Raw genomic sequence first — 220,219 nt, 5'->3', positions numbered from 1 at the left:
ACAGGAGTGTGGTGGTTTTTTCCAGGTATGGTTTATGTTGCAACCAGATACTTTGTGCTTGCACATCCCTAAACTGATGTTGACTCTTTCTCCCTCTGGGTATCCTGACCACTTCCATTTCTGTGGCCTCCAAGATAATACGTGGTTCGCTTCATCTGTGTTCCACAAGTGGCAACAGAGCCTGGTAGGGAGTCAGGAATAACCGCACACACGGCAGCTCGCTGTTACAACCGTGTCTTTTGTGCCCTAAAGAGTTTTCAATCCAAAAATTAAATCGTTTGGTGATGATTCCCGATTCTCCCCTTGCGTGGCTGGTGTGATGGCGCTTTTCAGTCGTTCATCTGTTGCAGCTTTTGTGTGAAGGTTTGTCTGCCTGAAGGTCCTTCATGAGAACAAGTGTGTGCTCGGATGCTGATGAGATGAACATTAGAATATACAAGTATTCACCCTCGCGGTAGTGGTGTGGCTGTGGCATCCTGTCCTACACACCTTTTGTGCAATGTTAGAAAGGCTTTTAAATGTAGTCACGTAGCAGAGCTGGAGAAGAGCAGACAGACTCCTGAACACACAAGCCCTTTGTGTCTGTGCTGCTTGTTTACAGCTTGTTTTCTTTTTCCTGTAGGACAATGCCTGTTTTTCTCCCAGCTCTGTCCGTAGCAAAGTTAACTTTGCATCGCGGCTGCTCTCGGCTTCCCTCGGTTGTCGTTTGGAAGTGATTGAACATGAGTCACGACCTCGCTTGGTGTTCTGTTGTATTGTCACCCTCGGTGCTGCGTTCCCTCGGCTGCCAGCTAAAGCTTCACGTTGCTTTGCCTTTGTTCTTCTGAAATTGGTTCTTGGGATATTACACAGAAAGCGGGAGGGGCCTTTAAAAACGGTTATTTAAGTTGATACCGCAGAATGCCACTTACTAGCAAAAGTATATAGTAGTAACTCATGTTTCAATAATCTAATACTTCGAGTGTTTCTTTTGGTTTAGCAGAAAATAAACTTGGTAAATCATCTCTATAATACGCTGCGTCTGTGACCTGAAAATTAGGAAGGTAGAATATAGAACTGGGAAAATGTGAAGAGGGATCTACCTGGCTTAATTGAATTGAATTGAATTTTCCAGGGAGGCTTGTGAGCTGTTTCGCTGTGTGTTCTGTAGGTGTGGGTGTGTGTGAATGTCAAATGTACCTGACGGGCACGTTCTACAGCCCGTGCAGCTCAAGTGCCTGCGGCTAATCCAGTCAGCCTGGTTTTCTTCCTATGCTACAATTTCCATTTTCCTTAGAATAGATAGATTTCTAAAAACACATCTAAATGTGTGTAAATGAATGTTTATTTTTCCCCTTCCTACACAGCAGTTTTAACGTGATTTACAATAAATGTATTGTTACAGTTCTTTCTATCCTCTGCATTCTGAGCGCTTTTCCCTTTATCAGACATCCCGGAGCTTTGTGAAAGGAAAGATGAAATGTGTCCCCATATCAGATGGGTTCGCTGGAGTTCTTTTCAAGGAGCTCTGCTTAAATAATCCAATAACAATAATGAATTATTATTATTAAATTAAATAACAATCCAATAACCTCACTTAATTAGTTCCCTTTTAATTGGCTGGTAGAACATTAACTTTGTCAAACTAATAACGCCTGAAGAAGGGTTTTCAGCTCCTTCAGGTGAATGCAATATTAAGCCCTTAAGTGGTGCATCGTTGAGCATTACAGGACAAGAATGATTTGATGTCATGAAGAACAGCACTAAGAAAGAGAAACGTCTTTGCATATAGTTGTGATATGTATTATTAATACAAATGAGACTTGAATCTAATTGTTGCAGTGAGTATATTAAACGTACAAACCCGAGAAATTAGAAGCGGTTGCCACTGCAACTTTTTAACAACGTGCTTTAGAATCGTAAGCAGGAATGATATTCTTGCCTTACTAGGATTTTCCTGGTTGATTTTTGTATTTTCCAGAAACTCTTTTTGAGAATGCTCTTCATTTCAGACAGGCCGGCGCCTTCATTGCTGCAGGACCATACTCAGTACCACCCTCAGCCTTCTAAGCCAGAGTTCTTGTGAGTAAGGACACAAGTCGGGTGGGGTTTTTTAAGCTTTTCCTGTTCGGAAAACTTACCTGATACTGAATTAGGTTAGAAAGTGCTGCTTTGCCTGGAAGGTTATGAATCATCCTTTATAAATCACCAGCTCAGTGTTACTCTTGTCTGCATACTTCCTGCATCAAACACTGTGCGGGGTGGACGGGCCAAATAAAGCCAGCTTCTCCTGCAGAGAGATTCCAAGAGGGAAAACAAAAATCCTCAGTACCTGAGCACTTTTATGGCTAATCTAGTGCAGAATTGGTAGTATATGATAGAGGACTGGTAACTGATCCAGTTTAAACTGCGTCTGTATGGTGTTTTCATGACTCTTTTCAACACGTTCTCGACTTTCTCACTGTGTTCTTTTCCAAAGCCCTTAGCCCTGCAGCCGCCGTCCTGCGCTGAGCTGAGCCCGGGACCCTCATCTCTGCCAGATAACAGGTTATCCTACTGACCGCCTACCATCCTTGGAGCGTTAAAATCTCAGAGGAGCGCACTAGTGATGTAGTTCGGTTGTACTGTAGTATGTGACTGTTTTTTACAAATACAAAGCCCACACGTACACGCATTAATCATGCGACTAGGGTCGTTACTTTTGATCCCTTGTGTTTTGTAATTCTCGTTCTAAAAAGTTCGTCTTCTTTCTGAAGGAAATGAGTAAAGTCCGTGGCTAACACTGATCTCGCAACAAAATTGCAGTCTAGAATACAGAAAATTACTGCTTCAAATTAAGACCAAGACTTGTGAGGGCTGGCGTTTCTTGGCTCCAGCACTTCTGGCGTTGAAATGTAAGCATGTTTACTGAGGCAATTTAGCCAAAACTTTTTATAAAGCTATTTATTATAAAGTCCAATTAATTATGATTCTATTAAGTAACTTTTTCCTGGTATTTTGCCAGAGCATTCCTTGAATTGTTTCCCCCTTACCTCTTTCTGTCCTTCCTGGCTTTTAAAACGTGGTTTTCCTGTAGTTGAAGGGAACTCGTTCCATTCTTTTAATTCTTGTTGAAGAGGTGGAACACAAGTTTGGTGCAGAATTGTTGGGGGGGGAACCATGTACCAGCACAGTTATAGATAACATCACAATTGCTAATTTTTGCAAACCCACCCGTATTTATTAGTTTAAGATGAACATTTTTAGTGTTTGCATGAGACCTTTTGTGTGTGTGTGTGTGTGTGTTGTGGTGAAACTTTTCAAGCAAAGCTATGATTTCTGACCGCGTGGATGAGCTTGTGGAGGCATCGTTGGGGTGAAACGTGCTGTCCTGCTGAACCTGTGATGACGGGGTTTGTGTTGGGAGATTGTTTGGCCTTTGGGAAGTTTGCTACTAAGTAGGTGTTGGCTGGTTTTAAAGAGAATGGAAATTAAAATGATTGGCGAGCTGCTCTTTTCCTGTAGGAACTGCTGAATTCCCAGTGTGCCGGGGAGCGGGGGTTACAGGTGACTTCTTGGAGAGCGAAAGAGATGAAACCAAAGCTGGATAACAAAAGAAAACGATTGTTTTACTGTCCTAAAGGTGTGTTGCCGGTTGCTCTGCAACCCCAACAGCCTCGTGCTGCGCGTGTGAATTTGGGGCTTGTTGCTTTCTTTCTAATTGCGCAATATTTGTATCCACGTGGTGATTTTGTTGGAGAATGACTTTTCTTCTAATCCAGCGGCAGGTGGTGTTGACTGAGCTTTGAGGGCTCGGTAAAGGCACTTACCACCTGTTATGATGGTGTAAGCGGTGACAAAATGCTTTTTCTCGCGTTTTGTCCCCCTGCCTCCCATTGCAGCCACTCTGGCCAAGGCCTTTCTCCTTGGGGACACACCTTTGCCTCTTCACTCAGATTTCGTGACTTGGCTACGACTTTTCTGAAAGCTGCTCTTGTTTTTCTTCTGAATCCAATTAAATATAAGGCAATTTGTTTAAAAATAAATAAGACACCATTATCAGATTCTGGTTTAGTCCAGGCTTCCTCCAAACTGTCGGTTCCTCGCGCCCTTTCTCCGCCTCACGTCCCCTTGGTGCCGCCTAATCCCGGTCTATAGATCACCACGTTGCTCCGTAAAAAATACATAAAAAATGAATATATCTGAAGGTTTTTATTCAGGTATGGTTTTAGCATTAAATACCTTCATTCTTTTTAACTGCGCACAAAAAATCAAGGTTTGTTGCTGCTAAACTCTGATGGTTTTACTTCTGCATCCACCAACCGCGTGTGGTGTCGGGCAGACCTGCTGCAACCAGCCATGGCTGAAGCTGTAAATAGACTTTTCAACTCAAAATGCTGTTACTTTTTGGCTCTTTTTCTTGCCTGTATGAAAGGTAGACTGCTGTGTTCTCTTTATTTTAATGATAATATAGTACTTTTTTATCCTATTACCACTTTTTAAATTACAGGTCGTGTCGTTAGTTTTTTGTTGCACATCTACGTTGATTCATTCTCTCTGAATATGGGTCTTTAATATGACATTGAATTAGATGCAAAGCTACAGAATAGTCAACACCTTCAGAGTTCATTCTTGTTATTGCCTTTTTTGTTCTTCTTGCCCCTGACTCTTCAGAATTGGAAGGTTGGTGGTTGTTTTCCCTCCAAATATATATATATCTATGTGTAAGCAAACTCTTGGGGTCATGCAAAGAGATGCAGATGATGGAATAGTAACAATGAAAATTGTCTAAATTTTTTGTAAATAAATAAAGATTTCATAGAAACGCAGGTACTGTTGAAGATTTGCTTTTGAGGTCCTTGTCGTGCTGAATCCTCCCGGATATGCCTTTATTCCTGTACGGAAACCTTTGAGACATGAGTTCATGGATGCATCTTAGAGCTGTGTAAGCAACTAATAAACCTAACTTTGTATTATGTTGGCCACAGAATTTCTTCATTTTAGTCTCACCGTACCGTTGTCGGAGTAAGCTCAACAACTTGTTTTTCAAGGTTAGATATATATATATATATGTATGTGTATATATATATATGCATATATATATATAAAATAATAATTTTCAATGTGTTTAGCATTGTAGCTGCATTTTACTTGTGCTTTTAGAAGATGGTCAGTTCAGCTTCTATCAGTATGCGCAGAAGTTCTTTTGCACTAAGGTGCTGGAGGTCCTGTGCTATTAATTATTATTAATTATAATATTAATATTGATGCTGCCACGAACAGGCCGGCTGGGAAATGAAGGGAAGCCTTGAGCTTCACTTGATACACAGATCTTCACAGGAACTTTCAATATCTTGTTTTTCATCCAGACTTTCCTAAAACGTGCCTCAAGAAACAAAGCGAAGGGAAGTATTAATTTTCCTAAGCGTGTGTTACTGTACCGTGGGAGAGCCGCTTTCCAAAGCCCATTTTAACTGCTTTCTCTCTCCACAGAGCAGCTCGTGTGTGTGTCAGAGAAATCACAACTGTGAGTTAATAAAGTAATTAATTGTGCCGGCACTTGTTCGGGACAAGCAAGTTGCCACCAGGAGCCCGTAGAACGTTCTGGATCAGTTGGTGCCACTGCTGGAGCCCGCAGAACATTCTGGATCAGTTGGTGCCACTGCTGGAGCCTGCAGAATGTTCTGGATCGGTTGGTGCTGCTGCTGGAGCCTGTAGAATGTTTTGGATTGGTTGGTGCTGCTGCTGGAGCCCGTAGAACATGCTGGATCGGTTGGTGGCGCTGCTGCTGGAGCCCATAGAATGTTCTGGATCGGTTGGTGCTGCTGCTGGAGCCCGTAGAACATGCTGGATCGGTTGGTGCTGCTGCTGGAGCCCGTAGAACCTTCTGGATCGGTTGGTGCTGCTGCTGGAGCCCGTAGAACCTTCTGGATCGGTTGGTGCTGCTGCTGGAGCCCGCAGAACCTTCTGGATCGGTTGGTGCTGCTGCTGGAGCCCGCAGAACCTTCTGGATCGGTTGGTGCTGCTGCTGGAGACCGTAGAACGTTCTGGATCGGTTGGTCCTGCTGCTGGAGCCCGCAGAACGTTCTGGATCGGTTGGTGCTGCTGCTGGAGCCCGCAGAACGTTCTGGCTCGGTTGGTGCTGCTGCTGGAGACCGTAGAACGTTCTGGATCGGTTGGTGCTGCTGCTGGAGACCGTAGAACGTTCTGGATCGGTTGGTGCTGCTGCTGCGCTGGGTGAGGTTTCTCGTTTTGACCATTTCCCGGCTGTGTGGTGTTGGGTGGGTGTCGAGACCACAAAGAGCCTCTTTTCAGGACCCCAGATACTTGTGTATCTTCCTCCTCCACGTGTCTCCCTCCACTGGTGCCTCTGAACCTTGGCAGAAAATACGAACCCACGCTTCTTTATGCAAGAGACAAAGTGCTTAAAACAACCGATCTTACACAACACACGTCAGCTGCTGGCTCTGAAGTTTCTCATCTGCTGCAGGTGGAAACTCAGAACCACACGGTTTTAGAGCAACTGTGCTTTTTTTGACATTACCCCTTTTGTATTCCTTTTTTAATATGTGTAAGACATGGAGATAAAGTGGCTTTCAAGTGGTCTGATGTGGACATTTTTGATACCAGGATTATGTTCCGGTTCTGGCAGCATGAAGCCAAGTCTGGTTGCACACAGCAGATCCCGGCGTCGCTCACCCACGGGATGCCTGTACCAGGAATCCTTCAGCGATCGGTGCTGCTCAACTGCTGTTTGATCAGCTCCGGGGACTGTCCCCTAAAGGTCAAACTCCTGCAGAGAGGAACTAGCTCATCTTCACCATCCTGTGGACAATATACTCCTGCAAAAGCTGGTATCCTGTGGCTTGGACAAGTGCACTCTACGCTGGGTTAAGAACTGGCTGGAGGGCCGGGCCCAGAGAGTGCTGGTGAATGGGGCTGCATCCAGCTGGTGGCCAGTCACTAGTGGTGTCCCCAGGGGTCGGTGTTGGGTCCAGTCCTGTTTAACATCTTTATTGACGATGTAGATGAGAGGATTGAGGCCATCATCAGCAAATTTGCTGATGACACCAAGTTGGGAGGGAGTGTCGAGCTACTGGAAGGCAGGAGGCTCTGCAGAGGGATCTGGAGAGACTGGAAAAATGGGCTGATTCCAATGGGATGAAGTTCAACAAGGCCAAGTGCCGGGTGCTGCACTTTGGTCACAACAACCCCCTGCAGCTCCAGGCTGGGCACAGAGTGGCTGGAGAGCAGCCAGGCAGAAAGGGACCTGGGGGGACTAATGGACAGGAAGCTCAACAGGAGCCAACAGTGTGCCCAGGTGGCCAAGAAGGCCAATGGTGTCCTGTCCTGTATCCAAACCAGCGTGGTCAGCAGGACCAGGGCAGTGATCCTTCCCCTGTGCTCTGCATTGGGGAGGCCACACCTGGAGTATTGTGTTCAGTTCTGGGCCCCTCAGCTCAGGAAAGAGATTGAAGTGCTGGAGGGTCCAGAGAAGAGCAACAAGACTGGGGAAGGGACTTGAGCACAAGCCCTATGGGGAGAGGCTGAGGGAGCTGGGCTTGGTTAGTCTGGAGAAGAGGAGGCTCAGAGCTGAGCTCAGCACTCTCTAGAACTACCTGAAGGGCAGTTCTGGCCAGGTGGGGATTGGGCTCTTCTCCCAGGCATCAGCAATAGGACAAGGGGCCATGGGCTTCAACTCTGCCAGGGGAAATTGAGGCTGGATATTAGGAAGAAATTCTGTGCAGAGAGTGGTCAGGCATTGGAATGGCTGCCCAGGGAGGTGCTGGACTCACCGGCCATGGAGGTTTTTAAACTGAGATCGGACATGGCACTTAGTGCCATGATCTAATAAACAGACTGGAGTTGGACCAAGGGCTGGACTTGATGATCTCTGAGGTCTTTTCCAACCCAGTCGATTCTGTGATTCTGTGAAGAGCAGCCTGAACCCAGGCAGAGCAGCTTTTCCACCATGGCTTTAGACCATTAATTCTTCCCTTTCCTGGTGCATTTAAGGTGAATGCTGGGATAAGGCAAAAAAATGTGCACGTGAGTGAGGTGATACAGAATATATGATGTGGTAGAGATTTATAGAGGCAAAGCAAATCAAACAATTGTTTTTCTGTTTTTCGGCAATGGGCAGGGATTTACTGCGGGGCCTGTGGTCCCTTCCCCAGTGGGCCGTGGATGGGGAGACCTATGCGTTCCAACTCGTGCAGCACAGTTGGACCCATCTGCACCCCACAAACAATAACATGACTGGAGCTGCTCCAGAGAGATTATAATTATCCCCACTTTTCTGCCAGTCAAACCTTGATCCAAAACCTGAATTATTACCTGTTTCTGAGTGCAGAGCGTGACTCGGGACTCGCATCCCCTTTCAAAGCCATTGCGAGGGATTTCTTGCTCCGGCTCCACCTTGGGCTGCTTCCTTCCAGGGAGGCCAGATGGGGGCAGGATCCTCCTTTTCTTTAGCAAATACTTCAAACTAAAAGCTGCTTTTATTCTTTTTTTAAAGGGAATTTAGCTATATCCAAGGCGATCAAACACTTTAAGGCTGTGCTGCCAGAAATCCCCTTCCCCACTCTCCCTCGCAGCACCACAAACTCTTGCGTAGGGCTTGAGGACCTAATCATAAAACTACTTTTATTTATAACCTTATGAAGAACTTGTAGCTGAATCAGTGTGGTTCACACTGCTCAAACTGCTTTTTTTTGGCATTGGTAAGGGGTAGAAATGGGTGGTGAGGAGCAGAAAGAGGGTTGGATGGAGGTGGGACTGAAAGAGCTGGAGAAGTTGGGAGGGTCTGTTGCTTTGGGGCACTAGTGCTGGTTTAGCACCCGAGCCTGCTTTCATATACATTGTCGTTTTAATTAATTTAGATGATGCATTCACAGGCATAACAAACTATTGATGTGGATTTAGTAGAATTAAGGAAAAAGTCTTGTTGTTCAGGTGAGGTTTGAAGCGGCTGTTTTGGGTGGGGGTGAGGGGCAGGACTCAGCAGAAGCTGTGGAAATGGGGCAGTGTCACTGGGGGCTGCTGCTTGTCCCCCTGTCCCCAGAGCCACGTTGCACTCGGAGCAAACCCCCTCTCACGCAGAAAAGAATGGGGAAAAATAGGACAGCGATGACAGGAGCTGTGGCTTTGAGTCACACCATCTGCGTGGGTGGCATGTGTCACACAAACGGCTCTATTTCCCAAACTGTGGCACCTGTCAACTTACTTTGTGCTTAACTGTTGCTAATCCTCGCTTGACTATATGCTGTTGGTTTCCTTAGTAACTGGGCCCTTCAGAGGGCAAAGCAGAACGGGTCTGGGATGACAGTGGTGCCGAGTCCTCAAGGCGGAGCCCGGTGATGCTGGGAGGAAGGCTGGCTCAGGCTGGGCTTGGCAGGGCTGAGCCTGGCCTAGGAAAGCCCTGATGCCTGTGGTTTAGGCTGAGGATGGTGTTTAAGAAGGTGTTGTAGCTGCAGGTGACGGACATTTGTGGCTTCAGTGGTTGGGTAAGTTCTCACTGACCAAACACACACTAATGAAATGCCAGCAGTGGTCATTCTGTCCCACCCTTGTGGACTAGGAAAACAAACAAGGGGCAATGGATCAGGAGCCTTAAAATTCTGCCTTTTAAAATGAAAATAAAATTTGTCTTACCATGCCTACCACCTGCATTAGAAAAGTCTCACTGAGTTTAAGCCATGCAACAAATCCATAAATCTAGATCTTATCTTTTGAGTCAAATTGATGGATACGCTGAATCGTCAGTTTTATAAAGGGAAAGGTGATGCATAAACTCAATATATCAAAAATATCATGGAGGGAACAGCAAACGCAAGGACCTGGGTGGGAGAAGCAGTTGCAGCTGCACTAAAAGCGCAACCACTGGAAGCATAAGTTATTAAACGTGGGACAGTATTAAAAATAATCGATGTTTTAATTTGGCAGCTGAGGTTTTTAGCCCACCAGTGGCTTCTGGAGGAGAACACTGTGGAATTGCCTTTTGTGGGGCAGAGGGCTCAGCATCCTGTGGCGGCGAGTCAACAGGCTCCTGCATTTGTTCCCTCCACCAGGTAGTAGGTGAGGAACACTTTAACGCTCACTTTGCACCTTCCATGTGCACACAATGTAGTTTATGAACCTCTGTAACAAGGGAGGCGCTGCAGCAGTGTGGGAGAGGAGGTGACCACTTCTGCTGAGCAAGTATTTTATTTGCTGTGCAATGTATTGCTCCTTGAGGGTTTTCCCAAACCCATCACTGCTACTTCGGGTCCTGCAGATTTCCCTGCTCCCGTGGTTTTTCCTACTTCTGAGTTGGAAATCTTGAAATGTCAACGTCTCAGGTTGCTGTCCCAGGCTGGACATCATGTTTGGCTCTGGTAAACCTGGTGATGTCCCTGCCAGCCCCTCACTGCAGGAGCTGCCCTGTCTTACGGCTCCCCTATGCAGATATTACCCATAAAGTGGGTGATCGACTCCACCTGCACCTAAAAGAAGAGTTGCTTTGAACTCTGCCAGGATTTGAGCCTGTAGTTTAACAGAAACAGGGTATTTCTGTGACTGGAGTGCTGCTAAGACCATAAAGCCACTGCTGCTGGTCTTCCCTTGCTTTTAGAGGCGCTGTTTTAAGGAAGCAGCTGTGGCAGCCAATATTTTGATCATCTGGAGTAAAGGTTATAATATATACTGAAATTCAAATTTGTTCACCTTGATATTAAACAAAACCAGCTTTTTAGTCTTTCAGGTGTTCATATATAAAACCAGTTTATTCCAGTTTTACTTCAATGAAAGTTAAAGCACAATTGACCTCCATAAATTCCTATCTTGATCGGTCTGGATTTAAGCTTTGATTTGCGTGGGCTTGCTGTTCAGTTCAGCTGCATTTTCAGCTCTTTGTCTCTCTGTTAAGCATTCGGGGTGGAAATCCTGCTCGTGCTGGAGTTTTTGCGGCTGATTTTAAAAGCTCCTGGGTTTTGCTCTAAAGCTGGAGCCTAACGGATTTCAGCTGGCTCTGTGTGACAAAACCAGAGTTATCTGTCCGCCCTCCTGTGCCAATCATGTTTTTGTCGACTATCATCTTTCCTCTAAATCATCACTTGAATGTGCTGCTAAAAACTCAGCCACCTCTTAGCCCAAATAAATGCTGACAATGTCACGGAGTAATTTAACGATCTCTTTGGAAGACCAGGAACCTCTTGCTTAGTTAGTTTTTATATCTTAGGATGAGGTTTTATTGAAGGCGGTCACAGGGTGATTTCGCGGGGGTTTCACTGGCCTCCTGCCGTGTCCACAATGATTCGTCTGCCCCGGTGCTGGCACATGGAGAGAACAGGGAATCACCATCCATGTCCTCAGCGAGCAGCCTGGGAGAGAAACACCTTAAACCATCATCACCACCAAAGGGTAGGTATTCTAGTGCTAGAATAACAGCATAGTGTGGGAGTTGGGGACCAGATCCCTAACGATCAGTGGCTGCCTAACTCAGAGTGTTTTCACTGGCAATTAGATACTTAAACATCTTGTAAACTAGGGCAGGTAGCATGGGCCTCTCTGGAAGCTGTCCAGCACTGCTGACAGTCTGCTGGAGATCCTGAAGGCATATCTGGCTTTAGTCTGTCTTACTTTTGCTTTTTAAAAGAAGTCTTTAGGAAACTAGACATCAGCATTTCCCCAACATTGGGCACTTTCAGATTCAGCGGGCAGGGTGCTGGGCCAGCCTGTCTAGACTGGGCTTTCACCAAGAAAGCTCAGACCAGGTGATCCTTGTGATCCCTTCCAGCCTGGGATTCTCTCATTCTGTGATCTGTTTTCTGGTGGTTTTAAATGGTGAAGGAGATGGGTTGTTCTAGACAGGTTTTGACAGCTTTCAACAGATGGTTTCATTGTAGTAAAGACTCCATTCAAACCTGGAAATGATTTACTTGCTTTTCAGTGTCAAAGCCGAAATAATTCAACAAACAAAAATATTTGTTCCGTGTTTGTTGCTTAGAAATCTGTGCATTAAAAATGCTTCTGCAAAGTTAGATCACTTTGAATCTTTACATTTCAGCCAGATCTTCTTGACAGAGCATTTCCAACACTCTGGCCCTGCTGTGGGCCCAAAGCTGGGCTGTGAGTCTCCAGATTTAATTTCCAGTAACTTGGTATTTGAGCTTTTATTCATATCCTTTGCAATCTGATGAAAAAGAACCAAATGCCAGCTAAAACCAAAGATGACGTACCATCATGAAAGTGTTCAAACTTGATGGAACAATTCATTTCTGGGCCACTTACTGCAAGAGAGACCTCGAGGTGCTGGAGCGAGTGGAGAGAAGGGAACGGAGCTGGTGAGGGGCTGGAGCACAATGTGATGGAGCGGCTGAGGGACCTGGGGGTTCAGCTGGAGAACAGGAGCTGAGGGGAGACCTTCTGATCTCTGAACTGCCTGAAAGGAGCTTGGAGCCAGGGGGGTCGGGCTCTGCTCCCCAGGAACAAGCGCCAGGAGCAGAGGAAACGGCCTCAAGTTGCCCAGGGGAGGTTGAGGTTGCATCTGGGGAACAATTTCTTCCCCAAAGGGCTGTGGGGCATTGGAACAGGCTGCCCAGGGCAGTGCTGGAGTCACCAGCCCTGGAGGGGTGGACAGACAGACATGAGGTTCTCAGGACATGGGGCAGTGCCAGGGGTGGGGAAACGCTTGGACTCGATCTTGAGAGTCTTTTCCAACCAAAATGATTCTATGATTCTAACCCCATGCTTGCATTAGATCATTACACTTAATTTTCAGATTGTCACGTGAATGACTGCATTCAACCACCCCATCCTTCAGTAACCCCAACGATCATACACTGAGACTCTGCTCAGCTGTAGCAAGATCTGTCACAAGACATTCCCAAATTCAAGGTAAGTTGTGTCCTTCCCTGCAAACCAGTGTATCCCAGCAGCACCGATGCCAGCGTGCCCTGCGGTGACACATCTCACTGCTGGTTACAAGGCAGCAGCCCAGTAGCCATGGGGCTGGTTGATTTGCTGAAGGCCACTGTGCTCAGGACACCTTTGCCATCGCCAGGGTCATTCCGCAGCTGTTTCTGTCCATCCGCCACCATTATGTTGCTTTATAAAAAGACTCATGAAGTCACCAGTAGTTGAGCCTCCCGTGGAATCATTTTCAAGGAAATGAGCTGGAAATCTGCCAGACTCATTGAAATGAAAACTATTTTAGGAAGTTTCCCCCCACCTTGCTCCCCTAATTGTGGAGAAAAAAATGCATCAAGAAGCTGGAGTAATTTTTGACAGATGAATGAGACAAGATTAAAAGATCGGTAAACAAGAGTGAGACTGTGTGATGTGTAATGGAAGGGTGGAGAAAAGAAACGATTTTGTATGTTCCTGTTTTATTTTGTTCTGTCCATGTGCTGAGTTACCCAGGTGAGGTCACATCACCAAGGGAGCGTCAGCACTCCAGTTCGCAGCAGTTCCTGTTCGCTCATGAGCTCCCGCCTGTTGTCCTGCTGAGGATGCTGCTCTGGGGACAGAATGGCACGACGCCACGTGAGTTACAGAACATTATTCGAGATGGTGTTGTTCCTTATTGCAATTTAACGTCGCTTTAGTCCCTGCAGTAATGAAGTGGTTATTTTATTGTCTAGTGCCACTGCAGAGCTGAGCGATAGAGGCACCAGCAGATTCCTTCTGGCTGGTTAGTACTGTTAATAATAGCCCAGAAAAGAATTTCTCATGGTAGCTGTTGTGTTAATGACCTTTGTGTTGTGTTAATGACCTTTCACAGAGCCTCCTGCCACTGGGAACTGCTTCTGCAAAGTATTACTGGCCACAACTAGCGAGAGGTCTTAATATTTTATGGACTACTGCAGATTGTATTTCAGGATATGAGATACCATTCCGGCAATGTCAGTTCGGAATGCGAGGCATGTTGCAATCTTTCCCCAGTGTTTTACAGTTGGAGGTGTTGGTAACCGTTCATATGAATACATTGCGTTTAAATGAGCAGAGTAAACGAGAGAAATTCCAATAAATAGCTCCTAGATGCAGGTTACAGTTCACTAAAGTCTTAACATTTAAATTTAGATGTGCACTTTAGCTCATTCCCTAGTCAGCACCTTTCAGGTCAGGAAGAATATGGACACGTGTTTTATATAGATGGGAAGATTTTGTTATGATGTATTTCTTGAGTATACTTATTGAGCTTTGACCTAAATCTTTACCCTATTTTGTAGCAGCTTTTGTGGTCTCAGCCCTGGATGATACTTTGGCAGCCTGTGTCTCTTCTAAGTAGCATCTTTGCTTTTCAGTTTACTGTGGGAACTGGTTTGCAACACAGGGGAGTCGGGGGGCCCAGAGACAGAGGGGAGAAGTGACACCACATTACCAGGAGCTTTACAGATGAACCCCGCATGAATTTGAAACCCCTTGGAATGGCAAGAAGCCATAAAGGAGTTTGATAGTAGCACTTCTCTTCTTTTTGCCAAGAAAAAAAATGTTATAAGGACCGTTATCTCAATCACACCTTTCTATTGATAGTCTGTTCCCTTTTTGGAAGAAAGCACATCCTTGGTGAAAAAAAGGTATTGGGACCTAAGAACTAAATGTTTGATTTATTCCTTCTGTTCACACATGGGACACGAACACCCTTCAGTAACGTCAGTGTGACTGCTGAACGGAAAAAGGCAGCGGAGCTGATTTCAGAACGACGGGGCTGATCTGGGGTTTTGCGGAAGGCAGAGAGCGTGTTGAGCCCTGTCCCTCCATCCCCGGGATCGACGGCCGCGGCGCCTTGACGTCAGCACGGTGTTTATCCAGCCGTTTCTCTGCTGCTCTTGGGGTGATGTGGAAAGTTGGCGATGCTGCTCAAAGCCACATGAAACTTCCCTGCTGCTGAGCTTGCTTAGCAATAATGGACTGAATGTGAAGTCTGAACACATGATCTGAATGTGGACTGGGATATAAATGACTGTACCTGCGTGACTGTAAAGCATCTCTGTCCCTGCAGAGCTTTCTCTCTGCAACTGCCTGCTGGGTGTCTGCGGCTCTAAATTACAGATAAATCTGCTTATAAGAGAACATCTGCAATGCACACTATAGTGTCTGTAAGCTAATGATTCGCAGCAATAGCAATAATAATGAAAAGTTTGTCAAAAGGTAAAAGATCAGTGTTAGCTTTATTGCAGAGGCTTGTCCTAAGAGACAAGCGTTGGAGACGGGATGAAAACTGAAATTCTGGCTGACGGTCACGTCTTTTCACTGGCATTTACAGCTCATCTTTGCTCCTCTGTTCTATTTATAAGATAAATAAGCTTTTGTATTTTTAGAAGGAAGAAGAAAATATTTGAAAAGAACCTCCCCTTCTTTTCCTAGTTTATGTGGACTTTAACATTCTGATAACTAGAAATTCCGTGTTCCAGATGGAAGAGTTGGGTGTTGCATCCAGACTTAGGCTCGCATTAGAAAACCTGATCAATACAATCAGAGCAGGGTTTGTATTCTTGAAGGAATCTTCCTTCGGAGTATCTTCTTTCTGCTCAGCGTCCACGTGAAAAACCCTGTTGCTGTCTTGGGAACATTAGTAGGAGAGATAAATTGGGCTGTTTGACATCACCTTGTTGATCAATGTTTTCTTTTCAGAGTCTCGAAGGCCCTAAGTAAAGATCAGCGGAGGCCGCGGCAGATGCTGCCGCGTGAGAACGACCCTTCGTGCCAATGACCACTTGAGAAAGAAAACCCAACACAAACCAAGGCTGCTGCAGACTGCTGATTGCGTGTAAATATCTTCTGGCAATAGATGGCATCTCTTACACTGTGATTTTATATCTTCAGTGGGTTTTGTTTGTTTTTAAATCTCATACTAATTTTTAAGTTGGAGAGTTAGGCCGAGACGCAGTTCATTTGATTTCTCATGGCTTCCTGACGTCTCATCAGGAAAAAAATAACAAATATTTGGCATCTTGTTCATATTCTTTTCAGTTTGGGTTTGTCTGGGGTTTTTTTATCCCCCTTTGAATCCTCTCTTGATTCGGTGTTTAAAATGTTGGATCGAGTAAGATTTGCATGAGTAGACAAAGAAAGCAAATATCCAGTGTGAGGACAGCAGCTGATCCATGGTTTTGAGGAGATATATACTATATAACACCCACAGCAAGCAAACAACATGTCCCTGTGTACGTGTTTCCCTGAGAGCTGAAATAATATTGTCTCAGAAGAAGTTTGGGGCGGTGATTTTGAATGCACGTCACCCAGATGTGAGATGAGGAGCGCAGTGAAACACTTTGGGTTTGGTTTCATACCAATATTCCTTTTCTCCCCCTTCCAGCAAAGTCTTTCTGACTCAGGGCCGTGTACTCAGCGGCTGCTTTACGCACCAAACAGCTACTGGTCTGTGCTGCTGCTCACCCTCTATTAACCTGTCAGTATCAAAAAATAAACATGAAAATAAGACACCGTAGATGATTTACTCATGGCATTTTGATTGCATTGCCTCTAAGTATATTATTTGTTATGATCTAATATTTTCTATTAATACTTTGAGAAAGAAGGGTAAGCAGCACCAAAGCAAAAAGCGAAGTGCACCTTGTCACAACGTGGATCCTTTCCTAAAAAAATGCATTTGTATGGTACTTATTTTTAAAAATGTTTGCAAATATTTGTCTCAGTTGGCTGAATAACCTAATAAGAAAACTGATCCGTTGTATAAGAAAATGTTTTCATTACTTTTACAAGTACATAGGCATCAATTCCAGCATTTGCGACTCTAGAGAACAGGACCAAGGGAAGGGGCTTTTTTCAGGTGTTGTTTTGGTGTTGTGGGGCTTTGTTTGTTTGTTGGTTTGGGGTTTTTTTGTTTATTTGTGGGCTTGGTTCATTTGTTAATATATTTCCAGTGAGTTAATCAGTCAGGTGTTAACGAACCATAGTAAAGCATTCAGCATTAGACACTGCCTTGCCTCCTGTGTTCAGGAATCATCACAAAACAGTGAGTCCATGACACTGTCCCCCTCAGTTCCAGCAGGACAGGGAACTGCTGGAGAAGGTCCAGCGTAGGGCAACCAAGATGATTAAGGGAGTGGAGCATCTCCCTTATGAAGAAAGGCTGAGGGAGCTGGGTCTCTTTAGTTTGGAGAAGAGGAGACTGAGGGGTGACCTTATTAATGTTTATAAATATATAAAGGGTGAGTGCCATGAGGATGGAGCCAGGCTCTTCTGGGTGGCAAACAATGATAGGACAAGGGGTAATGGGATCAAGCTGGAACACAAGAGGTTCCACTTAAATATGAGAAGAAACTTGTTGGGGTGAGGGTGGCAGAGCCTGGAACAGCAGGGGGATTGGACTAGATGATCTTTTGAGGTCCCTTCCAATCCCAAACATACTGTGATACTGTCAGGTTCTCAAGTGTCTCAGAGCTTTGGGCCGTGGGGACACGGAGCTGGTGGTTCAGGCTCAGCCCATCATCGCAGATCTAGGTGGTTTTATAGCCCATGGGCTATAGAAAGTGCTGATGATTCAGTTCTGGGGCTGGACGGCTACCATGCGCCCACTGTCAGCGTCCCTCAGGAATTATTACAGATTACTTGTAGTTTAAACAGTTACATCTAAGGCAATCACTTGCATTTGCCTAACCAAGACCTTCATATTTTTCAGTATTTTTTTTTCCTCATTCGCTGCAATATTTCTATAGATTTGGCTAAACTGTGCTGACCCCAGGGCAGCGGATCCTCAGCTGCAGCATCCTCAGGTGAGTTGTCCCATGGCTCAGCCTGGCTGGGAGCTGCTGCGGATGCTGACACCAGAGAAGGTGCTTCTGGAACAATCTCTTTTCTCAGAGCCACCTGTGTCAACAACACATCAAAATCCTCTTCATTTGGGGGCTTTTACCAGAGTTTGAACAGTCAGGCTTCTACTCATGCCTCACCATTCCATATGCTAACACATCTTAGGAGTTTCTAAACAATTGCAGGAGGTGTTTGCACATCTGCCTGCAGTATAGACTGCATGTGAATTGTTTGAAAAGAGAAACACATTGGTACATTTCATATCCTCATCTGTCAATTCTGCACCGGCAGTTTATGAAGAGACAGCTTAGTTGGACTGTTAAAAAATGCACAAGTCCAACTGACTTGTGTAAGCTTTTCTTCCTTTGAATATAGCTGAAGTCCTTGTGATGTGGCTTTTGTATACTTCTAAAATGATATGCCATGATAACATGATAAGACAAATACTGAGAAATACTTTTATTCCTAGGAAAACGTGCCTTTCCCTTTGCTTGCACGCTTAAAGCCACAGCTTAGTGATGAGGCTGCGTGACAGTTGGAGAAATTGCAGGGATGTGTGGCATGTATTCCAAGTGCAGGTATTTATTTGCTCAGTCCAGGCTCCGCTGCCAGCCTATGTGACGCACAGACTCAATACTGAGCTCCTGAAAGTGCTTCCCTTGTGTGTTTCTTACATGGGAGCAAGTCAAACCCACTGATGTTCCCTAAACTGGGAGAACGGTCCTTTAGCTATTTCAGTCCTGGGATCAGCCGGTTCCTTTGCACCTTCCTTCATCATCAAGTCCAGTTGGGATGTAGGAACCATGTAGAGTTGAACCTGTACAGGGTCTCAATCTGACAAATAAATACAAATACAAGCTAGTGGTTTGCTAGAACGTTCGTGCAGCCATTAGCGCCTTTACATTGCGCTGGCACTGGCAGCACATTTGTTACACTTGTCCCTTGGTGTTGTTACCACAGTTTGTAATGGGTCACAGTTCCTTGGGCGCCTGCTTGGGAAGGCACAATAAATTTGGGATGAAACAGCCCTTGTAAGAGCAGCCTGGTGAGGGACAACCCTTCCCTAATGCCCTCTTTCTCTTCCTTTTTCATTATTAATGGGGTTTCGCATTTTCTGCACCTGTTTCCTCTAATTTTTGGGCGAGTACAAACATAAATGTATCTTGTGGGTGCCCCGGCAGAGGCTGGGAATGCCTTATCTAACAAAAATTACTTTATTTTTAGGGATCTGAAGCCTGTGTTGTACTCCGGAGTTAACACCTTCCTCCCAGACTAAATGGCTTTCGTGTTTAAGGCTTCTGGATTGTTACAGCATTTTGCTAGTTGAATAATACGTTGTGCAGATTGTATATATAAGCAATATACATGTTGCTTCTTATAGCCTGCAGTGTGTTTAGATTTTTGATGGAGATGGCGCTCTAAAGGAAACATTTGGGAACACGATTAGCTCAGGTAAAAGCCCTGTAAATGCTCAACTACAAGATTTTATGTTTTGAAAAGATTTTCCCCAACTTTGTCGTGCAAAATCTGGTAGGCAGAAAGGAATGGGAAAAAGAATTAAAAGTAACTTAATGATAGTTAAAACATGGACACAATGACAGAAATATGTATTAAAATATGTCATTTTTCAATGATTCAATGCTTGTTAAGTGCAGGTGGTCTCCTGATGACCGTAGCAGGTTAAATAAGGTGCCAATGATGTCAGGACCTGTATCCACACAAAGGGCAAGATGCAGAGAAGCCAGTGAAGTCTCTGGCACAACAGGTTTCCTGGGGCATTTTCAGTCCAACAGACGCAAGGGTGGATTGAAGTTCAAGTCTCTTGAGTTTTGGAGTTGCCTTCTTCAAGAATTGATTGCAGTTCAATTGTATGTGCTACCTGGGTTTCATCATGTGGGATGTGGCCTTGGCTTGTTAAAATTCTTCAAAGTCTACTCTGAAATCTAGAGAGTGAAGCACCGTAAAAGAAATCCAAGGGAACGAATGACAAGCCAATACACAGATGTCAGTAACAGGGTGGGAGTAGGTTGTAGAGAAGTAGAATTTCTGTGACAGTTCTGTCTTTTGGGGGTGAGGGCGTTATGGTGCAGCTGCCCTGCAGTCCTTACACACTCATCCTTTATGTTCTATCGTCTGTATTGATTGGCCTCCAGGATCAGCTTCTATATTTTTCAGAGGTGGAAGACTGCAGCCTAAAATGAACTAAACGCAGGTCTAGACCAGGGATTTTTTGTATGTGGATGCTGTGTGGGTTGGGCCAGTAAGTATACGTAGGCTGCTGTTCCATAGTTGTTGTATTATATACCTTCTAAATAAATCTAGAGAAGGTCACATGTTATTTCCTTCACTTGCCCCTGTCCCAGCAATTGCTGTTTGGTAAGCAGGACTCATTGAACTAAGTATTTTCTTAAAGTTAAATACAAGAAGGTATTTTCTGCTTTAAACTTTTGGGCCATTTAAATGCCAACCAACGTCTTCCTCTACCTTGGTGGTTCTGCCGCAGGTGAGCACACTATCTCTCCCCAACACCACAATTTTCCTGATGCTCTGAAACATTTATCCCCTAGAAAGTGAAGCTGTTGTCAGAATATTCCAGCAAACAGAGCCTTGAAATCTGAGTCACAGACGCGAATTTTCAAAATAACACAATACAAAGAAATAAAAGGGATATTAAGCATTAGTATTCCATGTACCTCACGCGTGTTCTACTTCAGCCTTCCACACTTGCTGATATTGTGATGTGAATATGTATCGTTGACATTTTAACAGTCCTGGTAAATTGATATGATGAGTAATGAGGAGCATAGTACTTTATTTCCACACTGAAGACCTATGGATAGACATATGTAAAGATATGGGTAGGTATGTTTAGATATTATATATAAATATACAAATAACAATTTATCTACATATAGGTGTGTAAAGATCCACTCATTGGTATGGGCTGTATGTAGATAAAAGAGCTTCAGCAAGCAACCACTAAATTTTCACCAAAAACTCATGATCGTGTACTTGAATAGAAATCACAGAAAATATAATGGTTTGTTGTTGGTTTTTTTTCCCCTAATTCTAGACAAAAATGAAGCTCGAAGTGACAGATTAAACAGAGTTGTTAATGAGATTTGGAGCTAAGGGTATATCATGAAGGGAGAGATTGTTTGCAGGAATGTGCAAGAGAAGGCACAGAAAATGTCATTGCAGTTGAAAACGCTTGCTAATTTTGTCGGAATAACCATCAGGACAAAGGAATGCGAGCTTCTGTTCATCTAGTAAACCTGATTGAAATCAGGTGCTTGGAATGAGGCATAATGATATCCAGTATTGTGGCGGTGACTATGGGGGGATGCCATTTACAGGAAAAGTAATGTAAAGTACATCTGTTACTACTGAAAATGAAGCCATGAACCTGGACTTGCTCAAAACAAACAACCAACCCAACCAACCAAGCAAAAAAAAAACCCCAAAAAAAGAAACCAAAACCCCAAACCAAGAAGGGGGATGATGAGTCACTGGTGATGGTGCTAATTTTGACATCAACAGAGATTTGAGCTGGAAACAACAAAAATAAATTACATATTTAGTACAAAAAATAGGCCCCTTGCTCCTTAAAGGTCTGTCAGCGCTGCTGTAGATGTCACATCGTACATCCCACCGAAAAGCCGCGTTTTGGAGAAAAGTGCCCCCGAGTTATTTCTGGAGCGCACACACAGGAGCTGGGCTAGAGCAGAAGGTTAAGCTGACATTGATCTCAGGAGGCTCCACCAACATGCTGGATTAATTTCTGGTCATCCTCAAACGATGGTAAGAAACTAGAGGGCTTTAAAATAAACAGAAATTAGATTAGAAGGGGAAGGATTGCCTAGTAAAGCAAAATACTAAGTAATTGAAAGCATATAGCTTGCCTAAAGGAGAAAGGGAAGGATCCGCAGCTCTGTGCGGAGTATAAAATATTTGGCAGTAGTGAATGAGATATGATATTTCATCTGGATATAAATATTAACTTCTGGAAAGAGTTAAGGAACAAGAAGATGTTTCTCAAGGGCTCCTGACAATCATTTATTGAATTATGCGATATAGGATATGAAAAGAGACCATTGGTGGCATTGGATTTTAAACGCACCTCCTTGAAGGCCTAAAGCTGCTCCCATAATGCAAGTTGACTGGATGACCTAAGAGGTCATTTCTGTTACCATCACTGTGATTCTGCTCCATACATCATATAATTCTTGATCTTCCAGAATACTTTGTGTGTTAGAATTGCTCCTCAATTGCTTAATCTGTTTATTGTGTATCCTTAATGTTTCTTCATTAGGCATACTGGCTGTTAATTGGGTTTCTTGCAAACTTTTCCTTGGAAGGAAACTCTGTTCAGCTATGTAACATTTCAGACAAAGTAAAGGAACTATTGACACACAGTTTGCACCACGTTAAGCTGATCAAGCACTTGAGGGCTACTTAAGGGATAAAATTAAACAAAGACTTATACGCATAATTTAGTTTGAAGCCCAGACTCCTCTCTCCTTTCTCTGAAATTCAGAGATGCTTGAATTTGGGTAGTTTTGATTCAGGTGCAATACAGGAATGAAATGTCTCTTGTCAATTCAAATTCATTATTATAGCAATTTCTAAAAGAAGGAAAATGTGCACGTTTTTTCCCATTTGAGCGCCCCCTTGGATCTGCGGGAGGATCCATTTCAGCAGAGACCCACAGCAGTTCAGCCGCGCTGTGTTTTGGGTTTCCTCAGGAGCACAGGAGCGCCCGGCTCCCTTTTCCTTGGTGGTGCTGAAGAACAGGTGTCCCCTCCAGGGTCACCAAGTCTATTTAGGGCTGAAACCCGAGCGGGCGGGAGCCAGACTGGCTGTACCGGGCACACGCGGGATCAGGAGCCAGCACACCCGCTCCGCTCGCACTGCTCCGGAGGGGAGGCTGCACAGGCTTTGCTCCTGAGGATATTTACTGCATGTTGCCGGTAAGAACGTTTTTAATTGCATTCAATTCTTTTCCTTAGAACAGGATCTTGAGCTGGTACCTGAGTCTGGCTTTTGGGAGCAGTGGTTGTGCCTTGCCCGCCTAGGTCAGATTTTCTGCCTGGCTGACTAGTTGAAACCACAGCGAGAGGGAAGGACCTGGAATTGTGTTTTGGGGGGTTATAATAGTGACAGTTTGTATAGATTATGTCCTTATATGCAACCCCTACTTCTTGGGTTTCTTCACAAACCTTGGCCTACTTTTTCACACAACACACCGCTTATTAATTGAGTTGTTCTTAATTTATTTTAACAGTTAACATTCTGATTTAACACATAATTTATTTTTTTTTTTTGGTATTTTTTCTCAACACTCTGGAACGAAAAAGGGACAGTATTCCATGTTCCTATATTTAACCTGCGTTACTAGACTTCACTTGCCTCAGAAGGAATTGCAGTTTAGCCAGCTAAACAAAACCAGCCCGTCCTTCGGTGGGATTAACTTACACGGCAAATATCTGTGGACTCAGGAGCAGCTGTTCCAAAGCCTCATCCCCTGCCAACATTAGAAACAGGGCTGTAGTCGCTGGTGGAAAATTGTAGCTTTGCCTCATAGCAAAATCGTCGTGTTGATTTATTCATTAAAGGTTTTGACATTAATCCGTACTTTGTAATTCAGCCAACTAGGATAGATTGTTGTATTTTCCAGGTCTGAAGAAACAGAGAAAAAGCCAAAAGAAGTAAAAAAACAAACCAAAGCAAAGCATCTGTGTAAGCTAATGCAGGGAGGACAGAAATTGCCTCATTAACCTAAGGTCACTTAAACAGATATTTACACTATTTTCCTAAATTATGTTTTTACTTGTGAAGGGATATAGCAGAATATGAAGATAAAGCACCCGTGCAAACAGGAGCTTGAGTAATGTAATGAAATAGAGTAGAATACTCACAAATAAAACTTCTTCAAATAATTCTGTTGTATTGAAAAAAATCAAATCGTACTTCAAGAAATCTCTTCCTCTATTTTTTTCATTGTTATTGAATTCTGGTATTGAAGTTACAACCACGAGAATAAAGTATTTGTCCAAAGTTTTAAATTTGTATCACTATGTTTGAAACTTAATCCAATGCTTTCCCAGAATAGTCCGGAACAAAGTGATGCCAGATCCCAGCTTTAGCGCTCTCTGTTGTTCACGTTCTTTCAGTAATTAACCAACAACAGTCTAATAATCTGACTAACCGTGACCCCAGGCGCTTTATGAACTTGACAAGTAGCTTTTCATAGTACTTTCCGTCTTGGGCTAACACTGTATATTCACATTTTCATGCGTGACCAGTGAGTGGGGGAGAGGCAGAAGATACCCTCAAAATGGAGGAAGAAGAATATGAAGAAGTTGTGGAGGTAAGAAGAAAATCTGAGTAGAAATACTTGTTTCCTGCCTTGTGAAAGAATACATCCATCACTTGAATGTGACATTGCTCATGAGCAGAGATGGTTGCTTGCTATCTGCTCTCTGAAAATTAAGGCATGATTAGACATCTATTAAATGGCTTTATCAGTCAACAACAACAACAAAAGTTGCTGTTGGTGGAACAAAGTCCTCTGGTTCCTGTCATAGTTGCTCTATTTAAATAAGGATTGTAACCATCCCACACCCGCGTGGCGAGCTTTGCTGATTACTCTGCTGCATAATTATAGATGCAGCGGGCCATCTCTTCTCCCTCTGGCTTGTCACCCACCCCACGCTAGAGGTGATGCCTTGGGGAGCCGCTTTCTGGCCTCTCGTCTGTACCCCCAGGTACCACCAACCGGCCGAGCCGCAGGAGCTGCAGAGATGGAGCGAGATTTAAACCTGTAGATGCCCATGGAGTTGCACCAGAGATTAATTGCTGATAGGTCATTTAAATTCATGGTTATATGCCTAATTATTTAATCTCAGCAATTTCATTAAAAGAATCCCCCGGAACTGGGGAACCTATGGCCAGTGCCATTGGAATATTGACTTTGCTACTGAAAGAGTATATGAGGTTAACAAACCATGGGGTCTACCTGTTGCATTAACACTATTCTGAAATGAAATTACATGTTATGAAATACATGAGTGATTATAATAATTTGCTCAGTGTTTGTGGAAAAGGGGACAGTACAAATGTAGACATCCCAAACTCATTATCTCTGCACTATATTCTGTTGGTTTCAGGCACTGAGCCCTGACTGCCAACATTATACATTTCAGATAGTGAATGAAGTAAAGTCAAAAGCTTTGCTGCTTGAATTAGTTAAATGTGTTTCGGAAAATTAGCATCACCATTCATAAAGTCCATTTTAAAGACATTCCACTACCTAGTTACAAAGACACCAGTCCTTATATATAAGTTTCTTATTACCATGTTACTTGTAATTGCCTTTATGCTCCCTGAGCATGATGTGCTCTCTGTAACAAAATGCATATTTATTTGCTGTCAATGTTTATTTGTTGCTGCTGTAATTATGATAAGTTGTGGGGTTTTTTTTGCCTACACAGCTGTTTCACTCTGTTTTTAATTTCCAATGACCACATTCCTGTAACCACATCCCTCGGACAGGCCGAGATGGTGTTGCTTTAGCATCTCCCCTCAGTATATTAATATTGAAGTTAAATAACACAGGAACAATAGCATCTAGTACAATTTTAAGGCATCTTAAGCCTTTCCAGAGTTTTCTTAACTACAATTCCACTTCTATATGCATCACGTATTTTAAACCCATGAGTTCTATCAGAAATTCATGCTTTGAAAGAGTATGAAATTATGGCTGAATACTAAATGGCTGTGGAAACGTTGAGGATTTTAAGGTACTATTTTTAATTTTTCTGGAGTTATTAGCCTGCACTGGCCATTTTAGCCATTTGTGATGTGCAAAAAACCCCACAGAGAGTGAGGCAAACCTTTGGTACTGAGTCACCCGAGGCTTTGTGGGAGGTGGGTGAAACACAGGGCCAGCGAGCAGGATTTGCCTCCAAACTGCCCAGTTTGAGAAAACTTGAAAAATACAGGCTATAGTTACATGAACCCAACTCTGGGGAAAAAGGGCTTACATTTCAATGAGGATTTTTTTTTAGGGCTTGATTGAAAGATCTTTCTGTCCCCATTGTTTGGCATGTGATGCCGAGCAAATCATTGCTGAGGAGATTTTCAAAGATAACCTGCAATTTTACACTTTTTCTGAAGTCAGTGGCAAGTCAAGCACCTTTTGAATACAATAGCCGCTGTTTATTACAGCGGATGGAGCAACATCTTTAAGATGATGGAGTGGAGCATCTCCCATATGAGGAAAGGCTGAGGGAGCTGGAGCTCTGGAGCTTGGAGGAGACTCAGGAGTGACCTTATTAATGGTTATAAATGTGTAAAGGGTGAGTGTCAGGAGGATGGAGCCAGGCTCTTCTCAGTGACAACCAATGGTAGGACAAGGGGCAATGGGTGCAAACTCGAACACAAGAGGTTTCACTTAAATTTAAGAAGAAACTTCTTCATGTTGAGGGTGTCAGAGCCTGGCCCAGGCTGCCCAGGGGGTTGTGGAGTCTCCTTCTGTGCAGACATTCCAACCCGCCTGGACACCTTCCTGTGTAACCTCATCTGGGTGTTCCTGCTCCATGGGGGGATTGCACTGGATGAGCTTTGGGCGTCCCTTCCAACCCCTGACATTCTGGGATTCTGTGTGTTTCTTCATCAAGCAGCGAGGGGAGGCAGAAGGCGCAGCCCCGGGGCGTTGCGCGCCCGCCTCCCCTCAGCGCGGCCGCCATCTTCCCGCGGCGCTGCGCCGGCTGCCGCGCGGGCCGGACGGCGCCATCGTGCGGCCGCCATTTTCCGTGCGCCTGAGGCGATGGCGGGCGAAGATACGTACAGGATCCAGATAGCATTTTATTCCGTGATTGCACAATGCTTGATGCCAAGTGGTAAAACCACAAGCTGGAACACCACCTGCACAGTACGTACACCGTTCCCACCTTAGATTTTGGTTAGTACCGCCCCACGTTTCCACCCCCTTCCCAGGACTGGTTGGTAATTTACACGCGGTTACACAATCATCGTTCTATACTCGGTGTGCTGCCGTGGCTGCGCAGGTACCTCCGAACTACAGTCTTATTTATCTAGAGGTGTGTTTCTAAAACAGCTTAACAGAAGCTACCATTGCTATTCTGTGTGATCTGGCCTAACAATGACTTTTTAAATTCTTTTTTTAAATAGTACTACATCGAAGAGACAGTTATTGAAGAGGGTGAACCACACGAGGTAAAGGTCCCTGTGATGTTGCACGTGGTGTATATATGCGTGTGATTAGTGCATAATGCTAAATGAATGACCTTTTGTGTTCTGAGAACTAATTTTTCATACTAAACACGCAAATATCTGTGAACAGTTGCTTATTAGTATTTTATTTCTTCTGGAAGACCCTGTTGTGGGATGATGCTCCTTTGCTCTTTCCCCTGCAGCCAAGTTTGTACCAGAGCTGACAAAATGAAACAACAGGTTATGTTAATAACAAACATAGGCAGAAAATTACTTAGATGGCTTATCAACAAAATCCAATTATTAGTGTAAAATCCAATTATTAGTGTAAAATCCAATTAATGTTAAAAATGAACAGTATTATCAAGGATGTGAATATGACTAGACATGTACATGTGAACAACAGGCACGTATGTGTATTATACTTAACAGTGTTACAAAGGGAAATACAAAAACATTCACCCTCCGACCAGTTGACATGTATCAGTTTTGTGCCTTTCACTGTGTGTAATCTCACTGGAAAGTGGTGTTTTGTAGATGTTTTTTAATGTCACTGGTAACAAATATTTGAGTCATCAAGGAGTTATTACCTTGGAATTCTGTTTATAAAATAGGTTTAACCCAACTCTCCGCTATGTCACTATGAAATATTCTTTATGGCATCAGCTTATGCAGGCACAAAAGCTTCGTGTTTCACTTTGTGAGTGTATCCCTTCCAAACAAAGAATCTGTTCCTTAAGTCTTCCATATTTTTAATTTAATAAAATATGATTTGATGAATGGTTAGTAGATCGAGAGAGGTTCTCCTTACCCTCTACTCCGCCTTGGTAAGACCCCATCTAGAATATCGTGTCCAGTTCTGGGCCTCTCAGTTCCAGCAGGACAGGGAAGTGCTGGAGAGGGTCCAGCGTAGGGCAACAAAGATGATTAAGGGAGTGGAGCACCTCCCTTATGAAGAAAGGCTGAGGGAGCTGGGGCTCTTTAGTTTGGAGAAGAAGAGACTGAGGGGTGACCTTATTAATGTTTATAAATATATAAAGGGTGAGTGCCATGAGGATGGAGCCAGGCTCTTCTTGGTGACAAACAATGATAGGACAAGGGGTAATGGGATCAAGCTGGAACACAAGAGGTTCCACTTAAATTTGAGAAGAAACTTGTTCCCGGTGAGGGTGGCAGAGCCTGGAACAGGCTGCCCAGGGGGTTGTGGAGTCTCCTTCTCTGGAGACATTCCAACCCGCCTGGACATGTTCCTGTGCGACCTCACCTGGGCGTTCCTGCTCCAGCAGGGGGATTGGACTGGATGGTCTTCTGAAGTCCCTTCCAATCCCAAACATACTGTGATACTGTGATGAATACTCTTTCAACAAGTAATCCAGGGCTATGTTTTTGAAGGAAGACTGCCGTATTACCATTTTGAGATTAATTCAACCACTCCGTTCATCAGGTGTTCTAAAATCTGTAGCCAGACTGGATTTAGAGGGAGCAGTAGCATGACTGATTATTTCTGTGTCTGATTTGCATCAGTTTTTGAAAACAGCAGTGTGGAGTGAATCATTTTGTACGAGTACAAATGCCTTTCTAGCTAATATGATTAAACCTTTTCCCATCAGCTCTGGCCTAGTGCATTAGCATCATGTGGTCCTGTGAGTAACCATATGAAAATAAAAGCTTTTTTTTTTTTTTTCTACAAAATGCTGTATTTTCAGCCTCTTGAAGGTTTAGAAATATATCCCAACTTTTTCTAAAAGCACGTAGCTTCAGTGTTTTGATCTAAAGCTAACAGCACAGTGCTTTTCACAGTGTTTGCCCAGATAGATTTCCAACTCTCCAGTGCCAGACCTTAGATGAACACTTGTATATTTGAAAAGAGTTGTAAGAAAGAAACTTGTGGCAGTGCTGAAGTAACTGATACCATCCCGGGACATCATTACTGAAATGCGAGTAATGTTCACTTAGTGAAAAAACGTTTTGTATACTTCTCAATTTGATATTTAATGCTTGGTGTGTTTTCTGGTCTGTCTCTAAAACAAATAGCTGTCAGAAATCTGAGCTTCATGGATTCCCTTTTACAGGCACCTTTTATTTATTTATTTATTTTAAAAGCTAATTGATATGAAATAAAACTTGATATTTGCATGACTTTGGAGCATGTTTTTAACTTAGAATAATTATTTTAAATAATTAGAATCTTAGTATTAAAATTATTGCTTACAGCGTGAACATGTTGATAAACGAGTACATAAATGATTTAAATTAATAAAGGGCTTATTTCCAACTAATGATCAATTGATTCATATAAATGTCTCAGCTATGTCTCTGCCATCATTGTAATCTGGCTGTGAGAAAATGTAGCTTAGTACCAAAGGTGGATTCAAGGTGTTTGTTCAGTCAGCTGGTGCATCCTCTACTTACTACAAGGTCCCAAAGACTTGCTCTTGCCTGTCTGCTGTGTCCGTTCCTTTCCTTTTGCAAGGAGATGATATTTTTGGATGACTGTACGCACCTTTGACCTGTTTTCACACCTTTCAGTGATGTTATTAGGAGCTCTGGCTGTGCAGTGTGTGTCTTCAACACAACTTCAGCACTGAGAACATTTCTGCACTTTGGTTATAGTAGCTGGTGGTCCCCCCTGAGACCCCCCTGGGGCCAGTGGAAGTTTTGCATTCAGAACAGGCAGCAGGAGCCCCGTTCTTCCAGCTCCTCTGGGGAATAACCACACAAGTTTGATGCAGAAACCAGCCAGTCAAAAACCTTGAGGGTTTTTTTTAGGTTGGGTGATGTATAGTAGGTGTTCTAGGAAGAGTGTCAGTAATTTTCTGTTTGGTACATGGTTCCTGGATAAGAACTGAGCACCCTTTTATTAGGTAGGGAGAGGGAAATGCTTATTGTAAAATGATGATTTGTAGTTATAAAGCAAATAATTATTTTTTTCTTTATTCTTAGGTGATCACTGAGGTCACTGAGACCGTTAGCACAGACTTCTCAGGTCCTAAAACTACCACCTATACTGTTGAGCATGAAAAACCTTCTGCTGAGGATGCAGCGCCTCCAGTCAGAAAGAAGACGATACGGACAAAAGTGGATTCATCGAAGTTTTTGACACCTTATCTGGAACACAGTAACAAAATGAAGGACCTGTTCAGTGAGGTAAATTGTCCCATGTCTTTCATTTCCTTAGGAACACCGAGTTTAAAAATATTTAATAGGTACTATTGTGAATCTTCATGCTACTATTTTGTCTCCTGTACTTCATTTCATGATGTATGTTAATTAGTGTTATTTGCTTCTTTGAATTAGCCCGTCTCTTGCCCATGTCCTGCTCAATGCGTTAGATAATCATTAGGCACAAAAAGTGGCTTGGAGCAGGTGGCTGAAGATAATCAGAGAGGTCAGTTATTAGGACTCCTGTGCTATCTGACTTGGAGATCCGAGTGAAGGAAGATAACAGAAACTAATATCTATTGAGTAGCAAAACTCAATATTTTTATGATAGTATGTTTCTCTATCCCTCTGTATATATCCCAAGAAAAATCCATGTGCACAATACAAGCAGCAACCTGAATTCCTGTATGGGATATTGAAGTCCAGTAGAGCAATGCTGTACCCTCTTGTGAAAAGTGGGAAACAACTGCTCTGCACAAATTTAGATGGTATCAAATGCATTTTCCTAAATTTTAAAGTGTATTACCTACCAGCATTCACTGCTAAAGGGTTATATGAGATCATGGGGTTAGGACTGTTACCCCCACCAGATGATTTCCTTATCTTTTGTCACTGTAGCAAACACCTGTAAAGTGATCTATGGTAAGCTCCTGAGGATAATATAATCAGAGGTGATCTAAACTGGTCTCAAGTTAGAAATGGATTTTTTCTCTTGTGTTACATGGAAGAAAGTCAGTTGGGTAAAATAAACCTTACTCTGCAAATGTAATTAGTAATGCCAGTTTGTATTATTCAGTAACCTGCCCAAAATTCCTATACTAACCAGATAAACAAATCAATGATTGCTGTAAACATTTCTGCCAGAGCTTTAGGATATGCCTTGATCATATTTGTCATCATTTTCTTTCAGAACAAGTACAAAGAAAAATTTAGAAAAGAAAAAGGGAAGCCATACGCTTCCACAGTTGATACCCCAGAAATTCGGAGAATCAAGAAAGTGCAAGAACAGCTCAGTGAGGTAAGTATCAGTTCTCATAAGAATACAGTATTTACTGAGCAGTAAAGAAGCAAATTGGGTCACAATTTTAAATGTTAGCTAAGAAGTGATATTTTTGATGATACTGTGATAAGGCAATTTGAATGTTTCACAGAAACTTTATCAGAATGCAAGAGCAAAAAATACAGAGTATGTGACAATTTGAGTTCTGTGCTGTACATTGGAATTTAGACCTTGAAACTGTCTCAAAGCTGCATTTTTTTCTCAATTAATTCACAAAATCCACTTTTTTTCCATAGGAAAAAGGAAGAACTAGTCCTAAATGCTTTGTTGAATTTGGGTTTGGGGTGTTTACAGGATTAAGTGTCAAAATGTTAATATTCTGCTTTTAAAAAAAGCCGTCAGTTTTCATTGTGAGAATAAATGGATTTTGCTGTGCGTTGATCTAGGTTAAATACCGCATGGCTGGTGAGGTCGCTAGAACTATTTGCCACGTTGATGAAAAGGCCAAGGATATCGAACATGCAAAGAAGGTGTCCCAGCAAGTGAGCAAGGTGAGTTCTGACTTTCCAGAATGGTTGTGAACATTAGCGCATCATGAAGTTACCGATATGAGTAAAGTTTTGAGCTCAGGGCACTAAAGCGGCGTTTATAAAACAGTTTAGAAGCACAGGGAGAGACAGCAGAGAAATTGGTAAGGCAAGGATAAATATTATCTTAAATGTTTGCAATTGGTGTCTTCAAACCTCGCTAGTTTCAGACTTTCACTTTGAAAACTCATTAGAGCAGATAGTATATTCACAAAAATAAATCTTTTTCTAATAATAGAGTAACTTCACATGCTGATCTTTCTTTCCAGGTATTATACAAACAGAACTGGGAGGAGAATAAGGACAAGTACCTGCTTCCCCCTGATGCTCCAGAGCTTGTGAATGCAATAAAAAACACAGCACTCTTCAGTAAGGTAAGAAAATAGCCACAAGTTTAGGCAGCTGAAGTGCAAGAAGCATTTCAAGTCAGAGGTGAATTCATAATGAGTTTTCTGGCATTTTTCTGTCTTTCAGAAACTCTATACTGAAGACTGGGAAGGAGACAAAACATTATTCTACCCTTACAATGACAGTCCAGAGCTCAGAAGGGTGGCACAGGCTCAAAAGGCTCTGAGCGATGTAAGTATCAAAGCCTCCCAGATGGGTCACAGTTACAGTGTCACTTTGTAGATTTCCTGGTTGATTTCAGCTAAAGTCTTATAATGGAACAGAAAATAAAAATGCATAGGTGTGCATTACCTCTGATAGTAATGCTATTTCAGTAGAATAATGCGTGCTCTGTATTAGAGTATAAATCTGTTGACAGTTTGATGCCGGATTGTGAGTGACTGAAATAATTGATTTATTAAAGATCTTCTGAGGTAATCGATAAGAAGACCTCGAATATCTCTCAAAATGTGTGGAGAAACTCTCAGGGTTGGCTGTAACTCAGTTCATGGGTTTGGGTTTATGAGTCTGTCTCTAAAAGTGTGATAAGAAAAGTCAGGTATTTGTGAAGCTGTGTGATTTCCTGCTACTTAGATACATAGAACTCTTCAGTTGAGAATTTCAGATCTCACTTAAAGGTTTCAGTGAATTTTTGCAGATGTCTGTAAGTTTACGAGTCCATGCTTATCAGGAGCTCTGGGTAATAAACTTCCCCAGGGAGCTGATTCTTTTTCGCTGTCTCTTATTAAGAGACTTCTCAGTGGTCCTCCCGAATACACTGACTGAAAGAGTTTCTGCTGCAGTGGCTGTGGATGGGACTACTTCTGTTTCTGGTGATGTTAGCAGAGTTTAGAGTAAATATTCTGATGCTTAAGTTGGTGGTTACTGTAAACATTTACTTCTTTCATATTTTCAGATTGTCTACAAAAAAGGGCACGATGAACGAAAATCTAAATATACTCCTCTGCCAGATCCACCTGATGTGGAACAAGCCAAGAAAGTGACGCGGCAGCTGAGTGATGTGAGTAGAGTGCAGGGCTCGTCTTTCTGTAGAAACCTCATGGTTGGAGTTAGAGAGGCAAAAAGGGACCTGAAGAAAGGGAAACCAAAAGAAAAGACCAAAGCTCCTATGAAGACCTCTTTGATTAAGTTCAGAATGTCGCTATTCTGAAGAGGATGTATGTGATTTTATTGCTATGTATTTAAAATTATCTGCTGTATAAGATTAGAGAGTTACAATATTTACTTGTGGTTGCAAAACCACTGAGAAAATATTGTCGTGAACCCATTTGGAAGGTGAAGTAAGGTAGTATTTCATTTAGAGGATATTTCTTGAATCTTATGCTTCCATAGCCAAATTGTCATCAAGAACATTTTTAGACATTTAAAAAGCAAGATCAGTACTATAATTCCTTTAAATGAATAAAATAGTAAACTATATCAATATCTCCAAAACAATAAAATGTTGACTTTTTAAGGTTATTTTTGGCATATAGAATCTTTACCAATGTAGTAAAAATGAAAAAAGCATTAGGCAAGTTGTATTTTTTTGTGACAATTAGCACAGTTGTGGCTGAAAATACATTTGGAACACTGGGTCAAAAATCAGGAAGATATGATATAAATATAAGTCTTGTTTAACCAAAGGGCAATCTTATGTCCAACATTATGTGACCAGTGAGAAAACAGACCTAAAGGAACGTGTTAATGATGTCTCATAGAGATAATTTCTTATTAATAATGGTCTTAGTTCGCCTATCCTTTCTTTGGTCAGGGAAGGTGCTAGAGAAATAACTGAATCCTAAAGTGCTTAGGCCATATCATATTTAATATGTTCTGACAACAACTGATAAAGCCGTTGTAAGGCAGATGGAAAATGTGAAACAGCTTTAAAAAGAAGACTTTAAAAAAATAATTTGGTGAGTGAAAATGGAGCTGTATCTTGGGGATTACATTTTATTTCTTGATTTCATTATAGGTTATTTACCATGAGGACTATAAAAACAAGATCAAAGGCAAGTGGAGTCAAACTCCATGCTATGATGTTGCAATTGCGAAAATGAACGCAGAAAATATAAGCATGGTAAGTGAATTCTTCAGAAAATCTTGAAATGAACAACTTCAGCCTCTGCATATGTTAATATGGAAAATACTGATTCATTTTACCTGCTCCATTTGTGGTATTTCTCTTGTCCTAAAGAAGCGACTTTGTGGATGTCTGATTTATAGTGTAAGTGCCTTTGATTACATTGTTATCTGTTTGTCTCTCTTCCTAACAGAGAAAATACCAGGAAGACTTTGAAAACATGAAAGACCAAATCTACTTTATGCAGACCGAAACTCCAGAATATGAAGCCAACAAGCGAGTTTCCGAAAATGTCAGTAAGGTATGTTATGGAGGTTCCCATCTCTTCAGCGTGAGTGTGGTTCTGAATCAGGCCAGTCTGTGCTAAAAATGTTCTGGCAAGTGTCAAAAGTATTTTCTTACGTGCAAAACATGTATTCTTGTGTACCTTCCACTAGGAAGCTTGTAATGATTTCTAGCCATGCTTATGATCTTCCACAACAGCACCCATGAGGTAGGATTTTCTTTCAGTGAAGTAGAATTTACATTATGTGCCTGATTTTTAGTTGGAACAATCAATACTGTTAACCAAGACCAACTTAAGCTGGCTGGTTTGGCTCAGTATTTTCATACTTATTCATCCCTGCTCAGTGTATCTCAGTGGTGTTGTGCTGACCCATCTTTTGTTAAAACTACAAAATTTGTTTGGCTTCTGCATTTGCTGCAGTAGTATATGCGTTAGCAAATATTACTTTGTAAGAATGTGACTATTCTGAGATGCCAACTGATATCTGAAAAATTACGTTTGGAGGGGGTATTAGAGGTGGGGACATCTACTAAACAACTCTCAGTTGTCTTCTCACCCTGCCTCCCGTCTCATCATCCATTCACTCCTGTGATCCCAGTGCCTTTCATAGTCCTTTGCCACCATGAATCATAAGTTAAACAGGCAAAATTTTCCTGCAAAATTCAAGATGACAGAGGTTAGTGAGTGTTTGGCTTCCAATACTGATTTTTAAAGCCTCACCCTTTTAATTTTTTCAAAGGTAAAATACAGAGCAGACTATGAAAAGAATAAAGCTATTGCAGATTATAATGTGCTTCCTGCTACGGAGAACCCATTGCTGAGGCAACTAAAAGCTGCAGGAAATGTGCTGAGTGATGTAAGTATTATCAAAGGACAGTGGATGCTTTTCAGTCATGAACAATACGCCAAACTCATCATTTCTTCACAAGGCTTCTCCTTTGGATCTCTTAGTATTTTTAGTTGTATAGACCGATATTTATCATGAGATACCCCCAACCGGAACAGGAGTCATTTCTCCCCAGCAGAGTGTAACAATAGCTGTGGCATGTTATGGGGATAGCTAATTACTGTGTAGTTCATTTAGGTCCCTGTGGAAAGTGGATCACAAGATGACCATTCTTCCCTTACTATTGTAAGAAACTTAACTGACGTCAGTAATGGTAAAATATGTGGTACTTTTACCTGCTCATATATATCGTGTTCTGGTTACTCACTGTAATGGCCTTCTTGATTTCTCTTTTCTTGCTGTTTTCATCTGTATGAAAAGAGTTTGCATATGTCTCAGTGTCAGAAGTTCAAAACCCATTAGGCAGACGTTTCTGTCTTCCCTTACAAACCTCATAGTCACTAAAAAGAGGGGTTTTTTTTAAAAAAAGAAGTCACTGGGGTAAAAAGTACCATCTGTTCTTCAGTCTTCTGGCAAAACTTTTCTTTGCAATCATTTCACAATTTCACCCTTGTAATTTTTAATGTGAGTTGCAGTGAAATCTACTGCATTATCTGACATGATTTTCTTTTGCAGAAATTATACAAAGAAGCCTACGAACAATCAAAAGCGACCAGTATGAATTACTGTGACACACCCAAGTTCCAGACTGATACTGTTCTGAAGAATTTTAGTGATGTACGTATTCCATTCGTGTTACGTCCTGCAGTACTGACACTCTTGATTACTTTTGTTTATCAACTTGTGATTGTTTTTCCAGGTGAAGTATAAAGATGCCTATCAAAAGAATATTTTAGGACACTATTTGGGCAGCTTCGAGGACCCGCATCATACACACTGCATGCAGGTTGAAGCTATGAAGAGTGATGTAAGTGTGACAATCATTTTGTTTTCACCATCCTGCTTTCATTTCAGAGAATGCTAAATTCTGGTTTCTTACTGAATATTGATTTTTTTTTTCCTAGAAAAACTACAAAGCAGATTATGAGGAGGAAAAGACAAAATGCTACTTCCCTCAGACCATAACTCAAGAGTATGAAGCTATTAAGAAGTTAGAGCAGTGTAAAGACGTAAGTACAGTACAGTGGTTCTTAGCAAATAGCGAGTTACGTGCAGTTTCTGCTCCTCAGGCATGTAGAAATTTGCAGAGTGATTCCTGGTAATGTCAATAATTTTGAATTTGGCCTTATTAGCATATGTGACTTCTAAAAAATCATATCCAACTGTATTTTAGAGCCTTCTGTGACACCTAGTGATCGAGACAGATATAGCACAATCTTTTCTACTCAAGTGAAAACATAGGATCAGAGGAGTAATACCAAAATGAAGAAGGAACCTCAAGCATTTGCCTGCTTGAGTCAACATATTTTGACATTAATACTTTAAAGTACCTCAGTCACTTTAATGCTTGAAAAATACATATATTTGTATATAATAAAGTGTATGTATTATAATGTGTATAGTATAGTGTATACTATACATTATAATATTTATATACCTATGCAAAATATCTTACATGAATACTTTAAAAGTACTTTTATGAATTTATTTGCTCTCTGATTATGTTAACAGTAACATGAGAACTGTTGTGCGTAACAGTGCATATCTGCATCAGTGCCATAGCTGCTGTCTCAAGTAATGCTACGTTGCTGTGTCTTATAAGATCATTTTGCTCATATGCCTTTTCTGCAAATGTATTTATTTTTGTCCTTCAGCACACCTACAAAAAGCATCCTGATCAGATCAAATTTACTCAAGTGGTTGACTCTCCGGTACAGAAACAAGCAGAGATCAATAGCAAACAGCAGAGTGATGTAAGTGAACTCAGCAAACCTGTTGCTGCTCTGACATCACCAGGTTCTGCACTGTGACCACCTTCACTTTTATCCAGTTTTAAGAGAACTCCTGAAATGAATGTGTAGGTGAATGTGTGTGCATATACCTGCACACGAGCACAAAAACATTTGTGTATTTGCAGTTCTCTTCCAGTGGAAGATCACCTGAAAATCAGATACTTTTTGGGTTTTTTGAGTGACTGTTCATGTCAGGTTTTAGTGTGTATGTTTGTAACTTTGTTTATGTCCGTCGTTCTTGATGTGTTCTTCACACCAGTTAAGTCAGTGAGGTTTATACCATCCACTTGGCAAGGACTAGGACTTCAGCTCTGTCTGTGTTTGGGAGTGACATAGCAGGAGATCTTTAAGTTGCATTATTAAGCATTTATAATCTGTAAACACAGGGCTGCTAGATTTCTTTCTTTTTCTTTGCAGATATTATATAAATCCAAAGGTGAAGAAATTATTCACAAGTACCACCTCCCTCCAGATGTGCCCCAGTTTATACAGGCGAGGGTTAATGCCTACAATGTTAGTGATGTAAGTATACTTTGAATGCAGAGCTCTTGATTCAACCTACAATATGAAGTTTCTGTTAATTAGAAAGTGTTCATTGAAAATTCACCTTTTCTTCCAGAACTATTACAAAACGGGATTGGACGAAATAAAATCAAGGGGATATGATCTGAGAAGTGATGCTATTCCCATCCAAGCTGCCAAGGCTGCTAGGCAGGCTGCCAGTGACGTGAGTACATCCTTCCTAAAGGAGCTGTTTAATTCAAAAGAATTTACATAAAGAATATTTACAGTTATTTTTATTAGGAGTATCTGAAGGATAACTTATTTATTGCCTTTTTTGAGTGTGTTATTGGACATATTTAACACAGTTATGTTTTTATTGATATCTCATCGCTTCACTAATGTATTTGTATAATTACATTTAGAAAAGGCTGTTTCATTATGTAATTCTCTGTGAATAAATAGTTTACTTATTGCTAAGTTACTACACTTAAGATGGTATTCTCCTTGTTCTATTATATTTTGACAGGTTAACTATAAAAAAGACTATGAACGTGCCAAGGGTAAACTCGTTGGCTTCAAGAGCCTCCAAGATGATCCCAAACTCGTTCATTATATGAAGGTGGCCAAGATGCAGTCTGACCGGGAGTACAAGAAAGACTATGAGAACACAAAAACTAAGTACAGCATTCCACTGGATATGTTCGATGTTGTCGGTGCCAAGAAGGCTCAAGAGATCGCCAGCAATACTAATTACAAGAACCTCCTGCACCACTACATTTATTTACCAGATGCAATGAGTGTGGAGCTGACCAAAAATATGATGGAGATTCAGAGTGATGTAAGTAAAAACTCATGTGAACAGAATTTTTTTGGAATGCCTCAGGCAAAAATTATGAAGACTCAGGAGATCTCTCTTAATTGTTCTTTCTAATTCCTAACTTTCAAAACATTGTTTTCACTCCTTTATTAGAACGCGTACAAAGCAGATTATAATAACTGGATGAAAGGCATTGGTTGGATCCCCATTGGCTCACTAGAAGTAGAAAAAGCCAAAAAAGCTGGAGAAGCCTTGAATGAAAAGAAATATCGTCAGCATCCAGACACCATTAAATTTACAAGTGTTGTGGACTCTCCGGTAATGGTCCAAGCCAAACAGAATTCAGTGCAACTCAATGATGTAAGTAGAGGAAGAAATGGGTGTTATGGTAGAGACGTGTCTACGGGAGAGTTGAGCATTGTCTTTAAAATTTTCTAAAGTACCATTAGCCTGAAAATGTTTCTCTGTGTGGTCATTGTTTTGTGCTCTGATGTTGCCTGAGTAATTTCCTAGTGTAAGTCTGCAAATCCGTGGAAATCATGTGGCTCTTTCAGTTCACATCAGTTGATTCTGTCCAATTATAACTTAAGTAAATTTGAAATACATTTGATTTTAAAATGTGAAATTTTCAAGTTGTTTATTGATGTCTTGCCACCTACAATAATGAATGAATTACAGAATGTTTGATGAATCACAATATGCCCATAATTATAATGCAGCAAGGTTTGTTTTATGTTGCGCTCTCCTGTGATCCCTTATTATCCCACTCTTTCAGAAATGGGGTTTTATGTCCATTAAAGGGTTTAATTTTACTGAGTAAAGACTGCGTAGAGCTTTTCGGATGTGTTCCTTCTATCAGTAAGATCAACAATTCTGTATGAAAAGTGCAGCCTCACTCTTAATGAGATAGGCAATGTGCATTTATTTGCAAAATCAAACATAAACCCTCAGTCAATTTCCAGTGAGCTGGGGCCACCATTTCAAGGAAAGAAGGATTTATTTCGGCATCATATATTTTACAGAAACTGTACAGATCTTCTGGAGAGGAAGTTAAACATAAATACACTCTTCACCCAGATGTCCCACAGTTTATCCAAGCTCGATACAATGCAGCTAATATCAGTGATGTAAGTCACTTCTTTACAACATGTTTTACGTATTGTTAATGATTTTTTTTAGTATTATTTTACAGATTGTACACTCACATTGCAGATATCTTTCACTGATATGCAGTTCTATATAATCAACTTGTATCACTGTATTTTTTCATTTTCGATGTCATATTAATTTTCAACCAGATTCCATTTAATCATGTAATCATTTAATTAATTTAATTAATAGATAAATCTGTTCTCATAAATGAAAATGGATAGTTATATATGGTCCCCTCTGCATCTGCTTCTAAAGAATTGCCTGCAGTAGCTTAGGAGTAGCTGTGACTTGCACAGAGTTCATGTGATTACTAAGTTCTCTAGAATAATACAGATTTTCTTTTTCAGGCCTATTATAAACAAGACTACCATGATCTGATAGCTAAAGGGCACAATGTGTCAGTTGATGCTATTCCAATTGCTCGAGCCAAGGCTTCAAGAAACATTGCTAGTGATGTAAGTATCTATTCCAGGTACACTTTTCTTAAGCCTTCAGTAAAAAGGTTGTCCATCACAGGCCACGTGGTAGACCTCAGTGTTGCACAAGTCTCACTGGGGTCAGGACTGCAAGAAAGAGTCTTAGTTTTTCCCAAGGGCTTAGTTTGTGTAGAACTGATTTTATGCTACTCTTGTTTGCCTTAGATAAGCAAATGCTGTTGTGCTGTGTTTCTTAACCCATCTTTCACAGGAGAAATGAAATCAGTAGTTCTTACAATCATCCTGTGACGAATTTCCAGAAAATACACAGACCACGAGACAATATGTGTGACGGGTGCTTTTGGTTATACAGTGGAGTATGGCTTATATGTGAATCAGAAAGCCTTCTAGTGCAAATTGTATAACGTGGGGTGTGATTCAGAGGTTTCACAGAACTAGATGAACCTGTCCAGTTATACTGCGTTTTTTTTGCTGTTGCTTTCAAATGACTGAGGATTGTCTCCATTATTCTGCTATTTTCTATACACCTTTCCACACAAGAATGCTTAGGAAACATTTTCCCTCACTTACAAGAAAAGCTGATGTGGATATATCTTATTGTGTTGCGTGTAACCTGTTGTGTACGGGCTTAGGTGGAACAAGAAGAGCTAATGTGGGTACAGTCTCTGGCTGTGCCATTTAGCAGAGTTTATCTGTCTCAACTCCTTGCAGCTTCTTTTTCCAATGAAGGTCATGAGAGATTTTCTTTTCTTTTGCATTAGCATAAACTTCAATAGCCATATCATAGTACATTTGATCTCTTTCCTCTGTTTCTAGTACAAATACAAAGAAGCATATGAAAAGGCTAAAGGACAGCAGGTCGGTTTCAGAAGCCTGCAAGATGACCCCAAACTTGTCCACTACATGAACGTAGCAAAGATTCAGTCTGAGCGTGAGTACAAGAAGGACTATGAGAAGACCAAGACTAAATACCACACACCTCCCGACATGTACAGTATCCAGGCTGCGAAGCACGCTCAGGATGTGGCTTCTAATACCCACTACAAAAATCTGATCCATCACTACACTTACCTGCCAGATGCCATGGATGTTGAGCTTGCAAAGAACATGATGGAAATCCAGAGTGATGTAAGTATGTCAGTGACTGCAATTTTGTCCATGTTTTCCTGCACACTGTGACGAGTAACATACGAGTTTATAATCAATGGAAGTTGCTATTACTGCATGAGAATTGTCTGTTTTCCTTATGTTTTGGAAAGCCAGTTAGAAGTTTTATCGAGTGGTGGTGGCATTTAGAAATACCAAATTCCAGGTGAGTTCTACTCAATAGGACTTTGATGTTGGTGAATCAGTGGAGAGCAAACTTTTGGCTTGTTGAATGTAAATGGGTTTTTTTTCACGTTTTCTCAGAAAACTTTATTTTGCAACTAACATAATTTTGTTTTATTCTTTAAGACTTCTTTTAAGTCATCTTGCTTTGTCTTCACGTGAGATAGATATGATAGTGTATTCCAACTGTTGTTAATGATTTAGGATGAAGAAGTGGACCAAATATAACTCTTATTGCTACTAGAAATACATTCTGGAGATCTCCATCCTAGGAGATCTGTTGTTCTCTGCAAGAATTTATAAATATCTCCTGCTGATGTAGGACACATTAGCTAGACTATGTGATTATTGTTTTAAATGGAATTATTAGTTTTGTGAGGAAATCTTGCTCCATGTTGCTTTTCTTTCCTTCAGAATGCATATAAACAAGATTATAATAGCTGGTTCAAGGGTATTGGATGGAGTCCTCTCGGTTCTCTGGATGTTGAAAAAGCTAAAAAGGCTGGAGAGGCATTAAATGAAAAGAAATACCGTCAGCACCCAGACACCATCAAATTTACAAGCATACCGGATTCAATACCAATGGTTTTAGCTCAGCACAACACCAAGCAACTGAGTGATGTAAGTGACTTTTCATTATTAATGCAATACAGTGATTTTATTTTTTTGAACATATATATTATCTGTATGTCACCGTGTGGTATTCCACCTAAAAAATATTGACATTTAAAAAACTGTAAAAATAGTACATTTACAATTTGTTGGTAAGAATTAAGCTCCGTTGCATTGTCTTTGTTTGCTAACACTTCTATTACCTACCTTGTACTTGTCAACAAGTATTTGTTTATTTTTTCCTTGCAGGTGACATATAAGCAAGAGGGTGAAAAAGTAAAGCACAAATACACCCTGGATCCTGATGTGCCTCAGTTTATTCAAGCCAGGGTCAATGCCTACAATTTGAGCGATGTGAGCATATAACCAATAGTTTGTTCAATAATATATTTATTTGCCATTTACTTAATAGAGGGAACAACTTCCATTTATTTGTGGTATGATACTGAATACAGACGTGCACAAACTCTGAATTCAGTTAAGCTTTTACTTGTAGACGTCAATGAATTTTGTGCTTGTTAAGGAAATTCTTAAACTGTCTGAGCACTCATGAACACAGACACATTTCAGTGCTTTATAGCCAAACTAGTTGGATGGACTGAAGGAGAAAACCAGCATGACGTATTCAAATTCCTATAGGTTTGGAGACCTATGTCATCTATATAAAATGCATTACAGAGGCAAGCAGAACAAGGTTGCCGTATCCTGCTTTCTGCTGCTGGGTTTCAAAGGAAACCAACTCATCCAGTGGAAAGACAGTAATGCCTTTTTGTGCCATTCAGCTGCTTGTCTGACTGCTTTGCGACATTTCTTGCATCCATCCAACACTATAAACATCTCCACTGATAGTATCGATTTTATTGCCTTTGCGATATTAACATTTTTGGTGGCATTTTGGTGGCCTCCAGGAGCTAGGTAAAAGCTGACATCTCCTTTAGTCCCATCCTGTAGAAAGCCTTGAAATACTGTTAGTCTGTGCAGATGCAAACTGAAAACAAAAAACCAGCCAGACTGCTTGCTTCAGTCAGTTAAGACCAGAAGGCCCGATTTTGAAGCTAACAGGAAAAAATGTCTGAAGGTTCAGTCAAATGGGAAGGGGGTTTGGTTAAGCAACAGCAAAAGTGCCACTGGTAGAGTTATTCCATGTAAAAATTGCAAAACGTGCTTATGGAGTTAAGGATTTAGCTATGTGAGTTGAACTGGTTGTAGTAGATTTATTTATCGTAATAAAACTGTAGTTTGTGTACAGCTTAACATTTTTCCTTGCAATCGCACCAACTAAGCTGAATGTTTTGATTCCCGTAACTATAATGGAACTATGGGGTTAAACAGCTTTGTTGAAATTGCTGCTTTTAACATTGCGAACTCACACTTTTTTTCCCTATAAGGCTAACTACAAAGCAGACTGGAAAAAGACCATTGCCAAAGGATATGACCTGAAACCAGATGCCATTCCTATAATTGCTGCTAAAGCTTCTCGAAATATTGCAAGTGATGTAAGTATAATTTCCGTAAAACAGAATACACGCATCTTCTGCATTACAGCTTTCTGTGGCATGTTATGCTATAGAGCATATGCTATATTCATATAATAGCATAGAGACACTTAATTCTGAAAACGGAAACTCTTATGACACTGTGAAATGACAAATGACTTCAGATGTTTACATGAACCTCTGAAAAACCTGTTTCTTTGGAAGTGCATCGTATTGTATGTGAGTGCCGGTGAGCTGGGACTGTTTGTTGTATATACTTCAAGTATTCACCAGCTTATTTGAAAGCTCTTTTGTTATAATTTACCTGTGCTGTGTCCTTAACTGCTGGAGACCTGTACTTGTACTTGGCCTGCATTCACAAGCTGTACACAAGCAGTTATGTCAACTGGCAGCAGTAACGCTCAGTGTGCTGTCTGACACAGGATGTGAAAGGGGATTTGGAACACAGAAATCAATTCACTAACTGTAGCAAAAGGCTGAAAATTACTTCCCTTCCTCCAGCCACTGAATATTGGAATGACTACTGGTTGGTAGTCCTGGATTTTTCAATAATATATTATTATGCTACTCTTTTAAATAAAAGCTGAATGTTCCTGAGAGTTAGAAGTCTATGGCAGAGGTAGTGGTGAGTGAGGGCATGTAACTGCATATTTAGGGTTAGATTCATACCAGGGGTCAGCACAAGCTGAGAAATCCAGCAATTCTCTTCTTTTTTTAACCAAAATAATCCCTTGCTGTCTGAAAAACAATTTATGAGTTTATAGAATGAACTGCAGTTGTTAAAGTATTGAGTTTCAAAGTATTAAATTTATCAGAACTGTCTTTTCTGTTTCCAAAGTGGTTAAGACTTTCTCTTCCTTTGTCTCTAGTACAAATACAAGGAATCGTATGAGAAAGAGAAGGGCAAACAGGTTGGATACCGCAGCCTGCAGGATGATCCTAAACTTGTTCATTACATGAAAGTGGCCAAATTGCAATCAGATCGTGAGTACAAGAAGGATTACGAAATCACCAAGACCAAATATCATACACCTTTGGATATGTTCAGCGTGACAGCTGCCAAGAAAGCCCAGGAAGCCGTTACAAACTCTGGCTATAAACAGCTGATTCACAATTACACCCTCTTGCCTGATTCTGTGAATCTGGAGCTATCAAGAAATGTGATGCAGCTTCAGAGCGATGTACGTAATGATTCATCAAGTCATTTTTTTCTTCTCAGAATGACTGTTACACTTCTAAGTCTAAAAAATTAACTATATTAGATTAACAGTAGACTGAGATGTGTCTGGTCTGGAACCCTGTGTTTTCCAAATCTGATCAGAATTACTTGTAGCTGATGAGTTCTCAGGACCTTCTGTAGCAAGTAACAACTTCCTTTGTATTTCTACGTATTTGGCTAATCCTCAGCAAAAGAACACACTTTTCTAATTTGTGTGGTTTTTGTAGCTGGAGTTATAATTCCAGTGTGTTATTATTGTGATTATTGTTTGTATTGCCAGGGATCAAAGGTTTATATGGAGTCTAACCTCTAAATTTAAGTTTACCAAAAATATACATTATGTGTGTTTGTGTTATACTTAGGTATTTGAGATTTATTTATTGTGTTCATTTTTCCTTCCTGCCTTTATCCCCCAACAAATACATGTGCCATACATGATAAGGATCCTCAAAAAAGCATTGTAGCTTCCGTTAGGTTTTGTGATTTGTTTCCATTTTTTTCCCTAGTGTAAACGTAGGGTCTGTTTGTTTATCCAGAAGGTATTTAGTTTAATCTGCATTATTTAACAGTCCTCTGACAAATTTGAAATTCCAAATAATGTTAATAATCTGATTGAAAATGTGCTTCAGATTCTAAGCATTGTTTGGAGAAGAAAATGTGCTTATTCCCCTCGGCCAACAGATGGGGGATCTGACCTTCAGACACTGCTCTTTTCCGATACACCAGTTCCCATCTCAAGTCTCTGTCTTACTGCCTGGCCTGGCTGAGGTGGCTTTGCTTGCCTGGCTGCCTCGCTGGGGTGGTCACGAGGAGAGCAGCGTGATGTTTGCGCACAAAATTTGCCCTGTATCCACATGCTGTGAAAGTCTGGGGTCTTTTTCTCAGACTGTCATTTTCTCCCAGTTACTCCTAATACTGCAGTGCAGAAACAGGTTTGATTTCACATTATTTTTGTAGCTTTATGTGTTCTAAAAACCATGCTACAAAGTATGATTAAATAGAGATGGTGTCCATAATTGTGCAGAACCAGGCCATTAAGCAGAAGTTACTTCTCTGAATTAATTCTACTCTGAACTGAGTCTACTAACAAACAAGACTGCAATTTTTAAAAAAACCATTATCTTTTTGACAGATTTTCATATTTACCACTCAAAATTTGTTCGAAGGTCTGTGCATTTGGTTTGTAGTGTGAGTTCTACGTATTGATTTAGTGAAATTATTTTTTTATCCCTAATTGTTGATGTTATGCTAAGAATTTGGAAACCAACAGCAGTAATAAAAGGATTGTCTAAATTTTCCTTCAAAAATGAATGACCAGGAGAAGTTTTAAGGCCTTACCTGTTTTAGTGTGTATAGGCATTCTAATTTTCCTTGCCTCACTGTGCTTTTTCCTTGTTTATTTTTTAAAAGAACGTGTACAAAGCAGACTTCAATAACTGGCTGAGAGGAGTTGGCTGGATACCGATTCAATCACTGGATGTAGAAAAGGCCAAAAAAGCTACAGAGATTCTCAGCGAAAAGAAGTATCGGCAGCACCCAGACAAGCTGAAGTATTCCATCCCACTGGATGCCATGGAACAAGTGCTGGCCAAGCAAAACGCCAAGACCATGAACAAGGTGAGAACTGACTGAGATGATCGTGAGTGAGCCAGAGATTGGGTCTTTGTCTTGCCAAACTGGGGGGCAGGTGCGTTCCCACTGAAGTCATTAGAATTTCAAGTGGATATAGTTGTTTGCTTGGTTCAAACGGAACACTGAGAGATGATGGAAGCCCCAGACTGAATTCAGAATTAAGGGGGTTTATTTTCTCTTTATAAAGATTAAAATTCTATCGTGTGTGTGTGTGATGAAAGATGTCTTCTCCAGATTAATAGTGTTTTGGTAAACTTTGCTCATTTTCTGCAGGCAGTAGGATTCCTGAAAAAAACTTGGAATTCTGTCAGTTTTGTACAAGTTTCCTTGAAATGGGGAGTTCTTGAATCTGTCCCTAGTTGTCTAGACACCACTGATCCCTATTCCATGTTCACCTTGGAAAGAGGGTGTGTGAACCACAAAAATTATCCTTTGCATTGAAGCAGGGAATGCAGACTGAGAAGTTTGGGGTTTAATATTCATTAGTTATCAAAACATACTTTGCAAATTTCTCAAAGTACTAAAGAAAGAGAAGGAACAACGAGTGCAATGATTTTCAAGGCTAAATATTGTTTTGTAATTGCAGAGGCTCTACACTGATAAATGGAACAAAGAGAAGACCAGCATTCATGTGATGCCAGATACTCCAGAAATTCTGCAGTCCAGAGTGAACCAGATCACAATGAGTAACGTGAGTTGTTCTGCTCACAGAACAATGTTCTCATGTTTTTTGAGAACATTTAAATTCAGCTGTAGGGTGCTTCAGTAGTTCGTTCTCCGTAACAGAGTACCTGTTCTCTCTGCCATTTTAAATTAGAAACTTTACAAAGCTGGATGGGAGGAAGACAAGAAGAAAGGTTATGACATGCGGCCAGATGCTATTCCAATAAAAGCAGCCAAAGCCTCCAGGGACATTGCAAGCGATGTAAGTCGGATTGCACGACAGTACTCAGGGAGCTACAAAGACAGAACATTTTCAAAGTGCTGTTATGCACAAATGTTTTTTTTCGAGCGTCTTGAGTTGTCTAGGTTCCAATTATACGCTTGATGGGATAAACCTTTGCCGTACTTGTTCTCCAGTGGAATAGCACTGAATTGGGCTTTTTTGTTCATTGTTCAGCAAGCTGCTGAGCTTCATGTGTGGGCGTTCACTGGGATATTTTGTAGGACTGTGTTTAAATGACTGAACCTGAGATCTTGTGATGAAAAAGAACAAGTATTTTCTGTGTTTTCAGAGATACAATTAAGCTTAGCAGTGCATCTTTTTAATTTCTTTGTGTTCTTTCTCCTTCCTGCTGTCAGTATAAATACAAACTAGCCTACGAAAAAGCGAAAGGAAAACATATTGGGTTCCGCAGCCTTGAAGACGACCCCAAGCTGGTGCACTTCATGCACGTGGCTAAAATACAATCCGATCGTGAATACAAAAAGGATTATGAGAAGTCAAAGACTAATTTCCACACACCAGTTGACATGGTCAGTGTTGTGGCAGCCAAGAAAGCACAGGAGGTGGCTACAAATGCAAACTACAAACACTTGATCCATACCTACAATGTTTTGCCAGATGCAATGAGTCTTGAATTAGCCAAAACCATGATGCAGATCCAAAGCGATGTGAGTAAGAGGTTTTTCAACCTTTGCATTATGAATACAATGATGCTTATGAAAGCACACTGTAAGATAAATAGGACTGTTTTCTTAGTGAATTTAGTTCTCTTGTATATTAAAAAGTAGTAACTTAAATGGGACCTTCAGTAATGACAGCCATTATATTTTTCTAAAACTCTGAAATATTAAATGATACCTATTGCTAAAGAATTTAGGCTCAGAAATAAGTATAATATGTATAAAGTAAAATGGATATTTAGTATTTACTTGTCCCATCAGGCTCTCCAGGAGCGATACTTGTGTGCAGGCCAAGGCAGGAAAAACTTGACTTTTCGTGAATAGTTTGATCTTGTAGTTCCAAAAAGATCTCTTTTCAGAAGAAGGGGAAACGAGCTAAGGAGCTATCTGCTCAGGTTTTCGGGGATGTTTAACCTCTAGAGAAGAGGGCTTTTTGTTCTCTGTATAGTGGTTCAAGGTAATCCTCTTCTTTGGGAGGGCCTTAGCATGTAATCTCATGCGAGCAATCTATATACATCCGAAGGAGCATCTGGGCACTGTATTAAAGGCAGTATAATAGAATAGACACCAGTGTAACAGCTCTGTTCCTAAATAAACTTTGTATGCATCTTGATATTGTTTGCTTCTTTTTAGAATAGTGCATTCAAAATCTAATGCTAATTAAGCACAGAAAGAGGTATCATGATTTACAGACTTTTTCATGCGTTTGATTATTTTCTTTTCTTCCTGCTTCCAGAATCAATACAGAGCAGAGTATGACGAAAGCATGAAGGGTGTTGGCTGGATGCCGCTGGGCTCCTTGGAAGCTGAGAAGAACAAAAAAGCAATGGAAATTCTTAGTGAAAAGAAGTACCGCCAGCATCCAGACAGGTTGAAGTATTCTGTTCCTTTGGATTCCATGAACATGGTCTTAGCTTTAAATAATGCTAAAATCATGGATGAGGTAAGAAAGTGTTCATCAAATATATTTCAGTTTGCAGAAGTAATAAACAAGCTATATTTGACATAAGATCCATCCTATTGCACACATGGCTTTGGAAATTGTCCATTTTGGCCGCTAATGAACCTGCTTGGCTGTCATTGTATTTCATCTTAGTAGACCTTTGCTCTACCTGAAAGCAAAGCATGACCCTAATATTTCTAAGAAATACATATAAAGACAGACCTGAGGGTCACATTTTAGTAATAAAGTTTATCTGGTACATCTGAATGTAGATTTTTAACAGTTTAAATATAGGGGCTAAAAGTACCAGAGAGATTCTGTTCAGAAATAGGATTCAAACTTTTAAATATATGGTCTGTTTCATCTAATGGCTGTTAAATTAATATGAAATTGCTACATGATATGAATGCTTTTTAAATTAAATAATGATTTTGTGATTCTCCAGACTTGATGTGCATTATACTTACAGGAAACACCAGAGTCTTATGTGCACTTTCCTGAGCTCTGTTTCCTCTTAGTAAAGCTCTATTGACTCTCTCAACTGATTCTTATTTTCCAGGAGATAAACTAATAATCTTCAACCATTTTAAAGAAAATTTGTATTTCAAATAGGAAATATTCTTTTAAATAGTTTTATTTAATTTTTTGGTTATGTTGACGTGTCTTTTTTCCCCATCCTTCCAGCACAAGTACAAAGAAGCATGGGAAGAAGACAAAAAGAAAGTTCACATGACACCAGATATTCCTCAGATTGCTTTAGCAAAAGTTAATGCATTCAATTTAAGTGATGTGAGTACTATTTGTAAGACTAAGATGTTGCTCTTATTTTTTTAATTAGGAATAAGTGAAATGACAACATACAAAAGTCTCCCTAATTCTTACTTTGCTGACCTGTAGTAATTTCATTAAAAACTATTGCTTTTCCTTTTCCCCACTTCCTTCCCCAAAATTAAATACCAAAAGTTACCAAGAAAAAGCCATAGTATTTATAGTCAGATTATTAATTGTTCATGTAGGTCATTAAAATAATATAGTTACTAACAAACCAGAATTTGAGTACTATCCGTATTTGTTAATATGTTTATTATTTTATTTCCCCATGCACAAAGTTTTGTACTGGATTCAAAATTCTTTCTGCAAATTGAACCTATTCTTTCAGTAACATGATATTGTAGACAGTTTTTCAGTAGCCAGGTGTTAAATCTGCATATGCTAAATAAGGTATTGTTTATAATTGTGCACAGAAATAGACATACTGATCTCATTTTTGTAAAAGCTAACATCCTTATAGGTGTAACTTTTCACCGGTATTTGTGCATGTGGGAAACAAATGCCATTTTTTGCTCTCTTGTTATAGAGTGTTGTTACTGACTGTAGTGCAGTCCAACTGCATTGCTGGATCAGCACTAGGACTGGAGTTATCTGGGAAGTGTTCATCTCTCCGGGTGCCCGAGTGCCTTAAACAACTGTTAAAGGAGTGTTAAATAGAAGAATAGTCCGTGTTTCAAGTGATTGTATGAAACGAATAGCTTTATTTAAGCAAATGTGGTGTGCTTTGCTTTCTTAAAGGATGATTCTTTTCTTTCTTTTCACAGAAAATGTACAGACTTTCATATGAAGAAGTGAGGAAGAAAGGGTATGATCTCAGAGCTGATGCTATCCCCATTAAAGCTGCCAAAGCTTCTAGGGATATTGTCAGCGATGTAAGTTCTTGAAAGTAAAAATGATCCTTTTTGCATATTATAAAATATTCATTTCTTGACACAGTTCAGTTTTATATGCCAGTTATATGAAGTCACTTTATTCCCTTGCTTGTGAATAATTCTGACATTTGATATATATTCGAATACATTTTCTGACAGGGTTAAAGAACAATTTATTTATTAGAAAGGCAAGGAGATACATGAGAGACTCTTAGAAAAAAAAATAAGGCAGTTCATTGCTCAGTGCTTGGCTACTTTATAAATGTGTGCTGCATATTTGTAGTTTAGCCAGAACGTTCAGAGATCATTCATAGGAATATTTGAAAACAGGTACAGTCTGAAATCATTCTGACTGCTTTGGTGCAGTTGTCTTTATTCCTTTGGTGGAAGCCCCATTACATTTCTTGGTGCAGAGATTAGAAGCTTCTGGGATCAGGACGTTCTGGAATCTTTGTGTAGGAGATGATGCAACCAGAGCAAAGGCTCCTCTGCCGCTACTCTGGACCTGGCAGGAAGGTACTTCCATTCTCAGTTCTCCGCAAGCAGTGAAGGAAAAAGGAATTGATACCTGTGCTATGCTGTTCATTGTCCAGGGTTGATTAGAGGTTGAGGAAAGGGTTAAGAATTTGAACTAGTGGTCTAATTAAACAAAAACACGCAAAAGATCTTCGGAAGCATCTTGAATTTTTAAATCTTTTGAACAAGTAAATCTAATGGAAGTCATGATTAGATATTTGATTTTATGGTTCGTCTTTAGATATGAACCCAGGTATTCCAAGTATGGTGCAGACTACCACAAAAAATAGTTACCTAAGCCAAATATTGGAAGCAGGATAGCGGTAGTACCAGAGAACTGTCTGGGTTGATGTGCCCTGGTTCTAGTGTTTGCCATAGCTCATCTTAGAACTAGTATTTAATACTATAGTGTGAAAAGAATAAAAAGTGCACTTTTTCCAAAGAACTGTCTTCAGCGAACCAGATGTTATGTGTTCTTTGCCTTTTGCTTTCTGTCAGTATATTCCATATTTTCTTTGTGTCATTTATAATGAGATTAGGAAGCAATTGAACCCCAGGTTACATTGAATCCTATGAGGAGGAGAATAAACTGTTGTAAGGAAATTTCAATTACTGAGAAAGTGTTTTAAAAGCGCTGCTTTTAAAAGGGTCGCTAGACATCTGTTTGGTTTAGAGTGCACTATAGAGTAGGTGGACAAAGCCACCACCTCTCTATGCTTTGTGGTGCTTTCTTGACAATGTAAAAATCTTGTATTAATCTAGGGGTTTTGTTGTGTATTTTTTTTTCTTACGAGATAGGTATTGCTTATTAAGCAAATGAAACAAAATTAAAGCCTCTTTGTTCTCTTTACAGTATAAATACAAATTAGGTTATGAAAAAGACAAGGGAAAACTTGTAGGCTTCCGCAGCCTTCAGGATGATCCCAAACTTGTCCATTACATGCAAGTGGCCAAGATGCAGTCTGATCGTGAGTACAAGAAATCTTACGAGGCGAGCAAGACAAATTACCAAACACCTCCTGATACAGTCAGCATCGTGGCAGCCAAGGAGGCACAAGATCGCATAACCAACACTAACTACAAACGACTGATTCACCAGTATATGCTTCTGCCAGACGCAATGAGTTTAGAACTGTACAGAAACATGAACCAGATACAAAGTGATGTAAGTTTCTGTTTTCTTGCTCTCACTCACACCTGTGACTTTTCTTCCTGTTTTAGGTTTTTCATTATGGATGTGTTTTGGCAACAAATGAATTATTTTCTATGAACTATTCGTAAATTGTTAAACTTTCCGTGTGTGTTCTGTTTGGCAGAATCAATACAAGCAGGATTACAATGAGTGGTTCAAGGGTATCGGTTGGAGTCCTGCTGGTTCTCTGGATGTGGAGAAATCTAAGAAAGCCACAGAAATCGCAAGTGATCAGAAATACCGCCAGCATCCCAGCATGTTCACCTTCACAAAAGAGAAAGATTCCATGGACCTGGTCCTTGCAAAGCATAATGCAAATATAATGAACAAAGTAAGTGCTTATGGGGAAAATTAGGCAGATGTTCACATATAATCCATTTCAATACACAGTCTAGAAGTCTTTGTTACCACTTTTCTGTAGCAGTGCTGCCCTGGGTAAAAACAACTGTTACAGATTGCTCTTCACTCAGTTACTGATAAATAGCATTGCTTGAATAAATCCTTTCTCATTTTTCTCATTGCTACCTCTCCAACCTCTGTTCTCATTCTTGTATAGAAATTACTGGCCATGAAAACCTTGGTAGCTGGACGTCATTAGAAGCAAGACTAAATCCAAATTCAGCTGATTCTGGGTTAGGTCATAACACAGTAAAATAAATCTAAGTCAGTACCTTTGTCTTCTTACCCATCTATATCCAAAGTGCACAAAGGGAAAGGTGAAAGCCCCAGAAAAGCCATCCTTCATCATTTATATTAACACATCTCTTGTTACTTTTCTCAATAGCATGCTTATACTGAAGCGTGGGAGAAGGATAAAATTCAGGTTCATGTGATGCCAGACACGCCAGATATTCTACAGGCGAAACAGAACAAGACAAACTACAGTCAGGTAGAGTTTTTGATACTTCCTATTACATTTTAAATTAACAATTTAAAAGTACGTCCCATTTCAAAATAAGTAATTGATTTGTGTGAGTTAGAAGAAGCAGAATGGGGGATTTAGAACAAAGGCAAGAATTTTTATGTGAGTAAATAATAAGTTTAGAGTAGTAATAAGTGCAATCTTCAGACTGGCAAAGTAACAGCCTAAATGATGGTAAAATATGTGGAAAATTCAAGGCCTATTTTTGAAGTGGTTGTGCATAGACCATACTTTATGCTTACCATAGAAACCAACCATATTAAAAATTCCTTACTATAAAATAACAAGTTCATTGTGTGTATTTTTAACTTAACATATGGGAAAAGAATTACATGAAGTGGTTTTAACTTTTCTGACAGCTTTCAAATGTGAGGAAGTCACAGTTGTGCCAGTATAAAATACATAGGTTTCGCTTTGCATGATTGCTTAGAGGCAAATCTTTGACTTTCAAGCACTTGTACTTAAAATTTACTGTGCACTAACTGAATTGACTGTTAAATGGCTACATTACATCCTTATTAATTAAAATTTTGTTAAGCCAATTGAAGTGTTTTCAATTATCCCAGATATATATCTTTCAGATTCCCCAGAAATGTTTCAAATCCCCAAGATAAGCTATAGTAGGAAGCTGCTGCAATAGTGAAAACCTATTTGATCACTAGTCTGAGACTTGGCAGACCTGTGGTCCTTCTTAACAGTTTCCCATTTCTCAGTTCCCATTCTACTCACCCTTCTCTTGTAACTGAGGCCTGTGAGGTGACCAGAATTTGGTAGTATGGATCATTAACGTATCTAAATAAAAGTGACTTACGTATTACTAAGAATTTTTAATGAGTATTGTTTTCCATTTTAGAAACTCTACAAGCTTGGCTGGGAGGAAATGAGAAAGAAAGGCTATGACCTCACACCTGAAGCCATTTCAGTGAAAGCTGCCAAAGCTTCGAGGGATATTGCAAGTGACGTAAGCAACATTTCAGCTTCAACATGACATGCATCTTACCTAGTTGCTAGAACCTAGAGTTGCGCTAGATGCAGATACACCTCTCTGTCTCTGCTAAGCTGCGGCCTGGAGTAAAAAGCAAAATTGCTGACAAAACTCTTTCCTGTTCTGCTCTTGTCAGTGAAGAAAACAGTTTAAGAAGGGTTGCTCTGGAATCTCAACAATTCCGCAGATTGTGGTCCATCCATGAAGCAGCTAGTCATACAAAGTTAGGAGTTATCTGCAATTTGGGATGTTACATTTTCAGAGCAGCAGCAAATTCGGTCTAATTAGCTGATCCCAGTGCCTCTACTGAGAAGACCTCGTTACAGCTCTGAAATAAATGTGGTGACATGTAGATTGCTGGTATCATTACTTGATGTGAATACAACTCCTGCATTTCTAGAAGAGATTTTATTAATATTAGGAAATATTTCCAGTGCTTAAGCATCTGCATTTTTCATTGCGGATTATTTTCTTCATCAAAATATTTCAGTGTGTCAGGCTTTGGGAGCTGTGAGCAGTATGAGTGTATGAATAGATGACTCGAGAGATCGTCTTTACACCCAGTCACCCCTCGTCTGCCGGGATCTGCTCCTTCCCAGGAGAGGAGACACTGACACCAAGGGATCCACATTAGTCAAGGGGCTACTAAAACTTTACATTAGAAGCTGTAACAAGTTGCTTATTTTATTGGTAATGAGCAGCATTGAACTGAGTGAATAGATTGATATTTTGCATATGTGTTTTACCACTGTCTGTTTCTGATGGTAATTTCAATAATGCAATCTTTATGATTTTAGTACAAATACAAAGAAGGTTACCGCAAGCAGCAGGGACATCACATTGGATTCCGCAGCCTGCAGGATGATCCGAAGATGTTGTGGTCTATGCAAGTAGCTAAGATGCAGAGTGAGAGGGAGTACAAGAAAGATTTTGAAAAGTGGAAGACGAAATTTAATATGCCCGTGGATATGTTAGGCTTCCTTCTGGCTAAAAAATGCCAGGAACTGGTTAGTGATATAGACTACAAACACCCTCTGCACCGCTGGACCTGTCTGCCAGACCAGAACGATGTCACCCAGGCAAAGAGGGTCTACGAGCTACAGAGTGATGTAAGCTTCCGCTGCATTTCATTCGGTTCTTTTTTGTAAGATGTTTACTGCTTGTTGAAAAGTACCTTTAGTAACTCTCTTTTGGTGTCAGTAAAGATCAGATTGAAGCTAAAATAACAGGTTAGTCTTTTAATAGGGTTTAATAAATGAACAAGGAAATAATCTACTATGGGTTTGATTTTTTGTTTTCGTTAACAGAATGTGTATAAGGCAGATCTACAGTGGCTCAGAGGCCTTGGCTGGACTCCTCTGGGATCTTTGGAAGCTGAAAAGAACAAGAAAGCTGCTGAAATACTGAGTGAAAAGAAGTACCGGCAGCACCCAGACACGATTAAGTTCACAAGTATCCCAGATGCCATGAATATCGTTTTAGCAAAATCGAATGCCAAAAATAGAAGCGATGTAAGTTGCCTCTAGAGACAGAACCTGCGATTCAATGGATGAATAGATTTGTATACATTTTTTTAAACAGATCTCATATCAGAACATGTGTTTAAAATATACAAATATCAGATGTTTATGATCAGAGTCTTCTGCTCAGTTGTCAAGGAGTAATATGCCTTGTTCAGATTAGGGTCTTTAGTGCTGTAAGACTTATACAGTAATAACTGCAAATAAGACACTATGTAGTATGTAAACGTATTGTCATAATGCTGTTACCTTGGCATTTCATGGATGCGAAGAAAAAAAGGTTGTATTTCAGTAAGAAGTTGTTGTATTATTTGATTTTAATATCTTGCATTGTTTACATTGCTTCTGCTTGTACAGCACACCTTTGCTGTTGTAGAGAAAAGGTAAACTGAGTTTTATAAATACTGCAGTGCCTGTGAGCCCTTTGTCACACCAGCTGTTTCTGTTTGTGCCTCTTTTCAGATACTGTACAGAGAAGCTTGGGACAAGGACAAGACTCAGGTTCACATCATGCCTGACACTCCTGAAATTTTGCTGGCTAAAGCAAACTTAATTAACACCAGTGATGTAAGTGTGTCTCCACAATGTTTCTTTTATGAAATTTGGAAACATCCATTGTGGCTTTAGTTTAAAATGCAGTGGAGTAATTCTGCAATTCTGTCAACTGTGAGCACAACTTTGATATATTCCTGTGAAAACTGTTGTGCACTGGGAAGCCTGAGTGGAATGGCTAAAATGTAAAGTGGAGTAGCTAGAATATAAAAAATACCAAGAAAGCATTCAGAGAAGTTAACAGTTTTCTATTTTGTCCCTTCTGATAGCATTAACATTGTAGATGTGTGTTCAGTACTGTCATTCTTGTTAAAATGTCTGATTATATTGCCTCATAAGAATGACTTATGATTATGCAGTTCTCATGAAATTCCTGGTTACAATGGAACAAATATAGACTACGTTCAAAGGTAAACAAGTGTTAGCAGCTTTATCATAAGAATTCAAGAAGCCTAAACTAATGCCATGGAAGTTGTGTATAGAGAATCATGGGATTCTATTATTCATCTCTTTAGAAGACTATGAATCATTCAGATCAATAAGTGAAGTAAAACAAAATTTTGATCTCAAATGAGTTAATCAGAAAACATAAAGATAGTAATTTTTACATATTTTGGATAATGAATTACAAAATACACATTATTAAAAGCAATGTATGGATTTTAATTTAATGATTTAAACTGTGTTTGGAATCTCATACTAGATTTTCAATAATAAAGGGAGAAAAGTTGTGATATTGAAAGACTCTCTAGAGAATTTGTTTGCAATAATTATTTTGAATCCAACAGAAACATTACAAGTTAGGATACGAAGAGCTCAAGAGGAAAGGCTACGATCTTCCTCCTGACGCTATACCCCTCAAATCAGCAAAGGCGTCAAGAGACATAGCGAGTGAAGTAAGTCTTGTGGACTGAATATAATACTGGGGGATAGAGCACGTACAAAAAAATGGATAAAAATGTTTTTATTTAAAAGGAGGAGAGGTCTAAAATTTAAACAGACTTAAATTGGTGCCCTCCCCAGAGGTTGTGTAATCCTTAACGCTGTAAAGTTGGTTAAAGGAAATACAAGAATTAACAATGACACAGCACATCACTATAAAAAAATAAGTTAATATCTTACACACATGCAATAAAAATAAAAAAGAGTTGGAAAAATATGCCAAAAAATTAAAATAGATACTATATGAAAGTTATATTGAAAACAGAGAAAATTCAATTGAAGTTTGAAAAGAGATTATTAATCGTTGGTTTTACATTCATTAGTACAAATACAAAACTGCATACCGAAAGCAGCTTGGCCACCACATTGGGGCCCGTAACATAGAGGATGATCCAAAGATGATGTGGTCGATGCACGTGGCCAAGATCCAGAGTGACAGGGAGTACAAGAAAGCCTTTGAGAAGACCAAGACACACTTCAGTAGCCCCGTGGACATGCTGGGCATCGTATTGGCCAAGAAATGTCAGGAGCTGGTGAGTGACGTTGATTACAAGCACCCTCTGCACCGCTGGACCTGTCTGCCGGACCAGAACGATGTTGTCCAGGCCAGGAAAGTGTACGACCTGCAGAGTGACGTAAGTAATTGTTTTGTGTGTGTGAAAAGCAGAAGAGTGTGTTGTGTTCTGTTCCTTTATTGGTGAAGGTCCTGGTGGGGAGCAGAAGCCTGGGCTGATTCTGTGAGCCCGTGTTGTGGCTCTGTTGTCTGGGTGAGAAGTTCATGTTGTGACTGGATAGGGATGAAGTTTAGGACGGACCTTGCCTGATGGTCACAGAAGAGTCCTGTCTTGCCCTGAGCAATTTGTGGGTTGGGTTACTGCAGGGGGCTGGAGTTCTGGATGGCAGGGGAAGGGCAACAGAGTCAAATATTTTATTTTGGAGGACCGAGAACTGGCAAAGGCCAGCCCTGTGTGCAGTGGCGAATGGTGTGAGAGCAGTAGGTGATGAGGTATAGGCTGCTGCCATGGTGCTGGCAGCTGGAAATAGCCAAATGGGGCAGGTCTGTCCCAGGAAGACTAAGCAGATGGTTGGGGAGGGTTTGTGGGTTGCTTGTCAGCTGCTGGTGCTGGTTGAGGTGTGGGGAGCCAGGTTGTGGGGGAACTGAGCGTAACAGGAATCTCTTTAGTGGTAGCTGGCTGGTTGACGCAGGGGAATGTGATTTGGTCATCAGAGCTTCCCTTGGTAGGGGGAGTGGTTGTGTGGAGCAAGGAGGTTGCTGAGCTGCTTTGTGTCCTTTGTGTCCTTTCAGAACGTGTACAGGTCCGACCTCCAGTGGCTGAGGGGCATCGGCTGGTCCCCAGCTGGTTCTCTGGACGATGAGAAGAACAAGAGGGCGAGCCAGATCCTGAGCGACAAGAAGTATCGGCAGCACCCGGACACCATCAGATTCACGAGCCTTCCTGACTCGATGCCCATGGTTCTGGCAAAGCACAACTCAGAAATCATGAACCAGGTGAGATTTCCCTGTGTGTGCAGCCTGTTGGAAAGGAGCGTCTTCCTTTCCCGGGACTCTGGGCTCTCTGCTTGCAGGGCCTGGGTTTGCAAGAGGGATGTTGCATCGTCTTGCTCCAGGGATCTGTGTTCCTTGTTTAGATCAAATTGTACTTAGTGTGGCTGGAGCAGTGATTGGGTGCAGTGTGGAAAAGAAAAGGATGAAGCGTTAGAAAGTTGTGGATCAAGAAAAGGTGTTCCTGAGTCAGTGCACCGTAGAGGCCCCTTGCTTCAGTTTGTTGGACTTGTTTGCTCTTGGAGTTTGTTACCTGACGCTTGCACGACATTTATTTGACGCTGTTCTCCTTTTTTCAGCGATCGTACACAGCAGCCTGGGAGAAAGACAAAACCAGTATCCACATTATGCCAGATACACCTGGTATTTTGCAAGCCCAGCAGAACAGAGTGAACTTCAGTGAGGTAGGTGGTTGAGCTGGGGTGCAGTGTCCATCCCTGGCTGCTGCTGTGTCCTGGGCGGAAGTGTTGCTTGAGGGGAACGCTTGTTTTTCTTTCAGAAACTGTACAAGCTTGCGATGGAGGAAGAGAAGAAGAAGGGCTACGACATGCGGGCGGATGCCATTCCCATCAAGTCTGCTAAAGCTTCCAGAGATATTGCGAGTGATGTAAGTACGGAGGAGCCCTTGGCGGCAAACATTGTTGGACGGTTTCAGAGTGCTTGTAGTTGAGGCCCAGGGTTTTCAGCCTTAGATGAGTGGGGACAGCAGAGCTCCTACCTGTCATAACCATTCTGCTAGTCCAGAAACATGTTAGCTCTTTCGGGTCTGCCTGTAGCTGTCCCTGCATGTTATGGGTGTTGGGTGTTGTGAGAGACTTTGTAGATTGTGTGTAGACAGTAACTGTCGGAACTGTGTGATGGACGCAATCCAAAGTAACTTTCCTCCTGGGCTTGTGGCAGCATCATGTTGTGCATCAGACTGGACTCTGGAGGTGTTGTGCTGCCCTCAGTGCTGCCGGTCTGCACATCCCTGGTGTTGCAGCTCCACAGCAGAGCTGGACATGAGGAAACAAAACCCCAACCGAGATTCGTGTTTTGACTGGAGCATTTATCATTTTGCTCTGGACTTGGGCACCTCCAGTCACTATAGACCAGTCATGGCTGTTGGGTGGAATATCTTTTCAGGACTCAGCACTCCAGGAGCTGAATTTACTTTGTCGTGAGGTTCTGTAGTTCAGGACTGTTCCCTCCTGTAAGGATATCAGTTCAGTCTATCCTTATTCCTACTGGACATTTCAGTAAGAGGCGGGGCAAATATGTCATTTACCCGCAGTTTTGCTGCCCCATCTTAGTGTCTGCAGACTTGCAGCTGAGGACACATCGGACTGTAGAATAAGAGCACTGACACTGTGCAGGAGAGGCTGGAACTCTGCAGTGTGTCAGGTGCTTGAGCTGTGTCTGTGAATGCAGACACGGCTGTGCAGGATGAGGCCCAGATGCCTACTAGAGATGTCTGGTTATTTTTCCTGAGTTTTGTGTCCCAGCTGCTGGGGATGCTCAGGTTGAGCGGGATCCTGTCTGCTGCCGTGCAGCGCTCCTGCTTCGCCAGCCGGCTTGGCTGGAGCTGCTGCCTGGGCCTCCACGTGGCTCCTGCAGCCCAGTGTGTGATGGGGTGGGATGGAAGCATAGGACACAGCAGGGATGTGCTGCATGGAGACGCCTCTTCATGAGGTGATCTTGCTGGGCTCCATTAGCAAAGTGATTGTTCGCAGGCACTGCTAGAGAATAGTGTTGGGTGGGAGAAGAGCTGGTCAAAATCTGACTGGTGTTTTTAACCCCGCAGTACAAATACAAAGAAGGCTATCGCAAGCAGCTCGGCCACCACATTGGGGCCCGTAACATAGAGGATGATCCAAAGATGGTGTGGTCGATGCACGTGGCCAAGATCCAGAGTGACAGGGAGTACAAGAAAGCCTTTGAGAAGTCCAAGACACACTTCAGTAGCCCCGTGGACATGCTGGGCATCGTGTTGGCCAAGAAGTGTCAGGAGCTGGTGAGTGACGTTGATTACAAGCACCCTCTGCACCGCTGGACCTGTCTGCCGGACCAGAACGATGTTGTCCAGGCCAGGAAAGTGTACGACCTGCAGAGTGACGTAAGTAATTGTTTTGTGTGTGTGAAAAGCAGAAGAGTGTGTTGTGTTCTGTTCCTTTGTTGGTGAAGGTCCTGGTGGAGAGCAGAAGTCTGGGCTGATTCTATGAGACTGTGTTGTGGCTGTATTGTCTTGGTGAACCACAGAATGGTTTGATTTGGAAGGAACCTTAAAGATGATGTAGTTCCAACGTCCCTGCCATGGGCAGGGACACTTTCCACTAGACCATGTTGCTCAAAGCAGTGTCCCACCTGATCGTGGACACTTCTAGGGAGGGGGCAGCCAAAACATACCTAGGCAACTTATTCCAGTGTTTTACGACCCACACAATAATGAATTCGTTCCTAATGTCTCATCTAAATCAAATCTCTTTTAGTTGAAAAATGTTAGCTGTGTATTTGAACTGAAACAAAATTTACAAATTCAGCTTTCTCATATGGGACAAATTCATTTATTTCTCATTTTACAATTTGTGAGACAACACAGTAGTACCGCTTTATTTGTTAAGATTTTGCTCAGAATGGCCAATGATAAAGTTTCCATGGAGGTCATATTTGATAGTCACAGAAGAGTCCTGTCTTGTCTTGGGCAATTTGATGGCAGGGCTCCTGCAGGTGGCTGGAGCTCTAGGTGGCAGGGGAATCACAGAATCACAGAAAGTCAGGAATTGGAAGGGACCTGGAAAGCTCATCCAGTGCAATCCCCCCAGGGAGCAGGAACACCCAGATGAGGTTACACAGGAAGGTGTCCAGGCAGGTTGGAATGTCTGCAGAGAAGGAGACTCCACAACCCCCCTGGGCAGCCTGGGTCAGGCTCTGACACCCTCACCGGGAACAAGTTTCTTCTAATATTTGAGTGGAACCTCCTGTGTTTCAGTTCGTACCCATTACCCCTTGTCCTACCATTGGTTGTGACCAAGAAGAGCCTGGCTCCATCCTCCTGACACTCACCCTTTCCATATTAATAACCGTGAATGAGGTCACCCCTCAGTCTCCTCCAAGCTAAAGAGACCAAGCTCCCTCAGCCTTTCCTCATAAGGGAGATGCTCCACTCGAACGGAGTCAAATATTTTATTTTGGAGGACCAAGAACTGGCAAAGGCCAGCCCTGTGTGCAGTGGCGAATGGTATGAGAGCAGTAGGTGATGAGGGTCTGGCAGCTGGAAATAGCCAAATGGGGCAGGTCTGTCCCAGGAAGACTAAGCAGATGGTTGGGGAGGGTTTGTGGGTTGCTTGTCAGCTGCTGGTGCTGGTTGAGGTGTGGGGAGCCAGGTTGTGGGGGAACTGAGCGTAACAGGAATCTCTTTAGTGGTGGCTGGTCTGTTGACGCAGGGGAATGTGATTTGGTCGTCAGAGCTTCCCTTGGTAGGGGGAGTGGTTGTGTGGAGCAAGGAGGTTGCTGAGCTGCTTTGTGTCCTTCGTGTCCTTTCAGAACGTGTACAGGTCCGACCTTCAGTGGCTGAGGGGCATCGGCTGGTCCCCAGCTGGTTCTCTGGACGATGAGAAGAACAAGAGGGCGAGCCAGATCCTGAGCGACAAGAAGTATCGGCAGCACCCGGACACCATCAGATTCACGAGCCTTCCTGACTCGATGCCCATGGTTCTGGCAAAGCACAACTCAGAAATTATGAACCAGGTGAGATTTCCCTGTGTGTGCAGCCTATTGGAAAGGAGCGTCTTCCTTTCCCGGGACGCTGGGCTCTCTGCTTGCAGGGCCTGGGTTTGCAAGAGGGATGTTGCATTGTCTTGCACCAGGGATCTGTGTTCCTTGTTTAGATCAAATTGTACTTAGTGTGGCTGGAGCAGTGATTGGGTGCAGTGTGGAAAAGAAAAGGGTGAAGCGTTAGAAAGTTGTGGATCAAGAAAAGGTGTTCCCGAGTTAGTGCAACGTAGAGGGCCCTTGCTTCAGTTTGTTGGGCTCATTTGTTCTTGGAGATTGTTACCTGATGCTTGCACGACATTTATTTGACGCTGTTCTCCTTTTTTCAGCGAGCGTACACGGAAGCCTGGGAGAAAGACAAAACCAGTATCCACATTATGCCAGATACACCTGGTATTTTGCAAGCCCAGCAGAACAGAGTGAACTTCAGTGAGGTAGGTGGTTGAGCTGGGGTGCAGTGTCCATCCCTGGCTGCTGCTGTGTCCTGGGCGGAAGTGTTGCTTGAGGGGAACGCTTGTTTTTCTTTCAGAAACTGTACAAGCTTGCGATGGAGGAAGAGAAGAAGAAGGGCTACGACATGCGGGCAGATGCCATTCCCATCAAGTCTGCTAAAGCTTCCAGAGACATTGCGAGTGATGTAAGTACAGAGGAGCCCTTGGTGGTAAACAGTGTTGGATGGTTTCCAGGTGCTTGTGGTTAAAGCCCAGGTTTTTCAGCCTGAGATGAATAGAGGAGAGATGAACACATTTCTTACCTGTCATAACCATTCTGCCAGTCTGTAAATGCTTGGATTCTGCAGGTTCTTCTTGTAGCTGTCCCTGCACGTTATGGGTGTTGGGTGTTGTGAGAGTTTGTAGATGGTGTGCAGAGAATAACTGGGAGCTGGGTGATGGACACAATCCAAAGCAGCTTTCCTCCTGGACTTGTGGCAGCATCACGTTGTGCATCAGACTGGAATCTGGAGGTGTTGTGCTGCCCTCAGTGCTGCCGGTCTGCACGTCCCTGGTGTTGCAGCTCCACAGCAGAGCTGGACATGAGGAAACAAAACCCCACCACGTTTTGTGTTCTGACTGGGACATTTCTCATTTCTGGGGCAGGTCCAGTCACTCTAGACCAGTCTCATGACTGTGCCCCAGAGTATCTTTTCATGGCCCAGCACTCCAGCAGTTGAATTTTCTCTGTCATGCGAGCTTCTGAACTTCATGTCTATACTCCTTCCAGAAGGGGATCAGTTCCCCAGCAGCTTGGCTGAAGCTGCCACCTGGGTCTCCATGTGGCGTCTGCAGCCCAGTGTACAGTGGGTTGGGATGGATGCGTAGGACACAGCAAGGATGTGCTGCACGTAGATGCCTCTTCATGAGGTGATCTTGCTGGGCTCTTTTAGCAAAGTGTTTGTTCACAGGTACTGCTAGAGAATAGTGTTCAGTGGGAGAAGAGCTGGTCAAAATCTTACTGAGATTATTTAACCCCGCAGTACAAATACAAAGAAGGCTATCGCAAGCAGCTCGGCCACCACATCGGAGCCCGTAACATAGAGGATGATCCAAAGATGATGTGGTCGATGCATGTGGCCAAGATCCAGAGTGACAGGGAGTACAAGAAAGCCTTTGAGAAGACCAAGACACACTTCAGTAGCCCCGTGGACATGCTGGGCATCGTGTTGGCCAAGAAATGTCAGGAGCTGGTGAGTGACGTTGATTACAAGCACCCTCTGCACCGCTGGACCTGTCTGCCGGACCAGAACGATGTTGTCCAGGCCAGGAAAGTGTACGACCTGCAGAGTGACGTAAGTAATTGTTTTGTGTGTGTGAAAAGCAGAAGAGTGTGTTGTGTTCTGTTCCTTTGTTGGTGAAGGTCCTGGTGGGGAGCAGAAGCCTGGGCTGATTCTATGAGCCCGTGTTGTGGCTCTGTTATCTGGGTAAGAAGTTCATGTTGTGACTGGATAGGGATGAAGTTTAGGAGGTGCCTTGCCTGATGGTCACAGAAGAGTCCTGTCTTGCCCTGAGCAATTTGTGGGTTGGGTTGCTGCAGGGGGCTGGAGTTCTGGCTGGCAGGGGAAGGGCAACAGAGTCAAATATTTTATTTTGGAGGACCGAGAACTGGCAAAGGCCAGCCCTGTGTGCAGTGGCGAATGGTATGAGAGCAGTAGGTGATGAGGGTCTGGCAGCTGGAAATAGCCAAATGGGGCAGGTCTGTCCCAGGAAGACTAAGCAGATGGTTGGGGAGGGTTTGTGGGTTGCTTGTCAGCTGCTGGTGCTGGTTGAGGTGTGGGGAGCCAGGTTGTGGGGGAACTGAGCGTAACAGGAATCTCTTTAGTGGTGGCTGGTTGGTTGACGCAGGGGAATGTGATTTGGTCATCAGAGCTTCCCTTGGTAGGGGGAGTGGTTGTGTGGAGCAAGGAGGTTGCTGAGCTGCTTTGTGTCCTTCGTGTCCTTTCAGAATGTGTACAGGTCCGACCTCCAGTGGCTGAGGGGCATCGGCTGGTCCCCAGCTGGTTCTCTGGACGATGAGAAGAACAAGAGGGCGAGCCAGATCCTGAGCGACAAGAAGTATCGGCAGCACCCGGACACCATCAGATTCACGAGCCTTCCTGACTCGATGCCCATGGTTCTGGCAAAGCACAACTCAGAAATCATGAACCAGGTGGGATTTCCCTGTGTGTGCAGCCTGTTGGAAAGGAGCGTCTTCCTTTCCCGGGACGCTGGACTCTCTGCTTGCAGGGCCTGGGTTTGCAAGAGGGATGTTGCATCGTCTTGCTCCAGGGATCTGTGTTCCTTGTTTAGATCAAATTGTACTTAGTGTGGCTGGAGCAGTGATTGGGTGCAGTGTGGAAAAGAGAAGTGTGGATCAAGAAAAGGTGTTCCTGAGTCAGTGCACCGTAGAGGCCCCTTGCTTCAGTTTGTTGGGCTTGTTTGCTCTTGGAGTTTGTTGCCTGATGCTTGCACGACATTTATTTGACGCTGTTCTCCTTTTTTCAGCGAGCGTACACGGAAGCCTGGGAGAAGGACAAAACCAGCATCCACATTATGCCAGATACACCTGGTATTTTGCAAGCCCAGCAGAACAGAGTGAACTTCAGTGAGGTAGGTGGTTGAGCTGGGGTGCAGTGTCCATCCCTGGCTACTGCTGTGTCCTAGGCGGAAGTGTTGCTTGAGGGGAACGCTTGTTTTTCTTTCAGAAACTGTACAAGCTTGCGATGGAGGAAGAGAAGAAGAAGGGCTACGACATGCGGGCGGATGCCATTCCCATCAAGTCTGCTAAAGCTTCCAGAGACATTGCGAGTGATGTAAGTACGGAGGAGCCCTTGGTGGCACACTCTTCCTATTCTTACTTGACATTTCAGAAAGAGGTAGGGGAAAAATGAAATAGTAGAATTTTTTGTGTTGGAAGGTACCCCAAACATCATCTTGTTCTACCCCTCTGCCATGGGCAGGGACACCTTCCACTAGACCAGGTTACTCAAAGCCCTGTCCAGCCTGGCCTTGAACACTTTTGTTTGGGGTCACCCACAACTTACCCAAGCAACTTGTTCCAGTGCTTTACCACCCTCACAGTAAAGAATTTCTTCTTTATTTCTAATCTAATTATCTACTGTCTTTCAGTTCAAAACCATTATACCTCCTCCTACACTCCCTCCTCGTCTTTCCTCTAGGCCCTCTTTAGGTACTGGTTGGCTGTTGTAGGATCTCCCTGGAGCCTTTTCTTCTCTAGGCTCAACAACCCCAACTTTCTCAGCCTGTCCTCATAGGGGAGGTGCTTCAGCCCCCAGTCATCTTCATGTCTTCCTCTGGACCTTCTCCAACAGGTCCATGTCTTTCATATGCTGGGAGTCCCAGAACTGGAGGGGGAGAATCTACTCCCTTGACCAGCTGGCCGCACTGCTTTTGCTGCAGCCCAGGATACGGTTCTCTTTCTGCGCTGTGAGTGCACGTTGTGGGCTCATATGCAGTTCCTCATCCACCAGTACTCCCAAGTCCTTCTCCTCAGTGCCACTGTCAATCCACTCATCACCCAGCCTGTGTCCATGTTTGAGATTGCTTCGACCCAGATGTGGGACCTTGCACTTGGCCTTGTTGAACTTCATGACCTTCACACAGGCCCACCTTGTTAGCCTGTCAAGATCCCTCTATATGACATCCTTTCTCTCCAATGTGTCGACCACACCACTCAGCTTGGTGTCATCCACAACCTTGGTTAGGATGTTCTCAATCCCACTGGCCATGTCCCTGACAAAGATGTTACGTAATACTGATCCCAGTACCGACTCCTGAGGGACACCACTCACTCCTGGTCTCTATCTGGACATCAAACCGTTGATCACAACTCTTTGAGTGTAACCATCCAGCCAGTTCCTTATCCACTGAGTCAACCACCCATCAAATCCATTTCTTGACATTTTAGAGACAAGGATGTTTTTTGGGACAGTGTCAAATGCTTTGCACGAGTCCAGGTAGATGATGTCAGTCACTCTTCCCTTATCCACCAAAGCTGTAACTCTGTCATACGAGGTCACCAAAGTAGTCAGGCATGACTTGCCCTTAGTGAAGCCTTGCTGGCTGTCACCAAACCCCTCTCTGTTTTCCATGGGCCTTAGCATAGTTTCCAGGAAGATCTGCTCCATGATCTTGCCAGGCACAGAGGTGAGACTGACTAGCCTGTAGTTCCCCAGAGCTTCCTTTTTCCCTTTTTAAAAATGGAGGTTATGTTTCCCTTTTTCCAGTCACTGGGAACTTCACCAGTCTGCTGACTTTTCAAATATGATGGACAGTGGCTTAGCAACTTCATCTGCCAGTTCTCTCATTACTCTTAGATGCGTCTCATTAAATTTCACGGACTTGTGCACATTCAGGTTCCTTAGATGGTGTTGAACCTGATCTTCTCCTACAATGGGCAGTACCTGATTCTTCAGTCCCTGCCTTTGTGTTCAGTGAATTGAGCAGTGTGGTTAGAGGACTTGCTGGCGAAGACTGAGGCAATAACATTGTTGAGTACCTCAGCCTTCTCCATGTCAGCTGTAGCCAGGTCCCCCACTTTGCTCATCAGGGTGGTACAGTTTCTTTCATCTTCCTTGGTTGTCCTGTGTACCTGAAGAAACCCTCCTTGTTATTTTTTATGTCCCTAACAAAGTTCAGCTCCAACTGTGCCTTGGCTTTCCTGATCTCTTGCCTCCACTCCTGGACCATATCCCTACAATCTCCCCAGGATGTGTATCCCTGCCTCCACTGCCTATGCATTTTGGTTTTGCGTTTTAGTTTAGCTAAGAGGTCTTGACTTAGCCAAGCTGGGCTTCTGCCTCCCTGCTAGAATTTCTGCATGTTGGGATTGAGAGCTCTTGCACCTTAAATAATGTCTTTACACACCTCCCAGCTCTTCTTTGCTCCTTTATCTCGGTGGGCAGTTTCCCAAAGGATCCCACTCACTAGTGCCCTAACCAGCGAAAAGTTTGCTTTTCTGAGGTTTAGGGTGCTGGCCCCACTTTTTCCCTGTCCTGTGCGCCTCAAGATTGAGAATTGTACCAGAGCATGATTGCTGCAGCCAGGGTTACACTCAGTCTTGACCTTTTTGATAAGTTCTTGCTCGTTAGTGAGCAACAGGTCCAGCAGTGCCTCTCCTCTGCTCAGGCTCTCCGTCACCTCTACTAGGAAGTTATCCTCAACACATTCCAGGAGTTTCCTGGACTGCTTGCAGTTTGCTGTACCACTTTTCCAGGAGATGCCTGGGTGGCTGAAGGTCCCTATCAGGATCAGAGCCTGCAAGTGTGATTCTTCCTGCAGTTGAAGAAAAAACTCTTCCTCAACCTCCTCTTCTTGATAGGGTGGCCTGCAGCAGACAGCAGTCATAAGGTTTCCTTTGTTTCCTTGGTGTCTAAATTTCACCATCAGCTCTCAATATTCACATTGCTGAGTAAGTGTCATTTTGCCCCCTGTCACTTCCCAAGCTTAGTGTCTGCAGACCTGCAGCTGAGGACACACACGGGACTGGAGATTAAGGCCCCTGACACTGTGCAGGAGAGGCTGGGGCAGTGCAGTGTGTCAACTGCTTGAGCTGTGTGGGTGAGCGCAGACACGGCTGTGCAGGATGAGGCCCGGTTGTCTACTGGAGCTGTCTGGTGTTTTTCCCTGAGTTTTGCATCTCAGCTGCTGAGCTGTCCCCTCCTGGAAATGCTCAGCTTGTGCGGGATCCTGTCTGCTGTCGTGCAGCGCTCCTGCTTTCCCAGCCAGCTTGGCTGGAGCTGCCACCTGGGCCCCTTGTGGCTTCTACAGCCCAGTGTATGTTGACTTGGGATGGAAGCGTAGGACACAGCACTGATGTGCTGCTAGAGAATAGTGTTGGGTGGGAGAAGAGCTGGTCAAAATCTGACTGGTGTTTTTAACCCCGCAGTACAAATACAAAGAAGGCTATCGCAAGCAGCTCGGCCACCACATTGGGGCCCGTAACATAGAGGATGATCCAAAGATGGTGTGGTCGATGCACGTGGCCAAGATCCAGAGTGACAGGGAGTACAAGAAAGCCTTTGAGAAGACCAAGACACACTTCAGTAGCCCCGTGGACATGCTGGGCATCGTATTGGCCAAGAAATGTCAGGAGCTGGTGAGTGACGTTGATTACAAGCACCCTCTGCACCGCTGGACCTGTCTGCCGGACCAGAACGATGTTGTCCAGGCCAGGAAAGTGTACGACCTGCAGAGTGACGTAAGTAATTGTTTTGTGTGTGTGAAAAGCAGAAGAGTGTGTTGTGTTCTGTTCCTTTGTTGGTGAAGGTCCTGGTGGGGAGCAGAAGTCTGGGCTGATTCTATGAGCCCGTGTTGTGGCTCTGTTATCTGGGTAAGAAGTTCATGTTGTGACTGGATAGGGATGAAGTTTAGGAGGTGCCTTGCCTGATGGTCACAGAAGAGTCCTGTCTTGCCCTGAGCAATTTGTGGGTTGGGTTGCTGCAGAGGGCTGGAGTTCTGGATGGCAGGGGAAGGGCAACAGAGTCAAATATTTTATTTTGGAGGACCAAGAACTGGCAAAGGCCAGCCCTGTGTGCAGTGGCGAATGGTATGAGAGCAGTAGGTGATGAGGGTCTGGCAGCTGGAAATAGCCAAATGGGGCAGGTCTGTCCCAGGAAGACTAAGCAGATGGTTGGGGAGGGTTTGTGGGTTGCTTGTCAGCTGCTGGTGCTGGTTGAGGTGTGGGGAGCCAGGTTGTGGGGGAACTGAGCGTAACAGGAATCTCTTTAGTGGTGGCTGGTCGGTTGACGCAGGGGAATCTGTTTTGGTCATCTGAGCTTCCCTTGGTAGGGGGAGTGGTTGTGTGGAGCAAGGAGGTTGCTGAGCTGCTTTGTGTCCTTCGTGTCCTTTCAGAACGTGTACAAGTCCGACCTCCAGTGGCTGAGGGGCATCGGCTGGTCCCCAGCTGGTTCTCTGGACGATGAGAAGAACAAGAGGGCGAGCCAGATCCTGAGCGACAAGAAGTATCGGCAGCACCCGGACACCATCAGATTCACGAGCCTTCCTGACTCGATGCCCATGGTTCTGGCAAAGCACAACTCAGAAATTATGAACCAGGTGAGATTTCCCTGTGTGCGCAACCTGTTGGAAAGGAGCGTCTTCCTTTCCCGGGACTCTGGGCTCTCTGCTTGCAGGGCCTGGGTTTGCAAGAGGGATGTTGCATCGTCTTGCTCCAGGGATCTGTGTTCCTTGTTTAGATCAAATTGTGTTTAGTGTGGCTGGAGCAGTGATTGGGTGCAGTGTGGAAAATAAAAGGGTGAAGCGTTAGAAAGTTGTGGATCAAGAAAAGGTGTTCCTGAGTCAGTGCACTGTAGAGGCCCCTTGCTTCAGTTTGTTGGGCTTGTTTGCTCTTGGAGTTTGTTGCCTGATGCTTGCACGACCTTATTTGACGCTGTTCTCCTTTTTCCAGCGAGCGTACACGGAAGCCTGGGAGAAAGACAAAACCAGTATCCACATTATGCCAGATACACCTGGTATTTTGCAAGCCCAGCAGAACAGAGTGAACTTCAGTGAGGTAGGTGGTTGAGCTGGGGTGCAGTGTCCATTCCTGGCTGCTGCTGTGTCCTGGGTGGAAGTGTTGCTTGAGGGGAACGCTTGTTTTTCTTTCAGAAACTGTACAAGCTTGCGATGGAGGAAGAGAAGAAGAAGGGCTACGACATGCGGGCAGATGCCATTCCCATCAAGTCTGCTAAAGCTTCCAGAGACATTGCAAGTGATGTAAGTACAGAGTAGCCCTTGCTGGTAAACAGTGTTGGATGGTTTCAGAGTGCTTGTAGTTGAGGCCCAGGATTTGCAGCCTGAGATGAATAGAGGAGAGATGAACACATTTCTTACCTGTCATAACCATTCTGCTAGTCTGTAAATGTGTGGGTTCTGCAGGTTCTTCCTCTAGCTGTCCCTGCATGTTATGGGTGTTGGGTGTTGTGAGGGAGTTTGTAGATAGTGTATAGACAGTAACTGTAGCAGCTGGGTGATGGACACAATGCAAAGCAGTGTCCTGCTGAGCTTGTGGCAACATCACGTTGTGCATCAGACTGGACTCTGGAGGTGTTGTGCTGCCCTCAGTGCTGCCGGTCTGCACATCCCTGGTGTTGCAGCTCCACAGCAGAGCTGGACATGAGGAAGCAAAACCCAAACCGAGATTTGTGTAAAAATAAAGGCAGTATAAAAGTGAAAATTTTATTATTCTTATTATTGGGTATTAATATCATTTTTTAAAATATGTGTTTGGTGTATCTATTTACAGTACTAAGTCTGTTTGTATATTCTTCCAGTTTTTGTCTCCTGAATAGATTGAATAGAAGTTTATTTGGCTATGCTTGCAGGTCACTAATTAATTCTTTATGTCAGGGATATTTATTGAACTTTCGCACTTTCCTATTGCTGCCATAACTTGCAGACTTGTTTTACTATCAGTTACTGACTAGTTGCTCTTAATTTGAAGGCCGGGGAGCGTCTTCGAAAAGGTGAAGGTCATATCTGGTAGTTAATATTGTATGAATCCTTTTGTATCTGGCCACTGCAGTTGCCATCAGCTGAATACTTTCTCACTCTGAAGTCTCTGGTTTTAGAAACTAAGTTGTCTGGAGGTTGTGCCACAGGAGCTGCTGGGAATGAAAGAAAACTCAACTGAAACTCAACATTTGTTTTTCTTATAGTACAAGTATAAGGAAGGCTATCGCAAGCAGCTCGGCCACCACATCGGGGCCCGTAACATAGAGGATGATCCGAAGATGGTGTGGTCGATGCACGTGGCCAAGATCCAGAGTGACAGGGAGTACAAGAAAGCCTTTGAGAAGACCAAGACACACTTCAGTAGCCCCGTGGACATGCTGGGCATCGTGTTGGCCAAGAAATGTCAAGAGTTGGTCAGCGACATTGATTACCGCCACTATCTGCATCAGTGGATCTGTCTGCCGGACCAGAATGATGTTATCCATGCCAAGAAGGCCTACGATCTGCAGAGCGACGTGAGTACTTGCTGATAAGCGTTGGAGTTCCCAACTCTATGTAGTTTCCTTGGAATATAAAATATCGGAGGTGCTTGAACTGTCTCTCTCATATAGTATTTTTTCACATTGTGTTTTTCTTCACCTGTTCCAAGCAAATTCATAATATTTTTAGGAGGAAATGAATCCATGTGTAAGGAAGTTTGGATATGAAGAAAGTTTGTATACAGCTAATCAGTTAGCCGAATAGTAGTTAGCTGCGTGTAATCCTTCATAACAATCTTAATGCCTTTATATGCAGATTATCTGCATATGAAGAGGAAATTGCATACTATCACTTTTTTTTTTGGTTGCATGATTTTAGAGAGAATTCCTTTGTTCTGTATTCAAGAAAATGTTTTAAATTAAGACCTGCTGTTCTTAGTGTGTGACCATCTATTTGTTGGGGATACAAGTTAGAGGAAAAGCTTATACTGACTTTGAGGATTTTATTTTAGTCCCATTACTCTTTGACCATTCCCCAGCATGTTGTTGGGTGCATGATAACTCCTGAAGACAGATACAGGGGCTGAATGTAGGTTGCTTTCAGAGATTGTTTGCAGATTGAACTAGGAGGAAGGTAGCTTACAGAAAGTAAGCATTAATTGCATGGTATACATGAAATGGTTAACTGGCAATATTAATGAGACAGCTCTCTTTGTATTTTGGAATAGAACTGCTACAAGTCTGACCTGGAATGGCTGCGGGGCATTGGTTGGGTCCCAATTGGTTCCTTGGAGGTTGAAAAAGCCAAGAAGGCAGGAGAGATCTTGAGTGATAAAATCTACCGTCAGCATCCAGACACAATCAAATTTACCAGTGTCCCTGATTCTGTTGAGATGGTCTTAGCCAAGCAGAACGCAGAGACGATGAACAAGGTGAGTCTTGACTCGACTGGGTGACACATCAGCAGCCTCTGCCTAAACCCTGGAGACACATCTAGAAGTACAGATGTGTGGTTGCTGTGTGAGATTTCAGCACAACGAGGGTTTAAAAGTGCAAGTTATATTCTTAGTCATCAACAGATAATTTATTTTCAGCAAATACCGATACAAGAATGTCTTCCAAGTTACGGAGTAAAATTGGAGTTATCAGTTGTGAAGCTTTCCACCTACTCTACTGTTTATCTAGTAAAGTTCTACCGAAGTTCCACTAATTTTTAATATAGTGATTTGTTTAAGAAATCTAATAATTTACCAAGCTTATCTAGTAATCTCATAATTGATAAACTACTTGGTTTAGGTCAGTCCTTGAAACATCCATATTTTAAACAATTCAGCATAGTACTTAAAATGAGTTTTTCTGAATCTGTGGCCCTGATCTCATTCCTATTTATGTCAATAAAGCCTTTTCTTCTTTCAAACAGGCCATTTTCTTAGAGTTTAAATCTCTGTGTTTCTAATTAACATTTTAGCCTTATTTCTAAACTACTTTTTTTTCAGAATTCTTTCTCTGTTACTAATTCTTAACCTGGACATTAAGTATGTAGAGGAATGAATATAAAAAATCTCATTGCTATACAAGCAATAAGGATTTTTTTAGACTGAACCTGGAGTACGGATCTGTAATTCTTCTGTTCTAGGAGATCTCCAAGTGTCACCATTTTTCCCTCCTTTAACATACATTATTTCTCCTGCAGCGTTTGTATACTGAGGCCTGGGAGAAAGACAAGACACAAATCCACGTAATGCCGGACACACCTGAAATCACCCTGGCAAAACAGAACAGCCAGAACTACAGTTTGGTGAGTGCGTGAGCTCTTCAAATGGAGCTGCTCTGTTTGAGGGCTGGATCGTCGCTATTCTGATAAACCTAATCCAGATACCATCCATTTCTTTAAATAACCCCCAATATCTGCCCCTCAAAATCGTGACTTTAAAAACGTCATTTGGATATTTGTACAGTAGTGCATGCACGCAACAGTGAGCACTATTGAGAATAAATTCCACGAGAAATTGTGTTTCTAGTGAATTTTTGGGAGTAATCTCTGTCAGTGTGCATGTTGTTGGGAAAGGACAACATAGATTAATTCCAGCGTTGGAAATCCCAAAAAGGTAATGTCCAGCACAATTCTAAAGAGCAGTGATCCCAGTGTTCAATGTTAGTTTAAGGCAAATAAATTCACAACCAGCACCAGATGGCTCTAAAAAGGAAGTTTGACTCCACTCGTACAGAAGAATAGTTTATCTCTAAAATCGTAGTCAATCTTATGTTATCGAAAATATTGAAAGGAAATAATGGTTAGCAAATGTATTTAACAAAGATCGTCCTTTGATATGAAGTTGTATCAGCTACTGATCTGGCTTTGAGTGAAGAAAGTGAAATAAAGCTGGGTTAGAATAAATCATAACACAGTTTTTAAAATCTCTTCTATTTACAAGCAGTTTGGCATAGAATGTAATCTCTGGAATGTACTCACATTAATCCCTGTGTTAATTCTTCACCTAGAAACTCTACAAACAGGCCATGGAAGAAGAAAAGAAGAAAGGCTATGATCTGAGGAGTGATGCGATCCCCATCCAAGCTGCCAAAGCGTCCAGGCAAATTGCCAGTGATGTAAGAAACTGCTTTTCTGTTCCTTTGTGTGGTGACATGTGACTTGTGACATCTAGAAGTCATTAGCTGGATTCTGTACAGGGGGTTTCAATTAAAATGTGATTTCAAGTAATAGATTTTTGGAAGACAATTTTATATATGTTCAAAGACTTAATTGTAAAAATTTAATGTTGAGAACAAGTGCATTATGAAGCTTCTCTTATGTTTATTTTATAGCTCATAAACCTTTATCTCTAATTAAATATCCATAGTATGCGTATCACTTTATTTAGTAAGGATTAATTATATTTAATAAGTAGAGGAGTACTTCTCACTAATATTAGTAAATAGGTTTCTATTTTATAAAAAACTGATTTAAAAATCTCTATTTAGCGTTCTAATTCAAATCTCAAAAAAAAAAAAAAAGCTGGGAATCCATGTTATCAGCCCCAGAATTGCTTTGAGAGTTTGCTTTCTTTGGCTGTAGCTATCAGAGAGATTTGGAGTGTTTATTATTAGAAATATTAAATATGAGTAGCTGATATTAGAAGTGATATAGAAATATAATATCTTGATTTATATTTCAGTACAAATACAAAGAAGGCTATCGCAAGCAGCTCGGCCACCACATCGGGGCCCGTAACATAGAGGATGATCCGAAGATGATGTGGTCAATGCATGTGGCCAAGATCCAGAGTGACAGGGAGTACAAGAAAGCCTTTGAGAAGACCAAGACACACTTCAGTAGCCCCGTGGACATGCTGGGCATCGTGTTGGCCAAGAAATGCCAAGAGTTGGTCAGCGACATTGATTACCGCCACTATCTGCATCAGTGGATCTGTCTGCCGGACCAGAATGATGTTATCCATGCCAAGAAGGCCTACGATCTGCAGAGCGATGTAAGCTCATTTTGATTTAATTTTTGGTGAGGAATGTAATTAACATTGGGCCAGGCCATCACATACCAATGTAATAAAACCAGATTTGGAACATATATTTTTAAGTTTTATAGCTAATTGAAACTCATATTTCCAATAAGATATAGTAACTAATTGATACTTAAATTAAATTCTGTAATTGCAGAATTTGGGCTGTTTATCATTTGCCATTCTGTGAACCTTGGATAATGGTTTCACTCTTAATGTAGATGAAATGCACTTAGTTTTTGAAGATTTTCTTCAGGATTTTGAATTTATTTGAATTAAAAGTTGATAATGATGTTACTTAACTGTGCAAAGATGCATCAGGTGAATCGCATCATTATTATTAGAATAATGTGTATTTTTTTGGAATAGAACTGCTACAAGTCTGACCTGGAATGGCTGCGGGGCATTGGTTGGGTCCCAATTGGTTCCTTGGAGGTTGAAAAAGCCAAGAAGGCAGGAGAGATCTTGAGTGATAAAATCTACCGTCAGCATCCGGACACAATCAAGTTTACCAGTGTCCCTGATTCTGTCGAGATGGTCTTAGCCAAGCAGAACGCAGAGACGATGAACAAGGTGAGTCTTGACTCAATTAGATGACACATCAGCAGCCTCTGCCTAAACCCTGGAGACACATCTAGAAATAGGATGATCACGTGTAATGCTGAAGTTTGGAGACACTGTATTTTCAAATGTGTGCTCTGTTTACTTCAGTCAAAACTGTTAGGCAGTGTAGTGGAAGAGTCAGCTTTGTCATGATATTCTGCATATTGTATTTTAATCTTTTATTTGACGTGTCTGTGCGCTGAGCAGTAATAATGCTTTCGTTTATTCATTGTTCTTAAGTAATCTGGCAGTTTTCTAAGTGTTGTTAAATTTCTTCAGATAAATTATCTTTTTGATAATGATGTTGCTACCTGATCAAATACATAACCATTTATCCATGCTCTATGACCTATAATTTTACCTACTACGTGTTTTAACCAATTAATGAGATATTAACTTGTTTTGGAATGCAATATTAATCTCTGCTTTATTCTTTCTTAGCGTTTATACACTGAAGCGTGGAATAAAGATAAGACCACGGTTCATGTCATGCCTGACACACCAGAAATCCTGCTAGCTAAACAAAACCGATTAAACTACAGTCAGGTGAGTAAAACTGAGGAGGTGAGAGAATTAAAGGATTTCTCACAAGTACAATTTTGTAATCTCTGAGTTTTAATTAATATTATTATATTGTCAAGTTGTTTAGTTTCACAAAGTGACAGCTCCACTGCTAAAATCAGAGTTGTTCTTTTGCTATGATTTACCTCCTGGGTATCTAATTGGGCTTTTAAAACATATTATCTGCCATAAACAAGAAATTTCTATAGCAGGGTATGGAAATAAATAATCTAACTTTTAGAATATTCCTTTCTTTGCCTTCCCTAAATTATTTCCAGTTTCCAAGCATCTACAATACAATTAACAAGACCTTTGAAATCTCCATAGTTTTATTTTCTAGAGTGGACAGAGCTGTATTCAGATATTTAAGTTGTTTGAACATTAATAGTATTACATGGGGATTTAATTTGTTACATTAGACAGATGTACTTTACTGAAGTGTAATTTTGTTTTTGAAACAAAAATGTGAATGTTTTTCTCACAGAAAATGTACAGACTGGCTTTGGAGGAATCCAAGAAGAAGGGTCACGATCTGCGTTTTGATGCCATTCCTATTCAAGCTGCCAAAGCCTCCAGAGAGATCGCCAGCGATGTAAGCAGGTTTCTTCATCATGTCTCTATGGATTTGGGAATGGAAAAGAATCAGAATGTTTCTTCCATTGTTTGTTGTTGTAATACCTCAAGATTATAGAATAGAGAACACTGAAATCCAGTGATTGAAATACTTGAAAAATCACTCCCCAAAATATATGTTAGGAAATCAGTTCTAAAAGTTCTAAATTGTTGTCTTTCCCTGAGGAAAAAATTGTTTTGTTGAAGTATCATATTGAAATTCAAGATCTCTGAATAGAAAAACAAGAAAATAACGCAGAGAGTATGCCAGACTATTTTGCTTCTGGGATAAGGAAACATCACTAAGAGACACAGGATGAGAGTTTTCTGTGCTTCTCATTTTTCTATCCAGATTGATGTTTAAACTATTCATATTAAGACCAACTCAAACTATCATCAGCAAGATCTTTTGTAATAAGCTTTTAGAACAAGTTAATCTTTACATTTTAAAGTTAAAAGAATATGGAATATCAAACCTGTTATTAAGTATGTGACATTAAATGTTTGGATAATTGAAAGTGTGATATATAAAATATCAGAGATAATGATATCTGTAGCAGAAAGCCTTTTTATGGCCTTTTTATGTGAAAATTAGTAGAACAGTAGAGCAATCTAAATCATATATTTCTCTAAACAAAATATTAATTACTATGTTAAATTGTGTGAATTACTTATTAATTTACAAATATACCTTGTGAATATGAATATACTTTATTTCAGTACAAGTATAAGGAAGGCTATCGCAAGCAGCTCGGCCACCACATCGGGGCCCGTAACATAGAGGATGATCCAAAGATGATGTGGTCGATGCACGTGGCCAAGATCCAGAGTGACAGGGAGTACAAGAAAGCCTTTGAGAAGACCAAGACACACTTCAGTAGCCCCGTGGACATGCTGGGCATCGTGTTGGCCAAGAAATGCCAAGAGTTGGTCAGCGACATTGATTACCGCCACTATCTGCATCAGTGGATCTGTCTGCCGGACCAGAACGATGTTATCCATGCCAAGAAGGCCTACGATCTGCAGAGCGATGTGAGTAAATCACTAAATTTGTAATACAGCATTAAAATACCGGGTCTTGTATGGTGTAATTTTTAAAAGATACATAATATGCCTTAGTCGCTCACATCACACGTGTTGATGGAAGTGAAATGTTTAATGTTCTGTCATCGAATGTATGTTTAATCTTATTTTCTCAGTACGTAGTTTAGGGTGTAATTTGTGTGTTAACTCTTGTGTTTGCGGAGCTCTTCAATAACTCTGTTTCTTTTGTTATTTAATAATTATTTTACTACATCTTCAGAAATAACCATCACTTTCCAAGCCATATCTTGCTACTATGCAGAAATATATGCGATTGTGTTATAGACTAAGACATGCTTATTTATAATTATTATAATATTTGATCACATTTGCACACGTATAACGAACTTTCAATTATTTCAGGCTGTTTATAAATCCGACCTGGAATGGCTGAGAGGTATTGGATGGGTTCCTATTGGTTCCGTGGATGTTGAGAAAGCAAAGAAAGCTGGAGAAATCCTGAGTGACAGGAAGTATCGGCAGCCACCTGACCAAATTAAATTTACTAGTGTGACAGATTCCTTGGCCATGGTCTTAGCCAAGCAAAATGCTGAGATAATGAACAAGGTGAGGTTTCTTTTATTTGCTCAAAACCACTGGTATTATAGAACTTGTTCATGGGGTGAAAAATACAAAATAAGACTAAACACTTTGTGCACTTAGAGAAAATGAATGTCCAAATTCAGGCTTTGCACAGGAAAGCTCTTATCTCAGCGCTCTGTCTGAACTGAACACATAGGAAAAATGGCCAGAAAAAAAAATCGCCAAATTCACATATTTTTCAATAGTAATACTTGAAATTTTACTAAATTTCCCTCTTCCATCACAGCTGAAATCTTATTTTTAGGTGTTTGTTTGGTATGTTTTTTCTCTTTGGTTAATGCTATTTCACTATACAGAGCTCATCTCAGGCAGAACAGGCCGATTTTTTGGGCAGTTCTTAGACAATAGTGTGAAATCTGCAGAAATGATGTTCTGGCAAGTGTGAGGGATGTCCAGATGTGGCTGTAAGAGGGGATGGAGCAGAATATTGAGGCTTTTACTGCAGGTGCTATAGTGATGTATTGTTGACGGAATGTCCCACTGCGTGATAAACAGCTTCTGAGAAAACAGCTTATGTTCTCTGCAAGTGAAGCTTCTGCAATTTAGCTCAGGCCTGAGGGATGGAAGTCACAAAGTGCCTGCTCCTGAGCTTTATTAAGAACCATCCGTCAGACAGCTCATACAGATGGGGCAGAAGACTGATTACAGTTTTCCTTCTACATCAATCTTAAATCAATCGGTTGCTCTGCCAATTGAGAAAAAATAGTGAGAAAGGACAAAATTTACTTCTTGAGCTGCTCAGTGAGAAGCTTTACTATGTCAGGGTGTTTAAAAGTTGCTTGAATTTGCAGTTTCTAAAATGCTTTTTTGGACAAATGTATTAGTTTGCTTATATATATATATATCTTGTTCTACTTCAAGATTACTTTTCCTTTATATCATGGATATATTTTTGATAACTACTGCTTTCAAATTTGCACTCTTTCCATCATGACACACATAAAGAAGCTTTTAAAGGACTGTGTTTTCCTCTCTCCTAGCGTTTGTACACAGAAGCCTGGGACGCGGACAAAAAGTCAATTCATGTCATGCCTGATACGCCAACAATTTTGTTAGCGAAGGCCAACGCAGCTAACGTTAGCAATGTAAGAACATTTAAACGTTTACTAAAGTAATGGAAATCCAGAAATTAAGTAAGCATTTCTTTAACCATAAAGATCTTCTAACACACGCATTCATTAACATTTTAAGAAAAAAATGATGAAATGTAGAAATTCCGTCATTCAGAATACTGAGAAGCCATATTCTGTCTTTTCTGTCCAGAAACTTTATACGCAAGCCTGGGAAGAGGCCAAAAAGAAGGGTTATGACATGAGAGCTGATGCAATTCCAATCCGAAGTGCAAAGGCATCAAGAGATATTGCGAGTGATGTATGTTCCTCCTTTCCATTTATTTTCAGTTAGCTTGAGAAACAAGAGTGAAGAAATGATCTAGGTACAACACAACCGCAGTGTATCAGATTTCCCTTGGAAGCCCACTAACAAAGAATTCACTGCAGAAAGAAAATGGGTAACAGTTTCCAAAAGGAACACTGAATTATTAATCCGGACGATAAGCAGATATTAGAAAATAATAGACTACGATAAAAATAAACAGTGGCTATGGAATAAAAATCAGCAAAAGCTGTGAGACAAGAATGCGTTAAGCATTTCTGAACTCTAATTGAGTATATTTCATAACATTAAAACATATATTTTTGATCAGTAGCAATAAGAAATGATGGGAAATTAATCCCAGATTCGCTATTTCTTTTAATACTTCTTTTTGCACTTGTAGTACAAGTACAAGGAAACGCACGAGAAGGAGAAAGGCCACTACATCGGGTGCCCGTCGGCCAAGGATGACCCCAAACTGGCGCTGGCGGCGCGGGCCATGCAGCTGCAGAACGACCGCCTTTACAAGAAGGCGTACCACGATTCCAAGGCCCAGGTGCACATCCCGGTGGACGCGATGTCGCTGCAGGCGGCCAAGGAGTGCCAGGGCCTGGTGAGCGATGTGGACTACCGCCAGTACCTTCACCAGTGGACCTGCCTGCCCGACCAGAACGACGTGATCCACGCCAGGAAGGCCTACGACCTCCAGAGTGATGTGAGTAACTGTAGCAAAGCTTCATGGCAGGCATGTGAGGCTCTGCTTGTTAGTGACGGGGCAAATGTCCTTTCAAGTGCGTGTTCGTGAGCCTGCAGTGAGCCCTGGTGTGTTTATTTGAATTCATCTGGATGGTCCCTTCCAGATCAGTAGTGTTTTCAGCTTGGGGGCCGGAAGTATTCTGAGCACTTCACGTGGAAGGGAAACGTAACATATATGTCTGGTGGATTTTTGGTTTGCTGCAGAATGTTTGCCTGCAGATTACACCACTGGTCTGCTTGTAGGAAGTATCTTTAAAAGACCAGTAATTTCTTTGCTATGCGAAGCAGGGGTTTAGCTGTGTGTGGGAAGGACCTGGCACACTGCAGTCTCATTGACTGCTTGCTGTGGGACTGGAAGCGAAGGAGCTTGGGGAAAACCTCGTACAAAACTTCTCTGAATGTAGAGTTGCTGCTGCAATGTCAATAACCCTTGGAGGTTTTTTTTGTAGAATGTGTACAAGTCAGACCTGGAATGGTTGCGCGGCATCGGCTGGTTGACAGAAGGTTCTGTGGATGTGGTGAAAGCAAAGAAAGCCCAGGAAATCCTGAACGACAGGTTGTACCGCACACGGCCGGACGAGTTGAAGTTCACCAGCATTACTGATGCACCAGACGTTGTCCAGGCCAAGATCAATGCTTTGCAGCTCAGTGATGTAAGCTTACCTTTCACTTACCTTTCCTTTATGTGATGGCATTTATTTTCCTCGTGGTAGAAACTAGAATTTCTACCATGGGAAGGACTAATTGGCAACTAATTCAAATCAGAATGACCACAGAATACTGTTGGTGGGTTTTTTCCCATGTTGACACTGTAGTGAAATGTTATTCTGCTTCCTTTCTCCTTAGCGCTTGTATCGTGAAACCTGGGATAAAGATAAGACGCAGATTTCCATACCTTCCGATACCCCTGTAATGCTGCAGTCCAAAGCCAATGCTCTCAACATCAGCAATGTAAGAGAATAAAATAATTGTCTGTGTGAAATATTATGAAATTATATTACGATAATTGCTCTTCTGGAGTGTATTCTAAGAAAAGGTATTTGTACCAGAGAATGTTGACTGCATGTAACAAGGGCGATTAATTTTCTTTGCAGAAACATTATCAGAAGGCCTGGGATGAGGCCAAGGCGAAAAGCTATGACATAAGAGCTGATGCCATTCCCATCAAACACGCCAAGGCTTCCAGAGACATCGCTAGTGAGGTACAGTCTCCGTGTCGTGTGCTTGCTGTGTCTGCCCCTGCCTGCGTCCGCCTCAGCAGAACTCTGCGAAGTTCAGATCAAAGGGCTGACAGCTTAGGAAGCTGAAAGGCTTTTATTTGTTAGTCACTCTCAGGTGAGCGAAGTGTGGCTGCTTACGTTGTTTCTGCACTTGTAGTACAAGTACAAGGAAACGCATGAGAAGGAGAAAGGCCACTACATCGGGTGCCCGTCGGCCAAGGATGACCCCAAACTGGCGCTGGCGGCGCGGGCCATGCAGCTGCAGAACGACCGCCTTTACAAGAAGGCGTACCACGATTCCAAGGCCCAGGTGCACATCCCGGTGGACGCGATGTCGCTGCAGGCGGCCAAGGAGTGCCAGGGCCTGGTGAGCGATGTGGACTACCGCCAGTACCTTCACCAGTGGATCTGCCTGCCCGACCAGAACGACGTGATCCACGCCAGGAAGGCCTACGACCTCCAGAGTGATGTATGTGTACAGATTTGGTATAAGAGATGCTGCTCTTGCTATTTAATACATTATAGCCTTATTTTTAGGGTTTGATTTTATACAATCACAAAGACTTTAGACTATTTTCTTCAGATATTTTGTGTTACTGCTTTTATTTTCTCTTTTTCATCCTTTAAAAAGTGTTGGTACTACCTCTGAATTTTTTCAAAGCCTTAGTTGGTATCTGCTGTGTTACATCAGCTTTTGGAGTACTGTGATTTGGAGAGGATGAAGGATTGTATTTCTTACCTTGATGGGACTTAGGGAATAACATCTGTTTGCTACTTTAGAATCAGGTGGCTTTTCTTACTCCTGCTTATCAGAGTCAACTTGAAAACTTATTTAATTGCAAGAAAACTATGCAAGAAAGCAGGTAAGATATTTTAGTGGCTGATGGCAAAGCAAGAGGAGCCAGTGCAGCTGATTTCCTGACTTGGCTTTGCGGCTTATCATTCAACATCAGTCATTCTTCCTCTGGTTCAGTTATAAGCTTTGGAGGTGAGATTCATGTTCCTTGCTGAAGGATCTGCTTGATTAAAGCTTAAATAATGATACTGCTTCAGGCATTATGCCGGTTAGCTCTAGTCCTCATTACCTCTATAACCTTTTTTCTTCTACTTTTTGTGAAGCTTTGTGGTGGATAAATCGGAGTTTGTGTTTGGACTTGTAAATCATTGAAGTGACTAGAGGAATAAGTATTTTTGAGAGGACAAGGACACTCTTAAGATCTTAATACTCATCACGGTAGTTCTGTTCAGTTGTTTCCCCTTCATTTAACTTCACAAGGTTTAGAATGTATTGTTTAAGAAATGCAATACTTAAAACCTGGTTCCCAGATTGTATTTTACTCACGGCACTGAACATCTCGTGTATCTAAAAAGGATTAATCTAGCTCTAGCTAATTTGGCATTTTCTGCTCTTGTATCATTTAAAATAATTAAGACGGTCATTTTAAACGCAGTGTTTTCCTTTTCTGACTGTCTCCTGTAGGTGGTCTATAAGTCAGACCTAGAATGGCTGCGTGGAATTGGCTGGCTGCCTAACGACTCTCCGGAGGTCAAGAGAGTGAAGGCTGCCCAGGATCTCCTGAGTGACAATGTGTATCGTACGCCTATCGACAGCGTGAAATACACCAGCATTGTTGATTCTCCAGCGGTCGTTCTAGCTAAAACCAATGCCGAGCAACTCAGCATTGTACGTTACAATTTTCTTAAAGTTATTTTGAGGCTAGAAACAGTTAAAGAGAAATCTCACAGCTAAAATATAAAATTGATCAATGAGATTTTAAGTCAAGTTTGAAGCTTTTCCAGACATTTTATTTTTTAGACATGATAATTCAGGAGATTTTTATGGAATTTTATGTTACTGACAAGTGAAATTCCACGATTACAATATCATAAAATGAATTATTTTAACAGCCAAAATACAAAGAAGCCTGGGAAAAGGACAAGACTATGGTCCATATTATGCCAGACACACCTGAAATCAACCTAGCCAGGGCTAACGCTGCTAATTATAGCCAGGTATGCTTATCATTCTATTTTCTACATTTCTATATAGTAGTATGTCTATCCTGTGAATTTTAATGTTCTAAGATGCTACTTAGAAAGACTAAGTCACATGAATCTCATTAATGTCTGTCCTCATACAGGACTTGGCAACATTCCCTTCCCTCTACTGAGTAGTTATTAAAGTATTTAGATATTTTTAAATAAATGCTTGCACACAGCTCTTAAAAAATGATTAATATCATGCACCTTTGAGAAAATATTTTGTTGCAGTGGACGAGAACCCGAGGCAAAGAAATATTTTCTAAACTTTTACCAACACCCCTCCATGCAGTGGAGGTTGCAGAGCTGGTGTTGCAGGTGCTGTACGTGTGTGAAAGGCAGTGAGGTTTGCAGCAGTGCTTACGGTAAGGAGCAGGAGTGATGCACAAGACATTCTCACGGTATTTCAGCGAACAAATCACAGTAAACTATGTATTTCTGTAATGGGAAACTCTGGAGTATTTAGCCTATGTGTGACATTTTGCTGTCTTTTCAGAAACTATATAAAGAATCTTGGGATGAGGTGAAGAAGAGCTATGATTTGAGAGCAGACGCAATCCCAATCAAGGCAGCCAAAGCTTCTAGAGAAATTGCTAGTGATGTAAGTGCCAAAAGAGGCATCTAGTTCTTCATGTGCTTTAAGAGCTATTTTGTGGTAACTGTTAGTAATGGTGGTCTTTGCCCTTTACCCAGTATAAATACAAGCTGGAACACGAGAAGCAAAAAGGACATTATGTTGGAGTTCCCAATGCAAAAGCAGATACGAAAATTGGGTTTGCCCTCGGCATAGGCAAAGTTCAGAGTGAACTCGAGTACAAGAAACACTTTGCCAAGTGGAAGACGCAGTGCCACCTCCCAGTGGACATGCTGTCCATCCTGTCAGCCAAACACGGGCAGTCTCTGGTCAGTGATGTTGATTACCGGCACTACTTGCGGCAGTGGATCTGTCTTCCAGACCAGAACGATGTCATACACGCTAAGAAAGCCTATGATCTTCAGAGTGATGTAAGTCAACATGAAAACTTAACTTATTACTGTATTAGTCCGCTTCTGCTCTAGGGAGTGGGAATCTTCTGCTGAATTCAGTGAAGTGGCTTTGCTCTTTATTATGAACGCAAAGTATGTGCCACTGTTCTATATTACCAAGTTTGAAGTGTGATGAATTCAGATGTAGTGCTCACGTTGGAATTACTGCTGTCCTTTTAATGAATGGAAGTGCTGTTCTTTCTGAATCGTGCTGGAATGTACAGGGAGCTGTAGCTAACAGCATGGACCCAATTTTGTTTTCCCAGGCTGTTTACAAAGCTGATTTAGAATGGCTGCGGGGCATTGGGTGGCTGCCAAATGATTCAGTTGGACTCAACCATGTCAAATACGCTGGAGATCTCTTGAATGAGGTAACAAAATGTTTTTCCATACTAAAATTTTCTTAAGGGTATTTGTAATTTACGGTGTTTTAAATGGTTAAATGCATCGAAATTTTCTTAAATAAAAAGTAGAACTGGAGTATTTCCACAGTCTTTGTTGTGTATGGAGTGTTTTTCTTTCCATCTACACTTTCTTGTCTTGCCTATGGATTCAGAATTGCTGTGTTAGCTATAAAATATCCCAGTATAATCTGTTCATCTTTTCTCTTGTATAGAGAAAGTACCGTACAAAAGCCGAAACTCTTCCATTTACTGCAGTGACAGACAGAGTTGATTATGTCACAGCAAAGAAGGGCACTGAAATTCTTAGTGATGTAAGTTTGCTATCATGTTTTTGGGCTGTTAACTTGCTCTATATATTTACATGGTGGGATTTTATCTTTAAAAGGATATTTCTTTTATCTTGAAAAAAAATGCAGAAGAATTCTTGATCAGACTCTGGGAATTCTGTGAGCATATGACATAAAGATGAACTTTGACTTCTGAAGGTTCCTCCCTGTCCATCCAGCTGCCTTGGAACAAGTTTTCAAAATTTTCTCTGAGAAATTTTGTCATTTCTTGTCTTGTATGGTCTCCTTTTTTAAAAAAAATACCCATTTGGATATATATTTAATGTGTCATGTCTGATAGCCTTGCCAGTTCAAGGTTTTATACATTATTTCATGCATAAAATAGAGGATTGGTGTTATGTTTTCCCAATTTTCTGATGGTGCTGCAAGGCAATCATTTCTTTCTCTGTTCTAGATTAAATACCACAAAGAATGGAACAAGGCCAAGACAAATTATACTCTAACGGACACACCACAGCTGGATATGGCCCGAGAGGCAGCCAGAATTCTCAACCAGGTATGTGACCTCTCCTGACAGTTTCTACTCACATTCATAACTCTTTCAAGAAAAATTTGCCTTATTAAGAACATGCTAAATGAAGACGTCATCCTTACACTTTAATATATATATAATATTAACCTATATGTAACCTATAGGTTACATATATATGGCAATTACTAGCATTACAGTAGTGTTGAATTCCTCTTCACTTTAATTTTGCACAGAGTCTATACAAGGAAAGCTGGGAGAAAGAAAAAGCCACTGGTTACCTCCTGCCTCCTGACACTGTGCAGATCTCTCATGCCAAACGCTCCGCTGATGTCCAGAGTGAGGTAAGAACTTTGCTCATCACATTAAGAAGGCAAGTGCTTGCAAGCCTGGACATGTAAAAGGCCTCGCAACAGATAACATCCAGTAGACTTTTCATGACCCATGAAGCCCACAGTCCTCCAAACAATTCAGACATCTTTGTTATTATGGTTTTTACAGGTATCAGTGCTGAAATGTCAGATTCTCCTTTCCACCTTCACTTTCTCCAGAAACAGTTCTTTCTAAATCGACTAAGGTGGCTCCATATTTTACAAATGTTAAATAATTGAAGTGATATTATGATTTCACTTTTTTGGCATATTATGGAGGCTTTCTCCACTAAAGACTGTAGGATGGTATGCGCATTACACTTTAAACTCTTGCATCACAGATGTTGAAACTATTACATGACTCTTACTTTGAACATACATTTTATCAAAACATTGTGATGTAAATACCTTAAATAAATTTTCACTCTTCAGACGGTCTCAAATAATTTGTTACAAAACTGAAGCCAAATGCACCTATTAGCAAACATTTGCTAATGAGGCTTTCCTCTTGTGTTGAAAATACTGTTTACTGAAAAATGGTGGCATATTAATCTATGAAATGATATCTTTTGAAGTGAAAGGACTGTACAATGTAACATTACTGTTTGTATCATATTTTGATCTGGTCATGTACTGAAAACTGAAGACTGCAATTGATAACTCCCTGTCTCATTTGTTCTTTGTGTTGACGCAACCGTAGCTGTTCACAGATTGAAAAAAGAATATGTAATCAGCGTTGATTTTATACATCTTTCTCCCTCTTCTATCAGCTTAAATACAAAGCTGAGTACGTCAAACAAAGAGGTCACTACGTTGGGGTTCCCAGTATGAGGGACGATCCAAAACTGGTGTGGTACGAGCACGCTGGCGAGATCCAGAACGACAGGTTGTACAAATCGGACTACCACAAGACAAAGTCCAGAGTTCACATCCCTCCGGACATGGTGTCGCTTGTAGCAGCGAAGGACGGTCAGAACTTGGTCAGCGATATCGAGTATCGCCAATACCTGCATGAGTGGACGTGCCACCCTGACCAGAATGACTGTATCCAGGCGAGGAAGGCCTATGACCTGCAAAGTGATGTGAGTGATGTCACATACGTCCTATGTCATTTCCACTTAGTTTGGTCGAAGTATATTGTCCGTATCACATAAAACTGAAAAATGTCATCCTGAATTAAATAATTGATCTCCTTTTTAATATCTCTTATGATTTAGAATATTTATAAATCTGATCTGGAATGGCTTCGTGGCTGCGGTTGGATTCCTCTGGATTCAGTGGAACACAAGAAAGTTAAGAATGCCCAAGAACTGGTAAATAAGGTAAGAGAAAATATTTTAGCAGTTATGCAATTAGCTCTTCTTTCTCATGTATGGTGTTTAAGGAACTATTCCATCTCTTTGCAGAGAGCGTATACGAAAGAAGCCCTTGATAACTTTTCCAATTACACCAGTGTGGTTGACACTCCCGACATTGTTCTGGCAAGGATGAACGCTGTCAATCAGAGTGATGTATGTACTGTTATAAAGTAGAAACTGTTATGTTATTGGAATTAGTAGATGACTTCATTGCTTTCGCTAAACTATATTGTGTTTAGCTTTGTGTGTATGATTCATTAATAATAGACTTTAACTGGGGTAAATGACATCAGTAAGAAGTGATATAAATGAGCAACACAATATTGCTATGCAAAATAATTTTGCGTTTTTCTCTAGAAAAGTACAGCATGTCCCTTATTTAGATTTTACATAGATTTTGCTAATAGTAGGTTAAAATGGAGCCCTGTTCTTGGTGAACAGCAGTTGGTCGTACAGTGCTGGGGGAGTTCTTGGTGTTGCTATGAACCTGTGTTTGCTAATGGGTACAGTTAGTTTCACTAGAACACTGTGTGAGTCTCGTGGTGTGACAGACTGATGACACTTGCCTGTGGACTATAGTGGTTTACATTACTGAAGACATGTTAATATAACACAAAATTAATGTCTACTTGTAATAGTTGGAGTAGTGGGAATAACTTCTTTCTCCTATGGAATTAACGTTGTGTTTGTTTTCTTTTGTAGCTAAAATACAAAGAAACATTTAACCTTGAGAAGGGCCAGTATATTGGGTCTGATGATACTCCAGCGCTGAACCACGCCAGAGACATGTCCTTACTGTACAGCGATGTAAGAGTCCAGAAATATCTAACCGCGCTTTAATTAGTTGATTTTGAAAGCAGTAGAACATTGAGTAGACTTCAGAAAGCTGTTGTATTTCTGTTTCTGTCATTACTCCACTGAGTGGCACCAGGAAAGTTATTTAAGCTCTTTTTTCTTCGTTTTTTCCCAGTTGAGATCATTGGGATAATTTCTTTCCCTATTGAACTGAGCACTGCTGTGTGGTGTTTGGAAGCAGTAACTGCAGCAGTAGTAGTAGTAGTAGTAGTAGTAGTAGAATTTGTGTGACAAAACCACTTTATAATTCCATCCAATAGTATCTTCTTAGACTACTGATGAAATTTATATTTATTTTTTTAATAAGAGAGGAAGATGGTAGATTATTGACACTATTAAGCAATTATGTTTGAGTAGCGTCACTAACTTTAAAGGGAAAACTATTTTTTTTTAAATGTAAATGACTATTCATTCGTACAAGGCACTTAATTTAGTCTGAGAGTAAAAATATTTAATATTTAACAAAATATGATGTATTAGGAAACTATTAACTATTTGCATAGTTAATGCTCTTACAATAAACAATAGCATTACTTGGAGGTTTTTCCCAATTTAACATGTAACTATAAAATTATCGATGCCAGTTCCATACTGCGCTTTTAAACAAGAGCTCGTATCTACATTTTGATTATTTTTATCCCTCTTTGGATGAGAAATGTTGAATTCTAACTATAGTAAAGAAAGCAGAGATCAGCTCAGATTTGTGCTCAAGTACCTTCCTGAATTGGAGCATTTATTCTGTTTGCCTTACACTGAAGAAGGGTTCAAGGTGAACGTTCTCTGTTGACTTCATTGGGACAGTTCACAGAATAAGAAAAACTCGGTGAAGCAATCGTATTCCTTATGTGTGTAAATGGCGGAGTCAGGTTTCATGGCATGTAAACCTGTGTGTGTTCTGTTTGTCTAGAAACTTTATAAAAAGGCTTGGGAAGTTAGCAAGCCCATTGGCTACACTTTGGATGAGAAGTATATTCCACTTGTTGGAGCGAAACATGCAAACTACATAAATAGTGAGGTTAGTAGGAATTTTCCATTCTTTCTCTTTTTTCCCCCCATGTTCTTGGAATGAGCTTTAATATTTCTACATGAATATTTTGCAGCTTAAATACAAAGCAATATATGAGAAGCTGAAAGGCCATTACCTGGCTGGGAAGGAGATCGGTGATTTCCCCAGCGTCGTTCACTCGCTGGCATTCCAGAAAACAAGGAGCGCGGTAAGGACAGAATTAGTCTTGCTGTAGGATTTTTAGTTTTCTTTTTTTTTTAGTGTAACATATTTAAACATAAATAATGCAGTGTTTAATAACATCAGTAGAACTGTTTTCAACATGTCTGTGTTTCCTCAATAGTTATTTTGTATGTGGGTTGAGTAGTTGAAATGATTTAGGAGCTTAAGAAGGGATTTGTTTAGCTATTAGACATATCAGAATGGGGAAAAAAACTTGTCCAGTTAAGTTTAAGAATCTGAGCAATAAGAAATACTACACGACTTGGGATATTTTTGCTTTACACACAAAAAAAACAGTGTTCATTTTGAACCGAAATAGGAATTGAGGAGCTGGAAAAGTAAATCCACATTAGATATTTTGCTGTTATCACCACTGCACATACAGCATATTATGCATGGCATGAAGTGAGTATACTCTCAGATATTCTGTCTTCATTCAGACAGGGATATTAAACTAGGTTCAAAGCATGTTTGTAGCATATGGGTTTATTTATCTTGAAAACTTGTTCATTTTCTCACCAGCTGTTAGATCTGCAAGTGAAGGTCATTCTTGTCCTCGTAGAACCTCATCACAATAAATGGTGATTAATATCAGAGATAAGATTTCATCCTATTGAATCCTGTGGAAGCTTGGCCACTAAATCCAGAAAGCACGTCTCAGCTTCAGCCATAACCTGTACCCTATTAGAGTCAAAATGACGCAGAAAATCCCTATTCCTCTTCTCACCTTTCCCCCAATCTTTCCTTTTCAGTTGGCATACAGAAAGAATTATGAAGACACCAAAGCCCGTGTCCATATTCCAAGTGACATGATGAATCACGTGCTGGCCAAGAAGTGCCAGTATATCCTCAGTGATCTCGAATACCGAACTTACTTCCACCAGTGGAGTTGTTCACCTGAAGAACATGATGTTATTCTAGCCAGAAGAGCCCAGGAAATTTTGAGTGATGTATGTCTTCAATTTATTTGTTTGACATTTTGTTAGCCTTTTATGTAATTTTTTCTAAGGTATTTAAATATAAAACACTTTCAAATATCTTCCACAGTATTTAAATATGAAATTAATAACCATTGTCTTAGATTGCTTAGTAGCATCATACCAAAAACCAAATTATTGCTGTTTTCTTTGGGACACTTTGATGGTCTGGTTATTTATTATTCCCTTGTAAACTGGAAATTTTTTTGAGTTTGCACAAGTGGAAGATACTCAATATGTTAAAAAAAGAGGCAACTTTCTTTAAACAGAAGGTGAATTTCTTCCTTACTTAATAGACTCTTTTCTTCCATATAGGTGGTGTATAAAGATGACTTAAATTGGCTGAAGGGACTTGGGTGTTATGTTTGGGATACTCCACAAATCCTACATGCTAAAAAAGCGTATGACCTGCAGAGCCAGGTAAGTATTTTTTCCTCAAACAAGTAAATATTTATAAGATTTTTTTGCCCATTTATGACTCACTGGTCCTGACATGTGTCCTAGTCCAGAGCACAATAATATAATTCCTATTACATCAGAAATATTTTGTTCAAACTATTGTGATACACTCTTTCAGTTTTGTCTGTAGAGATATGATCCCTTTTGTTCTTGAAGGGAGCAGAAAACGTAGGAGAATGGAAGGACAGCAAGGCTGTGGTTTTTAACATCGGAAAGATAACACTTTGTCTTTCTGTTTGCTGCCCTGTGCACAAGATACCTCAGTGAGACATTTATTTGTGGAAAATAATGTCTCTTGCCTTGCCGATCGTACTCTTAGCCTGCTAGATGCTATATAGTGATGTGCCATTTTCATTATTCCTTACTTCATACTGACCATGTATTATTTCTTTTCTATCACTTCTAAAGTTGGTCTTAACTGGGCCGTAATCCTGGGTGTCAGTTGTGCAGGACTGATTCGAAAGGAAGCCGGCAGGATTTTCAGCATTAATGGTGTGGTTTGTCGTCTTTCCTTAGATAAAATACACAGCTGCAGGAAAAGAGAATTTCCAGAACTTTGGAGTTGTTACTGACACTCCTGTCTATGTGACCGCGGTGCAGAGCGCTCTCAACGCCAGTGATGTGAGTCTCCCCCTCCCCGCGCTCCTTCTGGGAACAGAAACAAGGTAACTAAGTCTAGTTTGCATCTTATAGGTGAAATACAAGGAGGATTTCCACAAAACCAAGGACAAGTACACAACTGTGACTGAAACAGTGGATTCTGAAAGAATTCAGAATTTGAAACATCTCTTCAGCGATGTGAGTGTTTCTACATGTTGGGTTTTTTTTTTCTCTTAAGGTGCCACTATGTGGGATGTTTGGTTTATTTTGTTTGTTCACTCTGTTTGAAGATAAACGTCCAAACATGGAGCTTATCAAAGCTTATAACAACCTTCTGCTTTGCTTGAGTATGGGGAGGATGCTGTATTGGAGGCAGAGGGCGTATTTTCTAACTGTAGTTCCAGTCTCAGCAAAATATGTGCACTAATAAATGGATTCCCAGAAGAAAATTGCACCTGAACAGAATTAAGACCTTGTATGAGAATGGAGGCAAATAGGAAGCATTTGCATCACCCTTTACATGCACTGTCAAGATGAAACTGCTGTACAGCCTCTTCATATTGAGTAATAGTTATGGCATAAAAATAAAAACCAAAGGGCTTTTGAGTTCTCTTGATTGTTGGTTATTATGCAGGAGCAGAATGTTTCCATTCACAGAGACTTTCTGTTTCCCCATAGAAACTCTACAAGGAAGCCTGGGATAGAGTGAAAGCGACAGGCTATATACTGCCCTCGGATGCTGTGCCCCTCGCACGTGCCAAGGAACTGAAGCATAATGCTAGTAATGTAAGTGAATAAAACACTTTCTTCTTTTTAATCAGATCATCAATTCCAGCAATGAAATCCTTCATGCCTTGCATGCACTATAGGTGTAAAAAGCTTTATAAATTTAGATATATATCTGGAGATAATCAACTTTCTGCGATAATAATTTGGATAACAGGTGGTCCTTTGCTGCTGCTTTTCATGAAAAAAACACATCACATTTTATAGTAATATAAATTAATTCTTGAAAATGGCTGGTTAGGTGTTGTTTTAGTCTAAATTGCGTAAGCATATGGGTCAGAAAAACACCACATCATTAAATGATACTTTACTGAGTATCGAACAACAAAATCTTATGCCTTACTGAACTGAGGCTTATGAGAGATCATTCTCTTCATGGCTATCTTTAAATGAAAGAGCTGGAACAATAAATAAATAGCTTATTCTACACCTCTTTATTTTTCAAGTCTTCAAGTCAGCTGTTCTTTTTACTACTGGTAGTTATGATGGACTTTCTCTGCCATTTAAAGTAAAATAGAAAACCAAGATTCTGCTTTAAAGACTTTCTGTGCTTGTTGGACACAACTAAATATTTTGCTTATTGGTGAATTTTGTTCCAAAAATAGCGTTGACTCATTGGACTCAGTTGTTTGTTGCCTTTCTTTGCATCTGCTTAGGTGAAATACCGAGAAGAATATGACAAGTTCAAAGCGCTGTACACGATACCCAGAGGTATCGAGGATGATCCCAATACAGCAAGGTGCCTTAGGGTCGGAAAGCTTAATATTGATGTAAGTGTTGTGTTCTGATCTGCATTTTCCTGATAAGATCATATTCATTGCAGAAGGGCCTGCTTAAAGAATGCACACGCCTTCATTCAGCTGTCCCATTTCCACATGCATTTGGTGGTGTTCAGTATTTGCTAAATTCTGTAATTACCTGCAAATGTTTGTTCAAGCTTGTGACTCCACTGTTGAAACACTTGCATGGCTAAACCTTCAGTGTAGTATGTATATGTGTAAACCTCAGTGTCTTCCTCCTTTTAACGCGAGTACAATGAATATTGGACAAAACACTCACGTTAATGTTCTGCAAATTATGTTTAGAGCAGGCAAGATGCAAATTTTAATCATAGCCCAAGTGATTGCTCTCCAGCTAATATTCCATGAAAGTATCAATGATTTTGCATCAGATTTATCAACAGTTCAGGCTATTTGTCAGCATTAATAATGTGCTGCTTTAACTCTACAGCGTCTGTACAAGGAAGTCTATGAAAAGAATAAAGCCAAAGTCCACATTATTCCAGACATGGTAGATATAGTGACTGCTAAGGATTCCCAGAAGAAAGTCAGCGAACTCGATTACCGCACACGTCTCCACGACTGGATCTGTCTGCCTGATCTTCAAATCAATACCCATGTTCGAAAAGTGACTGATCAGCTCAGTGATGTAAGTTCATAAATCGTGTGTTCCTGGCTCACTTTTAAAAAAGATTCTTGCATTTATCCATGTTAGATTTAGCAAAAACTTAGTTGGAGAGATGCAAAGTTGCCACTTGAATCCATTGTGTTCTGCCCTGCTAAACAGCACCTGTGTCGTGTTTTCCTAGCGCTTGGCAGTAAGGGTGTAGTTGAGATGTGGCTTAGTGTGCGTAATGTCGGTGTTAGCAGTGCAGACATTTGGTCATTACATTACAGTTCTACCAGTTCAGCCACCCTGATCTGTAAATTGTCCTTTATTATTTGGTTGCGTAAGGTGTAGAAATTTTAGAAGTCTGAGAAAATCCTGGTGGCGCGAAGGTTCTACACGCTTGCCTTGCATAGGTCAGCCCAGGAGCAGGCCGGTGATTTATCAGTACATTGTTGCCCAGTAGGATATGCAAATAGGGTTTTTTAAATCATTGTTGTTTTTTTTTAATTTATGGGCCAAACAGAAACCATGAAGAAAAAATATTTAAATTCCAAAATGAATCGTTTTGATTTTCTCAAACAAACAAGAAAACAAAAAGCTTTAATGCTGGAAACCTTACTTGCCATCATTTGACAGTTGTGTTTCAGACTGATTTAGCACTGAGGGATTAGATCCTAGTGCAAGTTTTACCGATTGCTTCTGTGCTCCGATTCCTCAGGTGCTTTACAAGGATGACCTCAACTGGCTGAAGGGCATTGGCTGCTTTGTCTGGGACACTCCCGAAATCCTCCATGCCAAACACGCCTATGACCTTCGCAGTGATGTGAGCGCATACACTGGTTTTGCTTCTTAGTTTTTTCACTCTGTTGTGTTAAAAGAATGGAGTAGCTTGATTTTACTCTAGATATCATCTGGAAAAATGTTATATGTTCTTATCTACTGATGTATTCATTAAATAACCACATATGGTTATTTGAACTCTGCTGCTCTGGAAGTGGATATTGTTGGGTTACATCCCATTCAGGAAAGCAATAAGCATGTTTAAATACTTGTCTTCTCAGAAAAGCACCTGAAACAATAATCCTTCATTCAGAACCCTTCAAGTAAAGCAGAAATAATATATAGAATTCCTATTACAAGAAGTGATGTTGATTCTGTGATTTCTTTTTCTCCTCTCAAGATCTTACGACACGTCCTTAGTGTGGGATTAAGCCATTAAAATGGGAGAAAAACCACTCTAGTTTTTGAGAATGTATGTCCCTTCATCAGTTCTGTATCAGAAATATTTTGAATATTTATCATACGGTCCATATACCTATTCTATGAATGAATATTGACATTTCCTAATATTCTTTGACAAACCTTATCAGCTGTTCTTGTCTAGTAAGGTGCCATGTTCCTTTATTCAGCTATAATTTCAATACACTTTCTGTTTACACCCTGGTTAACTAATAGAATAGTTCAGTAATCAAATAAATAGACAATATAGTAAACATAATAATATAATAAATTAAATTAACAATGACCAGCCTTACTAATTAGACCTCTTGAATTTCTCTCTGCAGATTAAATACAAATCTAAGGCAGAAAAAATGAGGAGTGAGTTCACTGTGGTCACGGACACTCCTGTCTATGTGCAGAATGTCATCAGTGCCTTAAATTTAAGTGAAGTAAGTGGTTGTATCACCTTTTTAATAATTTCATTTTAATCTTTTAATCATTGCTGGTTACCTACAACTCAATCGTGACTCTCCTCTACCTACCTTTTCTTTTCCTTAGGCTGTCTATCGCAGTGAATATATACACAATGTGAAAGGCAAAATGATTCCTACTGATAAAACAGTAGATTTGGAGCGGGCCTATCATGCGAACAAAATCCAGAGTGAAGTAAGTATCAAACTTTTGAATCCACAGGGTTTCCGATATTCTGAAAGCAAATTCTTTCAAAGTTAATGTCTGCCTTGAGCTTTTCAGACAAAGAAACCAGATTTCACTGCTCTGAAATGGAAGTGGGAAAATGTCCCCATAAAGTTACAAGTATGTGTTCTGTTGCAGACGTGGGGGAGATCTTATGCCAATTGCAATTAAGAGATTTCCTGTGCAGCTGATTAATACTCTCAAATATTACACCTGATGAATACTCTCAGATATTACACATGGTTGTCACAAACTCGGTCTTTCTCTCTTCTCTTGCAGAAATTGTATCGCTGGGCTGGTGTGAAGGCTCTGCCTACTGGGTACAGCCTTCCCAAAGACACCCCCAGCTTTCAGCACGCCAAACACGTCCAGTACATTGGCAGTGACGTAAGTGATGTCCCCAGTCCTCCTACAACTTGAGTTGCAAGGGAATATTTGCCAGACATCCTGTATGAGTACAGGGCTGTTTGAGACAGTTGTTTCTCGGGAGTGGGGTAGTTCCCTGTGGATGCCTGAGCCAGGAACAGGGGATGACGGTGACATAGTGACCTCATCATCCAGGGTGAAGTCCCACTATTCCTGAAGCCCCAGTGTTGATAATTTTTGCCTTAACAGAATTTAAATGTTACCAAACCCCATAATTATCTGAAGCAATTACTGTCAAAACATAAATTTCCTCAGGCAGATGCGAATACCTTATTAGATGCAAGAGAAATGTAACGTTATAAATCATGGGCCATATGATAAAGGTAAAAATAATGATGATGCATAGTGTGTTTGACTCTGATATAGCTAAATCTCACTTGTTTATCTCTAAAAATCTCACTATACTGCATAAATTGCCATCAGAATTGCAGTGTAAGTAGAATCACAATCAAATTTAGTTTCTGCATATTTTTGTTCCTTTTTCCACTTTATAGCTGAAATATAAAGAAGCCTACGAACATATGAAAGCTAAAGGCTATACTCTGGGACCTAAAGATGTTGGGTTTGAAAATGTGAGGAAAGTGAATCAAGTCATTAACGAGGTACAGTAAATATATGTATTTGCTTTAATTCCTATTTGTAGTGCCCCAAATACAAATAATGAGAGCCCATTGCCTGGGAATGTTGTAGGATCCCTGTTCTTTGGGGCTTTTAAGAGCAATTCAGCCAAATGCCCACCAAGAATGGCAAGGGATCAGTGTTTCAGGCTTGGAATTGGGCTGTGTGGCTTTTTAAGGCTCTTGGTAACTCTGACTTTCTATAATCCTGTAAAATTGGTGCATTAATATAAAAGCAATTGCAGCCTAATTTTATTAACTGATCTGCTACTACTTGAATAATGTTACATAGAAATTATTGTATCTGTATGACATTGGGTCTCAATAGTTTTAGGTTTTATATATGTGCACTCACTTCTTTGAGCATTGGTTTTAATAGGATGAAAATTATACATATGTATTTACATGTTTGTGGGATTATAGACTCAGATTCTTCAGTTATTAGAGATGCTGCTATCAAAAACAGTTTTGGAAAATCTTTGCCTGCTTAGGGAATAGTATATTTACTCCATTTTTTCTGGTGTTAATGCAATACCTAGAAAAAAACGGCCCTTAAGAGCACTTACTGTCTGCCAGACTGCTTGCCATTTGACGTATGTAACGTGTAGGATGCTGTCTCCTTTGACACAGAGGTTGTATCGGGCAACGTACCACAAGAACAAGGACAAGATTCATACCACGCCAGACACACCAGAGCTCCGACAAGTCCGGGCGACGCAGGAAGCTGTCAGTGATGTACGTGTCTTTCTAACATACAAACCAGAAGAGATTTAGAATACATACTCAGCATGACCAAACACGTGAAATGCTATTTTTTCTTTGTCTTTCAGCTTATCTACAAGTCCGATTTCTTTAAGCTGCAGGGACACTTGATTTCCTTGCCGTACACTCCTCATGTCTTGCACTGCCGCTATGCTGGGGACATCATAAGTGACGTAAGCAAGTGCTGGGAAGATACCTGGTGTTCAAATACAACAGGCCTAACGCTTTCATACTGAAAGTGGAATGTGGCTTCTACCATTTGCATTCTATTTTGTAATAGATAATGTTTTGTCATTGTGTTACGTACTGATGAATGAAATTATCCCAGAAATTAACTTTTTGTTTTCCTTTGTTTAACTGCCTCATAGATTAAATACAAAGAGGATCTGACGTGGCTGAAGGGCTTGGGTTGCTTCCTGTATGATACTCCCGATATGGTCCGTGCTCGTCAGCTGCGTAAGCTTTGGGTAAGATTTTTCTCCTGAGAACCTTGTATAACAAGGATTGCTTTATTTACATACATCCTATGTATTTCCAGGAAGTTAAATAGATCAAAATGAGTACGCTGTTAAGTTACACTGTAAAATTTTGTTTACTACCAAGAATCATAAAAGCTTCCTAAGTAATACTGCTTTTCTTTTTCAGTCTAATTATGTATACACTGATACCGCAAAGAAGATGTGGCCTAAATACAAGGTGGTATTGGATACTCCTGGATATAGAGCAGTTCAGGAACTCAAAACCCATTTGAGTGAAGTAAGTTCTATATTATTTTGCATGTCTTTGTTTGCCATAATTAAGCTCAGCCCCTCTCACTGTTTTTTTCTGAAATACACGAGATGTTGTAATTGCAAAGCTCTGATTGTTCAGCTGCTAAATGAACATGTATAACAGAAGAAGTAATTCATGGTCCCATCTTTTTGCAGCTGGTTTACAGAGCTGAAGGCAACGAGCTGAAGACAAAATACACTTCTGTCCTTGATACACCCGAGTTCCTAAGAGCCAAGCAAGGACAAAAAATACAGAGCCAGGTGAAAAATTTGTACTGATAAATAACACTGTCACGGGATCCCTCTTAATGTATTTTCCAAGTACAGCAAAATCTCTCCAGGCCATTTCAAAACAATGCAGAATTCCTAAAGAGGATGTTTAAAATAACTATCGCTCATTTTTAAGTGGCTGTGAGTTTTCATGTTGAGCGTGTCTCTGTTACGGACATGTTCAGCTTGATTCATATGAAACAGCGTTGAACCTTGGGACAGTTCTGTTCCAATTCTCTGAAACTCTGACTCCAGCAGAGGAAGAAATATTTTTATCCATCTACCTTTATTAATTATAATTTTTTTATTCATATAGTGGTTCATTATACGAGTTATTAGCCGCAAGTTTTGTGGAGTTTTTAAATTTGCAGAGCAAAATGAAGATACTCAACAGAGAAAAACAGGCCTTATAGATGCTTTTATCTAAAGCTTGGTCTGGGTGTAGGGCAGAGACATCATTAGTGTCACATACACTGGACCTCTTGGTTTGTGAGCTTGTTACAGGCAGTTACAGAAATCAAGAGAAACTGATAAAGATGAACTGAGATAGCTTGGAAGAGGAAAGGGCACTTTATTTTTTCCTGGGGTAAATTGTGCAGTTATGTATACATTGTGAATTTAGAATAATGTTTTTCAGAGAGATAAAGTAAAACTTAGTAGAAATGTATATTTTTTTGATTATTTTCTTCTTGCTGCAGTACTTGTATGTGGAACTTGCCACAAAAGAGAGGCCCCATCACCAGGCAGGTGGTCAGACTCCAGCCTTCACACATGCCAGGCACGTCAAGGACATGGTCAGCGAGGTAAGATAGTTACGTCGTTTATTTTCTGTGCTGAACTGTTTAGGAGTTTTATTTCTAATTTCTGTGATAGGTTCAAGGCTCAAATATCTTTACCCTTCATTTACTTATATGTCTCTCATGCTGAAGTTCAACATTTCCATATAGCTCGTGGTAAAGAGTACACTTTTTAAACACGTTTTAGTATTTTATTAGATACTGTTTCTAAGTGCCTGTCTGTAGAATCTGAGCTACACTGGCTGCAAGACCATGAAAACCTAAAAAGAGCTGAACAGCTGAGCTTGTTTCCTGAAGTTTTGGCAGAAAGTCTTTGCAAAAATGATTTTGTGCCCTCAGTGTAGCACCCTTAGGTGTTAACATAACACCAGATTAATGAATGCTTCTAACATTGAAGATATAACTTTTCCATTTTGCTCTCTCAGAAAAAGTATAAGATGCAGTATGAGAAGATGAAGGACAAATACACGCCTGTCCCTGACACACCAGTGCTGATCAGAGCCAAGAGAGCGTACCTGAACGCCAGCGACGTATGTACTCTGGGAACACCTTCACTGCTGCTTTTTCCTTATGAAAAGAACCCACAAAGGATCAGTGGGGAACAAGTGTGCAAAGCGTAGAATATCTCAGCGTGGGTCATAAACTTGGTCACCCCATTTGCATGTACAGATCTGTTTGATATTGTGGAGATTATTATATTTTTACTTGATGAGACTGTAATGATTTTTTTTATTTGTTATAATGCATTTTCATTTTCCATTGCACTGAAATGTGGACTTACAACAAGTTAAAAATAGATTTAAAGTAATTTATTTGCTTACAGATGAAGTTTCCCGATAGTGCAGACTGAAGTGAAGTAATTGATGCTGGAGCCAGGATAAATACCTTTTACCAGATATTTTCATCTCGATTTGATGTTAGAAGTAAACTTGCATATCACTAAGAATGTGTTATTTTTTAATTTAGAAGTAGATTAGAGAGAAAAATTATCGAAGCTGCTGCACAGCTTAAGGCTTTAAGGTGAAATTCATTTTTCCTTCAAGTGCTGAGTGGTGATTTGTGATGTAGGGCAGTGGCTCAGGGTCCTCTGCTCCTTCCTGAGATCTTGGCTGTGTTTGCACATTGTGTCCTGAGCAGATGTGTGCTGGGCTGGAGCTTTGTTCTAGTGATTAGTCCTACTGTTCTCTTAATGATTTTTAAACACTGCAAAGGAGCATCCCAGTTCTTTTGCACATCTGAATTTCTCCTCTGAGAAAGTTTTTCTCTTAACAGTGGAATGATCTTCCGTCTTTCTTCTAGATCAGGACACAGAAGAGGGATAAGTAGGTTTTTTTATGCCAAAAGTGGCACTTTCAGTGTTCTGGAGAGTAGTCCAGTGATACATGGATGCTTTTTCTTCAGTCAGAAAGTGAATAGGATGAAATGTTGCTTTAGATGTACCAACTCCCTTTCTCTCTAATTTTCTCCATAAGTCTCAGTCAAATTACAATTAATTGTAGGCAGTTGCAGCTTCCTAAAATTCCTCAGGGCTTACATGAGGATGTTGGACAGCAGCATATCCCTGGGTGTCATTCCTAAGAGGCAGGAATTTTAACTAAAACAATTCCTGACAGATAAATGTAATGTATTCTTTTATGTGTTATATTTCTTACCAGTTACGCTACAAAGAAACCTTTGAGAATACCAAGGGCAAGTACCACACAGTGAAAGATGCTTTGGATATTGTCTATCACCGCAAGGTCACCGACGATATTAGCAGTGTATGTATACAACATTTCAATTCCTAATTAGGTTTTGTCATTTAATAGCCTAGAATATACCATTTATGCTATTACTCCATTTAAGTGTGTCAAATAATTAGAAAAATATGATCAGCGCTATAAATATTAATTTATTTCCTTCTCTGGAAGATGATACGCTTGATTGCCTATGCTGTTACAAAGGTGGAAGCAAGTGAATCTCATTTCCACTGTTTCAGATCAAGGAATGTCTGGAACTGCATGTTCTGGAGTATTCTGTTCTCAAGGTGTTTTACTTCCTTGTTCAACTTTCTTTGTAGGTGAAATATAAGGAGAATTACATGAGCCAGTTAGGGATCTGGAGATCGATCCCAGACCGCCCGGAGCATTTCCATCATCGCGCAGTCACAGATGCTATCAGTGATGTGAGTTCCGATAGTTCTGGATGTGAGAGGCTGAAAGTTCTAAGTAGGTTTCCAAAATGAAAACCAAGTCTAGTTTCTTAAGAAAGTGCAGGCAGCTCAAATTTTTGAAGTGATTTACATTGTCACCTGGCAGACTTGTGAAATTGCAGAGCAAATCAGATGGCTAAAATTGCACCCCATATCCTTTTGAAATGAACAGAACAGTCTTCAGTTGCATTTGCTTAGATTTGGTTATTCACCCTGTAATAACCTTTAATTGTACCTACCTGTACACATGAAATAAACCCTTACTTGTACAAGAATAAATGGATTTTAATTCACACAGGGACTCCGACAGCTAATGATAGATTAGGTATCTGAGTCCATCAGAAAAGTGTAAGCGTAATTTATTTTACAGCGGAATAATAATGGGTGTAGCTCTGTTTGCTGCACCTTGTGCTGAGGTTCTGTTTCAGCATTGATCAGCTGCCACTTGGTGCCGCTTAACACCGGATCTTTTTACTTCTTTTCTAAAGGTTAAATACAAGGAAGACTTAGAATGGCTTAGAGGCCTTGGCTGTTACGCGTGGGATACTCCAACTTTTGCTCTGGCAGAAAAGAATAAGGTGCTTTACAGTGGGGTAAGTAAAACAGCCTGAATTGTTGCTAAATGGTTTTTTGACATTTGCTTATATTGTACATTTTTCTCAGGAGAATGCAATTCTGACCTAGCCATTGAAAGGAATAACTCATGGCAGAACTCTGTCCTAGAGTATCTAAAACTTCAGTTCTTACTATAGAAGAAAACAGAGGCAAAATTATGTTCTTCTTAGTGCCTCTGCTCCTTGCAAAGCTATCAGCTCCATGGTAATCTTCCTAATGATTTGAAGTCTGGCTTTAAAATTATGAAGATTAAAAATTTCCATTGCATTCTTGATGTGATAGTTCTATCCTGCAAACTGCTACCTATACAGCTATTTTTTGTTTGTAGATATGCAATAATTCTACCATGGTTTTGCTGCAGACTGTTTCTAAAATCATACGTTTTTATTGCCTTAACCTCCTTCAGGTTAACATTGAAATGGTTTTTTGTGTGTGTGTGTTTGTTTTTCTCTAGTGTAAGTACAAGGAGTCATTTGAGAAGACTAAGTCTAAATTTAAGTATGTAGCTGACTCTCCAAGTAACGAACACTATAGATATGCAACTCAGCTGGTGGATGAGGTAAGTGTAAGGTTTCTGTAGAGTCTCATACTGAAGTAGTGAGCATAGGTATGTTAATATTGAGTTGAAGGTTGATCTTTCTTAGGAAATTGTAAATAAATCAAAATATGTTCAGTCTTAAGGGTGTCTTAGGTCAGACCAAAATCACGAAAGACAAGATTGTTCTTACTGTCTCTCAGAGTATTGGGACAGGACAGGTTTACAGTACCTAAAAAGTGAAATCCTGACATATTCCAGTACTTCGTCATTGCAAAGAAACAACTTTTTTGCTGACTGGTAAATACATGCTGACAATTTTTGATTGCCATGTGAAAAAAATAGAGGGAGTCACATTTGCTTTCCTGAAACACTGAAAAACACTCGATGGGTGTTAGGAAGACAGTATCATGTCCGAGGTTATCCCAGCTCGGTTTCATTTCTGATATTTTGCCTTGAATTCTCCTACTCTGCTACTTACTTTTTCTTACTTTTCTCCCGTAGTGCACAGCATAGTAGCACAGGGAGTTAATGAATATCCCTGGATTTAAGATTAAAATCATCCGTGGAGTTTCTAGGCGTAGTGCTGAACAGCCACAGGACACTCCCATTGAAAAGCCCGGCCTTGTAGGTGAATTCTTAGAGTTGGCAGACACCAGACTGATGCTTTTCACTAAAGCAGCGTGTAGTTAGACTCTCACATCTTGGTATTTTATTCTTTTTCACCAGATTTGTGTTAAATTGTTTACCTGTCAGTAAATGTATGAGGGTATTTTGTGTACTAGCTAAGAGAAACTGTTTCACAACAAGTACCATTCCAGTACCATTGACTGTTATTTCTAATTTGATTTGATAGACAGTGAACCAGAATTTGTTATGGAAGGTTATTAGTATTCAGTCTTCTTGTTGTTTTGTAGAGCAAATAAGGATAAATTTATTATGATAAATATAAATTAGTAAAATTTTAGCAACGAGGGCTCCATACATTGGAATGAACTTGCCTAAATCTCTTCTGTTATGTAAGTGATGTCTTTTATGATGAGGGATTACAGTTTTTACTTATAAAATGTCTGCTGATAATGTAACACTGTATTTTACCCTTGCATCTCAGTGTTCTCTTTGTACTCAAATCAAGAATCTAATTCCATACAAAGTTGCTTCTGCAGTTATTTTTCCTCAAGAAAGTAAGTCATGAAATGGCTTATTGATAGAATACAGGCACCCTTAAACTGTAGATTAGGCCTTCCAGTGGAAATTTAGAAATGCATATACTATTTATCTCTGTGGTTGTTGGTTTTGTTTTTGGTTTTTATAATATATTTTTTTTCTTTTGGATATGAACTTTAGTCCCAGCCTTTAAACAGTCTGTGTAAAGAGGTTTCAATGGTTTGAACTATGATCTCTCTGTCTTCACTCTCTCTTAATCTGTTACACTGTATGATGCTATTCTGAGCAGAAATTATATAAAGCTGCCTATGAGAAGCTCAAAGATAGGTACAGCCTAATTGTGGATGATCCTAAGACCCTCCTGGCCAAGTGGGGGACTACACTGAGCAGTCAGGTACCGTAGCGGCACCGGGCGGTGCTGCCCCAGTGTGCCTGGTTCACTCACGGCTGCTCCATCTGCATGAAACGTCTGTAGCTACTGGTGTCAGAGGTTTCACCTGTCATGTCATGATGTTTTAGTTCAGTTGATCAGATGGTCTTTGTTTTGCCACCCAAAAAGAATTATGACTTTTTGAGTGAGCGGATCTCTACTGTATGTACTTTCATATATTGTGCATCAATTCACATCAGAAATCTAATGCGTCTTGTAGTCATTGGAGAGGTTTTAAAAAATGCATGGTGTATCATGCATTTATTTTATATTACCTCTCTTTCAATGACTTACAAACATTATCTTCTTCCTTATTTCTAGATAAAACAGTGACATATCTGGCTTTTGAGTGCCCTCACTGTAATCTATAATTTACTCTTATCTCCAAAAATATTATTTTCCCAGTTTCCTTAATGCGATTGTATGCAAATCTTTTAATACATCCTCTTGACGTTCTTAATTATGTAGATGTAAGTTGTATGCACATCTCAATGAATACATATAGTACCTTGCCTAAATCTCTCCACTCTCTAAAGAGTCTGGGATCTAGAGCTGTGGTGTTGTTTATGGTGTTCACAAGTCTCTTTTGTGCTTCGTTGCCATTTGCATGAACAGAAACAATATAAATCCTTTGCCAAGATGCTCCTGCAACATGGATGTAATGAGATTCAGAGGCCAGATATGCTGACAGCACTCTACAACACATACATGTGGAGCCAGGTAATATGAAGAACTGCTGCTGTAGGAGACATTATATATGCAACTATATATATACATACAAACTAGCTGCTTGGACTTCTAATACTTAATGCCATTGTGCTTAATGCTGGCTATGATAAAATATTTTTGCAGATTATCTGAAACAATATTTACTGTAACTTGGGCTTCACTCAGCTCAGGCTGATCTTGCCTCCATTTTCTCCTTTCATTATACATAATGGTTATTTATACTTCTATGTAATATCTCACATACATAAAGAGCAATTTTCCATAAATTTAAGATATTGTATGGTAGCCATTCCTGATTTTCCCAACCAAATTCTCATTCTGCCACCATTTCTTGGAGTGACCCTCCTCCTAATGCAAGTCCCTTAATGCAGTGTGAACATGATGAAGTAATATGGCAAGTAGGTGACAACGTTTATCTACCGCTCCACCTGAGAATGGTGTCAGATTGTGCCTAGATACCAAACACGGCCCCATCTCACTTCTAGGTGCTCTTAGAAATCATATAGGTCCCTGGGTCTGTGGTAAATCCTGTTTTCATCAGTTTATTTCTCTACCTACAGCTTTTAAGCCAGGCAAAGCGATCCTCATGCAGTCACATAACACAGTTTATTTAAAAAAATACTCTCTCCTTTTGCCAGTCCTTAATAAAGTTCTTCAGTAATAAGATACTGAAGGTCTTTACTAGACATTTTTGTTCGATTTTTTTCATGGATTTCTATTATCTCATTAAAAACTCCTTTCACGTAAGTTTGAGTATGTTTGAGGAAAAAAAAATAACAGTCTGCCTGACCTGCATGTTCATCTAAGTTGACTTCATGTTATCATTTGTTGTTTTTATGTAATTTTTTATATTTTGTCCATCGTAGTCCTGTTTCAAAAGCATGGTTTTATTTTCTGATACAGGATAGCGCATGGAAGTTATTTTTTTAAATGTGTTCTAACCTTTTCCACCTGCCCTCAGGCTGTCTACAATCATAGAATCATACAATAGAATCAGAGAATGGTTTGGGTTGGAGGGAACTTCCCAGCTCCCCCAGTGCCCCCCCTGCCATGAGCAGGGACATCTGCACCAGCTCAGGTTGCTCAGAGCCCCGTCCAGCCTGGCCTGGGATGTCTCCAGGGATGGTTCAGCCACCACCTCTCTGGCCAACCTGGGCCAGGCTCTCACCACCCTCAGGGCAACAATTTCTTCCTCATATCTATTGTGTGTGGCCCCGGAGCTGAGCACAGAACTCCCGGTGGGGTCTCGGCAGGGATGAGCAGAGGGGCAGAATCACCTCCCTGGACCTGCTGCTCACGCTGCTGGTGACGCTGGACCTGCTGTTCTCACTGAATTCTCTGAAAACAGGTTTAGAGTCCCAAGATACAAATTCCGCTATCAAAGCCTTTAAAGCAGCCTGACATTATGATACATTCACTGGATGTTTTTATCTTCCATGGTGTACCATGTTTTGCATTTTCTGATTAATATTTAAAAATTAGATGCTGTCCAGTTATGAATATTAAAAAAACTGATCTGCCGAGATTGCTTTTTTAGCTCAATCTTGGAGATTTAGGATAGAAGCGAGGCTTTTGCACTCAATAAAATACATGTAAAATTAATCACACAAATAGATAGACAGCCTGTGAGGCTAATAAAGTTTGCGAAGTTTAGCACATTGTGCATGTTCAGCTTTCCTTGGCTTGGGGGGAAGGATTTTGCAGTTTCAGGTGTGCTTCCTGAAGCTGTGCTGTGGTGGTTTGTGTGCTTAACACTCGCTCTTCCCCAACCACCAGGTTCAGTACAAAAAGGACTATGAAAAGAAGAAAGACAAGTATACTACAGTTGTGGATACTCCAGAATACTTAAGGACCACCAAAGTCAACAAACAGATCAGTGACGTAAGTGCGATAATGAAGAACATGGCATTTTCAGTACTCTGTTACACAATGCTTCTTGTCTTTATTTTTTTTTTTCAATTGACACTAATAATATCAAGAAATAATATAATATCTTATTTATTTCTTCAGATTATTTACAAGTTGGAGTATAACAAAGCGAAGCCTAAAGGCTATACTACAATCCACGACACACCGATGTTACTGCACGTGCGCAAGGTCAAGGACAGAATAAGTGACGTAAGTAATTCTGCGATATGCAATATTTTTAACTCATCTGTAACACTGTCATTAAAAATAGCTTCTTGTCAGAGTGTATTGGTTTTCTTTGCATGTAAGGCTCCATATGTATTTAATACTTTTTCCAAAAACCACAAAGGAGTATGAAAGAGTTGAGGCAGTTTATTTGTGCAATGTTCTGTAGCTCTTGGAGCACTTTTGCTGGGGTAGAGCAGCCCTCACTAGTAATAAAAGCTGAGAGCTGCAACTGATATTTAATGAAAACGTGGGTTTGGGAGCTTGTTTCTGGTTTTATTTTTCCTCTATTGACTGGTTGCTTTTATGGAGCCTTATGTGAAGTACTTAATACATTATTGTGCTTATTCATTCCTCATATGGATGTTGTGAATATGTAAGGTAAATATTCTGATCTGAAATAAATATGTGTTTTGATTATGGAGCAATGGAAGGTTAAAAGTAAGACAGGGAGAGGAAGACGAAGTGGATAGAATAATATCACAGGATTCAGGAGTCCTAGTCCTAATTCCTCCTGCTTTCTCTCTGACCTTTGTGTTGTTGTTCCCAGATACCCAACAATAAAATGAGGGTACTAGCACTTCTGTAACTCAGCATAATACTACGATAATAAGTAGCATGAAAGTCATTCAGTTGCTATATGGATTATCTGTACAATGAATAAATCGGAGGCGGGAGTATAACTATATTATCCAGATACTAACATGATCATTAAGAAGCAAAGATGTTCCAAAGTGATCTGTGAATTGAAGCACATTCTTTCGGTTCCAGATAGAGTGCTGAAATTGAGGTTCTGTATAGAAAGCACTGAATGTGCTGATCAGAAGAGGAGGTTTTTTTAAAGCATTTCTATTAGGTGCAAAAAACTAGAAAGAGGCAGACTTACGGTTCGTGTGTACATTTTGTTAAACCTTAATCTGGGCTTTGTGGTGAGTTATACCTGCTACATTTTCTGTTCAGAGAGCTCTGCTGCTGAGAAGGGCCCTTCTTTCAGGCAGATGGTTGCTTGTGTTGTAGTGATACAATTTCTTTTTCTCCCATTAAGATTTTTATCTTGACAGGAGCAATTTTTAATATTATGTTTTTCTTATTTTGATGCTTTTGTTGTTGGAAATGATATTGTCTGTGTAAACATTTTTTATGTTTGTCTTTCTTTAGCTGAAATACAAAGAAGTGTATGAGAGGAATAAGTCTCACTGCAATGTTGTAGCGGATTCAGTTCACATTAAGACTCCAAGGCATGCTTACAAGCTGAACAGCAATGTGAGTTCGGTTTTACTAATACTTTAATTTTATTGTGGATAGTGTTTGGGACTGGCAATGATGACCCCGAAAAATTATTTTCAGTTCCGTTGATATTTTTTGAGCTTGGACATAACTTCTAATTCTTATGCTGCTTGGATAAAATACATGTTAATTTCTTTCATATTCATCTTTCAAAGTGCTTACTTTTGCAAGTTGTCCTTGAGGTCACTTGAGGTTCCTTGTATGTCACACACCTTCTGTTCTAGTCCCCCTCTGTTTTCCTGGCAGAGACATCATGTCCCAGAAATTCCCTGTGCTGATGCTCTTGTGGACAAAGCACTTCATGGGGAGCTCTCCTGTGCTTTCTGTTATTCGTGGCCCAACATCCACTTCAATAGGCAAGAAATTGAAAGTAATATGATACTTTCTTCTAAGTCGTGACATCTTCTCGGTCCTTCATAGTCCTCTCTCCACCCAGCAGTGGCAAAACTCAAGTAAAAGGGTTGTACATGACTCAGAGGAAAGCCCTGGTCTGATGTAGATGCACTTTCTTACCCCTTCTCTCTTTAATTGGTCCAGACAGAAAGAGAATGTGCATCTGTATGAATGTCATGTGTAAAGCACACCACTTCCAAATAACTTCTTTTTCTTGGTGTTTCACTACAAACAGCTGGATTACAAGAAGAAGTATGAAGCCACCAAGGCTCGCTGGAACTGGATTGCTGATAGGCCTGACTTTGTTCAAGCAGCCAAGTCATCTCTGCAACAGAGCGATGTAAGGAAATCCGAACAAACCGAATGCTCCTTTCCCCACATCCTCACATTCAGAATTTTAAAAAAGTAGAAGATTTGAGACTCTCTTATTCTTTCTTCCTGCAGTATGAATACAAACTAGACCGGGAGTTCCTGAAGGGATGCAAGCTCTCTGTCACAGACGATAAAAACACAGTGTTGGCTTTAAATAATGCCATCTTGGCGAGCGATGTAAGTGCTTGAACACTCCGTTTTTTCTAGAACTGTAATTACTATATAAACTACATTTTTTGAAGTAGGATTGGATTAAGAATGAAGCTTTGAAAAGTTGTTCCCAGTCTCACTTCATCATTGATTTGGCTTGTTTATTGCATTAACAAATCGGAAAAATCTGAATAAATTTGACCTTTTAATTGTCACTTTTGCACTAACAAGAAGTCGCAACTGTATTAATTTATTTTGAAACTGCCACGAGACGAGGCACATATTGCTTAAAATGATCTCTTTTTTCCTGCCAGGTAAAATACAAAGAGAAGCACAACAAAGCCCGAGGAACGTACCATGTTGTTCCAGATACACCTCAGATCCTCCTGGCTAAGACTGTCAGCTCCCTTGTATCTGAGGTAGGACAGCTGACAGTTCTTTGTTCATTTTAAGTACATCCCTTTAATACGGGGGTGTGAGGGGAGGAGCGGGCCTTGCATTGCTGGTTTTTACCTGTTTTTATTCTGTGCTTTCAGAACAAATACAAAGAACAGAGCAAGAAGCAGCTTCCGCGTGGCTCTTACACAACCCTGCCCGAGACACGGGACACCGCTCATGTGAAAGAGGTGACCAAGCATGTCAGCGAGGTAAGTAAGCAGTGTGATAACCGTTTATGGTGAGGTTATTACCTGCTGTCTTTAACTCATTAGACTTATGCATGTTTTAGTATACATGCCACACATTTAGAGTCTCATCGTAAAATGCACAAGGAGTCCAAAAACGTTAATTCCTACCAGAACGAGACTTTAACGGAGAGCTAAATGCATTTTATTGGGAAACTGTTGAAATACTCTGGAGAAAAGCACCAGGATGGAGTGCTAACGGGTGCCCTTAATACAGACTTGACTTTTCATAGCACAGTTTAAACACAAATCATTATCTCCAAATAGCAAGATCTTGTAATCTAAAGTGTGAGTTATGACAAACAAGCTGGGGACTGTACATCTTGAGTCTGAGGAGAGTGCATTTTATCGGTCTTAACAGTTCCAGTGAGCTTCTTTCCAATTCCAGTAGAATTTACCTCTACGTGAAATTAAAAAGTCACACATGACCCTTTTTGCTCTTAACAGACAAACTATAAAAAGAAGTTTGTGAAGGAGAAAGGCAAGTCTAATTATTCCGTCATGCTGGAGCCTCCTGAAGTGAAACATGCCATGGAAGTTGCTAAAAAGCAGAGTACAGTAAGTTTGTCTTGTCTTTTCATAAATTAAGTAGCTTGTGTAAGCAAATTCGACCAAAGTCAGCTGGCCCAAACCAAAAGTTCATATACTTTTGGATTTCTTCCCAGCCTCGATGTTCAGGTGTGATTCTGAAAAGTAGATGTGCGAAATTGCACTGAATTTAAAAAATCATATATCTACTTTATAACATGGTAGGATTTAAAGTATTCTAGTGCAAATCACATCTAATATTTGTTTCTGTTCCTTCAAATACAGATTTGCACATGTTTATTTCTTCATTTGTAGATAACTTGCAAAAACAGATTCCCAAATGTGTTCCTTGTGAAAATATTTTTTAAGAAAATCCCATGCACATTCCCAGCACCATTGCTGTGTCCTTACCGGGTGTATTCCTCATTAACAAACATCAGCGATTTTCTTTCCTCTGTCTATCGTCGCGGTTTAGGTTGAATACAAGAAAGACGCCAAGTCAAAGCTCCACTACACACCTATAGCAGATCGACCAGATATTAAGAAAGCAACTCAGGCTGCTAAGTTAATTAGTGATGTAAGTGGTTTTTAAATCTTCTCTATCATTATTTAGCAGATAATCATACTATTAAAAGCAGTGTCAGGACGATAATTAAAATGGAGTGTCATCACTACTAAACTGTACTTGTTTTTCCTTTGCTAGATTGAATATAAAAAGCGCGGAGAAGCTGGCATTGGCGTTAGCATGCTGGGGCGGCCCGATATTGAACTGGCCAAGGAGGTGTCCAAGCTCACGAGCCAGGTAACAAGAAAAAGTTTGTGAAACTTTGAAGAAGTGCAAGAAATGAGACATGATATTAACTTATATTGTAACTGAAATGATTTCTAGATTAGGGGATAAGGGAATAGTTTAAAAGGAGCGTGTTAAAGTAAAAATTAAATCCTGATACAACGTATTTCTTTGTTAAATGAACTTTTCTACTGACTTACTAATGGAGGTATAGAATTTCCTTAAAGTGATGCCATGAAAAGATCTTTGAATTCCTAAGGCTGAAGTGTTAGCCATGTGCTCTTTTTTTAGCTTTTCTAGGTATGGGCTTTAAAAGAAAGTGGAGTTTTACCTGACTCTGATTATCCATCCCTTACGAGATGGACATTCAGTTTCTTTCAGCCACTTTCTTTCTACTTTGTGCCTGTAAAAGAACCTTCTATTTTGAAGTTAATATGCTTTATTGATAGAAGTTTGCTTAGTTTTATACAATGACCATGTTCTCCAATTAGCCTGAAGCACATGCTCGCTCTTTTCTGTGACAGTTTTGTTGTGCCAGGAGCTCAGTTCAGCCTGGTTCTTTCTCCCCCCTTCATGCTTTAATCCTGTCACTGTTTGCGTTTCTGATCTCACTTTCTTGCTGCGCCTTATAGGCAGAATACCTCAAACGCCATATGAGAGGGCACGGAGCCGCGTCTTATGATACCCCATGGATGAGAACCTTTAAGAAAGCTAATATGCTAAGTAGTCATGTAAGATTATTTGAAGTGACACATCTGGGAATGCCATTTTTATGCATCTGTCTCTTGCTTGCATATTATCTTGCAATCCTGAGCTGTTAAAGTGTTTATGATGCACCAGTTGCGCTGGATCTTTTTGTGTCCAAGGTGTTGAATGTAGCAAAATTGTGAGACTGCTCGGTTAGATGTCACCTTCTTTTTTTCCTCTGGAAAGACAGTGCACGGGAATTCTGCGGGTGCGAAATTTGGTTCAGAAACACCACATGGAGCTTGAAACATTATTACACCCTTCATAATAGTTTTGGAGCTTCCAGTGTTTTTAATGGAAGTTTCTGGTGCACTCATGTGATGTGAAAACTCACCTTTGTCACCCCAAAAACCTAAACCCAGACATATAGGCTTGAGCTGTTTTTCCTGAAACTGTGCAAGAAAAGTAAATAGGTGTGTATGACAAACCCAAACAATGGTGCTGGTAATTTTCAGCGCAGTAATACCATATAGAACTTCATTTTAACTTTATTTCAAACTTCAAACCTCCATTTAAACTCTTGTGTTACCATTGTGCTGTGCATCATGGAAACATCGCCTGTGAGTGAATCTGCCCCAAAGCCTCTGAGGAGCGAACCCTGTAGTGACCTGAGGCCGCATCATTTCTTATATTTCTTTGAATGATAGAATCATAAAATCATTTTGGTTGGAAATGACCTTTAAGATTATCAAGTCCAACTGTTAACACTGTCAAGTCCGCCGCTAAACCATGTCCCTGAAACCTCATCTTGCCACCTCCAAACCTTTGGAAAACAGAAGCACCCTGGCTGCACAGCGGTTTGTGAAGTGGCGGCAGACACATCTGTGCCACTGCAGTTTGCACATGTATTTCCAAATGAAAAAAAGGAGGATGGGGCTTTTTCCGTGTGTAGCTGTGACTGCTGCACGTACCTGTCGCATGTTTGAACGTCAGCCACTGTGTTTGGCAGGAGAAACAAGAATCTTTGCAGTAGAACTAAGGATTCTTAAACTGAACAATTGAGCTACAAGAAAAAGAAGGAATTGTGTTTATTGCCGTCAGTGACAAGATCTTCCTTTCCATGTTTTTGCTCCGGTGCCAGTTCTCCTCCTAGTCTTATAAACGTGCTTTGATGAGATTCTTTTGGTCCCGAGAGAAAATGAACTCTTGTAGACACAGTAATGGAGCAAAGAATAGTTGACAAAGTCTTTAACTTTTTTTTGTTCTCTTAGACATTTCTTCTTATAAACTTCTTCTTGCTGAAGCGTTATGCCCTGTTTGTTTGTCACTTGCCTGTTTGTCATGCTTGCTTTGATTTTGCGTAGATCTTCCAGTAACGTTTCTTCTGAGCTTAAAAGCGAACTCCTTGGCATGATGGTCTGATCCTGTTCGTCTGTTGCACAGCTTGCAAATCTTAACGCATTCTAGTGTACTTCTGCTTGATTTTAATTTTTGTGATGTCAGAGGCAGCGCTGATTCCTTTCTGTCAAAAATGTGAATATTCTTTGTTTTCTTGGAGCAGCCGTGTGACTTGTGGATGTGCCTGTTTCACTGTGCGTTTTAGCTGAATGTATTTTGCAAAGCAAAAGAGCAACAGTGGTATCCAGCATGAACTGTATGGGGCTGTATGGACAGGAACATTGTGATGAATTCAAATGTAAAATGTGATTGTGGAATGTGCTTCAATTCTGCATTCAGTTCTCTTTATTTTTCACTAATATGGGATTATTTGTTTGCATTTCTATAATTGTCGTAAAAACCTCTAGCGTGAGTCAGCTGTTCCTCAACTTCATTGTCAGTTCTTCAGTATTTATTTCTTTCATTTCAATATTCATATATATATATATATATATTGCTTGGGAGATCAGGGTTATTTTTCTGAAGAACCGTTGATCCTTTTTCCTCATCAGCCATAGTCTTATATTTTCTGCATATTTTTAGCAGTATGATCTTGGTCCTGAGCAAGATCAAATTCTTTCAGAAAACCATGGATGACTGTTCAGTTCTTTGGAGCATGGTTGGCAGCTCGCAGCTTATTTAGCGTAAGAAAAGTAGGAAATGTGGATTGGGAAAGAGAAAGAAATGTTGCCTGGCTTCTTTCCAGCCCGGGCAGAAGAACACTGCTCCAGGGAAGGCACAGCAAATCCCCACAATGTTTCTGCTGGTGTACTCTAATGGTGATGAGCACACAGACTGACTATGGGATCCCTTTAGATAAGCCGGAACTTAATCTTTAACATATTGAGTTTTTCTTGCACTCTTCAGTAACTCTTCTGAAACAATTTTGTGCATCTCTGATAGCAAAAAAAGTAATAAAACCAAAGTATTCTTAATGGAAGTTTTCCTTTTGTAATTTCACAAGACCTAGTGAGGAATCAGCCTTTAGCTGTAGCAGTGGGATGGGACAGGTACGATGGATGAAGGACTTGCCCTCGTTTAAGTCATTAGCAAAACTCTCATTCCTGTCAACATTTCTGAGCCTTCAGGCTGGCTCTGCTGCAGTATTATGGTTTACATCGCTGGGGTTTACTGTGCTGATGCTAAAATGTGCTTTGGAAGTGTTACTAAGCCTCTTGCGGAATCTAATTCCTAGTAATTAATTGCATCACTATCTGTTTGTGATCATTAACAAGCTGCTTCACCTCCGAGTTATACGGGACAATATGTGTGTATAGATATCGCCATCTTCAGTGCTTGGGTGTCTTGAGGTAGTTTTTAAAGCTCATATTTCTTCAAGAAGAACATCACAAGTTCTTTCAAATGCTCTTTATTCTTGTGTCAGTTTCTGTCTCTGTGGATTAGGGTATATTTTATCTATCAAATGAAAAATCCTTCATCGCCACGAGTCAGAATTTAGCCATTGTTTGTCAACAAACTTCTCTTAGCTCTGTCTGTTGGTTTTTACAATAAGGAAATGTAAGCTATGTGGTGAATGAAAAAATCGCAAGTGCTATTTTGTAAATACAGATGTAGATTTTCTTTCCACGTCATCATCTTTAAAATAACCTTTATACCAGTGGATGCCTTCAAGTTACTGCATTTTCATTCTGCTCACCATCAGCATCGATAGTCTCTTTGCCTTCTGCAGCCAAACAGGTGAGTACTCAAGAACAGTTGTAATACATGGTTGTTTTTTAATTTAGGTGAAATACAAGGAGAACTTTTCCAAAGAGAAGGGTAAAAAGCCAAAGTATGATTTAAAGGAGGCTAAAATCTACAAGACCATGAAAGATGCTCACAACATGGCCAGTGAGGTATGTTTGCTTCTGGTTGTCCTCTGGGGAAATCAAAAGTGTCACATTTCTTTAACAAAGACCTCCTTTATGTCATTAGTGCATTCAAGATCATGGGGGATTTTAGCAGTCACCTTTTCTGATGTTGTTCGTCCTTTCTTCCCTGCAGGTGAAATACAAGGCAGATTTAAAGAAACTCCATAAGCCCGTGACAGACATGAAGGAGTCGCTGATCATGAACCACGTGCTGAGCACCAGCCAGCTCGCCAGTGCCGTAAGCTCCTTAACTCAGCCCCCGCCCCATCAGTTTCCCATGACTACTGATCCGTTCTGACCCCATCTCTCTAACCAGTTCTGTAACCATCGCTCCCTGTGCCCTTGTTCACGGGCCAGCACCTGGTAGTGATCTCTTCCTCTGCTTCCTAAAGATTTCTTCCTCCTTAACTAGTGACTTGGCCACATTTGTCCTCTGGGAAGTGAAATCTTTATTAGCTGTAGAACTGCTAATATTTTAAATCCTCTAAAAAAATTTTAGTGGATTTATTCTTCATGAAGTTTTTACTGATTGCATCACACTAACAAATACTATGTTCTTCTTTTTTTACCTTTTTCTTTACTGCTTACCATATTTAAAATTTTTATTTTTGTCTTTTTTAATTTCATATTTATGTTTAACATCTCCCTGTTGTAGATGTACAGAATTCTGCTTAACAAAATACCTGACAATTTTACTGAGAAAAGCCTTTTCATTTATCCACTGTCTTTTCTTTTTTCTTCTTCTCTTTCTTTTTTCAATCATGATTTTGAAAACAGTCTTTGTTGCAATCAAAACGGTCAAAGACAAGATAACTGTTCAGCACATCTTTAGAAGTGATATCTGCTACTGACACTTGAACTTCTTGGTTTTGTTTTGCTTTTTGTATTTCTAATTTCTCTTTGATTCCATTGAAGTGTTGCTTTGATTGGACCTAAGAAGTAAATTTGCTGAGGGATTTTTTTTTTAATTGAGATGATTTTTGACACCTTCCCTTCAGTACCAGTACAAGAAGCAATATGAGAAGAGTAAGGGTCACTACCATGTGGTGCCAGATAATCTTGAACAGGTTCATCTAAGGGAGGCATCAGAACTACAGAGCCACGTAAGTTGGTCACGCGTTTCTCCTTAACCCCACTCACTGAGTACCAGCCTCAGCGGTTCTGCAGTCGGTTGTATCTGGATCTTTTACACAGTATAATGCATTTACCAGGATGATTTCTTCTGCAGAAAAAGGACCTGGTAATCACAGAAACTGGGAACTGAAAGAAGCAGGGTTGTTGCTGACAGTATATTTTCAATTGCTTTATCCATTCTAGCCTCAAGTGATAGAGAGGAGAGCTCTGCCGTTCTTTTTCTGCATCCAAAATTGCTTGAACCAAAACAATACCTGCTGTTACTAAATGTATCTGACGTTTTTCCTCTGGAACACAGCAAGTGGTGAATCACTCCAGAGGAAATCATCCTCTGATTTGGTCTCTAATCCTCTGTATTCCACATATTTATTTACTGTGAAGTCAGTTGACTGTAAAGCAAGAGGGAAATTACTGTGAGACCATGAAGGGCCATAGTTACTGTTCTGCTGCATGGCAAGGAAGAACAAAATGTTACATAGCAAAGGACTCTAAGGAAATGGTTGTGAATCAGTTTGTGGTTAGTCAATACTTTTTGCTCCAGTTTGAGCTCAGGACCCCTGTCAGCCATAAACATAATATTATCTCATGCAGCAGTCTGAAAATTAATGCCCTAAAGGCTGGATACTGTAACTTGAAGCAAAATGTCTTCATAATTGTGGACATTTGACTTCCTGGACACCCAGGCACAGAATTAGTTAGCAAGTCACTAAACGGCGTCTTTCCAAGCCCTGCAGTCCCCTAAGCTGGAACTGGCTGAGCTCGGTCCAAGTGCTTCTAAGTTTGATTTTTACAGCTGCCCACTTTACTTCTTGTGATCAGTAACTTCAAATCTGAACTGACACTGCTTATTCTCCACAACAGGAAATATATTGGTAGAATTTTAGGCCATACACATTATGCTGCAAGCCTGACCATTGATTTTTCATTTGATGGTCAATAATATGAATTTCAGGAAGGTAAAACAGTATTAGACATTCATCTGTTGACCCAAGTAGGCATATACTAGTCGATGAATTAATTCTTTGATTATTTAGGAGGGTAACTTTATTCTTTTTTTCTCAGGTGAAATACAAAGAAAAATATGAGAAGGAGAAAGGAAAACCTATGCTGGACTTCGAAACTCCAACATACCTCACTGCAAAGGAATCCCAGCTCATGCAGAGTGAGGTATGAGCAGGATCAATACTGATAGGCTAAAGTAACCTTAAAATGTATATTTTATAGTCCAGTTTTCACAGTGATTTAGACAGGCATTGAACTTGGATCTTGTGCATGTTGATAGACTGAAGAATTATAGCTATGTCACATTTCTTTATATTGGTTATGAAATACCATATTTAAATTTCATGCAGCTTTCCTGTGTTACGATGAAGTGTACGTTATCTGTACCTTTCCTGAAGAAGCTATCAGTAAATGAAGCTTAAGCAAGTCTTTGAGTCTTTAGAAGAAACGTGCTGTGAATTATATTTCACTTAAACTCTTGCAACAGGAGTTCAGTCCGTGTGCCTGTGATCATAGTCCACAGAAAGTACCCCGGTTCTTCCTTTCATCTCAGAACTCAGTTTTTGAGAAACCCATTTATCTCCTGTTTGTCTCCACTGTCATCGTGTTCTTCACTGACTTGTCATTCTATTTCCTCGGGCGGTTCTTTTCTGTTTGTTTGAAGTACAATCTTGTTCTGTCACCGGTGAAGGCTCGTGCATGCTGCAGACCACCTGTGTAAGGCCATTAGTCATTCTGTTCGAGTGATTCCATCAAGTGTGTTCTCTGCATATACAAATAAGTAGGAAAAAAAAGACAGAGTCAGGTCGTATTTCCATTGGTATTAATGAGCTGTTTCATGGACTTTGGCAGAAAGAAGAGTTATTCCTTTAGGTGCCCACAGCGCTGACTGTAGCAGGTTGTCGTTCTGACATAAACGTAAAACCAAACCGCTTCTCCATCCTCCCAGTAGTTTTTCATGGAATTAAAAATAATGTAGTAAATATTTGCTATTTTGCTTTTTTTTGTCTTCTTACTCTTATTAGAAAGAATATAAGAAGGACTTTGAAGAGTCCATTAAGGGCAGAAACCTTACTGGCTTGGAGATTACACCATCCTTATTACATGTCAAATATGCAACCAAAATAGCAAGCGAGGTAGCAGTTATTCTGTGCTTATTTCCTCTGTCAAGTTCAATAATTCCACTAAGAATTCCCAGCAGCATTTCTTCTTCCCCTCTTCCTTTTTCCTAACCATTCACATTAAGCATGTTTACATATAGTTGCTGTTGTGATCTAATTGGTCATGGACATTTATTTCGTTGTTCGTTAACTGTGTTCATATTTACTGTGTCACTCTCTGCCATTCATCAGCATAACTGTTCCACAGCAGAGTGTCTATGAGTGTGTCTTTGCAATTTGTCTTGAGCAATAATTACTATATTCCCTTGCAGTAGTTCTTATGTATATATATCTCTTTATATATATACATACAATATTCTTTGTGGTTTTAAAAACAATCTTTTTTCTTTTGGAGCTTTTGAATTTTTTGTTTTATATTTGCAACAAAACGGTAGAGTGTAGAACTCTCTTTAGGCTGGCTTTGCAGTTCTCTTTTTCCTTCTTCTGCAGAAAGAGTACAGGAAGGATCTGGAGGAAGCTGTCAAAGGTAAAGGACTAACAGCTTTAGAGGAGACTCCAGATATGTTACGAGCAAAGAATGCAACTCAAATCCTGAACGAGGTATGTCCAAAGCTGCTTGGAAAACACCTGAATAACAGCCTCCAACTGAGCAGTGCTTCTGCTGTATAACACTAGTGTGAACTTGGTCATTCCTTTGTCTTCATCTGCAGAAAGAATACAAAAAAGCCTTGGAATTGGAAATCAGAGGAAAAGGTCTGACAGAACTGGCTTTGGAGACACCAGATTTTGTGAGAGCCAAAAATGCCACCGACATTGCCAGCCAGGTCTGTGTGAATGTCTCGTGTGTCACATCTTATGTCTTCTTTAAAGGAAAATTTATTAACAGGGTTTTTTTTCTGATTAAACCAAATGAAAATAATGGTCAAGATATGATGAAGGTACCTAAATGTGAGCTCTCCCCAACAGATCAAATACAAACAGTTGGCAGAAATGGAGAAAGCCAACTACACCAGTGTTGTCGACACTCTGGAGATTATTCATGCCCAGCAGGTCAAGAACCTTGCGAGCCAGGTATCCTGAGTGGAGCAATTTAATCATTGTTCGCATGGGAACCTTGAGTGGCGACCAGTTTGGGGCACCTAAAGAACCACCTGGCGCAGCAGTCAAGAGATACACCAGAAAAACAAGTTTCTCTAGAGCTGTGATCTAACATCTCTTACTCTGAAATTCCATTTCAGTATTGAAATTAATTTATCAAATGAAACACTACTTTTTCTTGCTTATGCAATACCAAAGCTAATTTTGTTCTAGATTTAGCCTTATTTTCCTGCTTCTTAATAACCTAATGTTTAAAAGAAATTTTACACAGATGCATGGTTGGAATTTATATCAGACACAGAAGTACTCACATTTCCATAAAGGTGGGCGCCACGCAACAATAAGTAATGCCAGATTATTTATTACTGCTTTGGTATTAATGGACTATATTTTGTATTTTCTATCAGAAAAAGTACAAGGAAGATGCGGAGAAGAGCATGCCGTACTACGTGCCTGTAGCAGACACACCAGAAATGCAGAGAGTCCGTGAGAATCAAAAGAATGTTAGCACGGTACGTATAGAGATAATAACCACTGCTCCTGTCAAATAATAAAAAATGTTCTGCTTTTTTTTCATATAATAAGGTCCTGTTATGGCACTTTAATGCCAACCAGGATGTCCTTATGTTCTCAGGGATCTTCAGGCGAAGGCGCTGCTGTGTATGAGAAAAACCTGGTTATTTTCTCATCTTCAAAGAAAGCTTTGTGGGTAGATGTTTCTGGCATAGAGTGAACTTTTGTCGTTTTACTGTATTTTTGTCAACAGCTTCAGTATCAGTGGGACCTACAGAACAGTAAAGGAAAAGTTACAGTTGTACAAGACACCCCAGAAATGCTGCGTGTGAAAGAGAACCAGAAGAATTTCAGCTCGGTATGGTTAATTTCTATTTGCAGTTCTCATTCCAAAAAATACAGCTTAATATGTTTAATGAAATAGCTATTCTTAGCTCTTATCTTACAGATTATGTTCTTGATCTGCTTAAATGTGTGTAAGAACTTTTTCAACCAAAACTGATTTTATTGGAAGTAGATTTAGGTGCGTTTTGCAGCCCGTTTTTAGCTGCTGTTTGTTGTGGGTGCCCTGATCGCACTGTTTCACACATCCGTAGCTGTGATACAGCTGAACAATCAATGCTGTGCTTAAACTGGTGGTACCAGTATCCACCTTTCTTTTGTGCTGTCACCAGGTAAGCAGCGGATTCTTATTGTGTTGCAACCGTCTCCTTCCAGTGAAAAGTGAACTGGCTGCTGAATTTGTTTCACATTTCATGTGTTTACCTGAAGTGCCAAAAGTCTGCTGTGTAGTTTTGCCAGGAGAAAGTAAATAAGTGGAAAACATTTGTGTAAAACGTTAAAAAAGAAAAACATAGAACAAAAGGAACAAATTAGAATACTAGTCTTCAATCCTAAAATTAGCCTGCAAATGTTTTGATATTCTACTTCAATTACAAATACAAATGATCAGCCCCTTTTTTGCACAAATGGCGCTCAGGTTGCAGGACAGACTCAGATGGGCACTAAGGCAGTGGCTGGAAAGGGTCCTCCGAGTCTTAGAAATCACTGTCATGAGCTGTATTCACTCTAGGATAAATAATGTTGTGTTTTGTTTGCTTAACCTTCTTGTCTTCATTCTAAATATTAAGATTTTGTATAAAGAAGATATTGGAACTGGAACTGCTATTGAAAAGACACCAGAGATGCAGAGAGTTAAAAGAACCCAGGATGCAATCAGCTCGGTACAAAAGAATTGGTTTTTAATACTCCACCAATGCCATCTCAACTTGAAATAATATATTTTCCCCTTTCTTTTAAGTTTTGCTAACAGTGGTTTGGCAATAATCCAAACTTCCTAAAAGTTTTTACGTATTCTTGTTACCTAAACAGTAATCTTTCTAATGATTAACATTCCCTTTGTTACTTACAATCCATTTCTAAAACATGAAACCTCTTGCCATCATTTTAATCTCATCTCAAACACAGTTTGTTTAGCACAGAATCAAAGAATTATTTAGGTTGGAAGAGACCTCTTGAGATCATCTCCTCCAGCCCCGTTGCTGGAGCAGAATGAGGTAGAGCAGGTTGCCTGGAGCCACGTCCAGTTGAGTTTTGAATATCTTGAAGGATGAAGTTTCCACCACCACTCTGGGCAACCTGTGTCAGTGTCTAACTGCCCTCATGGGAAAAAACTATTTTCCTGTGCTCACATTGAATTTTCTGGTTTTTAATTTGTGCCGGTTACCTCGTGTCCTGTCACTGAGCGCTCCCGAGAGGAGCGGCTCCCTCTTCTTCATTCCTTCTCACTGGGTATTTATTCACACCGCTAAGTTCCCCCCGAGCCTCCTCTCATCCAGGCTGCAGAGTCCCAGCTCTCTGAGCCTCTTCCCACACCAAAGCTGCTCCTGTCTCTTACTCATCTTTGTGGCCCTGCTCTGGACTTGCTGCAGTGTCTTTCTTGTACTGGTGAGCTCTGAACTGGACGCAGAACTCCCCAGTTCTTAGGGCAGTTCCTTCTCCCTCGGTTCCCCACAGCAGAGACTTGGGCATGGATTCCAGAAATTCTTCTAAAATATAGAATTTATTCCCCAGGAACAGCACAGAGCAGCCTGAGCTGGTGTCTCGTCAAGAGGGACCCTCAGTGGAAAATAACCTGGCCAGTTACACCCCGAGTCCGAGCCCCCACTCCTGCATGTCACTCTGGGCCAACTGCAGAATTGGAGTCTGGGGTTCTTCATTGGATCTCCTCATTTTGGTCATTTGGCTCCAAGTCCTGACCTCCAGCTGCCATTTTGCACCTGCAGCTGGAGAAAAGATCTTGGCAAAACAGAACATTGTTCTGTCAGATGCCGTTGTGCTCCTTTATTGATCCCCAAGGCCGTGGCTCCCCTTCTGGCTTGAAGACTCTCAGGTCTTTTTTACTTGAAAAAGCAGAAAGTTCCAAGGTTCACAGCTTGCAGAAGTTATGCTGAGCAAACTTATTCATGCTAAGCAAATTCTATAAAGCAGTTTCTGACCAAGTCCTAGAAGAGGCAGAACACCCAATAGTTCAGTTGCTGGCTCATGGTCAGTTGTGTCCTCCAGGTCCCCAAGGTCCTTCTCAGTGGCGCTGTTTCCCAGTTGTCCCCAGCATGTACCCCGGCCCGGGCTTGTTCCTCCCCAGTGGCAGGACTGTGCATTTCCCGGGGACCTTCAGGAGGTGCCTCAGCCCATTTCTCCAGCTGTCCCAGTGCCCCGGGTGGCCACAGAACCCTTGGGTGGATCAGCCCATCCTCCCAGTTCGGTGTCACCTGCAAACTGGGGTCCACTGTGTTGGGTTCTCTGTGAGGATTCCAGGGCAAACAGCATCCAAAGCCTTACTAAAGCATGTCTCAGAAAGCTTTTGTGTATATATATCTCTATGGATATATATATATAAAAAAATATATAAATATATATATAAATATATACATCTAAATGTATATATTAAAGTATAAGTATATATTAAAAAGATTATAACACTTTAAAATGGGAATAATAGGAATAAAAGGAATAATACATATTCCTTTTATTTTGAAATGTGCAATTATTTTTCATGTTTTTTTGAACACTGACATCATTTTAGTGTAAAACTTACTAACATTTCAGCCTCTTGTTTCATGCATAGTATGTTAAATATGTTATTGTAAAATGCTATTCTTCTTTTTGTTATTGTAAAGTGGAAATGTAAACAGCACCGTAATTGTTCCGATGTTGTTTGATGACTCCCACCTTTGTTGAATAGAATCGATTTTTACAAATTGAAAATTATTCTTCCATTGGTAGAAAGACCAAATGGGATCAGGTTCAAAGGTGTTTACACCTGGCTTTAGAAACCCGTTTTAGTGAAGTGCCATTCACAGTGAGATCTCAGCAACAGCTGAACTCATTTTCTGATGATTGCTTTGAAATCTGAGCAGAAGGCTTCACCAGCACGTCTTGAAGCCAACCAGAATTGTTCTATTTTCAGTCTCTGCAAGATCAGGATAATGCTCTTTATGTATCCACATCTGAATCCAGGTGCCTGTTTCAATGCCATTAGGCTCTAATTTTCAGAAATTATTTAGAATTTTAAAGAATTTTTTAGAACTGTAAGAAACCTTGAAATTATTTCTTTATAAATCAGGGGGTGTGTTCTTGCTGAATTTAAGCTCCTGGGAGGCATTAGACACCCCAGTTGACACATTCTGGCTCAAACAGGGCCCTGCCTTGTTACCTTAAGCTGAGTTATTGATAAAGTACTTGGTAGCACTGGGGCACTGATTTATTAGATCAACTTCATAGAAGGTTCATTGATAATTTCCTTCTATCAGAACATATTTAGTACCTGAGATTTGAATGAGTTTGTAAAGTGTCCAAGATATTTCTTCATTCTGTAACTTGTTACATGTGTCACCTGCATTTTCATGTAAATCCGTTTACTTTTTGCTATGTCTGTGCCTTTGTAGATCAAGTACAAGGAGAGTATTGGCAAAGGAACTCCAATTCCTGATCTGCCAGAAGTGAAGCGTGTCAAGGAGACCCAGAAGCACATCAGTTCGGTAATGACCAATATTTTCTATTACCCATATCCTTGTGCTCCAGGCTCTGGTAGTGTTTGTGGGTATTTTCATTGAAAAGGAACAGATCTCTAAACCCTCATATTCAGCAGGAAGGAGTTGAAGTATCTCAATTTTGAAGTAATAATTAAAATCAGCCACTTGCCTGTATTATTTCTGTGACCTTTTCTAAACGCAGAACTAGAAACAAAAAATACCCGGATGATGTCTTACAATTAGGCTGAAGAAAATAGATCAGCTGGACAGAACTTTGTGAGCTGTTAATGATACTAATGTACTTTACAGCTCATTTTGCACATTTGAATTGTTTTTTTCAAATGATTCTTCTTTTGTTTTTTCTTTTACATATATTTTGCCTTGCTTGACTTCTTGATTTTTTAATTGTTTCAATGGCACCAAGGAGTGCTTTGTTTTGCTTTGTTTTGTTGCGATTCTTTTACTGGCTGCAAGAGCCATGAGTGCATTTGTAATGTATTTCCTTATGGTTGGGTGTAAAGCAACCCACACATCTCCTATGCAACTCCATTCAGGAAAAATGCCTTTTTTTCCCCCAATTGATCAAACAATTACAGGTTAAATCTAATAACGTAAGAGCTAAAATGCAATTGTTTTTCTTACTAGAGACCTAAACCGAATTAAAATAGTGGTGCTCTGAGCAAATAGTTACAGAGATCAAAATGAAGTGGAGCCCACAACTAAGTATTTCTGTATTAAACACGTCTATGAAAAGTTCAGCTGTTTGTTAACACCATAGACAAAAAGATCTAGAAATGCTGACTGCTTGAAAAGTAATATTATTACCTATCCTAGACCGAGATGAAAAGCAAAACATAGTGACCTATTCAGTCAGAATATTTAAATTTGTGTTGAAGCACCTCAGTGCTTTGCTGAGCCGCTGACTGTACTTACAAAGCTGCACACTAAGAGAAATAGTGCCCGTTTTTTTTACATGTAATCCCAGCTTATATCTACCTATAGAGCGGGTAAATGATCTGTCCAATGCGCTGTACTTGTGGAGGATGTGATGTTCTCACCTGGCTGGGTGCTTGTGTTCTGCAGGTGTTGTACAAAGAGGACCTAGGGACAGGTACCCCCACCCCTGTCACTCCAGAAATAGAGAGAGTCAGACGCAATCAAGAACACATTAGCTCGGTATTTAAAAAAAACAATTATAATAACTTATTTTTGCGTAACATCCTAACATATAATCTGTTTTTCTTTGATGGTTTAGAATCTCACCCTGCTCCTCTCTTTTTCTTGGCAATATTTTTAACTCATTTATATTCCACCTTTTTGTGCTTTGACTTTTTTGGTGATTTACAACTGATTTACAATTTCACCCGCATTTCCTTTAAGAACCAAAACTGGAAGTGAGCCCTGATATTAACTACGTGGTGTTTCTTTCCATGTTTGTTTTATCTTAACCCTTCATCTTCCAGTATCTGCAGTCATATATTTACAGAATAATCAACCCTTTCCTTAATATTTGCCTTGAGAAAAGTGTGAAATTAATTAAAAAGTGATCCTAACGCTAAACATAATTCACAAAAGAGTCAGATTTAATGATTTTGCCTGTGTTGAGTGCTTTTCTTTCTTCTGTGGAAACTTTCTTGTACCTCACAGGTGTTGTACAAAGAGGGTTTAGGGACCGGCACCCCCACTGCGGTCACTGCCGACATGGAGAGAGTCAAACGCAATCAAGAGAACATTAGCTCGGTATTGCTGAATCAAACAAAACCTACCATTCAAACGCAAACCAAATCCCTTTAACTCCTCCATATTTAATTTTTCCTTCAAGTCTTTGTTGAACTTTGAACAACCCTTTCTTAATCAAACCACTAAACCACTGCCAGTATCCTTATATTTTAATTTTGCAGTCTCATTTAATAGCTCCAGCTGTGAGATTTTAACCTCCTTGAGTCCCAGCAGTGAAGCGGCCCCTGGTTTTCCCCCCGTCCTGCTGGGGGTGTCTCGCTGTGCTCAGTAACCGCTGGCCCTCTGATGTTCTCAGCCTCCCCCGGGCCTTGCGCTGCACTTGCAAAACCGATGGTGAACAGTTCCCGAAGCAAAGTGCCCCAGCACAACGCCCATGTGCTCCCTGTGCCCTTTTTGCTGCGTTGGATGCTTCCTTACACCCCACAGGTCTTTGTAAGAAAACCTGGGTGGCATCGCCTGATGACTGATCTAGGAAAAAAACAACAAAAATGGCATTATATAAAGAAAAATTACCATAGTAATGAATTTCTATCCATATTGCTCCTACTCCTCACACATTCCAGCCAAATTACCATTACGGTATAATTTTATTCTGTATTTCTGTTTTGATTAGAGCAGCTTAGGACTAATTTGGACTCACTGACCAGTTCAGACACAACCCATGTGAAATTCAGTCCTGACTCGAGATGAACGCGGCAGCTCAGCGAGGCCACCGGTGTTAAAGTTCAGCTTAGAGAGGCCACTGGTGTTAAAGTTCAGCTTAGAGAGGCCACCGGTGTTAAAGTTCAGCTCAGAGTGGCCACCGGTGTTAAAGTTCAGCTCAGAGAGGCCACCGGTGTTAAAGTTCAGCTTAGAGAGGCCACCGGTGTTAAAGTTCAGCTCAGAGTGGCCACCGGTGTTAAAGTTCAGCTCAGAGTGGCCACCGGTGTTAAAGTTCAGCTCAGAGTGGCCACCGGTGTTAAAGTTCAGCTCAGAGAGGCCACCGGTGTTAAAGTTCAGCTCAGAGAGGCCACCGGTGTTAAAGTTCAGCTCAGAGTGGCCACCGGTGTTAAAGTTCAGCTCAGAGTGGCCACCGGTGTTAAAGTTCAGCTCAGAGAGGCCACCGGTGTTAAAGTTCAGCTCAGCGAGGCCACTGGTGTTAAAGTTCAGCTTAGAGAGGCCACCGGTGTTAAAGTTCAGCTCAGCGAGGCCACCGGTGTTAAAGTTCAGCTTAGAGGGGCCACCGGTGTTAAAGTTCAGCTCAGAGAGGCCACCGGTGTTAAAGTTCAGCTTAGAGTGGCCACCGGTGTTAAAGTTCAGCTCAGAGAGGCCACCGGTGTTAAATCTTTGCTCCGTTTCCTGGTCTTTGAGGTCACCGCGGCCCTTTTGTGCGGCTGAGCCTGTTCAGAAATACAGAGCTGCTCTGTCGAGATCTTTTGTTTGATGAGGGAAACTCCTTCGGGGGAAAAAATAAGATGTAAATGCAAAGAGTTTTCAGGTAGCTTGGAACAAGCTCCTGCAGTTCTTGCTGCCGATATTTGTGTCAACCCAGGTGAGATGACAACAAACCTCACAGTAATATTATCTGATTATTTTCATTGGGTTTTTTTGCCTTTGAACAAGGCTGACAAAACTCTGTTTTTCATACTTGGAAGTGTCATGATGTTAAATGACTTGTCTTCTCTCTCTCCTCCCGTCCTCCTCTTGCCTTTCCTTTCCTTTCCTTTCCTTTTCCTTTTCCTTGGTGAACTGCCCCCCAGGTGTTGTACAGAGAGGGGCCGGGCACGGGCACCCCCGTCCCTGTCACCCCCGAGATGCAGAGGGTCAAACGCAATCAGGAGAACTTTAGCTCGGTATTGTTTCTGTAATTCAAGAAGAAAACCTCCCTGTAACTATTTAACACCTCCAATTTTCTGCTCTCTCTAATTTACTTATAAACATAGAAACTTCCCTTTTCTGCTATTAAAATTTTTACTCATTGTTAGATATATTTTATATGCTTATTTTTCACAAGTTTTTTTTAAGAAGAATAATATTTGATGCTTCATGTCCTTTAAAGTTTTTTTGTGAAGCTTAAAGTACTCTGCTTTTTTAAACAGCCTTTAAAAATATATATATTTGCTAAATTCCATTCTCTAATGCTTTCTTATCCAGCTGCAGCGTAGCTAAGAATTAATCTGCAGTATTCCAGCTATCAGAAAACCTCTGAATTTCTCCCCATTGTTCAAGCGTTCCGCACTTCCCGAGCGTTCCCGCTTTCCAGTGGCTTTAGTGCGTGTCCGAACTCCCTGTGCTGCCTCCAGAAAGGGCGGAGATGCTTTTGTTCTGACCTGCTTTTGAATCCCCTGTCCCGTGCAGGTTTGGTACAAGGAGGAGCTGGGGACGGGAACCCCCACCCCGGTCACCCCCGAGATCGAACGCGTCAAACGCAACCAGGAAAACTTTAGCTCGGTATTTTTTTAATTTGAAAAGCAACAGTTTCCCTTTTAATCTATTTTAAAATAACACCAAAAAACACCCCGAACCTTTTGTATTTCCCTGTAATCAATTTACACACAAAAAATATCCCATTCCCCATGTTTTGACATTTTTCCCTTCACAATCATTACTTTGTTTCGGTGAGATCATCTTACTAATGATAACTTTTGGATTCTGTTTTCCCATCTTTCTTTTGACTCATCAGCTTTTCCTTTAATTAACCACATCAACCCTCAATTATTGGTTTGTTGGGTTTGGTGTTTCTTTCTGGTTTTACTGCATACAAAACTGAACTATGTGTTGCTGCACTACCTGCCGGTGTAACTGCTGTGATGGGTGAGCCAAGCAGAACCTTTGATTGCTTTATTCCTTCTGTGTTGTACTTGACGCCTTCTTCCTTTAGGAAACCATTCATGTTGTTGCCCAGCCAGTGGCCCAAACGCGCGGCTGCTGCCGGCGGCTCTGGCTGTGCTGGAGCCACAGGTTTGCAGGGTCACAAATGAGCATTCGAAACATGAGGATGTCTCTCAGGCTGAGGAAAGTGTCCCGGGAGACAGGAGAGCACTAGTAATTATCATTTCTCAGGTACCATTTCCACACATAGGCCTTTATTATGGCCAAGTCTCTGTTCTTCCTGTAATAAGCAAGCTGAGCTGGATAATAAATAGAGTTTCGCTCGGGAACATTCGACTCCTCAAGGTGCGTGTGCAGCAGAACTTGTGCGTTAGGACCCGGTGCTGCACCCACTCAGGTGTGGGCAGGCAACAGTTTCCCTCTCTGCTGTTGAAGCGACAATAACAAACTTCAATCTAATTTATATAAGGCTTTAATCTTCTAAATACCAGTTTTAAATGCCCACCGTGAGAAGCACTTCACCAAGTCCCAGGAACTGGAGCGTTCTGGGGGAACTCGTCCCGGTGGATCAGTGTTTAACTCCAGGCCTTTCAGCTATTTTTTGGTTTTGTACATATTTTGGTGCTGCTGTTTGCCGGGGGTGGCTCACAAGAGCAGCACCTCCCATGTTCCGCGTGTTCTCGCAGCAAACGGGTGTTCCTGTTGTTCGCTTGTTCCTCGTTCCTAATGCAGCCGTGTCCCCGCAGGTGTTGTACAAGGAGGAGCTGGGGACGGGGACCCCCACCCCGGTCACCCCCGAGATCGAACGCGTCAAACGCAACCAGGAAAACTTTAGCTCGGTATTTTTTCAATTTAAAAAGCAGCAAATTCCCTTTTGATCCATTTAAAAATAATTCTAACACACAAAAATATTTGTGTTCCCCTGTAATCAACTTACACAGAAAATAATATCCTGCTCCCTTGGAGATTTTTTTCCCCCGTGATTGTTGCTTGAGAACATTCTTGTTCCTCTCTTGTTTTAATTATCTTAATAACTTTTAATTCCACCTTTTTTTGACTCTGTTTTAATTTGGTGGTGTTGTTGTTCTTAAAAATAACCTGTTTTTTCTTTTCTGACGCACAACAATCATCAGCTTTGTTTGCTGTTTTGGGTTCTTTTTGTTGGTTTGTGGTTTTTTTAATTAATTTTACATTTTTTGTTTAATTTCCCCCTGTTTTGACTCTTTGTCCCTATGAGAACTAAACTGTTCATCACCTGCCACAGGCCTGTGGAAGGGGCCTCAGTGTGATGATGCTCTAACCCAGGCTGGTGTAACCTGCTCTGGGGTTCATGGGTTGATAAATGGAACTGAGTTGATCGCTGGGAAGCAAACAGAGATGGTTTTAGGTTTTCTTGCTTTCTGCCAGAAATCATTACAGATTATTAGTGTTTAGCTTGACAGTTTAATTTTCCTCTTTTCTTGCAAGCCTTGTGTGGGCAGGACTTCAGGAACCGTTCCGTGTGTTGCTGTTGTTGGCCTGTTCGCTGCTGTTTTTGACGCGGCCGTGTCGCCCGCAGGTTTTGTACAAGGAGGAGCTGGGGACAGGGACCCCAACCCCGCTCACCCCCGAGCTGGAGAGAGTCAAACGCAACCAGGAACACATTAGCTCGGTATCTGGTGGAGGAAAAACAATTTCCCCTTTAACTCCACTTCAACTGAACTTTATAACCTTTATTAAAAGCGAACAATTCCACTCCTTACTTCCATGTAATCGACTTATCAAAACATCCTTTCTTCTTCACTGTATTCTATTTTCCAATGTTACTGACTACTTAATATATATAATTATTTACATCATCCTAAATATTTTTAACCGTTTTGCTCCCCGTTCCAACTTCCTTTTTCTTTGCTCTGTGTTTGTGGTTTTGCTTGTGGTGTGGGCGTTGTTTTGTGTGCCTTTTTTCTTTCGTTCTTTCTCCAAGCACTATTTTAATGGTGTTACCATAGAAGGGGGGGGTCCAGCTTCCCCGCAGGCTCAGCGGGGGTCTCAGACCTCCTCTTCCACCATGGCCATGTCTTATATTTGATGGGAGAGGCTTGTGCGTGTGATTCCTGGCGCCGCTGAGCTGCACCCACGGCGCTGTGTCCTCAGCCCGCGGCCGCTCGCCGGAGCAGCGTTCGGGGCCCGTTAGAACGGGCTGGGCTGGCGGACTCTGGGTCGTTACCTGCAGCTGTGATTTGGTTTTGGCCACTTCTTGTCGCTGTGCAGGTTTTGTACAGAGAGAGCGTGGGGACGGGAACCCCCACCCCGGTCACCCCCGAGATGGAGCGGGTCAAACGCAACCAGGAGATCTGTAGCTCGGTACTTGATCACAAAACTTCCCGTTGACTCCGTTGAAATGAACGTTTTAACAGTTTTGATAAGTGGACCTTGTAACGCTCGTTCCAAAATAATGCTCTAAATCCGCTTGCACAAGTGGGTACTTGTTACTCATGTCTGACCACAGTGAGTTTACAGCGGTGATTTAACGTGTTACAGTTATAATTGTTTTCTAAGTGATTTTTTTGCTCAACTCTAATCTTAAAAACATTTAACCAGCCTCATTTTCTGCGCAGTGCTGACATCCTTTTTTAAAAAAGAAAACCCCAATAATTCACATACTCATAACATGCTCAGCCCCTCCACGTGGTAGTTGTGGTGTCTCTTGTAGTGCTTACTTACACTGGTCATTACGAGTGATCCTGGAGTTAAAAACCCTCCTGCTCTAGTAAAACATTGCTAAGTGCCTTCTTTAAAATGTATATATATCGTAGCTAGGCCCTGAAAAAAGAAACACAAGAAGAAAATGCTTTTGGTTTGTGTGCAGATAGATAGGTTTGCATTCATCGTTGCTTTCTGTGGCTCCTTTCTTATGTCTCATAGGTGTTGTATAAAGAAAACATAGGGAAAGCGACCCCGACTCCGGTCACCCCCGAGATGGAACGAGTCAAACGCAACCAGGAGATCATTAGCTCGGTACTTTGAACAGGAACCCAGTTGCTAAAGAGCCGAGTGAAGCTTTTAGGTTGTGTGGTTGAGCGTTGCAGCAGTGTCAGTAACCCGTGCTTGCTCAGGACCCCTCCGCGCTTACAAACCGTAGTGTCTTTAACACTGGCTGGAACAGATTTTACTAGAATGAGGTTTGACTGTTTGTTTGTTTTTATGGATATTGTATTTTGCTTCTTTTTAACCCTTTCTTGCTACTCTTGGGCAGTGGATTCCACGCACAATCCCTTTTTGCATCCCAGTGGATTAACGGCAAAGCTCCCTTTGCTTCTTTCTTTGGTTTTGGTTTTCTCCTTGTTTTTCTCTTTATCTTTTCTTTCCTCTGGCTTTGGTTTTTCTTTGTTGTGTGGTTTTTGGGTTTTGGTTTTTCTTGGTGGTGCCTTTTTAATGACCTTTGGATACTCCCTTGTATCCTGTAGGTTTTGTACAAAGAAAACGTGGGGAAAGTGACCCCAACCCCCATCACTCCAGAGATGGAGAGAGTCAAACGCAATCAAGAAATCATTAGCTCGGTACCTTCAAATAGCTTATTTTTATTCTTTATGCTTATATTTTAATGAAGTAACATTCTAACTCCCTACTGAAAGTTGATTTTAATTTTAATAGATAAGATATATTTGTTTCTGCAAATTAATCTCTCATCTTCTGAAGTAAAACCACGTTAGTGTTAACGGTTTGATCCAGAACTGAGGGCTGTTCTGAGCTCAGGCTGTGCAGCCGCGGGCTCTATCCAGACACGAGTAAGAGCTCGCAGCCCTTAGGGCGGCTTTCCTGCCTCACCTCTCTGTGCTCAGTTTAATAATAGTGTTTCATACTGTTTAGTATTACTTAATTTAAATATATTTCTATTTTATTCATTTCATTGGCTTTTTCAGAGGTATTTGATTTGAGCAAAAACCAAACAAGAAACCCACCCCCCGACCCCAGACTCCCGCTCTGACCCACGGGGCTGGGGCTGTGCCGCTCAGAGCTGCAGCTGGATAGAGCCCGCACTCTGACCCACGGGGCTGGGGCTGTGCCCCTCAGAGCTGGAGCTGGATAGAGCCCGCACTCTGACCCACGGGGCTGTGCCCCTCAGAGCTGGAGCTGGATAGAGCCCGCACTCTGACCCATGGGGCTGTGCCGCTCAGAGCTGCAGCTGGATAGAGCCCGCACTCTGACCCACGGGGCTGTGCCCCTCAGAGCTGGAGCTGGATAGAGCCCGCACTCTGACCCACGGGGCTGTGCCCCTCAGAGCTGGAGCTGGATAGAGCCCGCACTCTGACCCATGGGGCTGTGCCGCTCAGAGCTGGAGCTGGATAGAGCCCGCACTCTGACCCACGGGGCTGGGGCTGTGCTGCTCAGAGCCGCAGCTGGATAGAGCCCGCACTCTGACCCATGGGGCTGTGCCCCTCAGAGCTGCAGCTGGATAGAGCCCAGCGTCGGTAACCACTAAACCACCCCTTCTCTTTTACAGTTCATTTCGCTGACCCTTCCTTGCAGCAGTAGCTGTTTGCCCCGTGTGCAGTGCTGCCTGTGTAACCACTCACGACTCTTAAAAGCAATTTATAACCAAGTAATAGTTTGTGCTCAAGCCCTTTTGATTTTGAGGTGTTCTGAAGATGGCGGATCCGTGTTTTGTACCCACAGGTGTTGTACAAAGAACATTTGGGGCGAGCAACCCCCATCCCCGTCACTCCAGAGCTGGAGCGAGCCAAGCGCAGCCAGGAGCACGTTAGCTCGGTATTGTCGGCAGGATCTAAAGGGGATATCATAGAGCTTTTAGTTTTTGAAATAACTTACAGCTGCCTGGTTTTATTTAACCCTCTAATTATTTTTTTTCTGTCAAACTTAGAAAGTTTTCTCTTAAAATTACAATACTGACAAGATTTTTCTTTTGTCAATTAACTTTTAATGCTATTTTCCTGCTGCTCTTTCTGTTGTTTCCCTTGCTAACGGGCGGTGGCTGCAGTCCCGGCCCGGGGCAGCGCGGGGGGTTGTGACTCAGCTCCCCTGTGCCTGCAGGTTGGATACAGAGAAGGTTTAGGGAAGGCGACTCCCACCCCCGTCACCCCCGACATGGAGAGAGTCAAACGCAACCAGGAGAACATCAGCTCGGTATTGGAGGAGAGACAACCGCCTGGCGTGAAAAATAACCACTCCCAACACGAGCTCCACTTCTAATTTAGCCTGATTTTCTCACTTTTCCTAAATTTTGCCTCTTCTTCCTTTTAATTTTTACCTTTTCCTCTAGCAAATAACTTTTTAGCTGCTTTATTTCCCAAGATCTTTTCTCCCCCTGCAGTGGTGACTGTGCTTACCCAATAACACCATGTGCAGCCCAAGATGGGAGTGATTCCGCTCCCATGCTGAACCCCTTTCTGTGCACCCAGGTGCTGTACAAGGAGCAGCTGGCGAAGGGAACCCCGACCCCGCTGACACCCGAGATGGAGCGAGCCAAACGCAACCAGGAGAACATCAGCTCGGTACGTTCTGTTCAGCCACTACAGAAAAATACTTTAAAAAGTAACATTTCCTTACTCAAATGAACAGCGCGGGCGTTAACATTACCTGGCTGCCTCGTTTGGAGGGATGAAGTAGCCGTACCAAAATCAAATCCTTTCATACTTGCTTTTTACTTTCTGCTGCAGTTGAGTATTTCTGTGTAATTAACTGCTTTAGTTTGGTGGGGTTTATTTTTTAAAGAGTTGTATTTCAAATAACATACGTTCCCTTCATGTCTTTTGCAAATGTCTTCTGGTTTTACAGCTCTTACGCCATGACATATGATCATTCTCCGATCCCGGTGTGTTTTGTGTGGTTTCTGCCGTTCAGCGCGTTCCCTTTTCTCATCCGGCAGGTTCTTTATTCAGACAGTTTCCGAAAACAAGTCCAAGGCAAAGCTGCGTACGTGCTGGATACACCCGAAATGCGCCGGGTGCGAGAGACCCAGAAACACATCTCGACAGTAAGAGCATTTCTGCGTGTATTTTTAAGTTGGAAAGTGATTTAAATAGAAACCTTTTTGCTGAGACATTCTGGGGGTCGGAGCTCAAGGGGAACGTACATGATAGATTGAGTTTGGTTACCCCGATTCTTAAATGCAAAAGGCAAAGAGCGACGGCAGGAAATCTTGGGGTTCCTTGTGGAAAGCAGAACGCAGGCAGCAGGGAGGGAAGCGAAAATACAACCCATTCATCGGAGCTACAGAGAACAGACATTTCATTTTAAATCGCAGGTGAAATACCATGAAGATTTTGAGAAGACCAAAGGTAGTTTCACACCCGTAGTCACCGACCCCATTACCGAACGTGTGAAGAAGAACATGCAGGATTTCAGCGACATCAGCTACAGGGGGATTCAGCGGCGCGTGGTGGAGATGGAGCGCAAGCGCGTGGACCAGGATCAGGAGAACCTCACAGGTTAGCAGAACATGTTGTAGGTTTTATAAGGACCCCAGTACTTCATTTACACAAATCACAAGCAGACCTGGATGAGTTGTTGGATTTATGCTCAGCCATATCAGTTCAAATTTATCATCACTTGGAGATGATGTTTGTTTTTATCAAACCCTTTTTTGAAAATAAATATACTCTTATAGTAGGTGGAAATCACAGGGTCTGTCTGCCTCTCCATTCTGCCCAACTTTATCATATAATACTCAATTTACATTTCTTGGATATTTAACTTCATCTCTATGCATACTAGAGAAACACCGTACCTCACTTGATGTAGATTCAATAAAAAGCCAGATTGGTGCTATAGATTAAACCCAAAAGTATGAACTAGAGCTTGCCCTTTGCTGACAGGTTTTTACCCCTGTTCAGGACAGATGTGCTGCTCAGTCTCCAAAAGCTGCTTGAGCTACAGCTTCTCAACAGCTGTGGTTTCTCCTCCAGGTCTCCGTGTGTGGCGCACGAATCCCGGGTCGGTCTTTGACTACGACCCAGCAGAGGACAACATCCAGTCCCGCAGCCTGCACATGATCTCAGGTTTGTTCCAGTCACTTCTCTTTGTGCAAAACGGGTTTGATCCTTGTGCAATCCACGGGGCAGCACTGACCGCCTGGGCTGTCCCTGCAAACACCAAATTCTGATTGACTTTTTTTCCCCCTCTATTAACTTGTTAAAATACAGTACCCAATTCTGCTTCGCGTGCACAGGGTCTGGGGTCAGTTGTCCACTACGAGCACAACTGCTACAGGTTGCGGGGAGCTTTGGATGTTTTTACAGAATATGTGCACACACAAATCTGTATGTGTATATATATATATATATATATATACACACATACATGCATCCAGACACGTGTTTCTCTTGTGGGTGCAGTGCAGGCCCAGCGGCGCAGCCGGGAGCACTCCCGCTCTGCCAGCGCCTTGAGCATCAGCGGCGGCGATGAGAAGTCCGAGCCCTCGGACGGCGCAGATCAGCACCTGTCCTACTACAGCAACGGCGGCTTCTTTGCCACAACCACCACAGGTAGGAGAACGAACCTGGGCTCCTGCTCAGCTGTTCCACAAAGTGGAGTTACGGACACAACCAACAGCTGGAAAGTTGGATTGCAGTAGGAAAAGGCAGATTCGACCCACCTCGTGCCCTATGCCGTGCTGTTTATTCAGAGCAGCTCTCATGTTAACTCTATGTCAATTCCATAATAAAAAACACATTTTCCTTTTGTAGTGGGCTACAAACACGCTAAAACCATCGAGTTACCGCAACAACGGTCGTCGTCGGTTGCCACCCAGCAAACAACGGTTTCATCTGTTCCTTCTCACCCCTCGACTGCTGGCGTAAGTACCACTCTAGTGTGTTAAGACAGAACGAGCCCAAACTTGCTGCAGGAGTTAATGTGGCTAATTACCACAGTCTCCAATATCTGATGCTCCATCCTGTTAATCCAGGACTGGGTTGGTAACGTGCATGAGCTCCTGTTCTCTTGGTTTCCTTACCCCCTCCTTTCTTAAAACCAACAGAAGACGTACCGGGCCATGTACGACTACACGGCGGCTGACGCTGACGAGGTTTCCTTCAAAGACGGCGACACGATTGTCAACGTGCAGGCCATCGACGAGGGCTGGATGTACGGGACGGTGCAGAGAACTGGCAAGACGGGGATGCTGCCCGCCAACTACGTGGAAGCCGTCTAACGCAACGCCAGCAAGCCCGTCCGCATGGCGCGGACACGGCCCTGCCCACCACGTAAGCCCTAGAAAAGCGTTTGTAACATCTTTTCCAAGGTGCCTTGTTCTCTCCCATGGTGATGGTGCCTTAGGAACCACGAGGGGAAGAAAGAGAGTAAAAAAACCCCAAGTAATTGCAGAGAAAAATCCTCTTGAAACACCTTTTCAAAACATTTTTGAAAACTACTGGTAAACACCCTACTAGGCTTTGCTCATGAGAAACTTATTCCTTCTAGTGCCAAAACTATGACTTTTAAACATTGTCTGGACTTTCAAACGTCACCAGCACAATCTTGCACTGTGAAATTCTGTACCCGTACTTCAGACTAAGACCACCAACTATTATTTTCATTCTCCCCTCCAGAGAATACTTTTCTGGGCTATTCTAAAATGTTTGAATGCATTCATTTCTTTTCCATATAAGCAACATTTAACCTTAGTATCTCAAACCAACTTTTAGTTGAGGGGGAAACCAAACCAAAGCCACCCCCAAAGCGAAAGCCGCCGGTTCCGCTTGCTGAGCTCTTCTGCACGTGGTTTTCATGCAACTGTTCTGGGGTCTAATCTGTTATTACTTGTAAATTAGTGACTAAATAAAGGTAATGGTTCTGCAGTGCGGTTGTCGTCGTCACTCAGGCTGAAGAGCAGGAATCAAACTGGTTTTGTTCAGAAAATGGTATTAGGAACATCCTTAATGTGCAGGTCACTGGCTGGAGGCAGATTTGCAACCAAAATAACATTTTCATGTTCATTTTTGTCAGGAGATAGATAGATAAAGGTTCTACCACATCCTTGCGGATCATGGACTGTCCCTCCACCCCGGGAGGGAAAAAAACACCCCAAACTACACCACCGTTAACAAATTTGAGAACTCTTTGCTGTTTTATTTGCCCATGTGTAATTAAGTTCTAAAACCACCTGCAGCAATTCCTGTCAATCAATGTCCCTTTTGGTAGCTACAGTACAATATATACACATTAGATTTCCAGAGTAAAACTCGAGAACTCTCTTGGAAGGTCTCCGAGAAGCAGCAATGCATTCCATGCAATTTAAACTCAAAAATCATAAATTATTAACCAACATTTGCCATCGTTAAGTCTGTACATAATATACAAAGAGCTCTTGTCAAATTCATTCATTTCCCCACGGAAATAAGTCTTCTCCCCACAAGGAGAACTACTGCAAACGAAGAACACGGGAAAAAAGCCTGAGACGTTTTGCAAAGTCTTTCTGCTGTGAGGGTGCGTTGCTTTATCGGCTGCTTGGTGCGATTCTTACAAAAATACATGCAAAAATAGGTGTCATCCGGCTGTCGAACACCATTAAGGACTTAGGCGGAGCTTACCTCAGTGTGAGCCAGCGCTGAGCGGAGGCCCCGGCTGCTCCGCAGAACAGGCCGGGCAGGGCTGGGAGATCCGTCTCTTAGCGCAGCGGAAGAGTTGACAGTAAGAACACTTCAGATTTCAAAAAATAATTTAGCTACTCTGGTTTGGTTTGACAGTCTTTGCTATTGCACAACCTTAGCAAGTTTTCTTTCACTACCTGAAAGAAATATGCATAGCAATACATATACCTCTCCTAGGGAATAGTTCATCCCACAAATCAGAACAACAGCAACAACAAAAACCTAACAAACCCCGAGAAAATAACCAACCATGATACGTTTTGCTCATACAGGTGTTAAAAAATCTTCTATAGTACTAAATGCACAGTTTACGGAAGAATTCACCCAGTGAAAAAAGCAGGTTGTAACAAAATCCTCCTTACTTAGAAATGATAAGCAACTAATCGGAAGCTTCGCGGGGCGGCGATTTCCAGCGGGACTGCAGGTTTTTCAGGATACAGTTTGTCATGGCGACGAGTTTCTCCTGCATGTCGAACAGCTGGCTGCCCGAATAGCCGTGCAGGTCGGCGGCGCTGAGCCGAGCCAGCAGCGCGTCCAGCTGGCCCGGCAGGTCCGCGCAGGCCTGCGTGCCCGCGCTCTCAGCAGCCGCTTCCGGCAGGTCTGCAAAGAAAGGAAGCAGGACAGAGCTTGCATTTCACTAAGAATCAGGTGGTAGCACAATGTTACAATGCACACGGCAGCCCGCAAAACCGCGCTCCCCTTCTTTATGGGGATTTTCATTATATGTGAGCACGATCGTACAATAAAACTAAGGACAGACGTGCAATTATCTGCTCCTACTCAGACGCTGCCGGTGTCTTTCCAGACCTGTTATCCCAAAGTCCAACTTTGAAACTGGTTACCCCCAAGTTCATTTTTCTCATTAACCAAATGCTTCAAGTATCTCATAGGAAGAAAAAAGCTCCTCTGGTTGAGCTGTCAGCCCAAACTCCCCAGATGTGCAGAATTCCAATAGAAATGCAGGCAGGCAAAGCCAAAACAGGCATCCGGGGAACTGTCCCCTCCTGTCCCACCCCCCCAGGACGCAGTGCCATCTCCCTTTGTCTTGCTTGACTCTGCAGTAGCAATTACCCAAAATTAATCAGCTCAGGAGACCCATCCGGCTGAGATCCAGAAAATTAAACTTACTTAGAGCCCGGCCTAACTTGTGCTTCCCGCTCCCTTAGGGAAAACCAGCATCTTGCCCTCAAAATACAGAACAAGTTTTAAAAAGCCATTGCTAAGGGCTGCATAAAGAGGGTAACGATCGCCCACTTTTGTGCTAATGTTGGCAATGAACACCCTCTCAAAACCAAGTGTTCCCCCAGGAGAGACCGAAAGCATCAAATACGGCAGAAACACGCAAATCCGAGGCAAAAAACTGGCAGTAGGTACCTGTTGCAAGTTTTTCTTCATCTACAGAAAGAGGTTTCTCCTCTCCATTATTTACGGGCTTTTCTGCATCTTCAAGCACTGCTATTTCCTCAGATCCTCGGGATTTTACCTGCAGATTTTTGGGGAGAGAACAAGAGATGCATTTTCAGAAGGGAAAAAACAGAGATTACGTTTTCAAGCGCTATTTCTAATGGGAGAAAAATATACATTATTCCTCATGCTGGGTGTCAGCCATTCATTAGGCTAATAGTGGCTTTTTGGGTACAAAAATGAAACTTTACCTGTTGCTCGTGAAATCCTTTAAGAGCTTTTCTGACATTGGAAACTTTGGGCGAGGGGATGGGAAGAGTTTTGATTTCTGACGCCGTCAGAGCGCTCAGATCACCCACTGTCTTGATGTTCTTGGCTCGAATGAGCTGCCCGAGGCCTCTGGCGCTGCACAGGGAGGAAAACACGGTTGTTACCCAGAATGCATGTGCCTTCTGCCCGGCACGGGGGAGCACAAGGACATCGGACAGGAATATAATCCACAAGCATGTAAGCGAAGGAAAGCCAAAATGCACGTGATGTTCTATCTGCAGCAGCACAGCTTCTGCAGCAATTATCTGGGTGGAAGGACAAGGAGCCGAGTACACTAGAAAGGGCAATTCTGAGCAGTTCCCACTGCATGTCTGTAGTTTGTCATAAGTTATCAAAATTCAGATTGGAAACCAAAGCTGAGCACCCAGCCTTTGTGCTTTTGAAATGTAAGGGGTTTTTTTTGCTCCTTTTTTTAGGTTGTTGTGTTTTTTTCTTCAAAAATCCCCCTTTCCCTTCAATGCACAGAAAGCTCCACCTGCTCCCAAAGGTCAGTCTGCTCTGCCTGTGCTCCGGGGTGCAGAGCTTTTCAGAGTCTCACCAACAAGGTAACTTGCATCCAAAATAGTTCAGTCTCTCGCCCACCCAACCAACCTCCCTCCTTTGAAAAGAAGTTTGGGAATAAACCGTCTCATTTTGCATCAGAAAAGTTGGGTTTGTAGGTTCAGCAGGAATTCCGTTTCCCTCAGAACAGCATCTTCAACAGCACAATCCGCTCACCAGATGTTTGACGTGATCTGGGGCAGGATGACATCGACGGGCGCTTTGCAGCCGGCCAGGGCCGGGTACACACACTCCGCGGGGCACGGCAGCGACTCCTTCGCCATCTCCGTGATCTTGAATCGGACAGAAAAATTATTAAACCAACCATCACACAACTGAATACAGGATAAAATAGAAGAGATACATGAAGCAAAGCACTTCTTACTAAACACTTCTTTGAGCTCTTAAATTTAGGGTTACGAGATCCTGGGGACAGAAATCCTTTGGTTGGAGTGGTAATATGCTGGATAGAAAAAGAGGAAAAAATGTCTCTCAGGATGGCAGGAATTCGGTGAGCGGTAAGTTCTACCTACATCTCAGCACATTTGTCTTCAGAGTAACAGAGTGAGCCTGGCTAACGCACTTACACCTGCTCCTTACACTGATTCGCTGCCCTTTCCACTACTTACAACACTACAAGTGACTACAGACTTACACTAAAGCAACGCTACCTATGATACACGAGAAACACGTGCACTCACAACATACAGAACATACGTAACAGAATTTACCTTCGCCTGAACGTTAGATAAAATTTTCAGACTCCGTGAAGAGGGGGAAGAGGAGTGGGATCTAATGACAGGACTTCTCCTGTCTATGTCATCGGCCAGTCCTTCTTGATAAATGGGGTTTGCAAAAGAGACTCGGCGAATCTGTTTTGAGAGAGAAGTCGTTTGTACAGCATGAACTCAAACCACCACACTCCGCTGAATTAGGTCTGAGGAGACGAAATATCTCAGTTTGAAATAAAGTCATTCCAGTTCTTGAGTGACACAGATGACACCCAAAGACACAAACTGTGAATTCCTTATTGCCGAAGGTGGCATTAAGTGCACTTTACAAAAAGCTGCTCACAATGCACCGTTTCAAAACTAAAACTCTGCACCCCACGTGCCAGTGACACAAACCTCTCAGTGTCCGTATGTTCCAAACAGAAACCCGCAAGTCTTCAGCTTCTGCATCGGATCATTTACAGTGAAAAAATACAGGCAAGAATTCAACCTATCTGACACCACACTACAGTTACACATCCCCCTTACAAACCGAGTGACCCGCAAGTATCGCAGAACGAATCGCATCACGTACCTTATTGGCAGGTGACAGGGAATCATCATCTTGGTTTCTTTTTACCCCTCTCTTTAAAATACTGGTGGATGGAGAAGCGGAAGGCGACCAGATGCAGCGTGTCTGCATGCCGTTGGGGCTCTCGTTAGCTAGTGCTGAAGAATTGTGATCTTCTGGCTTCTGAGGAGAATGCACACTGCTATTTTCCACTGCATCTTCTTCATCTAAGGCCGCGTTTTCAGGCACTATAATTTCAGTTTCCACTAATTCCTCCTCCATCTCTTTATCTTGAATAACGCAAGTTTCTCTTACATCTTCTTCTTTATCATCCTGAACGCCTTCTGGCTCACTCATCTGTTTTGTCTCGGGTTTGCTAAGAGGCAGTGCCTCAGGTGTCTCCTCCTGTTGTCCATTCTGATTTAATTCTTCCTTCTCTGTAGCTGCGGGCTCTTCGCGTTGGTCCCCTGCAGCCAGGCTGTCACCGGCCTCCTCCGAAACAGCCCCCGACAGCGACGGCTCCGCTGGGTCGCTCTGATCAGCGGCTTCTTCCATTTCCACTACGGAGTCTGTCATTTCACCTGCTATACACTCCGGATTAGTGAGATCCTGCTGCACCACAATGCTGTTTCCTTGCGGATTATCCTCAGATAGTCGGTCTCTTTCCAGATGACACGTGCCGGGGTCCGTGGGGGGATGCAGCGGAGTGCTCGTGGCACAGGGTGCCAGGGACAAACCCTCAAAGTCTGAGGTACCTGACACCTCGGGGGTATTGACAGGTGTCTGAACCTGAACCTGACAGGTGGCTGGGGACTCATTCTGTTCATGAGCGCTCTCCGGCTTTGATTCAGTCAATGACGCTATGTCCTGCTTTGGCTTTTTAAAACAGCAATCACAGTTCTTTGGTTTTTTCACCCTTTTGCTTCTTTTGTGCTGGCAGTCTGGTGTTTGCAAAGGGGAAAGATCGCCACCTGAAGTGTTTGCTACCGGTACTTTTTCAGACAGAACAGTTGGACAAGAGTCTTCCAGCTTTATTTGCTTCTCAACGCATTTACTTTCCTCTGCTGCTTTCAAATCCTGATCGGATACAGAGGGGCTGGTGAACGACTCCATCAGGGTATCGTTCTTCTCCTCCACATTTGCGTTCTGTGCGCAGGGTGAACTCTCGGAGCCGGCAGGTCCCAGGCTTTGGCTGGTTCCTGTTGGCGTTACTTGGGGTTTCAGGTCAGATGCTTCAGCTGTCACTGCAGCCTCTGTGTCGACTTCACAGCTGAGCTCACCTTGATTTGTTTCCAACAGATGCTTATTTTCAGTTCCTTGGGAAGACACCTCATGGCTGCGGCTTCCTGGCTGGAGATCTTTCCGTTTCGCTTCAGGGCAATCCCCTCTGGTTTTCACTTTTGCAGACCTTTTCCTCCTTGTGCTTTCTTCCTTGGTCTCGGAGCCATCAGCCTCCGAGTTTTCTATGCTGGCAAGCAACCCTTGGGAAGCTCTTCGCGTGTGGTATCGGGGCCGTTCAACCTTCTTCTGACCTCCCGTCTTCGAGCTACACTCTTGCCCTTCCACGTCGGTCTTCACGTTGTCTCCTGACCTGGCACTTTTGTTCCCTTCCTCATCAAGGCCCCTGGAAGCAGGAGACCCCTTTGAGCCCAGCTCCTCCGCAGCAGCGCTCTCAGCTAGGTCGCTTTCTTTTCCATTTGTATTTTCTATAGTTTTCCCAGAAACTGCTTTCTGCTTTTGGGATCCATCGTCTTTAGCCTGCTGCACCTTCTTTTGCCCAGATTTTTCGTCTTCTTTACGCCTCTTTTGGTGGTCATCTTCCTTCTCCTGACTGCCCGTTGTACTTTCTACAGTTTCTGCACGTCGCCTTAAAGAACGTCTGAGTATTTTTGGATTAGGAGACACGTGTGGCACCTGATTATCATCACCTGTGACCTGGTCTGGTGACGCAGTCGTCTCTGGGGGTGTGTTTTCTTTAGAATCCGTATCTAATGCCGTATCTTCTGTTTCTTTTTTATGATCTACTTCTGCAGAATGGGGAGCTTGGGAGTGGGGAAGGAGAACGTGTTCCATGTCTTCTGCAGCAGAAGACAGCTCAGGACTATTTTCCACAGTGCTGGAAGCAAAAGCCTCTTGGGAGCTTTTCTCTTGTTCCGACCTCAGGAAGGGCTTGCCCGGCTTTCTCCCTTGGTGCTCCAGTTTGCTCTGCCTGCGAGTCAGCCTGCGTATGGCAGAAAATATTTGTTCAGGCTCAGATTTTAAAGGCTTTTTATTTTCCCCGGATTTTTCTGGTGTAGCACCAGTCCTGCACACATTTGTCCCTTCCTGTTTGTCCGCCGCAGAAGCGCTCGCAGGCACCTCTGATGAACTGTTTAAGGGTGAAGGGCTGAAGGGTCTGTTCTCCGAACTACTGTATTTCTCCAGAGTGATAAAAGATTGCCGCCGGCTCATGGGCTGCGGCGTTCCAGAAATCACGTCACTCGAGGCCGAGCTGCTGCTGATGTTTGAAGTGTTTCCGTTCCCTCCCGACGGCTCCTTTGAAGCCGTTTCTGCAGCACTTTTCTCTAATTCCTCTCCGAGCGACGGCTCCTCCGGAATCATTTCCCCCCCGCCCCTTTCGGACCGTCCCTCGCTGGGTGACGCTGAGCTCTCCGCTGGGTCGCGAACAGACACCTTTTCCACACAGGTATCGTTCTCCACGGGATCACCCGACTCACTGGTGCATCCCTCACTCTCTGCATTTTCCTCCTGTCCCAAAAAATAGGAACAAAGCATTGGAGTTTTGCTGTGGAACAGAAAACAAAACACCCCCGCGGCTTTTCAAACCACCCTTCCCTCAAATTGTTTTGTTATTTGTCCTTTGGTAGTTATAAAAACAAAGGTGTGGGGTTTTTTTAAAGCCGTTCAATCTCAAACCACAAAGAACTGCAAAAACGTTTTAAGTCCTCCAAGAGATATTAACACACCTACTACTAAAACAGTTTCAATGAAAAATGTGCTGTATTTTACCTACAGTTTGTCCAGCACCACAGCTGATCAAGCTGGCTGGTTAGCCATCCCCTCTCCAAGAATTAATACATCTATATTTAGGATTTACAATTAAGTTTTTTCTTTCCAAAATCTACTATTTAATCCCCCTCGCTCAAGCCCTCACAGTAAAACAGAAATAAAAGTTTTTTAAAATGTCACTTTTACTTTACGGAGTGAAAATTGTTCCAGAAAAGCACGATACATACCAAATGCATCTGTTATAATTCTGGTATCTTAATTACCATGAGACAATAAAAAGTTACCTGAGGCTTGTTTTCAGTATCTTCTTTTTCATTTTCTATTAAAGGTGACTTTTCCCTAAAATAGAAGTGAGTTCAGTCAGAAGTGCAGCAGAACAGGGGACACCTTTAATGTCTGTACTGGCCAAAAGGATTGTTACTTACAGAGAATCCTCTTGGCTTTGAGTATACTGAGAAAATAAGGTGGTATCTTGCGATGCGTCCAAATTGTTGTACATAGCAGGAATATCAGTTCTGAAACAAACCCAGAGATAGCGAGTCAGGCTCTTTAAAAACAAATTACAAAAGAAGGATAAGGTGGAGTAACGTGTTCAGGACATGAGAGTGGATACTCATCAGGGCAGCACGTATGCAGTGTCAGGGACTGGGACCGCACACCCCACTCCCTGTTCCGGGCAGAAAAAGCACAATATTGGACCTGGCTGCTGCAGCCTCACCTGACACAAACTGTTCTTACACTGTGTTTTTGTGAACAGCTCTGGTAGCTGCCCACGTACAGAAAACACTCCAGTATTCAATTATCTCACAGAAAAATGGCATAATTTTAAAGATTCCCTTGCAATTAAGAGGAGTCTTAGGAATATCCTGACATCTGATATGCTGCTGACATGAAGACTTCTCTTCATATTTCAAAGTCTTTCCTTCAGCTCAGCTAAGAAAATGCTTTCATTTCAATGATTTAAGAACATTTGTGGCTTCCGATCTACACTGCAACTAGAGTCATGAAGCAAGAAATATAAACTCCCAATTACCAAACTCTAAACAGGTAACGGACAGTAATTTTTAATCAAAATAGGAAATGCAGATCAGAGATTATTTTGGCTGCTTTAAAATAGTAAAGCAAAGAACTTCATTAGCTTTAAACTTTATAACTTGTATGGAAGCATAAGACTTAATTACCTATAATAGCTCCAGACAGAGGAACTTACATCAATTTGACACACTCAGTGTAATGACATCTCACATAAAGTTTAAAACAGAATAAATGACAGACCTCTTTGACCTGAGCACTTCTTTTTGATGCTCTGTCAATATTCTCTCTTTTGTTTCTGGAGGAATAAACACAAAATCAACAGATTTCTCCTCTTCCAAAAGTATCTCACTTTTAGTCTTCGGAGATGAGAATTCTAGTTTCAACTACAGAAAAGAAAAATAAAGCTGGATTAGAAACAAAAGAGAAGAACTGAAAATGTTTTCAGAGTTCGGGTACAATCATCTTAAATGGGACAGTTCTCAGCTGCATTAATTTCAGCACATTAATTGGCACGAACCCCTTGGTGGGTGCTGATTTTCTTCAGGAGTGATTTTTTCCCCATCACTACCACCCAGACGAGATCCTGCAACCCTCCCCGTGCCCTGAGGCCGCCACCTCCCTTGATCCCTCCGTAACCTCAGCAATTTGGAACTCAGCAGAGAATTTTAACAGCAAAACGTAATTTAAGTTTGCTATACAGCATCAGTTTAATAGAAAAACATTTCAGCCTCACCAAATTCGGTAGGTTTCCCTGAGAATTTACAGCAGTGCACTAGATGTTCTGCTGCAGAATGTCACCCCGATCTGTGAACACTTTACCTTTGCAGGTGTTACTTGCATGTTACTGGACTTGTCTTTTCCGTCATTTTTCAGTTCACTCGTCTGTGCCAACATAGAGTCTCGTTTTTGACCCAAGTTTACATCCATTCCACCTATCTTTGCATCCAGCTGTGAATTTTCCGTCTATTCAAATAAAAATGCATTAAATGCATTGCATGAAGAAACTCTAGGCTCCCAAACCCACCCTGAGATGTATTAATTTCTACAACTAAACTGTCCCATACTCCCGTTTTCCTCTAAATTATATAGAGGACAACTTAAAAAAAATTAAGTTATTCCAAACAAGCTGGTAGAACCCAAAACTTAAAATGCAGAAAGTGTGAAGAACCAGCTCAATCTTTTGAAAGCGTTTACCCAGCCTGGTTTATCATTCCAAACATGAAGCAAGCGCAGACCAATCACAATAAAAATGGACCTTGCCGCTACCTCCTTAACAATTCCCATGAACTTACACACAATGAAGCAGCCACTGGGGTCAACACGACACTTACCGCATCAGAGAACGGGCCACTGCATTCTTCAGCCACCTCGATGCTTTCAAAACCAGGCAGCAAGAGGGGAATCTTCTTTTTGGCTTGGTTTAACACGCATCTGCTCAACAAATAAGAATTTCAAATTAACAGGAATGGGGAAGGTATGCGACAAGACCAGCAGATATTAATATTCATAATTAATATCTCCGCTTGCACAAAAAGCAGAATATAAATGGTAGTCAGAACAATAGCAATTCATTTGTACATAATGCAAGATCTCTTCCTTTAAAAAAAACATTAAAATTTATAAATGTTTTAAAATAGGACAGGGAACTGCTGGAGAGGGTCCAGCGTAGCGCAACAAAGATGATTAAGGGAGTGGAGCATCTCCCTTATGAAGAAAGGCTGAGGGAGCTGGGGCTCTTTAGTTTGGAGAAGAGGAGATTGAGGGGTGACCTTATTAATGCTTATAAATGTATAAAGGGTGAGTGCCATGAAGATGGAGCCAGGCTCTTCTGGGTGGCAAACAATGATAGGACAAGGGGTAATGGGATCAAGCTGGAACACAAGAGGTTCCGCTTAAATTTAAGAAACTTCTCAATGAGGGTGGCAGAGCTGGGACAGGCTGCCCAGGGGGTTGTGGAGTCTCCTTCTCTGCAGACATTCCAACCCGCCTGGACATGTTCCTGTGCGACCTCACCTGGGCGTTCCTGCTCCATGGGGGGAACGGACTGGATGAGCTTTTGAGGTCCCTTCTAATCTCAAACATATTGTGATACTGTGAAATAATATCTCTTACTTTAAGTCCTCGGGGTAGGTCAGCGCTGCGGCCTTGGCGAAGGTGGCGTTCCAGAAGTGCGCGCACTGGGTGCGGACGGGTTTGCTGCGGTGCTGGAACAGGACGCAGAGCAGCGGGCAGAGCTGCTCCAGCAGGTCGCTGTCGTACGCCCCCGCGCAGTGGCACTGCACACACTGCAGGATCTCGGCCAGCAGCTTTTCCAGCTCAACGAGGGAAGAAGCAATAGGTTTTTAAAGTTTAATTATTGCACATATTCACTGTTTAAAAGTTCAGCACATTATTTAAAGCATTATCATCCCATATAATAGCACAGCCTGAATAAAGTTCAAACGCCATGGCACATGAAAACTGAACTTAACAGCCCTCCCTTAGCTACCATTTTAGTAAAAATTGTTTAAAAATTAAATGCCTACTTTCATTACATTTCTTAATTATTTTTTTTAGAATATGGGATGAACAGTAAACCTCTAGTGTCACACACTTCCCCAACCCCCAGCTATTTCCCTAGCAAATTTACCTTGTTGTTAAGATGACTGTATACTTTAGGTACATCAGCAAGCCTGCCAAAACAAACAAAAAAGTTATGTTTTGCTGTCTCGTTTTTTCCCAAGCATAAGAATTAAACACACATACTCAAGCACTGCATATTAGTTTTAGTACACAACTTGATGAAATAATGTTGTGAAACTGGCTTCTCACTGGGGGATTAAAAGCTGTCCCAATGTAAATAGTTTTAAGTAAGCTTATCCTTTAACCCCCACTTATGCCTGTATGATAAATTTAAGACAAACTAATGGAAAGATTGGTAGGAATTAGTAAAAAACTTAAAATGCAAGAGTTTTGTGTGAAGTAACAACTAATTGCCACCTTTCTGTTTCAGCAACGTGCAGCAATACAACTAATCCAGTTTTCCAACCGTTCTTAAAATACTCACTTTGTTTTTTGATAAAACACTGCCAGGGGTTTGGAAAAAATTGCAAACATAGTCGCAATCACTGAAGGCAATGAAACGTGGCTGATGATGTTGTGGAGAACAGCAATAATTGAAGGACCAACAGAGACCAATGTTTCTGAACAGATTTCTTTGGAACTGAACACATGGAAAGAGTTTAGTAACATCACCAGGAGTTTAAACAGAGAGGCAAGCTTTCCAAGGGGCTCCTTTTTCTTCTTAGACCAATCTGTAGGTGTCTGTGGAGCTAAGATTAAAAAATAAGAAACAGTAATGTTTATTCCCCTATCAAACCAATGTGCATTACAAAATACAGCTGAACTTTCTGCCTGCATGAGAAACAGAACTTTGATTCCCAAACTACATCTACAGAGAAGCAGTTTAAAACCAGACCTCACAGAAGACAGACATTTTTAACGCATCATTTTATTCGACCACTATAGATACAATTCCTGCTCCTCTTATTGATATTATGGTTGGTCATACAATAACTATGCTTTTATTATAAATATCTTTAATGCCTTTATCATAAATATCTTTAATTGCAAAAGGACAGTGACCACTCTAGAGATACCAGCCCATACACATCAATTCTGGAGGAGAGGAGGAGGAAGGAAGAGGAAGTATCAAGTTTTAGTAGTTAATTTAAGAGAAGTTTCAACCATGTTTTCCCTCCTCAACATTTCCAATTAAAGCCTTTCATTCTTTCAGCAGTCCAACACAATGTCTTACTATTTTAACATATTCATATGGGGCAGAGAAATTATAAAGGACTTCATTTTGTAAATAATTTCTTCAGCTTTAATAGTTGTAAGTGGGACTAGGAGACAAAAGAAAAAAGGACATTTTACATACAATGACCTTGTGTATTCTGTTAAACTTTTTCTTGACTGTTCTATGTAAAGCAGTTCCAGGAGCAGCGGCCTTTCAAATGTGATGTTAACAGTTTATCATCAGTATTAGGCAGGTATTATATAACTAGACTGCTGATTATGACCAAGTGTTACTGCTTCAGATTACACCTGAACAAAGCAACAGCAGCACATTTCACATGCAAAAATGAAATTGCAGCCAATATAAATATAACTTCAGAAACCAGCAGTGCTTTACAGTGAATGAAAAAGCAAAGTGGTCTCAACGTTTCTATGGATTTCAGATGTGTTCTGCCAGGCTATGCAGTAACTACTCAACTGCCCAACAAACACAAAAGGTCTGATACTCAAGTATTTTTTTGTCAGTCCCTTCAGTGCTTAGATAGTAAGTACAGCACATCCAGAGCACTGATACCCTACAGTCATCACTTCTGCAGCTACAACTCCAATTTTCAACCAGCTCTGGCAGAAAGACACAGAAAACCCCAACACTCAAGTAGGTTCTTACATTTATTTTTTGGCTGATAGTTAGTGCCATACGGTGCAAAGTTGACGCAATCAACCATAACGGATAGAATGTGGGTGAGCCCATCCATCATCGAAAACATCTGAGGAGGAAACAGAAGTCACCAAAAGAGCAAGTGACAGACAAACACACGTTGGCCATTCAGGGCAACAATGCAAACAGCTTTTAAATTTAAAAGTGGATTAAATTTTCTGCATTATCATGTAAGATTCCACTTTAAAATACACACATTTACACAAGCTGAAGACTGAGTCTTCCCCTTCTACAGAAATAAGACATAAGCATATTTACAATCTAAAGCAGCAGAACAGTAACAGGCTGCCCTAAGGTGGTGTTAGATTTAAGGACATGCCTCAAAAGTTTGAAGGTTCAGGGTCCTGGCTGTTTAGCTTAAGTTCAGTTACTGTACAAAGCCCGATTTGCAGAAAAATCACTGCAGGCACAACAAGAAGGTTGCCACTAACATTCAGGAAGGACGATCAGTTTCTAGTGCATACAGAGATGGGTCAAGCTTTTTTTTTTGAAAAGCCATTGCTTTTAAAAGGAACACTGATATTGCATGACTAAAAACCAGTTTAGTTTTAATATAACTTGCATATTGAAGCTCTAAATTGTTTAAATTTGGCTTGCTGAATAATTATTAATTTCCAAAACCTGAAGTTTATCAGCAGCATACAGCAGCATCCAAGGGAAGTTATAACGATCAAATCTTCCAAATTTTATGTTTTCAAATTCCATTTTTCTTTCTCATCTCATCTGTTTCTTATTTGTTCCTTTCATTGTAGTTTTTCAACAGCCAGTCACCTCAAAGCACAGAGGATTTGATGTTCCCAACCTAATGTCCACTGGCACCTCCAGACTCCACCTCCCCATGTGATGTGGGCCTGCAGACAGGCCAGACAGATAATGGAAAGGCTTCTCCTTTTATAAAGCTTTACAAGACTTTACATTTTAGTGTACAAGGTTGATGGTACCAGGAACACAGCAAGTTATGCCCTCTGAATGCTACTGTGCTAATCAAGTGTTACTCCTAGTGCTACTCCTTCCTAATCAAAACGCCTGTTTGTGTGGTATTTGTTAATTCAACCTGAAGTTACCTTATATATGCACACATTTCGACCAGACAAATTATATTTACCATTATGATGACATTTACTAAACCATTATTACTTAAATAGTTAGAAAACAAATGCAAAAATTGCTTAAGTATTTCAATATTTAAGCTTTACAATTACTCTGTTTTTTCAATCCATTTCTAGATCAACTGCAACTCCTGTTAGTAAAAAGAATTTTGTTACAGCTTAAAGTCTCACTCCAAACACTTATGGAAAGTACTACATTAGAGTCTACAACAGATTCTTTTATCTAATTTAAAATCTATCCGCTAAAGCATTGATATAGTTCAACATCACGGGTTTATACTCACTACTGGAGTTTCACCTTCTAGCCCAGACAGGATTTTGGCACAAAGCTCTTCACAGCACAGGTTTTCTTCTGCTGTTGCAACCAAAGCAGCACAGCGAGCAAACGCCCTGTACAGGTCTGACCAAGTGCGCAACAAGGATTTCATAGTTGGCTTTAACAACAGAAAGAAAGAAGAGGGTTATGAATACCGACGTCTGCGCATAGAGATAAAAACTTGCTTTAAATTTTCTTCTTTCAAAACCTGTGCAACTCAAGAAAATCCAACCCTGGAACAGTGGGGTCCAGTGTACACACATACAAACTCCACCCTGAGATTATTAGAGAGTAATTTACAGTTTTCATAAACCCACATTCTTTCTATTCAACCTGATGCATTCACTGTTACCTGTGGGAACTCCTGCACGGGGAAAATGTGTGATATTGGTAGCAACAATGCGCTATAAACAGCATTGAAGTTGTGTTCCAGTGCATCACCCTGATTTACTTCATTAGTCTGCAACAAGAAAACCATTGTCAGATTGAGGAAATGCAAAATTTAGATGACAAATAAGGCTGTTGTAAATACATTTATTCAGGACATAAAATCTGTGCAAGTTAAATTGCCAGTGGCATTTTGAAATTAGCTGTTCTCGTTTCTTTCAAGAGTTCAAGCTGATCCTATTATTTAAAGGGATAAAAAGCAGTTTCTAAATTAAAAAATGATTTCATTCCAAGAATAAAAACAATCCAAAAAGACTTATGTATTTTTTACTGATTTCAGTTGCAGTAGGTGATGATGGCAACTTACTAAAGCACCTGAAACTATTCATGAATTCCAAAATTTTTAGGTCTAATGACTACACGAGGATTAGTTCAACTCCTATGTTACAGTCAACATACTTCTAGGAAATATATTGCAGAACTTGATGAATATTACACTTAATATAGCTTTCATTAGGGATGCCAATCAAGAAGTCTAACATTAGTGAAAAACACTGTTCTAATTACACCCTAAACATCACAACTTGGTATTTATTATATTTTCACATAAAGCAAACTAGTATTTCAAAGTTAACAGCTTCTGGAGAGCAAGTTTCCATCCTTTGTAGCAGCAAGCCTGTGCCACGGAGTGAAGGCTTGAATCACATCTATAAACGTGTCTGTAACCTTAACAAAAGGAGAAAAACATTCCCAAGACTATAGTGGACACTGTGCTTCAGAGTGATCATTCTTATTGACTGCAGTCACTTTAAACCACACTTTGGATCACTGCTCCACTACTACCGTTCATCACACCTCACCACACCTTCACACTCCAGTTAGAGACTTTCTTTAAAAAAATATGCTGCATGTATTCTAGTTTCCCAGATACTGACAAGGCTTATGTAATTTTACCATCACTCCAAGACATGTAATTCCTAAAAATACATTAAAAGATCAGCACTAAGTATTCCTGTGGATTTTCTGGGGGGCAAATGGGGAACAAAAAACCACTATACCCGATTAATCCATTCAGTTAGTGGATTAACGACAATACTCCACATTCTCCAAAGATGCTCCTTATTTTTCACTTGTTTTGCGCTCTGATTAATAATGCAGATCACAGATTCACTGAAAGCCAGTGGAGACGTAGGCCCAGATAAAACATAAGCCACGAGTGTTTCTAGAATGACAAAGAACCTAGGGAAGAAAGTTCAATAGTTAAGATATATTTTTCAGCTGAAACGACAAAAATTTCTATAAAGTCTTAAACTATCGGAAGCTGGTTACAAACAAACACCACCACATACCTCTCATCTGTTACACAGTGTTCCAAGAGGCTATTATGGAAAGGCAGCTGAATTAAGAACAAAGCTGGTGTTCCCTTGTAAGAGAAATTCAAGAGGTCAAAACAACATATGCATTGATCAAATGAAATGGCTGCCTTACTTACGTGTGTATATACACACACTATATTTAACTCTAAGACAGAAATTTGTTATTAAAATTTGTCAAAAATTACCAATTCTAAGACTTCAAAATAAAAATGAGACGGAAAGCCAGAAACCTCAGTTTCTGCTACATCCTGATCCTTCAGCAAACACCAATTATACTACTGCTGAAGCCAAAAACTTTTGTTTAAAAGGCTGCAAGGTTTTTACTACTTAAACATTACTGCCTTGCAATTACACGCAAAACAATCAGGTAGGTGTATGTAATTAACACATATTATACCTGGAACAAGAGATTTTACTTATTTCAAGGTTTCAGCAAGACACCTTTTGGACAACCTCTGTTTAAATCTATCATAAAGCACTTCAGGTTTGCTGATGTTAAAGCACTTATCAAAATGTGTTTAATATCTGCCAGTTAAAGCTTCATCCACCTTAATAAAGTTCTGATTCTTGTACCCGAGTCAGAAAAAGCCTTCAAATGTAAATAAATCACTCAAGGGAAAACAAGCTGGGAGGAGTTTTGAGAGTTGGGCTCTTCAGCCAGTTCTGGCACACACAGTTTTATATTACTCACTGAGTAGAGGCATTTGCTTACTCTGGGTTTTCTCTCACAGATATCTGTCTGCTTTTTAAAGCCTCCAAATGAATTCCACACACTCCTTGGCTAACAGTGCAAACATTTAGTCAATTCCCTAGGCTAGAAACCTCTGTCTCTACTACTGCAAAACAAACAAGTTGCCCCCTACCTACTGGTGCAGGTAGAAGAGCTGCTCGATCACCACCCAATTCCAAAAGCCTCTAAACAACCTCTTAAACTTTTAATAAATCTAACTCGTAGCATTCTCCTACTCAGGCTGCTCCACCCGAAACAAACAACAAATACACACACACAAAATGTCATTTTAGCCTTTTCTGACTGGTTATTTTCTAGATTTCTATCACCGATTTCTCCCTTCCACAGCAGTACACAGTGTTCTGGTTGGGGCTCACTAGGACTAAAGCAGAGCAGAGTAGTTCTCACTACTAATGAGTTCCACCACTTTCTAGGCAGTAGATTATGGCCCATAAGTTCAGGCTTCAGTTCACTACGAGTTCTGAACTTTGTCTGAAATAATGCTGTCTGGCATTATACTCTCTGCTTTGCTTCTGTGCGTGTAATTTTTCCTGAGGAGTAACACTTTCTACCTTTCTTTAAAGCACTTTACTGGCTTCAGAACATTTCCCCAAAACATCAGTTTTCAGTATATCATTAGTCCTACACAGTTCGACTATGCAGTCTCCTCGCAAAGTGTCTGCAATCTGGATTTTAAATCATGACCTGAATCCTCTTAGGGCACCTTCAGCATATCTCTTTTTAGCTACAGATGTTTAAATCACTCATCAGAAGTGAGGGCTGCAAACAAAGTATGCACTCTGGAACATGGAATAATATGGTTTCCTGAAAGATCTGGATCTCAAACTTATGAAGTGCTCTATATGTTTGTGCAGATATGACATCCTCATACATTTCACTATAAATAAAGACAGTTCTGGAATGAAGTCAGACTTACATTTAAAAGATCCATATCAGCAACCTGATAAGCTGGTGATCCCAATACTTTTGGAGGCAACTCCTTAACAGTAATATCAATGAGGGACTAAAGTAGGGAAAAAAGAAGAAAACATGTTATTTTTTTTTCCTGAGGACTTGAATATTTTAAGTAACACCACAAATAAAAGCAAAACTGTAACAATTGCTTCCCCTTAGTAAAAATAATTAAAAAAACCCAAAACCAACATTGCGAAAGCAACTGTCCTTTCACGCAGAAGGTTCTGGTAGGAGGACCACGTACCCAATTCTGTGAATGTTGCTGATAAACCTGAAAACCACTTTTAAAGAAGGGAACCCTTAACAACACTATGCCCTCTGATGAGAATTGCATAACTTACAGTTTATACCAAAAAAAGTTGTCTCTTTTAAAGTGACCATTCTGACAAATTAGATGCAAAAGGCTATTACGAATTAAAATCTAGACCATCAAAAACAAATATTTAAAAACCAGACAAATCCACCCAACTTACCAGTATTTTCTGCACAGGAAGAGAATTTGATCCAACAGTGTTTTTTAAGGCCTGGAGCAGCATAGTCAGTATTTCTGACCCTTGCTTTTCTTTCTTATTTCCTAGAATAAAGCATATTCACAGCTAGAGCAGAAAAAAAGTAACGGTCACCCTCACCACCACTTTAAACTTATATATAATGCACTGTAAGATCAAAACAAAAAAAATCTGTGTATTTTTATAAACATCTACCAAACACTTAATAGATTCAGATATCAAGACTCTGAACAACAGCATTACTGAAGCTGAAAAGTTTCAATAAGAAAACCCTAAGTTTTATTAGTAAAATGGAAACACCTTAGTACCATTAAGAACCTCAACTCTGACATGCTAAAAAAGTTCCTCCAAGCAATGCCACTTCATTTCTCCTATGCTTTTCAGTCACATCTTTCAATAGAAAAGACTTCATTACTAAGAATATTGTGGACTTTCAAAGCCTTTACAGAGTAACAAACACTTTTGTAAAATAGGAGACAACTTACTCCTATGCATCTGTAAACACACTATACTATGAAATAAAATCTAAATAGAGAAAAAAGGTAGGCACAGGCACACAAAGACTTTACACTAATTTGAGTAATACACTAAATGTCTCAATTTCTCAATACCAAAGACTTGGGGTGGGGTTATTTTTTTGGGAAATGGGAAGATTTCTTCAGTAAGAAAAGCAGCTGAAGTGCGACAGGCAGCACGCCCGCAGCCCTACGCTGCCCTCCCGCCTCACTGCTCAGACCAGCATCATTTTGTATGAGTCACACAAAGATGTGGGCATCATGAAAAATATCCGTTGTTGCTTCGAAAGCAGCTACTCATGATGCCAAAAACCAGCAATGAAACAAATACTACTTAAGCTCTAGTCTAAAAAAAAACCTAAACCCAACTCTAACCGGCCAGCAATGACAATTAAAAAATACACTTTTTACCTGATTCAATAGCTGTTCTAACATATCCATTTATGTCCTTCCATATAACATTCAGCATACAATCTACAAGATAGCATAATATTTTTTATTCAGTTTGTAAGAAAAACATAAACAAAATTGCAGTTAAAATACAACCTGAGTTAAACAATGCATTTTGGGGTAAGCCAAAACTGATACAAACTTTCAATCCAAGGCAGAACTGTTTTATTTAATGTCAACACTGGAATGTTACAGAAAGTGGTTATTTTTTCTTTGCTTTCCTTTCCCTCCCCACTTTATTTTCCAGAAAAGAAATCACGTTTCACCACTAAATTCTTACCAGGAACTTCTTTTCCAATTGCAATGAAGCCATCCTGAACGGCGTTTATAAGTGTGCTGGCGTGCTTACAAAAAAAAGACGGGCTACTGATCAGTGGGTACTGGAGAGGCTCTAGGAGAACAGAAAAACACAATCTGTTATTTTGCAGCCTACTAGTAAAATAAGCCTTAAAAATAATCAAGTATATATGTGTACTTACAGCATTTAACATAAAAACAACTTCTAATCTTGAAGATGACAAGTAACAGATTAAAATGTTTAAGGTATTTCATGCTAATAGACATCTTTAAATCCAACAATGTTTGCAATTTCAGACTATGCAAAAATACTTAAAAAAATATAACTCACATACCTAAATTAAGTACAAGTTTGTTTTGCTTAGCAAAATCTAAAACTTGTGGTCCCATCAAGAAGTGAAGCAGCATCTCAATTCCCAAAAGCTGAATGGAAGGAATCACCACGAGTCCTCCTGTACTAGAGTTCAAGTTCATCCTCGGCGTGACAGGACTTGCAAATGGGTAAGGACCTAAGTGAGAGGAGAAAAATTACATCGTCTCATATTTCACCTGCAATCAAGTGAAAGACCAAACAGACCAACATCCAAAAGTTAACATGAAAAGAACCAGTCTTAGAATAGCTAAAAGGGACCTCAACAGCCAGACAGCTCTCCAGCCTGCACTTCTATCAGTAGGCTTTAACATCTCAGTTGTAACTATGTATTGTAAAAATATAAATACCTTCAAAGATTAGCCAAACTTTATTTTGGCAACAAAAGTCTCTGTGTTTACACAGCAAGTTACCTGCTGTGCTACACACTAGTTATATAGTAACTCTACTGCTATGGAAGAGGTTTTAACAGAAACGTTTACAGGAGAAAAATCAGCAGTTTCTTATCTCGGACATTTAGATGTAAAGCTCAAGTAGGTGTGATTTCACATATATTTCAAGTATCAAAATTATCAGTATTATGATCATTTGGTTTCCATTCAGAGAGAAACTAAAAATGCTACAGAAATGACAATGGCATATATAAATAGCACATATATGAATACATGAAAAACTGAGTTTCAAACCAAAGAGAACACCATTCAGGACACTGATTAGCACAATTCTGTAAACTTGAAATACTGACAACAGCAGCCTAATTTCATCTAATGTAAATCACTACCTCTGAGCTCTCCGATGAACAATTTCAATAAGAATATATTGCAAATGAGAAGACATAAACATGTCAAGCAGAACAGATGACTTGCCACATCTAAAATCTAGTTGGAGACAGGTTTGTAAGTTCACACCTGATTTCGGGGCAGGGGTTGCCAAGGCTAAACTTTGGTTGGCTGGTGCACGTGCGGGAGTTCCTGGCAACGCAGCAGAAGAATCCAGAATTAAAGTACTTTGGATTAATGGTACACAAACCTGCAAAGACAGCAAATGTCAGTGAAAACAGGTATGACACAAACAAGCCACAAAGCACAAACAACCATACATTTAGAATATCACACTGGCTGTACTGTTGTTCACAGCATCAGCATTTCAGAGTTTCTGGGTACTTATAACAATATTTTTTAAGATGCTGTATAAAATACGCATACTGATACAGGAATTGAAATGGCTAAATTAAATGAAAACTCGCGTTAGGATGATCCAGCTGTACTATATCTAAAAACATAGATTCTGTTTTCTTTACTCCCACCATGACGTTTAATTCAATGAAATTCAGAAGTCTAACAGAAGCATTATGTCCGTTCCAGTTATAATGTAATTAGTAATGAAACACCTGGATAACTTTTCTTCTCTATGCATCCTTTTGAATATTTTGTGATCTTTTCAGTATGGCTCCCTACAGCAGATTTTCCAAAGCTCACACTTGCACAGTGAAAGGACAAAGCAGTTCCTATACAACATACTTATGTTGAGTATTGCTGTGCACTCACTGGAGATTTTCACCAGCAGGTATGCTCTCAGATCTTTCAGAACTTTAAAAAGATTGCACATGTAGTCTCAAGCACTCCTGCTAAATATATGTATAACACACACAGGCAGAGCACACAAATATGCAAGTCAGATTCCATTCCTTAAGACAGTTTTAATACTAAACTAGAGAAGGACAAAGCAGGTACAGAATAATTCACAGTAACAAAGAGGGGACTTAGCTTCACACGCTCCACGCAGGCTAAGAGATCACACTGTGACTATTTTCAATTGTGTTACCTGTTCGAAGTTTGCAGGCAGCTGAGGTCCCAGCCTCATGAGCAAATACCACCAGACCTCCAGTTTCGTCAGTGCCAAAGCCTCTGTTCTCACATGGATCGAGCTCAGTGGCTGCATTAGCAATTTCAGCCTCTTAGCACTGCACAGTATATCTTGAAGATAAAAAAGAATGTTTTTAAGCAATATGATTAAATAATTAAATCACAGAACAGAGGAAAATTTTTAAACCATTAGGTTTTTTTTTTCCTAATGAACTTGAGCTTAATATTTGATTGACGACAATTTGCAAAACTGAAGTAAATGCACCAACCTTTCAGACTCTTATTGCTCTAATTGTTGTCTAGAACAACCCTGGAAATAGCGAGTGTTTCTCTCCAAAACCAAGACTGAAATGAAATCTACTGAAAACCAACATAAACAGAAGGATATTGACTCTTGCCTGCTATGTTAGAGTCCAGTCTGCCACAGCAAATGAAAAAGTTAACATATATGTGCGTTTACACTGGATGAGAAGGAATGAGCTCAAATGCCATATTCTGAGGCCACAAATGCTCATTTCCTGCTGAAGCAGAAACAGCCCAGCATGTCTGGACAGAAGTTTGCTCAGGCCTATGCAGGTGTTCAAAGCAGAGAACAGACTTTCAGCGGTTCAGCAGTCTCAGAATGGAACACGCACACTGAATGTCAACTGGGTTTTACCTTCTGATAGAATCAAGTCCTAATTAATTTATGGGAAATGGCAATCAGAACAAATGACCAGATGGGATTAAAGTTAAAATGAAAATCTAAGTTAAATTCAGCTATACTAAGAAACATTGACACTTAGCTGTTGCTTCAGGAGAGGCACAATCAAGGTAAAAAATAAATATTGCGTGTTGTGACATAGGTCAGACCTAAAGACTCATTCAGGTCTCAGTTATACCTTTAAAGCAACTTTTTTTTAACAATTCCAGAGTCCTGAAGCACTGCTCTTCTCCAATTAACCCACACAGTCCAAAATAACATCTACAGAATGTTTTATTCTCTATTTCATTGCTGTTTGGATCAATTAAAGCATTACAAAATAAAGGTTTGTTAATTGCATTCTATTAATTTCTCCTAGCAGAACAGATAGAACTACTATCAAACTGTCACTTTTCCTTAAAAAAAAAAGGCAACTTGAATTTTACTTATACACATACATACAGTATATACCACTAAGTATATACCAGAGAAACACTACATATATACCCAGTGGTATGTACCACAGTACTGACCACTATTAGACAGAATGGGGAAAAAGAATATTCTCTTCCAGTTACATAAAGTGACAGTAGCCAAAGCAATTCAGGTTAACTTTTTTTTAATCTACCTGGATTTAGAGCAAAATTATCTATTAGACTCTTCCATGCAATGAAGGCTATTTTCTTTACCACTGGTGAGCCACTACGAAATCCAAGTTCCTCCAGTTGCAGCAATGAGTTGATAAAACTGCCACTACGATGCAGAGTCTGAAGATAAAGAAATACAGAATTAAGATAGTTACGTTGTCAAAATTCCTTCCATAAAGAGTCATGACAGTAAAATTTACTTCTTTTCTGCTTACCTTTCCAAGTAATTTGACAAACAGTGGCCATAACTTTAACACGTAAGTCTCATTTTTTGTAGAAAATAGTTTCTGGAGTTCTGAAATTAATTTCTGCAGACAGAAACAAACATAATTTCTACAAGGGATACATTCAAAGTATTCTAAAAATGACACACTCATACCAGTGACTGGAGACACAAACAACCTGGAACGATGCTATTTCTAGATCAGAAGGATTTAATTCTGTACCATGTAGCATTTGCTGGTAAATCAGTTGAATGTTGCTGCCATCTGATTACAGATGCCTTCTTATAGCTGAAGTTTATGATTGGCTTCAATTATTCTGATAGTGGCAACCAACTAATCAAAATCCATTTACTTAAATACTTGTAGTCAACTGGGGAGAACAGACACAAGTTTCAACAGGGCAAATTCTCTTTTTACCACTTTTTTAAGCGCTGGAACAAGCTGCCCAGAGAGAATGTGGAATCTCCATCCTTTAATATATTCAAACCACAACTGGACAAGGCCCTGAGCAATCCGGCCTTAACTGTGAAGCTAGTCCTGTTTTGAGCCGGAAGCTAAACGAGTTGGCGTGAGTTACTGCCACACCAAGTTCTGCTGATTCTAGTTCACTAAGCAAAAATAAAATAAAAAAACTACCAATCAACCACAACCCCGATTACTATTCCTGTTATCTCTAGAAAAAAGGCAGAGCATTTCCACTTACTGTGGTCATGAGGTGCTCAGTGATGGCTGCAACCTCTGCCTGTTTCTGGAGGAGCAGCGGCATCCCCATCTCCAGAGCTGTGGCGCCTCGTAACTGCACCTTGTGAGCCGAATGCACGACCAGAGGAATGATCAGCTTTGCCCACCGCACAGCCTCTTCTCCCATCTGGGTTGGGGTTTGCTCCATTAAGCTAGATCCAAAACACAGGCATTACAAACCTCCAACAGACATGCTGCTCAGACACTCAAAGATAATCTTAGTATCGTCAATAAATACGCTAATTCAACATACGATTTATAGGAAACCTTCTAAACAACTTTATTATTTTTCTAAACAATCATATTTTGACAGTTCACTTCTAAATGCAATGCTGAAGTGTTATTCCAGATAAACATCTCCAAAAGCAGAACGGACTGACATTAGCAGTTGTGCTTTCTGTTCTATCCTAACATTTTGGCCAAACAAGCTGAACTGAGAGCCTGAAAGAAAAATATCATCACTTCCTTTGCCCTTTCCCAGGGCAAAGTTTGCATATTAACCGCCCCTTGTGTGACCTCAGCAGTCCAGACCAGCTCCAACAGGCCCCGTCTGCTGAAAATACACACCTGTTCCTGAAAAGCAGCTCAAAGCCTGAAGCAGCAGAGGTTTGTGCAGACTCACTGTACATCAGTCTAGCTGGGTGTTCGTGTATCAACCCTCTGCTAATGAGCTGTTGGAGCACAGGATAACAAACAATTCCATGTATTTACATCAACCCACACAGAAGCCAAGGAGACTCAGTAACGCGAGTACCTGGCATGTATTCAAACCGGCCTGTAGGAACCAGCTTGTCCCTAAATAATGGAATTTTGCCAGTGCCCTCTATGGCACAGGTATGGCAAATCCTCATCACTACAGCTTAGGAAAGGTTTGTTGCCCTAAGGAAAACTGCTGTGTTTCAAATAATTCTATTAAAGCCAGAGTACAAGCACGGCTTAACAGAACAGTTTTCCATTACACCTGAACAAGAGAATCATCTCACCACTGCTGTCAATCAGCCTGAGCCCCAGTACCTGTTTATTTTCAAGTACAACTCTTGTCTTAAAGAAAACTATATTCTTTTTAATAGCCACATATAAAATTATTATGTATGTAAAACAATTAAAAGAAACCATTTAATAAAATGTGTAATTTTCCAGAAACAATTGTCTGCTGAATCTCAGATTTGCAAAGGAGGAATTAGTGTACAATTGCCAAATACAAAAAGTTGCTAAATACTAAGTAAATTATAATGTCCAACTTCTCTGCTGCAGAAAACCAATGTATTAGAGATAAAATGAGCAAATAATTACTGCTTTAACTATTTCACTTTAAAATTATTTGCAATTCAAACCAGATGCACAATGCTTAAGTGAATACCTAAATAATAGTAAAGATACAAGCTCAACATATTTACTAATAAAGAAATTAAATTAATACTAAATAAAGATCAAATTTGACTGTTCTAGCACTGCTGACCAAAGGAACACACTCTGCGTGTTGGTCCTAAAAAGTCATCTTTGGAATTAAACACTCAGTGTTATGAGAAACATGGCAGTAAAATTAGTAAAGCAGCAAGGAGAGAGACATTTTTAAATATAAAGCTATATAATGGCAGAGAATTTCCCAGCCAGGTAGGTTCTGAACAAGAAAATGTAGAATATGACTTGTGAAGTGCACATAACACCTTGGAAATAATTCCTAATAAGCCATTAAAAATAAAAGCAATGAAAGTTTATCTGAATATTGACTACCTCCTGTGTCAGAATTGGTTGCCATTATTATCATTAATGGAATATTTTGCAAATGAAGCAGTTCAAGAGAACTGCTGGGAAAGAGACAGAAACAGAGACACAGTTCACATGCTTTCTCTCTGTTCTACTGACTGTAACACAAACCACTTTGAGAAAACAGTTTAGAACACACCAAACAGTCCAAAGAGCATTCAAAATATTTTTTGTTTTCGTTCAATATTTTCTTAAAAAACCCCCATAGCATCTATTTTAACAATTTAATATTGCAGTGCACGTACCGTATAATAACATTTAGTGCTTCGTATTCAACCACCATGGACTGTACATCTCCTTTAGTAAGTATCGTTTCCAGGGTAGAAATAATATTGGACACCTGAGGAAAAAGGAACATTACAGTGAGCACCTAAATACAAATATCTAGATGCAGAACTGGAACGATGAAATTTTGTTTCCCAGCACTGTGCCCTGTGTTTGGGTTACACTGGGTCTAGTTTTAAGGTTAGACCTCTGACCAAGCTGTAGTATTCACAATATTTCTCCTCTGTGCTGCTTTCCTGGTATCTAACAGAATAATTCCCATGGCAGCTTCTACCTCAAGAGAAGCAATAATTTTTTGGCTCTTTTCCCTCTGTAGCTGCCCTTATAATTTTCCAAGAACTTAGGCCCTGTACTTTGTTGTCAAATTTGATGGAAAACAACCTTCAGATTCAAAAACTACTGAGTGGAGAGTGACCAAGAAACTGCACAAGCCTCATCTCCCTAGGAAATCAGGCCACCAAAACCAACAACAACCCAACCATAAACAAAGCAGTGAAGAAACTTACCTCCTTTTTAACCATTTCAGAAGGAAACGTCTGCTTAGAGATCACCCAAAGTGCCCGAGTGCGAGTGTTTTTGTCTGAAGTTTTTACAGCAATGCTGTTCACCAATGAAATCAAGTCTTGTACTTCAGTTTCTGGAAGCAGAACGCGCAGCACTCAAATTCTGTTCACGCAATTCCATTCACCTTCTTAGCAAGTTTCATGTCATTTTACTCGGTTAACGTTACTAAAGATGCATTCAATGATAAGTCCCAATGAACATGATTTAATGTCTGAAACATTACTTTTTGGCAACTGCTCTCAAAATAAACTAGCAAAAAAGCTCAAATATATTAGTATATAGAAACTAATAATGTAGTATATCTACGTTACCTTCTTAAGAAACCACAAAACCATAAAACTAGAAAGACAATTTTACCTAAAAACCAATAAAGCTAAAGAGTGGATATTTAATTTTTCAAAACTTCTTGGGTTTCCAGAGAATTTAGAAGCATTTTGTCCAGTCAAGCTCACTGCTATGCTGACACACTTCTATAGTCTACAAAAGGCTTTCTTATTAAAGAGAGTGGTAAAGTCGTAAATGAGGTAACAGCAAGCTCATTAAAGAATAAGATTAACACAGGACTTACACACAACTAGAAAGATGGAGAAATCATGTATTCCTTTAAAATTCAAAGCTAGTGGAGCCTGATTTCTTACAAATTTTAGGCTTTGTGGGTAAATGATCTCACTGTCATAAGCTCACATACAGTCATTTCCTAATCGAATATATACATATGCTTTTTGTCCTCTCTCCCTAAAACACACACTGTTTTCAGCACTTAAACTCTTTCTGAACCCTGACATCCTCTACCAAGACCGACTGTAATGGACACGCTGGAAAATGAGTACAAAAAATGTGAGAAAGAATAAAATTCAATGAACAGAACAGCAGTCACATGAAAAAAATGCCCTCTGCATATCACACGTGTGATTTTGCTCAGTCTTGCCTGAGGTTAAGTTTCTAATGAAGATCATTCCAGAAGATTTGTCCAAAACTATTTAATACTTCTCAGAAGAAGAAAAAGGGAGAACAATTGACAGTACGCTGTTTGTTACTACCATTTGAAGAGTCATTATGGACTGTGGCACCAACAAGGTACCACGCAACAGTCAAATCACAACACATTTCCTTCTGTACCCATGAACGCAACCTGAGCGTAACCACCTTCCACTGTCACACAACTGGTCTGACCCACAAAACTAATTACAGTCCCTAACTGCTGTCAAAGCATTTAATGAAATTAGAAAAACAGTATTAGCCGAAGAGCATGAAAAATATAGGTTTTTTGTACAAGACGAAAATTAGTGAACTGATGACAGTGCTGATACTAGAGACAAAACCACTGCACCACTTGGAAACTGTAAATTTTGTTAAAATCGAAGCACATGTTAACAAAGAAACTCTGATGTATATATATATACATACACACATTACCAGCATCCACACTGAAATCTGTTTGCTTACCAGATAACTCAGATGTAATCTTAGAATTGAAAACGCAGAATCCTAATGCCTGTAATGCCGCATTACTTAGCTCTGAGTGTTGACTAGAAATGTGTGCCTGAAAAAAATATACATAAAGTCTCAGTTTGCAGAAGTAGCTGTGAAGTATTGTGAGAACACCAACACCGCTCTTCCATGAAGAGAGAGCTGTCAAAAGCAAACTGATGAAAAATGCACCCACGTAGGTCAGCCCCTCATTATAATACACTGCAAACTAATAAAACAATTTAGAATTAATCTTTACTGAAATAAGTTCTAAACATCCAAAGTTCATTACTTCTTCACTTGTTCTGTACTTTCAATTGAGTCTCCCATTGTTTTTAAACAACTAAAACAGAAAGGAAAAAAGATGGTCAAGAACAGTCTTTATAATAATCTTCCAAAAAAAATTTGACATTTACTGATATCCCAAAGTGCTTCTAAAGGCAGATGGGATACACTGTATCTTCTGGCTGGAAGCTCAGATTTGACTGCATAATACTGACTGAACACATCCAAGAGCCTGTATTTTATTGTTTCTGTAGTGATTTCTAATAACATGGAAAATGTATTTTGCCAACAAACCCTAACTGCGATGTCACTAACTTGAATTCTTATTAAATGAACTCAAATTCAAGCCTTACAATGGCCACTGACCTTGACCACTTAAACGCTGTTCACGGAAGTGTAAAAAGCTCAATGGAAAAGACGTACCTTAAACACTTTGCAAAGCTGAGGAAAGTGTCTTTTGACATCTGCAGTGAATTCTTTGCCTTCCTCACCAGTCAAGCGACTTCGGAGAGCAGAAGGGAAAAGAAGCAATATTCACAGGTCAAACACATTACAATCGACATAATTTCAAACTTCTAATACACAATTCATCAGCCAGTATAGAACCATTTCTTTCCTTAGAAAGCTAAAACACAACACTGAAGAAGTTAAGGAAAAGAGCAAAAATCCCAGTCACCAGTTAGTCTGACAAATCAATAAAATATTGTGTTATAAAGTACAGGCCTCCTAGTATAGTGGAAAAAGTGATGTGACTAATGACCCATTTTGTGCTTATGGAGCATAAAAAAAATAAAAGGCCTTTCATTTTTTGGTCAACTTATAGAAAAACATTAGAAGTGAATATGTAAACTTTAAATGACTGCTGAAAATGAGATAAACTTTCCACAAAAATATATGAGCTTGAAAAGCACATTCCTCAGAAGCAGGTCTGGAATGCAGACTCCCACCTCTGGGAAAACTCTGGTTTGACAACTTGCAGTGATGACTTTGCATATATCTCAACAACATCAGACAGAAGAGCTAAATTTATCCTATAAAACATTAACAATCAATTTCACATAGCAAAAAGCAATCATTAAATGCAACCATCCAGAAGACAACCTGAGAAAGCTGTTGTTTAATACGATCTTTAAGTTTGGCCTTTTTTTTTTTTTTTTGTCAATTATTAGTAGAAACCTTGTGCTGGAAACAGTGTAGATAACATAGGGATGTTTTAGTTACTGTTGAGCGGTGCTTATACAGCATCAAGGCCACTTCTGCTTCTCACACCTCCCTGACAACAAGGAGGACGGGGGTACACAAGAAGGTCTAGATGTGAGGAAGAAATTATGGCCCCTGAGGATGGTGAGAGCCTGGCCCAGGTTGGCCAGAGAGGGGGTGGATGAACCATCCCTGGAGACATCCCAGGCCAGGCTGGACGGGGCTCTGAGCACCCTGAGCTGGTGAAGATGTCCCTGCTCATGGCAGGGGGGGCACTGGGGGAGCTGGGAACATCCCTTCAACCCAAACTATTCTGTGATTCTAAGAGGCTGAGAGGACACAGAGCCAGGACAGCTGGCCTCAACTGACCAAAGTGATATACCACACCATATGCCATGCTCAGCGTATAAAGCTGGGCAAGAAGAAGACGGAACGTTCAGAGTGATGGCGTTTGCCTTCCCAAGTCACCGTCACACATGGCGCAGGCCGGGGATGGCTGAACACCTGCCTGCCCAGAGCAAGTGGTGAATGAATCTCTTGTTTTGCTTCGCTTGCACGTGCAGCTTTTGCTTTACTTATTAAACTGCCTTTATCTCAACCAAAGAGTTTGCTCGCTTTTAAGCTTCCGATTCTCTCCCCCACCCAACGGGGGGTGTGAGCGACTGGCTGCGCGGGGCTGAGCTGTCGGCTGGGGTTAAACCACGACGCTGCAGCCAGCAGCTCCACATTCCTTCTCCCACACCCGCACATTCGCCAGGAAATGTCAAGGGAGCTGCTCTCGGATGAGCAGCCACCAAAACCCGCCGCTCACTCCATCCTGCCTTCCCCGCCCCCCCCAGGCCCACATGCTTCCCCCGATCTCCAGCCAGCGGCCCCGCAGCCCCAGCCCCCCCACCCTCCTGAATTTCAAGCCGGGCAGACGCTTCGCTCCTCTCTCCGCCGCTGCACTCATCGGGGGCTCACGCTGCCCCGGGCCCGGCACACGCGGGCCGAACCCCCGGGCCGGGCCGCACATCGCCCGCATCCCCGTCCGAGCTGAGCGCGGCCGCCGTCCCCTCAGGCAGCGCCGGGCCACCCCCCCTCACTCCCCTCACGCTGCCCCCGCGGCCCGCACTCACTTGACGATGGTGAGGTACGCGTCCGTGAGCTCCCCCGACGGGGCGGCTGGGTCTTCCAGGGTCTCCAGCAGGGGCTGGAGGCTGGGGCAGGCGGCGGGAGCGCTCATGGTGCCGGGACGGGTGCCGGGGTCCTGCGGGGGGCGCAACCCGGAGCCCGGGCTAAGATGGCGGCCCGCGGCACTGGCGGCGCGCGAGCCCGGGCTGCGCCGCCTCAGCCAATAGGAGAGCGGGGAGGCGGTGCCGGCGGCCGAGTCGGAGGACATCGAGCGGCGTCACGTGCTTCCCCCGCGCGCGGCTGAGCGCGGAGCGATGGATCGCTTCCCGCGCCTGGCGCGTACCCGCCCCCCGGCGGGCACCGCCCCTCGGCTCCGATTGGTGGAGGCCGGGGCCGCGGGGCGGGGGCTGCCTGTCACTCAGGCGGCGGCGCTGAGGGAGCCGGGCGGACCCCGCTCCCTATAAATCATTTAATTGTGACTGGAAAATAATCACCAGAGCTCCCCAAACCGCTCAGCGGTTACAGCTGAGCTTCAGCTCCGCAGAAACCTACCTGCAGAAAGCTGCAATTCTGCAAGACCTGCACATGCGGGTCTGTGCTGTGATGGGTCGCCCCGCAGCCATTTCCAGTTGGGTTTTTATTGGTAACTATTTAACGGGGTCCCCGAGTAGGAGCTGTGGTGATAAAATGGAGCAATACCGTTAAAAGCCCCTCTGGCTCCATGGGGGTTTCCGGACAGGCGGATTTTTCCTGTACACCCTTTGGTTCTGATCCACATCCATTCAACACCTGTTGCTTCTCCATCAAAAACACAACAAAAAAACCCACCCCAAGACAACAAAACACATCCTAGGTCATAAATAAAATGTTAAGGATTCTCTTTATGCACTTTTCTTATTATTAATAAAGACTTTTGATTATTTTGGAGAACTGGAATGACAGGAGGTTGTGAACAGGTTTATTCCATCCACCAGGCAGGAGGATTAAAAAATATCAGTAGATTCTTGGTGCAGCTTGATCCCATTGAAGCCAATGATACAAACTTCTTTCTTTCTCAAGAAATAAGAATAATTCATTGGAAACTCAGGGTACAATTAAAACAGAGGTAGCTTTAATGCTGTTTCAGACTGAGGAATTTAAACCGAAGCAAAAAACATACAGAGAATGATTTATGTTCATCAATTCACAATAGTACAGTCTTTTTAAAACCCGTGTAAACAACATACAGCATCTTGACGGTATCTTCTGAACGGCTTTGCTGCTACTCGGTTAGCAATTTCTTCTGATGCTTCATCTCACCAGTTTTATTATCAAGTCTTTCATTTCATTTATTACTAAGTGAAATCGGAGAAGTGAAAGGACTTGAACATCTTTTTTTTCTCGATGAGGAAACCGTGGCAAAATTCACTGAGTAGTTTGTGATTCCTCTCACAACAAAGTTACGATGATAATATAATTGATTCTGTGCTGTTCGTGCTGCTTCCCAATCTTCTGACTTCAGACAATTACATGGGTGGCTGCTGGGCCATCCACAACATGAATTTATGTATCTTAAAAAAAAGCTTACTCTAAAGGAAAATAAGGTAGAACAGCATAAATTTAAAAATAATTGAAGCAGTCACACAAAAGGTTTGGTCAAATGGTGCAAGAAATGAGGAGAAGAAGCACTTTATATAGAAAAATAATTCTTAAATCTTTGGTAACAATTAGTTCTGCAGATTTTTACAGTACTTGTAATTCAAAAATAGTCTTCTATTATTCATGTAAGTATATTTTATAATTTATTTCCTGGTATACTTTATTAACAAAACTTATATAAAAGCAGAAAATAAAAAGAAAGGTATGAAGAAAATGTCTTATCTGAAGAAACAGGTATCTGAACTGTGTTTTAAAATAAGTTCCTTAATGAGGGTGTCTCATTGTTCTGCTCACATAATACCAAATTTTCCAGGTAAGAAGTTTGTTTTCCCTTGGGATGTTGTGTTCCTTCCATCACTTGACTTTGACGCCGTGTCCATAGTCGTATATCGAACCTGAAACCCACCAGCAGTCACTGAGGCATCCGTCAAAAACTTCAAGGTCATAACATTGCCTGGGACAAGAAATAGAAAACCCAAAGGTTACGTTTTCACATAAATATGTGCTATGTCAGAGTTATTTTTGAAACGCTCTTTCTTGTTTCTGAGATCTTTCGAGCAATCCACCTGCGCTGTCTGCATCTGAGCTGCGGCCTGGGAGGATTATAGATCAGCTCTATTATCCCCATGGAAAAGCAGGCAGGTTTGCATCAGTTTTCTTTGTCCACAGAGCCTAGAGGGTGATAAAGTTTTGTTGTGCCCGGCGCTTACTACAAAAAAATATCCTGTTCTTTACAATGCTGCTCAGCTTCACTCAAATGTCACATCTGTCACAGAGCCTCAGGGATCTCTGGGAGACACAGGGGTGAGGTGGCTCCATCACCCTCCCCTTAGTGTCACCTGCTCGTCCCCACCTGTAAACTGGAAGCTCAGGCATGGCACAATTCATCTTTTTTCTTCTCTTTTTGCTGATTCCAGCTGTGGGTCAGGAATGGGAGGGAACGCGGCTGCTTCCTTGCACAGGTGACATCTGTGCTACGGTGACTTGGTGATACTTGAGCAAAGAGAGGTAAACGTGGCTTTGATTTACGTGTGATCAGACCTCAACCTGCTGCTTAAATATATAAATGGAATAATGTCTATAGCCGGCTTTGGAAGTGTTCTTGTGCTCCTTGCTCTTGAAATGGGAAAAATTGGTGCAAATTGGTGCACGAAGATTGTGTGCACAGGTAGAGCCTGGTTACTGGTTACAGGGCTGCTGTATAAAAATGCCTATGTGAAAACTCAATGTGCATAGATGTCCTACCTCCAGAAGGCCAGCAGGATGCACCCTGGTTATCTTCTAACTAGAGTTTTGGGTTGTTTTTCTTTTCCATTATTTAGAAGTAACTGCATTGATGAAAGAGCACGCTGGCAGTTTTGAACAGCAGTTTACGACACAGAGCAGAGATTGTGTCTTTGGAGATCTTAACCATATACTGTTAGAAAGTAGGGACAAAAGGTGATTTTGCCTGATTTTTTAACATAAATAGTGCAAATATATTACCTGTGCTAATGATATCATCTGGTAATTCATCTCCACAAAACCTGGAAAAAAAAAAGGGTCATGACTAATTGACACAGCAAATATTCCATACCCTCGCTATCTATCTATCTATCTATCTATCTATCTAATCTATCTATCTGTCTATCTATCTATCTATCTATCTATCTATCTATCTATCTATGTATCTCCTCCAGCTCTCAGGGTGGCTCGTCCCTTGGAGCTGAGGCCGTTGGGGCTAAATTGTTGTAGGTATTCAGTGTATGTAATTCTCCTCTATACATTAAAAGCAATCGCCTTAAGGATTTTTGTCGTTATCTTACAGTAAGGTTTAGGGGAGGGAAGAATCCAGGAAACATTTTTCAACATATGCAGGAAGTAAATGATGCAAAACAAGAAAAAGAGCAATTTAACAAGGAAAAGAACAATGGCCCAAGGCTAAGAAAGAAAGAACAAAGTGAAGAAAAACATGTAAAATTATCTGTAAAGGCAGAACAAATGGACTGCATCCTTGCCTCACTACACATGATTTGTAGAGAGGATGTGAAAAGTGGCAGGAACTGGCAAGAGTTCTTCCTTTAAAATGATAGAGAATTGAGATAAGCAGCTAACTGAAAAGTCTTGCAGCTTTCTTTCATGTAATTTAAAGCAGAAACCGGCAAAGCACAATCTTCTGAAACCCCTTATAGGCTTGTGTTAATGACAGTAAATTGCCAGGAAAGATAAGTCAGATACTATTGCTACAAGTACTATGGGCATATCAGAGGTGCTAATTGGACAAGGTAACACAGTGATTTTCTCAAGTAATGTTCTGGGGAAAAAAAAATAACTTGATTATTTGCATAATAAAGCTGGAATTGCTTTACCTGCCCACAAAGCCATTGATGTCATCATAGCTATCGTAGATTTCCAAGAAATCGGCCATACAAGCAGTGTCGTCTTCAACATCAAACTCTAGAAACTGTAGATGAATACGTTGTCCATACTTTACTCTAATATGCCAGTAGCAAATTTGATCATTTTCATACTCATTCGGGTAGCCTGGTGACTTAAAAACATGTTTTGAATCTGTGAAGACTCCACCACATTCTTTTCCTAAGAGAAAAATAACAACATCAGAGTTTAAGTATTCATTCCAGATATGGCTACAGTTTAAATCTTTGTGCACTTGGGCCCAGCAGATCTGTAGGAAATCACACAGGAACACCCAGCACGACAGCACTTTTCATGTATTTAAGCACTCGCTACTCACAAGAGATGTGTGATTAACCCTCATAGTCTGTACATTGTCCATGAGTTCTGTATTTCCAGATCATTCCTACATTGAACATGCATTTCAAACACGTGAACAGTTGCACAAGTTCCTCTTGACATTTTGAGCATCCTAGAGAATATATATCCCTTTAATGGGAGAGACTCGAGCCCTGCTGAGCATTGGCAGCTCTGGTTTCCTTTTCTTCTCTACCCAAGCAGCACATTTGGAAAATAACCACCTCTGAGCGCAGAGGAGGAGGCTGACAAAGGAGAAAGTCGTGCTGACAGTTTACACGCAGTAATAACGAAAGCAGTAGCCTCTCATGCAGTTTTCTTTGTACGCTGAACATCTGGGAACGTCCCCCACCCCACAGAGCTATTTGATTAACAACTGCCCAGCTCACATAAACAAGCACAAACAAAATGTGCACAGCTGTACAGACGTCACGGACAACTCTGATTTTTGGCTCTGCCAGGCAGGGTAGGACACTTGGAGCAGCTGGAGAGCCAAGCAGTGCACAAAGTTAGGCTTTGCTTTTCTTCTTGGTGCCTAATTTTTCTGTCTTTCCTGCTAGGTGAAGCGATTTTGAGCTAAACTGAAACAGCCGTGTCAATAATTCAGTCATCTGCAGCGTGGGGAATGGAGGTGAATACAGGAGACGTCCCATATCTGAAATCTTAGCAGTCGTGTTTGAACCATGTCTCCAGATCTGCTTTGGAGATCCACTTTTCTCCATGTAATTACACATGGGGACACACATACACACACACATGGAACTGCTGGGAGCTGGATGTCCCCGATGTTGCAGTCCCAGATATGGCATGCATTCTGAAAAGTTGTTCTATCTCAAGCACAAGAAAGAAGGAATAAGGGTTGATGCTAAATTTAGCCTGTTTAAAGGCAAAATATCTGGAAAATGGTTCCCACATTAAACATCTCAGATTAGTAACTTAAGTGAAATTGTAATCTAAATGTAAACACACAATACGAGACATTAGCACATCACATTGAAATTATTACCTACTATTTTTAGTCAAAATCAGCATATCATTACATTTTTAGTTTCAGAAAGGACTTTGCTTAGGCCCAGCTCTATGTGGTGCGACGCAGAGCAGAGACACGGAGCTCTGAGCAAGCCAGATCTGCTATAGGTACCAGCAGAGGGGGCTTCCAGATCTGCTATAGGTACCAGCAGAGGGGGCTTCCAGATCTGCTATAGGTACCAGCAGAGGGGGCTTGGCGCAAGGCTCCAAATACATTTGTATCCACACACCCCCCTTCTTGGCCAGCGTGTTTGTGCTAGAGAAGCAAACTCATGCCAAGCGGCCACAGAGCACGGCCTGTTGTCCTGATCTTAGAGCCGAAGCGCAATGGGTTGTTTGTGAACACACCGTTGGGGTTGTAGCAGTAGGCATCCCATCTCTCGCTTCTGTTGAGGCGGATCCCGTAATCGACAATACCAGTTTTTCCAAATCCACAGTTGGCTCCGGCTTTTACTATGGGATAACCAACCCTGCCCTTCGCCATCCAGCCCGCAGCGCACACGTGGAAACCTGCAACAGGCAGAAAATGAGACACGGACATGATACATCAATCCTAGGCAGGAAAAACTGCTTTTCTTCAAGTAAAGCCTTATGCTGATCAATGACTTGGTTGTAATTGGCCTGATAGAAATTGGAGTACAGGAAAGAACAATACTTTGAGAGGTTAATTTTAAATACAGAATAGAAAATAGCTTTGTACTCTCCACAGCATGATTATTGGCTCTTCATTTGAAAAAAAATGCAGATGGACTATATTGTTTCCCAGGCAGTGAGTTTTAAGTGCTATACCAGCATTTGTAATCAAATTATACAATGGATGAGTTAGAAAAGTGTGTTCTTTGTTTCTCTTTTGAAGTCATATAAATTGATTCAATCACATATCAAGAGTTTGCAGCATTAAGTTCTGAGAGTGAGCAAAATACAACGTAGAGAAGAAGCTAAGAAAACAAAGTATTTACATAAAATACTTTCAGTTTAAATTTAAATACCTGAATTGCCTCAAGTATTTCTCGCCAAACAAAAAGATCCTGTAAATGCATTTTGTGGCTGAGAACTTAAAAACAATAGCCAAAGAATGCAATGTTATTCACCGTCTGCTAGAGACCGATTCAATGTTTTCACTGAGACAAACTGGAACATATTTGTGGCGTCCCAGGACTATGAGCTACTCAGAAAGACAAAAGTGCCCTTTTTACATGTGTGCTGGTGCCGAGCGCCAGCTCGTGACTCAGCGGCGCAGCCCGCAAACTTCGCAAGTGGAGGATATTTTCCATTGTTTTCCTAACGCTCTGAATGAATTAATAATTTCTGATTAGGAATCAGGCAGAAATACAGTAGAGCTCAGCTCTGCTTTTCACTCCAAGCACAACGCTCATTCTCAGAGCAAATATGGCTGGAATAAACATTTTGAAAACATCTTGATATGAAAAATAGCAAAGCATATTTATTATAGAAGCTCCCTGGTGATAAACACCTTCTGCTGCAGCCCCTAGGGGCTGGAGCTGGGGAGGCACCATTGCTTCCCAGCCCGGCCAGGTGGTTCTCCACTGGTGTTACTGGTTCTGGGACTGCGCAGCACCCAGAGCTCCGGGGAATGCGCAGCCCTGTGTGCAGATGTTGCTCTGTTACCGAGGGACAAAATTACCTGTGACTTGGGCAAAAACCCAGGGAGTTTACAAATCTCACAGTCTCAGAGTTCATAACATTCATGAAAATAGGAGTTATGAATGAGCGAGGTGAAAAGCAAACGGCTGTGGCTTTTTGCTGACCTATTTTTCTGGCTGCCTCCAGCTGCTGATAGGTGGCCAGGTGTCCTCCCTCGTATTCACAAACCGCTTTTGCTTCTGCGTAGGTGAGCCGGTACTTGCCGGAGCGAGACTCCCTGTGATACACCCCAGCTGCTCGTTCTGTGGGACCAAAACAATAAGTTATTTCAGTATTGTATTTCAGCTGTCTCACCTTTCAGGGTGCTCTCCAGCACTTCAGGCTACTCTCCAGGTGGGAAGAAAAACAAAACATTGAGCTAGTAGCTGGAAAACGCCAGGAAAATATGTCGCTTGCAGCCCAAGGGCATGTTTTTGCAACCCAAAGGTATGTTTTTGTTTGGGAGAAGTTTTGAACAACAGCAGATCAGCAGAGGCAGGGAAGGGCTCCCCAAGGAGCGCTGGGCAGGCAGTAGTTATGGGAACCGTGGCTGGTGTCAGCATCAGCAGCTCCGCGCGTCCTCGCTGGCTGCGGGGAAGCTCCTCCTGGATCGCTATCACAGCTCAGCTTCTTGGATGGAGCCCCGAGCGCCTTTGTCAGATGAATCAGAGCTTTGTTTTGACTCTCCAGAGAAGTTAAATCAGAGCTACTTGGGTAGAGGAGAAGCAGGAATGGAAGGGAATAAAAATGTGAAATAAAAATATCTGAGCTTGTGTCACAAAGGGCAGGACCAGAACAACACTGGCTGATGTTTTTGCTGCACAGAAAATGAATACACTTTCTTCATTATTTTTTCCCTTTACAGTTGCAAGTAGACTGTAAAGCAGCTTTCCAAGGAAACCTAGAAACTGTCAGTACTACCCAAGTTTTACAATCTTTTCATATTTCACTTGTCTGATGCCATATGTATGGAAATCTATCTCGGAACCTAACTGCGTATCCAATCCGAATGGCGTTTTTGTTTAGATTTTTCACATTTTGTGTAATCTGAGAGGAATGGCTGCCTGTAGCTATCACTAGTCAACAGGACTGAAAAAAGGCGCAAAACAGGAAGCATTTTTCCAGTAGCTATTTGCACCATGGGAAAACAAGAATATCTTTTCTAGGGACAAACTTCGAGTCAGTAGTTTTGGCGAGGGGAGGATATTTCTGTAAAAAGCGCGGTCACCACTGAATTGTGGTTAGCCATGGTGAGAACCCTTATTAGACTCAGAATGACGTTTGCCAATGTAGCTTTTGGACCCACAGTCACTGGCGTGGTGCCCAGTGAAGCGAATGATGCTGCTGACAGTGGTCTCAGAAGACCGAGAGCTGCCTTCTGGGACATCGCTGGGGATGTTGCTGGCATGGGATAACATCTGTTCCCCGCAAAAATGCTTCTGAAGAAGCCCGTTCCATTGCAATGGAGTCACAACAACTGCGGTATAATGGTATGCTATATTAAGAAAATAATAATCTATCTTAATTAAATATTTATTTGAGGGAAGTATTATTTTTTGTTCATGTAATAGTCTATGATGGCTAATGTGATAAATCCACTCACGGCTTCTTTATAGCATGATTGTGTTGGATTCAGTATGCGTGAATTGAAAATCTGAGTCCTACAGAAAGAGCTGTAGCCTCATCGCCCACCCAGGGGACAGTCTGGATGTGACATTATCCATGTCACAGCTCACGGGGAAGCGAACAGAAAGGTGAATTGAAAACCACAAAATGTAGCCCTTGGGATTAGCTGATCTGCGCCCCTTACACCCAAAGAGTACGAGGCAGCTCAATTCTCCCGTTTGTCACCTTCGCAAAGGTGACCAGTCCCAGCCAAAGCAAGAGCAGCCTTAAAGCTGAGTGTTAATGACGTTTCCTGGCCAAAGCCCCCACCGTTCTGGCAGCCACTTTTGCAAGACCCACCCTGCTCCTTCCCTGGACCTGCTGCTGGATGCACCACTCGGGATTTGGGGGAAAATGCTGCTGCTCAGGCTCAGCACTCCGAGCTGACAGAAAAAACTACTTCTAGATGTTCTCCTGATATTTTCACCTGGCAATATTGTTTTCAAATCTTATCTCTCTAAAAGTATCTACCCCCACTTATTGATGCTAAAAATGTCAGTATGGACAGGCATCGCTTTTTCAGAATATTGCTGGAAAGATCTGCTCGTCACCGTTTCTGCGCAGGCTGCTCTATGACCAGCGCCGCCGAGTCCTCCTGCAAGGTCTTGGCGGGTGGTGCTATCCTGAGAGCAGCTTTGGAAACACAGACCCACACGTGTGCTCCACCAGGCTTGGAGATTTGCTGCTGGTCCGCTGTGTCACAATTTAACAGTACAGTGTTCCCCATAAGTATATTCTAATTAACTGATCAGATATTTCACAGGCATCTTTTTCCCCTCCTTCTTAATTACATTAGGGGCTGTGCAGAAAGATAAACTGCACCCGCCAAAACAGACCTAGGTCAAAGCATTGTACTTATTAACTATTCATATTCATTTGTATATTGATGTGTATGTATCTACATATATAAACATATTCACAGTGACACATAAACACACACACACAAATTACTGTGTCTTTATGGAGGTGATATCATGGCCATGGAGATAAACCTGCATGAAATGTTGTTTTGACTTGCAGGCGCAAGCAGATGCCGGCTGCTGGAAAAATATATGGTCCATATACCACGGGGCCAGCATTGCAAAGTATATGTCCCAGCTTGAGCTGGGCATCCCCTCTGACGGGGGCTGCTCTTCTGGTGAGACCTCTCCAAAATCTCTTCCTGGACAACAGTGAGAACTTTCAGCAAAGCTCATTCTTTCTTTGCCTGCAAACCTGCATGCTGGGAGTGTTCTCTCAGGGATTTTTCCACCCCCTTTTCTCCTCTGGTTCTTACTCAAAAGATCACAGGTTACGTGGCTGACAGGACACGTTTCTTCCAACTCACACATCTTAAAACCTCTCCTTGATGTCAAGAGACAGAAGGACCCTGCGAGGACAGTGACCCTGTACTCACCCACAGCAGCAGGAGATGGTAAAACGCAGCCAACCTTTCTGCACAAACACAAGCAGCATGAAATTTGGCCTAATAAAGTGCCCTCAATATGCACGATACAAACACCAAAGGCTAAATAAAAATGAATATTTAACTTTTAAGCAGAGGGTGGTCATGCAGAGTTGCTGGCAAGGGCCTATGCTAAGGCACATGGTCAGACTCAGAGTATTCCAGCAAATGGGGCAGTTATGGCCCCTAAACTGCACAGACACACAGAGCACGAACAGGGATGAAATTCTGAACACCAAGAGGGCAGCAGCTGTCCTGGGAATCCTCCTTTGTGGCACCAAGATCTGGCACTCCCTTCTTTTTCAATTTGGTCTTGATAGGGCTTTATCAGCAGAAGAGGACATAAGCAAAGCTGAGATGTCCCTGCGCATTCCCAGGTTTTATTCGTTTATTTATTAAAAAAAACCCAAACAAACCAAAGATGCATAAATTGGATGGCTGGGAGTTTGCCCAATTTTTCTTCATTCATATATAACGTCACTGAATTCCACTGGTAATTCAATCAGCTGCATTGAGAGGTTTGTTTCAGCAGTGTTATGGCTGTGGTTACACTAGATGGTGCATTGCCAAAGGAGCTTCGACAGGGAGCAGAAAGCAGAGTGGCTGTTTCAAAGTTGCACACTGGCCTTCCAGATTTTGCACGTGGTTTTTTATTTAGAACAAGTCATCAGTTTTTATCGCACGAATTATTTTTATTTACTCTCATAGTAAATGCTAAAGGTGTAGCAAAACATGGTGTTATTATGCATTCCAGTGACCACTCTGTCTTCATTTTAAAGAGTTAGAAATCTTTTTCTTCAAGTTGACACATAAAACTGCATCAAGGATCACTGCTATCACGAATTCACATTTCTGTTGTAGTAGCCATTAAAGGCTACATGCAGGGTGGCTGGATGCAGCAGTTGTGTGGCTACTGCAATACTTGCAAATAAACCGCCCGGGACCCATTCTCTGGCCAGGAGCACAAGCAGCACGGTGTGTGCCCGAGCTCTCAGTATGGCTGAGAATGCCCATCACAGCCTGTGTTCAATTCAAATCCACACAAACCTCCTCTCTGTCATCCTTATTTTTGAACAGCAGCCCATTGAGGTGGTGCAGGAGCCGCCAAGCTGTTGTCCCCCCGAGCTCTCCCCTACCTGAGCACCTGCAGCAGCCCCGGGACACAGCCGGTGCGTTCCGAGTTTAGAAGGAAAAAGAAGTCATTAAAAACGTGCAGTCAAATGGAAAACAATACAGGTTGCTTCTCTTTCTCATTTATGTTCCTGTTCATTTACACGCGGTCCTCTGAGAAGGGGCTGGAGCCACGTGGTGGCTGCACCAGCTACTCAAGTGTGGCCCCAATCCCTCGTGAAACAGCTGAGCAAAACAGAAACGTGTACCGGCTACAGGAATTCCTTATAACCCTTAAAGAAACAGGCAGCGTTCTAGAGAGGATAAAGTAGTTTTAAGTGTTTCTCTAAAAAACGGAGCACTCGGTGCATGTTTTTGTTTCAGCATCCTTTATGTGACTATATTCTGAATATGCTTTTCTGTTGCCTTGGATAATTATAGAGATCTATAAAAGGACTCTAAGAGCTATTTAAACCCACTTGATGTATAAGAAACTATTCCCACAGCATTTTTTCTAGCCCTTTTGGAATCTTGTCTCCACTGTTTAATGATGTGAACAAACCAACGGCCAAAATATATACATTTCTGTACTCTCTCAGAAACCCAGGAAATATTATCGCTATTATTTCCAGATCATTTAGTTTCATATGTAGGACCCCAGGCATCTGAAGTATGTTCATGCAGAAAGTAATTCATTCCTTTGGCAAATGTTTCTTTTCATACTTGTTTTCCTTCATTAGAAGCAACTATTATTTAATGCTGTTTTCACTTTACCTCATGCTGTAGGAAAATACATTCCAATGAAATATTCCATAACTACTTTTTCCTGCACTCCAGAGGAATAATAAAAATAGTAACCTCATAAGGACAAAACTTACAATCACTACTCAGACAAAACGATCACCGATTTCAATGCAGGATTTTGCTAATATTAATGCAGGGCTCATTCTTGTATTGCTAGGTGCTCATCTTTATGCTGTTAAAGAAACACAGTTACTTTTGCAGCAAAATATTCACAATTAAATTATTTCTTACCTAACCAAATCGAGTTATGCAGCACTCCGTCCTTGAATCCCCATGTCTGAGCCTTGTCCCATAGCAGAGCAGAAAAGAAAATGAGTGCGATCATCTCTTCCGAACGATTAGGCTGTAAATACTGCCTCTTAAACTGCTCAGGGTAACCTCTGCTAGCAGCTGGCTAGATCCTATTGGAACATCTGGAAGCCAGATCTTAAATAGCGCTTTCAGCTGTGAGGTCAGCGAGCCTGCTCCAATTGTGCTCGCTGTAGTATTATTACACAATTAAATGTGATGTCTGCAGCCGTCCATGTGACTCACTTTTGGCTCTCTCGATCCCCAGCATGTCCAAGAAACCATTCTATCCCCCACTACTGCAGCACACACGAACAATTTTCAAGCCAAAGTCTGTTCATTCTTCAGTGCTTGCTGTCTTCAAATGCCACAAAAAGCAATAAAACTAATAACCAGTCTGTCTGCTTACAGTGCTTCTAGTCATACCATTCACAGGACTGAAGAGAATCACACATACTACTTCTCACCCTCACTTAAGCATTCTGTTCTTTTGTGTATAATTTGGATTTAACTTCACAGTGACCTAAACAATGAAAAAATGTAAGGAGAATATCTCACATTGGCTATTTGAATCCAGTTTCCCTACATGGAATCTGAAATTGCAAGTCAAACTCCCAGGTCAGCATAAAACTGCAAGTGTCAAAAACAGATGCTCTTTGTTCTGCAAATGGGAAATAAAGCTAAAATCTTCCCCTCCAAACCGCAGTTTAACATCTGATTCATGGCGTGACAGCTGTCTGCTTGTCTTCCCTTCTGGCTGAAAGGGAATACTGCAGCTGCTCCTTCTGCATGAGTGGGAGAGCAGAAAGGGGGAAAGATGAGAGGATGGAAAATGGTTTGGTGCTGCCCACTCGCCAGCAGCCATTGGAAGGCTCTGCTCTCCAGTTCTGATAACACTCGTAACTTCTGAGTCAGGAGATACAGAGGAAGATGTGCTCATGACCACGGACACAATCAAATCAAACGAAAAGGAAAGGGTGGAGGACTCTGGGCCTACTCAAAAAGATTTTACAGAGATGACTATTGTACCAATGAGGAAGATACTCTTCATCACTCCTGGCTTACCGTGAAGAGAGGAATGCCTGGCTACATCCTATACGCGGACACACACACGTGTTCTTCCACCTACAGCTCGGAGAGACACTGCAGGGAGAGCTGTGGGGAAAGGGAGTTGAGAGTCTTACTGCTGCACTAGAGCAGCAAGGAACCTTCTGCTAAAACACCCATGTGCCTGTCACTCTTCAGCACTGATGAGAGCAAAGACCTTCTTATAATAAACTTCACCTACAAGCACATCCCTGTGTCCACACCCATGCTTTAGCCATTTGAGTTTGAACCTCTGCTGTGCAGCAGTAGGTGTACAATGTTTTCTTGCTCCTGACAAAGCTCATGAGCACTCTGATGCCAAGGCCTGGCACCGGGACATCTGTCACACCGCTGACAGGATCCCAGTCTGGTTGGGGTTGAAGGGACCTCTGGAGATTCTCCAGTCCAACCCACCTGCTAACGCAGAGTCACCAGAGCAGACCACACGGGATCGGTCCAGGTGGGTTTGAATGTCTCTGAGAAGGAGACTCCACACCTGCTCTGGGCAGCCTGGGCCAGGCTCTGGCACCTCCCAGCAAAGAAGATTCTCCTCATATTCAGATGGAACCTCCTGTGTTTTATTCCGTGCCCACTGCCTCTCACCCTGGCATTGGGCACCACTGAACAAAGTCTGGTCCATCCTCTTGACACCCACCCTGGAGATATTTATCAGCATTGATCAGATCTCTCTCAGCTTCTCTTCTCCAGGCTGAACAGCCCCAGTTCTCTCAGTCTCTCCTCAAGATGCTTCAGACTCCTCAGTATCTTCATAGCCCACCACTGGACTCCTTCCACTGATTCCTTGTTCTTCTTAAACAAGGGAGGCCAGAACTGAACCCAGAACTCCCGATGTGGCCTCACCAGGGCAGAGCAGAGGGGGAGGAACAACCTCCCTCAACCTGCTGGCCACACTTTTCCTAATGCACTTTTCCTAATGCAGCCACACTCAGGGGCCCTGAAGAGCTGGTGACACCCCGTTGGTTCCCTCTGACCAGCTGGGGACATTCAGGGCTCGGTGGCTTGTCGTCCTCGTTCCTGCCGTGCCAGGGAGCTGCCATGGAGTGGGACGTGGGCCCAGGGACATTGCCTGCTGGTTTGGTCACCAGTCTCTGCTACACTGCTTGTCCCACCACACTGCACAGCTCCTCTGGCAGCACAAGAAGAAAGCGCTTTGGAGACTTGTCCCGCTGCACAGAGGTAGCAGCACAACTCTATTTCCTCTCTTTAGATTTAGATTTAGATTTAGATTTAGATTTAGATTTAGATTTAGATTTAGATTGGCGCTTTATTTCTACTTGTTTTCTGCTTTAATGCCCAATGAATAAGAGTCCGAGCTTTTTGAATGAGACCTAATCCAGCAATATTCTGTGAAAGTGTATTGAGAGAAGCCTGTTGCTTTCTAAACATTAATATCCAATACATGTGTCTGACATTACCTGGGATCTGAGTTGCGAAAAGGCCAGTATGGACTTTTGGGCTGGTGGTGAATGGAGAAGACAGTGCTGAGCGTGTTGTTCTGGAGCGTCCATTTCCCATTGACTGAAGGAGACGGACACTTGGCTGCTTTGGAGTTGTGACATATTTCAGTATCTTCTGGGAGCCTAGAAACAATGAAGAGGCATGAGGGAAGGAGTGGAAACCAAACAACACTGAAAATTCAACAGCAATATCATTCACTGCAATCTAAAAAAGACAAATTACTGATTGAAATGAAGAAAATCCTCTTAGAATGGTGGGAAGATTTCTCTTTCTGAAAGAAGTACATGTGGATGCCCTTCTCTGCACAGGACACCTTTTCTGCCTGCCCCTCCAAGCAAATCCCTCTGGATGCTATTGCAACGTGAGCTGCTAGCTTAATAATTTTATATCAGAGCCAGATGTCCATGCCACAGGGAACTGTTCAGTTCTGCGGTAGGCGGGTGCCAGTCCCACGAGATCACAAAAATGTGTTAATGGTGACTAACTCATAAAAGCAAGGAGTGCATCCCAACTTGGAGATGATTCATAATAGACTACCATGCTGAAATTCCTCAGAAAAGCACTCATGCAATAATTATTATATTTTATTTTTTTACTGAAGTTAACTGTTAACAGTAAAAGGCCTCAGAAAAAGCAGCTTAATAAATAAAGGACATAAAGTAGCAAACAGTTCTAAGAATGACAGCATCTGACAGCAGCTCTTGATTTATACAAGGTCCAATGTTTGAATTAATATATACCTCCCTGCGGGAACAAGGCTACCTGTTAATAAGTCCAAATAAATATAATGGCTTATGAGTCACAGAATCACAGGAGAACTGAGGCTGTAAGAGATCACAAGAGGTCATCCCGCCTTGGAGTGAGGATTCAGATATCTATATAATATCCTCTGAATAATCCCTCAAATGGATTCAGCTTTGCTGGACAACACTGAAAGCTCCATGGGGTTCAGTACATATTTTATACTGAGGAATAATTGGGGATGGTGAATATTTTGGTACCTGAGGAAACAACTTAATGTTTGCTGTTGTGTTAACATTAGACATATGCTCCAGACTCAGCCTAGATGTCAATCTGTGCAGCTTGCAGTGCCAATAAAGTAACACATTCAGTCCCATACATCTGCCTCCCGAGGGAGAGTTTTCATCTGCAAATCCCAGCAGAACCTCTCGCAACAAGAAGATATTCCACAGCTGCACGCCAGCACTTTGAGATGTTCCTCTGACAGTATGTTCTTCAGTTTTCTTCGAAGTTCTCCACATTTAAATACATCCCAGACAAATCTTACATAAATTTAGGCGGGAGCTTTCCTTGACTCTTTCCATACATGCATATGTTAAGAAACACTATATGAAAGTGATTCTGTGTTGGACTAGAGTTCCAAGTGAGCACCTCACTTGGTGGTTCTCAACTTGTGCTGCGAAGGTCACAGTAATATAAGATAAATGGCAACGACAGACAGAATAAAAAATCCCATAGCTTAATGGATGAAGCACTGAGGATGAAGGGATTTTTTAAAAAATAACACTAGTGTACGTGGGTCACGAATCTCCGTTGCATTCATTTAAATATTAAGCACCTAAACATTTCATTATTCTTCTATTTATACATTAATAAAAACAGGGAAATATTTATAGCTTTTGTATACTACAATTCATATATTACTGGTGGTGATATAGAATCTATTACAATGATATTGTTTGTAGCTTTGAGGATGATAGCAAGAATGACGTGTTTGAATGGAAAGGCGTGCAGTGGAAGGCCTTACACTGGGAGGTTTCTTGCAAGAAACTGCAATCTCACTCAGAAAAAATCACTCGGTCGAGTAGGAAAAAGCAATACAAGGAAAGAGATAAAGGGAAAATTGAGGCTAATTATTCTTATGAGAAAAACTGAAAACAGCTGATGTGAAAGGGGGGAGTGTGACAACACTGACTGAATTCACATTGTGGGAAACCTGAGAATGACAGAAGAGCTATTTAACCTAAAGAAAGGAAAAAGCCCAACAATATCATCTTGTCCCATAAAGAGGTAAATTCAGGCTGAAAAGCAGCAGACAATTTCAAACCAGAACTCCAGAGAAGTTTTAGCATAGAGCACTGAACTGATTTTGGATGAAGTTTGAGGAGGAGCTTGGAGGTGCAGTTGCTTCAAAGAAGGCCACTTGCAGCCCTACCTTATTTCTATCTCTTTTTAAACAAATTTTATCTTATTTTAAACCTTTTTTTTTTCCTGAACTGAGCTGTCAAGGTACAAGTTGAAGGACTGTTCCGCACTCCAGGACCCCCATGGAGACCGTAAGAACCAGCAGATCCCAACCACAGGCCACAGGGCAGAAATAATTACACCTGAATTATTCCTGGCAGATGCTTGTGCAGCTCGTTCTTATGAACCTGCAGCAGTGGCAATTCCACAGCCTCCTGGGGCTTAATTCTTCCTACCATTTTAAATACCTTCCTTAACCAAAACATCTTGTATTAACTAAAACCTTCCTGCTGCAGCTTTAGCCTATTTCTTCTTTTTGCTTCAGCAGACTAAAGTAACAGAAAGTTATGTTACAACTATTGTCTCTTGCTTCAAGTCCTTCTTTAAAAACAAACATGCTGCTCTTTTCATCTTTGCTGTAGGTCATGTTTTCCAGACTCTTGATTGTTCTCATTCCTGTCCCCTGTCCAGGTGGCGCGCATCCTTGGCGAAGTGTCACGCCAACACCAAACACAGCGCTCCAGCGAAGGATTCCACAGTATCAGCGCAGAATTGTGTCACGTATTTTCCAGATGACGCTTTGGTTTATACAATATCCTAGTCCGGCATTCGCTGTTAGTGAGAATGCTTTTTAAAATAACAAGACAGGTTTTTGGAATACCTGTTTCATTTAAAATGAAATCTACTCCGCGCTGGTGAGACCCCACCTGCAGTAACTGCACCCAGCCATGGGGCCACCAGCGTCAGAGGGACATGGACATTCCCCAGCTGGGAAGGGCCCATCAACCCAAACCATCCTGTGATTCTAGGAAAACGCCTTTGACAAGAAGATGCTTTAAGTATTAAACGCACCCAAAATGAAGGAAACCAATGAGATTTGGTGGGCCTACATGAATATATTAACTTGCTTTTCCAATCTCTCTTTTTTTTTGTACGTTTTCTGGTTTAGTGAAAGTTGAAAACTGTTACAGAAACAGTGTGTTGTGCAAAAGAGCTGATTGAGCTCTCACATTTATGTTTTGCACTAGTGAGAAACGCCCTCCCCAGTGCATTTACAAAACCCGTGTTCTGAATTATCACACGTTTGTTCGACTTAAAGGAAAGACAAAAGGAAGTTCTAATCAGATTTCCTGACGTTTTGTGTCCCCTGTATGCTTCAGACGATGCAATTTTAGAAGAAATTTATAACGTGAGAACTTACTCGGCCAATGATTTTACTATTTATTGCCACAGTGTTAAGTTAAACTTTCAGAGACTATTTTGTCTTATAACTAAATATTTTGAAACTTATTCAACTTTGTCTCCCAGTTTAAATCTCATTGAAACCAATGCCCATTTTTATCGGCAACATCAATGAGATAAGAATTAACTACTCTGTGTAATGGTGCTTTAGTTAAAACAAAGCAAACACAAAACTTCATGTGAAAGTAGAATACACCAAAAACATCTGAGATTATTAAGAGCAGATGTTAGGAGAGCATAATGGATTCACTTATAAAAAACCTGAACATTTGCCAAGTTAAAATATTTGTCAGTTGAAGTCCTATAGTGACAGTAATTCTCAATAAAATAGTTGAATCTATCAAAGTTAAAAATATATACAGATATAAAGTTTACAAGTGGATGTTTTTCTATGCTTATATTTTCAAACTACATAAACTTTAAAAAATCGCAAAATGTAGCAACCACCATTTTTAGACCATGACACTGAAGAACGGGTAATGTGGCAGGGGGACGCCAAGACAAACAGCCTCCCAAGCCTGCCACGCAGCTCCAAAAGGAACAAATAACTTCCAACTCCAGCCATCGCGAAGCAAACTGCAACAATTTGGGGGTGTATCTGTGTGTATGGAAAAATATTAATATTCAATTGCATAATTAATATATGCAAAGAGTCAGATGTACAGAATTTAGTCTCTTCGGACCATAGTTAAGACACTCGAGGCTTGTCCACTGAATACTTGATATCAAAGAGCCAATGCAGGAAAACCCATGACATCCAGTGTTCTTAGAATGCTTTTCTGCTCCTTTTAGAAACAAGTATTTTGTTTCCCAGCCAAAGTGGAGAAGCTTTAAAGGGAAATACCAAGAGAGAGTTAGCCCAAAATACCTCCAGTCAACTAAACATTTGTGCTGAGCACCACGATACGCTGAAACATTACGAACATTTTAAGGATACATATATCCCTGTGATATGCACATAAAAGTCCTGATAATCAGAGGCGTTAAAGGCGATGTGCTTCTTTTTTAGTAAGCATGTCCGTAAAAATATTAGTGCCTGGCAAATGTATATGAGCCATCAGGTATTTACATCACAATACTTGTTAAAAACATTGTATATTAACTATTTTTACGCTGGTGAAAGCAAGATCAGAGCCAAATCACTGGTGCCCATTCAACCACATGGAGACAATATTTGTAAGAAAGACTTTGTGTTCAAGCAGTTTGGGGAAAGAAGCATTCCTGTAAGTTTACATGCTTTCGAGAATGGGTAATTCTAAGAAATCTTCTCATGTATGAAATAGTAGGGATAATTATTTATGCCTACAAAAGACAGTTAATCAGCTGCAGTGAATAATTACTTCTGCAGAAAGGCAATAAATGTTTTTCCTCTTTGACGGTTTATTTATCTACACTAATTATGTGACTACTCAGTTTTGTGGCACCATGAGAATGATCTCTATGCTGGCAATAATTACAATGCACCAAGTGGACAGAATGAACTAATAACTACATTAAAGAGTGCAGTAAAAATCACATTCCTCACATTACATGTTTAGTGAGATATTGCATAAGTTGTTGCAAAACTGACAAAAGTATTGCCTACAAAATAAACATGTTAATTGTTTTTTCTTTATAACTAAAGAAACAAAGCATTGACAAGGGCTGTTTTCAATCTCCTATGTTTATAGTTATTTCGCTGGTATCCAACATAGCACATGTATTCACACTATATAGCTCTAAACGTCTAATTTAAGTCTGTGAATTAAGAGCTTTTCCATTAAGTGAACCTACAATGGATATTGAGCATATAAATGCTGAACAGCTGATTGCTATTTTTCACCTGCTTTACTTTAAATCCCACTCATTTGTCCACCTCATACCATCTTTGACTTATTTTCATACTCCAAGATGTACATGGGCAGGTAGTGAATTTTCAGAAGCAAAATACTCCCATGAGTTTGTGCACAAACACCTGTGCAAATCGTGCCAAGTACCTACATACTTTAGAAAAATTTGCTTTATAGGTGGTCATCCAAATGTCTCTGTGTTCTTAGCACATTGTTTCTGATCGATATTCCTGGTAGACAGATTAAAAAATGAATGTATGAGATACAGGGTGGAACAGAAACGGATGGCCCAGCATTGCATCGCTCCTCCATAAACTCAGCATTTTGGGAAACCTTGGAAGCCACCGAAGTCGTCATTCGTTTTATCCAGCGGCTGCAGAAATACGGCGATGTAAAACCCTTAAAAGTCTGGGGCAGGTGTGTCAGAGTTTGTACCTCAATACAGGGACAAAATGTTGCTCCTTTGGCAAACCAAACGTTTGCTTCCCATCCTGGACCCCGGCGTGGTGGTGGCAGAATCGTCCTTGGTTTCACGGTGTCCTTGTCAGCTCAAGGGCAGTCCCACAAAAACTAACCATCCGCATTAATCTGCTCTGCAGCATTGTGCTGAATTCCTTTGTGAAACCCCAGCAGATGGAGATGGTGATAACATACTCGGTGAATTAGTCTCAGCAGTCATTGCTTAAGATGTCTCTTTATGTCTGCAACACTCATTTCCTACCCCACCGCACATTCATTTTCTCACCTCCCTCCTGCTGTCTGCTTCGGTTTCTGAGGAAACCAATTTTCTGTCTTTTCCTAATGCTGAGCTGACTCAGTATTTTACCGTGTTTTATCTTATGTTGTTTAGTATGATGTATTGGGTCTCTGTCACCCATTTTCCAACCTTCTGTGAAGTTAGGCTATGGATTTGCTTATATGCGTGGGCATAGTTCTCAGGCTGTGAGCTCAAGAGGAACAAGCTGGTGTCTCTGATCATTGCCTTACACACTAAAAAAACAAGATTACAGCATTCAGCCTGGTGCTAACTAATATTCTTGGCGCTGTCATAATCCTGGAAATGCCCAGTTGCACAAGTTGGCTGGAAATGGTTTGATACTGGTATGGATTATTCCTACCGCTTCTGAAATGACAACGCCTGGAGTCTTTCCTCTCGGTAGTCACTGACAATCACCAGCAGCATCTTCGTTAAAGCAATGACCTGCAGTCTAGACTTATACAAGAGGCAACTCCCAGTGTTTGCAATCTAACCTACCATATTACTGAGTGTTGGAGCGAGTCCTGAGGCCATGAAGATGATCAGAGGCTGGCGCAGCTCTGCTGGGAGGACAGGCTGACAGTTGGGGTTGGGAGAGGAGAAGGCTCTGGGGAGACCTTAGAGCAGCACCCAGTACCTAAAGGGACCTACAGGAAAGCTGAAGAGGGACTTGTTACAAGGGCATGGAGTGACAGGACAAGGGTGATGGCTTTAAACTGGAAGTCAGGAGATCTAGATAAGATATAAGGAAGAAATTCTTCCCCATGAGGGTGGTGAGAGCCTGGAACTGGCTGCCCAGAGAGGTGGTGGGTGAACCATCCCTGGAGACATCCCAGGCCAGGCTGGACGGGCTCTGAGCAACCTGAGCTGGTGCAGATGTCCCTGTCATGGCAGGGGGGGCACTGAGGGAGCTCGAAGGTCCCTTCCCACCTGAACCATCCTATGATTCTATGTACTGGGTAATGCTTTTAAAACAGGGGGAATCCAGGTTTACTGTGCGAGACTTGTATTCAAATATTTTATTATACAAATTCAGCCTGCAGAAAAAAAAAAAATCAATGGCTGTTCTTGATAGCATTGCTACCATGGATTAACCCAATGAAAATTAGGCTGATTTTTGTTTGTTTCTTTGTTACTCAAGCTCTTCTCATTGTTTTTCATACACGTGCTTCTGTAGAGGTGGAATGTGTGTGGGGTTTGATAGCTGTTTGCAGAACAGCTCCAGGTATCGTACGGGAATCCCAGCCCAAGTGTTTGAGAAGCTGGGGGGGTCAGCAGGACCGCGGGCTGGCAACCCCCAAACTGCGCGCTCTGTCCTCTCTGAATATTAACAGCTGCATCAAATTTAAAAAATCAATATCCCAGCTTTAGAGCACTATAAGGAAGCTGTGGAGCTGAATGAATCATCTTTCCCCGAAAGCCAAGATGATACAAATCTTACCAAAACTCCACTGCATGTTGAATATCCTACGCTTTGATGCAAGAACATTATGGCCTGAACACTCGCACTGGGAAATTATTGAGAAACATTTGTGCAGAGATCCAAGCAAAGAAATAAAACTCATCAATTTTCTATTTGTTGGCCAAACACAAAGAAGAAAAGATAGAAAGGAATAAAGCTGTCTGTTATAGGAAGTGATATGTAAGTGAAATGGACTGATTTGGGTTCGAGTTTTTTATTTTGTTTGATTTAAACTACTTTATTTTCACTTCAGGTTTAAAAAAGAGGCTATTTTCCAAAACGTCTGCAAGGAAAAATCAAATTGTTTCATTTTGAAAGAGCTGAAACAAATATTCGAGCTCATTCAATAGATTTTCTTTCTTGCCATGACTCTTTTTTTAACCCAAATCCATATTTATTAACAATTTTCTTCTCCCTAAAACTGTTAGTCAGTTTTCTGTGGTGAAATAACACAAATATAAGTTTATATGCTCTATTGTAAGGCTGTGAATAACATCACCCTAGACATCTTTAATGTTCATTTAACGTGTAACCATGATGACTTGTCAGATCGAAACCAGAGTCTTGGGGAATATGAGCCACTTATTTAAGAGCTGGACGCAGCAAAATATCTTCAGCCAGAACCAGTGGCATAAAACCCCAGTGTTTTCATTAAAAACTGCAAAAAATAAACAGAGCTCTTAGTAACACTTCATTTGGAAACAATCTGGGCTAACAGATGTTGTGTCTTTATATTCAAAAGTGTGCTTTATGTGCCTGAGCACAGGAAGAAATTGAAATACAAGTTAATCCAAAACAACTAAACACTGGGTTATTTTAGGAAAAAATCAACATAAAAAGAAAAAACCCACAAGCCATGGAATCTTAAATACATACCCTGTCTGTGGAGATATCCCGGTGATGAAGGACGTGGGGTTTCCACAGAAGAACAAGGAAGAGCCGTTAGTCAATCCTGGGCTTCATGTTCTGCCTTTCAATAGAAAAAGGGTAAAAGAAAATGAAGTCCCTGCAAATATCTGCAGGCGATTCTTCAGCATCCGGCAACTTGGGCTCTTCCAAGAGCCTGAAGGACGGAGGCAGAAGTTGGAAAGAGAAGCTGCACTCTCTGCAAATGTGAACTTTTCAGTTTACTTAACCATTTTCCCAGTTAGGTTAGGTGAGATAAGGCTTGCAGAAGATAAGACTTGCAATATCAGAACATAATTCATTAAATCCCGCGGTATGTCTGAATTAGGGATTGAGATGAACTGCCCAAAAGAGTGGTGTTAATGAACTGAACCTAATGCATTCAATTCGCATTAACAGTTTTTCAGGCAAAATGACCTTCCTTCACCATTTTGAGTTCTGAGGTTTTCCAGTAATATGTCAAGGCCAAGGCTCTATAACACTGGGGTTACTCTGCTTCCCAGAGATGTCTTTTACATAAGCAATTCTCACGTCCTAAGTTACATGTATTTACTTTTTAATTCATCTCATTTGTACCATGGCTTTCTATTTAAGATAGGAGCTTATTTGCTTTACACTCAATAAGTGTTTCTTCCATGAAGAACAATATGTATCAAAAATTTTTTTTGAAATTAAAAAAAGTGGGAAACCTCACAACCGCTTTCCAAAAGCATTTCCAGAGAATAAGGTGCTTATTTAAACACACCCCAAGAGATTCCATTGATAGGGTATTCATTCAGCAATCCTGCTGACTATGAAGTTTGGCAAGAAACAGAAAAGATTTTGTTTTCATATGGACAATTTCAGAATCTGTCAATCAGGTCAGAGACAGATCAAAGAAACATTCTGCCCTGTGTAACAATGTGCGCTATGGCCAGGGCTCAGCCTGTGACACACCTGGCAATTTCAGAGGTGATGATTTTATTCCTAAGGAATACGAACAACCTATTTCTATTCATTCATCAAATCAAATAAAAGCATAGACTAATACTATTGACAGGCACATCTCCTCTATCCCTCTCATTTATGTCTTCTCAGTGTAAAACAGCTTGCACACTAGAATTTATCCTGCCTCTATAAACCAATAATCCTCACTGAAACGCTGCTATTGGAAAGAAGTATTTCATTAACATGCAGTGATTTACGGCCACAGGACTGCAATGTGATTCAAGCCTAACAACAGGCGTCTCAGATGATTTCTGCTTCATTGTTTGCTTTCGAGCGGCCCTGCTGGGACTATTTCCTAAGCCGCTGTATTGCCTCATAGCGCCGTGTGCTGGGACACACATCTCGGGAAGCTGAAACGTTCCCAAGTCTTGCTGGACACATTGCAGAGTCCGTCCTGTACAGAATGCAGATTGGTGTAGAGCATTGACTCCATAATTCTGCTTCTGTGGGAAATGGACTTGTACATTTATAAGAGGCTGATGTTTGACCTCAGGTGCTGGATGCTCATTGTCAGGTATATTTATTTCTCTTGCCTTGCTGGAAAAAAAAAGGACTATGTTTTGTGGTGCCTAAAATGTAAGGCCCCTTGAAACAAAATCTGGAAGTTTGTTTCTGGCGCTGAGGCGCCCTGTGCCACACCAGACAATGAGGCTGTGTTCTGACAAGTGCTTTAAGCCACATTACACTGGCAGCACCACTGAAATAAGTCGTTATTCACCCCCGCGGAGCCTCCTGACCCTCCCGGGATGGCACACTGGTTTTTGGCCACAGGATGAACTGGAATGGAGATATGAGCCAGCTAAAAGCAACTTTGTTCAGGGTCAGTTTTTAAGCTGGTTATTTCCCAGCCAAGAACACCACATGGCTGCACGAACACTCAGGATATGGGAGAAATAGAGGAATAAAGGTAGACAGCACAGCTTCTTCAGAGACATCACCAGCCCTGTGTTCTTGGAGTCTCTTTGACTTCAAGGTTTGATGAACTACAGACTTTGGTATCTCAGCAGTGAGACCCAGAACTATCATCATGGGATCACTAAGGATGGGAGGTGGTACAGCAATCATAGATCATTGAGTCCAACCATTAATCCAGCACTGCCAAGTCCACCTCTACCCCATGTCCCTGAGAACCTCATGTCCGTCTGTCCAACCCTCCAGGGATGGTGACTCCAGCACCGCCCTGAGCAGCCTGTTCCAATGCCCCACAGCCCTTTGGGGAAGAAATTGTTCCAAATATCCATTCTGAACCTCCCCTGGCACATCACTCCCTTCAGGCAGGGCAGCTGCTGGACAAAGTGCAAAGGACTGGGACACCTGGGTTCACCAAAGAGATGTCAAAACCACTGCTCCTGGTTGCTGGAACAGTGCTCTGACCACACCACACTGGTTGCCCTGGAACATGGGGTCGCTCTTCTCTCTCTTATAATGTGTGAAAGCTCAGAGAACTCAGGAAAAACAGCTTTGATAAACAGGAATCATGACTGTACCATGCTTTATTAAGGAATGTATTTGTGCGATATGTGGACGGAATACATGAGCAGGTCCTTAAAGAAGAACCTGAAATTCTAATTCCTTTTTTCCAGGCACTGGAATCTACAAAAATCTACAAAAACACACACCATCTTCTAGACTCGGCAAATCCTGAAGACAAGCAGGGAAGGCATCACTAGCCTCTGTTGGCCAGGTTTCGAAAGGAAGCACAAAATAAACTAGACAGCCATGGACCTTGGTTCTGTCAGAGCGTGAAGGTACCATACACGCCATGAGAACACCTCAGCTGTTGAATCTGGCTCTAAAGTGTCATCAAGCTAAATCAGAACTGCCAACATTAAGATGCTACTATACCTGCCTGGAGAACAAGGCTGCTTTGCAGCTGGGGTACCTGAAGGATGAGACGGGCACCAAGCAGGGTTTTCATTAGGATGGTTATGATCTAAGCATCTAAATTGCTTTTATTTCCTTCTTTGGATCTGTTCTAACTTTAAGTCAACCAAAATATTCCCCCGCTGAAGGTAATGCCATGAGATTCTTAACAGTTACTGTCCAGAAGCTGAGGTGTGGTCAGACTGGTTTGTACCAATAAAAGACAAACTTACAGCCGTAAACCTTCTTCCAGCTTAATCAGAGTATTTCCTGCTGTGGATGAGTCTGAATCCTACACTGCCAGAAGGGTCATGGTTTTCTTTTGAAGTTTTCAGGTCTGACTTCTAGGCCCATTAACAGTTTCTTAGACTTTTGAAGAACAAGTTTGGTACCAATGCAGACTGCTCAGGGAAATCCTGAGAGTTTTAAAGCTTCCTGTACTCTATGCTGTATTTTACTGCTTGACTTTCCCCCTTAGTTAGACTCTTCAGAGTTACAAAATCAATGCTCTTCCCTTTACTCTGATTGCAAAGTGGTTAACAGCATGAATTCACAACACTCAGAAATCAATGAATGTATCGACTCCAAGTCAACTCCATTTCAGTTCAGGAACTTGGCCCAGTTCAGCATCTCCAAGAGATGTCCTTCACCAAACAAGCACAAACAAGCTGTTCAGCTCACATCCCAAAGCAGGTCGAGTAAACATGTTGGTGTTGCTGCATTCCCTGGAGTTTAGAGAAATAAGGGTCTTTCAGATCAGCAGCGACTTCCCAACGTGACCAGGGTTGCTGGAGAGCAGCCTGCCACTCTGACATTTAAACTGAAATCTGATGTACTTAGGTCATCATAAAATCACCTCCTCCTCCCTGGCCACTCCAGCTAAACCTCTCCCTTTTACTCATCTCATTAGTAACCAGCTTTGTGTTTACAAAGCAATAGTAAACATAGTTATCCATTGTCAAGGCAGAAAATAATTTAAAAAATATCTCTAATACAAGGTCATAGTTTCATCCACTTATCTTAAAAAACAGACATGGACATTTGAACCTGCCACAATAATCACCCCATGGGTAAAACTCCCACTGAATTCAGTGGCACAAGGTGATTTCTATCCAAGCAGGATGCAAGCCAAGATTCCTTTGCTATAGCCATGAAAAGTCCTGATAACCTTTGTCTGGCTTCTCTCATGCTGAGCCCAACCGATCTCACTGCAACGTGTGGCTCCTGCTTTTCTCTGACAGTGTAACAGAAATCCACATCTGCTAAGTCGCAAAGTCAGCTTCTACTCTTTCTCCAGCTATTTGGCATATTTTGAATTTTTGTGGATTAATTTATTTAACAGTCTGCAAAATGCTTCGGCCAATGAGTACAAGTCTGTTTGCAGTTTTGAAGGTAACATTTAAAAGATTAGTGAGCTTAGTTTTAAAGGAAACCTGAAAGCGATGTGCCTCTGTCTTTTCTTGCCCCAGGACATTGCCTACATTTTGTTCACAACTGCAATGCACCTATTACAAGTATCAGTAAGTTTTAATTCAATCAGCTGTGTCTCGGATACAATTTCGGATGCTCCTGAATCCCAGAGCTATTGGTGAAAGATGTCTGGGGTGCTTTTCTTTCACCCATCCATGCTCAGCACCACACTTTGTAGCTGCTACCTGACAGGTCCCATCACGAGAAGCCCAGTTTGTCCTGGCAGCACAACAAAGTGAGTCATATCAGCTCTCTCAGGATCCGTAAGAGACTCTTTCCTTCAGTTACCTACATGAAGAACGATCATTCAGTAACCAAAGCATTTTACCCTTCAAGGAGGACCCAGCGCTTTGTCTTCCTTAAGCCGATCAACATGGAAATCTAAGCTTTTTTTTCCCCAAAGAAATTCTGCCCTGAAATCTGTTTAGCAAATGAGTGCCCACCGGATAACACAGCGAATATTCGCAACCATAATTCCCCTCACACCAGCTCACATCTCATGACTTCTCTAAGCTGACCCACACACATGCTGAAGTTCTCCTTCCCTTCTGCCCCTATGCTGACACCAGCACTTGTGGTCACAGACCTGGGAACCGGTCTGGCCAAAACTGGGGCTTTTTGTGAGGGGCGGAAAGGAGGTAGTTGTCAGATTGGGGCTCCAATCCAACTCACCCAACGCTATCGCCAGCCAAAGGACTTGAAAAAAAGCTCAAGAGACCTTAAACACCACAGAATGAAGCTAGCATTGCTCATAGACTGCCCACATGGGACTGTGTTGCCTAATTCTAGGTGTGTCTGCCACGGATCATTTTTATGAATCTATACTGAAGGGTTTATAAATCAACCATGTGCGTCTTGGAAGGAGGATGAAGCCTTTTGCTGGATGAGAGATGGCAGCCACCCCTTACCCCAGGGACCCACCTCATCTCCCTGACCTGACATGGTGGGATCCCTCTGAGATGGTGGCAACCTTCTGAGATTGTGGAATCCCTGTAAGATGGTGGGAACCCTTTAAGAAGCTGGGGTCCCTCTGAGATGGTGGTGGGGTCCCTCTGGGATGGTGGTGGGCTCCCCGTGAGATGGTGAGAACCCTCTGAGATGGTGGGAACCCTCTGAGACTGTGGGATACCTCTGAGATGGTGGGAACACTCTGAGATGGTGGTGGGTTCCCTCTGAGATGGTGGTGGGTTCCCTCTGAGACGGTGGGAATCCTCTGAGATGGTGGGCTCCCTCTGAGACTGTGGGTTGCTGCCACCCCAGGGAAAGGACCACCTGGCCACCACCTGCCACTTGGTTTTCCAGACTTTTTCCATAGTTTTTTTTTAATGTAATGTGGCATCTCCATCAGCAAAGGGTCTTTCGGTCACTGAACGATTTATAACTTTTGGCACCGCCCAGCAAAGAAGGAAGAGTTATTCCCAAGAACACAAACATATAATCCCAGAGAAAGTGTTTTCAAACAAACAAACAAATAAATAAACAAAATCCACCAGAATTAGCTTGAGGATGCCAAGTCTTAGAAAAAACTAGAGGCCAAACCTGAAGCTTCCAGCCCAATGAGATGGATGAAAAAGGGGTGAAACACAAGGGAGGTGACGGTGGATCGGGAGCCTTTGTACCCCCTCAAGGGCGCAACAAGCAGAGCCTTTCCCGGCCCGCCCGCTTCCCACATTTTCTGGCATTTTCCCCGTTTTCTGTAGCGCACACGGGCTGATTATCAGCGACTCCTCGGGGCTCGGCAGCCGAGGGCGGGTGTGACACAAGCGGGAGGACGGAGCCACCACCTTCCCTACGTCATTTCGGGGAAGAAACCGAAAGCGGCGCCGGAGGCTGCTGGGCAGGGACCCGCGGCTGCGACCCAGCGCTCCGGAGCTGGGTAAGTTGTGCGGGTCCCGGGCTTGTGTCCTCAGCCCCGGGCTTGTGTCCCCGGCTCCGGGCTTGTGTCCTCAGCCCCGGGCTTGTGTCCCCAGCCCCGGGCTTGTGTCCCCAGCCCCGGGCTTGTGTCCCCAGCTCCGGGCTTGTGTCCCCAGCCCCGGGGAGGCCGCTTGGCTCTCGGCCGCTGTCCGTGCGAGCCCCCGGGGGGCTGCGAGCCCCGGGCCGGGCGGGGGCTGCCGCAGCTGCGGGTGAGGTCGTGAGGAGCCTTTTGGGTCGCCAGGGTCACAGGAGAAAGTTTGGGGACACAGGGACAGGCCTCAGCTGCCGGGAGGAGCCAAGGGAGGGTGTTTTTCAATCATGCTTTCGTTTTTCCCAATTCAGGGTTCAGCACATAAGTCAGTACATTTTGGTCGCTTAACACAAAGCAGATTCCTGGATCATAAACTGAACACAACCTCAGTGTCAAACTGCACAGGTACAGAGGTGTCAGGTCAAAAACAAGCTCACAATTCCCAGGGGAGAGCGTCAGAGATGTCCCCAGGTCCTGGCAGCTGTTGTGTCCAGTTCAGGGTGTGAAGCTTTCACACTAAACCCAGCACCCAAAGAACAGATCTGCTTGAGAACCTGTGTGCCTCAGCACCCGACTTTGTGGAGCAGCGGCCCGTGAATGTGTCTAAATTCCTTTTTTATCTGCCTCCACAAAATGTTGTGGCGACAGATTCCGGATTTTTATATTATCTGCAGTGTTTTCATTTGTGTTAAGCGGGTTTAAGGGTTGTATCTCTCAAGCATGGAACATACAGGATGTTAGGCAGGCGTCTAACAGAGCAAAAGTAGCATAAAGGTAAGTACATAAGTTTCATAACAGAAAAATTAAGCTGTGTACACCTGTAGAATTCCTCACACGTCTCTGGCTTTGATGCTTAGTAAGCAATGAGGTTTCAGATATCCAAGATATATCACTTTTGCTTATAAAATGACACAACACTGACACTGAAAAATTCGCTAAGCTCGACACAGCTTCTCATATTCCTTTCTGGTATTTTGTTCTGCCACAAAAACGAGCCAACGCACACAATGTTGTAATGTTTTTTCCTGTTCCCTCAGGTTTCAATGGATTTAACAAGTCTGCCACTATCTTTGCAAGATAATGGTTTTGTAAGTATTTCCTGATGTGCTGCCTGGAAAGAAATATCAGTATTTGACTGTAGCATCTCTGAATGAAGGTTTGTGCTTGGGCTGCTTCTGAAACTTCTTGTCTCATCTTCTTCCATCCTTTAATACTTTGGACTTCCCTCATTCCCATCTCCTCTTTCCATAGGGAAAATCCCATTCCAAAGTGTCTGCATTCCAGAGTCTGTTAGAATTTCCCTGTCCTACCTCATGTCTCTCTGTGGAGGTTTCTTAGGGGATTTTCCCTTTTCCTGGTGCCTCCCTTGATTCAATTCCTGCAGTTTGCTAAGTAGTTGGGATGGGACTTTCCCTGGGATTTCTTGCATTTTCCGTATGTTTTCCTTCTTCCAGGTTCAAAACTGTTGCCTTAGACCATTTTTCAGGAAAAAACACACATCCTTTCTTATCCGCTTCCAGCTGTGGCACGTGCATCCTTCTCCTTTCCTGCACTCAATCCCTTGAGCGAAGGAATGTTTTTTCCCGGTTTTAAGTTAGACACAGGCAGGGATTTCCCTGTTGCTTAACAGGCATTTGAAACTGGACAAAGTAGTGGAAAAAATATTTTGTGTTTTATTGTTTTTAGGAAATACCCAGCATTACCAAGGGATTTGACGAGATTATCTAATATAGACCTTTTCCATGCCTAAATTTCATGGTTCACATTCAAGTGTTATGTAATCTTAAGTAAAAGGGAGGGATTGTTTCAGCAGGTCTCTTTGGATTTTTTTTTGTCTGTCCTGCAGAATATTGCAGCCATAGAAACAAAACAGAACAGGGGAGATTTTCTCTCTTCTTGGGCTTTTTACAGTTGTCGTTTTCCCTTGCTTGTGAACTTCTGCCCTGAAGGACTTAAATTCAGAAAAGCTTCTTTCATCACCTTCCTCCTGCTCGCTGATCCCTTTTGTTGTCCAGTCTCCCTCATCTCAGATCCGTCCAATTTTGAATTTTTGTTTCTCATTAGGCCTGCATATTCTTTCTACATTCTCTTAGAGGAACTGCTGAGAAAGCACTTAGATAAACATGGGTGGTTTGAGGGGCTCAGTTCTCTGTGGAAGAACATAGGCACGACTTGCTTTTATGATTTATCAAAATATTAGCCTGTGAATATTTTCAGTTGGATAGTTAGCAAATAATGACTACTGCCCAGGATCTTAGGTTTTTATCCTGTACAGCCATTAAAATGGATCAATGGTTTGGCCTAAGTGTCTGAACGCTTTTTAAAAAAGTGAAGAGGTATATGCCATTGTCTGGCATGCAGATTCTAGGAAGATTGACTTTGGAAATACAATTGATCTCTCAAAATGTTTGACTCACCACATATGTTGCCTGCATAAGTGGAGAAAAACAGCAAATGAGCACACAGGCAAAATACACTGGACTTTCATTAACGGACATTCATTGAGAACTATCATGGCAGAACGCGTCATCCAACTCCAGAAGGTTTCTTTTTCTTTTCTCTTTTGAAGACTCATTTGAATTGTTTGCTGTGTCTCAGTTATTGGGGAAGGGAAAACCTGTGTGTGCCTCTTCTTTTCTCTCTAGAGTGTGACAACCACTGACTCTTTTGGGACACCGAAAGATGAGATGGAAAGACTTCAGGAAGAACTGGAGAAATGGAAGGCAAGTTCTATAAAGCACACAGATGGGTGGAAATAACCTGAAAGATACTTGGAAGATGTTTAGTCCACCCTTCTAAAACCAAATCATGTTTGCCTGACTTGTTCTCTATTCCTGCTTGTGTTGATCTCAGTGGTAACTACACTTGTAAGTCTAAGAGAAATATTTATCCAAAGTCTTAAAAATAAATAAATATAAAGGGCTTAAGGTTTGGTTTGTTCCCGTGGAAGAGGAAAAAATAATAAGAAAGGTTTTTACTATCCAGGAAGAAGTTGAAAAAGCTGAAAAAGCCAAAGCTGACCTTCTTCTCTGTAAAGTAAGTGCTGATAAAGAGTATATTAAAGCAGAGGAGAAGCTGATACAGCTAAAGAACCTCCAAGAGAAACAGCACAAGGACATGATGATGTCTAGGGACACCTATGAGGTACGGAGAAAGTTTACTCCTGGCTGTGAGTATTTGGGGAGTTGGGAAGGAGGTGTCGATTAGAGAAAATAAGAGTAATATTTCCTTTTCAGTTGAAACAGCTGGACCAGTTTGCAAACTGTATGACTAGAATGTTCTACACATAGTTTTCCAGTGGCAGATTAAGAACCAGTGCAATAAAATAAGACTTATGGTAATGTTGGAAGAGTAAAGTCAAAACTGAGACCTATTTTGTATAGAAGATGAAGACCAACCATTAACCCAGCACTGCCACATCCACCTCCACCCCATGTCCTGAGAACCTCATGTCCGTCTGTCCAGCCCTCCAGGGCTGGTGACTCCAGCACTGCCCTGGGCACCCTGTTCCAATGCCCCACAGCCCTTTGGGGAAGAAATTGTTCCTAATATCCAGTCTAAATGTCTCCTGGCACAACTTGAGGCCATTTATTAAAATGTAATTAATAGGTTAAGTACATGCAGGTTGGTGTGAGATTTTCTGGAAGATGTTTTTCATTCTCCAGTCACAAATATTTGGATTTTAAAGCCAGAAGAGGTCATTATCTTCACCTGGCTTTTGTTTTACATCATCTTCAGCTGATGGGAACTGGTCTAAATGTCTCGAGTGATTAATGACTTTAAAAGAACCATCTTCTAACTGCGTATGCCTGGTTGTGACTCCATCTGCTGTGTTTCCTTCTTGTTCCGTTGTGTCAGGGAATACTGGATTTAGTTACATGGGCTTTATGCCCACTTAGGATTCATTGCTGTGGAGGGTGTGTGTAGCAGACAGGAGGTAGAAGAAATGTTCCCTCTTCCTTGCTGAGGGAAGATAAAGAGGGAAGAGTAGGAGTAGAAACTGCTGAACTTGACACAAAAGGGAATAACAGGATCACACATGGTACAAAAGAGAAAAGGTCTGTGTGTTGACATAGGCTCTGACCTTACGCGTGTGTATAGGGAAATGACATAACAATGGAAAGCACTGTGCAATTTACAGTAAACTGTATGTGCTTGGAAACACTAACAGCTTGTTTCAAAAAAACTCTTACTGTAATTTATTTTAAAACTGCTCCTTGGTGAGTGAATTTACCTTGCGGTAGTTAAAGCTACGCAACAAATGTACTGTGCACGGCTGTCATGTAGGATAATTAAAAGTTGAAACTGTTTCTAATCTCTACAGATTTTGCTGAAACGTATTTTTGCCTTCTGTGTGTTTCATTTTGCATGTTATCCTCGTTGGGCTGTAGAGAGAAATCTTTGCACTAAACCAAGAGAACGTTGAGCTGAAGAGAGAGATTGACAGGCTGCGGGAGGACCTGGCAGGATGCAGTTCGGTGCTTTCGCTGGCCGGGCAGGTAAAGTTGGAAATAGTTTGCAGTTTGTCTTTCGGAAAGGCTCATTTTCCTTTTGTCAGTTCTAGACTCTTGGGGCCAGTGTTCAGAATTTGAACCTCTACTGATTTCAATATAAAATATAGCTTGAAGTTTTGGGTTCTCTTATCTGGCAAGATAACGTGAAGCAGGTTAAGGACATGGAAACAAGTATGTGAGATATTGAATACATGAGAGGAATGAAGGCAGAAAATTATTAAATGAAAGACACTAGAATAAAAAATACACATAGCATTAGGAATTTTCAGGTATTTTCATTTTCCATTTCTTGGGCAAGAGGATGGAAGAAAGGGAATATGTCCATTATATGGCAAATGTAGCATTTACTTTAGCCTATATTGACTTCATTATAAGCTTTCTCATGTTACTCCAAATCAGAAGTAACTCAATTTGCAGCCAGAGAAGGAGATTCTAAAGGATTCTAGAAGGGGTGAAGAGGAACCTACACCCTGTGTGTGAATTATCTTTAGGAAAAGCGTCTCTTTCCATGGGCAGCAGAGGGAATGGAAGGAAAGCAGCGCACAGATAAGATGCTCGTTTTGAAGATACGTGGCAGGAATTCTTTAATTACTCTGGTCATTTTATCTTGACATGACAAGTATTTTTCTTCTATGTGGGTTTTATTTTGAAATGGTTACATAAAGGGGAAAAAAGAGTTATCTCAAACTCCCTCAAGTCTATCAAAGCAGCCTTTCCTAACCAACGTTTCCATGAACAGCTTTAATCTATCCTAGTTAGAAAATACTTGGATATTCTTATCAATTTTACTAAGATGGCAACAAATAAGACTGTTGATTAGCAGACCTCCCATTGCTGTAGAGCAGTGATGCAATTAGGCAAAAATAAATTGCAACACAAATGACTCTGATACTTGCATTTTGCAAATTTTCGATACCAAAAGTATTCTACTTCTGCAGGTGAAAATCTCTGTGGACTTCAGTTGAATTAGTACTGTATAAGGTCAAGTTGAAGTTCAAAGTTATTTCAAGGGAAGAAAAGCCCACCTCATTGACAAAATTCCCAGGAATAGACAAGTACAACTAATCAGTTCAGTTAGAGGAGTTCTGCCTGTTTTACCAGCCATGACTTCAATCTGCTTCACTGTTAAACTTCAATATCCATATATATATGTGTGTGTGTGTGTGTGTAGCACTTCAAGAGAAGACTACAGTTTATGTTTCTGTTCTGCAATAAATTATAGAATTTGTTGGTTTTATCTTTTTTTCTATCTTGATTCTAAAATATTAGATTAAAAGAAAAGTAGCAGAAATGAAAATGAAGTTCAGTCACATGGAAAACATGAAGGATGATTATCTAGATGTGAACACTCACTGCGTTTTTGGTGTAGCTACAAAAATCCCATTCAGACTGAATCAAAACCAGGCCCTGCTCACTTTTGAAGATGAAGAAGGTATGATGCATATTTTAAGTATAAAATTAATGTCTCTGACATATTTCATTGCCAAAGGGAAAATATTTACATCAACATTTGGAGAGAAAAAAAACTCAACAACAGCCAGAGAAAGAATACACAGAGAACAGTTCACTATTGTGTAGCAAGCAGTAGAAAATAATCCTTGCAAGCACTCTGCATGTTTTGGTTGGATTACCAGATTTCTGCTCTCAGCTAATACAAACAACACTTGGTGTTTGAAACTTGGACTATGTTTCTACCTCCCAGAGTATTGTCAAGAATGATTCAAAATGTTTTGGCAGCAGAATTTGATTATTTTCTTTACTCTGGGCAGCGCCTCATTCCGACAGCAGTTACGTTGGTTAAGTGTACACATCAGGTGATGGGGAGATCTGAGATGAGAGAGGGATGGTGAAGACGTGGATAATGGGATCTGCTTGCCTAACTTTTATTTATTTGTTCTTTATTGATGCTAAAGGAGATTTTGCTTAAGAGACTGGGGAATAGTTTTGGTTTAATAATGATTCAATGAGGCTTTTCATATCTGAAAACTTGTGATTTTCCTTAGTTGCCCAGAGACTGATAAAGATGGGTAAACATACTGTGAACCTGGACAGCAAAATAACAGATGTGCATGTGAAGCCTTTTACCCTTGAAATGGGAATCAAATTTGAGGTAATCAAATGAAAGATGAAACCATAGGATATGAACTTGCAGTATTTAAGAAGCTTTAGGTTAAGGTTTTGGGTGTTATTTTTTTAGCTCCATGTCACTATTTCTGGCAAGAAGATCAACGTTTCAGACGTACCTGAGCTACCCATTCCTGAGGACTGGATGAGAGACAAGTTAGAGCTCAATTTCTACAAATCTAAGCAGGGAGGAGGAGGAGAAGTAGAAAATGTGAGCTACGACAGGCAGTCTGGAACAGCTGTTGTCACGTTCCTCACACCCGGAGGTACAGTGTGCAATATTTTGTTAGCGAGATGTACAGGCCGGATTGTCCATTCTGCGTTACACTCCATTCCATATTACATTCTGCGTTAACCACTGAATGCAGCAAATTCTTGCCATGAAGAGTTAAGTAGATGAGGAAAAGATGTGGGTTCACCCACCCATCTGTAAATAAAGCAGTATTTCATCATATTCCTTTTCGGTCAAACATGATGTGATATGCAGTTTGTGAGCTTTATTTCTTTCTTTGTCAAAAGCCTTTTTTCTCTTTGCATTGCTTGACATTCATGTTGCAAAAAAAAAGAAAATGAGGAAAATGTGTTTGATTTTAGCTCTTGTTTCATTCGAATGAAGTTAGACAGGCATTCAGATTGCCCAACTGTATGAAATTCTATGAAGATCAGTGGAGCCACATCCATTTAGAGCAGCTGCTTCAGATTTATTTCAGAAGCTTTTGTGGGTATTTAATGATTTTGCTTTTTTGGAAATGCCAAGTAAACTCTTCTCAAAATGCATATGAAGAATGTAGAAGGGTGCTACCATATATTAGCTTCTAAATCCATATACGAAAGATGAATCTGTTCTTTGATATGCTTAGAGAATGCATTTCAGATTACATTACTCCTCTTTTTCTCATTCTCTATTACAGCAGCCAACGGCTTTGTGAGATGTACTGAATATCCTTTCTTTGTCAATGGAAGGTGCTACAGGCTTTCTGTCTCCCCAAACAGCTGCACACACTTGGAAAAGTTTCAGGTAAAAGAATCTAGTCCAGGCTAAGCCCTAAACAGAAGAGATACATGGGAAATACGAGATGTGGGTAGAATTTTCAGTTCTGAGGACCGCAGCAGCTTTTGTGTCATGCACTTTGTGAACCTTCATAGCAAGTGTGAGTCTGCTCTGCTGATAATGTGATGGTTTGCAGTGTGAAAGTTGTAATTTATTTTTAAAGGGTGTGTGTGTCTTTCTTTGACCAAATTGTATCATTGCTTACCATAATGTCTGTGCTGGACAGGAGACAGATTGTTTGTAAATTGAATTGTTTGTAAAGCAGGTTAATAGTAGACACAACAATGTTTTTCCAAGTCGCAAAGCACTGTCATATTCATCCCTAATGAGAAGCCTTGTTGATAATCTCAGCGGAGACCCTTGTTCTAGGAAGCATTTGCTCATTCATTTTTCATTCATTCATTCATTCATTCATTCATTCATCTCGAATAATGACTTCTTCTCCTGTAACATGAGTTTGCTTGCTCATCATATTCCCACCAAAATTGTCTTTTACGTTCTATGAATAGATTGTAATCAAGTCAGTATTGTGTATATAATCAGGCCTTTATAATTACAGCATTGACTGAGTGTGTGTTTATGAGATACAGCAGCATCCTTTGCAGGTGTGTGTCATGTATCGCATGGATTTTTCTGGAGTGATGCTGCCCAGAGTCATCAGAGATCCCCAAATCCAGTCTGGGGGCATTAAGGAGTGCAGGACACACCCGTTAAGGCAGCGTATTGAACTCTGTAGTGTATGATAGAGTTCGGAACTCCTGCTATTTCCAGTGACAGAAATACACCCCACTGTCCAAACTCATCAAATGTAATCAAAGATCTGAGCCCTACCTGATCAAGGATGTTTATTTTCAGTATCTGTCAGTGCCTTCAGTTGTTGTTCTTTCCTCAACAGCTCTATTGTGGTGTTTCCAAGAAGACCATTCTGTTGAAAGGAATTCAAGAGATGGAAGATGATGAAGAAAGCATACAGGACATGATTGAAATTCATTTTCAGAAGCCTAGTAATAATGGTGGGGAAATAGAGACAATCAAATATGTATCAAAAGGAGTAACATGCGTTTGTTTTGAGGAGGATACTTAGAATGCCACATAGGAAATTGGTGGTTGAACTGATGAAGTTCCGATATTTTGCTTCATCAGAGGCATAGGAAGTTATGCAGACGTTGTACTTTAATGCGCTGAAATTTGTATTTGAGAAAGAGGAACTCCCTGTCTTTCTGATTTGTGTAACGGCACAGACTTTGCATAGAAATTCGGTAAAGCTCACTGGTGTTCCAGAGGTTCCTGATTAAAGTCATAGGAAAGGCCTTTACCAGCACTTTAAGCTTTCTGCACACTGACAGATTTTGTATCCTGCAAAGTTTAGACAGGTCACATAATACAAAGTGGGATAAATCTATTCCTTCTTACATTTTGGTTACAAAAGCCATAGGTAATCCCAGTCAAAAGTGTCTTCCCAGACGTGCTTTTTTGCAGTGCCAGAGCTTCAGAAGGTCTCTCTGACAGAACCCCAGGCCTGCTGAGGTTGCTGTGTGCCACCAGAACTCAAATACCTGCAAGCAATTACCCTGTAATTTCACAAAATCTGCATTATCAAATTAGTGATGAGAACAGGGAAAGGGAGAGTGCAAAACCACCACAAATCTACTCAAGAAATTGCACCTTGTAGGAAATGCCATGGCAGCCATAGAGCTTTTAGCTGTCGACACGCAGTTACTTCTCCTAGGGCCTAACGCAAATTCTGCTGAGCTTCTGATAAGTTAATAGCCTGATTTATTGCTTGGATACTTGTTTCTATGATTACATTTTTCCTCATTTTTGTCCATGATTTTGCTTACTTGAAAATATTAAAGAACCAAGATGATTCTCTATGTAAACCAGATTGCTTTATACTAGCGCTGTGCTTGAGGTCCCTGTTTTGGTGCGTGTGAGTGGCCTGACTGCTCTGGCAGGCTGTGTAGAGAGAGCTGGAAAAAGCCATATACAGTTTAGGGTAAATTAATTTTTCAGTGTGTAAAGTCCTCCTTTTGTTTCCAGTTCATTTTTCCAGTTCTCATTCTAGAATATATTTGATATAAAGTACAAAGTAAGAGGAGGATTTCTTTCCCAAGGAGGAGTGTTTTTCCTTTTCTGCTGTTGTCCTTTTTATTTGCTACTCTTGAGGGTGAAATGGTTTGGCAACAATAATCTTAACTTCAAAGTAGCATGGGTCCAACATTGCAAATAATATATTTTCATAGTATTTGACATCTTATGCAGAAAAGGGACAATGCACCAAACTAGTGCAAGAAGAGCACTAGATATCTCAGGTATTATTCTTATTGTAGAGAAGCTGTTAATAGATAGGGTTGAAAATGGGAAACTAAAAGGCTGTGAGCACCACAGTTAATTCTGAATTTAGTGTTGGGTGAGATACATGTGACTGTAGCACCTCTTACCGTTTAGTGCATGCAAAGACATGGATTGAGTACCTGATAATTATGAAATAATGAAAAAAAAATAGTAGTGCGGGAGTATTTACAGAGATTGTGTACTTTAGCATGTAACAATCTTAAAATGTTGATGAGATCAAGTTGCCTTAAAAAGAATGGGGGGAAAAACCTGTTAAGGTAAAAAATGTAATGAATTTAAATTGTACCTCACTAATAAATGTTAAGAAGCAAATACTTAAAAAGGAAAAAAGTTTAAAATTCTCATGAGGTATCATGGTGTAGGGGAGTAGAGAGAAGCTACAGGTGTTGAGTAAATAAAATCAAGATGGGCCTTTAAGTAACATTTTAAGACAATCAGTATTTTTAAATGTCTCCATGTTCTCTCTGATGAGTTGATGATACTGTTTACATTTTAAAGCAATAGTGGTGCCATATAAAGGCTGGAAAACAGTTTTAATGATGAAAAACAATACAGATTTCAGGTGATGCTTCTATAAATGGTGATATCCTTGTTTCTACCTACCAGAGTAAATTTCTCTTTGACTGGAAGTTTGAAGAGCTGTGACTTTTTTATGCCCATCCTTCATTCAAGTACTTCACATCTTCATAGCTGCAGTTCCCACCATGAGCAAACCTCAGTGTCCAGGCGGTCAGAGGGCCCTGGTGTAGGATGGGGTGGATGCCACAGTGGCCGTACATGTTCAGTAGAGCCTTTGGTCACCTTGTCGGTGTGTGAGGAGCCGGGTTGGGCAGCCCCGTGCTGAGGAGACACGGTCAGGGGTATCAGGAATCACAGAATCGTTTTGGTTGGAAAAGACCCTCAAGATCATAGAGTCCAAACATTAACCAACTCTGGCCCCAAACCATGTCCTGAGAACCTCATGTCCGTCTGTCCAGCCCTCCAGGATGGTGACTCCAGCACTGCCCTGGGCAGCCTGTTCCAATGCCCCACAGCCCTTTGGGGAAGAAATTGTTCCCCACATCCAACCTCAACCTCCCCTGGGCAACTTGAGGCCGTTTCCTCTGCTCCTGGCGCTTGTTCCTGGGGAGCAGAGCCCGACCCCCCTGGCTCCAAGCTCCTTTCAGGCAGCTCAGAGATCAGAAGGTTTCCCCTCAGCTCCTGTTCTCCAGCTGAACCCCCAGGTCCCTCAGCCGCTCCATCACATTGTGCTCCAGCCCCTCACCAGCTCCGCTCCCTTCCCTCCACTCGCTCCAGCCCCTCACGGGTTTTCTCGGCGTGAGGGGCCCAACACTGTCCGCAGGGTGAGAGGTGCGGCCTCACCGAAGGACAAGCCCGGCACACCGGTCACGGTGCGTTGCCTCGGGAGGCGGCGCCCCCGGACCCCGGGGAGCTCCGGCCATTTCTGGTCAGAACCAGGAGGGATTTCGCTTCCCCCGGGCGGCGGGAGGCGGGACCGACCCCCCCGCCCCTCACCCCCGGGGGCGCAGGAGCCGCCGTTTCGGTTTCGGTTTCACGGCCGCGCCGGGACAGGCCGAGCCCTCCCGCTCCTCGCCAAATTGGGGACACCGCGGCGGAGCCACCGCCATGGCAAGTGCGGGGGGGGCACGGCCGTGTGGGGCGCGGGGCGGCGGCGACAGCGACCCGCGGAGGGGCCGGGGGGGACCCACGGGGGGTCGGAAGGCGCGGGGGCGGCCGGCGGACGCGCAGCGGCGCTGCCTGGGCTGCGGGTCGGGCCGGCCGGGGCGGGGGCAGCGGCTTTGGCCTGGTAGGGGCTCCCGAGCGTTCAAAACGATGGCCAAGTGAATAAAAAGGGAATTGTGTCCGTCCCCCCGCTGGTAAACACCCGGGGCTCAGCAGCGCTGCAGCCGTCGGCCCCGGGCTCCCCTCGTCACTGGGAGGGCTGATTTCCTTCCCAGAATCACACAGAACCCCAGAGTGTCAGGGGTTGGAGGGCCCTGTAAAGCTCATCCAGTGCAATCCCCCCATGGAGCAGGAACACCCAGATGAGGTTACACAGGAAGGTGTCCAGGCGGGTTGGAATGTCTGCACAGAAGGAGACTCCACAACCCCCTGGGCAGCCTGGGCCAGGCTCTGACACCCTCACCCCAACAAGTTTCTTCTCATATTTAAGTGGAACCTCCTGTGTTCCAGTTTGTACCCATTGCCCCTTGTCCTATCACTGGTTGTCACCAGAAGAGCCTGGCTCCATCCTCCTGACACTCACACTTATATATGTATATTTTTTTTTAATAACTATGAGAACCGATGAGGTCTGTGGGTAAGACAAGGTTCTTAGGGACATGGGTTAGTGCTAGAGTTAGGTTATGGCTGGACTTGATGGTCCTGAGCGTCTCTTCCAACTGAAATGATTCTATGATTCTAAGTGTTCACAGCCGATCTCTTGTCAGTGTGGATTTGTGCCACATATTTCCCAAGAAACAGTGAACACGTGGCCTGACCGGGCACAGAACGCTGTTGTCACCGCTAGCCAGCAGGGCTGCTCAGAGGAAAAGAATCATTTGGGTTGGAAGAGACCCTAAAGATCATCGAGTCCAACCGTTCCCCCACTCTTGTCCCTGCCCCATGTCCTGAGAACCTCATGTCCGTTTGTCCACCCCTCCAGGGATGGTGACTCCAGCACTGCCCTGGGCAGCCTGTTCCAATGCCCCACAGCCCTTTGGGGAAGAAATTGTTCCTAAATCCAACCTCACCCTCCCCTGGGCAACTTGAGGCCGTTTCCTCTCCTCACTATCACGTCGCAACGTTACCTCCCGCAGCTCCACGTTTCTGTCCAGCAGCAGCCCCTGAACGCAGCCGTGTCAGAGAAGTGATTCAGCACAAACCAACTCTATATTCATGGGATTATTTTTTTTCTAACCCCAATAGCAGGCACAAGCGTTGCTGCAAAACACCAGCTAGCAAGGTGCAAGATGCTGTCTGGCAGCTGAGCGCTCCCGCTCGTGCCCGGGCGGCTTCAGCGTGAGAAAATCCTGCATAAAACCCTGTCAATCTTGGAAGCACCCTGTTTATATTCTCCTCATGTTGTCTCATTAGAACAGAAACTTGCATTCGCACGAACATTACCATCAAAATAATTGCCTAATATAATTAAAGCTCCTGGCTCTTTAAATGTGATGGGTGATAAAAAAAGATCTCAAGTCTTTATGAATGGAAAGCTTGTGTGGTTGCAGAGTCTCATTGAATCTGTCTCCTCACCCCCTTCAGAAACACTGTGGTTGATGGTCCACAAGGTTTTGGATTCACGTCAATGAAGCATTTGCCCCTGGCTTTGTAACTGCTGTGCTCACCCTCATGTTTTATGCAGCCCAGATCCAGAAGAAACTTTGTAAGAGGAGTCTGAAGAATTTAGATGGAGTGACTGACCTCAAGGACAGTTGCTCTGAAGTTATTGACAGTTCATTCCCATGGACACTGCCATGCAGACATACTAATGTATTTTATTTCTTCCAAAAAGTCAATGAACCGTTACAAAATTTACTAAGTGTTCCACTATTTACACAAACTTTTCTGTGATACTCCCACTGAAACATTACTGTTTGTGTCTATTTAATAAGAATGGAAAGAAAACGTGCTTTTCTCAACAAGACATAGATGCAAATCGTATTTAGGATGGGTTTTGTGTTTGCAGCATTGGGAGGCTTGGCTCTGATGAAGATCATGTGTGTAGTCAGATGTTTTATGCACTGCGGGTCTTGGGTGACGGGGATTTTGTTCTTCCCACTTAACAAGGTTTTATACATTTAATAAGTGGAGAGATGAGTCAGATCACAGCCCGAGATCCCAGCTCTCATGAATTTAAGACAAATCTGACCCTTCCAGTCTGCAAAGACAATCCTTATGGAACAGTGCATGCCATGACATTTTTTCATTCCCTTTAAATTTTCAATAGTAGATACAGAGCAAACAACCTTATCAGTGTGACACTGGACCTTTCATTTGAGAAGCTGTTATATTTAGTTCTTATTTTTGTGGCTTTAAGAAGATACTGTGGTAAATTAAACTTAAGGGTGTAAATTAAACTTAAGAGTCAGGATATTTTTTACTGCACGATAATGCAAAGGTGCCTGGGGGAGTCTGGCATTCACTGCAATCTGATTCGGCGGATTAATTAATTAATTAGCTACTAAATGCACGTGTTGTGTGTGCTAAAGGGAGTCGCTTTGGTGATGGCGGGTCCCGCTTTCCTTCACGGTGTGCCGTGTCTCTGTGTGCAGGCTACAGGACGAGCCGCTAAACCAGCGCGGACCGTTGTCGTCGCTGGCGTTCCAGATGGGCTCCTGCACGACGAGGTCATGGCCGACATCCTCGTGATTCATTTCCAGATGTCCAAGAATAACGGGGGAGATGTGGAAGAAGTAACATATCCGACAACGAACAAAGGAGTTGCGTATGTGACTTTTGAAGATCAAAAAGGTATTTAATATACTGTAGTAAATATAGCTGTCCCCCAAAGAATTAGCCCTGGAATGTTAACCTTAAACCAAATTATTTTAAATTGTTAACTAGTACTACAATGTTATAGAGCTGTGAGACCAACACCTCTCTGGTAAGTTTCAGGTAAGTTTAGGTAATCTGGTAAGTTTTAGGATTTTGTTTCTGTTCAGTGAAGTCATGACTGTGAAGGAGCTTCATGCAAAGAGTTTGTTATGTTTGTTTTTAGGAATAAATCTATACCATCCATAACAGGTATGATTTTTGAAGTCAGGCCTTTGAGAATAAGTCTCTGCCAATTCGTGTTGTAAGAAGACAGGCTTCTGTCTCTCTTTGAACAATTTTGACTAATGCATGAAAGTATTGAATCACCTGTGTGTATGTATGGGAGGTTGTTAGGGAAAGCATCGAGAGGAAAAGGCGTATGAAATGCTCCCCCATCAGACTGGCAATGGTGCATTATCTGACTGGGCAAGAAGTGAATCTAGTTTTCTCTTTAGTTGTAGAGAGTGTTCTGAAGAAGGATGAACATCGACTAGAAGACAAGCGGCTGTCCAGATACTACCCGCTGAAAGTAACTCGTTACTGTGAAAATGTAAGCTGATAGTTTATCTAGTTGTGCTTCCATTGCTATGTTAACCATTATTTAACTTCTCTCATTCAAAATTCTAGGTCTTCAGCTCGGTCACGTGTGTCCTTAATATGTCTGTTTTCAAAGATCAATTTGTTGTAGAAGATCTGATAGAAGAACTTAAAAAGAAGAGCACAGCTTTGAGCTTTGGTCCTTTGCAGGCCAATGGGCACATTTCTGTTCAAGGCTCATTTCCAGCAATCACATTGCTGAGAGACTTTCTGTTACTAAAAGCAAAATCCCTTTCGGAGAAGGACAAAAGAGAAGAAAGTAAATCCCATCAGAGAGCAAAGAGGAGGCCACAGCAACACACGGAGACGAGTAATTTTGTTCGTGATGGAGATGGGGAGAAACAAGTGGTGGTTCTTGACACAGGCGTATATCACTACATGAAGTACTTTTTTCCCAGGACATTCCAAGCAAATGATGACGTTGTAATTTCTGACATCACTGATGGTGACATAACTACAGTGTACCTTGAGAATGCTGGAAGAAGGCCTGATGTTGGACAGCTATTAAGAGTCAAAGAGAGAATTGTAAATCAGTCTATAAAGCTCCATAAAGCTTTACGTAAAGAGAGGGTCTACTGTAAGGAGCACACCAGAGATGAAAAGCGGAGATATACACAGGTGTGTGACAGTCTAAAACCCCGTTACCCTTATGTTTTGACCATTCTTTATGGTAATTGCATTGATGTGATAGGAAATCCTCCTGACATTTTTGAATTCATGAAGGAAGTGAACAATAAGATTCAGAATCCGTTTCCAACCAGGTAGAACATTTGCGTTCATGTTGTTTACACATTGTGCTTCTCAGAGACTGTCCTGGTGCAACCTCTGCACCTCTGTCACTGCAGACGTGTCACCTTCCTCCTTCACCACCGTGAGGGTGAACAAGCGTCATGAACCTGAGTTTTGTTTCTGTGTGCAAGGAGATGACCACTGAAAACAGGAGCCTTTATCTACAGAAGGAAGTTCTCATTGTGGGGATGCACAGAGAAGGTCAAGCTTTGACACTGGAGGGGATGGAATGCTTATTCAATTTACTGGCTTCTTATGTCCCAAGAAAGACCTTAGAAGATAGCATTGGAAGTTCTTGACAGTAGAAAATAAGCAAATTTGTTTTCATAGGAGCAATAATGTTTGTTTTGGTTTGTTGTTTTTCCAGCTCTAATGCATCTGCAGCATCCCTTGACAGCAGGCTATTTCCACATGAAAGTATTTCTTTTTTTCTCCACCAATCCAATCAGTTGCTGTAATTAAGAGCAGAAACACCCTTATGCTTTATTAATACTTTCCACTTTTGTTTTTCAGACCAGTGCTAGAGGTTGGGACAGTGGAGTTTCTGCCACCTTTGTAAGATACAGACAATCTAAGGAAGACTTAGTCAACATTAGTTGCTCTCTAAGTGGAACACTGCGTTTCCCTTTGGTTAGGAACCGTATAAATGACTAGAAATAGTCAGGTTTTGATAGGTCTCGATATGTGTGTGGCTAAAAAAAAAATGTGTATTGTTTTAACTTTAAAGAGCTATCAGAACAATACCTGTTTATGTCTCTCTTGCCCTTCATTTTTATTCCTGGGGCTAAATGCCTGTGGTTAACACTGAAGGCTGGTTACAGAATTCCATTTCGGTAAAATCAGGGACAAATCTAGTCCACAGAAACGCAGCAACTTCAGTGTGGTTTTGTTTTTCCAAAGGTAAACTTTTCCTATATCCATTACAAGGGTCCAAATGCCCATCTTAATTTAGGCTTTTTATAAAACCCATTTAGAAAATAACTTTTATTTTGTGATATCAGTGTGTTCAGAATAATTTGTCAAAATTCACAGAGCACCAGCTCTTTTGTGTTACGTACCGGAAAGGTTGTAAGTTCTTATGCCAATAAAGAAATCAGTTATACGAAATATTGTGTCCATGTTCTTTTAACCAACCCCCAGACTTTTGATTGGAAGCCCAAACCTAAAGCCTAAGAATTGTTTTAGGCATTTTCTTGTCATGAATGATTATCAGTTGTGATTATACCAATGAGAGATAAAGTTGTTAAACCAGTGCCAACGCTGTGAATTAAAATATACTATTAAAGGGGGAAGATGATGAGCTTAATTACTTTGCTGCATTGGAAGGGAGGCCGTGGAAGAGCCTCCTTGTGGAGCACAGACAGTTCTCCAGCTCTGGGGTGCTTTGGGCTTAAGCAAAACGGTAAGTTTTTCAACCTTGTAAAAGAGAAAATCCTCTATGAAGGATAATCCTTTTAATGAAATTACTGCTCTTTTTTAGCGTCCCTATTGACCTTTCCTTCTCTTTTCTGAAGAGCCTTATTTTTTTCTGAATCATACCGTTAGTATTTCCTGTTCACTTCAATACAAGTTTCGGGCTACACTGGTAAACCAGTGGCACTGGTGCCAGTTTGAATCCTGACTGGTTACTACTGGCCGAGCGTCGCTTTTTGAGTCAAGTTTGACAAGGGAACAGTTGTCAGCGCTGGGCCAGGAATCACTCGGGTCTTGCCGCCTGGCAAGCAAGTCATTTTTACTGAATGATTTTCAGTCAGAAACTGAAAATCTTGAAAACATCCCAGTTGAATACGATTTTATTGCTGAATTGTGGTTCAGCTCCTGTCCTGATTCACTCGCCGAACCCCCGTTGCTGCCACGTCCTTGGCAGCGCTGGGGCCGGCATTGGCTCCTTGTTCCCCGGTGCTCTCCCATCTGTTCTCTCTGGCTGTCGGTTCGTTGGATAAAAAAAGAGCTTTGCCTTGCTTGGTTTGTGTTTATGGAGAGCTTAGTAAATAGGGATCTGGCTCTGGGGTGGATTAGTAAAGCTCCAGGCTTTCTGGGGCTGGATTTGATGTTGGATTTGCAGCAGCGCTGGCCAGGAACAGCCCATCTTTGTCACCTTTGATGGTTCCTGGTCTTTACTAGTGATAGTAGAGGCTGCGGCACTTACGGCTGTGACTGAGCTACTCTAAGGTTTAACCCCACAGAGGAACCTGCTCTCTGTAGCAGAAAAAAGGCCGTGACCCACCAGCACTCTTGTTTGCTGTAAAAATATAAACAGCATTTCAGCAGAATAACATCATAAATGAAGCACGTATTTGTTCCTTCCTTCATGATGCCGATACCATGGAAAACAATAGATGTTTAGCAAAAAAAGAAAGTCCGATTTTGTCATTACCATGATTACTTAAACAAATACAACTAAACAAATCAGTGTTAGGTCTGGTAAGAGACTTGCCAGCTCCTATTTTCACAGTTATTTTTATGGCAAGCAGAGCACTGCTGTGTCTCGTAAACTCGGCTTGACAAGGGCATTTAGTATTTGTGTGTATTGGAAGATACCTGGGAAACCACATCAGCTGTTATTCCTCAATCTAAACCATTACTGCTGGCTCAGTGTTCTCAGCATCAGATTTGTACTTTTAATTTGAATAGAGAATTTCCTCGTGGGACCTCAACAAAATATTTGTCCTTATTGCTGTGCTGACACCTGCTGCCCTTCACCAGAAGGGGATATGTAACAGTTCAGTTTGTAAAAATACAAAGCCCCATTTTGACTTAAGGCAAAAAGGTCCCAAATAGGAGCAGAATCTGAGCCCAAATCTCGGCGCACCGCTCTGCAGTCAGTGGGGTAAACACTGTTTTCTGTCCCCTGAACACTTGAGGGTTCAAGAGTCAGTTTGACGTCCCTTTGCAGGAAAATATTGCACAATCTGGAGGCACGAGCCGTCTCCTTGTTGACTGGAAGGGATGGGGGAGGTGGATGGAAGAAAAATTAGGGTCCTTTCAACATCACCAACCCAAAGCGCTGCCCTGGCAGGGCAAAGGGAGGGCAAAGCCTTCTTTACCCCCATTCCACCTGAGCATCTGATAATACAAAGTAAATATTTATTCAATTCCTATGGGAAGGAGGTTGTTCCATTAGGAAAAAGCCCTTCCTACAGGTTTAATTTGTGTTATCAAAACTGCCTCTGCCACCTTGGAGTTGCAGTGAAACTTTAGCTGTGTATTGGTTAAAAAAGCACATTCTACAAAAGACCTGTCATGTCTCCTGGAAGATTTAAATGTTTATTTTAAGGCAACTTTTAGGCTTCTGTCTTCACACCCGAGCCTTGGAAGCATAAAACCCAGATGAGAACAGACCATAATTGTCAGCCGAGGGTGGTCGGTGAGTCGGTACCTGCAGCCCACGGGGGTGGGATGGGGATGGTCCCACCAGGGAGAGGAGATGGACTTGGCAGCTTGTGTATCCGGAGGAGCTGTGTCTCGCTTGGCTCCGCTTCGGCTCTCAGGAGGCTCCCAAAAACAAACACACGCGTTCCTGTTGTGTTGCACGTCTTGCGCAAGAGAAAAGCAGCTGGAGAGCAAGGCCAAGCTGACGCCGGGGAAATTCCTTCTCCGTTGCACAAGGTTTCTGTGGGGACTTCTTCCCTCGCATGTAGTGTGGGTGCTGAGTGCTTGCGGGATGTGTGGCTGCCATCCAATTTCATTCAAAATAACTCTTTTCATGTCCTTCGGGCTTTTACCCTCCCATCTGCCGCAGTTACTGATGAAAGGACCTTTTCCATCCCTCTCTTTTGAACTAAGAGCACAGTGAAATCACATGTAGATACTTCATCGTTTTCAGCTACCATTAGAGAATGGGAGTTTTCCCCGATTTCTGCAGCAGGCTGTGTGAAGATAACCAGACAACTTGGCTAAGAGGAAAAAAATAATCATAATGAAAAATAATCATTAATTATTAAAAACAACAACAACAAGCCCACACAACAAAACAAACCACAAACAAACAAACCAACAACCAGAAAAATGGATTCAAAACCACACAACAATCCAGAATTGACAGACCCCGGTCTGGTTGCACTAACTTTTTCCTTAAATTTGCAGAACATCTACTGGCAAACAAATTCCTTTTTCTACTTCCCCTAACACAGCTTTCCTTTGTCTCCTGACACCCACTAATGACCTTTAAAGAATTCTCCTAGAAGTAACTCAGTTAAGAAGAAATACAATACTACCTGTAACGGCAGCCGCCGCTGCTGCTGGAGTGTTGCATTAAAGCCATTTTTTCAGGTGTATTTCCCTGCTCGTTACCGCTATGACCTTTGCGATAGCAGCAGTGCGGATCAGGACCAGCGATGCAGAGTACTTCACCAAAAAGAAGAGCTGTATAAAATACTGGAAAAACAAAGTTCTGTTATCTTTATAAGGTGAAGTAATTTCTTACTCCTTAAATTTCTGCCGCCACGGAGCGTGGTATGTGCAGATGGCAGTGCTGTTGCTTGGACTGAATTGTGCAGGAGAAGGGTGGACTTTCTCCAAGGTAGAAGCTACAGCTGATGGTCACAACTCATCCCCCATCGAGCTATAAGCGTCAGGCTGCACATAGTGCGGATGGAGCTGCACACCCTGTTCTCTAGCCGGGCTCCAGGAACATCTCGATCTTTCTTGGCAAGCTCAAGGGTACCAGAACATGGAGATGGTCCATATCAGGTCAGGTCTGGACTAACAGGTCTGGGTGGTCTGGTCCTCCGGCTGGCCATGAGGAGATGCGCAAGGGCCACCTCTCCCGGCGGGCTGCACCAGCAGGACTTGATCCCATCAGACTTCTCCTGCCATAAACACGGGGAGCACAAGAGGGAGCCAGATGCTTTGCAGCTGAAATCCCCACGTCTCTGCTGGGGTCCCGGTGGCAGGAGGAGCTGCCAGACGCTGGTCCTGCTGTCCCTGAGCTGCTGGAAGCGGAGCTCAGGTCACCTTTGCCTGGAGCAGGTGCTGGGAATGGTCCCTTCCAGCCTTTCTCCGCTCAGATGCTGCTCTGGCAGCACCTTCTTCCAAGGTTATATAAAAATAGGTGAAGAAATCAAGCGCTTCCTGATTTCATACTGAAATTATGGATAGCTGAGATGACCAGAAGCCTGAGTGCTGCTGTAGTTAATCCCTTGTTAAAAATCGTCACAAAATCAGGTGAGCACAACGCGGCACCATGCAGGGTAGATCACCTTTGTGCGTGTGTGAGCTGTAGGGACAACCACCCCATTCCCACTCCATGGAGACAGCAGAGAGTCACCAGAAGGAAGAGCAGGTGAAAACCAGCGGTTCTGTTCTCTGGGGATGATGCTCCCTGTGAAACCCCATCCC

General features: G+C 41.7%; 5 protein-coding genes across 6 annotated transcripts; 3 read left to right on the top strand and 2 right to left on the bottom strand.

Annotated features, from left to right (window-relative positions):
- Positions 1 to 24,052: 24,052 nt before the first annotated feature.
- NEB (nebulin) lies at positions 24,053 to 137,897 on the top strand (the record flags this gene model as incomplete). The annotated part of the gene is made up of 153 exons (XM_080347214.1): positions 24,053 to 24,085; positions 26,911 to 26,955; positions 29,896 to 30,099; positions 31,025 to 31,132; positions 31,561 to 31,665; positions 31,971 to 32,075; positions 32,176 to 32,280; positions 33,005 to 33,109; positions 34,067 to 34,171; positions 34,368 to 34,475; positions 35,200 to 35,316; positions 35,983 to 36,084; positions 36,167 to 36,274; positions 36,372 to 36,476; positions 37,122 to 37,220; positions 37,677 to 37,781; positions 37,879 to 37,986; positions 38,290 to 38,601; positions 38,734 to 38,940; positions 39,603 to 39,707; positions 40,080 to 40,187; positions 40,986 to 41,297; positions 41,913 to 42,119; positions 42,360 to 42,464; positions 43,499 to 43,606; positions 44,476 to 44,787; positions 46,236 to 46,442; positions 47,044 to 47,148; positions 47,275 to 47,382; positions 47,760 to 48,071; positions 48,820 to 49,026; positions 49,711 to 49,815; positions 50,622 to 50,729; positions 52,099 to 52,410; positions 52,562 to 52,768; positions 53,222 to 53,326; positions 54,213 to 54,320; positions 55,142 to 55,453; positions 55,652 to 55,855; positions 56,327 to 56,431; positions 57,205 to 57,312; positions 57,682 to 57,993; positions 58,665 to 58,868; positions 59,222 to 59,326; positions 59,422 to 59,529; positions 60,706 to 61,017; positions 62,445 to 62,648; positions 63,002 to 63,106; positions 63,202 to 63,309; positions 64,147 to 64,458; positions 65,112 to 65,315; positions 65,651 to 65,755; positions 65,851 to 65,958; positions 69,054 to 69,365; positions 70,019 to 70,222; positions 70,575 to 70,679; positions 70,775 to 70,882; positions 71,824 to 72,135; positions 72,828 to 73,031; positions 73,793 to 73,897; positions 74,602 to 74,709; positions 75,276 to 75,587; positions 75,984 to 76,187; positions 76,659 to 76,763; positions 77,263 to 77,370; positions 78,111 to 78,422; positions 78,837 to 79,040; positions 80,057 to 80,161; positions 80,340 to 80,447; positions 80,854 to 81,165; positions 81,656 to 81,859; positions 82,053 to 82,157; positions 82,301 to 82,408; positions 82,584 to 82,895; positions 83,907 to 84,110; positions 84,335 to 84,439; positions 84,963 to 85,067; positions 85,160 to 85,471; positions 85,759 to 85,863; positions 86,109 to 86,207; positions 86,638 to 86,739; positions 86,949 to 87,056; positions 87,854 to 88,165; positions 88,301 to 88,405; positions 88,490 to 88,594; positions 89,144 to 89,248; positions 90,204 to 90,311; positions 90,397 to 90,510; positions 91,277 to 91,474; positions 91,817 to 91,921; positions 92,477 to 92,581; positions 92,654 to 92,758; positions 93,239 to 93,346; positions 94,003 to 94,116; positions 94,577 to 94,774; positions 95,454 to 95,558; positions 96,301 to 96,405; positions 96,515 to 96,622; positions 96,932 to 97,039; positions 97,573 to 97,680; positions 98,326 to 98,430; positions 98,526 to 98,630; positions 98,826 to 98,924; positions 99,103 to 99,213; positions 99,384 to 99,488; positions 100,196 to 100,300; positions 100,720 to 100,824; positions 101,950 to 102,054; positions 102,354 to 102,458; positions 102,974 to 103,078; positions 103,555 to 103,659; positions 105,848 to 105,952; positions 107,738 to 107,842; positions 107,972 to 108,079; positions 109,253 to 109,357; positions 110,010 to 110,114; positions 110,219 to 110,323; positions 110,611 to 110,715; positions 110,833 to 110,943; positions 111,427 to 111,537; positions 111,983 to 112,084; positions 112,211 to 112,309; positions 112,930 to 113,028; positions 116,167 to 116,277; positions 116,426 to 116,530; positions 117,291 to 117,395; positions 118,489 to 118,593; positions 119,454 to 119,564; positions 120,039 to 120,149; positions 120,260 to 120,373; positions 120,516 to 120,620; positions 121,055 to 121,159; positions 121,414 to 121,518; positions 122,291 to 122,383; positions 125,108 to 125,200; positions 126,278 to 126,370; positions 126,842 to 126,934; positions 128,674 to 128,766; positions 129,272 to 129,364; positions 130,492 to 130,584; positions 131,304 to 131,396; positions 131,996 to 132,088; positions 132,650 to 132,742; positions 133,192 to 133,284; positions 134,402 to 134,494; positions 134,777 to 134,869; positions 135,145 to 135,237; positions 135,612 to 135,719; positions 135,990 to 136,173; positions 136,651 to 136,743; positions 137,080 to 137,229; positions 137,431 to 137,540; positions 137,724 to 137,897. 153 exons carry the CDS (start codon positions 24,053 to 24,055, stop codon positions 137,895 to 137,897), a joined length of 21,369 nt encoding a protein of 7,122 aa, XP_080203340.1.
- A 928-nt stretch (positions 137,898 to 138,825) lies between these two features.
- RIF1 (replication timing regulatory factor 1) lies at positions 138,826 to 169,418 on the bottom strand (the record flags this gene model as incomplete). The annotated part of the gene is made up of 35 exons (XM_080347030.1): positions 138,826 to 139,935; positions 140,710 to 140,818; positions 140,991 to 141,144; positions 141,787 to 141,902; positions 141,995 to 142,072; positions 142,341 to 142,481; positions 142,915 to 145,638; positions 146,184 to 146,238; positions 146,325 to 146,414; positions 147,175 to 147,317; positions 147,754 to 147,897; positions 148,266 to 148,365; positions 149,047 to 149,249; positions 149,564 to 149,606; positions 149,981 to 150,245; positions 151,379 to 151,478; positions 152,823 to 152,972; positions 153,207 to 153,314; positions 154,300 to 154,480; positions 154,591 to 154,664; positions 156,285 to 156,371; positions 156,796 to 156,896; positions 157,758 to 157,820; positions 158,077 to 158,187; positions 158,429 to 158,602; positions 159,372 to 159,492; positions 160,288 to 160,439; positions 161,639 to 161,777; positions 161,873 to 161,965; positions 162,585 to 162,774; positions 164,635 to 164,729; positions 165,181 to 165,311; positions 166,685 to 166,781; positions 167,417 to 167,495; positions 169,312 to 169,418. The coding sequence occupies 35 exons, from the start codon at positions 169,416 to 169,418 to the stop codon at positions 139,715 to 139,717; spliced, it is 6,939 nt and encodes a 2,312-aa protein (XP_080203156.1). The 3' UTR covers positions 138,826 to 139,714.
- Positions 169,419 to 171,234: 1,816 nt separating this feature from the next.
- On the bottom strand, positions 171,235 to 181,820 carry TNFAIP6 (TNF alpha induced protein 6; the record flags this gene model as incomplete). Its single annotated transcript, XM_080346903.1, has 6 exons — positions 181,623 to 181,820; positions 176,494 to 176,631; positions 175,073 to 175,234; positions 173,293 to 173,521; positions 172,430 to 172,470; positions 171,235 to 171,398 (listed from the first exon to the last, which is right to left on the bottom strand). The coding sequence occupies exons 1-6, from the start codon at positions 181,714 to 181,716 to the stop codon at positions 171,235 to 171,237; spliced, it is 828 nt and encodes a 275-aa protein (XP_080203029.1). The 5' UTR covers positions 181,717 to 181,820.
- Positions 181,821 to 198,798: 16,978 nt separating this feature from the next.
- NMI (N-myc and STAT interactor) lies at positions 198,799 to 209,310 on the top strand. Of its 2 annotated transcripts, none has more exons than XM_080346678.1 (10): positions 198,799 to 198,841; positions 199,948 to 199,998; positions 201,556 to 201,633; positions 201,896 to 202,054; positions 203,302 to 203,409; positions 204,694 to 204,856; positions 205,428 to 205,534; positions 205,622 to 205,814; positions 206,460 to 206,566; positions 207,495 to 209,310. In XM_080346678.1, exons 2-10 carry the CDS (start codon positions 199,954 to 199,956, stop codon positions 207,681 to 207,683), a joined length of 1,149 nt encoding a protein of 382 aa, XP_080202804.1. In that variant the 5' UTR covers positions 198,799 to 198,841; positions 199,948 to 199,953; the 3' UTR covers positions 207,684 to 209,310. The 2 variants fall into 2 exon arrangements, with proteins under 2 accessions (XP_080202804.1, XP_080202805.1); XM_080346679.1 differs by having other exon boundaries at positions 198,825 to 198,841; positions 199,948 to 200,066.
- A 1,270-nt stretch (positions 209,311 to 210,580) lies between these two features.
- Positions 210,581 to 214,855, top strand: RBM43 (RNA binding motif protein 43; the record flags this gene model as incomplete). The annotated part of the gene is made up of 5 exons (XM_080346978.1): positions 210,581 to 210,761; positions 212,322 to 212,371; positions 213,232 to 213,430; positions 213,949 to 214,043; positions 214,121 to 214,855. The coding sequence occupies 5 exons, from the start codon at positions 210,581 to 210,583 to the stop codon at positions 214,853 to 214,855; spliced, it is 1,260 nt and encodes a 419-aa protein (XP_080203104.1).
- Between the last annotated feature and the right edge of the window lie 5,364 nt (positions 214,856 to 220,219).

The sequence above is a fragment of the Nesoenas mayeri genome (assembly GCF_963082525.1).
Source record: "Nesoenas mayeri genome assembly, chromosome: 6".
In the NCBI taxonomy this organism is placed as follows: Eukaryota; Metazoa; Chordata; class Aves; order Columbiformes; family Columbidae; genus Nesoenas; species Nesoenas mayeri.
This window is presented reverse-complemented; position numbering and strand designations above follow the sequence as displayed.

Excerpts from the sequence above, each read along its gene's own strand:
- NMI (XM_080346678.1), top strand. The coding sequence starts at position 199,954 with ATGGATTTAACAAGTCTGCCACTATCTTTGCAAGATAATGGTTTT. Across the intron at positions 205,535-205,621 it reads AAATGGGAATCAAATTTGAG|CTCCATGTCACTATTTCTGG; the intron begins GTAATCAAATGA and ends TTATTTTTTTAG. Across the intron at positions 205,815-206,459 it reads CACGTTCCTCACACCCGGAG|CAGCCAACGGCTTTGTGAGA; the intron begins GTACAGTGTGCA and ends TCTCTATTACAG.